Source organism: Aedes albopictus, chromosome 1 (assembly GCF_035046485.1).
Source record: "Aedes albopictus strain Foshan chromosome 1, AalbF5, whole genome shotgun sequence".
Lineage (NCBI taxonomy): Eukaryota > Metazoa > Arthropoda > Insecta > Diptera > Culicidae > Aedes > Aedes albopictus.
The window spans coordinates 303,354,709-303,643,066 of NC_085136.1; the positions used below are offsets into that span (position 1 = coordinate 303,354,709).

General features: G+C 41.6%; 8 protein-coding genes and 1 non-coding gene across 11 annotated transcripts; 4 read left to right on the forward strand and 5 right to left on the reverse strand.

The window, feature by feature from the left end:
• The first annotated feature begins 12,496 nt into the window (after positions 1-12,496).
• LOC109416363 (gamma-aminobutyric acid type B receptor subunit 2) lies at positions 12,497-42,693 on the forward strand. The gene is made up of 11 exons (XM_062847071.1): positions 12,497-12,954; positions 24,196-25,242; positions 25,343-25,561; positions 25,620-25,915; positions 25,981-26,344; positions 26,407-26,742; positions 26,805-27,108; positions 27,181-27,253; positions 27,330-27,696; positions 27,756-27,900; positions 27,960-42,693. Exons 2-11 carry the CDS (start codon positions 24,265-24,267, stop codon positions 28,733-28,735), a joined length of 3,858 nt encoding a protein of 1,285 aa, XP_062703055.1. The 5' UTR covers positions 12,497-12,954; positions 24,196-24,264; the 3' UTR covers positions 28,736-42,693.
• A 7,170-nt stretch (positions 42,694-49,863) lies between these two features.
• LOC109416364 (protein dispatched) lies at positions 49,864-70,036 on the reverse strand. The gene is made up of 10 exons (XM_062847068.1): positions 70,009-70,036; positions 69,864-69,931; positions 64,506-65,159; positions 64,020-64,432; positions 63,869-63,960; positions 55,784-56,061; positions 55,433-55,703; positions 55,143-55,375; positions 54,921-55,075; positions 49,864-51,602 (listed from the first exon to the last, which is right to left on the reverse strand). The coding sequence occupies exons 3-10, from the start codon at positions 65,119-65,121 to the stop codon at positions 50,127-50,129; spliced, it is 3,534 nt and encodes a 1,177-aa protein (XP_062703052.1). The 5' UTR covers positions 65,122-65,159; positions 69,864-69,931; positions 70,009-70,036; the 3' UTR covers positions 49,864-50,126.
• Positions 56,055-63,940, forward strand: LOC115267356 (uncharacterized). Its single transcript, XM_029874314.2, has 2 exons — positions 56,055-56,567; positions 63,785-63,940. The coding sequence occupies exons 1-2, from the start codon at positions 56,091-56,093 to the stop codon at positions 63,848-63,850; spliced, it is 543 nt and encodes a 180-aa protein (XP_029730174.2). The 5' UTR covers positions 56,055-56,090; the 3' UTR covers positions 63,851-63,940.
• A 3,456-nt stretch (positions 70,037-73,492) lies between the features above and the next one.
• Positions 73,493-97,640, forward strand: LOC109416365 (histone RNA hairpin-binding protein). Its single transcript, XM_029874300.2, has 6 exons — positions 73,493-73,871; positions 73,937-74,221; positions 74,299-74,449; positions 74,878-75,274; positions 75,345-75,467; positions 97,230-97,640. Exons 1-6 carry the CDS (start codon positions 73,866-73,868, stop codon positions 97,258-97,260), a joined length of 993 nt encoding a protein of 330 aa, XP_029730160.2. The 5' UTR covers positions 73,493-73,865; the 3' UTR covers positions 97,261-97,640.
• On the reverse strand, positions 97,623-98,784 carry LOC109430041 (uncharacterized). The gene is made up of 2 exons (XM_019706067.3): positions 98,531-98,784; positions 97,623-98,464 (listed from the first exon to the last, which is right to left on the reverse strand). Exons 1-2 carry the CDS (start codon positions 98,632-98,634, stop codon positions 97,666-97,668), a joined length of 903 nt encoding a protein of 300 aa, XP_019561612.3. The 5' UTR covers positions 98,635-98,784; the 3' UTR covers positions 97,623-97,665.
• A 185-nt stretch (positions 98,785-98,969) lies between these two features.
• LOC109416367 (probable ATP-dependent RNA helicase DDX43) lies at positions 98,970-119,534 on the forward strand. The gene is made up of 4 exons (XM_029874298.2): positions 98,970-99,183; positions 99,277-99,581; positions 99,921-100,978; positions 118,147-119,534. Exons 2-4 carry the CDS (start codon positions 99,290-99,292, stop codon positions 119,044-119,046), a joined length of 2,250 nt encoding a protein of 749 aa, XP_029730158.2. The 5' UTR covers positions 98,970-99,183; positions 99,277-99,289; the 3' UTR covers positions 119,047-119,534.
• On the reverse strand, positions 109,098-109,168 carry Trnat-agu (transfer RNA threonine (anticodon AGU)). The gene has a single exon. It is a non-coding gene; the product is annotated as a tRNA-Thr (tRNA).
• Positions 119,535-130,449: 10,915 nt separating the features above from the next.
• On the reverse strand, positions 130,450-132,123 carry LOC109430001 (probable RNA 2'-phosphotransferase). 2 transcript variants are annotated; one of them, XM_019690408.3, is made up of 2 exons: positions 131,929-132,123; positions 130,450-131,175 (listed from the first exon to the last, which is right to left on the reverse strand). In XM_019690408.3, exon 2 carries the CDS (start codon positions 131,159-131,161, stop codon positions 130,508-130,510), a length of 654 nt encoding a protein of 217 aa, XP_019545953.3. In that variant the 5' UTR covers positions 131,162-131,175; positions 131,929-132,123; the 3' UTR covers positions 130,450-130,507. The 2 variants fall into 2 exon arrangements, with proteins under 2 accessions (XP_019545953.3, XP_019561559.3); XM_019706014.3 differs by having other exon boundaries at positions 131,968-132,111.
• A 6,533-nt stretch (positions 132,124-138,656) lies between these two features.
• LOC109416369 (tyrosine-protein phosphatase vhp-1) lies at positions 138,657-170,703 on the reverse strand. 2 transcript variants are annotated; one of them, XM_029874295.2, is made up of 4 exons: positions 169,229-170,703; positions 163,308-163,418; positions 156,877-157,104; positions 138,657-140,719 (listed from the first exon to the last, which is right to left on the reverse strand). In XM_029874295.2, the coding sequence occupies exons 1-4, from the start codon at positions 169,287-169,289 to the stop codon at positions 140,016-140,018; spliced, it is 1,104 nt and encodes a 367-aa protein (XP_029730155.2). In that variant the 5' UTR covers positions 169,290-170,703; the 3' UTR covers positions 138,657-140,015. The 2 variants fall into 2 exon arrangements, with proteins under 2 accessions (XP_029730155.2, XP_062703053.1); XM_062847069.1 differs by lacking the exon at positions 169,229-170,703 and adding an exon at positions 168,271-169,072.
• Between the last annotated feature and the right edge of the window lie 117,655 nt (positions 170,704-288,358).

Consider the following 288,358-nt stretch of genomic DNA (forward strand, 5'->3'; position numbering starts at 1 on the left):
TATTTGTATAAAGACGTTTCAGTTCGTCATAGCACTCAGTTTTAAATATTTTCGTTTATCTCCATTGGATATTGGCAAAAGCCATACTAATGATCGAATTTCAACATTTCGGGAGAGATTTCCCAGTACCGGAAATACCGGTACCAAGGCTCAGTCAGTATCGGTATTTCTGTACCGAAAATAGGTCGGTAATACCGGGATTTTCGGTACCGGTACTACCGGTACTACATCCCTAGCGCGCGTTCACAGACTGCTGCGATCGTACATGTGTTGCGTCACTGTATCTATAGACTAATTATATTTAATCGATTATTTTGGGGATGTCGTATAGCTATTATTAAACAATTGTGAAAAGGCTAAAAAGCGCCTTCTCCAGATATTATTCAGTTAGTGGTTACATAGGATCCGAGAAAGCAGCTATGACTTGGTGGCATAGAAGCTGCTCGCACAGCATATACTTACATGTGGATTAACTTCGCCAGATTTATTGGTATAGGGCTTGCATAGAAGCTTCCGTCCATATGTTCAACACAGTTACTCAGCATCAAGCCGTATTGAGGACGCTTTGTTGACGTTTACAATAACAATAAATGTTAGTTTGGTAGCTCCTTACCAAAAGCGGGTCAAGAACAACAGAACATCCTGAAGGTTCAGGTTTTTGAAGTCAATATCATAATAAGTGTTTACAGAGTGCTCGGAAACGCAGTTGCGCAAAAACTGCTCAGTTACATATCAAATGTTTTGAAGTTCCATAATCGAATTCACAGCTATCACATACAAATGAATCAGCTTGCTGAATATTCGCCATGTGATAGCAAAGTTGGCAGTGGCCACTGGCCAGTCAAAACTTTGACCAGCATACTGCAATTCTGCTTTGATTTGTTAGATACTTCGCCACCCCAGGAGTTGGCTCAGTACAATACAATTTTGTTTTACGACATGACTCCAAACTATTCCAAGTGGCAGCCCAGATGTCAATCCGAAGCTTTATCCAGCACTTCGATATCGGGATAGCTGGCTCAGGGCCAATGAAGTCATGTGATGCTCCAGTGCGAGCTAACTCATCAGCCATTTCATTTCCAGCGATGGAAGAATGGCAAGGTACCCAATCCATACAAGGTGAACAGCATTTACTGAATTCAGCTCCTCGATTTGAGTACAACAAGCGGTAACTAGCTTTGACCTAGAGTTGGCCGAAGCAAATGCTTTAATAGCAGCCTGGCACTCCGCACATAAGAGCAAAGATTTCAGCCTGAAAAACGGTGCAGTGTCTACCAAGTGAATAAGACTGATGTAGCCTTAGCTCATGAGAGTGGACACCAGCACCTGCTCGACCTTCGAGAAGGGAGCCATCAGTGTAACATACGATGCCATCTGAAATACTTCTCTCCAGATAGCCAGATGTTCACTCTTCCCGGGAAGGAAATTTAGTGGAATATGTCCTATAGGAAAAATCACAAGCAATTGTAAGATCACTTGGAGCAAGGACAACTTTGTCCCAATCCATCAAAAGTGACAACAACGAGGTGTGTTTGTTGATGTGTTTCCTCTAGTAAACCGAGTACCCATAGGCGGTACGTGCAAGAAAGTGCTTGTTGTTTGAGATGGATGTGTAGTGCGAGCGCTGCCGCCGGAGTTGAAGAGATATCGCCATTAAGCACATGCTCTGAAGATGGCCTAATTTTGATTGGATTGTTCTCACACACCCCTTTTGCCACCATACAAGACATCCATAGGCCAATATGGGACGAACAACAGTTGTGTAAATCCATTTGATATACTGGGGTTTTAGACCCCAAGTTGTACCAAAGGTTCGCCGGCATTGCCCGAAGGCTATACAAGCTTTCTTGATCTGCACTCAATATGAGGTGTCCAGAAAAGATTGGAATCAAGAATTAACTTTACCTGTTCAGTCACATTGATTTCAGAATCAAAGAGACGCAAAGATCGAACACCATAACGGTTTCGCTTTTCCGTGAAAAGAACAATAGATGTTTTATCGGATTTATCGAAAGACCATATTGACGACACCAACCCTCAACTACCTGAAGAGCGTTTTGCATCAGGTCGAAAAGGGTGCTGATGCTCATACCGTCGTCGGCAAAACCATAAGTAGGAAAATCGCTATTATTGAGTTTCCTCAATAGCGTATCTGCTACGAGATTCCACAAAAGCGGTGGTAAGACTCCCCCTTGGGGGCATCCACAAACACTCTATTTCCTAAACGCTGCTTGACGCAATGTCGAGAAGAGACTGAATTACTGAATTACTAATGATACAAATGGAAGAAAAGTGAAATTATTGCAGATTCTCTGAAATGTTTTGACAAAAAATATGTTGTTTTTTCTTCCAAAGTTGAAAATTTTGCGTTACTTAACCTCACATTTGATCGCCAATAGAGGCCACACCAATCAAATGCGCTCGGTAGTTTTATCACCAAAACTACTTTGGACAAGCTGTCTGTGATCCTGAACGACATCCTGAATAAAATCTGGTAAAATTTAGTCAAGGAATCGCTCAAGAAATGAGCAAGTGTCGCTTTATTCCGTATCCTAGTACGGAGCTGAAACGAAACGTCAAATGAAATGGGGCTTGCTGTGTTAACCCTTAAATGTATACCTGGGGTCCAATAGACCCCAGAGCCACTTTGAAGTTGTCGCAAACAAGTTTGGATTGACATATCGGTTCCATTTTTACAGTACCTTCAAACTACACCGCGATGCGTTATTTGTGCAAAAATAGCGATAGTTTCATGGCGTGCTATGAATTATTTTCGATGTCAAAGTTGAACCGGGCGATTTTGCACTCCTGGGGTCCATTGGACTCCACGGCACAAATGATTTTATCTGTTGATCATGACTTCCTAGAATAATGCTGTCTTCGACAAGATTGCCCTGCTGCAGAACAAGGACAATCTTATGATGAATTAATTTAATCAAAATTAGCCCAGTGTGTATTCAAAATAAGGATTTAAAGCTTGAATATCTTGATATTCTAAATGCATAGAATGTTCGTGTCTTCGGTAAAAGTGTTTAATACATCAAATCTATTTGATAATAAATGTTTTTCTGCAACTGGCGCTAATAGTTACATATTCGCTCAGCATCCTTGACACCTTGAGTGACAAACGTCCTCAAAAACGTAAACTTCTTTTGAGGTGAATGTCTTGATGCAATATTATGACAAACAATACCAATACTTCTTATTTACTTCAGAATTGACTCACCAGGTGGCGAAAGTATAGCTAGCTTCAAAGATTACACATGGATAAGACTTTCGAACCACATTTCAAAAATGTAAAATACATTTGTTAGGTACTGTGGTGAATACCACCCTCGAAACGAATGCTACCAAGCATTCATTGAAATGTGCTAACTATTGTTAGGTTCGAAGAACGAATAAATATTGTCGGCAAGCTGGCACTTGCCTGCTTAATGTGTCAGCCATGGAACAAACAACATCTATTTATTTCCAATAGAAAATTACCCAGAATCATTTCCATCCGGTTAAATCATCTTGTATCGTATATCAGCAAGGAATAAATTAACGGATATAATAGTGGCGACAAGGAAAAATTGGTAAGCGTGTTAATATCAGCATTTTTTTTTTTTTTTTTTTTTTTTTTTTATTTGTGAATTTTAACTTATTGCTAATTCTTCACACAATATCAGCATTAGAAATAACACAAGTGAAGTGAAGTTGGTGTCAAAATTGCACAAATCAACCGTAGTGATTCAAACCTAAAACTACATTTCATTTCGACTATGAGTGCGTAAATTATGTACCGTTTACGTTGATTGGCGTTCCAGAATATATTACTTTGACGGGGTGGAATTCCACTGAAACAAATCCAATAAATCAAACGGCGCGACAACTCTTCATTGTTTCTGCTGCTGTAGGGTAATCCTAATCGGCGGCGAGTGAGTAGGTACCCAGCTATTGTGTTATTTTTGCTTATAGAAACCATGTACCGAGATTGAGATGGTGGCACAATTGTGCAGTGTGAAGGCAGAGGCTATGATATGGTATACCTTGTTAAACAGAATTCAAGTTAGCGAATGTGCCTTGTGAACTTAACTGTACTTGGAGAAACAGTATAATTTTTTGAACGACTAATTTTGAAGAAGATTGATTTTAATTGACTAATAAAAGATTCTTTTCGTTTTCGTGAAGGTCTACAGACGTGTTGTGCAACCCTTTGGTAGCTTACTGGCTGATAAACCTGTGAGACAGTGTGGGACGTGATGGATACCAGTAGGAGCAAATCACCAGTTTCAAGCTTTGCCGACCAGCCGAAGTTGCTATTATCATGGAGCCGTTTGAACAACCCTTGTGTAGGATGGTGGCAATGGTCAACAGAAAAAGCTCCTGCAGCAACGACCAACCAAATGATCAGGACGCCGATGTGGAATTATTTGAATATAAGCCAACTGGCTGTTGATCCTGGAAGTTATTATTTTATGAGCACTGTGTACAAACCGATTAGTGAATACGTTTTATACATAATTTTGTTTAGAATGGTTGATGTTTTGAGATTTAGATGTCTTTCGATTTTATTACTCTTGCTTGTTATCAGTGAATGTGTTTATATGTATATGTTCGACAAATGTCTGTTCAGAGATAATGACAAAAATGATATGAATGTATGTTCTTCTCAAGGGGGAAGAACTGTGGTGAATACCACCCTCGAAACGAATGCTACCAAGCATTCATTGAAATGTGCTAACTATTGTTAGGTTCGAAGAACGAATAAATATTGTCGGCAAGCTGGCACTTGCCTGCTTAATGTGTCAGCCATGGAACAAACAACATCTATTTATTCCCAATAGAAAATTACCCAGAATCATTTCCATCCGGTTAAATCATCTTGTATCGTATATCAGCAAGGAATAAATTAACGGATATAATAGGTACTTGATATCTCGATCGAGAGAAAATATTCTAAGTTGATGACTTCGGCAGATTATTTATATAAATGTAATTTTTCAATTTCAATAATCTCTGATTTGAAATCATCTCACTAAATGGCGCTCCTGCACAATCAATTCCCGACTAGAAAAATATATCAACTTTATAACTCATTGTGTTATGATGTTATGATTTGTTTCTATAACTTATCATGTTATAAACTAGATGCAGGATGATGTTAAAATAACTAAAATTGTAACAAGAAGGGCACCGGTCTAATCAAAATAATAACCTATTTTGTTATAATCAGATCAAAATTATAACACAATGTGATATAAATTTTAACTTCAAGAAAACTAGTTTCTATCATATTTTGATACAATTGTTCTCAATGTCAAAGAATCAAAGAAACTAAATTATTTCACAATAAGTTATTGAACAACATTTATAACATAATATGATACAATTGAGTTATAATATTTTTTAAACGCCAAAGAAGTAAAACATGATTATATCACAATGAGTTATACATATCATGGCTTGTTATAATTATGCTATATTATTGTTAGAATCTTCTAGTCGGGTTTATTTCGCCGATATCTCAATCCACCGAAAAGATACAATTTTGGTAAGTTCTGTAAAGATGTTCGTTTGACTAAGCGTTACTCGTTGAATAGTTATTAGTGATTAATACTCCTACCGGGTGGCAATGGGAAATATTTTACTGATAATGTTGCCCCAGTGAAAACATACAAAGTCGGCATCTTTAACAAAATCGCACAAATTATACTCACTAGCGTCGCCTTGTGGTGAAGTATCAAATCAAACGGTTCATCATCTGTAAGCCCTTGCCCAAGCAAATAACTTTGCCGAAGACACCAATTGCGGACTGTGGAGCGGACCTGGTGTGATGGTTAGAACACTTGACTATCACGCCGAGGACCTGGGATCGAATCCCACTCCCGATAAACTCACAAAATGTGAGTTCTTCCTTCGGAAGGGAAGTAAAGCGTGGGACCCGAGATGAACTAGCCTAGGGCTAAAAATCTCGTTAATACAGATATAAAAAAAAAAACACCAACTCTACTAGTAGTCAGGATCTTGCGATATATAAGATGATAATTTCTTCAGTGCTACATCTGTTTGTCTGTGCTGTCTCTTTGTGTTCATTCAAATAATACGTAACACTAAATTTGAAAATTCTAGAACGCTTCTGTATCCCACGTATCATCTGTATGCGAAATTTTGAAATTCTGTATATAGCGTAACACAGCACTTGACCCCTCCCCCTTCCTCGCTCCTCCTATCGTTACGTAATATTGGAACTACCCCTTTTGAGCCGCATAACATCTACAGAAGTGCAATAGGATAATGTTTTGAGCGTCTTGTCCGCTTTCTAGGTACGTTTCATTCTATTGATTTGGAGCATTTTGGAATGCTCTCTAGCGCCCCCAAGCGGTAATCTCCTGTACTAAATTGTTTATCACTAGATAGCCCTTGACATACCTAACATGTTTGCTGAAAACATAACCAATTTAAAAAGTAAGCATCACGAGATATACGAGAATGTATGTTGGGGTCCAATGGACCCCAGGGTTCCAAAACGGACCTTCATTTAAGGTATCCATTTGAGGGATACATTTCATGACCATTCCGGTCCGGTCACAGAAAAATCATGCACTGAACGAAAATTACTTGAGCGATTCCGTTTAAAGTGCATACCTCGCATAACCAATATAAATGCGTGAATACTAGGCCGTCCCTTATTTTGCAAAAATTGGAAATGTTAAAAGTTTGTTAGTGGAAAATGATCGTTTTAGCTAAAAATGATCGTGTCAAAATTTGAAGTCCGTATCTCAAGGCTAAGTGGTCCCTCAAGGGGCCTAAAGTTGTCAAAAATTGTATGGGACCAAAAAACATGAATTTTTTTTCGACGAAAAAATACGCTATTCTACTAAAACCGGTGATTTTAGGACCCTAAAGGGCCAAAAAAGTGCTTAGATTTGCGATATCTCTACTCGTTTTTGAGTTATTGAACAAAATAGGGTAAGTTTCCTTCGGAATCTAAAAAAATGGTCAAAAATGCTGATTTATCAGTGGTTTTTTGTCAACATCTTGGAAACGAGTAGAGATATCGCAAATCTAAGCACATTTTTGGCCCTTTAGGGTCCTAAAATCACCGGTTTTAGTGGAATAGCGTATTTGTTTTGTCGAAAAAAAATTAATGTTTTTTTGGTCCCATACAATTTTTGACAACTTTAGGCCCCTTGAGGGACCACTTAGCCTTGAGATACGGACTTCAAATTTTGACACGATCATTTTTTAGCTAAAACGATCATTTTCCACTAACGAACTTATAACATTTCTAAATTTTGCAAAATAAGGGACGGCCTAGTGAATACGGCACTTTTCAGTGCCGTCAGTGCCCGGGTTGGGGACATGGAACGAAACAATGCCACATGGATGCTGAATGCATGATTTCTGGAAGTTCTTCTCACACCAATGATGATTATTCGGTCAAGGAAGATACCAGAAAATTTACATGTTCGAATTGAGGTGGCAACCATATATCAATCTTTTGGGATTGCCCTATCCGTAAAAAAGTTGTAGAATTCTCGAGCCCGCTTTGATTTTCATTCAAACCCTGTAAGACGCTCGTTGAATCATGTGTCAACAGATAGTTAATTTTTAAAAACTACACTTTTCATATGCTAATTTTTGTACGTACATACAGGTGGTAAAATGCCTTTTTTCGTAACTTTCTCTATCTTTCCAGTTCACAACACTCTACCCAAAGAGACCGAGTTAGGACGATACGCTGTAATGAATGCAAATTTCACCAAATTACAACTGCGGCTTGGTCGCCGAGGACTAGAAAGGCGGCTCGAATTGGCCATCCGAGCGCTTTAGTACCTACCCGATCAGAAAGGCATAACAAAATTATAACCGATTGAGTTATTTATTTCAAAGATTTTTCATAACAGAATGAGTTATAAAATTCGCCGGTTAGGTGTTAAAATAACAAAAAATATAACTAAAATTGCTCTAGCCATAACATAATTATAACAGGTGTTGATACAATTTTAACAAATTTATAACAACGTGAGATATAATAAATATTGGAATGATCAAAAAGTTATAACACATGTTGTTATAAATTAGATATAAATATATTGGGTAAAAATTGAGTTGGGTAAATTTTAACTCATTTTTTGGGTAATTTTTATTAAGAGTGTTATTTATTTTTAGCGAAAAGTTTTTTGTATAAAAAACTTGCCCTACGTAGTATATAAAAAACCCTCACCCAGACGGGAATCGAACCAAGGACGCCAGCCTTTAACTGCAATCCGGCGCCTTTATCAATGAGACCATTGCAGCACTTGAAGTGAAAGGCGGTATACGATCAAGTGGTTCTTCGTTTTGGCGGCTGGTCTATAAATAGACTCATTTGTCCAACGTACAGGAGAGAGAAAATATGACGTCACATAAAAGTGTTCTTGATACAGTTGATCGCAATTACGTCATCTTAGAATATAACAAAAGTGGATATAATTTGGTTATAATTGTAACTCAATAATTTGCTCTGCATTTTGGCATGCTTTATCTCATGATTCAGACCCGAAATACATGTCGTATCTTCATCAAAGTTGTAGAGATAGTTAATGGCTAAACAGTGAAAAGACTGGTATTAAATTTCACCTTCTCTCGGTGCTAGGGGGTTGTCCATTTATTACGTAAGGGATTTTTTACGATTTTTTAACTCCCCCTCCCCCTCTTGTAAGATTTTTTGTAAGAGAAACCAAATATTTTTTATGTAGCGTAAGATTTCTCAAACCCCCCTCCCCCCAAAAACCCTTACGTAATTAATGGACAGCCCCTAGCGAGCAATTAGATCAGAACATTTCGACATGTGTTATTAAATAATTATCTAATGTTCCTCACCATCAAGAAAGTTCCTGCCTATGGCAAAGTTATGCAGTAGTCTGGTGGTTTAAAATTTCACCGCATCGTGGCGTTAGTGTGCATTTCTGAAGATTGTCAGTTTTAGATGGCTTATAAAATAAAAAAATGCAGTGTTTAAAGCACAATTTCAACATTACATGGTACAAGAATTGACAAACTGTGGCGTTTGCTTTGCCTCGTGATATCAATGTTTTAATTTTCAGCAAAAATAGTTTAAACAAGAAATTCCCCCACTAGTTGAAAGCACGTGTTCGGCATTTGCTTCGGCATGCATGACGATGTCCATCAACACATCGGTAAAAAAGAAATAACCTTCTGCTATTGATTGGTTTTTTAAAAGCTTTCAACAGTGTTTCTCATTTTGAACTACTGCACAGATTATCACATCTATTTGATTTCAGTTGAGATTCTGTTTCATTAAGTAGATCCTATTTGAATAACCGCTTTAAAATTATGGAAGTTAAAGGAAATCATTGAAGCCCGATCGGTACTCTATCGAGCGTGCCACAAAGATCGGTTTTAGGACCATTGATGTTAGCCTTATTTATCAACGGCCTTCCTTCATCTTTGAGTATGTAACATCCACACCACATGTTTGCAGATAATAAGAAGCTGTATTTCTACTGAATTGATATGGACGTTAATTGCATGGCAATGAAACGTGACTAACGACATGGCGCGACCAAATTAGATATAAATTTCAAAGCTCCACAAATTATTTAGATAATAATCAATTCTTCAAAAACTAAGGTGATTTTCATTTGCAGACGACTAATTGTTCCAGTTGTATCATGTTAATGGTAAAACTTCTAATTTCAGAATAATTTATTAGAATAATCTTGAATGGGACCACATACTGCAAAACCTATGGAGGTTTGTGAAACTTAAAACTTACTTCATGAGTGTTAACAGTTTCAATGAAAGTCATCCTTTTAATATCCATTTTGTTGCCTCACTTATCATAGCTTCATGTGATCGTTTGAGAGTTGCATCAACCCTAGTAGGAAGTTGGGGTCAATATGACCCAGACAAGCACGCTGAACGTACGCTACGCCTTCCTGGTGCAAAAGCCTAACTGTACGCGGGAATGCCAAACACGAAACTCGAACACCGTAGCAGGAAACGGAGGAAACCGAAATCCGAGTCGGAAAACGAAATAAAACGTGGAATAACACTCGATTTTGCCGACTGTAGTTTTATTGCATCGTTTCTCTACAATGGCTGCGCTTAAAACTAACAAAATTTTTCCTCTAGGTTTTCGCCGTCGACTATGCTCGAACGGAGGCGGATGTTGTTGACATTCGACTAGCTTAAAATCGATGGGGGGAAGGACAGGACCAGTTCCAATTGTTGAGGGGAAGGACATACGCGTAAACACTAACATAAGGTACCCCGGGGCAAGTGAGAATCCGGGGCAAGTGAGACCTACAGCTATAATTTATTTATTTTTTTATTTTTAAAGCAAACATTCTTCATAGAAAACATAGGTATAACGCCAACGGATACTTTGAATTCAAAAATTGTTATTCTTCTCACCATAAAGAGACCATATATGTTATTGTTGATCATATGTAATTTTCAATTCACTAAGTGAGATTAACGTACTCTATTACATTCGTCGTTCTAAAATAGAATAACAGATAAAGTAAAACTTTTACGATTTCAGGATGATATTTGGAGTGCTTGCAAATTATTTTAAGCGAATAAGCTGTAATTTATATTCATTTATTACCTTTAGTTAACTGCTCTCACTTGCCCCAGTGCATTTCAGCATCTGGGGCAAGTGAGACCTATGGGAGTAATCAAACACAATTGCATAGTATGATCTCGCTTTCTTCAGCTAAGTCGAAATTTACATAAAATTGAAGTAAAAATCGGCGCCCTAAATAATCAATCGTTAAAATATACTTAATTACTTCAATTCTGATGATGAAGCTATTTTTTTTTTTTTTTTTTTTTTGGTAAAGTCTTGGGTAGAACATATTTTTTTCGAACCAATCAATTTTTCATATTTTCGTCTAAGCAAATTCTTTAATTTTTTCGTTCGCTGCATAATGAGTTTTTTTGAGTGTTAAAGAACCGGCCATAATGTATGATAAAATTGGAAAACGACTTATTCAAAGTTCACAATTTACAAATATTTATTTTATGATCGTTATATTAAGTAAGGGAAATCATAACAATTGTTAACTGTAAATCTTGAAAAATGTTTGGCGAGCTTCATCAACAACGTAATATGAAAAACAAGTTTGGAAATCTTTCGACATTTAACTTTTTGGCGCTTTTTGTTTAAAAAAATCAATTTGTTTTGCACGAGCTGCTAGAGTTAAATCATTTTTTTCTCAGTGATTCGTTATTACCTGTGTTACGTAATTTATGCACGATACCACAAAACTCTTCCAACATAAATCGCTAAACATAGTAGTTCGTGTAAGATATTTGTAATTTATGCTATCTTACATTTATGCAGCAACTTTATTAAGCCATTTGTATAAACATTCCGAATAGGTCCCACTTGCCCCGTGGTACTGAGTAAATGAAGATCTGCTCCACTTTTTATTATATGCAAAATATACAGAATGTAAAAAAATTCAAACAGTTCTAATGCCCGTTAATAAGAAGAAATATACCTACAATGTCCTTTAGAATCATTGGAATTTTAAATTTATTTATGTTTAAGATTTTTTGGCTTGACAAAACCAAACTAGCATTTTTTTAGGTCCCACTTGCCCCGGGGTACCTTATTAGGAGGGTTCAATCATTGCATACGTTGGGCATTAAATTTTACTAGATACTCTAGTGTGGCTCACCTACAATGACAACTGCTGGGATACTCATTTCTTATTTTTTTTAACTACGTTGCTGTGTGATGCTATATAGAATCATTCGCTAAGAAACTAAATATTGTGGCCTCATCACTAAGATACTGATGATCTTAAGGCTTTTAGCATCCGTCATCATTTTTTAGGAAATAAAAAGCAGTTTTCTCGCTGTAAACCAAAACATCGACCATGAAAATATATTCACTGCATTCTATTAATCATGTGAAGTACAGTGAATATTAGCGCGAAAATATCCATCTGAGCTTTCTTAAAAATCATGATCATGATTCAAACATGTCAAAAATACTGCATTTATTTATTTCAGGTTTGAATTTCAATTTGTGTTAGTGAATTTGAAAGATAATCAAAAAATTGATTTTGAACTTCCAATGAGGGATAACCCTGAATCTAAATACAAGTATGTCAATAAATAAATTTAATGAATAACCTGAATTTTCTTAAAGGTCTGGATCATGATTCGAACTTGTTAAAAATCCGGCATTTCACAGGCGCAGTACCGCCACACAGCGGTGTAATTGCGTACCAAACACCACCTGTAAAATATTCATTTGACACAAACTGCATTTTCAAAACTATAACTGAGTTTGTTATAATGTACCTATAAAGATGATCAAAATTTTTTTTTGTATTATAACTGACCTTGTTATAATTCTGATATAATTAAATCAGGTTTTCAAATCATTTTTGTCAAATATATCTAAATATATCAAACGTTGATATATCTATCAACCGCTGATATAATTCTGTTACATTTTTGTTATGCCTTTCTGATCGGGTAACGGTACCACGCCAGAACCTGACACAAATCGCCTCCAAACCTGGACGAACACATGCAAGAGGGGCTACTACCGCCGCCATTATCATCGTCATCAACATACGACCCCCAACGCTTTTTACGGCCGATGAGCAACGACGATGAGTGCAAATGAGAAGCATGGCATTGGGAGGCAAAAAAAAGCTACGGAACTCCTAGGCACACGACGTTATATAGACCATTAAACCAGAACTAACTGAGCAAACCGTACGTAATACACGAGAGGAGAGGGCAAGAGGACCCTGGGAGAGGCGCCTGTCTGTCAAGTAACCAGGCCCCATCAGCAACCAGCAACCAGCGCCGCCCAGCGGCACGACGAGAGTTGCTATCGCATAATTAAATCAAAGAGCAAAAGTTAGGTCAAACACATATACTTGCGAAATCACGTACGCTGGCTGCTTCTTGTGAGCAGGGGCAACTACTCGGGTAAGTGAACAAGAGATTCGTTGAAAATTTAATTTTTAGAAATTAGATGTTGCTTTTCGTTTCCCGAGCAGAAGAGAATAACAACAGCATAACAAAATACGTTATTTTGGCAAAATAACTGCATAATGGAATTAGTAATTTTCATGTTATTAACATAACATATTGAGTTATAAACTTGTCTGTCATAAGCGGCAAAATAACAAGTCACATAACAAAAATTTGTTCCTGAAAAATCAATTTAATAACATGTTTTGTTAGTGGCAATAACAACTTAATAACAGTGGATTTGGGAAATATTTCAATAACAAATTTTGTTATTAAAGAGTTATTGATAACATTCCGAAAGCAAAATTAGGGTAAAAACTAACTTTTTTTACTCATTTTTGGGTAATTATTTTAAGTGTGTTTTTCTATTTTTAGAAAATAATAGATCACATAAAAAAAATTTCGAATTCATTATAAAACTTACAAACATGGACGGGATTTGAACCTCCAATCCTGCTATCGTAAATTTTCAGTCGCCTTTACCAATGAGGCTATCACAGCACTTGAAGTGAAGGACGATAGAAGCTTTACTGGTTCTACGTATTGCCAGTTTCCCTATTCCCCCATTTCATGTTTGCCAGTCGCAGGACAAAAATAGACAGAGATTTGAATGCAAGATCAATCAACCTCTCTCTCTTACCAACAGCGCTATCGCGGTGCGCAGACATGTGCACTGTAACACTAATAATAACAGTGGTGGCGTTCGCATGGCCCGTCGTCGGCGGTTTCGGAACAAAGAGAACGACGAAAAAGTTGCTAGTCGACTATTTATGATTGAGCTTCGTCATGGGGTGCATTTCGGCGGCGACAAAGATTCTTTCCAGACGGAGATGATTTTTTTTTATTTTTTGTTTTGTTCGCGTTGTGAGAACGGCGATTATACACGTACCTACGTGAGCGAAGGTAAAAGGTAATTATATCATATGCCGATATGATTACTTCTGTAGATGCTGTTTAGTTTTATTCTGTTTTAGATTATTTTTAGTAATGAAAAAAGATATTTATGACATAATGTCAAACAATATATCTCGCGCTCAGTATCATACGGGCGTATCTACAATGATCGATTTCTCTTCATCGATTTTCTCTTTGGCATTGGCGTAAATAGGGGGTGGCCAGGGGGGGCCTGGCCCCCTCCAGAATAATCCATTTCGGAAAAAAAAATTTGGCAATTCAGGCGAAAAGTATCTTTTCAGTATAAAAAATCTATATCGAAATGGCCTTGCCCCCCCCTAGAGCTATGACCTATTTACGCTTATGCTCTTTGGTTAATAACTTGGCCGGCAAATCATTTTTGGTTGTTTTTATTGTTTTAGATGCTAGTCCTAGTCGTCCTTCACCGAAATACACCGATAGATTATCCGACTATTGGCCGTATTTCCCGGAATAATCCGAAGAGAAAATCGATGAAGAGAAATCGATCATTGTAGATACGCCTGTATGATACTAAACGCGAGATATGATCGAATAGTAATAGATCGAAAGAAAAAAGTTATAATAGACAAATGCAATCATCAATTGAGCAGAATTGTCTGTATAGTTGACATTTTTATTGATTAGAATTCTCCACTCTCACTAACATTCATTACTTCATAATACATAGTCTGTTCGGTACTTTTTGACGTTATAATTAGAGGTTAGAATAGCAGTACTGTTAAAATGACATATAAATTCAACTAAGTTTACTCAATTTTGAGATAAAAAACAACTCATTTGCAGATGTATCGCTTTTTGAAGCTAAAATTTTACTTAACCTATAAGAATTGGGAATCGTAGAAAAGTGATAGGAATTTGGCACCGTAACGGGACTGGGATATTGAAAGAAGGAAATTAATACAAAGATAAACATATCAATAGCTATGATGCTATATTTACCCAAAACTCAAATTATAGCAATGAATAAAATAAAAAATACGGAAGAGTCTGATGAAATTTCTAGAAGTTGCAATGCCTTTATTTTTTACTTCATAATATGAAACAGCAGACAATAAAATAAAGAAGGTAAACTATGTAATGGTTATATCTGCGATAAATTTTCTCCGATTTTGACAATTTTGATCTCATTTGATCCAGATTTATTTTTTCCATCAAGAACAAATCCGACTGAACCGATCTGGTCATCGTGAGTTAAGAAAAAAACCCGGATTGCCATACACGTGGAATTTTCCATAGACCAGCTGCAATTGGTTTGTTTAGTGGTGTTGTGATAATTCCATATTCACAATCTACATGCCAAACTGAGCCGAAATCCAAATTTTCATGAACTTTGGTGCCCGGGAACCTATTTAAAAATCGATTTAAAGTTTGTATGGGAGCGATTTGTTGAATCACCCCATTTCGTACTGGGCGGAGCTGTCAAGCAGTTGCCCAGCTGTCAAAAGGTGATTTCAAAAAATCTTTTTGTAATTGAATTTAGGTTTCAAAATAAAGTTTAAAAAATCTGAAAAAAATCATATGTACTGGCTTAAAAAAAAGGTGCTCTTTCGAATAAAACCAAAAAAATCAATATATTATTCTTAATTTTAAAAACCCAAACAAATTAAGTACCTTACCAAGAAAAAAAATGATAAATTTAAATTTATACGTTCAATATGTAGTCCGTCCAAGGTCTTACACCGTACATCAAACCGTTTTTAATTAGATTTTGTTTTAGATTTTATAGAGGCATTTTAAAATCTTCTCCTGTGTGGTAGGGATAGGATTTTTCAAAACACCATCGCTCTTCTTCTTCTTCATGCACCATCAAAGTATTGACTTCAAAGTAATCATTACGAAGCATAAATGTCAATTTCTTGATTTTGCTTTGGCTGACCAAGCCAAGGTTGACCGTAGCATTTTCATAATTCAAATCTCAATTTGTTCATCGAGCACATGTTCTGTTGTGCTGCACGTGGATGTCAAAGCGTTTTCAACAGTGTAATTACGAAGCATGTTTCACGAGAGACCATATATTTTCAATACGCTAACTCCAACAACGCCGATATTAGAATAGAGGAGCTTAGAAGCAAAGGGGTGTAAGTTACAAAAACCCACTTTCGAGTAAATGAGCTTTGAAGTTTTTCACCAGTTTTTCATACCATTCAAAATGTATGGAGTTTCAATATCAACCCAATTTGTGCACTCTCAATAATACAATAATAACCAAACTTGTTCCACAACAGAATGTAATATTGAAATGTTATTTAAGGGCTGCATACCAATTGCTTGGTCATAACAAAATAAGATTGTCCAACAAAACATGTTATGGAAACGTAATGCCTTGATAATTCAATAATAACAAAACAAGATATAAATACAGGTTTTGTGATTTCGTAGTTATTAATTTGATATTCCCCTCTGCTCGGGTTGGATAGGATAGGAAGCGGTAAACGCTCGGGTACTCGGTATCACCATGTTGAGGGTGACGGGTTCGATTCCAGGTCGGTCCCGGGACTTTTTGTAATGAAAATTTCCTTTTCTTTCTTGGGCATAGAATATCTTCGTAGTTGCCACACGATATACACCGTGTACACTTGCAAAATGATCATTGGCAGAGGAAGCTCTTAGATAATAACTGTGGAAGCGCTCATAAGAGACTTCCCAAGCAACACACATGTTATAATAGAGTAACGACAGCGCAAGTTTTGGTTGTATAGAAGTTTATTTTACGTAATTCTAACATTGTGTTGAAATAACGTAAAATAAACTTCTATACAACAAAAACTTGCGCTGTCGTAACTTTTATATAACATGTGTGTTACTTGGGTTGAAGTTGATATACAGGTTCTGTTCCAGTTGGGACGTTGCGCCAAGAAGAATAAGAAGAAGGGTAAGAAGACCCCGGTAGATCGAACAACTGCTGAAGTTTTAAACGTGTCTACCAAATGGAATCGGAAATGTTTTTATGCCGAATTTTGGGAAAACTTTATTCCTCAAGTTATCAACGACTATTTGGTAGATCTTTGAAAATCCTTGATTTTGTAAACTAACTTGATTCCATCCAGATTCTGTGATGACTTGATGGAAATAATGTATCTTTAAACAAGTTGTTTTACATTTGGCAAAACACCCAGTGAATTTTGAGCTACGGGTTTTTGATTTTTTATGGCATATTTGGTGTTTTGTCGCGGTCGCCATATCATTTCGTTAAACGGAGTGATATAGCGACCGTGACAAAACACGACATATCTCGTAAAAAAGTTAAAAACCCGTAGCTCAAAATTCACTGGTTGTTTCGCCAAATGTGAAACAACTTGTTCTTATCCAGTAAACCTGTTCCATAGAGATGTTCAAAAAACAGTTTTGGATCCACACCACTCGTTCGATTTTTAAATTCTTGGGCAGACTTCATTCCTCAATCAATCGAGGATGTTTATGAAAGATTTTCAGCCAGGCACTTCGACAATCCTTAGGTAAATTCTTGAAGAATTTATAGTTGAATACTAGCTAGAATTAATTTGAGATCCTTAGTGACTTGCAGGAAACATCTTTGAAAAGTTTGGGCGAAATACGAAGCGAATTAGAATCGATTTTTTTTCAAAAACCCTTGGCTGATTCATGAGGAAATCTCCCATTTAGGAAGATTTTGGTAGATTTCTGACTTGATCCCCAGCCTTTTTTCATGTTTTGCAAAATATTTGGCGTCCATGTCACGGTCGCCATATCATACCGTTTCATTGACTCAATCTGGTTTCGGTGAGTTTCTTGAGAAATCTTAGGAAGACTTTATTTCTGTATAGACTAGATTCCAAGCTAGATTCCAGATTTTTAATGCCTTACTAGAAACATAGTTAAATAGTTATTACATAATATTAGGTCAATTTTTCAGCGTCAGGATTGCCATGTCATGCAGTTTGGCAGACTCTCATTTTAAGCTGATTCTCGTTTAGTAGACCTTTCCATTAAAGAGGATAAAAAACTAGTTTTTGCTCCACACCACTTTTTCGATCTTAAAATTCTTGGGGAGATCGGGGAATCGTATTCTTGAATCAATAGAGGATTATTTTGTACATCCTTTAAACAATTAGCGATGAATACTAACTAGGTTCTGTAATGATCGTTGACCACGGTGTGTTGTGTAGAACAACTTAAAAAAAAAGTAAATCTAAAATTTTGCCCAATGATACTATGGGCCATTCCCTTCAATTTTCTGGGTTGGTAGAAAACATTCATCGGGGGGTCTAGAACAAATTTTTTTTTGAAGTTTTTTCATGCAAAAACTGTTAAAAGCGTTGTAAATTATTGCATCTCCTACAAATAGTCACAACTTTTTTGTCTTGGAAGTTAGAACCATAAAATTTTCAGGCGTTTTGAAGTAGTATACGTAGATGACTGTGTGAAAATTTCATTGAAATATGTTGAATGGTTTTCAAATAGTAGCAAAACTATCAAATGCATTCTAAAATACTAACATGTATAATAATACATGAAAAATATTTAATTCTAAGCACCTTGAGTCATTATGTTGGCGGCACTGTGAAAACTTGTTTTTCAAATGATGAACAGATACAAAGTCTAGTGAGTTCTTCCTTCGGAAGGGAAGTAGATGAACTAGCCTAGGGCTAAAAATCTCGTTAATACAGATAAAACAAATTTGCAAACATAACACATGAGAATGCTATGAAGACAAAAGCACCACATTGTGGACGCAAATTATAATCTCGCCATGGAGAGTTTTGTTTACTGCTCTCTAGTGATCAAACTATCAAAGCAAGGTTAGTGCAATGTTCTGCAAAGTTTTAGAAAAAAAACTCCTTACATTGTTTTTTGATTTAATGCTTGTGAAGCAAATTAGCAGCAAGTGTATGTAACTTTGTTTAAGTTCTGAATCCCATCATTCGTAATATTTCACCCAAAAGTTTCAAAAATAAATTTTACTCTGACCCCCCGACAGATTTTTTCGACTTTTAAGGATAAGGGTAAGAAGAGTACCTGTACTTATTTATGGCAATAAATCAGACTTACTTATTTTCTTGTTGTAAAGTGCTCTATAAACACACCGTGTGACGGGTTGCTGGAAACAATAAAAAAGCATTACACAATACTCAGCGAATTTCTAGTTCATGTGTAACTTAGATGTTTTATTGTTTCTGAAATCCTTTTCTAATTCTAGGTACAATATGATAGGTGTCTGACATGATTCCCCAGCGATCATGGTTATTACAAGATATCTGTCGTCCTGTGACGGTCGCCATATCATACCGTTTCATTGGGCAGATTCATGGCATAGTCTCATTCAGGTCCAGTAAACTGCCGTGAATCGCAAGTCAGTCCCATCTGCATTTTGGGCAAAATTGAGTTAATGGCAGTTTTCGATCTTTCTTCGGATGATCTTTCAGCTGCGTGAATAAAAATATATAGTTTGTTCAGTTAAATCGAAAAACAACACCAAGTCAGATTGTCCCATAATGAAAAGTAATGGCAAGTCAGTCCCATTATCAGCTTGTGTACCCTGCAGTGCAAAACCGAACACTGTTTTATTTAGATTTATATTTTTCTCAGTAACGTTTTCACATTTGAAACAATTTGTGAAGGTTTGATGATGATCACAGAAGTTTTCAAATCATAACGATTTTTTAAAGTTTCACAAGGTTCCACATAGGAGTCGAATTTGAAAACTTCTGAGTCCATTTTCTCAATGCCTACTTTTCACACATGGGACTGACTTGCGATTCACGGCAGTAAAGTGCTTCAAAATAGTTTTTGCTTCACCCCACTCATTCGGTTAAAATTGTTTAACCAAGTTTTGCACTTTCTCTCTGTAACGAAATCAATCATCGACAAAACGTTTGGGGTCACCCCTCAAAATGATGTATCGGTCAAAAATTTGGGGTCACTATCGTAAAACATGGAAAAAAGATTTGTTGATATCTTTGTCATCTTTAATTCAATTTTAATTCTTCTTGGCTTATTTGAAACAAAATAAATGATACTTACTGCATAGACATTGAACCACACATATTTGTTGAAATTTACGATGACATGAAGAGTTAATTTACTTAATATCTTTTTTTTCTAGATTTTTTAGCTAAGTTCTGTAAAAAGCAGTTGAAAGCTAATAGAAAATGGGTTATATTACCGCTCTCATCTTAAAATTAAGTCAACCCAATTTCCAGCGACACTGCCGTAAGTTTATATTCATTTTTTTAGAAAATTTGGCAACTTTGGGTTAAGTTTACATACAATTTTTTTTTTTTGAAAAAGTTTCTTTTAAATCATGTTCAAAGTTTCTTTGACTTATTATCTTTTGAATGAAACCTAGGGTTTTGAAATCGGACGCAAATTGGCGGAGATATGGGCCTAAAAAAATGACATGTTTTTGAGGGGGTGACCCCAAACTTTTGATCGGGAGTGTATAACGGTCAAAATATTTGAAGCACTCTATGAAAAGTTACAGCATGTTGAACTTTTTTGTGAGAGAAAAAAAATGCTGCCTATCCCAAACATTTTGGCCACCCCCTGTAGTTGAGCATTTTTAACGAAAATGTTGCCTGTCCCGATCATTTTGTCTATCCCCTGTATCTCCGTAAATTTTCCACCGATTTTAGAAATGTTGGGTTCAACCATGGCTAACCAAAAACACTTCGAGAAATCCCCAATAAAACAGCGTAAGAACATGTTTCCGGAAATCCAGATTTTCCGGGTTCCTTAGTGATCAGACCGGCCCAATATTCTCTCGATAGAGTTGCTGAGTTAAAAAAGAGCCGTTTTTTTTTCAAATGAATGGAAAATTCACGGAGATATGACCATTTTAGCCGGCATTCTACGGATGTTTTTTCTTCTGTCCACACGACGGTTGAGGAATACCGATAAATTTATGTTATAACTAACGGAGAAGTTCAGTAAAATCTCCTTGAAAAGAAGAAAATGGCAGTCTGATGGAATTTCTCTAGAAAAATTCCGACAAGTTATCCGATTTTTCGAACAATTTACTTCTTAAATCTTAGTAAAAGTTTCTTGCGAATTCTATTGTGAAACTGGCATGAACTTAAAGAGGAATGTTTTGCATGCCTTACAATATTGTACAACGGTGAATGTCGTTTGAGGTAGATTCTGTATGCCTGTATACCTGCTCTGATTAAGGTAGAACTTGAAAGTCCTGAACTCCAGAAAATTTTGCATACCTTACCGTAGCATGGGGAAGTACCATGGATAACAATGACGATGACCGTAAACCGCAAGCGCAGATTGAACGGTGATTGTGGTAGATTATGAAAAACATGAAAGTCCTGAACTTCAGAACATTTAGCAACATTGCAATATCCAACAACCAGAAAAAGGTCTTCTCGTTGGATTGTGGAGCATCATGGATATCAGAGAACAATAACCAGGGATGGAAAACAGTGAGGAATGCAGCTGAGTAGACACAAACGCAAAGCTATCCTACTCGTGAACAACAGAAGCCAGAATATATTCACACTTCCTTCACTCGCGAGCTAACGAAGCTGGTCGCACTCGTGATTGATTCGCGAAGCAGTACTGAACTTTTTTCAATTTTGTGAAAAAACGAAATTTACGCGGCCGACAGATTAACTTTTCAGGAACAATAAAGCACAAAACACTACTAGCTGATTGATAATTACATGTTTTGCTATTAAAATCGCACTAAAATGCAATTCCCGCATCTCCACTTGTTCTTCGCGAATAAAAATTCATGAGTGTTTTTGTTTTTGTTTTGCTTCATACTCGTGAAGCAAGCGGGTGCGAATAAACTCACACACGGCTTACTCTCGGCATCGTGAGTAAACCGTTTGTTGCTTTTACACTCGCGAGTTGATTCACGATGAGAGTGTTTCCATCTCTGACAATAACTGCAAACGTAGATTGAATGGCGATTGAGGTATATTCTGTAGAACTTGCAAGTCCTGGATTCCAGAAAATTTGCATGCCTTACAAGTCGTGCTACCTCAAAAAATGTTCCCGTAGGATTGGGCAGTACCATGGATAACAATGACCGTTATCCACAAGCGTAGATTGAACGGTGATTGTGGTAGATTTTGTAGAACTTGAAAGTCCTGAACTTAAGGTCATTTTGTAAGCCTGGAAATGTCCGGAAACTTTAAAAAGAACTTCTCCTTCAAATACAAAGCGACTCGAATAATATCGGTCAAAAGTTATATTGAATTGCGGCTGCAGTAGATCCTAAGTCTTCACTCTAGGATAGCTCGCATATCCTAGAACATCCAAACAAAACTGTAACAGCTGCCTGCTTATTTCTTGTGGCGCTAAGAATATTCTGTCATATTGTCCCAAGAATTTATTGCATTGATTACATTCATTCGTTTACAGAGCATATGACTTGAATTCTATAACGGGTTGGAGGACTTCAGGTGATCTAGGTATATTGGACGAGTTCACCGAAGCAAATCGGACATCAACGATCTACGAAACCTATTTTTCAATACCGAAAGTCATGAATGTAAACAATTTCACGGAGCATTTCCGAAAAAATACAACAATAAACTATTATGACACGCCACCAAAAGGGGGGAGGGTGCGGGGGATAAACCCCAAGTAACAATGACAGCTCAATAACAGCTTATTCAGGTATTTTTTCAATCAAGCTTAAGAGCGGTTTATTCAACCATTGTACAGCAATAATGTTTGTTGGTATATAAGTAACTCTAATGGACATGGAGTGTTAATTATTAGGCAGCATCCATTTATTACGTAACGCTAAAATCGACATTTTTCTGGTCGCGCTCCTAGAGAAATAATCGGTGGAGCTGCTATAAAAATTGTCATTGATACTCCTAATTGAATTTCTGGTGAAACTTCGAGAAGAATTTTAAGAGAAATCTCCTCAGGAATTTTCGGCGGAACTTCGGCTGGATTTTCCTAGATAAATATTCAATGGAATTCATAGACAAATTCTCTTCGGAACACTTAGAAGAATTTCCGGTGGTACTGCTAGAGGAACTCCCGACGAAACTTCCACAGAATTGCTGGGTAGAACTCATAAAAAAATATCGATGCAAATACTACAGCGTTTTCCCGTTAGAAATTTCGTTAGAATTTCGAGAAGAATCTCATGTGAAACTTTCAATAGCATTCCTAGCGGAATTTCAAAAAGAATTAACTATTAATCTTTTAGAGCAATTCATTAATTTCCCTAAGGAACTCATAGAGAAACTTTTAGGAACAATCGATGGAAATCATAGAGAAGTTCTCATTCCAACTCCTAGAGGTATTCGTGCTGTAAATCCTACGGAAGTCCCCGGTGGAACTCTCTACAGGAATTGTAGATGGAAGTCTTAGAAGAAGTTCCAATGGATCTCCTTGTGGAATTCCCAGTGGATCTTCGGTAGGAACTCACGGTGGATCTCCCACAACAATACCTGAGTATGAGCGGATGAACTTCTACAGGTATTCACAGACGAACTTCCAGAACATTTTCCAGTGTAGCTGCCAGAAAAATTTCTATGCTTAACCCTCAAAGCACCAGGACAAACTTTTTATTTTTAATCGGCTGATTCAGGAACTGTACAATATAAAAACAAGCAGTTTTCACTATAATCGATGGGAAGAGTTGTACTTTATGAAAGGATACTTGTCATACCGGGAGTTCATGTCTGTTTTTGCACCGGAAACAAGTGTTCCCTGGTGCAATATTTTGGCGATTCATCTATGACTCTGGAATTTTATAATTATTCTGAACTCTTGAATAACTCTTGAAATAGTAAGCCGACGCAACAACACTATGCTGAATTCTCTTTGGAATAGAGCAACAATCTCCTGGTGGTATTCCTAGAGAAATTTTCGTTGAAATCCATACATAAATTCCCGGTGGAACTTCAAGAAGAATTCCCAGTGGAACTCCCACAGGAATTCCTGGTGTAACTCCTTTTGGAATTCCTTATGGAACTTCTAGAGGAATTATATTTGGAACTCCTAGAGTAATCTCTGGTGGAACCACTGGAGGAATTTGACAAAAAAATGATTGTAAGGAAAATTTCCAAATTCTTCCAAACAAAACTACAGAGAAAAAGACCAAAAAAACCTCAAGGCCATTCTAAGGCTATGAAGGCTAATTGATTACAGATAGTATCCTTAATAGTTGTGTTGTAGTAGACATAAAAGTAAAGTTTACCAAGATAATAATCTTGACTAGTCCAAACTAGTTCAAACATCTGTTTATATTTCTCTCGAACATTATAATATGTAATGTATACATATGTTTCACTCACATTCAACAAACCGTTTATCTTTCCTCCACAGACGAGCAGCACGCGTGTAAGGACATTTAGAATCGACACAGAGCCGAGGGGAGGACGCGCGGGCAAAGGAATGAAAGCAAAGAGCGTCAGCAAAACCGACAAAACCACTAGCACCAGCACTACTAGCCTGACCACGATGACCACTGTCGTGCAGACGGTGGTGATGGCGCTGTGCCTGTTCCAGGACTGGGTGGACGGGTCTAGACCCGGGGCTGGCCACCGGTTGGATGTTTACATAGCCGGCTTTTTCCCGTACGGCGAGGGAGTGGAGAACAGCGAGACGGGCCGGGGTGTCATGCCAAGTGTTAAGCTGGCACTGGATCACGTGAATGAGCATTCCACTATACTGCGGAACTATCGGTTGCACATGTGGTGGAATGATACCGAGTGCAATGCGGCCGTTGGGGTGAAGTCGTTCTTCGACATGATGCACTCCGGACCGCACAAGCTGATGCTGTTCGGGGCCGCCTGCACCCATGTGACGGACCCGATAGCCAAAGCCAGCAAACATTGGCATTTGACGCAGTTATCTTATGCGGACACACATCCCATGTTTACGAAGGATGCCTTCCCGAACTTTTTCCGCGTGGTCCCATCGGAGAATGCATTCAATGCACCGCGGCTGGCGCTGTTGAAGGAATTCAACTGGACCCGGATAGGGACGATTTATCAGAACGAACCGCGGTATTCGCTGCCGCATAATCACATGGTCGCAGACCTGGACGCCATGGGGCTGGACGTGGTGGAGACGCAGAGTTTCGTGTACGACGTGGAAGAATCACTGAGGAAGCTAAGGGAGAAAGATGTGAGAATTATTCTAGGGAATTTCAACGAATACTGGGCCCGGAGGGTGTTCTGCGAGGCGCACAAGCTGGATATGTACGGCAGGTCCTATCAGTGGCTTATCATGGGCACGTACGGGAACGACTGGTGGGATGTCAATGATACGGACTGTGACGTAGATGATGTAAGGATGGCGCTGGAGTCGACGATTTTAGTGGATTTGCTGCCACTTTCTACCAGCGGTGAAATTGCTATTTCTGGGATTGTAAGTTCATCAATAAATGTGGAGTGGTCACTGAAATTATATTTAACAATAAACCTAATGATAAATAATGCGCTACATTTTACTATGCCACCCTCGACAGACTGCCGACGAGTATCTTACGGAGTACAACAGCCGACGGGGGAGTGAGTACTCCCGCTTCCATGGTTACACCTACGATGGAATCTGGGCCGTGGCCAGTGCCATTCAGTATGTTTCCCAACGGAAGGAGCATGCATTGACGCACTTTGAGTATCGGCAAAAGGATTGGGAGGCTATATTCCTGGAGGCATTGAAGAACACCAGCTTCGAGGGAGTTACCGTAAGTTGTTTCGAAGTTTTCGATTATCTTCACCGTGTTTATCTTGGGACTTTCGCAGGGACCAGTTAGATTCTACAACAACGAGCGGAAGGCCAGCTTCCTGTTGAAACAGTTCCAGAACAGCGAAGAGGTTAAGATCGGGGAGTACAACTCGTTGACGAACCGGTTGGACCTGACGCTCGGTCATCCGATGAAGTGGGTCGGACGATCTCCTCCGAAGGATCGTACCTTGCGAATTATTGAGCACAGTCAAGTCAACATAACCATCTACGTTGTGTTGGCGAGTACGTCATGCGTGGGGATCGTTATGGCCACCGCGTTTCTGATCGTCAATATCAGATACCGAAATCAAAGGTAAGACTTCAACAGTTCAGAACCTGTAGAGATAGCTTGTAACTAAAATTACACTGTATCGACAGATACATCAAAATGTCCAGTCCGCATCTCAACAACCTGATCATCATCGGATGCATTCTGACCTATCTGAGCGTGATCTTCCTGGGACTGGACAGCGGTCTGAGCAGTGTACCGGCTTTTCCGTACATCTGCACAGCGCGTGCTTGGCTGCTGATGGCCGGATTCAGCCTTGCGTTTGGGGCTATGTTCTCCAAAACATGGCGTGTCCATTCGATCTTTACCGATCTCAAGCTCAACAAGAAGGTCATCAAGGACTACCAGCTGTTTATCGTGGTGGGAGTGCTGTTGGCCATCGATCTAGCGATCATGACCACGTGGCAGATCGCCGATCCGTTCTACCGGGAGACGAAGTACATTGAACCTTCGGTATGTTAGGTTTTGTGTGATCATGATTCAAAAACTGGATCTTCATTGAAGACTACTTGCAGGAACACCCCACCCTGGAAGATGTCATAATCGTTCAGGAGAACGAGTACTGCCAGTCCAGCAGGATGACCATCTTCATCGGTGTGATCTACGCCTACAAGGGACTGCTGTTGATCTTTGGTGCCTTCCTGGCCTGGGAAACCCGACACGTATCGATCCCGGCACTGAACGACTCCAAGCACGTCGGAATGTCCGTATACAACTGTGTGATCATGTGCGTCATGGGTGCCGCGATCGCGCTGGTTCTGTCCGATCGCAAAGACGCCGTTTTCATTCTGATATCCCTGTTCATCATCTTCTGCACGACGGCCACGCTGTGTCTGGTGTTCGTTCCCAAGGTTTGCGTCGAATGACTGTGAGTATTCGTGACGGAGATCACTAACATTCTGACTTATTCCAGTTCGTCGAACTGAAACGCAATCCAACCGGCGTGGTAGATAAAAAGGTCCGGGCGACCTTACGGCCCATGTCCAAGAATCGGCGCGATTCTTCGGTGTGTGAGCTGGAACAACGAATGCGCGATGTCAAGCAAACAAACTGTCGCTTCCGGAAGGTGCTGATGGAGAAGGAAGCCGAACTGCAGGCTCTGATCAAACGTCTGGGGCCGGATGCCAGAGCGTGGATAGGGCTGGAGACGAGTTCATCGGAACCGGACGTGAATAAGGAATCGGTGAAGATTCAGGTCAAGAAGGATTACGCCAGCGGTGAGTAGCTTGGGTCGGGATAATAAAACAAATAAACTATGAAGCACTTTACACGCGTAATTTCGTTTTCAGAGGGAACGGAGTTTACCTCCATTGGTAGCTTGGTATCCAGCAATGACACCTTGGATTCCGTTGGACCGGAAAGGTAAGGCCGAATAATTGTAAACTCACGTTGACTCAGTTTAAGTATGGATAACTGCATGGGAATTCTCACATTACAGAAAGAAGAAAACCACGGTTATCTTACCAGGTGAAGAACCACCCACAAAGCCAATTGCTACCATCACCAATTCAGTCCCGAAGAGCAATTTGGTGAATAACACTGCTGGACTCGCCGCGGTAGCACTTACAACAACGACTGCATCCACCATTGTGACTTCTGCAACGAATACAGTCACCACAGCTGCTCAAACGGTAACGCCAACTGCCTCACAAGCCGCCGCCGTCGCCACACCCAAGGTATCGGCCACATCGAATAGTATAAGCAGCAGCTGCACCAGTGTCCCACAGGATCCCAGCAAGCCCATGTTCAACGACGTTCGACGGGAGTCGTTGGCCAGTTCGAAGTACTCTCCGGGTCAGACGAAGGTATTGTTGCCATCAACTTAAGAAAAGTGCCTAGTTTTCAATACTTGACTCTCTCACAGGATCGATATGATGACGATCGCCCGTATCAGAACATCTCCAAGTCGAACACCCAGGTCAATTGCACATCTGCGACATCACTGAATCACTCTACTACCGAGCTTAACCAAGTCTGTCATCACACCAAATCCGTCGGGAAGAGTAGAGGTAAGTTCTAGCAAGCAACCCAAGTTGAACACTTCCTTATGTTCCCCATCATCTCCTAGATCAAATCAACGATCAGTCCCGGCGAGTAAGCGTCCAGATGACATCGTCCCTCAAAGGGAACTTTGTCGTATCGCAGAGCGATCTCTGGGACACCCATACCCTTTCGCATGCCAAACAGCGGCAGTCGCCACGTGGCCAATCCCGCTGTCCTGATCATGGTCACCCACCGTCTCAGCAACAACAGCAGCAGCAGCAACAACAGCAGCAAAGTACCCAGTACGATCACGAGCGGGAGAACAGCACCGCCACGTCGCCTGGGCCAATCCAGCGGAGCGTATCGGAGAAGAACCGCACCAAGCACCGGCACAAGCAGAAAAGTACCGCCTGCCAGAGCGAAACGGATAGCGAACGCGAACAGCGCGACTATCAGAACTTCCCCTCCTCGGTGTGTTCAACGGGCAGTAGCGTGGCGGTCACATCGGCGGCCGGTAGCTGCGTAACGCCCACCAAGATCACCTCACGTAAACTGTCGAAATCTCAGCACTCGCACCACCATTCCACGCCGAACGTAGCCCCGGAGAAGAAGCACTCCAGCTCCGGGAGCGGAACCGGCGGCGGAAGCACCCACATCCGGCATCGCAAGAAGGAATCCAGCTCGAAGCCAAACCTGTACGGAGCGTGCTCGGAGTCGGAACTGCTGGATGGGGATACGGCTATCCTGCCGATCTTTAGGAAGCTGCTGAACGAAAAGGACTCTAGATATAGGACTAGGAATACCGTTGGCGCCAGCTGCCCCAATATATCGATTAAATGTGATATTGTTGAGTATCTGTAAGGCGACACAGTTAGTTACGTTCAATCATTATGTTGCGTTTTGAATATTGTAGAAATTACGTAAAGGTTATCGAGTGACCGGTTTTAAACACATAAACCAGACGGTGGATTCGGTGTCATTGATTGTCTTGGAAAGTCCAAAAAAGCTCCTCGGCCTCATTTCGTCAATTCTTTCAACTTACCAGGGAGTCTGTGCTCCCGTTCACTGCAAATCGGGGTTTCCATTTCGAAGCTTGGATCACGGTCTGATTACGAAGGGAGCGCTCCGGTTTCGTTAACACCGTCGTCTTCAATTTAGTCTTTTTCATTCATCGTCAGTCAAGATGTCGTCATGTTGAGCCACCAGTAGCGGCTCATCGGGTTGAACGGTTTGTTCAGGGGGTTGCACGTCTTGCTTATCTTGATTCTCGAGCTCATACGGAGTAACAACCAAAAAAAAAATCGTCAAGGATCTCGGTGGTACTTCTGTTGAACTTGTGTTCGTTAAGATCACCGCCGCTAGAACAGTTTAGTTCCAAAAAGTCTCCATTCTGCTGTGGTATGTACGCTGCATTGGTCTCGACTTGAATCCCCTTGGAAGCGTACCAAGCTCGCTGGTTCATGGAGCAATACTCGCGCCCTTGATCGACTCTCGGAACTTTTTGAACACCTCGGACTTCTTCCTGATGGGATTTACCTGGTTCCCCGGGAATATCTGTTGCAGTGCAGATTCTTGTTCCCCAAATGAGTCACGCTACGGCATCGTCGCTCTACTTATGTGGCCGCTATCGTATTGACGAGGAGATCGAACTCGTAGAAGTCGCCTTGCATGGGACATCTCGCAATCAGATAACGACTGTGGTTAATAATCGTTTCTTTTTCGTGATTGTGATGTCTAGGTTTGCTTTTGTCATCTTCTTCACAGATAACAGGTTCGCTCGGAGATCTTGTATTTTTCAGGCTTGACAGAGTACCTTCTTTGTTGACGCCTATAACTCTCCGTGCTCAATTGGGCCATTTTTGACCTAAACTATATGTTCGTTCGTACACTTAATCACTGGTTGAAAGAACTGAACTCGCGGAGTAACTTTGACGGAGTATAGGTAGGTTTATTGGCACTTAAATTTGTTCACAATAGTTCACTATGCAAACACTCGAAAGGATAAATAGATGGACTGTATCACTTGGTTTTTTATTCTTGACTGACTTTGTACCGCTTTGTACAATTTTACAGAATGCTTGATGACCGCGTGCGATGTTTTCTGGACATCGGTTTTCTACCTTCGGTCAGCTCTACCGACGATCGTGAGGCGATAGATCAGGCATGGAAATGTGCAACGGAATGATAATTTGTGTTTGATAGAACGGTACAACTATAACTGCTATCAGTATTGCTCGGACACTAGCTACCTAATTGACCTTGTCGTGTTGGTTGATGGATTTGAACTTGTACAGTAGTGATCAAAATTTTAGTATTGATAGTTAGCGCAAACACTGTACACTACGTCAGCTAGCTGTTCCTAACGGATCGAATGAATCAAGAAAGATAGCAAACAGCTGGAACACCATATCGTTTTATTCAAGCTACGCTCCAGCCAGCTCCATTTGCCGGATCAGCTCTTCGAAGGTTTTGACGCACGTCTGCGACGAGACGAACTTCTTGGCATACACGATTTCCAGGCTGCTCTAAATTTCCTTGGACGTCTCCTAGTTCCGGACAAGATTTAGCAGACAGAATTCAACTAGATTTAGACAAGATGCAGCGTACAAGACAAGATTCATCAATGAAAATAATCAGTAGGTACACCGGCATACCACCATTTTCCTGGAATTTCGTGAGCTCGTCCGCTTCTGTCGCAGGATCGTTCTTGATGACTTCGAATACTTCTTCACTCGCTAGTCGTTGTAACCGGTGGCCGAGAAGCGGGAACAGCGGTATCTCGGGAACCGAACTCTTGCGTGAGTCGATTATGAGCTCCTGATGGTTAGAAGAACCTGAAACGCGAAGTTTAACAGCAGAAAATATTGTATTATTACTTAGTTTGATGGAGAACTCAAACAGGAATGAAATAATTGCATTGCTGATTTAATCCATCAAGATACAATTACTGAAAAGGAAGAAAAAAATTCTCAATGACACCGAAATCCAACTGGCAAAACTAATCAGGAATTGATGTTCTGTTAACCAATCAATCAGTATTTTCATCTTTCAATCCTTCTGAACCTCTGAAGTATTGCACAAAACCTGGCAATTCAACAAGCAATAAGCAATGATTGTATCGTTTAAGTTCACCACGTTCTTCATGTCTTTGCAACAATAGGTTACTAAACCAATCAATGAACTTTAGTGTATAGGAACTGAAAAAAAAGTAACTAAAGAATAGAAAACTCAAAAACCGTCTTCCTACCGACATGAAATATGCGAATTAATCAAAGACCCGTAAATCAGCAACCAGTAGCATCGAGAATGTCGTTACTTAACCTAGCACTACTACCTACGTTGAGATAATTGCACCCACAGAAAAACGCGACACCTGAGAACATATGCACCACAAAACACCTACATGAGCAGTGAGCACACTCTCTCACAAAACATACATACACAATGTCTATTTGTATTCATCCTCGTCGCACCACCTTACGACGCGGAAAACAATTTGTTATCTGTTGTTTTGTTCAATCACAGTCGAACAATTTTAAAACAATCAATTGATCAACAACGATCGTCGTCGTCGTCGTATTTCGTGTGTACATAGTTATATTTACCGTGGTGTAAGCATAGAAAAATTGCATTTTTTACAAACCTAACTACTAATGATACTAGTCTAGAGAGATACGAAATCCTTAATACGATGCTGTAAATATAGGGGGAAAGAAAATTTTTAGATGCAAAACCAAGCTAGAACAACAATTCGAAGAGAGGTTAGTCTAGACTCTAGATTTGATCATAGCGCGCAGTTAGAGGATACGTACGTACACCCAAGCAGTATTGGTAATGGATTGGAGCTCAAACACGTTGCAATCATTCTTCTAAACTAATCTATTGAATGAATCAAGGAGAACCAGGTTGATAGATGAAAACTAAGCTACATACAACCGATTGTTGCAAAAGGAAAATTTACGGAAAAAAATACGAATCAAAACGCAAATTATTGCGTCGCGTCTTAAGAAAACAAAAAAAACAGTTAATTAGTGCTAGCCAATAGGGAAGGACTAGACTAGTCGGTCACCTCAATCACACATTGTTCTATTGTAACGCAGTGAAAGTGGAAGAAAACCAGAAGCCTAGAGAGTGTTGTAAATGATCCTACCAGACAGTAAATGATCCTGTACTAATAAAGGAATGAATGACAGTTTTAAATTAACAAAAAAGAAGTTTGATTCAGATGACAGCCAAAATTACAACTGTGTGTCAGAGACATCTTGAATCTCCATGACTCAAAGGGTCGAGGGCTTCTTCAAAACATCACAGTTTACGCAACCGCCGCACCCGTCAATTTGTCAGTAATGTATTGGCATTCGATTCGATACCTTTGCTCTAATCGTCTGCTTTTGTTTTCAGTTCGCTTATAACTCTAGGTATAATACATCTTGCATTCGTCCTGCTTATGCTTGTATATATCACAAAACGTTCTATAATTGTTTCACAATATTTTTGAGCGTTACGGTTGTTGTTACTTATGTTTCGACTTTTCTTTGATTTCTTATGCTGCCTAACACTCTTTTCTATAGTCTTAGAGCCTAGGGAAACAAGTTCAAATATAATATGGTACTGTTGAAACTTCATTTTCTTGCTGTCTCCCTGTTCAAGGTTATAAATATAGTCAGTTTCAAAGATGAGATCTCGTTTATTTCCTCCATTTAGTTATTATTAACCATTTTGTTTAAGTACATCTCCTCCTACCAACATACACACACATCATCCTCTAACATAAACTCGCTTTGATTAAAAACCTAACACACTCAATGCACGGTCAAGATAAATGCTTCTAACTAACAACTACCTAATCTGGCGATTGTAAGTATTTGGAAGCTGCGCACTTCCCAGCTCCTAATGTCACAACAATACTGTTTCTTTTCAATACGGCGAAAACAAAGGGAATCTCTTTTTCGCAATTTCTATCTTTTTCTCTGTCTCTCTCCGTCTGACTGCTTGTTCTAAGTACTTAGAGTACATGTGGTACACCTGGTAATATTAATAGATATTGTCACAGATTTTTTGATTGACTGGACTCGTTGGAAATCATTAATATGTACGCGATACACTATTTCGCTCCTCTATTTGTCTCGTTAACAACTCTAAAGTGTATAAGTTTGGCTACGAGCGCTAGTTTTCAGCACAATAATGTGTATGAAAAAACCTTTCGGGTGTGGCATGTTTGTGTTTGGCACGGTTTGACTTCTCGCAAATCAGTCGATCATTACCCCTTTGGGATTAGTTTGTTCTGTTAGGGTTTGGATGTTTGTGACTTACCTTTCTTGGTGATTCCAATCAAAATTGTTGGTGAGTTATTGTACCTATGGCGTTTAGTCTCCAAATAGCTTGCTTAGGGAATTTTTTAGACAGAAAAAGATTAAAACTTTATGAGATACAAATGATGCAAAAAAAAATGAAATGTAATCCTGCTTCCGTCTTTACCGACAACCATGTACTTAGTTGTGGTAGAAAAAATGTATAAAGCTTATTTGGTGATTTGTTGTTGCATGAAGAAGAAGAAGAAGAATGATGGTGTTTTGAAAAAATCCTATCCCTACAACACAGGGGAAGTTTTTAAAATGCCTCTAAAAAATCTAAAACAAAATCTAATTAAAAACGGTTTGATGTACGGTGTTAGACTTTGAACGGACTACAAATTAAGTACCTTATCAAGAAAAAAAATTTAAATTCAAATTTATACGTTCAATATGTAGTCCGTCCAAAGTCTAACACCGTACAACAAACCGTTTTTAATTAGATTTTGTTTTAGATTTTATAGAGGCATTTTAAAATCTTCCCCTGTGTTGTAGGGATAGGATTTTTTCAAAACACCATCATTCTTCTTCTTCTTCTTCATGCAACATCAAATCACCATTCACGATGCCTCCCTTTTCAGCAAACAGTCGCTAATCGAAGAGTCGAAATGTAGCTCATATTTTATTACAATTTGACAACAAGTAAAACTCATTCTAGCACGAGGAAGCCATCACATTGCAGCAAGTCATGGCGCAGATGCTCGCTCAACAACAGAGACTGATCACCCTGCTGTCTCAGCAGATGTCAGCAGTGCAGTTTGGCCTCAAGGAGCTGACCCACATGACGTCACACTGAATGCGCTGGCAAGTATGCAGCGATACTCGATCTTCATACTTCCAAAGCAATCCAACCAGTTCGTTCAGCGAGAAGTTGAAGCCGCTTTTCGAATCACCTGTCTCCATAGTGGTTTCTGCTTTTAGTAGTGTTGCGTGTACGTACACGCTGCATTACACGAACACCACTTGAGTTACTGGTTGAAAATACCCAGGTAACCACTAAGCATTTAAATAAGCCGTACAGCAGCCCGTATTATGCATTTGAGATGCTTGCTGCCCTACATAAGCAGTTCGAATGCATAACTGCCTTGAAATAGCATAAGCTGTGCTGCTCAAAAGCTTTAGGCTGTAAATTAGCATTTCAACTGCTTGAGGTGTTTCCGTTCGGAAGCAATCAGAATGCTTCCCAACCAGTGAAGAGAATTGTCAGACAAAAGAGGCACAAAACAAGCAACAAAGAAGGTGCGACGATTACTCTTTATCCCTACTGGTAACAGATAATGACATGATCTCGAAATTTTTTGTTGCAGACAAAACGGAAGCTGAATTTGTTGCGTACTTTTCAACTCGTGAATAATCAATTATTGCTAACCCAAAGTCGAAACTGTTTGATGATAGATCTTCAGCAGAGTTGTAGTGCTTACCGACTCGAAGTTACCGTTCGAAAATGGCAATGAAAGGCTTAAAAATCTCTAAACTCGTGGTGTACGATGTTAATCCCATTATTTTCAAGTTGGGACAAACTTATGTCGCATGGGTTTGTTTGTCGCAACAAATACAGGTTGCGACATTGTCATTATTGTTGCGCGATGGTTGAATTTTGATTCACTGTTCCCAACCTGAGACCCCAACTGCTCTTTAAATGCTAAGAGCAAAGAGGATGGAAGACATGTTATGCATTTCACAGGACATGTTGTCCCTCTTTTACAGGACCTATGCTTCTGTTTACGAATTTGTGCATCTGATTTGCTTCTTCGTTTTTCCTCACCAATCCAAGAGCTCAGAAACAAACTTTGCTGCAGCTGGGTTTGATGGAACTTGGCCATCAAAAAATGACTAATTGAGATTTCGTCGGAATATGTGCGCTGATGCCGAATAGGTGGATGATTTGGCGGATCCTAGGGCGGATCATAAGATTATTCAAAAGAGGAAGAGAAAATCATATGCTGTACACACTACGGAATATCTTTTTGAAAACAAGTTTTGGGTGTTCGAACTGAAGCTGTTTTCCAAGCATTATTTATATTGGGTATAAATTCAACGCACGACATCGGCACAGCTGTAGCATCGTGGAACAGTGGCAGCAGATTCAGAAGTAAATATATTTCAGTATCTTCGTATCCTAAGTTCGAACCCAAATCACTACTAAAACAAGCAAAAAGTACCATCTATCACCAGCTGAAGTGTGGAAGGATGAGGAAGCGGAGAAGTGGGCTGATGAGAGACCGAGAAGCAGACGTAAATCTGTTTTTGTTTTGTTTTGTTCGACGAGGCGTTACTGGCGTTACGCTTCTTTGACATTTTGTCACGACGTTCCTGAAGGGGTAGCACTTAGACAGCCCGTTATTTTGCCAAAACCTGCTGTGGAGTAGCACTAAAGGCGTATATAAGGCTAATTAGCATTAAACGCCTTGTCGTAAAGGCAACTATAATGCTGAAGGAGTGCTATTTTAAATGCTTACTGATTAGTTGGGTAGTAAACAAAGATCAGCTGTTCCCAGCAAAATCAAATGGGCGTACACTAAGGTCTTTTTTTACACGGTTTTTTTTACACGGTTTTTTTACACGGCTTTTTTTACACGGTTTTTTTTTACACGGATTCGCGAATTAACACGGTTTTTTCAACTTCCTCGCGCTAAGTGTCTAGAAGGGAACTTTTACTAAAAGGAAGAAATGGGATTTGTGGGAAAGGGTTGCAAGGGAGTTGAAAAGTGGTATGAGGTGAAGGCGGATGATGATGTAAGAGGTCTGCAGGAAAGGGATGTGTGGGGGGTCTGTTTCTTGAAGGAGGGGGGGGGGGGGTTAATATATGGGGGGGCTAGGAGGGGTTAAATGGGGGGTTTCCTAAAGGTGATTTTTGGAGTATGGTTCAGCGTCCTACAGGTCCATGGAGCATAGTTCTGAAGAGAAGTAATTTTATTCAAGGATATTCTAGGACATCCAAGAACTTCCGCGAATAAAGGCCTTAAAATCTATAAGCGTAATGGATGGGTTGTAGTCACATTACTGATACGGTGCAACATCCTAAAGGTCCTCAGAGCATAGTTCTGTAGAGACGTAGTTTTCAAAGATATTCTAAGACCTCCTAGAACTTCCGAGAGTTCAGGCCTGAAAATCTACGAGCGTAATCAATTAATTGTTTATATATTATTGATGCGGTGTAACACCCTACAGGTCCATGCAGCATAGTTCTGAAGAGATGTTGTTTTCAAGGATATTCTAGGGCATCCAAGAACTTCCGCGAATAAAGACCTTAAGATCTACAAGCGTAATCGATGGATTGTAGTCACATTACTGATACGGTGCAACATCCTACATGTCCATGGAGCATAGTTCTGTAGAGACGTAGTTTTCAAGGATATTCTAGGGCATCCAAGAACTTCCGCGAATAAAGGCCTTCAGATCTACAAGCGTAATTAGTTACATTACTGATACGGTGCAACATCATACAGGTCTTTAGAGTCTAGTTATGTTGAGACGTATTTTTTAAAGATATTCTAGGACCTCCAAGAACTTCCGAGAGTTCAGGCCTGAAAATCTACGAGCGTTATCAATTAATTTTTGCTATATTATTGATGGGGTGTAACATCCTACAGGTCCATGGAGCATAGTTCTGAAGAGAAGTTATTTCCAAGGATATCTTAGGGCATCTAAGAACTTCCGCGAGTAGTGGCCTTAAGATCTACAAGCGTAATCGATGGATTGTAGTTACATTACTGATACGGTGTAACATCCTACATGTCCATGCAGCATAGTTCTGAAGAGATGTTGTTTTCAAGGATATTCTAGGGCATCCAAGAACTTCCGCGAATAAAGACCTTAAGATCTACAAGCGTAATCGTTGAACTGTAGTCACATTACTAATACGGTGCAACATCTTACAGGTCCTTAGAGCATAGTTCTGTAGAGACGTAGTTTTCAAAGATATTTTAGGACCTCTAAGAACTTCCGAAAGTTCAGGCCTGAAAATCTACGAGCGTAATCAATTATTTTTGCTATGTTATTGATGCGGTGTAATATTCTACAGATCCATGGAGCATAGTTCTGTGGAAAAGAAACTTCCCAAATATGCTCTAGGTCATCCAAGAATTTCCACGAATAAAGAATTCAAGATCTACAACCGCAAAAAATGGGTTTTTGTTAAATTACTGATACGGTGTAACATCCTACATGTCCATGGAGTATAGTTCTGAAGAGAAGTTATTTTCAAGGATATCTTAGGGCATCCAAGAACTTCCGCGAGTAGTGGCCTTAAGATCTACAGGCGTAATCTATGGATTGCAGTTACATTACTGATACGGTGTAACATCCTACATGTCTATGCAGCACAGTTCTGAAGAGATGTTGTTTTCAAGGATATTCTTGGGCATCCAAGAACTTCCACGAATAAAGACCTTATGATCTACAAGCGTAATCGTTGGAATGTAGTCACATTACTAATACGGTGCAACATCTTACAGGTCCTTAGAGCATAGTTCTGTAGAGACTTAGTTTTCAAAGATATTCTAGGACCTCCAAGAACTTCCGAAAGTTCAGGCCTGAAAATCTACGAGCGTAATCAATTATTTTTGCTATGTTATTGATGCGGTGTAATATCCTACAGATCCATGGAGCATAGTTCTGTGGAAAAAAAATTCCCCAAATATGCTCTAGGTCATCCAAGAATTTCCGCGAATAAAGAATTCAAGATCTACAACCGTAATAAATGGATTTTTGTTAAATTACTGATACGGTGTAACATCCTACAGGTCCATGGAGCATAGTTCTGAAGAGAAGTTATTTTCAAGGATATTCTAGGTAAACCAAGAACTTTCGCGAGTAGTGGCCTTAAGATCTACAAGCGTAATCGATGGATTGTAGTTACATTACTGATGCGGTGTAACATCCTACAGGTCCATGCAGCATAGTTCTGAAGATAGGTAATTTTCAAGGACATCTTAGGGCATCCAAGAACTTCCGCGAGTAGTGGCCTTAAGATCTACAAGCGTAATCGATGGATTGTAGTTACATTACTGATACGGTGCAACATCCTACAGGTCTTTAGAGCATAGTTCTGTAGAGACGTACTTTTCCAAGATATTCTAGGACCTCCAAGAACTTCCGCGAGTATAGGCCTGAAGATCTACTAGCGTATTCAATCAATTGTTGTTACATTTTCTAGCGTATTCAATCGATTGTTGTTACATAGGTAATTTCTTTGGAAATTTCCTTTACTGTTAAAGTTTTTCTTTAAAAATATGTTCATGAACTCCTCCTGGAATTCTTTCAGAACATCCTCCATGAATTTTGGTAAGACATTTCTCTTGGAATGTTTCTAAATATTTTTTAATAAATCCTTGTAGGAGTTCAATCATGGGTTTCCGAGGGAGAGTTTTCAGCATTTTCTTTAGCAACTCTTTCTAGAACCATTTCAGAAAAATCCCTAAGATAGTTTCACATAATCTTGAAGGGCTTCGTTCAAGAATATTTTCTGGGATTTCTTCAAGAATTAGAAAGACAATTTATTCAGAAATTTCTCCAAGGATTTTTTCAGAAATTCTTCCATGAACTCCATTTAAATCTTACTAAGGAATTCCTTTTGAAATATTACTTGAGACTCCTTCAGTAGTTTAAGCGTTTCCCATAATTTTCAGTAAAAGATTACCTTTTCCATGGATTTTTTGTTATTTTTATTTTCAGAATTTTCGAAGAATTCTCAGCGGTTTGAGATATTCCTCCACAGATTTTTACAGAATTATTTTATGAGATAACGTAAATTATGTTGGAGTTACTCTTCGAGGGTTACCTGAAGGAAATATTTAAATAAATTTCTGATGAGATTAAATTTTATTGAAACTATTTTAGAAACAATCGTTTATAGCTCCTGGAGAAGTCCTTGGGGAATACCTGGAGGAACTCCTGAGATTCGACACAAAAGTTCAGTTAATTAGACGAAGTGGCTTAATTTCCCCAATAGAGGGGTAGGAAAAAAAGTCCTGAGATGGATTTAGAGGATTTTTAAGTAGAATTTTATGAGAAATTTTTGGGAAAAATCAAGGAAAAAATACTGAAGAAGTTTCTAAAAATCCTTGAAGGCATTTCTAAAGGACACCTCTGATAAGTTTCTGAAAGAATCCTTGAAAAAAAATCTTCGGAAATCCATAAAGAAATTACAGACAAAAATACTAGAAGAATTCTTAAATAAATCTCCTAATGATTTTTTGAAGGGTGATTTGGAACAAACCCTGAAAGAACTCATGGACATACTTCTAAATAGAGGAGCTTGGGAAGTATTCGCAAAGGAATCACCAAAGAATTTTCTAAAATTGTTTTTTTTTTCAATGAGTCTCTGAAATTTGGAGAATGCTGTGCAATAATTCCGAAAAGAATTTCTGAAGATATTCTTGGAGAAACGTTAAGAAATAAATCCTGAAGTGAATTCTAAAGAATCCCTGAAGAAAGGTTTCTAAAAATCTCTAGAGAAGTTTACGATCCCACTTGTGGAGGAATATCTAAGGATTTCTAGGAAGTCCCTTAGAGGAACCCTATTCAGAATTTTTTGGAGAAACTCCTGATAGAATCCCTGGAGTAATTCCTGAAAAGCACCCTAACAGAACACCTGCAAACATTTCGAATTTTACCATGACTATACTGGTCTAGAATGAGTTTCATTAAAGAATATCCTTACCCGAGCAGGAGGAAATAGCTGAAGAATAACTAACTCAGGTATGGAAAACCGAATACCTACAACCTGAATGAGGTATTAAGTAGCCCTGCATAAGAGGTAAAATACCTAAAATAATAACTCGTGTGTATTCTGTGCATAACACGTGAATAATGACATCAGGTATGGCAATACCTAAATAATAATCGGAGATTTTTCCATACAAATAGCAATTTTTCCATAATTGAATAATACCTCAAGCAGTCCTCAACACCAAACCAATAACTCGTTGAGTTATTGCATCAATACCTGCAAAATACCAAAATAAATTATATTTCATACTTGGATAACCGATCAATACCTCGTCTTGGTATGATACCTGACTTTGGTATGCTGCAGTTATGTGTCAGTTATTCATTCCTGCTCGGGTAGACGAGACGTGCGACGTTGTGAATTTCTATCTAGAGGAATCCTTTATAAATTTCCTGGTAAACGTCCTCAAGGGTACTCTCTGAAATTTATAGCATAGTTCTTATGAGGATAGTTTTTATTGAAACCTCTGATTGACATACGTTTAAACCGTTTACACAAAATAGATGAAAATTGTAATTTAGATACAAGAAAGAAATTGTTCTGTATTGACGTTTTTTTAATGACTAGAATTTGCTCTTCACTAAAAAAAATAATTTAAAATTTTGGTCCCGCCGATTACGCCGCCGCCGCCGCCCCCGTATAGGACGAATTACTATACACGCCGCCGCCGGTGAAAATTGCTTCGGCGCACACGTCTACTACAGGTCCTTGGCGCAACGTGTTCTTGGTCATCCAGAACTTCCGCAAGTAAAGGCCTGAATCTACTAGCGTAATTAATCAATTGCTTTTACATTACTTATATGATGTTATACAGATTTATGGATCACGGTTCTATAGAGAAGTTATTTTCAAAGATTTTCTAGTTAATCCAAGATCTTTCGCGAGTTAAGGCCTTAAGATCAATAAGCATTATCAATGGACTTCTGTTGCATTACTGATGCGGTGCAACATCCTACAGGTCCATGGAAGACAGTTCTGTAGAGTCTTGATTTCCAAGAATGCTTTATGTCTCCCAAGTACTCTTGCGGCTCATGGAAGTTCTTGGAGTACCTAGAAGATGTTTGGCAATTATTTCTCAACAGAACTATGCTCCCTGGACCTTTAGGACGCTATACTGTATCAGTAATGTGACAACAAACCATTGATAACGCTTGTAGATCTTCAGGTCTAAACTCGCGGAAGTTCTTGGGAACTTGTATTGATTGCGCTTATAAATCTTAGGTCTTTACTCATGGAAGTTCTTGGAGGACCTAGAACATCTGTGGAAATTATTTCTATGCAGAAAAATGGTTCATGGACCTGTAGCATGTTACAACGTATAAGAAATGTAACAACAATCCATTGATTACGCTTTTAGATCTAAAGGCCTTTACTTGCGGAAGTTCTTGGAGCTCCTACATCATCTTTGGATTTTTTTTCTCTACAGAACTATGCTCCCTGGACCTGTAGGACGCTACACTGTAACAGTAATGTGGCAACACACCATTGATAACGTTTGTAGATCTTAAGGCCTTTACTCGCGGAAGTTCTTGGAGGTCCTAGATTATCATTGGAAATTATTTCTCTACAGAACTAGGCTCCCTGGACCTGTAGGACGCTACAATGTATTAGTATTGTGACAACAAACCATTAATAACGCTTGTAGATATTCAGGTCTTTACTCATGGAAGTTCTTGGAGGACCTAGAACATCTGTGAAAATTATTTCTATACAGAAAAATGGTTCATGGACTTGTAGAATGTTACAACGTATTAGAAATGTAACAACAATCCATTGATTACGCTTGTAGATCTTAAGGCCTTCACTCGCGGAAGTTCTTGGAGGTCCTAGATCATCTGTGGAAATTATTTCTCTACAGAACTATGCTCCCTGTACCTGTAGGACGCTACACTATATCAGTAATGTGGCAACAAACAATTGATAACGCTTGTAGATCTTAAGGCCTTTACTCGCGGAAGTTCTTGGAGGTCCTAGATCATCTGTGGAAATTATTTCTCAACACAACTATGCTCCCTGGACCTGTAGGACGCTACACTGTATCAGTAATGTGACAACAAACCATTGACAACATTTGTAGATCTTCAGGACTTTACTCGTGGAGGTTCTTGGAGGACCTAGAACATCTATGACAATTAGTTCCTTACAGAAAAATTGTTCTTGGACCTGTAGCATGTAACAACGTATTAGAAATGTAACAACAATTCATTGAGTACGCTTGTAGATCTTAAGGCCTTAACTCGCGGAAGTTCAAGGAAGACCTAGTATGTCTTTAGAAATGAATACTCTTCAGTACAACGCTCAATGGACCTCTGGGATGTTACAACGCATGTAGCAAGAAATTATTGGCTGTGTTTGTGGATCTTCTGGCCTTTACTCGCGGAAGTTCTTGGAGATCAAAATTGGAGGTCATGTTTGAAAATGATTTATTTACAGAACAATGCTCCGTATACCTGTAGGATGTAGAACAGTATCAGCGATGTAACAACAATCAATCGATTACGCTCGTAGATATCAAAGCCTTTACTCGCGAATGTTCCTGGGTGTCCTGGAACATCTTTCTCTACACCACCTAGCTCCGTGGACCTGTAGAGTGTTGACAGTCTCCTTGATCCTTCGTTTCGTCCGTCTAGACAGTCCTTATCACCCCAAAATATCCTCTACGATCTTTCTTGGAAACAGTATGCACTCTGCTCCCCATAGCCTATCCCTTGTCCCCTTCTCCACTAACCCCTAGATTCAACCCTTACTACTACCCCCCCCCCCCCCCCCCCCCCCCCTTTTTCTTATTACTCTCTAAAACAAACCTCGGATATCTGAAGGTGAGGACATTTCAAATATTTTCAGATTTCCCTCAGTTTTTTTTACACGGATTCCCGAATTAGCACGGTATTTTTTTACACGGTTTCGCGAATTAACACGGTTTTTTTTTACACGGATTCGCGAATTAACACGGTTTTTTTTACACGGTTTTTTTTTACACGGGACGTATCCCCCGTGTAAAAAAAGACCTTAGTGTATTTTCAACCAGTAGATTTGCATTAGTGTTCGTGACGCCGCGCTGCGAAACCACTATTTTCCAATGTTTGTAAACCGTCAATGATGACATAGTAGCGAAGCGTACTCGTGGAAGGTAAACTACCTACGTAGTGGAAGGACCTTCTCGTGGAAGGTAAACTACGCCTGTGTAGATTTGAAACTTGCCGACCTGTCCAAGGAGCAATTTAAATGTCTCAATTATTGTGAATGTGGCCTCAAGTCTTCGAAGAATGCCTATATGTATACAGATTCGGATTCGGAAGCTGGACGAATCGTTCGATATCACTATAATGAAGAATGTGAAGGACTAGTGAACCTCAAGAACGACAACGTACTGGTGCAAAACAATCCATGTCAAGTGTGCAACAATAAGAAGACTCCCAAGTCTAAGCACCAACATTCAGCTGCAGGAAGTAGAGGTAGCGCCGATCAGCCTCGTACTCCATGTGGTCGTGTGGAAGTATGCACTTTTCCAAGAACTGCCAGTTTCTCGACCACACGCGTCGCTTGTTTCGCCAGGAGATCGTCAGCCGGCACGATTAAGAAGTCTGTGCGAACCGAATAGTTAACGTAAGTCATCTCCATGCGTACCGTGCCTAGGAATTGATGGTTAGGGGGGGGGGGGGGGGGGTGTCTAATGAAAACGTAGCCGTTAACGGTGCCTGTGGAGTACCAGGTGGACCTTATTTTTCTCCAGTAAATAGTGAAAAAAATGAGTATCATGAAAATTATTCAAACAAATCTTCACGCGAAGGGTGCTTCAGCTGTGTTCAGCAGAAGATTTATTAAATAACAGTTAGACGTGGGATTAACTCAGGAGCCCTGGGTACATAGTGGAAGGGTAATGGGTTGCTCTTCGCAGAATTGTAGAATCTTGTACGACGAAAGTCAGTCTAATCCAAGAACAGCCATTTTAGTAAGTAGGAGAACAAAATTTGTCCCAATTACTGAGTTTATTACAAGAAGAGACATTATTGCGATTAAAATGAAGGTCCTAACAATCGAGGGAAAAACTGAGGTATACATTGCTTCTGCATATTTTCCAGGAGACGTGGATAATGTGCCTCCATCTGTGATCGTAAGTTTTGATAATTATTGCAAAAAATAAAATAAACGCCCAATTTGTAATAGGGTGCGATGCAAGTGCCCATCATATCATATGGAGCAGTACACTGCCGTGTGCAGCATAGTTGTCCCATGTTAATAGGGATTCCCATAGAACATGGGACAACTATGCTGCACACGGCAGTACAGATCAGTGAATCAAAATTCAACCATCGCGCAACAATAATGACAATGTCGCAACATGTATTTGTTGCGACAAACAAACCCATGCGACATAAGTTTGTCCCAACTTGAAAATAATGGGATTAACATCGTACACCACGAGTTTAGAGATTTTTAAGCCTTGCATTGCGATTTTCGAACGGTAACTTCGAGTCGGTAAACACTGCAACTCTGGTGAAGCTCTATCATCAAACAGTTTCGACTTTGGGTTAGCAATAATTGATTATTCACGAGTTGAAAAGTACGCAACAAATTCAGCTTCCGTTTTGTCTGCAACAAAAAATTTCGAGATCATGTCATTATCTGTTACCAGTAGGGATAAAGAGTAATCGTCGCTCCTTCTTTGTTGCTTGTTTTGTGCCTCTTTTGTCTGACAATTCTCTTCACTGGGATCTCCTGAATTACATTTCGTCTAATAACATAGACATATGCAATAAAGGGGATTCTCCAACTTTTATTAATGCTATTCGACAGGAAGTTTTAGATCTTACGCTTTGTAGCTATCTGCTATCAGATGAGATCGCGAACTGGCATGTTTCTGATGAGGAATTATTGTCAGATCACAAACATATCAGGTTCGATTATAAAGCCGGATCAAATTTAATTGAAAGCTATAGAAACCCAAAGATAACTAACTGGGACCTCTACCGCTTTTGTTTAATATTCATTGAAAATTCATATGAGGGTGAGCAGATTTTGTCTGTTTCACAGTTGGAAAATGCCTTTGATGAGATTATTGATAAAATGATCTCATCATATCATGCTAGCTGCCCAATCCGAATACAACAGAGAACAGAGAATTGAGGCTAGCCAAAAACGGAAGGACTGGAGACGGGTATGTGAAGACATCAATAACACTCCTATAGCTACAAGGCTTCATTAAGTCCTTTCGAAAGACCATTCAAATGGTCTTGGGATTCTTAAAAAAGAAGATGACAGTTTTACTGTTGATTCTTCTGAAACATTGGAAGTAATGATGAGAACTCACTTCCAAGGGTATATTTCTTATTCGGATGAAGAGCAGGACTCAGATAAGGCAACGCAAGCTGGTCGACCAATGCCTATCAAAAAGCTTGTGAAATCTTCACTCCGTCGAGGGTCGAATGGGCATTGAGTTCTTTTCAACCCATCAAATCTGCCGGGAAAGATGGAATTTTCCCAGCTTTACTTCAACATGGAAAAGAGGCGATTTGTCCGCTCTTAAGGTGATACGGGACGCCCTCTCTTTCTAAAAATTTGCTTCGCGATTTTGAAGATGGTAATCTCGAATTCTATTGCACAGAAGATGATGAAAAACAATCAGCATATGCACTGCGAGTGAGCATACACAATGATAAGTTTTTGTTGCGAAATATGAAGTAGAATCTGAGATTACCATCTAAGTAGCAACAGAGCAATGGCGGATTTTCCCTGACCCGAAATATACAGAGCCAGTATTATTTTAGCTTACATACCTAAGGCGTGGCGTAAGGTTCGAGTTGTTTATATCCCAAAAGCTGGCAAACGGGACAAAACAACTCCAAAGCCTTCAGACCCACAAGCCTTTCTTGTGTTCTGTTAAAGACCATGAAGAATAAAATAGTGGATGACTTTGTCAAGTCTACCAGCTTAGTAGAAATGCCGTTTCAAGCCGTGGTTGCTTTTCTCGACATCGAATGGGCATTCTATAACGCATCCTACAGCTCAATGCGTTCAGTAATGGAAGTAAGGGGCTTGGATAAATGCATTATCGAATGGATATTATGGATGCTTAAAGATCGAGAGATCTTTTCCGTTCTTGGAGGTGCGCAACCATCAGTAAGATCTGTGAAGGGCTATCTTCAAGGAGGTGTACTATCGCCCTTATTGTGGTCTTTGGTAGTGGACGAACTCCTTAAAAAGCTCATCAATCAAGGCTTTGAGGTTATTGGATACGCAGATGATGTAGCTATTCTGATACGTGGAAAATATGACGACACGATATCCAGCCGCCTACAATCTGCGTTGAATGTTACCCACAAATGGTGCCGAGAGGAGGGATTAAACGTAAACCCTTCAAAAACTCTAATTAGAAAACTCTCTTTAGATGGAGTTTAAATTCAGTTCTCGGAAGAAGTTCAACATCTTGGGGTAACTTTGGACAAAAGACTGAATTAGAATTCACATTTAAACAATGTTTAAACCAATGGTACAAATGCCCTTTAGGTCTGTAGCAAAGCCTTAAGAAAAACCTGGGGTCTTAGACCTAACATAATTCACTGGATCTAAGCTGTAATAGTCCAGCCTCGCGATGGCACAAATTTCCCAAATGGAGGAGAACGTGCCTCTGGAGCCGACCTACTGATACCAGCCTAAGATTACTTATGCTTCACTTGTTTGGTGGCCCAAAACAAATGAGGTAACCTCGCAAAAGAAGCTAAGTAAGCTACAAAGACTTGTTTGTATATCTATGACAGCGACAGGTGCAATGACAAGCACTCCATCAGTTGCTTTGGATGCCCATCTCAATATACTGCCATTGCATCAATAGGTTAAACTACAAGCGACAAAAAGTGCCCTGCAGTTTACACGTTACAATGAAGTCCTAGACGGGGATCTTGTTGGACATTTGAGGATCATCAAAGACTTCAAATTAAACATGGACATAAAAAAAACAGTAGAAGATTGGATGATATGAAGACCAACTATGATGTTCCATTCAAAGTGGTGAAACCATGTCGCTATGCCATTCTAGAGTGTGCCAACATTTGTCTGAAAAGATATAATAGGTTTGTCAAGATCTGTATTTTTTCGGACAGTCAGGCGGCTCTAAATGCGCTAAGAGCTTTCACTTGTCAATCAAAGCTAGTGTGGGAATGTATCATTTCTCTGAAGCAATTGGCCAGTAGGAACGAGGTAACTTTATACTGGGTGCCCGGTCATTGTGGAATTCTGGGAAATGAAAACGCCGACAATTTAGCTAGACAGGGTGCGGCATCAAGCTTTGTAGGCCCTGAACCTTTCTGTGGAGTTCCTGAGTGTGCTCTTCGGATGAAACTAATAACATGGGAAATTCCCACGGTAGAATCTGATTGGAATGCCACGGATACATCCAAGCAAGCGAAAAGGTTCATAAAACCCAGTGCAGAAAAAACCAGGTCCATATTGAATCTAAACAAAAGAGATCTCAGGGTAATTACTGGTCTGATGACTGGCCAGTGGCCACTGCCCGAGTAAATATCATCTAAGTAAGATTGGAAAAAATCCAATCCTCCGAGTGCCGTTTCTGTCAAACGGAAAACGAAACTGCCGAGCATTTACCCTGCAACTGCGGAGTGCTGTCCCATCACAGATTGGCGATATTTGGTAAAGGGTTTCTAGAGCCCTTGGAAATTTGGAGAAGCAATCCCAACAGGGTAATAAACTTTATAAAACGAGTTGTACCTAGTTGGGATCAGGTGTTACATCAACCATTGTCCATCACAGCTCAATTGTGACAGGATATTTGACTAGCACCAAATTAAATATGGGTCATACTACAATATTCCTAAATAATAGCGGTTAAAACACCGACGAACCGACGTGACAGCTAGAACAAACAAATTCAAATTTGTTGTCCTCGACGCCATGATGAAAAATAGCCGAACACTACCGCCACCTCTATAACGCTTCGCGTTGATTTGATAGCTTGATCCCAAACCTCCATGTATTCATATAGGAAAAGGTTCGTGTCTGCGCTGATTCGACAGAAGCGTTCGCTCGCTTCGCCGGTCAACCGTTAAATTAAGGAGGTACACTTTTGAAACACCATTGTCACGTCGGTTCGTCGGTGGTTAAAAGGCTCTACAGATGAGGAAAAAAGAAAAGAAAAAAAAGTTATCTCCAGGAATTCCGTTAGGAAGAAAGTATGCAGATAGCTGTAGGTATTGATCCGTCCGCCTCCAAATTGATTCAGCGTCGGACACAGCATTATCAACGACGCAATGTGAAAGTAGATCGGAAAACCAGAAACATCTTCAGCAAGCAAGAAATCCCACTCCAGTATAATGCTTCTGGTTGAAATCCGAAGTGACCGGCTGTGCGAAAATTGAGTTTTAGCTTGCTTAGAAATGTCGCAGCTCAATTTGGAATAGTTCATATTGTAACTCTAAATAAGCTTAACCACTCCCCGCCCACGATTTCTTTCAAATTTTTGAATGCTAAAAAATGCTATGAACAAAAAGTGCTCGAACAAAAGTTGTTAGGGATCACTTAAATTTATCGAAATCGTAAAAAAAGTTTTTAATTGTTTATCAATAGTTTCACTATTGAACCAATAATTAGAGTGTACTAGTACTCTAATAAGCTTATGACCTCTTGCCAAACGCCTTTATAACATATTGAAGTGAACTGGTTTAGGTCGGATTCGCCAAAAAGTGATGATCCTCTACAGACACCATGAGCGTTAAAGGGTTAATGATGCGCAACAGAAAAAAAATAGATTCAAATTTACTTCGCAGCTGCAACTTTGCATTTCGGCCAAAGCCTCCCGTCTCCTACGGTTTGAACTGTGCCGTCGAAGAAGAAATTCAGCATCACGACCTCGACTCCAACCGATAACCGCTGCCGTTACCTGACGGTATTTTCTCGAAGATGTCGGGATGTCGGTACTTTGTCCAAATCGACTTTTCCGATGCCTATCTTCAGGTAGAGGTGGATGAAAGCTGCCCGAATCTACTTACCATGGGCGTAAGGTCTAGGGTCATAGGTCTAGGGGACCAGGGCCATGTCAATATAGAATGTTTATACTCCAGAACTGCTCCAAAGATACTTATCGCCTGAATCTCATGATTCTGGAGGGGGCCAGGCTCCTATATTTACGCCAATGGGGCTTACCAATTAACCCGCTTGTCCCCTGGTACCAAGTCAGAAGAACGCTATCGGAACCACGAGCACATGTTGAACCGATTGCAGGAATTAGGGTTCACCGTGAGGATATAACAATGCAGCTTTAGCATGAAACAAGCCGATTATTTCGGGCAGATCATGTATGGCGATGGTGTTCGATCGGACCTTGAGAAGGTCGCTGCTATTGCCAGCATGCCGCCTTCCGTCCCTCCCGTTGTATTTGGGAGCCGTGGACTACTACGCAAAATACATTCCAGGGATGCGGAAGTTGTGCTATGCCTCTAGCGATTCTTTAACGAATCAGCCAAATCAATCCCCGTAAACACCCACGAACGACTTGAACAATCTTAGCTTGATGAACAGAATACCGTCTACCCCCGTTGGTTTGAACGACACCTCATGCAAACCAACGGTGTTCATTTTTTAATTTGAACTTCTAGTAACCCTGTGGGCATCGAAAAACACACTGATAGTAACCCTTTTTGCTGTTTTGTTTTGATTCTGCGTTCCGTTTCACCCCGTTCCATGAGCAGAATGACGTTTGAATAATTTTTAGTTTGAACGATGTGCAGATTAGAGGGGGTCAAATTAAAAAGTGTTCAGATTAGATGAGGTCAAACCAACGGGGGCAGACGGTAAGCAACATTAGTGTATGCACCGAAACAAAAAAAAAAGTAAAACCGCTTCAATTGACGCAATGCAATAGATTTTTTTTTAAATTATCAGTATATTTGTATATTTGCGTCAGTTTTCAGAAATTTCTTTGTGAATCACATGTTTGTTGATCATTTTCATCGTGACTATCATTTCGATATGATAGAACCAAAACGAGCTGGATATGTCAATAGCTATCTACTATACCAAGTCTACGATCCTTCCGTCATTGAATGGTGTCGTCAAATCGGAGTCCTATCCCATAGATCAACGACATTTACAATATGAATAGGTAATTCCTACACATCCCATGACTACCCTCGTTTGAAACTACCCCATCAGGTTATTATCCATTTTTAAAATCCACATCATCCGGTAGCACCACCGTAATGGCACTGGCCGTCGACGGACTGTGCTCCCGCGGTAGCGAGTACTTCTTCTTGAACGCCCGATCAAAGTTGATCGGCCTCGAAATGTCCAGGTTGACCGGCTTGATGATCGAGTTCGACGTCAGAGAGTCCAGTTCGTGCGATTCCGAACCCACCAGTTCGCCGGCGGCCGAACTCGAGTTGGACAGCAACTGCTCCGACACTGTGTTCTGATGATGAAGATTCAACCGATGGTTAGGACCGTCCATTTGGGCTTTGCCGCCGCCACTGTCCCGTAAGGGCCCACGCAGTTTCGGATACCGAAACTGACCGAAACCGTATTGCGGCCCAATTACCCTTAGCAGGCTCATCAGGAAGAACGTCGCGTAGATCCAACTGATGGACATTACGATGACCAGGAACACCCCGATCTGGATGTACGCCAGCACGCTGGACGGGAGCATCAGCGCTCCGGCGATTCCCGTCGTGATTGCGGCCATTGCCGTTGGACCAATCATCCGGATCAACGAATAGTGCGTCGACGACTTTCGATCAGAATCGGTCGCTAGCCGATAATGGACGCCATAGTGTAAGCTAAAATCTACCGCTAAACCTATCGCCGTACTAACGGCTACACTTTCCAACACATTCAGCTTCCAACCGAGCAGCACTAGAACGGCCACCGTGGTCAGTATCGTAAACGTAACAGTCACAATCGCATACAAACTAATCAACACATTCAACGTCACTAGAAGCAACACCAACAGTGCCACGGCCATGGCCATACAGATGGCCACCATCGTCCCCGTGGACAGCGTATCCTGCAGATCGAAAAACTCCAACTCACTGATAAACCACGCGTTACGCATCCCATCGGGCGCGTCCTTCAGTATCCCTGCAAGCCATTCCTCCACCGTCCGCACGAACCCATCAATCTCCGAATAAGACATCGTAAATACCTGATTGCTCTCGTACTCGATTACCACGGCCTTCACTTGCGGCCACCCTCCGCTCCCATTCCGGAACGACTGCCGGGCAAATTTGGGCCCCGCCACCCCCGGAATGAAAAATTCCCGCGGCGTTTCGTACAAACTGGATATCGACTCCGGCAGGCACTGGTCGAACACTTCCGGCGCAAACGGGAACGCCGACACCTCGCAGCACGGCGTCCGGTCGATCTCGCCCATCGAGTCGTTGCACCGCCGGGACATCCAGTTGATAAAGTTCTCGATGAAACAGTTCGGCAGCAGCAGCCCGTAGCTCATCTGGTAGAAGGTTTGATTCTTGAGGCTTTTGCAGAACCCTAGGAGCCACTGTTGCGACTCGGGGGCACTCATGTTGAAGCTCTCGTCGAAGTACAGTGCGCCACGTTTTTCCGGATCGAGGAAATTACCGCGATCGACCGGTTGCACTCCCCAAACGAAGCGCAACGGGAGCTTGAAGGTGTCCGTTGTCTGCGGGAAGAGGTAGAGGATAGTTGTTGTTGATGCAGTCATATAATATAGCCCATTTGGCATACAGTCTTTCACAATTCTTTAGTATGTCTTTTGGGATCTGTGTCACTTGGCATAAAGTCATTCTCAGCAACGATGAAGCAAACGAGGAAAAATTAATTACCTTTTTGAAAAAATATCAGTTGTTAGATAGAATTTCAGTTTAACTTTAAGTTTGTTCTTGCAGAGGCGAATGACCCAAGTTAAAACTGTAGTGAATTCCCCCGAGAGGGTAAACCGCAACATAAAAGCAAATTCCCCCGAGAGGGTAAGCTAATGGTGAATTCCCCCGAGAGGGTAAACCGCAACGAGAAAGCGAATTCCCCGGAGAGGGTAAGCTAACGGTGAATTCCCTCGAGAGGGTAAACCGCAACTAAAGAGCGAATTCCCCCGAGAGGGTAAGCTAACGGTGAATTCCCTCGAGAGGGTAAACCGCGACGAAAAAGCGAATTCCCCCGAGAGAGTAAGCTACACAGTTAGAAAAAATCACCGACTTCGGTAATGTTTTACCGAAATCTCAACCGTTATGTTTGTTTTACAGGAAAAATTCGGTAAAGGTAGCAACTTTTACCGAAGTTCGTTAGAGTTTGACAGATAAACGATAACATTTTACCGAAATTTGTATTTTTTTACAGAATTTCGTTGAAAATCAATTACCAAACCCTCAGCGGTTGAGATTTCGGTAAAAATTACCGAACGCGATTAGCTGTGTAAAGGTGAATTTCTCCGAGAGGGTAAACCGCAACGAAAAAGTACATTCCCCCGAGAGGGAAACCTGCAACGGGAAGGCAAATTCCCCCAAGAGGGTGAGCTAATGGCTAAGAGATGAGAGATGAAAGATGAGAAGTAGGAATTGAGAGATGATAGCTGTGTGAGAGTTCTGAGACACAAGAGAAAAGAGATGAGAGAGGATTAGATATGAGATATGGTGATGATGATGATGATGAGAGATGAAAGATGGGAGACGATGAATAAGAGATAAGAGATGAGATATAAGCAGGCTTGACAGAAACTCCCTCGCGAGAAAATGAGGAAGCGATTCTGGCGATTTTCTGAGGAGGGAAAATAAAACTCAGAAATCACAACGCAAATCCTCAACAGCACCGAGCGTGAGCTTGCCGCGCAGCGAGGAGTTTGTCCAACACTCATAATTGCTTGTGGTGTTTCTCACGTCCACTCATACTCAAAAAGCTCGCGCGAGTTCCACTCCCACACAAAGAAATACTCTCGAGGCGAAAATCGCACTCAAAACCCCGAAATAATCATCGGCTCTTTTTTAGTTCCCCTCTTCCTCGCTCAGTTTTTATTGCCTCTCTGTTTGGGGTTCGTTCGCTCCCTCGCGACGAGGCAAAAGCAAAACACCGCTCTAGAGTATGTTGCAAAACTCTTTTGATTTCGAGGAGGATTATTAAGCCTGGATATAAGGATGACAGATGAGATGTGAGAGCTGAGAGATAAGAGATCGGATATGAGATATGATGATGATAAGAATGATGATGATGATGATGAGAGATGAGATATGAGAAATAAGACAGGAATTGATGAGAAATGAGAGACGAAAGAAAAAAGATAAAAAATAAGAGTGGAGATGTTGGAGATTAGAGATGAGCCATGAGAGATGAGAGAAATAAAATGAAAGATAAGAAATGAGTGACAAGTGGTGAGATGATAGATGATGTGAACTGAGAGATGATGATAAGATGAGAGTAGAGAGTTGAGAGATGAGAGATGTGAGATGACAAATAAGAGATGAGGGATGGTGAGAGATAAGCGAAGGTGATGAAGATGATAAGAGATAAGATGAAAGTTGAAAGATGGGATATGAGACATGAGAAATGAAAGATGAGAGCTGAGAGGTGAGAGATGAGAGAAAAAGATGAGAGATGATGATTAGTGGTACGAGATGAGATTGGAGAGGAATGATGTTGTCAAATTAGAGATGGCAGACGAAATATAAGAGATGAGAGATAATAGATGAGAGATGAGATGTGAGAGATTAAAGATAGGAGATAAGAGATGAGGGACGAGACATAAGAGATGAGAGATATAAGGTGAAAAATAAGAAATCATAGATGCGATGAGAGATAAGAAATAAGAGATAATAGATGAGAGTTGCAAAATGAGAGATAAGAGATGTGAGATGAAAGATGAGAGATGAGAGATAATAGCACTAGTTTACAGCATTTTTGAACTCGGTAAGCTGATGATCATTTTTGGTGTAGAATCATGCCCTGAGTTCAAAAACGCGAAGGAAAAAAATTACAGTAGAGCGGAAATTTTTTCGACTTTCCATACAAGGTTGATGATTTGAAATCGATTTTTGTTCTATTTTTAAGCAAAGTCGCTCACTTCAAGCATCTCATTCTCCGTAATCAATGCTCCGATTGAGCTAAAATTTTTACTGTAACTCGCCTACATATGATATGTCAAATAAACGTGGAGAAAGAATTTTTAAGTTGATTTTTTCTTATTGAAAAAAATACATTTCTTCAAAAAAATTTGGGAATTTTGCTAAAATTTAAGAAGATCGTCCCTTAAACTCGCCAATATCTTGAATTTCATCAATCTGACGCAAAACCTGTATTCAGATGATCGAATGGTATTGTTTTTAGCTTTTAATTTATGGAAAAAGATTTGAAATTGGTTGAACGAAACTCAATATATTCGAATTTTGGTAAATTACATATTTTGAAAACTTACTAAACTCGATATTGAGCTAAAACTCAAAAACTGTTCTACTTTAAATTTTTTGAAGGTCGGTTTTGAAATCAGCACTAAATTGTGCTTCAAAAATTTTGGTCGTTGACAGAAGTTCACGACTTTCGTTTTATTTTGTAAACTTGTGTAGTTGATAGATGACAAATAAAAGACAGAAGTGAGAAATGAGAGATAAGATGATGAGACAGATGAGAGGTGAGAGATAAGAGATTGAAAAAATGATGATAAGAGATGTAATGAGAGATGAAAGATAAGAAATGAGAGGTGAGATATTAGAGATGATGATAATCCTTAAAGATGAGATGAGAAATAAAAGATGAGTAATAAGAGGTGCGAGATGAGATATGAAAGATCATAGTTGAGAGATGATGATTATGAGATGAGAAATGATGATAATGATGAATAATAATAATAATAATCATTTGGCATGACCTTATGCCAAACGAACTTATGCCAAATGACTTTATGCTAAATGTCCCGCTCCCTGTCATTTTTATGTATTTTGTAGGGACTTGTTTATAAGGTAGCTTTAAAGAATGAGTAAATAAAATTCATACTCACACTATAAATTTTCTCGAACCAGAAAAGATCCTTGTACTCGCTGTCGTACCGCTCGAAGGGATGACTGCTGATAAACAACTTGAAATCCGGGGAATCCGGCAATCGTAACTTTGGCCAATGTAGCACCATCACACCACTAAGCACACCAGTAATACCTAGGGGAAACACAACGAATCCAATGAGCAAATTATTTCAAAAAGATGTCGATCAAAAGCTACTCACCTAACAATACAATCCACAACAGTGGAACACTAATCACTAATGATATAATAAAGTCTTCCAGTTTCCGACCTAATTGACTAATTGCCTTGAAGGGATAGGTAAGCTTCTCCACGATGTTCTCCACCGGTTTGACGAGCGAGATGCACGATATTCGCTCCGCGATCGATACGGACGCCGGCAGCCACGTCACCATGAGCAAGTAGTTTGCCATCACTGCCGTGCCGGAGAATATGCTGAAAAAATTGGGACATGTACAACTACGCCATATGCGTTTCAAGATCAGTTCTTACCCAAAGCATCTAACCGCCGTGATGGAGCTAACATACGAAGCATAGAAAGCGGCCGCCGTGGTCAACGACGTGACCAGCATCGATAGGGCCGCATGCTTCAGCGTACTGGCCATGATACCGACCAGTGTGTCCGATCGTGCCGCGTTCGCTTCTGCCACGAAGGAAGATGTCGAAGGTCCCAGCGCTAACACGGCACCGGTTGCCTTCAAGCGATCCGTTATGACACATTGCCATATTTTGAGGAAAATGAACGCATCGTCGGCTCCGATTCCTGCGGAGAACGATTATTTTTTATAGAACTCTGTTCCAAACCCTTTTCGGGAGGCTGAAACCCGGATCAACATTACTTACCAACGACCACCACCACCGCCAACAGGTTCATGAACGGAAAGAACGACAACTCGAAGATCAGCGTGTAGATAAAGTAGGCGATCCCCAGCGAAAAGATCACAGCAACCACCGTCATCAGCGTCACGAAAAGCGATTTCGTGTAGAGCCACATCGAAATCACCACGAAGATTCCACCGAGTCCCACCAGCCAGCCGTCACGCAGAAGACATTCGTCGAACAGGGCATTCTTCAAGCCCATGTCCATTGCCACGACAGCTACCAAGACGTTTTCCAAGTTTCTGTAAAGACGGACGGAAAGAGAAGAATAATGAATCCATTAACGAAATTCGAACGTCCAATGTACTCCAAGCTGGTGGAACATCCTGGCGTTTGGCAGCCGGATTTGTACCGTGCACGGCCGATCAAGTCGGCAATGGAATCCAGCGATCCGCATCTACTAGACGGGTACGCATTTCGGAATCTCTACATCGAGTCCCCGACAGCGGAACTTCCCGACCATAATCATTCGAATGCGGAACGATACGAGGATTTCGTATCTCGCATGGCCAATATGAACCGAAGAGCGTATGGGTGCATCCATCGGGAGCACTTCGCCGGGCAAGATCTGGGAGCTGACTACTTGAAACGGGAATGGTTGAATCGAAGTAATACGACCTATCGAAGGCACCATTGCCGAGAGAGCCGGGAGCTCGATTCGCTGGACATCAAGAGAAGGAAAATTCGCGCGAGAAAGCAACCCGTTCCGATCCCGCCGAGATGGGCTTTCAAGGAAACGTCCACTGCGGTAAGATTAAGTAAATGCCCATTGTGCTCCACAAGGAGACGCTCAACAATGATCAATATATTGCAAAGCTATGAGAATAGTACACGCTAAACTAGGGAATTCTCATCCATCAAAATTATTTACTGAAAAGACATCAGAAAAGACAACTGATTAAACATCCAACATTCGAGATACTGGTTCATCGGCAAAACATTTCTATGCATACTACTCGATAGTTACTACTTTATAATCCCCTACACACTACTCAAACCGTTTGACCAACATTGCCACCGCCCCCAGGTTGGTCGAACCAGCGAATGTTTCTGCAACCGTACGCCGAACTGCCAAATCGTGTTGCACCAACATGTCACTTTGGTTGCACCAACATCTTCTCCCATTTGAAAACGCACTATGTTTGTGCAACAACGCTACACACGGTACGATCGGTTCGTCAAACATTGGCTCCGCCCACCGTTGGTTTGAGTAAAATCAAACTGGTTTGATTTTTGCCAACCAAACCATCAACCGTCAAATCGGTTTGACGAACTGCCAAATCGGTTCGTCAAACAGCATCACACACGGTCAAACACAGCACAAACTCAACCACCAACCTGGGGGCGGAGTCAATGTTGGTCAAACCGTTTAAGTAGTGTGTAGGGTGCCAAGAATGCTAAGGGCCTTTTGTCCATGTTGAAAGTTCTTGATCGTTTGCGGCTGAGCAAATGCGCTGCTTGATGTTCAAGGTCGACGAAATAATGACGAAATCAATATGTTTGCTTCTTGGTGAATAGTCGATGTCCTTTTCCGCCAGTTTCTACAGCTTCAAACAGTTCCTTAGCGGCTGCTGCTCTTGAACAATTTCACCATCTTGTCTCTCCGGGTCTTCGCAATCGGAGTCATCGCTGTCATCATCGTCGCCCTTCCCTGTTTTCGGTACGTGAAGCCTTGCCTTGGATCCAAAAACCATTAGCGGCCAGTCAAACAACCTATCTCTTCAAGAGTCAAACTACTTCTGTCATTTATTTCTTATCTATACTACAGCTGTGGGTACGGTAAAGGCTGTGTATGCTGCGCAATTCAGATCCCATTGTGATCCACTAGCCTCTGTCCAGCAACTCCTATCCCTACCTCTGCGTGGTACCGGCTGGAAACTACGAGAAACCTTAGGGAAGATCGGATAACAAACCCCGGTGAGAACTTTGGTCGTAGGCTGGCAGGGAAGGGGAGAGGGGCATGAGCATGAGGCATGAACGTCTGTTCTCCAGGAGGAGCGACTCTCAACAACGTGTGATCTCCATGTAAGGGGCGGCTGATCAACGTCCGAGTGCTCAACTGTGCACTATGGTCCTCCAGAAAGTAGGGGGTTGGTTTCAGGCCCTACGAGCCAGCCGTAAAAAAAAACCACTGTAACGGAAAATCAGCAACAGAATATTACGAACCGAGACCAACGACAACGACCCCAGCGAACAAAAAGGACTTGCGATTGGAAACTCGGTACGTGGAACTGCCGATCTCTCAACTTCATTGGGAGCACCCGCATACTCGCCTGAATGTACTGAAGGACCGCGGGTTCGGCATCGTAGCGCTGCAGGAGGTGTGTTGGACAGGGTCCTTGGTGCGAACGTTTAGAGGTAATCATACCATCTACCAGAGCTGCGGCAACACACGCGAGCTGGGAACAGCTTTCATCGTGATGGGTGATATGCAGAGACGCGTGATCGGTTGGTGGCCGATGATCGACGAAAGAATGTGCAGGTTGAGCATCAAGGGCCGATTCTTTAACTTCAGCATAATAAACGTGCACAGCCCACACCCCGGAAGTACTTATGATGACAAGGACGCATTTTACGCGCAGCTCGAACGCAAGTACGACCGTTGCCCAAGCCACGACTTCAAAATCATCATAGGAGATTTGAACGCTCAGGTAAGCCAGGAGGAGGAATTCAGACCGACGATTGGACAGTTCAGCGCCCACCAGCAGATGAACGAAAACGGCCTACGACTCATTGATTTCGCCGCCTCCAAAAATATGGTCATACGTAGCACCTTTCTGATTGACGGACAGATTTCTCCAATATTATCGACGTCAGGACCTATCGTGGCGCCAACATCGACTCCGACCCCTACCTAGAGATGGTCGAAGTGCGCCCAAAACTCTCCGTCATCAACAATGTACGGTACCGGCGACCGCCACGGTACAACCTAGAGCGACTGAAACAACCGGATGTCGCCTCAGAATACGCGCAGAATCTCGAGGCCGCGTTGCTAGACGAGGGCGAGCTCGATGAGGTCCCTCTAGCTAGAGAACTGCTGAAGTACAGTGAAAGCAGCCATCAACGACTCAGCCGAGAGCACTATCGGGTACGTGGAACGGAATCGACGGAACGAGTAGTTTGACGAAGAGTGCAGAACGGAGAAGAACGCAGCGAGGGCGGTATTGTGGATTTAGCACCAAATTGGTGTCGGAAATAACTTCATTGACTTCCGCTGCCTTTCTTATGCGTTAAACATAACGTCGGAAGTTGGGTCTCCAATTAGCCTAGTGGTTAAGGCTATGGATCGCCAATCCGGAGACGGCTGGTTCGATTCCCGTTCCGGTCGGGAAAATTTTCTCGACTCCCTCCCTGGGCATAGTGTATCATTGTACTTGCCTCACAATATACAAATTCATGCAATGGCAGGCAAAGAAAGCCCTTCAATTAATAACTGCGGAAGTGCTCAAAGAACACAAAGTTGAAGCGAGGCAGGCCAAGTCCCAGTGAGGACGTAGAGCCATAAAGAAGAAGATAACGTCGGAAGTAGTGCGCTGTATAGCAAATCTGATGCCCTATTCAGCGCACTACTTCCGACGTTATGTTTAACCGTTGTGTGTCCGACAAAAAAAACACCCTAAACAGGCCGACAAGGGTACCCGGGTACCCACAAATTGGAACGCGCATAATTTCGTTAACTTCCAACCGATTTTGAGTTTCTTGGCACCAATCGAATCAGTAACACATGTATTTACGGATTGTGAACGAAATTGACCATTTGGATCCGTATGGTTCCCGGAAAATCCGGATTTCTAGGGATATGTCCTGAAACAAGATAGTACCAGGGGATTTCAGCACACTTCCTACAATATGTACATGTGTTTATTCGGAAATCACTCAGAATATTATTTCTAGCCACCTTACGGTTATCCGTTGGGTTTCCTATAAAGTGGCCCATTTGAGACAGACTCCCTGTGGGATTCCATGGGTTCCCGTGGTTCACCATGGAACCGTAAATGGCCATTTCTTGATTTCGGCAGAACCCCCGCAATATGGGTGTCAAACTTCATGAAATTGCCTACGGATTACATTTTGGACTACTTGAGGACTATCCGGTGATTTTACCATGTAGTGGCCATTCCGGAACAGATTCCCCGGGGGAAGCGGATGTGGCCATTTAGTGATTTCGGTAGAACCCCAGCAATATGGGTATCAAACTTCATGAAATTGCCTACGGATTGCATTTTTGACTACTTGAGGATTATCCGGTAATTTTACCTTGGAGTGGCCATTCCGGAACAGATTCCCCTGGGGAAGCGGATGTGATCATTTAGTGATTTCGGTAGAACCCCAGCAATATGGGTATCAAACTTCATGAAATTTCCTACGGATTGCATTTTTGACTACTTGAGGATTAACCGGTAATTTTACCTTGGAGTGGCCATTCCGGAACAGATTCCCCTGGGGAAGCGGATGTGGTCATTTAGTGATTTCGGTAGAACCCCAGCAATATGGGTATAAAACTTCATGATATCACCTACGGATTGCATTTTTGACTACTTGAGGACTATCCGGTGATTTTACATTGGAGTGGCCATTCCGGAACAGGTTCCCCAGGGGAAGCGGATGTGATCATTTAGTGATTTCGGTAGAACCCCAGCAATATGGGTATCAAACTTCATGAAATTTCCTACGGATTGCATTTTTGAATACTTGAGGATTATCCGGTAATTTTACTTTGGAGTGGCCATTCCGGAACAGATTCCCCTGGGGAAGCGGATGTGGTCATTTAGTGATTTCGGTAGAACCCCAGCAATATGGGTATAAAACTTCATGATATCACCTACGGATTGCATTTTTGACTACTTGAGGACTATCCGGTGATTTTACATTGGAGTGGCCATTCCGGAACAGGTTCCCCAGGGGAAGCGGATGTGATCATTTAGTGATTTCGGTAGAACCCCAGCAATATGGGTATCAAATTTCATGAAATTTCCTACGGATTGCATTTTTGACTACTTGAGGATTATCCGGTAATTTTACCTTGGAGTGACCATTCCGGAACAGATTCCCCTGGGGAAGCGGATGTGGCCATTTAGTGATTTCGGTAGAACCCCAGCAATATGGGTATCAAACTTCATGAAATTTCCTACGGATTTCATTTTTGACTACTTGAGGATTATCCGGTAATTTTACTTTGGAGTGGCCATTCCGGAACAGATTCCCCTGGGGAAGCGGATGTGGTCATTTAGTGATTTCGGTAGAACCCCAGCAATATGGGTATCAAACTTCATGAAATTTCCTACGGATTGCATTTTTGAATACTTGAGGATTATCCGGTAATTTTACCTTGGAGTGACCATTCCGGAACAGATTCCCCTGGGGAAGCGGATGTGGCCATTTAGTGATTTCGGTAGAACCCCAGCAATATTGGTATCAAACTTCATGAAATTGCCTACGGATTGCATTTTTGACTACTTGAGGATTATCCGGTAATTTTACCTTGGAGTGGCCATTCCGGAACAGATTCCCCTGGGGAAGCGGATGTGGTCATTTAGTGATTTCGGTAGAACCCCAGCAATATGGGTATAAAACTTCATGATATCACCTACGGATTGCATTTTTGACTACTTGAGGACTATCCGGTGATTTTACATTGGAGTGGCCATTCCGGAACAGGTTCCCCAGGGGAAGCGGATGTGATCATTTAGTGATTTCGGTAGAACCCCAGCAATATGGATATCAAACTTCATGAAATTGTCTACGGATTGCATTTTTGACTACTTCCCATATCGTTCATCTGCTTAAAACTAACAAAGCAGCTGATAAGGATGGTATCGCAGCTGAACTCATCAAGATGGGCCCAGAAAAGTCTGCCACCTGTCTGCATCGGCTGATACTCAGGATCTGGGAAACCGAACAGCTACCGGAGGTGTGGAAGGAAGGGGTAATCTGTCCCATTCACAAGAAAGGCGACCATTTGAGATGTGAGAACTTCAGAACGATCACTATTTTAAATGCTGCCTACAAAGTGCTATCCCAGATTATCTTCCGTCGTCCGTTACCTAAAACGAATGAGTTCGTGGGAAGTTATCAAGCCGGCTTCATCGACGGCCGGTCGACACCGGAGCAGATCATCGCCGTACGGCAAATCCTCCAGAAATGCCGTGAACACCAGGTCCCAACGCATCACCTGTTCATCGACTTTAAAGCGGCATACGACAGTATCGACCGCGCAGAGCTATGGGGAAATAGACGAAAACGGCTTTCCTGGGAAGCTGACTAGACTGATAAAGAGCAACGATGAACGGTGTGCAGAACTGCGTAAGGGTTTCGGGTGAACTATCCAGTTCATTGGAATCTCGCCGGGGACTGCGACAAGGTGATGGACTCTCATGCCTACTCTTCAACGTCGCTCTGGAAGGTGTGATGCGACGAGCCGGGCTCAACAGCCGGAGAACGATTTTCACACAATTCGGTCAACCAGTGAAGAGAATTGTCAGACAAAAGAGGCACAAAACAAGCAACAAAGAAGATGCGACGATTACTCTTTATCCCTACTGGTGACAGATAATGACATGATCTCGATTTTTTTTGTTGCAGACAAAACGGAAGCTGAATTTGTTGCGTACTTTTCAACTCGTGAATAATCAATTATTACTAACCCAAAGTCGAAACTGTTTGATGATAGAGCTTCACCAGAGTTGCAGTGTTTACTGACTCGAAGTTATATTCGTAAATCGCAATGCAAGGCTTAAAAGTCTTTTAACTCGATGTTAATCCCATTATTTTCAAGTTGGGACAAACTTATGTCGCATGGGTTGTTTTGTCGCAACAAATATAGGTTGCGACATTGTCATTATTGTTGCGCGATGGTTGAATTTTGATTCACTGGCATTGCGGATGACATGGACATTATCGCCAGAACATTTGGAGCGGTGGCAGTACTGTACATCCGCCTGAAACGCGAATTAGCAAAGGTCGGAGTGGTGGTGAATGCCTCAAAAACAAAGGCAACACGACCGGATCCGTCTGGGTAGTAATGCTTCGATAGACGGGGATACCTTTGAGGTGGTGGAGGAATTCGTGTACCTCGGATCCTTACTGACGGCTGACAACAACGTGAGCCGTGAAATTCGGAGGCGCATCATCAGCGGAAGTCGGGCCTACTACGGCCTAGAAGCTGCGGTCGAAAAAGATTCACCCACGCACCAAATGCACCATGTACAAAACGCTAATAAGACCGGTGGTCCTCTACGGGCACGAGACATGGACCATGTTCGAGGAGGACCTGCAAGTCGGAGTTTTCTAGAGACGCGTGCTAAGGACGATCTTCGACGGTGTGCAGGAGAATGGTGTGTGGCGAAGAAGGATGAGCTATGAGCTCGCTGCCATTTACAGCGAACCCAGCATCCAGAAGGTAGCCAAAGCCGGAAGGATACGATGGGTAGGGCATGTTGCAAGAATGCCGGACACCACCCCTTGAAAATTGGTGTTCACGATAGATCCGGTCGGCACAAGAAGGCATGGAGCGCAAAGAGCACGATGGGCGAATCAGGTGGAGCGTGACTTGGCGAACATCGGGCGTGACCGAGGATGGAGAACGGCCGCCACGAACCGTGTATTATGGAGAAATATTGTTGATTCAGTGTTATCTTGAAAATAGGCGGGACGGGACAGCGGATCTACACAATTATTTCAGTGTTTCATTCGTCGCGGCGGTCTGTTTACAAAACATTAACAATATACATTCATTGAGTTGTCCAAAAAAAGTCTCACGAAACCTACTGCAAGCCTATCCATATACGTGAGAACAAAAGATGTTTACAAAGTTCTTACAGATAGATTAACACGGGAAATCTGAACACAAACCACTACCACACAGGAATTTGGATTGGTCAATGGAGCAGGGTCGGGCATGATGATAAACATCGCAACATATTAGGCTGGACTAAATATTACAACAAGTTCATCTTCTAATTTCAGGCAACTCACCGTACGTGGGAGGACCTATCGGCTTTGAAGGAAACATCTTTCACATACAAACACTAAAAACGGTAGGATACTTACTCTTGTCCTAGGCTATGGTAGAACTCCAGCGACTTCGTGCTCCTCGCTATTGGCAGGAATATCATGGTGGCATTGAGAAACTCGGAAGATTCCTGAAGAAAGAAACAAAATAACAATCTCGTTACACCTATCTTCGAATAGAATTACTTACATTTAACTTAATAAAATCCACGTCCGCCAAGTAGTGCAAAATGTTGTACACGGCATTGTGCTGTTTGCACTCGGTCGGGACCACACACGCCGATCGAACGCAATCGTTGCTCAGCTTCATGTTGTGATAGTACTGGAAGCAGTCAAACAGCAGCGTTTTCACCATGGCAATGTCTTCCTCGTCCATGTCGAAGCAGGACGTTTTATTGGACAGGAACGTCACATAGTTGACCACGGACCACGGCCGGCAACAATTGTCCGTGGTCAGTTCCTTTTGGCACAGGTCCGTGTAGTGGTCGGTGCTGACGATACGCTGCTCCAGATCACACATGGCCAGGAAGGCGTTCAGCTCGAACAGCGTGTCGCTTAGGTTGTGGTTGACCCGTTGTATAACAAAATGGGCGAATTCTTTGTCTGTTTGGAAAAGATGAATTTATAGTTTGATCAAATAAAATACATAGGATAATTTCAGAAGAACGACACTTACTTGGCGACTCGCAGAAGAAACCATCGGCCGGTATGTGCATCTCGATCAAATCCGGCGGCGGTTTCAGTTTCCTCAGCGTATCCCACTTGGCCCGTTTCTTCTCCATCGTTTTGTTGCCGGTCTCCTCTGCGTAAAACGACATGTTCCGCCCGTACTCCCAGTTATCGTGTCGGCTGCTAAAAGTCTCATTGTCGTATTCTTCAAAACTTATCACCTCCCCGTTGGAAGATTTGTTATTCAGCGTAAGCTCTTTCAGCACTTTGATTTTGTTCGATTTATTGCGCTTTTTCGAGTTACCACCGTTGCTGGCCTTCTTTCGATCCTTTTTGCGCTTACGAAAGCCAAATCCAAAATCTGGAACCCCACTTCGGTCGTACAGATCCTTAGGATTGGCAATCAACCGTCCGGAAGCGCTGGTTTCCTCCAGCAAGTTGCGCCACGCGGTCCACCGTTTACCGATGGAAGTGCCACGGGCTTCGAAGCCCAGCGTTGGGTCGTCGAAATCCGGCAGTTTCTTCGTTATCAGAGCTACGACTATGCAGGCGATTGAGAAAACACCAACTGAGACCACTACAAAGTGTGGCCGGCGAGCTAGGAGTTTGTAGTACCACTGCATGCTGGTGGTGAGTAGTGGCGACGTTGTTGGCACGGGTTCTACAAATGGGAGAAAAGGAGCATTTGTTATTCCGTGGAATTTTCAGCTTAGAGAGCTTAGAGCTTGCATCATTCTTTGACCAAGTACCTGCCGGGTGGCGCAAAACAGATGAGTGGCAGACAATGGAACCGTCAATGTCGTAGGGCATAGTATGTGATGATTGCTATTGTCGAAGACCTTGAAGGCCCATCCTTCTGAAGTTCTTTTAGAAATTCCAACAATAGTTCTTACAAATATTAGTCCAGAAGTTTTTCAGAGATTTCTCCAGGATTTCAGGAATTCTTGAAGATGTTTCTTCAGAGATCCCTCCTGATTTTTTTTTCTCAGGGATTCCTAGAGAAGTTCCTTCAAAAATCTCCAGAAGTTCCTTTAGAGAATCAAAGGATCCAAGGATACCTCCAGGATAATTCGGGGATTCCTCAGAAGGCCCTTAAGGAGCTGAAAAACAGCAAGGCTGCTGGGAAGGACGAAATCCCGGTCGAACTTCTTAAGCACGAAAGCGAGCAGCTACATCAATCAATCCACCAGATTATTATAAAGATTTCCGAGGATGAAGAATTGCCCACCAGTTGGTTGGATGGCCTCATATGCCCAATCTACAAGAAAGGGCACAGACTGGAGTGTGCCAATTACAGAGGGATTACCCTTTTAAATTCGGCGTATAAGATACTGTCGCGTGTCCTGTTCAACAGACTGCGACCTCTTGAGGAGTCCTTCGTCGGCGAATACCAGGCTGGTTTTCGTGAGGGCCGATCAACGACGGATCAAATGTTTACCCTGCGGATGATCCTAGATAAATTTCGGGAATATAACTTGCAGACTCACCATCTGTTCATTGATTTTAAAGCAGTGTACGATTTAGTGAAAAGAAATGAGCTTTGGCAGATAATGTCAGAACATGGTTTTCCGGCGAAACTATTTAATTAGGCTGATACGCGCAACGCTGGATGGATCAAAATCAAGTATTCGGATCACGGACGAAGTGTCTACGTCGTTTGTGACCTTGGATGGATTGAAGCAGGGGGATGCTCTTTCAAATTTATTGTTCAACATTGCACTCGAAGGAGCGATTAGGAGGTCAGGCGTGCAGATGAATGGCTCTATCATCACACGGTCGCACATGCTCCTCGGTTTTGCGGATCGTAGGGCAGTGGAGGAAGCTTATGCTCCTCTGAAGAGAGAGACAGCGAGGATAGGCTAGACCCACGGTTCCCAACCTTGGCTCTTGCGACCCCCCAGTCTGTCGTCACTGCGCTTTTCGTAAAACAATCGAAGCGTGCCTGCAAGCGGTTGGGGGGTCGCGAAATGAAGGTTGGGAAGCTATGGGCTAGACGATTAACTCTACCAAGACGAAGTACATGATAGCGGGTAGAGACAGAAGCAGGCCTAGTGGTGTTAGTGTTGAGGTAGTGATTGATGGGGAAGTGTTTGAAGTTGTTGAAGAATTTGTTTATCTTGGAACACTTGTGGCATGTGACAATGACGTTTCCCGTGAAGTGAAAAGGCGTATTGCAGCTGCGAATAGGGCCTTTTACGGATTGCGTAGCCAGCTTAGGTCCCGTAACTTGCAAACGCAAACAAAATTCGCTCTGTATAAGACGCTGATTCTTCCGGTTGCCCTCTACGGTCACGAAGCGTGGACGTTAAAGGAGGTAGACCGAAAAGCTTTTGGAGTTTTTGAGCGCAAAGTGCTGCGGATAATTCTCGGTGGGAAACAAGAAAATGGAGTGTGGCGCAGACGCATGAATCACGAGTTGTACCAAGTGTAGGAAGATGCTAATATTGTGAAACGTATAAAATACGGCAGACTTCAATGGGCTGGACACGTAGTGCGAATGTCGGAAGAAAGAATAGCGAAAACAATATTCAGCAGAGAACCCTTGTCATTTTCTACAAATTACAAGCAAGTTTGTTAAGGAAATTCAAGAATTTACATTCGTTGAACAGGTAGAATCGCCACTGTTCAATAATATCCTTAGGAATAAAATCAGGCATATCTCCAGGATACTTCTGAGGGATCTTTCATGCAGTTTCTATAAGGTTTTCCTTCTGGAGTTCCTCCAGGAATTCTTTAGGATATACCTCCTACAAATCTTTCTCCCTATCCGGGAAGAATCCCCTAGGGAGATACCGCTGAAAATCCTTCGAGGATTTCGCCTGGCAATGCTTCGAAAATTCTTACCGGAAATCCTTCAGAGATTCCTCCTGAAATTCGTTTGGGGATTTCTCCTGGAATTCCTTCGGGGATTCCTCATGGAATTCCTCCGGGGATTCCTCTTGGAATTCCTTTGAAGACTTCTCCTGCACTTTCTATGGGGATACCTCTTGGAATTCCTTCTGTTCTGGGTTTGCTCTTGAAAATCCTTCACATATTTCGCTTGGAAATCCTTTGGAGATTCCTCCCGGAATTCCTTCAGTGGTTCACCCTGGGATTCCTGCAGGAACTTCTCCTGTAATTACTTCGGGAATTTCTCCTGGAATTCCGTGAGGTATTCCTTCTGGACTTCCTTCGGGGTTTCCTCATGGAATTGCTTCGGGGATTCCTCCTGAAATTAATTCGAAGAATCCTTCTTGAAATCTTTCGAAGATTCCTTTTGAAATTCCTTCGAGGATTCCTCCTAGAGTTTGTTCGAGGATTTTTCCTAGAATGTTTTCGAGGATTCTTTCTGGACTTCTTTCGAGAATTCCTCCTGAAAATTCTTCGGTGATTCCTCCATATATTCCGTCGTGGATTCCTTTTGGAATCACTACGAGAATTCCTCCTAGAATTTTTTCGGAGATTCTTCCTCGATTTCCTTCCGAGTTTCATTTTGGAACTCCTATGGTGATTTCTGGTGAATTTCTTCGGAGATTCCTTCTGGAATTCCTCGTTGAATTCCTGGGGGGGTTCTTTCTGCAATTTCTTTCTTTTGGAACTCTTACGGGATCTCTGGAATCTGGAAATACTTTGGGGATTCTCCCTCGAAGTCCTTTGGAAATTCCCACTGAAAATCTTTCTGAGATTCCTGCTGCAATTTCATTGTGGATTACTGCTGGAATTTTGTTGGGATTCGTGATGGAATTCTTCCGTGATTTTCTCTTGGAAATCCAGCGGGGATACCTTCTTGAGGTTCCACATGGAACTCCTTCGGCGATTCCTCTTGAAATTCATCCAGGAGTTCCTCATGGAGTTCTTTCAAGTATGTCTCTTGGAATTCCTTCTAGGCTTTCTTCAAGATATTTTTCGATCCTTTGGAGAATTTCTTGGATATTTTTTTCTAGAATTCCTTTGGGGAAGCCTCCTGGACTTCCTTCACCGATTCTTCCTGAAATTCTTTCGGAGATTACTCTCAGTATTCTGTCGTGGATTCCTCCTAGTATTCCTTTGGGGGTTGCTCCTTGAATTCCTTTGGTGATTCCTCATCCTCCTAGAATTTCTCCCGAAGTTCCTTCAGAATACCTCCAGGATTCCTCCAGGAACTCCTCCGGGATTTTCTTCTTGAATTTCTTCGGTAGTTTGTCATACAAACTCCCCTTGAAATTCCGAGATTCTTCCTAGAGTTCCTTCGGGAATTCCTTCTTGAATTTCTTCGGGGATTTTTCCTGAGCTTCCTATGGGGATTCTTCTGGGAATTCCTTCGGGGATTCCTCTTGAAAAACCTTTGAGGAATTGGCTTGGAATTCATTCGGAGATTCCTCCTGGAATTCCTTCGGTGGCTCCCACTGGGATTCCGGCAGGGATTGCTCCTGTAATTTCTTCGGAGATTACCCCTAGGCTTCCTTCGGAGATTCCTCCTGGAATTCCTTCGGAGATTCTTCCTAGAATTCTATCAGGGATTCCTTTTGGAATTCCTTCGGGGTTTCTTGATGGAATTCCTTCGTTGATTTTTCCTGAAATTCCTTCGAGGAATCCTCCAAAAAAAATCTTCCTGGAATTTCTTTAGGGATTCTTGCTGTAATTTTCTTGGGATTCCTGCTTGAATTCATTTGAGCAATCCTCCTGGAATTCCTTCAGGGATTCTTCCTGGATTTCCCTTTGAAACTCCTCAATAATTCCAATCTGGGATTTCTTAAGAAGTTTCAACAGGGATCTCCTTAGGAGAGATTCTTGAACCACCATAGATTCCTTCATGGTTTCATACAGCAGTTCCTGCAGAGATTAGATCAGAATTGCTTCGTTGGATAAATATTCGACTCGTGCTGAAAAAATCAACTTTCTGCAACTCGTTACATAAAAAACTGCAATATAGTTTGTTCAATTGGGCTGAAATTTTGCATAGTTGAAATGTGACCAAAATGAAACGCAAAAAGTATATAGGAGAGAGAATACTTCCATTTTTTCCCCATAATATATATATTATATACCGCATTTAGTTCACCACTGGACTGCGAACTGCGACTTCATAAGTGCGAAAACGTGAATAAAAGTGCGCGATTGCATCAAATCAGGTTGATGTCTTCGGCGCACTATTTCTTCAATCTATGGTGAACAAGTGCTCTGAAGACACCGAGTTGATTTGTGCAATCGCGCACTTTTATTAGTGTTTTCGCACTCGTGAAAACTAGTGCGATAGTCCAGTGGTGAACTAAATGCGCTATAATATATATATTATATATATATATATATATATATATATATATATATATATATATATATATATATATATTATATTATATATTATAACCGTATCCCTGGCTCATAAACAATCGGAAAACACACTCACCTTCAATAAAAATTTACAATCTTCCAAATTGGATTTAATACACCGCACGTTTCACTGTTACTTGAAACCTTAAAGTTCAAAACTAACATGTTACCGTTCAGTAAAATAAATACAATACAATACAATACAATACAATACAATTTACCTTAATTTGTACAAAAACGCTTTACGCCTCTGGCTAAAGCTTTAGGCTTTAGGACTTTCCTTTGATGAACTTCCAAAATTACTATACTGGCCACCCTGCCCGCTGTTTGTTGTTACTGAATCCTTCTTTTGTTGCTCTTCTTCCCTCCTGCTGAGACTGACGATTTTCTTATTGTTTACATTTTCCATGCACTACTCGCACGCTTGCTGATGATGAAAATGGTGTGAATGTGCATGTGTGTGTGCGCGTGAGGAACCTGTAGGTTTGTTTGCGGGAGGAAAAATAGCTTTGCACAGCTTTTCACGTCCAGTTCCTCGGAAAACATGCACTTGAATTTGAGCAGATAGTCACATCCATGTTTTTCTACACCATCACAAATTTACATTCTCAGCTTCAAACAGCAGAAAATTCCGAATGATTTAGCACTCCCATTTCCCGGAAGGACACAAATTTGATAAAACACACATCATCTCCTGCTGGTGCACTTGACCTCCCCCAACGCTGATGCAAAGCAGAGGATTTTCACCTTTTATTTTTCACCAGCATATTTCAACCGGATTTTCCCGTTTATCTACACAACCCACCGGTGCAGTGGGTTGGTCCTGAAACCGGAAACACTGATGCACACTAGCGGACGCAAAGCTAGCACCGAACGGAACCGAAACCAGCTTTTTTCACCGGTTTTTCCGCGGACTCTGCACGCACCGTGCGGGGAAAAAGTGTTGCACCGACCGAGATGAAAATTCGCTTGACCAAGCGTCGTGTTCCGTGCACGGTGTGTGGGAGCGGAGGCTGCGCTGCGAGACTGACACTGATGAAGTTTCGGTGAACAAAGGTGTGTTGATTTTACGGTGAGATCAAATTGAAAAATCATCAGCATTGATGTAACAAATTATGTTCCGAATATTTTGGATCACGTTCTTCTCTTTCTGTTCTCGGTGCACCCCGGACTAGTGGTGTCGTAATTCATTCTTTTTCGATCAGTTTTTGACACAAAACAGGAAACATTTCAGGCCAAACATTTCAATAGGTCCTATCTGCATTTGAGAGGCTCTCTTTGTTCACTTTCTGCTTTGGGGCTGTCCATTAATTACGTAAGGGAAATTTTACGATTTTTCGACACCCCCACCCCCCTTGTAAGATTTTTTGTATGAGAACCCAAATATTTTTGTATGGAGCGTAAGATTTCTCAAACCCCCCCTCCCCCCATAAACCTTTACGTAGTTAATGGACAGCCCCTTTCAATTGGCTTCTTTAACGGTGTTGAGATAGTTCCATATTCTGAATCTGCATGCAAAACTGAGCCGAAATCCAAATTTTCATGAATTTTGGTGCTCGGGAACCTATTTAAAAATCAACTTGAAGTTTGTATGGGAGCGATTTGTCGAATCACGCCTCGTCGTATTTTGTACTGGGCGGAGCTGTCAAGCAGTTGCCCAGCTGTCAAAAGGTGATTTCAAAAAATCTCTTCGAAATCGATTTTAGGTACCAAAATAAAATTCTAAAAATCTGAAAAAAATCATAGTGGTTCAGAAAAAGGTGCTCTTTCGTATAAAATCAAAAAATCAAAACATTTTTCTTAATTTAAAAACCCAATTATTGACGATCTTGCGCCAAATACGACGAACAGGCATACAAAATTCTAGATTGAGTTTAAATAAGGGCGAAAGTAACATGAGAGAGTTCTCTTCATCGACTCTCTCTTCTTCAAATTAAAGTGACAAGATGCAAGTATTGTTGAACTTTTTGGTCATAAATCGCTACACGGAACCGCCAAACTACCCAAAATTGAGTTCTTTCGACGCAATTCCATAGTACGGCCCAATAAGCCATAATTTGAGTAAATCGATTTAACTCACGCTAGGTGGATTGCCTTTACCCCCAGCCTAGGGGCAAGACACTGTGCAAACAAGAGTAACTCAGAGAAATTCTGAGTAACTCTTTTTACCAATGATCGACGAAATTTCAGGCCAAACATTTCAATAGGTCCTATCTGCATTTGAGAGGCTCTCTTTGTTCACTTTCTCTTTCAATTATTGCAATGTAATGGTACACTTTTCAACTATTTTTGCAGTACAAATTAAAAGACGACTGTTTTAACTATCGTTCAATGCAAGGAGACAATCACAAATACAAGTAAACAGCTGAGATATTAACGAAAGAGGGGGAAACCAAAGAGAGCCTCTCTTCTGCAGATTGGACCTTTAGACATGTTTGGCCTGATTTGTCGAAAAACACCCCTAAAACTGCAATAAAAGCGGGATATCGGGCAATATTGTTTTGTTTTTGCGATAGTATCAGGCAATACTCAAGCAAAACGGGAGCAATCCGGAGAAATTCTGAGCAACTCTGTGAAGGAAAATGTACTCTCCAGCACAGTGTCTTGCCCCAAGTCTGGCACCAATGTCAAACCGCAAAGTGTTGCGTGTGCTGAATGAAAATTGCAGTTTTAGGGATGTCTTTCGACAAATTTCGTCGATCAACGATGAAAAGAGTAACTCAGAATCCCTCAGAGTTGCTCTCGTTTGCACAGTGTCTTGCCCCTAGTATTTTGGCGCATTTTTCAACGCATTTCATTTTCAAACAGTGGTTTCGCAGCGCGGTATCACGAACACTAATGCAAATCTACTGGTTGAAAATATGCCTATTTGATTTTGCTGGGAACAGCTGATCTTTGTTTACTATTTTCAACCAGTAACTCAAGTGGTGCTCGTGTAATGCAGCGTGTACGTACACGCAACACTACTAAAAGCAGAAACCACTATTGGAGTATTTTGTAACGCATTTACATCAAAACGCATTTTCGATTCAGTTATTTTGAAAGTGATCCGCCCCTCGGGCGCATCACTATTTAGCCTCGTGTGCAGTCCCAGCGACACATCGCTTCCGAATTTTTTCTGCAGGCACAATATTGTCGTCGCGGTTGAAACCCGAAGTTTCCCCTAGAGTTTCCCCACACCCGACAATCGAATTTTCTCAAAATCCGTACGTAAAAGCTAACGTCGGACGTAGTGCGCTGGACAGTGGACCTGGCCCTCCAAGGAGAATACATTTTACTTAGGTGGCGCAGATAAACATTGCAAACCACTGGTTGTCTCTTCCACTCTTCTGGTGTTCTTATGCAACTAAAATAGTGACGTCACTATTGCAGTTCCATAAGAACACCAGAAGAATGGAAGAGACAACAGTGGTTTGCAATGTTTATCTGCGCCACCTTAGTAAAATGTATTCTCCTTGCTGGCCCTCTATCCAGCGCACTGTGCCCGACGTACGTCCGACACATGGTTTAGAAGGAACATCGATTTTCGCGTGTCAAAAAATCCTATTTTCAACTGCACGAACAATAATATTATTCCAAAAACATTTTGACCTTTAAAATTACTCTGATGTTCACTGTGCCCGACTTCTCCGACGTCGCCGACGCCTTCACCAAAGAGCGGTCCGTTCACGCACTGTTCTGTTTACCAAACTTCATTTTCCGCGCGCATTTTTCATCGTGAAATCAAAACGCCCTCCCGCAACGCGCAACGACAGGACGAACAGCAAGCATTCGCCCAAATTTCGTCCCCGGTGCCGGATGTCGTTCGGTGGTTCCAGTGCAATTCGGTCGTTGAACTAGCGCGGCGGGTGAACCGATTTTACGGTGGGCGTCACGGAATTTGTTTGCTGCCGGATAACCGAGATAAAACGATAAACACTGACGATCGGGACAAAATTCGTTTGGTTCCTGTGAAACTGAAATACGGAGGAGTTTGGAGTGCTTATTGACTGACTAAATTTTTTAGTAATTGAACCACTTGAAAGGATTTTAGTTTAAATTTCGGCTATATTATTCAATATAGCAAACAGGACAAGAAATGGCTGTAAGTATATAGAAGAATACAAAATATTGTAAATTTAATAATTTCAAATTTTTGGCGCGCCAAAGTTGGCTTGCGAAGATTCGCGAATGTCGCTGGATGGCAGCGATCTGTCAAACTTGTCACCATGCAAGCCGATCGCCACGAACAACAACAAAACAACTTCGGCACCATCAACAGGAGACAAAAAATTGCAACAGCCTTCGTCGCCGGGGTCATCGCCGGAGCGTCGTCGGTTCCACGTCCCGGAGGAGCAGGCAAAGGAAGACAAACCGAAGGTTCACATCGAGGTCACCCGTCTCAGTTGGATCGATATCGTAGAAGAAGCGGAACAAGCCAGTTTGTCCAAATCGGTAAGAGCATCTTGATCACGCTAGTAGGTATTCTATTGTTTCATTCTTTGGTTGTTTTTTTTTTACACATTCGATAGCAACATACCAAACCCAACAAGGAAGAATCTAACGCCACCACAACATCGGAACTGGTTGGGTCCGAGAGCAAAATGTCCATGGATGACAGTAACAGCAATATGAGTATGCGTTCTACCGGTTCCGGAAGGCAGATTGAAATCGACATTCTCGGTAAGTTTTCCGGTGTCAAGTGTGGGGATTGTTTTTTTTTTTAGGTTAGGATATAAGGGATAAACAATAGAGAGGAAATCTGGATGCGCAGTGGGTACAAATTGACAAAAACTTGGTAATAATGCTTTCACTTGTCCGTTAAGCTGTTAGTACACAGGCTCAATTGATTGATTGATTTATCTTTATTTGAGAGACTTTCAGCCCATACACAGGCTCAAGTATTTGTCCAAAAAGAAACTACTGCTCAAACATCTTGTTTGACTCTATCGAATTTTCTTTAGAGTCAAAAAGAAGAAGGCCTATACTGCCCCTATTTGCATAACAGTCCCATGTTTGCTGGGTTTCCTATTCACATGGGACTGTTGTGCGAATGGGGGCAGTATAGAGTACACTGGGTATTTGTCTCATTCGCTCATTTTCTCTTTTAGACTCTGTCAACGTGGAAAAGTACGAAAAGCTGGTCCGCGACGAGAAGATCAAGTCCCCCTTCAAGCGACGTCTGTCCGGTGACGAAGCCGAAGACGGTGAACTGAACGACGGCGGTAACGACGGGCATGCCAAGTTTGTCGAAGCGGAGTGCGACGGACCTCAGCAGCCACAACAACATAACCTGCACAAGAAGACCAAGATGAATGAGGAGGACCATGGACGGGAACGCTTCCGGCGGGAGAGTTCGTCCAGCTCGTCGGGTGACGGCAGCAGTCAGAGCAGCCGGAAACCGATGGAGTACGAGAAGGATCTGTCCATCTTGGAGCGGCGTCAGAAACAGATCGATTACGGAAAGAATACGCTCGGTTATGAGAATTATATGAAGCAGGTACCAAGGTAGGTTGGGATCGGGTTTTCCGCTGAGTGTTGGCGGTTCTATAGCATAACGGAATCTCCTTTCTTGCAGAGATAAACGCACAAAAGATCACCCAAAGACGCCCCCGAAGCACTTCAAATACAGCCGACGAGCTTGGGATGGACTGGTCAAAGTTTGGCGCAAGCAGTTGCATTGCTTCGATCCGGATGCAAAGTAAGTAGAGTAAAAGTACTTAGTATCTACCCTACCCTCTGCATCTTGTACCGACTTTTTGAACCCTCTAAGCAGAATAGCCTCTTCGAATGAGTGTAATCTCAGATTTGTACCTTTTTATGCCGCCTCCTAACGCTTATACTTTGACAGATTGAGTGAGCTTGAGCTTGAGTAATTGACCGCCCGCGGATGCTACCCCAGTATCGCCAGATCAGCTACACAGGCTTATTCTGCGCGGCGTGTGAGGTGAGACGAGTCGAATGAGGTGACAAAAGTCGACTCGCCCCATTTGATTTACATTAGTCGTCTCACGTCACGTGAGATGAAACCATCTGTCTCACCTCACACGCCGCGCAGAATAAGCCTGACAGTCACATAAGGAATCAATGAGATATCTGCCGGGGACTAGCAGGAATCTTCTCTGTGAGAGTGTTGTTGATCTACTATTTCTAGGCGACAATGGCGCCTGCTACATCAGGTTCCAGATCAATGTGGGAAAGGGGAAGGAAGTTGTGATTGCAATAGTTTGAATCCACGGTGTACAATATTTACTGCCGTTCTACACCCGATTGTCCCATGTTATATGGGAATCCATATAACATGGGACAACTATGCGTAGAACGGCAGTTTAAAAGGTGTATATTCCGGATAACTGACATTTGGTGATGACATAGTTAATATCGCTGATCAAACGAGTGCATAGGGCACCGCACTGTTTTGATTTTGTATGGGATTTTGACGTTTCGTGGCCTTGTTGTTTACAAAATTTCTGTAAGAGTGAAAGAGAAGGAGATAATTTCATGCAGTGACCTATAGTCTGTGTCATTTGGCATAAGCTCGTTTGGCATAAGGTCACATGGCATAAACAGATTTGGTTTAACGGTTATTTGGCATAATGGACACTTGGCATAACAAAGCAGGGTGCATTTTGATTATGCCAAATGTCCATTATGCCAAACGACCTTAAGCCAAAATTTAATGTCCCATTCCCCTCGTGTTACACTTGTCAAAATGACCTGACAGTTGTCAGTCATTTTGAGGTTAGGTTCGTTGGTGTAATAAATAATACGGTATACATGTATGCGGTATACGGTATATGTACAATACGGTATACAATCTAGAGGTTTATTCAGAAATTTCTCCAGGGATTCCTCCCAGAATTCCACTAGGGAATCCTCCAGGAATTCATCCAGGGATTTCTTCAGGATTTATTCCAGGGTTTGCTCCAGGAATTCATTTAGGTACCTATTTCTGCAAACACTTCTACAATGTGTTTTGAAATGATTCAGTGGTTTTGTGCTTTTTTGAGAACGATTTCAACATGTTAATTTGTAAATAACTCAAAGGGGATTTTCCCTCTGACAAAGTTCACAAATAAATGAATAAATAATTCCTGCAGGGAATCCTTCAGGGATTTCTCTAGGAATTCATCAAGCGATAACTCCCGGAATTCTTCCAGAGGTCCCTCCTAGAATTCCTCTAGAGATTCTACTAGGAATTTCTCCAGGGATGCCTCCAGGTATACTTTCAGCAATTTCTTTAGGGATTCCGCCAGATATTTATCCAGTTTTTCTTGAGGATTTTCTCCAGATATTCCTCTAGAAATTGACTCGAGGATTACTCCAGAAATTCTTCGAGGGTTTTCTCCAAGAATTCTTCTAGGGATTCTTCCAGGAATGCGTTCAGAAATTCTTCAAAATTCTCCAGAAATTTGTCTAGGAATTCTTCCCGGGATTCCTCTATCGGTTTCTTCAGAAATTTCTCTATGGATTTCTTCCATAATAACTCTAATGATTCTTCCAGGAATTCATCCAGAGATTCCTGCAGGAATTGCTCAAGGGGTTTCTCCAGGAATTACTTCTTGGATTTTTCTAGAGATACCTAAAAGAATTCTCCTAGAGATTCCGCCAGGGACTCTTTTAGGAATCTCTCCACGAATTCTTTCAGGGATTCTTCTTGAAAGTTCTTCAGTGATTCTTCAAGAACACCTTCCAGGAACTCCTACAGGGGATACATCCAGGGATTCATCATGGAATTAATGCAGAGTAAGCACGGACAGCCAAGAAGCTGTCACGACTAAAAGCGTAGGCGAAAACTGTGCATTCAAGATGCAAACGGTGCCCAAATGCGCTTCAAAAGCGGTAACACATGTTTCCAAAGGCAACGTAGCAACCATAGCCAATATCACCGCCAACCTTGGATTCGAAAGCTCCCACTGACATCGGGTTACTTGTTAGAAAATCTTACCGCATTTGGTGCTCCCGCATTTGATATTTGCATTTTGAATGCACACAGCAATAACAAATAGTTTAGCTCCAAACGACAAACTTTTTATAGCAAAAGCCACCCGGGATACAGTATCTTGCGAAAATATCGCCACACATGCACCGAAGCGAGCGCTATTTCAAATTTAATGGACAATCCAATGAAGAGCACTACCGTTCCGTACAAGAGAACAAAACCTCTATTCCTTGAAAATGGTTAAATATATTACCGAAACCGTCGGAAATATTGCTCTTGCTGCTCTGAAAGACTGCCAAGGCCGGAAAACATAACGTTTCTTTATGCAGAGATTCACCCAGGGATTCTTACAGATATGTCTCCAGGTATTCCTTCAGAAATTCCTTTAGGTAATCCTCTAGGCACAGACAAACAGACGTAACACTTCGAACATTTTTCGATTCAAATTATAGCCACGGAAACAGATTCGCCCAATGCTTAAAACACTGAGTTTGGCCGACTATCAACTAGGTGGCGGTAGTGGGCAAACGTCAAACTCGAACAAAAACGATGCGAGCGCTACGGGTGGTCAGTTGGCCAACTATCAAATTTTCAAATAGACCGTTAAATCGGTGTACGATGGGAACTATCAGAGTGTTACGTCTGTTTGTCTGTGCTCTAGGGATTGCTCTAGGAATTCTTCTTCCTAGACTAGGTATTCTTTTAGGAATACCTTTATGTATTCCTCCTGGAGTTCCTCCAGAGATTCATTCAGGCTTTTCTCCAAATTTTCATTCACAGACTCCTCTAGGAATACCTTTAAAAATTCCACCAGGAATTACCTCTGGAATTCCTCTCAGGAATTATTTAAGGTATTCCCCCACGAATTCCACCGAAAATAACTCCTTGAATTACCTTAGGTATTTTTTCAGGAATTCCTCCAGGAATTTCTTCGGAAATTAATCAAGGAATTCCTCCAGAAATTACATTTGCAATTTTTACAGCAAAATCTCCATAGGGATTCCGCCAGAAATTTGTCCTGAAGTTTCTCCCGGATTTTCTTCTGTTATTCCTCTAGAAATTGCTTCAGAAATTCTTCCAGGGATTTCTCCAAGAATTCTTCTAGGGATCCTTCCAGTAATTCCTCCAGAAATTTGTCTAGGAATTCCTCAAGCGATTTTTTTCAGAATTTTTTCATGGGATACCTCCCACAAGTGCTCTAAGGATCACTCCAGAAAATCAGTAGTACTTTCTGAAATTTCTCCGAGATACTTTCTGAAATTCCTCCAAGGATTTCTACACAGGGTTGACTCCAGGCATACCTGCAGGAATTGCTCTAGAGATTTCTCCGGGCATTCCTCCAGGGGTTGCTCTGGAAGTTCTTTCAGGGATTGCTCCAGACATTCCTTAAGTGATACATCCAGAAATTTCTCTCGTTTCAAAAATATATTCAGGGGCTTGGTCAGAAATTTCAAAAATCCGTTCATCATCTTTTCCAGGGATTCACCCTGGAATTCAGATCTTTTTCAGAATTACCTGAGGATTTTTTGAACTACATACAGGATTTCTAGAGGAATTCCTCCAGCTATTTGTATTGGAATTCTTTGAGATAATTTTAAAAGGATACATGAGTCAAGAAATCCTCCAATAAGTCATCCCGGAATTCTTTCACAATTATCTCCGACAAATTTTTAAGCAGTTCATCCACCGATTTATTCAGGAATCCATCCATGCATTCCTTCAAGAATACCCCCTGCAGTTCATGCAAAGGAGTTTCTTCAGAAATTCTTCCTGCTATTCTTTCTGGAATATATCCTGTTATTCTTTTACGGACACTGTGACTTACTTCAAATTGATAAATGATGCCGGTAATTTCCAATCAAATGCTTAACATGCATAATAATCAATGTTTTCTTTCCTTATAGTACCTACATTCCCAATTGTAGTTCAGGAACTCAGCACTAAAGACGAACAAATTCGGAAGAATTAGGGTGGGGCGGGGCAAGATGGGTCGCGGGGCAAGATGGGTCAGTGCCGTTTTCGAGCGCATTACTCATGTTTTGATTATGTTAACAATTTTGTTAGATGACCAGCATGAATATACAAAACTTTGGGGCATTGATTGAAGAATTATTCACTCTCATTGGAAATAAAAAATAAAATGGTTTTTAGCCATTTTTCTTATGCGATACATTCCATATAATCTCCATATAAAAGGCCGCGGGGCAAGATGGGTCACCTTCAATTTTGAACGTATTTCTGGAGCATTCAAAAGTTATTTATTTTTTGTTACAAGACTATCTCATAATTGACTTCAATCAAGCGGAATGAACGCTCAAAATTATAACATAAAATTATGATAATTTTTTAGTAAAAACATCGATTTTCAAGTCGCCTTAGGACCACTCAAATCATAAAGTTTTTTTATATTCCAGATAAATTTATAAAATGTTTACTAGTAGCTCTTGTTTACTCAGTATAGATATGGAGCATATATGAATGCGGAACAAATCTTATATTTTGACGTTTTTCGTTGAGAAAATGTTAATTACTTAAAAGGTGACCCATCTTGCCCCGCACTTTTTTCACGGCGCAAAATCGATCACTTTTTAAAACTGCTTGTTTAACATCATATTTTGTATTTAATGAACTTTTTATCGACTTTTAGCATAGCTAACTAGTGTATTAAACAGAAGCGGACGAATAAAAACCAATATGATTTGTATTTATAAAGTTATGGTGATCCATCCTTAGGCGACCCATCTTGCCCCGCCCCACCCTACATTTGCACATAACGCATTTGCCATCAGCGTTTTCAAAAATGTATTTTATGCTAAATTCCCCATTATGATGTTGCAAATGTAAAATCATAATAAAAATCGTACGAAAAAATACTCTATTGTTTTCTGTTTACAATCATTAAAATAAAAAATAAACCGAAAATTCAACAAATACAAATTTTAATTTCAATACGATTGCTTCAGTTACATCAATACATTGCATTTGTTGATTTGATAAATTTTATTTTAGAATCAACAAAATTTATCATTTGTTGTTGACAGTTGTCAATTTTAGGCGATTTTAGAAACAACAAATACATTTTTTGAAATAAATTAGCGTAATTATTGATTCAAAAAAAGTTACCGGTAAGCTCTGAGGCGCCTGAGGCAACAATAAAATTTGTTGAATCTATGCATAATACTTTTGCCTTTACAATATATTTTTCTGCGTGTCCAGAAGTTCCTTCTAAGATTCCCGCAGGTGTGCCCTTATGGATTACCTCCATTATTTTTTTTCTGTAATTCCTCAAAGATTTTATTCTTTATTACACCAGGAATTCTTTCTGGGATCTCTCCAATCACTGTTGATTTATTCCGGGATTCCTGCAGAAGTTCTTTCCTGGACTTCAGAAATTCATTCCGGAATTCCTTCAGTCAGGAACTTCTTCCAAAATTCCTGCAGGATTCCTTCAGGACTTCCTACAGAGGATTCCTTCATGATTTTTTTTTTTCGAAATTCTGAGATTCATTTAGGAAATCGTTTCGGGAATCCTCCAAAAACATTTTTCAGTATCCCTTCAGCAACTTTTTCCGGAATTCAGTGATCCCTTTTAGAGCTCCGTCCTGGATTTCTCCAAGTATTTTTTTTTGCAGAAATCTTCCGGAAACTTCTTACGAGATTTTTTTTGGAAATCCTTCCTAGGATTTCTCCGGGAACATCTTCTCTCGTTTGTCGGGTGAAGATCACTGCGTCCAGATTTTAGAACTATTGTGATATACCCTTTTGCTGTAAGGTACGCAAGTTATCTCAGTAGGGTAGGACGGGGCAAGATGGCCACCCGGGGCAAGATGAGCACCCCTCCGTTTTACTACTTTCATGATGAATTTTGCCCAAACAACTTTATAATCCGTTAGAATAATGTTCATCCTGTTTGTAAACCTAATAAAAAGGTACTTCATAATGAACGAATCAAAAAATATCGTCAAATTAGTCAATAGCATCGATTTTTAGCATTTTTTTATAAGAAATCATCGGAATAAAATAAGGTTTTTATGTCAGAATCAAATTTTTACCATAATTCTGGTTATCAGCCAACATTACTAGCTTACTGCAAAGTATTTTAATTTACATTAGAAAATATTTTCTAAAAACAAACATTAAAATTTATTCAATTTTAGTTATTTACCTATAGTGGGGCAAGATGAGCACCCATTACTCACCATCAGGGGAATATAGAAAATATTTTGAAATTATTGTAATCCATTCAATAGTGCCGAACATAGGTTTCCGTAACCTCTGCAACTATTTGGTTGCGCAAATTCCTAAAAATAAGCAACTTAATAATCGTTTATTGTTTTTCGGGTCATTTTGTATAAAGTATTATGAAACCGCATTTTTTTTAACAATCGAAAAAAAAATTAGAACGTGATACCATAGCTATAAACAAGGTTCACTATATCAATCACTGTATGACCAATTTATTGTTAAAATATCGGGATTTTAATGAAGTGCTCTTCTTGCCCCGTAGGGTGCTCGTCTTGCCCCGTAGCATGTTCGAACTGACCATAAAACATCTTTTTTGTTTAGTCAAATAAATCATACTTATTGTGAATTTTGAACCCTCCCATGTTTATGGGTGATAGAAAACATGATATAGAAAAGAACTACTGAGAGGTACTTTGAAAAATTGTGTTAACTTTCAATAAATTCAATGTGATCCTTAGGGTGCTCATCTTGCCCCGCCCTACCCTAACATGTTTGTCACTGAGATACCTTGGTATCGTCTGAACTCAAGACCATCTATTATTGATGAATAGAGATCCTGAGTTATAGTATGTGACTCCTCCATTCTGGCGAGACTAGCTTTATGAAGCCAACCACGTCCTTGGGAGATAAGATCCGTATGTCAGCAGGCCCTAAAAAGGGCTTGCTGAGAATTTAAACCTACACTGGGAAAAAAATCTTCATTCCTTCTATGTGTCCGGGACATGGATTTTTGCAATGGGGGTAAACAAATGTTTTCCATTAGTGCGACTCATACTTTTGATGAGGCACCATACAGCAGCGACTCATACAATTTAGAGCACATACTATTCATGTGCTAATTTTCCTGCGTCATCGGGTATTGGTTGCATATACTTTGGATGTGGTTTGGCACATGGATATTTGCCATTAAGTATGAGGCAATTTTCCTGAGTGTACGTTGGGTGCACTGCAATAAGGTACACCGGGGCAAGATGAAACAGTGGGTTAACATGATGTTTTCTAATGATGATCAACAGTTTGATCGCAATAACGTATAGTTTTTTATTCAAACAATCTTTTAACGAAGGATAAATTAACAAATTGTATTGAAATCTGTTTCAAAACTTCTCCCGTCAACTTGCCCCGGTGTACCTTAGCAGAGGTTGCGATATTTCTTCAGAAACATGCCAGTTTTTTTTTTATTTTATCAGAGATAGACCGACTCCATAGAGTCAAGTCCAAAACTTCCTGACGAATGGAGTTTTCGAATGTGGGCTTGTCACCAACATTACATTACTGTAGGCTACGAGCGCAGCTATTTCTGGAGGAGGGATTTCGTCCACATCACCTGGGAAGTATGCCGAGACCATCAAGATCTCTCTACTCCCTCTAGCGGAAGGTACTTCCATCCTGACAGTTACGATGTCCCTTTTTATGAATTCTGAAATTGGAAAGTATTTACAGTTGTTATGTAATAAAATAGCCGCTCTAGGAGAAAGCTGGCTGTCATCATATACCAACTTACATGAGTGTTGTGGAATACCTTGTATTCTGGATTTATTGACCCATGGCTCTTGAATGAGGGCCACGGTTAGATTCTCTTTGGTGAACCTCCGACAGAGCACACCCGTGGCGCTCTCAGCATGGTGGAGGTTCACTTGCAGAACTTTAGTCGTCATTTCCGGGGTTCCCGTTTTTTTTCGGACGACGACTGTCCGGCTTTGGATGTTGCGGATCATCAGGATGTCGTTTGATGTTACAGTTTGGGTTGTTTCTCTTCCCTGTAGCGACCTGGTCCGCCAGTTTCGTCTCTGTGGTCAAACTGTCGCTTTTTGCACCCCGTTTGCCCTGTTTAGATACCTTTGGTTTGGTACCACTAGAGCAGGGGGTCGCATGTAAGCTTCGAGCTTTTCCTTTAGAGGCGGACTGACTAGCCTTATGGTGCTTTTGGGGTGAGATCTACTAGCCTCGCCCGAACCGGAGGCTTCCTCAGATTTCTCTTGGGTCGGCCTTCCAGTTAGCTGAACCTTGCCCGAGCAGAAGGCCTCCTCAGATTGCTCTTGGGTCGGCCTTCCAGTCGGATTGGCGGTATCGGCAGTCGGTTGATCTGTAATCTTCCTTAGTTGGATTTCACCAAATCGGTAGTTGAGGGTGTATTTGGACTTCTTCAACTTTTCCATCAACGCACCCTCTACTGTGAAGATCCATTCGACATGAATGTCTTTCAGAATGGATCGTTTCACAATATGTACGCCAATTAGTTGTTATGATGTCATTTTGGCTTTCTATGAGAGCCTTTATTCGGTCGTCGTCATAGCTGGAGCTTTGTGGCAAGAATGCTCGGATCATCCCTGGACGTGGAATCGCCACTTCGTCCATTGCCATCAGCTCTGCACCTTCCCAGAGTTTCATGGATGGGGATATTCTCTTTAATTACTCAGCAGTCTCTTGATCCTTACAGATTAGAACCATGTAACCGGACTTGTAGATGAGGTTGTTGAATTTGGGTTCAACTCAACTCTGAGTAGGAGTGCTTCTTGTAGAAGGTCTAACTGAGCTGTAGTGAGTTGGACGGTGGGAAAGTCTTTGGGTATTATCCCGACTTTCACGCTTTTGGCCATATCACTCTTGCTGATACCAGCTGTTTTCCTCATGGGTGAGTTTTGTTGTCCAGACACGTTTTTCTGAGGCGCGCTGTTTGTGGACTGTTGGGCGCGCTCTCTCGGATCCAGATGGTGCTTCACCCTTTTTTGTTTGGGGTCCTCTGTGGCGGATTTGTCTAGGTCGTGTCTCGAGCGTTTTGAGGAAGTGGGCTCGCTCTCCTTATTCAGGATTATGGACAAGGCCTCATTCAGGTCTTTTCCCTTCTTCCGGAGAGTTCTAAGCTGCTTCCTCTGCGAGCGTGTGAGTGTGGGGAATTTCTTGCTCGGAGCCCCCTTGGCTTCCGTAGAACCCTTGTTATCTTCGGATCGGATCCTTTGCTACTTGCTAAAGATTCTTGGGGGTTGATGACGATCCTCCGGGAACATATTCCGGGATTCTTTCAGAAACTGGAAATGTTTCAGGAACTCTATCCAGGATTCTTATAAGAACTCTATCCTGGATTCCTCCCGAAGTTCCTAGGATGGAAATCCTCCAGGAGATTTTTGTTGCATTTTTAATGGCATTGCTCAAGGACTTCCTTATGAAGCTTCTTTTGGAATTCTTCCAACAGTTCCTAAAGAATTTCTTAAAGAAAGGCTTTTGAGAGTATGCTAGAAAACTAATTAGGGTAATCTCGGAAGCAATTACTGGAATTGTCTTGGCAGGAATCTCGGAAACAACTCCTGAAGGATTCCATAAACTGATATATAAATCCCGGAAGCAATCCCTTGAAGGCCCAGAACGAATCTCAGGAGTACTGGAACATTCCATGTTTTATGTTTTAAGAACGACGCCGTGAAATAGGTGGACTGATAGAAAAAGCTAACCGATATTTTAAACTTAGTAAGAACGGATTGTGAAGGATGTAAGAATTAAGTATGGCCGGTACGTTTAGGGTTTCAGATAAGACTGAAGTCATATATATTTCACAATCGGCTTCGGAGCCCTTCGGCTCATATGATCGTTCATTCGAACGACTATGTACTCGAACGCGCTAGGGGTGCGCAATATACAATACCACCCAAGTAACCACGAAGCCGTATATAAGTGCATCAATTTTGCCCTATATTTATATTTAAAATTGTGAATATAATGCTGCATTGCTTTAAACCCCTCATTGAAGCAATATTAAAGTCGAAAAGGGCCCCACTAAAATCAAATAAGTGCCACATATTGCAGCACGCTGACAGCCATTGCTAAAGTAACATAAATGCATGTGCTGTATATTTGCATTTGCACATGCTTAATACGTGCAACACGAAAAACCAAAACAAAAATCTATTTTTAGCACCGTTTTGTTATCGACGGTACTGATGCCCCCCACACATGACTGTTTTAACCATTATTTTTTGTCGCCGGGTCGGGAGTCGAACCAGAAGTGTTGAAGACCGCTAGATGAGTTCCATCGCGCTTGTTGCCTTGGACCGTTTCTGCTGCAGTGATAACAACAGATTTTCCATTAACTAAAAGGAAACTGATCTTCTGTCTCAATCATTGCAGTAGAAGGCAAAACGACTATGTCATATGTAATAGAATACAGTAATTCATTATATTCTGATAAATAAATAATGCATTTTAGAAGATATTTAATCAATATAAGAAAACTAAAACGACGATTAAAACACCCTTTGCACACTGCTCATATGCTAATTGTGATTTCCATCATTTATGGCATATGATAGCAGCCTACAGAAAAGAGAAAAGGTCATCTCTAAAAAGGTTTTGCTGTCGTCGATCGATGGCTCAAATGGGGATTAAGTTGGTCGGGAGCGTCGGGAGTCGAACCAGAAATGTTGAATACTGATGGAGCTGACCGTAAAGTTGTTCAATCTTCTTGATTTCATTTGTTTACCATTAGAGTCAAGCTTTTATAATTGTATTGTTAGAGCAAACTTTGCTAGTTTGTACATTGCATTTATTCAGTTTTTGCAGTGTTGAATTATTGAATTATCTTATATCACCTTTTAATGAACCCTAATGTAAAGAAAAATGCAATGCATCATTACATTGATATTGCCAATCTAAAGGATTATTGCATGACAAATGTGGAATTACTGCATTTCGCATTGCAAATCAGGCCAAACATTTCAAAAGGTCCTATCTGCATTTGAGAGGCTCTCTTTGTTCATTTTCTCTTTCAATTATTGCAATGTAATGGTACACTTTTCGACTATTTTTGCAGTATAACTCAAAAGACGATTGTTTTGACCATCGTTCAATGCAAGGAGACAATCATAATACAAATAAACAGCTGAGATATTAACGAAAGAGAGGGAAACCAAAGAGAGCCTCTCTTCTGCAGATAGGACCTTTAGACATGTTTGGCCTGAAATGTTGATATTCAGTCTAATTCGTGCAATGATATAATGCTTGTGGTTACTTGGGCATGGAGGGGAATATAAGAAGGAACTTCTGAAGGAATTTTAAGAGGAATAAAACAATATGCGCACAAAAAACAATAACAATAAAATAACCACTGCTTTGCATTGTAGTGTTGATGTTCGACCATTGACCAATCCAAATGTCTGTGTAGTAGTGATTTGTGTTCAAATTTCCCGTGTTAAAGAATTTGTAAGAACTTTGTAAACATCTTTCGTTCTCCCGTATATGGATAGGCTTGCATTAGGTTCCGTGAGCCATTTTTTGGACAACCTCAATATTCACGCTAACTAACACCGACACAGCGGCTGTGTTGGTCGCTCTCAAATCGACCCTCTTTACATGCCGCACATTTTGTGTGTTGCATGGGTCGTACTCATTCATGTGTTCGGGTGCATGAAGCCTTCTCATGTGCGCAAAACACACATTTTTGGAACGGCTGGAATATGGAATCCGATTCCATGTTTGTTTTTATTTTGGGGCAATTTAAAAATTCATGTCATTTTCATGATTTTCAGAGGTTTTTTCGATCGAGCAGCTGAAGCAGTTGGAAATGCGTCAAAAACATTTCCATTTCCATCTGCTTTCCAGCTCTTCGATGGAAAAAATTCCGAAAATCCACCTCATGTTTACATGTGCCAAACTGTTTGGCCGCGGCTCGGGAGACGTTTGACTGTTCCGTTTCCACCGAGCCGCACAAAAATGAGTATGAGGCCGGGAACACATGGAATGTGTGTGGCGCGCACACATTTTAAACACATTCGGTCATTTGTGCATGTGTTGCAGCGCTCTGTGCGTTGCCAGCACAGCCGATGAGCGAGAAAAAAATAGCGTGTTCCATTTGTAGAAATTTTCTGCAAGCCTGTAGTTTTGACGTAGGACTACGTCTCTCTTTTCTATACCGGGTGTCATTCTAAATTTTCAGAAATCGGCCGCGTTACGTTTGAAGTGGAGATTTTGAGCGTTAATAACTCAGCCATTTCTCGTTGAATTTTCAAAATTTTGGCTCCAATCGATTGGAAATCTTTACACCAATTATGTCCAATATTAACATTTGCTGATTTTCAATAACAAACTATTGAAAAATTGGGAAGAGTGAACCCATGTTTATTCCAGCCAATCACGATCGAGCACATTTTGGATGCTCCCGTCGAATATAAAAGCTACTGCTTCTTCGCATCTTCCCTCATTTGTCTTTGTCGTCTCGAGGTGAACGCATCGAACGAGAGCTGCCCACTTTCTTCGTTTGCGTTTTCGCTCATTCTTCTTTGACGGCCGTGTCGGCTCGGTGGCGGTGGTTGTCGGCAAGGGTGCTGTTACGCATTCACCTTCTAACCGTCTAACGCGGCAGACCAAGGAAGTGTTTGAACATCGGATTGATCGACGGTGGTGGCAGAGGCAGCAGCAAAATCCGGAATCGCACCCACGGCAGCAAGCGGCGGGCCAATTTTCGACGGCTTCCAGCAAACAGCACGGAGAAACCCAACACGCATTGCGTGGCATGATGAATTGACTTCAATTTCTTCCTAAAACCGTCCATAATTCAAACGGTTCTTTGCAGGACCATCGAAAATGCTTCTTATGTCGAATTCGTTTTTGAACCTGGGTTGGAACTGGATCGGCGGAAAATGTGTAAACAAACAACGTCAAACAAACTTTAGTACAAGCGAAACCGAAGTCGGGTTGGGGTTGAAACTGTGATCTGATCCAGTTCCAACCCAGGTTGGAACTGAATCAAAAACGAAAACAACATTAGAGAGTTTATTGGATAAATTTCCTCCATAGACCGAGAAAGTGTAGTGAAAACAAATAGTTAAAGATTGAATTCTTGGTGGTGGTTCAGCAACAGTGAAGGCGATCACTAATCTCATCCACGGCAGCAAGCGGCGGGCCAATTTTCGACGGCGTTCAGCATTCAGCACGGGAAAATCTAACACGCATTGCGTGGCATGATTAATTCATGTCAATTTTCTGTCTGAAATCGTTCAATATTCAAACGGTTCTTTTCAGGACCCTACACACCAAAAAATCGATTTGATGTTTCAGCAAAATTTTGCTGAATTTTGCCGAGCTGAAGGTTTCAGCAAAAATTTTACTGAAATTCAGCAAAATTTGCTGATTTGTTCAGTAAACCCTGCTGATCACCAGCAACGTTTTGCTGAAATTCAGCAAACTTTGCTGAAAGTTCAGCACAAAATTTTGCTGGACTCTTCAGCTCGGCAAAATTCAGCAAAATATTGCTGAAAGCGTTTAGTGTGTAGCTAATTATTCCTCAAGAGTTGTGAATCAGATAATTATTTCATTCCATCGCTCGGTAGAAGTGTGGTGCAACCGAAAAGTGAAAAATTGTATTCTTTGTGGCCCCGCAACAATAATGATGCCGGCCACTAATGATTCCACCAGGAATTTATACGTTTTATCCTATCCAGACCATTTTTCGTGAAACATTGTTTAATTTAATCATTTTTCGAATTAAAATAATCTAAATCTTCCAATATTTTGGTAACTGTATTCGTTAAATGAAAATTTTCTCATTTCTCGGTTGATTGACCGTTTCAAGCGTCTGGTGCAAGCGGGGCGGGTCACGCAAACGAAATAATCTGGAAAGCCAGCCGAATGCAAATCTAGGGGCATAAAACCTGTTCCCTCTGATTTCTTTCGTCATTTTCGTTGGATCAGTCAGGCAGGGTGGATGTCGCCTCCACAGCTGAGCAGTGGCACATCAACCCAGCCGCAACTCTCGGCTATCGTGTGGATAGCACCAGGAATCTCATGAATGGCAGAAAGCGGCGTACCAGTTTTCGGTTGCATCCTGTATTTAGCAAGGAGAAAACCAACACGCATTGCGTGACATGATATTTTCATGCCATTTCGTTCCTAAAATCGTCAATTATCCAACGGTCCTTTTCAGGACCACCGAAAATAATTCCTCAAGAGTTGTAAATCAGATAATTTCATTCCATGGATCGAGAAAAGTGTGGTTCAATCGAAAAATGAAAAATTGAATTCCGGCCACTAATCGTTCCTCCCAGAATTTAGCAACGCATTGTCCTATCAGAACCATTTTTCGTGAAACATTGGGTAGCGTCCAGAAATTACGTCACGTTTAAAGGGGGGGGGGGGGGGGAGTCAGCAAAGCGTGACGACCCATACAAAAATTTCAGAGGTCAAATACAGAAAGTGTGTCATAGGGATGAGGAGGGGTTGAAAATGACTAATTTTTGTGTGCCGTAATTTAAGGACGATCCCTTGTTTAATTCTAGCATTTTTCGAATTAAAATGATCTAAATCTTTTTATATTTTGGTTACTTTATTTGTTAAATGAAAATTTCTCTCATTTCTTGATTGAAAATCGTTTGAAGCGTCCGAAGCATGAGGGGCGGGTCATGCAATCGAAATAAACTGGAAAGCCAGCCGAATAGGAGGAGCTTCATCTGCTAATCTAGGGGCATAAAAGCTGTTCCCTCTGATTTCTTTCGTCATTTTCATTGGATCAGTCAGGGAGGGTGGAGGTGGATATCACGTCGAAGGCTGCGCAGCAGCACGTCAACTTCGACGAGTGATAGCACCAGGAATCTCATCCACTGATCACGGCTGCGGTGGGCCCGGCAATGGAAGTTACCTCCGCAGCTGGGTAGCTGCGCACCAACCCAACGACGGCTCTCGGCTATCTATCTGATAGAACCAGGAATCTCATTCACGGCAGCAGGCGGCGGCAGTTTTCGATGGCTTCCCGCATTCAGTGCGGATAATTTTCAATTGTCTTTCTAAAATCAACCGTTATTTGAACGGACCTTTGCAGTGTAGAGTTCCACAAACAAGTCTGGTTTCAGTGGTGGTGATCCAAACAATAATGACATTTATTCTATCCTTCTAGTTACATATTTTACAGCCTACTACATCTCTCCTTATCTTTAATAAATATTAATTGAAAAATTAAACTTATACTTAAGTTTGAACATTTGTTTCTATCGTCATAGGTATCAGTAGGTCGGCTCCTGAGGCACGTCGTTAATCGTCATAGGACGTCTGAATTGTTTACTTTCAAATATTATTAGCATATTCAACTGTTGTTAATGCTCCTGTTCCTTTTGATGTCCTTCTGGTCAATTTCTTAAGATCTTCCTGTCATTATTATTTCTTTTTCATTCTTCTTCATTCATTCTTCAGAATCTGTTGGGGAAGAAGTTTATAGTAAATAGAATATAACTTTACATTTTAAATAATTGTTTGCTCTTGCAATATACTTAGCCGTTTTTTTCTTAATTATCATTGTAATTGAAAACAAATGATGTAAGAAGCAATATGATAAACCTTATATATTATCCTTTCCTTTTCAATGTTTCTTCGGACTTAACTTTTTGTATCTTGACCATGATTTCTTTGCTGAAAATAAACTAGGAATTTCATCTTTAAACATGTTGTTTTTTCGTGACATTTTTAACAATGACATGGAATGCTGCACGTATTTCATTACAAGCTTAAAGCGTAGTAATTCTGACTGTACGTATCCTATCATCATGATAATGATTTATCATTTAGTTTGTCTAGCTTGTCTTTTGAATTTTCAATATATATGTTTTATTTTATGGAACGTATTGCACGACACGTTTTATTCCTACGGTTCTTCTCTGAACCGGACCGAATTTCCACGATCTTCTTTCATTCTTGTTGTAGAAATGGACCAGGGTTATTCCTCTTCATTTCATATAAAGTAGTAGACCGGAATCAGTGTTCCCTTTACTCTTTATTTTTTTTATTTACCCAGGAGCGGACTGGACGATCTGCTTCATTCCTTCATACCATACTTGGTATGGACCGAATTTCCACAATCTCCCTTCGTTCCCTTTAACAGAAACGGACCGAGATTTTAGAATCCCCTTCGTTTCATATGGAGATGTAGACCGGAATCTGCGTTCCCTTTACTCTCTACTGATCAAACAGGAGCGGACTGGATGATTTATGTTATTCCTTCATTTCATTTAGAAATGGACTGAATTTCCACAAATCTCCCTACGTTCCTTTAACAGAAACGGACCAAGATAAAATCTATCCTCTACGTTTCTTATGGAGAAGTAGACCGGAATTACTTCAAGTATTCCCTTTACTCTCTACTGTTTAACTAGGAGCGGACTGGACGATTCACATTATTCCTTCATTTCGTTGCGGAAATGGGCCGAATGAATGTATAATCTCCCTACGTTCCTTTTACAGAAACGGACTAGGATTTTTCTATCCTCTACGTTTCATTTGGAGAAGTAGACCGGAATAAACCAACTATTCCCTTTACTCTCTGCTTATTATACATGTCTGCGGAATTGAACTATTTATTTGTATACACTGATTACTGACGTCTTTTCAAGAACGTTTAATCATTTTTTTTTTCATGACATCATGCAACGCGAAATTCAACCTTTTTTCAGGGCACTGTTTTACATTTGTTCTAAGGTGCACATCACAGAACGAAACAAATAATCCTTGTACATATTTTGATTTAATATGTTTAACCATTATCCATTTGAAATGAGTGTACAACACTATATTTTTATTCTTAATCATTCGATCATATATTCAAGCATAATTCTTTTTTTTTTCCTTTGATCGATATTTGTTCTTAAATAAATGTATGTATTTTGATTATTTATTCGAAATAAACTATCTCATTGCATAAGGAGACTTTTGCGACTGTTAAGCAAAATTGAAAACGAGCTGATTACTTTTCAATCATTTTTTTCCGGGCTCGCGATCAACTATTCACTATAGTTGGTATCTGGCTTAGTTTTCTGTATCAGGATGGTAATGATCATCACTTTGTAATTAATAATTCTAACATAGCCTATTATGCCGAAAGAAGTATTTAAGAAAACCTTGAAATCTTATCTAAATTGTACCTTATGTGAAAATCTATTAATGGTAAAATACGTTGATACCACACTGTATTTTCCAAATTGTATTTTGTATAAATTGTGAAGAAAACACTGATCAGAAATATAATGTTTCCAACGAATAACTTATTACTGTATATCATTATCTAAAAATCAAAATTATGAAATTGTCATAACTCCTTCCAGTATTTTTCCGAAAGTTAAGCATCACTAGCAAAATAGCTTCTTTTAACATAAGAGAGAATAAAAACAAAGAGAATGTTCAAGCTCTTTTTTTACAAAACTGGCGCATTTCATGCTAAATATACTAGCTTCTAATTTGTTGGTTGTAACTCAGTAAATTAACTGAAATATTTTAATTTCTTTTCTAAAAATTTTGATACAAATTCTCACTAACCAGATTATTTTGGAATTCGAAAATATTTATTACAGGGGTCACAAATTAATAAATTACAAAAAATAATGTACTTTCAAGTGCTCAAGTGTACTGGTGTCAATGCCAAACATAAATTAATATTGCTTATGACATGAAGGTGATCAATTGAAAATATTTACTTTCTGTAGGCTTACTTTCAACAATTTTAAGTAAATGAAAGGCCGATTCGCTTGCTTTCAACGCCCGTTAATCTTATTTTGTTCCACTCGTGAACAAACTATTTGTGTAGCATGTAGTGTAGTGTTTGTTAGATCTGATGGTCATGATTAATGATAACTTCTAAACGTACAGCAAACTATGATATTTATGTACTCGTCAAACTGAAATAGCAGGTATATTTTTCATTAGTAACGCCATTTCATTGTACTATTAATTCTACCATTGTACTGTTAAATAATAAAAAGGAATCAATATGTAATTATTAATCTATTATTTGACTTGTAATGGTGCAAATTTTAAACCAATCTCTTGATTTTTTTTTTAAATAACAAATGGAATGTTAATCAACAATCATTGCACACATTTCCGCACTGACATTCATACCTGTTCAAAATTTTTCTTTTCTTTTGTTCTCCCTAACAAACCGCAGAATTTATGGTGTTGACATTTCGTTAATAGTCCATTTTACGAGCCAATTTTATGAATGTAAATTTTGACAGGAGGTGACGTCCTAACTCGTGAAAATCAATATCATCATCAACATTGTTGTCACTCGGTAAAATGGCTCATTACATTGGAGCTAATGATCATAGCAAGCCTTGTAGCAAGCTTGACGGACGTCATGGAAAACGTCAAAATCAATCATTTCTAAGTAGGTATTTGCGTTACATTTAATCTTTGTTAAGCTTCATTCAACATACCAAGAATCTCTTGCATATCAAAACCAATGCGATGATGATGGTGATGCCAACAACGTTGCATCAGGACGGTTATGTGTAGGTTGTGGTTATCACCTACCAATGTGGATCAGTAATGTGCAAGGGGGGTTGCCAACTTTTCTACTAGACTGGAGAGTTCACTTTTAAATATCAATGAAATAATAGTTACCGAACACCTGCCTCAGAAGTGTTGATTTGTTGCTCCAATCCTGAGCACCGTTTTATCCAAACCTTCTAATCATCGTCCAGATCGTTATTTGTGGTCGTCAGGTTCTCTCCAGCTGTGCGATTGGGTAGCGATCTTATTGGTGTTCCTCAAGGCTTCGTTGATTTTTCTTTATACAGACAGCCGCCGGATCTTTCGAATATTCTTCTTTTCTTCCACAACTTTCGAATATTCTTCTTTTCTTCCTGAATGTTTCATCCTCAGTCGCCAATGTAGAGTTCCACAAACAAGTCTGGTTTCAGTGGTGGTGATCCAAACAATAATGACATTTATTCTATCCTTCTAGTTACATATTTTACAGCCTACTACATGCAGGACCAGAGAAAATTATTCCTTAAGAGTTATTAATCGGATAATTTTCGGATATATTTCAACGATCGGTAAAAGTGTAGTGCATTCGAAAAGTGAATGGTTGAATGCTTGGTGGCTCAGTAACAGCAAAATCGGTCACTAATCTTTCTACCCGAAATTTAGCAAGGCGTTATCTTATTCGGACAATTGTACCTGAAACAATGTTTCATTCTAATATTTATCGAACTAAAATGATCTTGACTATTCAATACTTCAATTAGGCCGGAACAAATCTCATTTTCTTCTTTTGTCACTTTGCTCGTTGACTCGTCAAGGGGTGGGGGATGATAAATAATAAACGTATTTCATGAAAAATTACCCAAACAATTAGACAAAATCGTCAAACTCATCGGATTTGTTAAGAAATTTTCTCGACGGCACTTATTTCACGTTAAAATTTTTAAAATTCCTAAATAATTTATTTGTGTCCCCCCTCAAAATGTCGAATTCCGACAAAAATTTTCCGAGGGGGGGGGGGGGTGACATTAGAGAAAATCGAAATTTGTGTCAGCCTTAGTTTATCCGTTCGATTAGAAATTGTCTCAAAGAACGGTTGCAGTCGTTTGAAGCGTCTGACACAATGTGGGCGGGTCATCCAAGCGGAATAAACTGGGAAGCCCGCCGAATGGGAGGAGCTTCATCTGCTAATCTAGGGGCATAAAAGCTGTTTCCTCAGTTATCTGTCGTCATTTTCCATGGATCAGTCAAGGAGAGTGGAGATGTCACCTCTCAGCTTAGGAGCTGCACACAAACTCAGCGATGACTCTCGGCTATCGTGGTGGCAGCACCAGGAGTCTCATCCACGACAGCAAACGGCCGCATTCAGTATGGGTAAAATCGCATTGCGTGATGAATTCATGCAATGGGGCACGTTCGGTGTAGTACTAGATTTGTAGTAATGAGCTAAATTTTAGTATGGTGAGAAGGTCCATTCTCCGTTTCTGCAATGAAATGGTGCAAAAAGCGTGGGTATTATGATTCCTTGCCTAATTTGATGCTGTTTGAGCAAAACTTTAGGCAACAGTGTTGTTGTTTTCTCCATTTCTTGAAACATAAACAACATTGTTATCCAAAGTTTTGCTCAAACAGCATCATATTAGGCAAGGAATCATAATACCAACGCTTTTTGCACCATTTCATTGCAGAAACGGAGAATTGACCTTCTCACCATACTAAAATTCAGCTCATTACTACAAATCTAGTACTTCGCCGATCTGTCCTATTGTCTTGCCAAAATCTTCCGTTTTATACACGGTCTTTTCCAGGATCAGCGAAAATGATTCCTCAAGAGTTATGATTCGGATAATTAAAAGCGACAGACTGAAAGCTTGGTAGTTTAGCAATAGTGGAGTGGCTACTAATATGTTCTTCCTAGATGAAAACAAAGTATTGTCGAAAGAGTTTCACGTTAAACTTTCGTTGAAAAGATCTATCTAACGCCGTTCAATTATCTAATAATTTTATCCGCTCGATGAAAATTCTCTCGTAGAACAGTAATTTAACCATTTCTCTTCGAAACGATATAACTCTTGAACTAGTTAACATCTTTCCAAGTAACCGAACCAGCTGAATAACAGCTTCTTGAGCTAAAGTTAGCTTAAGAGTGATTTGTTTTACTCTTATACAGCAAAAATGTGTGCTGGGTTGTGAATGCGTTCAGCGAAAGCGATCACACAACAACTATACTCAACACATCAGTCCACCATTTGTATTATCATAACAACAAACATTGTATTATGGAAATATAAAAGTCGGAATCTCGTTCCAGCCTTTGTCCTACGTCAACATTGCGGTTATGTCTCAGACAGGCTTGATAATCCTCCTCGAAATCAAAAAAGTTTTGCAACATGCTCTAGAGCGGTGTTTTGCTTTTGCCTCGTCGCGAGGGAGCGAACGAATTCCAAACAGAGAGGCAATAAAAACTGAGCGAGGAAGAGGGGAACGAAAAAAGAGCCGATGATTATTTCGGGTTTTTGAGTGCGATTTTCGCCTCGAGAGTCTTTCTTTGTATGGGAGTGGAACTCGCGAGAGCTTTTTGAGTGTGAGTGGACGTGAGAAACACAACAAGCAATTATAAGTGTTGGACGAACTCCTCGCTGCGCGGCAAGCTCGCGCTCGGTGCTGTTGAGGATTTGCGTTGTGATTTCTGAGTTTTATTTTCACTCCTCAGAAAATCGCCAAAATCGCTTCCTCATTTTCTCGCGAGGGAGTTTCTGTCAAGCCTGGTCTCAGACATTACCCACTCCTAGTTTTTTTTTTTTTCAATGCAAAGTATTTAGTGCATGAAAAATTCGATAAATCGAAATCCACCATGGCCGACAATGTATCGCGTAATTTTACTGCATAGATGGCAGCAGTTTACATTAAAAAGGCGGCGAACAATAAACGTGCATGCATTTTCAATAAGAGTTTCACCTGTTTATCTCTGCTACAAAAGTTCCCGTGAAGTGCAGAACATAGTTCCACTTAGTAATGCAATAACTTTCTATTCTATTACAGACCGGACGCGGATACCAAGTCGGACGCCTAAGGGATGCCGATTGGGTTTGCTCATATCGCATAAAATCCTGAGAACATATTTTATGGATTTTCTTTTCCTCGGAGTGGAGTGTGAAATCTGAACGGGTCTGCTGGATGTTGAATCCATCGCCAGGCAGCTAGTACCTTTGGGCTTGTGGCTCATCTTCAGTGGAGGTTTCTGCCGAAAGGAAAGGCCATTCAGTGTGTAAAATAGTACCAATAGAAATCTTTGGGAATCGTTATTCCTGATTCCTTTCAGATCTTTAGCAGATAATTATAACCTTTTGTATTGTTAGTAAGCTAAGTGATATGTTTACGTGCGTCGAATTCGCAAACAGTGTCTCTGCCCTAGTTAATCAATAAAGTGAACTATTTGTATTGAAAATCAAACCTAAAAAGGAACTTTTATTGACACCTATTTTGTACTAATGCCCTTCAGTAGGGCTACGATTTCATCTAGCTTCTGGTTCTGGCGAGATTCGAGCGCTTCCAGCTTGGCATCGATTTTGGCTTCCAGGGCTGCAAATTTTGCGTCCAGATATTGCTTTGCTATGAGTTCAGTGACGGTGGAGGAAGGCGGGGGCGTTGCTGAACTTCCGGAAGGAGCGCTGTCGTCGCTCGCCGGTATTCGCTTGCCGCTACTCGTCGCCTCCGCTCCAGTAGGAATCGAGCAAGCCGTATTGGCAATGTTGTAGTTCATCATGTTCTGGAACAGCTTATTCGTGTTGAGACTGTTCAGGGCCATCGAGTCCAGCACGAACTGCTTGCAGCGGGCGGCTTTTTCCGACAGTTTGGAGTCTTTCACCTTCAGATCAATCATGGCTCGGTTGAGAGTGCTGTCGCTGGCAAACATTCCCAGTGGGTTGGAGTTCTTCTCCAGTGCCATGTGCATCCCGTACAAGCACAGGGGTTCCTTCGTTGGGGTGATGTAGCGCAGGATGAGGTCGGAGGTTCCGCACACTTCGAACTGAATGTTGAATCGGAACAGTTCCGCTCCGACATCGGGGACCTGTTCACCGTTGTGGGTTTGGTAGTATTCGGAGGTTTTCCCCACAAAGGACTCGATTCGGCGGCACTCGCCCAAGAGGGCCAGCCTCGAAATTTGATACGATGGATTTACGCTGATGGTTTGCTCGCAGAAGTCGGATTTCTGCTGGCCCTGTGGTTCCAACACTATGCAGGCCTCGGGGTTGAGAAGTTTTTCCTGGGGGATGCTATTGTGAAAAGGAGAGGATTCATTACAAACCATTCTTACAATAGGAGTCTTTGGCAACTCTTACGGATCGGTTGTCTCGTTTGCCTGGATGTTGTACGATACAAAGCGGGCCACGTTGCCCTCAGTAGCCACCCAGTTGAAATTGTATCGAAACGGTGCATTACTCATTTTAACGCTTTTTATCACAGATGCACATAAATGTAATTACAATTTGATCCATATGAACTATGCGGTCAATGCCATGTAAATTTTAGCTAAACCATCGCGCGAACTGGCTGATGCGAAACAACGAACAGAATGCGAACCGAGCTAAAAAAAAAAGTTTAGGTAGGTATAAACAAAAAGTTTGACGTTTCTGTTCGTCATCATTGCCGCGTTTTCAGAACAAAATTTGTTACCCATTTCTTACGAAACTGATTTGTTCGATCAGATTTTATTTTGCGTGTTCCTCGGACAAATCGATCGCAAATGCCAATCTTTGGCACTTGCATGAACACCCCTTCCCTACCGCGCTCATTTCAGTCGCGAAACGAAGTTGCGTTCGGTCGGATTTTTCGCCAGCTCGCGCTCGCACAGAAAGCAGAAAGAAGAGAAAATTCCGGTCCGCTTGTTGAAGTTGAAAGCGTCAGCAGAAACGAGATTGTTCCTAAACTCCGACGGAACATCCGTGTGGGCTTAACGTGAAGCGCAGGTTCATTTGATAACGCGTGGAAAAAGGTAAGATCGATTCGAGACCGGTACCAGGTTGCCATCCGAGAGGGGCCTCATGTTTCTCTTTTCTTTTTTTTTTCTGCTGATGCATCACCACAGCGGTGTTTCAAAGATGGACGAATGTTGGGACGACGATGTAAATTGCAATAGCGGCGGCGGTGGTGGAGGTGGCGGCGGTTTTGGAGGAGGAGGTGGCGGCGGATTTACCGCTGCTCGACATACGGGTTCCAAGCGCGCCGGTGGTGGTTACGATTACGGAAGACCGTCGGGCGGTGGAGGACCTTCCGGCAACAAGGAGCGAACCTCGTTTCAGGTGTTCACCAGCAAAATCCCGAAAATCATCGGGAAAGGTGGAGCAACCATCAAACGGATTCGGTACGAGTCGCGGGCGTCGGTTGAGATAGGTAAGTGTTACGGGGAGACGTTTGTGCAATGATTGTGAGATGCAGTTGTGTCAATTATTCGTGCCCTGATGTAAGATTTTCAACGGATTGCACGATTTTAAGGGCACAAATAGTAAATTATATATTACATATTTGAGATTCTTTCGGCATTTTTCGTCCAAGTTGAAATTGAGTCACAAATTCTCTAAAATTGTAGGTTTCGAGTCATGTTCTCGTAATGTGAGAATATGATAAACAACTGCAAATTACATTTATCTCCTCATTTTTTTTTTCTCGGAAGATGAAGAGGATCGTTTCAGCATTTACAAAGCCAATTAAATCTCTTGTTTTCTCCAACAGACGACAACGTTCCCGGTAATGGTCGTTCGACGATTCACATCGAAGGCTACACGGCAGACGTGTCCAAGGCCCGTGACGCAATTTTCGGGGTGCTGAACGAGCTCAGTGACCGCGGCGATGACAGAGGCGGTCGCGGAGGAGGCGGAGGGGGCCGTCCCAACAATAACAGCAGCTGGGGTGGACGGGACCGCGATCAAGACCGTGGTGGCCAAAACTCTTACAATTCCGGTTTTGGCGGCGGCGGCGGCGGCGGAGGTGGCAGTGGAGGAGGAGGTCGAGCTCGTGGAGGTAACGAGTTCTATAACTCCGGATCCAGTTACGGCGGCGGAGGAAGCGGTGGCGATCGAAACCAACGGGATCGTGGCAGTAACGATTTCTACAATTCGGGCTCCAACTTTGGCGGCGGTGGAGCTGCTCCGGCCGCGAACAGTTTCGGACAGCAGCAAAATGGTCGCCCCAAGAGTCCCGAGTTGATCGACTGGGATGCGCTGAACAAACAGTGCGACGAAGCCACTGCCCGACAATGGGCCAAGTGCCCGAAGATGATCAAAAACTTCTATAACGAACTGCCCGAAGTGGCCAATATGACACCGGAAGAAGTAAGCGAATTCCGTGCCGAAAACAACAACATCGTCGTGGATCGAACCTTCAAGGATGCGGACAAACCTTCGGCGCCGATTCCTAATCCAGTGCAGACGTTCGAGCAAGCCTTCCGCGAGTACCCGGAGCTGTTGGAGGAAATCAAGAAGCAAGGCTTCGCAAAACCTTCTCCGATTCAGGCCCAGGCATGGCCGGTGCTACTCAAAGGCGAAGATCTGATCGGAATTGCTCAAACTGGAACCGGGAAAACGTTGGCTTTCCTATTGCCGGCGTTTATCCACATCGAGGGCCAACCGGTTCCGCGAGGGGAAGCCCGGGGTGGACCGAACGTCCTGGTGATGGCGCCGACGCGGGAACTGGCCCTGCAAATTGAGAAGGAGGTATTCAAGTACCAATTTCGGGACATCAAAGCAATTTGTCTGTACGGCGGTGGAGATCGGAGAGCGCAGATCAACAAGGTAAATATGATCGTTAGCTTATATTTCTAGTGGGATGTTTGGTGTGTTATATGTAGAACAACAGATGTTACAATGTGGACTCGGTAGGCGAGATGGACCGTGATCGGTCTTAGCCGTCCCTAGTGACAATCCAAAGAAAAAAAATGTGCACTCGGTGGGCAGGGTCTGTGTCATTTGGCATAAGGCCGTTTGGCAAAACGGTCATTTGGCATAAAAAGAAGGCCGCATTTCGATTATGCCAATGTCCATTATGCCAAATGATCTTGGGGAGGATTCATTTATTACGTCCATCATTTTTCGGGATTTCTAGACCTCCCCTCCCTCCTCTGTCACGCTATTCTCCTATACCTAATACACGTACTGTCACACTTTCCTAGATACACCCCCACCCCGTCCCCCAAATGATAGACGTAATTTATGAACGTTGCCTTATGTCAAATGACTTTATGCCAAATGTCCCGCTTCCCCTGGGCACCCCCACAGTATTTCGTCCCTTACCGCGTTAATGCACTGCCGGGGCAGACCTCTTTTCCCGTGCAACTCGAGGGATTAAGCATGTGAGGTTCGAACAAAAATCAAAATCAAGCAGGTGGTAGTGGTAGTGGCGAGGCTAACCCCCTCGCAAGAAGTGGGTTGGCGAGGTCTCCGTCAAGGAGAAGCGAGGAGGTAGGAACGGGAAGCTGCGCACGCAGCTCCAGCGTGGGAGCTCCAATCCATTTCCCGGCAAAAGAGAGAAGGACTGCCTGCGATCGAGGTAGCTGAGCAGCAGTTTGGCAAGATCATCGACTTTGCGTCCACGAAGTCCAACATGTGTAAGGACCTGAAAACGACCCTGTTGCGACTTCCGTCAGTTGATGGACGATGCCAAACAGGATCACGTGAGATTCGCAAAGACTGTAGCAGTGGCGGAACCGGTGAAAGTGAAGGTTACGAAGTCTACCCAGACGGAGGCCTTCACTTTCGCAGGAAGTCCAAAAGGTGTGGCGGATGCAACTGCTCGTGATAAGCACTCGCAGAAGCGGGTGAGGCAGCCGTCAGGTGAGGAGTTGTGTGGCGGTGCCCGCAGGAGGATACTAATCCCGAAGATCGGCAGTAATGCCGGTAAGTCGGACCCCAGCCAGGCGTCCCGGAAAGCTGGGAAGGGTGGGTCTGAAAAGGCTGGACCGTCCCGGATGGAAGGAAACAGGGGGTTGCACCAATTGTTAGGCTCTCAGCAACCACAAAGTAGGGCGGAACAGGGGGGACTTTCCTTTGAACTACAGTTGAGCGGAAGAGGAAGAAAAAACACTAGATGCGCAGGAGCGTAGGGACCAAGGTAGGGACGCTAGACCCAGAAGGTGTAGAAGGATAGGTGTCCAGCTCGTCATCAAAACCGAACAGTCTGAGTACTCGGACGTCTTGAAGGCGATGCGAAGCAAAGCTAATCTCGTGGGAGGCGACGTGCGCAGTATTAGACGTACTGACGGGTGAAATGATCCTCGATCTCAAGCGCGACACGGAGGGTAATGGCGCGGCCTACAAAAAACTGTCGGAAGGGGTCCTTGGCAAGGGGTCGAGGTGAGGGCTCTTACTGCGGAGGCGTTTCTAGCACCTGGACACCAAAAAAAAATATGGAAAACCGGGAATCCTCAAAGAATTTTATTTAACAGGGAAAAACCTGGAATACTCAGGGAATATCCTGAATACTCAAGGGAATTTCATAAACATTGGTTCGTATTCGTACGAATAAAAAGTAGCGAACTACTACTTGTAGATCTACTCAGCAGTAGAGTAGAGTTTACTACATTATTGATATGAAGAAAAACAGTTTTCGATTAAGTGGTGTTAGTGTATCCATCTAAAAATCGGTTACAAGGATTTTTCCAGAAATTCCGCCAGTGTTTCTTCCTGGAATTTCTTTGGAAATATGTTTTAAATGCCTCCCAGGATTTCTCACAAGACTCCTTCCGTCCATATATTATCAGGCCATTGGTCTTGGTATTCCTTTTTGAACTCTCCCCGGAGATTCTTCCGGATTGCTACCGGGATTTTTCCAAGATTCGAACATTTCTTCCGGGATTCTTACTTGAGAATCTTCCAAGATTCTTGAAATCCGATCGATTTCTCCTGGAATTTTTTGCGAGATCATGCAAAATTTCTTCCAGAGGTTTTCCCGGTATTGCTCCTCGTTTCCTTAGGATTTATCCCGAAATCTCCACAAGAGTTTCTCTCAAGATCAGGGAATGAAATTATCAGCAAATTGAGACGAAAAACGGCGTTTTTCGAGCAACCGATTTTTTTCGGTATTTACTTTTCCTGTGAGAAATGTTTATCGGTCGTTGCTGTTTGTCCCCGATCAAAGATAGCCGAAAACTGGAAATCGCTCTTTTCATTTTCGCTATCCAACTTTATCGCCTGCAAAGCTATCGCGATAATTATCAGAAGGCAAATAACAAAAAATTGCCGCTAACGGGATTCGAACCTAGACCCCCTAGACCCCCCCACAAAAATGTGTATGAGCGCGTACCATAATAACTCGACCACACAAGCTGCTCGAGAGAGGACAGAAATTTTATACATAAAAGCTACAGCCGGTGACGACGGGACTACGGAAAGGCGAACAAAGAGCAGAAAGCAAAGGGTTCATTCTAATATTACGTAACGCAAAATTCGTCAATTTTAGACCCCCTTCCTCCCCCACGTAACAATTCCCGAAAAAAAAAATTGTATGAGGAAATTTGAAATTTTGTATGAAGCGTAACAAATCGCTGGACCCCCTCCCTCCCCTCTTGGCGTTACGTAATATTTGAACGAACCCAAACCAGTCAACTTTTCATTGCGGATGATAATCGATTTTCGGCGCTGCGGAACGAGCGAAAACACATTCTCGGGAGAAACCTGGGTCTGAATTTATCGCACGTCTTTTTTCGCCGATAATGCGTGTGGAAGAGTTTTCTACTATCGCGATCGTGATCGATAATTTCATTCCCTGCTCAAGATATATCGTAGATGTTGTCGCGGAATTTTTGTTGGAGTTTCTCTCGGGATTCCTCTTGAAGCCGCGATTCCTCCCAGGGTTCCCTTTGAGACTTCTCCAGGAGATCTTCCCGGGATTTTTCCCAGCGTTGCTACAGGAGTTATTTTTGGAATTTCTCTTAGAACTTCTCCATGTGTTTTAAGGAGTTTTACACCAATTTTCTGCAGGAATTCCTTTCGAGGTATTTTCCAAAATTTCCTGTGATGTAATGTAGCTTCTGTAATGTAGAATAAATATCCGATTGATTTCTTCTAGAGTTTCTCCTTGAATTTCTACAAAAGTTTCAGCTGGGATATTTCCTAAAGGTTCTCGTAGGATTTTTTTTTGAAGTTTCACCTGATATTTCTCCTGGAGTTTCTTTTAGGATTTCTCTCAGAAGCAGTGCTGCAATTTTTCGACAGGCCTTTTATGATTGCGATATTTTGCTTTTTTTCATTTTCTCCGTTTTGTTTTTCCTGTCAATGTTGCTTTCCGTTCAGCAACACGGGAGCGAAATGAAATAGGTACTCACACTCGCACGCAGCGTGCTGAAAACGAGAGCTGACAGGGCTAAATTTCCATTCAATTTTCTGTATTTGAGTGTTTTCACCCGTTGTAGCGTATAGGGCACTCACTGTCACAAGCTTATTTATTTATTTATTTGCTACTACATCTCTGACAAAAATTGTCACACCGCTTGAGACGAATGGCCTGTCAGCATGAGTAGTGTGTGGACGATTGGGAATTGCAGGGTGGCCAGCGAACCGGGAAAACCGGGAGAACCGGGAAAAAGCCGGGAATTCGGAATCACCGGGAAAAAAACGGGAAATATTCGGGAATTCAGATTGCCACCGGGAAAATTTTTCATTTCCAGGAATAATTCCATACTGCTCTATCATTTCTAATTATTAATCACTTTTTTTATCATCCATGAAAATAATCTGTAATGCCAAGCATGTTGCTGGTTTAACAGAAGTTGCAATATTTCGATATATTTTATTGAAAATACGACTTGCGTTATATTTAGATGTTGAGAATTTTTTTTTTTGAAGAGTGACCAGGTGGAGCTGCAGGACAGCTGATAGCAAAGCCTGGACCCTTTCCCAACTTTCCCCCCTACTAGGACCAATACTCACGATGGACTAGACGATGTCGTCAACTTGAGCAAAGTGTGTAGTAATTAGCATTGGATCGTAGTAGTTTTTTAAAAATACTGTTTTTAACTTTTCCCATCGCACTAGTGTTTTGATCGAATGGAAGCTCCAAAGATGATTTGATAATTGAACAATATTTCAATAATCGAAAATCTCCGAGGTCACTGGACAACATTCAGAGATAAAAAAGGGTGTCTATGTCTATGTTAACGCCTTCAGAGTACTATTCTTAAGAAATATACAAAGAGCAAAAAGAAAAAAAATGTGTCGTAGCTAATTTTTAAAGATTTGATATTTCTGAAAATTTTTCGAAGACAGCTACCAGAGCTAGCGTTTTTAGCCGATATGGGCAACTAGTTTTTCTGACAGCTTCCCCAAACAATAATCAGATAATATCCTCAGTTATTTTATAATACATTCTGAAAATTATTTTAAGCTGATTACCAATAGTGCCAATAACCGATGTTAGTCATTGACAGCACCAGCATCATCCCCAAATAACTCTCATATTAGTGTTAGATAACACTTTTTGAGCTTCCATTCGATATTGTAAAGAAATTTGTCAAACCCTATTTGTCAAAATATAGTCAATAATGTATCAAATTGTGTTTCTAATTTCGCTAGTCGTCTTCTGCATATCTGTGATCATCTCAGTCCAAAGTAATATTATATCCATCGTAACCCTTTACATTGTCAACCGTCCTAAGTCCTAACTAAATTCCTGCTTTTTTGATCAGTGAAATAATACCGTCTAAGATATTGTGAGATATAAGATGTACTGAATAAAGCTGTGATAAAGAGAATGATCACAGCAGGCGATATAGCGCATTTGAATGTGATGCGAACTGTCAAGCAGACAATGCTAGCATCCCTGCTTCCATAGCAACAACTCCAGGCGTCACCCAATCGCGTTCACTCTTGCCACTTGCGAACCAACGTCAGCCTGGGTAAGTTGTGTGTGCTGCACGTGAGGGGTGATTCCTTCCCAAAGATATCCTAAACTCCACAGATATAAAAACAATAAAGTTCAGTCAACAATTTTTTGTTAAAAATTAAAAAGATAATGATTATTTGTCAACTTTTATAAATTCACAAAACCCATAAAAATAGGAAATACAAATATAAACTCCTATAATCAACAGTTTTATCTTTACCTAATCAGTCCATAATTTTCTAATTGTAATGAATCTAATCTGTAAGGCTGTAAGTCAACTTATCCTAGCGTCCCTTGTCCTGTGTACTAACGAATTCAAGTAACGAATGATGAGTGTAACGCAGAGACCTCCTCTACCCACTCTTGCGTTACGTTAAATTTAACAATTATTGTCAAATTTGAGAAAATTCAAAGAATGCAAAGATTAGGTCTATGCAAGCTGAATTATAATTTGTTTTTGACTTGTGATAAATGCACGACGGATACTCCTTTGGTTCCCATTAGCACTTACGGCGATTCCTTCACTTGCGCTCAACTCGTAAACCAGGGATGGGAACACTCACTTGCGAAGAGTTACACTCACTTGCAGTTTTCTCAGCTCAGAAGCGTGCTATCAAGAAACAAAGTATGGACGACTTTTGCCTTTTGGTTTTGTCTAAAAGTTTGCCGAACAAAGTATGGGTCGCACACGCATATCGAAAGCGTGAGGGAGCTGCGAAGGCAACTCTCCACGAGGTGAATGTAAATTACACTCACCTCGTGGAGAGTCGCTTTTGCAGCTCTGTCACGACTTAGGTATGGGTTTGCGACCCCTACTCTATTCGACAAACTTTTAGACAAAACCACTAGCCAAAAGTCGTCCATACATCGTTTCTTGGTAGCACGCCTCTGAGCTGAGAAAACAGCAAGTGAGTGTAACTCTTCGCAAGTGAGTGTTCCCATCCCTGTCGTAAACTAGATATATTTAGCTCAAAGTCCAAGCGGTGGTGAATGAACTGGCGCTAAAGTGCTAATGGGTTAAGCCCTCCCATCGCGTCAAGATCGAATATCCAGGGGAGGGATATTTAGATGTTGAGAATTTTAAAATCATAATATCGGTTGCTGAAGTCGATCTGTTAAGTCATTTTAAAAGTTATAACTGTTTTTATTCTAAGTTTTCAGCAAATCAAGAAGAAACAATAATTTATAATTCCTGCGTAATAATGTAAAGAGTTTCAGTAAACTTTAGTAAAGGGCAATCTTCCTCTGAATTAGTCTTGTATCGATGTCACCAAAATACAATAATGCTACAAAAACTAACAAGGGCACTCACATGTTTCTTTTCACTTGCCTACATCAAATTGAAATTGTGGGAAATGTATTTCAACAACAGCAACAAGGAATTGATGAAAGACAGACTAAATGGAGTAAATAGGACGTTGTCGTTGGCTAAATTTTAACAACAGTTATGTACAACTAAACTGAAACCTAAAATCAGTATTTTTACTTGGCCAAACGTAATTCTAAGCAGTTTATTTTGGCAAGTGTTACTAAAACAAATAATGTTATTATATGGAACATGAGAGACGAACACAAAACAATAAAGCTGAATCTGAACATGTTGTTTAAATTAAGTTGATATGAAACATCTTCAAAATTTTAACACAAGTATCAGGCATACTGTTTCAATTCTAGTGGAAATGATGTTTTGGCGTTCAAACTAAAAATGAGAAGAAATGTGAAAGTACTTTACAGTTGCAAAAATGTACATGTACAGTTTTTACAGAAACCTATGTTTCATTGGCATTGCAAAAAAAAATGTCATCAGGAATTAAAATTCTTAAGAGATTTTTTCTGAATTTTACCCAAAAGAATCTGTTGAAGTTCACCCAGGAGTTTAATTGAAAATTCAAACATATGTTAGTTCTGAAATTTATCCTGGAACAGCTCCTGAACCGATATGGATTATTTTATTCAACACAAGTAAACAAACAAGTAAAACCGGGAAAAAATTGAAAATTTCGGGAAAAAAACGGGAGAAAACCGGGAAATCAAAATCTGAAATTCACTGGCCACCCTGGAATTGACCTTGTTGGGTTGCTCACGAATGGAGCTCTCGGACTCTGTCAGTTCTCACATCGAGGAACTAAAAACGACCGCCACAGTCATTCATTTTCGGCTGAAAAACAGGCACTGACACTGATATTTTGCAGGACTGCTCAGAAGTTTCCTTCCGGTGTTGGTGCTGGGATGTCTCTCAGAGTTTACCCTGGACTTTCTCCTATGATTTCTGCAGGAGCTACTGCTGGTATTTTTCATGGAGCTCGTCCTCCCGTGATTACTTTCAGAGCTTTTTATACTTGTTTACCGGATTTCTTGCAGTGATACACGGATCCACCTGAGATTATCTCTTTACTGATTTTCCATGGGATTATTCCCAGAGTTGTTCCCGGAGGAGTCCCTACCAGAAATTGTCCTGAGATTCTGGATGCTCTTTTCTAGATTTCGTCAATAGTTGCTCCCGGAGTTCTTGCAGGATTTTTCAAACAGTTTGAAGTTTTGCGAAAAACTTCGCAAAGACTCATTGGAGAAATTTTGAAAAGAATTTCGAAAGAAACCTTGAGAGAAACTGGGACTTCTTGGAAAAAAGTTCTGGGAGTAATCCCAGGAGGAACTTTTATGGAAATTTAAGGAGGAACTCTGAAAACTCCAAGAGAAATCCCTCGAGGAACTACGGGCGGAAGCCCGCTAGGAAATCCAAGAGACTTATTGGAAAATTATCTGTAAGAAATCGCAGAAAGAACATCTGTATAAATCCCGAGAAAAACTGTTGGAAAACTATCCTAAAACCAGTAAGACAAATTTCTGGTATAACTATGGAAAATTTTTGGCAGGATCTCCGGGGGGAATCCAGCGAGAAACTATGCAGGAAATCACGGGGGTGCATACTCTTGCGAAGCCTATCGTGAAAAACTCCTGCTGAAAGCTAGACTTTACATATACTGGCGTGAGTGAGAAATGGACAAATTGAGGTGAAATTTGCGAAAAAGTTACTCGTCTTCTCGGTGAGACTCGAACTCACGACTCCTACTCACTAGACAGGCGCGTTGCCGCTACGCCACGAGAAGACTCGAAGACGTAGCTGCTAACCTGAATTCAAGTTCAACACAAAATTCCGAGGTTATCTTTTCCACAGATTGCACCCCTTTCGGATGGAATGAGATGTACATCCACACTACGCATATATTGTATATGTAAAGCCTAGGCGAGAGTGCATTGTTTTTTGTGTGTTGGAAGTCCACACACCTCTCATCGACGACTGTGTCGAAGAGATCGCGTAGAGAGCGGAAAGCTTCCAACGGGTCGCGACGTTCTCAAACGACCGGTTACGGAACATGAGTCCGTTGCTCGATGACATAATTAAATTAATTAATTATCGATTTTTGCGGCTTAACCAGCCGAATGGAAGTTTTACTTTATTCCAAAAGCTAGACTTTACATATACTGGCGTGAGTGAGAAATGGACAAATTGAGGTGAAATTTGCGAAAAAGTTACTCGTCCTCTCGGTGAGACTCGAACTCACGACTCCCGCTCACCACGCGATCTCTTCGACACAGTCGTCGATGAGAGGTGTGTGGACTTCCAACACACAAAAAACAATGCGCTCTCGCCTAGGCTTTACATATACAATATATGCGTAGTGTGGATGTACATCTCATTCCATCCGAAAGGGGTGCAATCTGTGGAAAAGATTACCTCGGAATTTTATGTTGAACTTGAATTCAGGTTAGCAGCTACGTCTTCGAGTCTTCTCGTGGCGTAGCGGCAACGCGCCTGTCTAGTGAGTAGGAGTCGTGAGTTCGAGTCTCACCGAGAGGACGAGTAACTTTTTCGCAAATTTCACCTCAATTTGTCCATTTCTCACTCACGCCAGTATATCGCCCCCTTAATGCTAAAACTAGGTAACTCGTTTTGGAAAATACGGGTAAAAATGGCTGGTAAAACTTATCCTGCTATAAAACAAACACTTTGTTTGTCTTAACTGAAGCATCATTATGTGTTTTTGTAGTTTCAATCGACAAACTTTTGTTTATTGTGGTGAACGTTCAGATATAAACAAATTGCTCGTGATTTCGCAAAACCAGTTACCTAGTTCTAGCATTAAGGGGACGATATGTAAAGTCTAGCTTTTGGAATAAAGTAAAACTTCCATTCGGCGTGTTAAGCCGCAAAAATCGATAATTAATTAATTTAATTATGTCCTGCTGAAATCCTAGGAGTAACTGTGGTAGAACTCCCAGGAAAATCTGTCACAAATCACGACAGCAAAAAATCTCGAAAGTATGGAAGTAAATCTTTAAGCAAATTCGTAAAAACCTCAAGACAGGCGAGATGGATCTATAAACAGCAAAAATAAACCTCAGGATGTGCTAGAAAAAGCTAGAAAAAAAAAACTTTTGAAATTTCATGCAGGGTGTCTACTACCTGGAAAACCGGGAATCCTCAGGGAATTCTATTTGACAGGGAAAAACCTGGAATACTCAGGGAATATCTTGAGTACTCGGGAAATTTTACTCCGATAAAAAAAAAAAACATTTTGTTGTATTAATAAATAAAAACCTGGTAGTAAAAATCCATATAGAAGTTTCGCTACAAGGATTTATCTCAGAAATTTCGTCAGGGTTTCTTTCTGAAACATCTTTAGAATTACCTCCTGGAATGTCTCTCAGGATTTCTTATAAAATTCCTTCCACATTATTGACACTATCTTGGTATTCCATTTTGTTTTTTTTTTCCGGAAAGGTATACTTCCGGATTCCTGAATTCCAACCGATTTCTCCTGGAGTTTTTTCACGGGGATGCTATTTCTTTCTGGATTTCCTCCAGTGTTTTGCTCAAAGAAATCGTCGTAGGATTTCTACCAGAATTTATCCCGAATACTCTATAAGAATTTATGTTGGGATAAATCGTAGAATTTCTTTCGGCATTCCTCATGGAAATTTTACACGATTTCTTCCGGAGTTCCTCTTGGGACTTCTCCAGAAGATCTTCCCAGAATTTCTTTCGGAGTTGCTAAAGGAGTTATTCCTGGGGTTTCTACTAAAGTTCCTCCAATGGTTTCTGAAGGAGTTTTCACGAATTAACTGCAAGAGTTCCTCAAGAGATTTCTTTCATTTTTTCCTGTGATATCTTCAAACAATTGCTTTGGGCTTTCTTCGAGATGTTCTTCCTAGTCTCCTACAGGATATTCTTAAAAGTTTTCGCGAGGTTTATTTTGAAGTTTCACCTCTCGGAGTATCTCCTGGAACTTCTCTCAGAAGATTCCTTCCGATGTAGGTCATGAGATGCTTCTCAGAGTTTTTCTGAATTTACCCTGGACTTTCTCCTAAGATTTTTGTTCCAGAGTGCCTTCTGGAATTTCCACAAAAGTTATTGCTGATATTTCCCATTGAATTCTTCTCTTGTCTCTTGTCTCAACCAATGACATTCTTGAAGAAACTTTGAATAGTTTTGGATGGAGCTTCAGGAGGAATCCAGCGAGAATCTCTGGAAGTATATCGGAAAACTTTTGCAAGCAATATCGGGACGTACTCAAACAGATATCTCGTGAAAGAATCTTGCGGAAAGCCAGGAAGAAACTTTGAAAGAAATTCCAGGAATTACGCTCAGAAATCTTGAAAGAGTTTTTGAAGAGCAGGGAAACTTACATATTTTCCGCAGTTTTGTTCTCTTTGTCATGTTTTTTTGAAACCTAGGTTTTAGCTATTGAACTCAGAGTTGGCATCAAATCTTTCCCAACCAAGCTGAATATGATCAAGTTTCAGGCAATTTGGCCGACATAAAACCCTCATGACGAAGAGAACAAACCTGCCAATGATACCCTAAGGGGTCGTACACAAATTACGTCACGGTCTTAGGGGGGAGGGGGGGTTTTGCAGAACGTGACGACCCGTACAAAAAATATTGAGGTCCCATACAAAAACTGTGACATAGGGGGGAGGGGGGGTTGAAAAAGGTCGATTTTAGCGTGACATAATTTGTGTATCACCCAGTCACCCTTTAGAATTTTTAGAAAATTTGGGTTATTTTTGAATTATAAACTTTTAAAATTTCATCTGGAAAACTCAGGGAATTTCATTTTGAGTTATGAGTAGACACCCTGTCATGGAAGAGCTCGCTGGGAAAGAATTAAAGGAATAAATTGTGGTAAAATTCTAAGGGGAAATTTCGGAAAGAATTCAAGGAAGAATCATGGGTAGAATTTCGAAATCTCAACATCACTACACTACTAGCACAGCCAACAGGCATCCAAGTTCAGTTTCAAAACTGTAAGGAATTTACGGCTCAAGCATATGTCATCATTTTTGGGACAATTAAAAGCAGTTTTTCCGTTCAAAACCTTGGGGCAAGACACTTGAGACTTGAAGAGAGTATTGTGTTCGTCATTGCTGTGCATGCATCGCTCCTGATGGGGTGAGTAAATATTGCAGCATAATCGATCGCGTTCGCCATTGTCTTGTCCGGAAAAGAAATCAAAAGATGCGCGGTGTTTAGTTTTTTGTTGTTTCTTGTTGTGCTTGCATATGTTTTGAGTGCACAGCCACACATCGCATACGTCGTACGCGCTTTTTTTATTCTTCTTTTGCTATCGATCACTGCTAGTGTAAAATGTACGGTGTGCGGAAGAATACCTTAGTGATCGATTTTAGTGTCTTACCGATTCGTCCTGAAATTGGAAAGGTGCAATCTTTTTTGGAGAAAGATATAAAACTCCAATATGCGGACGTCAGGAGCATACAGCTGCATCATTTACGCAACGACTGTGTGCTCATCGAAATGGTTTCCTGCGAGATCGCTTTTTGCTACCAGTCAGACCACAATCTGAAGCGAACAATGCTTTGTAATAACAAAGAGTTTCGTATCCCGGTGCACAGTGGGAAAAATCGACCCAAAAAACGGATCTTTTAACGCCGCTGGTTTCGGTACGTGAAGTTGACCATTTCTGACGTAAAAAATTACGAGAAATCGATTGGTGCTAAATTCATTCACCGCACGGCACGGGAAGTGGTCCATTTTGCCCCATTTTGCCCTTTTTTCATACAGAAAGATAATCAAAATGTACTTTCAAACAACTAACACGACTGTAAATCGTTGAAAATAGCTGCAGGTATAATTGAAGGTCAATGGAAATCATAAACATACATGAAAGATCCTTTTCAAAGCTCATTTTGCCCCATATGCCCCAACAACTTGTGGTTATTCATATTTTTTCCTAATTTTGAATGGATTTTAAATGTTACTGATTTGAAGTGATTTGTTTGGCGTAAACAAAAAGCGCCAGATCCATTATCACCAGAATCATCTTCGGGAGTTGTCCGATTTGCCCCATTTTGCCCTATTTTCATAAAAAAAATAGATTTCAAATGTAGTTATGAAAAACAAATACTGCTATAGAACGTTGAAGTTAGCTTTAGTTGAAATTTGAAACTAACAGTTATCAAGCGTATATATGAAAGATATTTTCCCTATTTTACCCTACATTCCCCTAAAACTGCTGGATAATAATATATTTTGTATGGTTTTGTTGGGTGCAAAACATGAAGTCCTGGATCATTTTTGATATATACAAATGCGGGTCAACGATTAATACTAGGATCATTCTCGGAATGGTATGAATAGCTGTCCATCTCACCCCAATTTGCCCTGATTTTTTATTATGTATTGAATAAATTAATTTGCCCTGATTTTTTGCCATGTCCTGAATAAATTAATTTCCGTTATTAGCATTGGTACTGTTATCAAAAAGACATATATATGACTTTTCTATAATTTCAGTTTTTGATGGGGAATTAAGGGCATAATAAGCATTTTATAAAATATGTCAAATATGCGCTAAATTGATTAAATAGGGCGTCTTAATGCACCAAATTTTATATATACTTAAGATGCCTAATTTAATTAGTTGTGTGCATATTTGCTACCAATTTAGATTAAGATTAATGCTTATTATACCCTGAATTCCCACCAAAGTCATATTCTTAACTGTCCTTTTGATTACATTGGTTTCAGTACCAAAAGTCCATCAATTCGGACATAAGCAAATGTGGGAAATCAATTAATTCATGAGGCGACAACATATCAGGGCAAATTGGGGTAAAATGGACAACTATTTGTACCCTCCCGTGAATGATTCTAAAGCTAATCGATAAACCGTATTTGTATATATAAAAAATGATCCAGGACTTCGTGTATTGCAACCAGTGACATTGCAAAACAATACAAAAATGTTATCATTCAGCAGTTTTAGGGGAATGTAGGGTAAAATAGGGAAAATATATTTAATATATGCGCATGATAACTGTTAGCTTCCAATTGCAATCAGAACTAATGTCAACTTTCCATAGCAGTATCTATTTCTTATAAATACATTTTAAATCTCATTTTTCTATGATAATAGGGCAAAATGGGGTAAATTGGACAACTGCTGAAGATGATTCTGGTGATAACAGATCTAGTGCTTTTTGTTTAAGCGAAAAAAAAACAAATTCAAATCAGTAACATTAAAAATCTATTCATGATTATGTAAAATTCACAATTTCCAGCAGTTGTTGGGGCATGTGGGGCAAAATAAGCATTTAAAAGGATTTTTCATGTATGTTTATGATTTCTATTGACATCTAATTACACATACAGCTATTTTCAACGATCTACAGTCGTGCTAGTTGTTTGAAAGTACATTTTGATTCTCTTTTTGTATGAAAAAAAGGGCATAATGGGGCAAAATGGACCACTTCCCGTTCCGTGCGGTGAATGAATTTAGCACCAATCGATTTCTCGTATTTTTTACGTCAGAAATGGTCAACTTCACGTACCGAAACCAGCGGCGATAAAAGATCCGTTTTTTGGGTCGATTTTTCCCACTGTGCGGTGTACGTCGATTGCGATGCGGTAACCGGTGCTCGATTTGTCTTCGTCGATCAGCGATGCAGCCATCTGCGAAAATATGCTGCAGTTTGGGGAGGTAATTTTCATAAGGGTCGAGAAATGGAAACATTTCCCCGGCATGTCGAACGGCGTGCGTGTGCTGCGAATAAACTTATTCCGAGATATCCCTTCGGTCATCACCATACAAAACGAGAAGACTATGGGTTGTCTACCCTAATCAGCCGAAATCATCTGGATCGTCGCAGCCCGACGGGATGTGCTCGGAGCTCCACTCCCCAAACGAAACCGTATCAGCAACATCACCAGCTTTGTCTTCTCCCGACGGTTTGGTCAAGCAAACAGACTTTCCACCGATAAACAATCAGCAGAAAAAATCTTCACCTCGCATACCAAATGCATCATCGGGCGTACCTATTGCTGAAGAAGCAAAACACAATGATGACGACTGGACTGATGTTGATGACAATGAATCGAGCTCATCGACGGACTACAACATGGTGACACACAAGCGACGACGGACGAAAAAACAGGAGGCAAACGAAAACAATAAAGCATGCAAAAACCAGTGTTCCCCAAACACGGGCCATGTAGTTGAGCGCATTATCGACACTTTTTTGAAAGAAAAAGTTTCGACGATGAAAAACAAGAAAGGATAAGTTTTTTTAGTTATATTTTGTATAATTCGACAATGATTTTTCATAAGGGCCTAACTGACTTGTTCGATTTCTCTTCGTCGACTCTCTCTTTCGCTAATAACTTGATCAAAACAAACAAAATCATTATTCTTTTTGTTTCTATAGCAACATGTAGTCGTCTTCTTCGCATTTCAACCAAAAAATCTTTGGAAAACTCAATACACATTCTGTGGTAACACAAAGAGAGGATCGATGAAGAGAACTCGAAAATGTCAGTTAGGCCCAAATGAAGAATCAGTGTCGAATTAGTCACGAGTTTCGGCTCTGTAAAGCTGTTCACGGCGATTGAGCCTTTAAATAAATAAACTGGAAAAAATGCATGTTTTGGATCATTGGTTTGTCCTTTGTCGCGTTCAGTTGTGCTCCCTAATGGGGTGGAGACGCGCGACAGGATTCCTTTTATTGTTTCTTTTCATGTTTTCGTATAGAAAAGTGGTCGGTTGTGCGCGAAAGTTAGTGTTTATTGATCCATTGTCAGATCACATCACCAACCACAGGTGACTCCTAGACCTGACAATGTACCTTACCCTACTAACAAAAATTCCTTCCCAAGACAATCGTGGAGACACTGGGATTCCCGGTCTCTATAACATCGGTTGTCTTACTAACCTTCCCTTCCCTCCTCGATGACTGTAAGGACGTGGCCAGCGCCGTTATTGACATTACTTGTGAGTTCTCGAACTGTGCACATTGGGAATAGTAAGCTAGTCCCAAGCCCTATTCATTGGTTCCTTGTGCAATTTCGATTGCTCTGGTCAATGACGGAGTAGCAACTACGAATTGTGCGGTCATCTATGCTCATGCTCATGCTCATGCTCGAAATCTTGGGGCAAGACAGTGTGGAGGAGTGTGCATTTTTCTTCTCAGAGTTGCTCGGAATTTCTCAAAAATTCCTGGAAGAATTCCTGGGAATCTTCGAGAAGAATCCCTAGGGGAAATTGCTGTCTAAAGATGAAGTTCTAGATAAATTCTCAAAAAAAAAAAAAATGGACAACGGATTCCAAGCGTTGAAGTAAAATTTGTGTGGAATTTACTCGGCTTCCTGTTTGTATCGTTGTGCGTGCTACACACTGTAAACGGAGACACTGAAAACCCCAAAATTAAAAACTTTTATACTCAATCTTGTGTCCTTTTACCCTTTGCATGTGCTCTATTGTTGTCGGTGAGTGACGAACGTTCAACTTTTGCAGTCCGAGTTCGTCAACTCAAAATTGAGTGGAGTTATTTTGGCTGTCGCATAACTCAGTGCATGGTCGATCACAGTGCAACTTGTGGGTCAGTATGGGAATTGAAGTAAAAAATCACTTTTCACTGCTCATTTATCACTCTTCACTACTTACTCCTCTCTTCTAACTTTTCACTTTATCTTTCTTCTCTGATTTTAGTACTTACTCCTAACTCCAACTTTTCATTTCTCACTGATTCACACTCTTCGTTTTACATTTTTCATTTATCATTCCTCATTGCTTGCTTCTCATTTACAACCCTTCGCTGCTTTGTTTACACTTCTCATAGATCACACTCCTCAATGTCCATTTCTTTCTGGTTATTTCTCACTCACTCCTCAACCTCTTAGTTGCTTACTTCTCATTGAGTAACTCGCAATTCCTAATTCCTCACTTCTCACTTTTCGATGCTCATTAATCACTAATCACTACTCACTGTTTCTCACTCCCAACTGCTAATTATTGAACCGCTTTTTACTCCTTACTATACACTGCTTATTTCTTTTTCCTCACTTTTCACTGTTCATTCCTCACTACTTACTTCTCACTTATCACTGTTCACTCCTCACTCCACATTTAGCACTTCCTTCTCACTCTTCATTTCTCTATACCTAGTAATCACTGCTTCTTCCTACGATCTCTCAACCTGTCACTACTTATTCCTCCAAACTTTACACTGCGCACTTCTCACTCTTCCTTGCTCACCCCTTCCTAATCATAACTCACTCCTCATAACTCATCAAACTCCTTGCTAATTATGCCGCACAGCTCACTACTCACTTCTCACTGTCCCAAACTCTTCATTGGTTACTCTCACAGCAATTTTTTTACTCTTCATTGCTCACTCCACATTCCATCCTGATCATTCCTCACTATCCACTTCTCACTGCTCACTTCTCATCATTTGTCGGACAGCTTCTAATGCGTATAAATATGAACATTGGGCAATTTATGCTGATGAATTGAACTATGGGACTGAAGCTGAAGGCAACAATCAGAGAGAGAGGATGATGAGAAGTAGTGCAAAAGATTAGAAAACATTGAAAAGATCTTCAGAGGATGATCACATGATGACTAGAAGATGTTCGGGAGACAATCAGAAAACTACAAAAAAAATAATAATAATAAAGAAGACGAAGAGGACCCTCATGTGTGATTTGGAAATACGATACCACCTCTCTGTCCTTTTCGAACAAATGCCTGTTCTAACTTTCCCCTTTCTTTCTCCCTACCTCCAGGTCAAGGGTGGCGTGGAGATCATCATTGCCACGCCCGGTCGGCTGAACGATCTGGTGGCTGCCAACGTCATCGATATTACCAGCATCACCTATCTGGTATTGGACGAGGCGGATCGTATGCTGGACATGGGCTTCGAACCGCAAATTCGAAAACTCCTGCTGGACATCCGGCCCGATCGGCAGACCATCATGACGAGTGCGACGTGGCCGCCGGGCGTCCGCCGGTTGGCCCAAAGCTACATGAACAATCCGGTCCAGGTGTACGTGGGAACGCTGGATCTGGCCGCCACGCACACCGTCACCCAGCAGATCGAGGTGATTGACGAGGAGGACAAATACATGCGGGTGATGAACTTCGTGACCAACATGGGACCGAACGACAAGGTCATCATCTTCTGCGGCCGGAAGACCAGGGCCGATGATCTCTCGAGTGAGTTTGTGCTGTCCGGCATAAATTGTACCAGCTTGCACGGCGATCGGGAGCAGGCTGACCGTGAGCAGGCCCTGGAGGACATCAAATCCGGCGATGTGCGGGTCCTTATCGCGACGGATGTGGCCTCACGAGGACTGGACATCGAGGACATTTCGCACGTAGTGAATTACGACTTCCCGCGGAATATCGAGGAGTACGTGCACCGGGTGGGACGGACGGGTCGCGCCGGCCGAAGTGGAGTTTCCCTGAGCTTCTTCACGCGGGGCGACTGGGCGGTGGCTGCAGACTTGATTAAAATTTTGGAAGAAGCCGATCAGGAAGTGCCGGACGAGATTCGCCAGATGGCCGACCGGTTCGCGGCCAAGAAGGAGCGAGAAGGTCGGGAGAAGAGTGCCTTCGGTCGACGGGATGGCGGCGGACGTGGGGGAGGCGGCGGTGGTGGCCGCCGGGGAGGTGGCCGATGGTAATTGTTTAAAACTTAGTGCTGCTTCAGAACCTTACCAAATTGTCGCGTTCTGTGACAATATTCGTGTAAATTTTTCGACGTTTGAGCCGAATTATGTTTATTACCCTGGAGGTTAGATCGAATGACCATCAGGACCTTACTTTATCGATTACTGACTTAAGTTTAGGCGGCTACTTTTATGTCCGGTCGGTCGATTGATTTGAATAATTTCAGAACATTGCACACTATTCATCGAAGAAAATTGCTAATATGTACAGGAAAGCGTGTCCTCTCGAGTTCCCTAGCTCGGAATGTATCGTCATAAGACTGGAGAAGATTTTCTCTTGGGATATTATAATTTGGTTGAGCCAAACATCGGAATTACAAAACAAAAAAATAGGAACCATGAATTAACTTTCCGTTCGGACTATCTCATTCTGAACTTTTCCTACGAATAACTATTGTTTTATATTATTACAAATACAGATTTATATAACGTTAAAATTGCAATTATTTTTGTTTTTCACTATGATGACAGTCCGCTGAGGAGGTGATAAAAATGGAAGCAGGAGGGAACAAAACAGATGTGGGAACAGTTCTTTTTAAGTTTTGATGAAAAAACACTAAAAGGAATCAGTATGACATTCTGTCCCATGAACTTTTTTTTTCTTTACATTGGAATTTCTATAAGCAGGGTTCTGCTAGACTAGACTAGACTTGCCTGGCAACGTTCTCTGAACCCGTAACGTGGGTAGATCACCCATTTTGTGGTGCGTTACGGAGTAAGATCTACCGAACTATACTCTAGCTTTATTCTCTTTTGATTCAAACTAGGGATATGAATACCTAGAAAGTTGCTTTGTGTTTAGTCTTTCTGAAGTAAAATTTTGTCTATCAAATTCACTATTACCAGATAAGTAGCAGGTTTACGACGACCCTGGGATAAATTCGATGCTAGGGAGATTATGCGAATCATGTACGGATAGGAATCTGTATTGCCAAACGACGAACCGACTAACAACTCTTAACAACACAACAGTAATACTGGTTCAAGATGTCATCATTAATACAACAGCAGTAGAGACGTTAAATTGATTTTCAAAATAGACTTCCTCGTTATCAACTGCGACGATATGTCTGCTAGCGGGTCGGTTCATACCCTCTGCATACGAGAATGCAATGGAGTTGTGTTGAAAAGCAACGAGCATTCATCGGGTAACAAAACTATTTGGGCACGGATTTCTGGAGAGTTCTGCGAAGATCTTCCAACGAATCAGAATAGCGTTGAACTGGTTTTTACAGTGAACCCAGGTTGTGCAGAAGTTAACAAGATGGGGAAGTCAAATCAACTACTTGTAGGTATCATACTGTATCGACACATTCCTACCTTTTGCTGGAGTTTGTAGCTAAGGTCTTCCAGTCTGCTTTTACAGGCAAGCATGTAAAATTTCATGCTCTCTTCCTGCCTAATTGCGATTGTATCGTTCCACGGGCACTCCCCCTCGTAACTTCTTGTAACAGCTCGTAACAGCTTGCTACGCAAAGTGACGCGTTTGGAGTCAGACGATTGTTCGTCGGTGGAAGAGTACGTGGGCGAAGAAATTGGATTCATGTTGGACGAGTTGCTTTCGTTGATCCTGTTGATGGGTTTACCGAGGCGGTATGAAGGCATGACCATGGGGGTCGAAGCGTCTGGAGTTCAAATTAGCGGCGGATGTAGTCAAGTAGAAGATCCTGCAAGATGTGACTTGCGAAAGGGATGAACGATCTGGACATTCTGTCGAAGCATTGCTGGCACGTAACAGGAAACGCAACAAGAAGGAGAAATATAACGTGCACTGCTTCAAGTGCGAGATGGTAAGTCATTTCGCATCCGATTTTCCATAGAAGTCGAAGTTCGTCAGAGGCTCTGGTCGTCACAACCAGGTGGCGTTACTGGCACTGCATAAGCCGGTGCAGCAGACGAAGAGCTGGATCCTAAATTCTGGAGCAGGACGCCATATGTGCCGATCGCAGTCGGCCCTCCCGTGAAGCGTGAAGCTTACCGCCAGTGTAGAAGGTACGTACACCGCTCTCGTTATCGCTAACGTTTTGTGTGTTCCAGGTCTCGCACTGAACCTTTTGTCTGTGATCCAGATTTACAAGAAAGGGTATCAAGTCACGTTTACCTGCAAAGCGTGTGAAGTTGAGCACGAGTCAACTGGCGACGTGGGATGCAAAATGCTGTGTTTTGGTTGGCTATGCAGAATGTACCAAGGGATACAGAGCATTCAATCCGGCGACAGAGCAAGTTTTCGTTAGCCGGTCATACTAAAAGTGGCACCATACTGCGAAGGTACAGCTGAGGTCGTTGATGTCACGGATACATAACTGGAACCGAATGCAGTTGAAGATTTGTAAGCAAGTTGTTTGGGGGCAAAAGTAGTTCAATCGGTGGCGCTCTCTCTGCATCCAAATCGAGACAGTGTGCATTTTACTCTGAGGTGCAGCGAGAGGATGCGCCATGGACCAGGCAAGTATTCTGATTATATAAGGTCACATACAGTGCCCTGTCTCAGAAACTTGTTTCTTCCCAGGATTGTGGCAGCAATGCGGGACGATGTCAGCAGCTTTCAAGAAGCATCGCGATTAACGCGATAGAGAGCAAGATCCGTGTGTGATTGACGACACATGGCGTCTGGTCAATCTACCTACAGGATGGAAGGCATTGATGAATAAGTGGGTCTTCAAAATTAAGACGAACGCTGATGGTTCCATCGAACGGTATAAGGCGCGACTGGTGATCAAGGGCGTGGAAAACCAGGACACGTACTCTACCGTCGTCCGTTATGCAACAGTGCGTTATCCTTGCATTGGTGGCAAAGCTGGACCTCGAAGGTAGACGTGTGCGCCGCCGCGCCGCGCCGCCGTCGCTGACGATTTTTCCACGCCGCCGCCGCCAGTTAAACTGACCCGGCGCGCCGCTGTTCATATTTTTCCACGCCGCCGAACAAAATTTCCCACGCTGATGAGAAAACGGCAAAGATTTTTCTCGTCAACACTTTACGAAGCACCTAGGGTATCGCGCGACTTGGGCGGTGGCTTCTATATTCGTCTGTTTCCCACTATAACTCAGTCAATTTTGAACCAGTTGACTTGAAATGCTGTACACGGGTAGATACAATACCTATCTCACCGCATTCCAAAAATTGTGTCAATTGGTTCAAATTTGACTGAGTTATAGCGGAAAACAGACGAAAATAGAAGCCACCGCCCAAGTGGTGCGATTCCCTATTTAAATCTGGTATCAATTTTTCAATCAGTTTCTATTGTTTTTTCTTCTTCATATTAGGTGTATTTTTCTGAAGTTCTTGTATATCTTTTATAATTTTTTTATGTGATTTACTTTAGTGATTTCTTACAGCAATACTTTGAAGATCCTTACTTATTCTATTTTAAGTACTAAGCGAGTCTCTTTTGTAAACCATAACGAATTATAAACAAAAATCTTGGCGGTGATCTAATTCACAAACACATCCTCCTACATATTCTTTGTTTATTTCTTGGAAAATTGTGACATTATTGAAGGCATATATTCCATGCAATCTTCAGAAATTCCTATAGAGGATCCCCCAAAAATTTCACCATGAATTCTAAAAAAACTCCCCCATGGATTATTTCAGAAATTGCTCCGGAGAATCTAAGATTCCTGACATTCTTACAGCGTTTTATTTTTAGAAAATAAAAAGTCCAGAATTCTTTTAGAAACTTCTCCAAGGATTCTTAAAAAACGAATGTTTCCTCGGAAATATTTTTAAGAGATATTTTAAGTTTCTCCATAAAGTTTCCACCTGTTGAAATGGCTCCATTGATTTATTAGAAATTCCATAAATAAGGTTCATTTTCAAAAACAACCCCCTCCTTCTATGGCACACACTTTGTATAGGACTCTACTGAAATTATTACATTCTTCGGAACTCCTTGCTCCTCAACACGTGGCGTAACTTATGGACGTTCGTCCTTCAGAAATAACTCCAGGAATTATATTTACACAGTTATCCCAGGGATCTTTCAGGAATTCCTCTATCGGATACTCTGAAAATTCTTTTAGGGCTTCTTTTATAAATTTCTTCATATAGTGTCTCCAGGACATTCTTCAGAAGTGCTTCCATGATTTTGTTTATTTTAATACCAGTAGATATTCTTTAAGTGATTTCTGAAAAAAAAAATCATAAAGTTCATGAGTTCCTCCGGGTATTCCTTCACGTTTTTCATCAAGAATTCCTCCTGAAATTCTTCCAAGGATACCATTAGGAATTTTTCTTTTGATCGTTTAGTAAATTTAGAAATATCTTCAGTAACAACTGCTAGAAAGTTTTACATATATTCCTTTGGTAATTTCTATGAACCTTTACAGAAGTTAAAGTATTTCTCCAGACATTCTTTCAGGGATTCTTTTAAAACTATGTTCTTGAATTTCTTCGGGAATTCTTTCCGAACATCCTCCATGAATTTTATCAAAAGATTTGTCTTGGAATTTTTCTAAATATTTATTAATAAATCCTTGTAGGAATTTCACCAAGGGTTTCTGAGGGAGAGTTTCCAGTATTTCTTTAGCAACTCTTTTTAAAATTGTTTCAGAAAATTCCTTGGGATTCTTTGACATAATCTTCAGGAATTAGATAAACAATTTATTCAAAAAATCTTTCAAGGATTCCTTCAGAAATTCCCCCATGGATTTAATCTAAAGCCTGTAGAAACCTCTCCCATCACTGTGCGCACAATCGTCTCGCGTTTGGGCGGACAACGACAGTTCACTAGGCCTTTGGAACATGTCGTCCAGTAAGACACTGTTGCGTACTGACTCAGAAGGTTACGGTAGAAGGTGTGAAATCTTTGGTTTTGTCGTATGGTCGATTTTGTATGTTTTTTTTCTTTTGTCATGTCAAGGTTTGAAGAATGTTATTGTTCAAATTTATGTTGTGCCCTATAATTCAGTAATCTTTTGTGTGCCTATGATCGGTAACGATGGTCGATGTGTTCGTTATGTCTATTTTTGTTCATCCTTTACATCATTTTACTACTGTTTTTATTATCCAGTGTATCTCGTAACCTCACTTTATACCTGTTCAACGACCCTCAAAGTTGCATTTGCGGAGAATTTAGGATCCGAATCAAATTGAAAATGGGCGGAAACGGCTATTCTCGTCATTTTCTACAAATTACACGCCAATTTATTGCGAAAAATCAAGAATTTGCATTCGTTTAACAGGTACAGTTGAGGTTAGGGAATCGCCACTGTTATTATCTACTATTTTATTATCACTATCAGCATCGGTCCAAATAAGTCCAAATTAAAGAAAACCTTTCATACACTCAGTCGAAAAATGTAAGAATCTCTAATTTGTCATAAATAGTCTACGTTAGTCAAAGCCTAAGTAGTCAGTTTTTGTCGATTTCGTCTTCATCACACGTTAGCTTCGCATCCATAAGCAAACACTATTAAATGCTGCACTTCCCACTACTAGTTTCTTAGTTATTTTAAATTGATATTGTAAGAAAAAGAAAACATTAAGCATTAGGCATTCGAAACATATTAAAGTTTATTCACAAAACTATCAGATATAAAAATAATTATAGAGAAAATTAAATCACGATAGTACACCAAATGTTGAGAACTATGTATTAGCAAATTGAATACACGAGATACTACTAATTATTACATATTTGAATTGAATTGTTAAAATTAACCGAATAGTGGGAATCCCAGACAACAGTTCAACGTCGGCTGACTCAAAAAAGATTCCGAGACTCGTCACAAAACACAAATATTTTCATTGTGATTCACATCGACTCTCGAAACCTTCCCAGACTCAATCGAAAGGAACTGTTTTCTGGGTATAGAAACTACTAGGTCCCAGCAGGTCCCTCCTGTATATCGAGCAAATCTGATGAATAATCCATACTCCATCTGTAGCAGCCGGTTCGCAATGAACCGTTGGAGGCGCGTTAAAGTGTTGAAGGTGATATTTTCATTACAAGAATTAAAATCAACATCCTTCACTTTAATACCGTCGAACCCTGTGATCTTGGCCAGGGATTTAATCTAAAGCCTAATTCCGTCTGAAATATCACTTAAAACTCCTTCAGTAGTTTTAGGATTTTTCGTGAATTTACTGATATTACCTCAAACATTTTTCCACGATTTTCTTCCAAGGAATCCCTTGGAAAATATCGTCAGGGGTTACCGTGGTAATGCCTAGAAGGTTTCTCTTTGGAATGCCTCCTGCGATTCTTTCATAAATGTTTTCTGGGATCTCTTTGGAGATTCTTCCGGGAATTCTTTGAGATATTACTCCACAGATATTCACTGAAGTTTTTTTTTATGAAATTACATGAAACATGTAGGAGTTATTCTTGGAGGGTTATCTGATAGAATTTCTATAGAAATGTTAAAAAATTTCCTGATGAAATTTAATTTCATTGAAACATTTTCAGAAACAATCGTTGGGGGAGCTCCTGAGATTCACCACTAAAGTTCAGTTAATGGGACGCCGTGGTTTGTTTCCCCAACAGGGTGAGAAATTAAATCTTCTGAGATTTCTTTGGAAGAATTTCTAAAAGAATTTTTTGAGTAATTTTTGGAAAAACTTAAGAAAAAAATCCTTGATTAGTTTCTCATAAAATCACTGAAGGCATTTTTAAAGAACATCCTTGATGAATTTCTGAATTAAATCATGAAGAGGTTTCTGAAGGAATCCTTGAAAACAATTCATCGGAATTTCGTGCAGAAATTGCAGACAAAGGTACTAAAAAATCCTCTAATGAATTGCTGAAGGATGATATGGAACAAGCCTTGGAAGAACTCCAGTACATACTTTTGGATTCTTGAAAGAATTTCTTGCATAATGTCTGCATGGTATTAGTGAATAAAGCTATCCGATAAATTTCCCTAGAAGAACTTGTGTAGTATTCATAAAGGAATCGCAAAAAGAAATATCCTGAAAAACTGAAGAATGCTGTGCAGTAATTCCAAAAAGAGATATTCTTGCGATATTCTTGCAGAAACGTCAAGAAATAAATCCTGAAGTGATTTATGAAGGAACTCCTGAAGGAATATTTGAAGAGATTTTTAAGGGTCGCGAAGAATCCTACGAGAAATTCATGAAAAAACAGAACTAAAAAAATAGATTTTACCATGACCGCACTGGTCTTAAATGAGTTTTAGAAAAGAATATTCTAAGAAGAGACGTGGGACGTTGTGTTCTATCGAGAAGAATCCTTTATAAATTTCCTAGTAAACGTCCTCAAGGATTCTCTTTGGAATTCATAGCATAATTCTTGCAAGGATAGTTTCAAATGAAATCTCTGATATACATACACGCTAAAACCACTCAGCACCTAGAATGTGTAAGCCCTACACGCTAAAGTCAGTTTACTATTTTTCTCAAATATGGGTAAATTTTACTCAAATTTGCGTAAACTTTACGCAAATATGGGTAAATAAAACTCATATTTTGGAAAAGTGCACATTCGCATTTATGGGTAATATTTACCCATATTTGGGTTGCAATTACTCATATTTAGGTACACATTACCCATATTTGAGTCTTGTTTACCTATATTTGAGTGTCATTTACGCATATTTGCGGTTGTGCACTTTTTGGAAAAAAGGTAAACTGACCTTAGCGTGTATTCATAAGTGCATAATTTCCAGACCACATAAAAATGTGTTACAATTACGCATTCTCAAAAACAGCTCGTACACTCGTCTAGATGCGAAATGTCGATATTTTTTTTGTTTTCCAAGGTCACTAGCAAACCTAGCTAGATTGCTGTACAAAAATTTTTGCGAATTTAACGATTTTGCGGACACAGGAGCTGATTTTGTGAAAGTGCAAGGGTTACACATTTTTGGTGTAGTCTGGAAATTATGCACTTTAGTGCTGAGCGGCGTTAGCGTGTACGTTTACACCTTTCACACAAAATAGATGAAAATTGTACTTAAGTAAAGGAAACAAATTATTCCGTATTAACGTTTTTAAGCATTTCACTAAAAAATAAGGTCACGCCGATTATGCCGCCGCCGCCGCCGAATAGGCATGGCCGTCGCCGCCGCCGCTGCCTTAAATTACTATAAACGCCGCCGCCGGGCAAAACTGCTTCGGCGCATACGTCTACTCGAAGGATCGAAGTGCACTTAATGGGCGCGGTGACTGCATTCCTACAGGACGACTTGGATGACGAGGAGATATTCAAGGAGCAGCCAGAAGGGTGCCGTGACGACAGGGTACCAACAAAAGTCTGCAAACTGCAGTAATGCGCTGTCCATAAACTACGTAGACTTTTTTCGGCCATCTCAGACCCCCCCCCCTCCCCCTCGTAGACTGGTCATACAAAATTTTCAAAATTTGTATGGAGCCCCCGTCTCCCTTAAGAGTCTACGTAGTTTATGGACAGGCCCTAAGCTCTGTTCGACCTGTAGTAGACCAGCAGAGTATTGAACCAGAAACGAAACTCAAGCAGATGGGGACTGTAACCGGTCGAAGTTCGATAGTTGCGTTGAAGGAAAGATCGTCATTATAGCAATATACGTGGACGATTTCCTCATTCTTTCCAACGATCGGCGGTTTGTGGCCAGTATCAAGCAGCAGCTGATTGCCGAGTTCAAGGTGAAGGACTTGGGACCAGATCGGACGGCGCCATGCCAATCGACCTGGAACACTATATCTATCAGCTGTTGAGGAAGTTCAACATGATCGGCTGTAATAATGCTCCTGCTTCCCTCAACGTGAACCAGCGGCTCACGAAGGAAATGTGTCCTGCAAACGAAGAAGAAAAGGAGAAGATTAAAGATGTTTAATTCCGAGGGCTAGTCGGGGGACTACAATTTGTTTCGCAATGTTCAAGGCCGGACATTAATCATGCGGTAAGTTTGGTTAGCAGTTATTGAAGTAATCCTGGTTCCGCGGGGTACGATTTGAGGAGTACGACGCACGAAAAGCTTACGTACACACGAGCCGGGGACACGAAACTCTATGGCTACAGGGACGCAGATTGGGGAAACATCCGGTACACGACGGTCGGTCAGATGATATGTTTCCCTGCAGAGCGGTGGAGCTGTCATCTGGAACTTGAAGCGACAATCCACCGTTGCACTATCAACAATCTAGGCAGAATACATGGCTCTATCAACTTGCAACGCAAGAGGCCATGTAGTTTTCCTGTTTGATCTCCATGGGATATCTTCTGCCTCTGCTATTGAATGTTGAAGTGAATCTGTATTTATCGTTGCTTTTACGACACCTTTGAAAGTATCTCCTATGATTTCAGTCGAGCCAATTTCGATGAAATGATAAACCGCCTTGATCAAATGCTGCCCACAAAAATGTCAACACGAGCAGCTCTTGGGCGCCACAGTAAATACTGTACGGATACCATGGTAGCAAGTTATCTGGAAGCGACAACTGCACACAAACACCTCAGCGATAATCTCAACAATGCCCATCTAAACCGAAAGTTGCCTGCTCAAGAGTTTTTGGCGTCACATCAACAATCAAAGGAAATAATTTGGCTAGCCGTCCACGATCCTCCACGAGACGTGGAGGACGACCTGCGGACCCTACGCAGAGTGCGGAACTGGAGACAAACAGCCATGGACCGAGTGGAATGGAGACGGCTACTATGTACAGCAGAGTCCACATGTTCCGTTCACAATTCAACAGTGTCTTCGGCAATGAGTAACTTGACCCGCAAGATATAGCCAACGTCTCACAGAATGTTCCCAGTTTTCCAGCATCTGGAGGGCAGTTCGCTATCACCAACGTCGTAATTGCTGCTGGTAAAGATTTGAAATCTTCCACCGGATGTATTCCGAGTGACATCCTTTCACTCGTTATTAAACGTTGTTGAAGCGCCCTTACTGTGCCGTTTTCAACCTTTCCCTGGTTCGTTTTTTTTGCTTTGAAAGGTGTCCAGTTGAAAGGCGAGTCAGTCCAGGATCTAGGAGTTCTGCTTGACTCTGAACTGAAATTCAAAGACCATGTTGCCTATGTCGTGGCTAATGCATCGTCGAAGCTTGGTTTCCATTTCGCTGATGTTCAAGGACTCGGATGTCGCTATATTGTTGAATTGTTCGTCACATCCTGGATTACTCGACAGTCATCTGGACCCCGTCACCTGGGTACTGCGAAACCGAATCTCAACGCACCGAAAGAGGTCAGCGAGAATCCATTAGTTTGACGCTACTTTATTTCAGATGATGGAAGAATCATCTAGTGTTGCCAACTTGGTTACCAAGCTATGAGAGCCACAGTCAGCTTATCAATTTGGGGCCTTTCAGTGCAAGACGCAAACAAAGGTTCAAGGAAAGAGGCACAACCAGTCACAGAAAGATGTACCGTACTCACAATGACCAGCAAGCAAACGTACAGCATGCAAGAGAGGCATCAAGCGTATAGTGCTCAACACGTGGTAGAAGGATCGATAGCTGCAGGCATTGAGTAGAAGAGACAGTCTGGATGAGCGGGAACAGAAGTCTGGCAAAGCGTGATAGAGTTGTGTGAATAAACAACAATGACGAGATTTGTGAAATACTGAAATCAATGGTGTTCTGGTGTTATATATGTCTAAAATGACTTAAAGTTCTTGAGCTTGAACTGGCGTTAGTACAGGAACCGTGAGTCAACAATCATAGCGTGCTCGGTCTTAAAACAGTATACCGTCAGTGTACCAGTAGCCGCTCGTGTTCCAATAGCCGCTCACCGTCTTCAAAATGATGTTAATTGGCATAAATATGTATGATTGTCTTCATCCGTGTATAATTCGGCACGCATATTTTGAATATCCGTGGAAAAAAGATTGTATTTTTGCAGGAAACTTTGTTTTCTACACTCGTGAGCGGCTATTGGAACACGAGCGGCTACTGGTACACTGAGGGTAATTAAGTTCGAGGATAATTGTCCTGGTAAATGGAAGAATTAATTACAGAAATCATCAAACAAGACACCATAGCCTTCAGTACGGAGAATCAAACGGCGTAAACATTACTTACGTTCGTGATGATCAAAAAGAAGCTCCAACATCCCTAATCTACGAATTTATTACCAGCAGGTGCAAGGAGAAACGTAATGCTACGTGCTTTGTCATCGTCGGGTGAAGAAGGAGAAATGCTTCATGTATGTAAATGAAACTTTCTAAATATCAGACAAGAATCAAATTAATTCAAATTTTATCTTTACATGTTGAAAAGGTGGAAGCAATACTGCGACGAACACTTAAATACGGCGTTGAGTACACTGACTGTCACAAATATCATCATGGGAAGTAATCTGTTAGCTTGCATCACACGAGCTCGATCGGAACAACAATAAGGTAAGTAATTGAAATTTGTCATCATTTTAATACCAGAACTGGTTATAATGAAGCCCAAGATAAACATATAGAATTGGTTTCGATCTAGCATTCATAAATATATTCAACAAATGTAACAATAACATAGAAGCTCAACTCAAAATTTCAATATACTCCGCCGGTATATCCTCCCGGCTCAAGATGTACCCGTTCTTCGTCCTGTACAGTGTATGCCCCGGAGGAGGTCTTATCCTCAGGATCCGGTATCGCACCGACGTCTTCGACGGTGGCCTATCGTACATGTGGATATAATGGCGCCCCATCCTCTTGAGCGCTCCACCCATTATCAACGGCAGCGCTTGGTTGTTGGTTGCATGGTACAAAAACTCCGGCCGTCCATCCCCCTCCACGACCTCGTAGTTATCGAAAAAGTGCACACTGTGACCGTTGACGGCGCGGACTTCCTCCCCGCGGATCTCGTACCGTCCCTTCTGGTCTTGGGCGATCAGCTCCAGCATACGGTCCTTGCTGGCGCCACTGATTTGCTGCAGCACGTCGAACCCGACGAAGGCATCCGGGTCCATGTGTTCGGCCACGGCTGCGGAGTGCCGGAGTAGCCAGGAAAATTTCTGCGGGGTTAGGGTGTGTTGGCGAGATTCGGATGAAGATGAGGCCCCGGTTTGGCCATGGGAACGGTGGTTGCGGGGGCGAGAAGTGTTGGAATCGTTTGGAGGCCTTCGACGTGTGGATTCTTCTTGGAAGAATATTTTCTCATTCGGTATGAGTGGGATTCTGTTGTGGCTCATTGTGTCGGTTTTAGCTAAAATAAAATTTAAAAAATAAAAATGTAAAATTCAGTAATCTTGTGCTTTGATAGATAAAAATGTAGCCACGTGTTATAGGTGAGATTCGAACATACGACTCCCAGCCTAGCACGGCAGTTGTTCATTCTCTTAAAATGCTATTTTAGTCTTAATCCTAAGTTCAAACAGATGTGCCTTCAGGTTCATGGAAGCATAGGTATAGTATGCTCATCCACAATTTATGACATTGATTTAAATATGCAGTTAATCGAAGTTTTAAATTGGTGCGAGCTGTTATTCAAGGGCCTTAATAGTCGAAGCGGTAATCGAGCGGGTATTCAGCAAGACCATAGTGAGGGTAGGGTAACGAGTTCGTTTTCCGATCGGTCCAAGAACTTTTCGATCCTTTGGCATTAGAGCATCTTCGTGCCTGCCACAAGATTTATTAATGCAAAGTTATTACGGGCAAAGAATCTTTCAGTTAATAATTGTTTGAACATCAAGCAGAGCAGTAGGCGTTGTCCCAGTTGAGATATTACGCCAAGAAGAAGAAAAAGTTATGCATGCTGTACCTGTTCAAAAATTTAAACGACATTTCGAAACATATATCATATGAATCATAGACAACACTGAAATTCTAATTTGTTTTTTTTTGTCTGGTTTTCAAATTGATCTTTCTCTTGGCCTTATGCACTTTGTTAACATTAACATAATTTATAGTATAATTCACATATTGTTTCTCATACAAATTTCAACACATTGCTAAATGCCTTGATCAATACTATCCTTTCCGGCTATGGTTTACTCACTGACTGTCTACGGATTTCAACTCAACTCAGCCGGTGATTGTGAAATACAAAAATAAACAACCATTCGTCTCCCTCGAGCTACATATTTCACACACAAAGCAATTCGTCTGAATCTTACGTTTGCATTGATGTGGCTGCCAGACACGAGGGAGTAGTATTTATTAAAATTTGTAGAACTGCTACAAGACTGCAAGGAAATAGCGACAGTCAATATGTTTTCATTTTCAAAATAAATACAATTTCTTCAAGTTTGTTTCAAGTTCTAGCTAAGAAGGTATCCAGAATACATTTTTTCATGATATTCCAATGAAAATTGTTTATAATGTGGATCATATGATCACATTAGTTTACATCATTCTTGAACTTTGTATTTAATCTAAAAATCATCGTTGAGTCATGCCCGAGTTCAAACACACGAAGGAAGTGGAGAAGACTTTTCTTCCCATAAAAGAAACAATTCAAACAGTTGGATTACGCTCAGAATGGGAATGGGAAATCATGGGAAAAGCTTCTAGAAGGCGTTGAAACTTTCTAGATTAGGCATGCCCAATTTAACTACTTTTTTCTTTGCAGATCCCTTTCCTAATGAGTAACAAATATCTGAAGCAACACCTGATGTTTCATTTTGGTAAATTATCCAAAATTGGCATGTGGAAATTCGTGAAAGACTGAATCCCAAGAACGAACTGCTGAAACAAACTCGAAAATGGATAACAAACGTGGTGAGAACGACAGTAACTCACTGGAAATGCAAAGGGATGTCCCAGAATCAACCACTGAAGGCACACAATCAAAACGATAAGCCGCCAGCTACCAAAAGCGATGTAGTCATCATCTACAAGTTGATAGCTGTAGGCAAACCTGCAGCATCAAAAGCGACATATCAGGCATACTTTGGTGCAGGTTTCCCAAAGAGGACCTCGACCTGGTGTTAGTACAGGAACCGTGAGTCAACAATCATAAGGTGCTGGGTTTTACAAGACCAAAACGTAAGTTACGCTAAGCAGATATCCATACTTTTCCAAAGCCAGCTATCCTAGTAAATGGGGGAATTAAAACATATAACTCAATTACAGAATTCATCAAACGAGAACCGTAACCATCATAATGGAGGCTCCAACAGCCAGGGGTAATTCTATAGTTAATATAGCATCAGCTTGTTTTCCTGGTGAAAAAAAAGAAGTTCCGGCGTTCTCAATTTACGAATTTCTCACCAGCTGCCGACAACAAGTCCAGCAACAACGCTCATCACACTGTATGGGGAAGTAGTGACATCAACTAACGAGGTAAGTCCCTTTTAGACTATATTTCTGCTAGTAACACTGACATTTGTCCTATGGGAGATAAACCAACACATGTTAACCCTCTCTTAGACAAGCTCTTAGATAATAAGCATGTCACCTTTTCAATAGAGAGGAAACAGATCGCAGTGGGAGTTCTGTTGAGGCCCCAGAAATACCAACTGGAATCTAAAAGTAAATTATTGCAACCAACCAACCCTGTTGGGCGGAAAAATAAGAACAGCAGAGTTATTATATGAAGCTTCTTAACTGCCCATGATCGCATAATTGTCCCATATGAATATGAAAGTCAGAAAATATGGAACTGATATGCAATCATAGGCAGTAAAGCAGTCACTTACAGAATGATACAATCATACTATGGACGTTATCGACAAAGGGAAAGAATTTCAAACATGAAAGTTCCTTGGTGGAACAACGTTCTACAAAAGATGAGGACGAACGTGAGGAAATTCTTCAACAGAACAAAATAAAATTCGGATTGAAGCCAGTTGTCTATTTTACGAGCTGTTTTTTATGAATGAATATTTGACAGGAGGTGGCGTCCTTGATCGTATCGAAAAATGGCTCATATAAAAGGCCTTAGCCGAATACCGTGCTTCCCGTGCTTCCCTGTAATTCCTATGATAGTAACTTGCTCACGACACGTTATTTTCCGCTTCTTCACTTTCTTTAGTTTGCCGACCAGTGAAAATGTTGTGGCCTTGCGCTTTGATCCAGGTCCATTCATGATCATTACCGATAGATAAACATAATTATTTCATGAATATCCTGCAATAACATTTCTTGCAATACGCGACTGTATAACAAATCGAAAACCTACATGATTAAGCAACTGGTAACGAGCATCAAGTCTGCCGTTGTAGTTGCAAAACGCGATCAGAAAGCCGAGAAGTGCGGCTAGCGCTAGCCACGGAACGAGCCACGGTTGAAAACATGGATACGCCGTAGAGTCACCGGAATTCTCGCTCAGAGAAAAGGGACAGGGACACGCCAGAAGAAGAGTAAATCCAGAAGAAACAGAGAAGAGAACATGATGATGAATGGCGAACAGAAGAAGAAAGAACACCGTCGGCTTTCAAAGGAGAGCAAAAAAAGGCGATGCGTTGATTTTCGAGGCGAACGACAAGACGACGTACGCTGCGCTTCTCAGGAGAGTGAGAAAGGACTCGGAATTGAAATAAAAAAGGGGCAGGGACACGCCAGAAGAAAAGTAAATCCAGAAGAAACAGAGAAGCGAACAGGAGCGTGTCAGCAATAGGAGTGATGATGCATGGAGAACAGAAGAAGAAAGAACACCGTTGGCGAGGCGAACGATAAGACGACGTACGCTGAGCTTCTCAGGAGAGTGAGGAAGGACCCGGAATTGAAATAGATGGATGAAAACGTGGTGAAGACCAGACGCACTCAAAATGAATAGATACTCTTGGAGCTTAGGAAGGATACGGCGATTAAGAGCTCGGCGTTCAGGAAGCTTGTTGTAAAATCCTTGGGTGGCGAGACCAACGTGAGAGCCTTATCACGCGAGGCGGTGGTTGTAGTCCAGGATCTGGACGAAATCACGACCGATGAAGAACTGAGGCGCGCATTGATCGAGCAGTGCAACGTCGAAGGATCGATGGCAATTTGGATAAGGAAGCCAGCGGCATTCCGATTGACTGTGGATACTGCCAACAAGCTGGTAGCAACTGTCAAGATCAAAGTGGGATGGTCGGTGTGCTAGCTACGATTGGATCCCCGAACCACCAAACAAATGGAGTGATGCTTTAAATGCATGGAGTTTGGTCAGCAGGCGAGAAATTTCAAGGGCCCCGACGGGTTCGTACGATGCTGGAGTTGCGGAGGAAATGACCGCGTTGCTCGGGAATGCGCGAGTCAACCCAATAGAAGTCGGAGGACGGAAACGACCAGGAAACGGGAAGCTTTATGTTCCCGACCTTCGAAAAGGCAAGTCAATAATGATTGAGATAACACAAATCTATCTGTTGTGACAGTCGACAACAGAGATTAAGTTCAATGTTGCAATCATCACAGAGCCGTATCGGGTGCCCCCCTAGAACGGCAATTGGGTGACGGATAGAGCCCAGATAACGGCGATACAGGTCGTTGGTCGATTCCCCATACAAGAAGTGATCGAGAACTCATATGACGATTTTGATCTAGCAAAAATCAACGGAATCTTCAAATGCAGTTGTTATGCACCTCCAAGGTTATGCAAAATACAACAGGATGTTGGCTGCACTCACCGATACGCTGGGGTCGGGCGAAGGCTGGTGTAGTGAACAGCTTGACGCACTAGAGGTGCGCAAGTAAAATACAATAGCTGGTAATCATCGGAGGCGAATTCAATGCTTGGGCCGTGGAGTGGGATAGCAGACTTACCAATGTAGGGTGATGCAGGTTACTTGAAGCTCTGGCGAAGCAACAACGGTCAGCACTTTCGAAGAGACGATCGTGAATCTATAATAGATTTCATGTTTTGCAGTCCATCTCTAACAGAAGACATGAACTGAAGAGGCAGCGAAGAGTAGTTGTACAGCAATCACCATGCAATACTGTATAGAGTGGCCAGCGAGCCACTCAGAAACAAGGCGAAGGAGAACCTTCGAACGTAAGTGGAAGACACAGGACTTCAACAAGGATATCGTTGTAGAGGCTCTTCGGACAAACAGTGGTGCAACCCTTGACGCAGAAGAGTTAACAAAAGCGAAAGCAATGGCATGTGACGAATCAATGCCAAAGAAGTTGGAGCTTAGGTGCCGACGGCGCCCAGCTTAATACTGGTGGAGTGTAACAATCAGTACCTCCGTAGTCCATACTATATGTGGAGGTACAACGGTAAGACCTTTTGTAATGTTACTCCACATTGCTCACCCCTACCCAAGGACAGAGAGCCGATGACAGCAATACATCTGGTACGTTTTTGCATTCTTTCTATTAGTAAAACCGTTCGCCAACCGCGTGCATTGTATTTCACATTTATCCCGAATTAAACCCGTTCCGTAGAGTAGTCCCGCGAGTTAAGTGTTCTTTCCGCTGATTCCGAATTCCCGGTGCTTCTTCCGTTCCACTGCTGCCTGATTCTGCCATCACTATATGCCTCCGAGCAGGAAGAATTGTTCAAAGAGCAAGAACGGATGCTGACAGGGAAGAACGGAAACTCGTGTTTCGCGAACATCGCGTGCGTCTCAAACGGGATATTAGGCCATGCAAGTCGAGATGCTTGAAAAATCTGTGCAGCGATTCCGGTGGGAGTGCTTCAAGGACCCATATCAGGTCCAACGATCTGGAATGCGATTTTCGATAGAGTTCTAACGCTAGAGGAGGTTGAGATGTTTACTGCCGAGGCGTTGGACACCATTGAAGTGTAGATGACTGCAGTTTAACTGCAGCTGGCCCATTTTAGGACAGAGGTAGTGCTAGTGGTTGCTCAAGCTATGCAGCTGGTCAACAGTCGTCAAAAGTCGGTGAACACGAGATGGTCGACAACTGTTCAATTTCATCGCAACGGTGGATTGAGAAGTAGCAAGATGCGCTTACTGGCTAGCGTTGCTACCTAGACACTGAGATATGGTGTTCCGGCCTAGGCCGCAGCGCAAAAGCGAAATTGGGCGAAACTGAAGAGAGTGTTCCAACTCATGGTCGTGCGGGTCGCGAGCGTATACAGATCCATTCTGGAAGAGGCAGTATGTGTGAGGCCTATGCACCATTCGCATCAACCTGACCAAGGACATGGAATGCTACCAGCAGAAATATTTCAGGAACGTGTCAGAACGGACTCGTTGACTAAGTGGCAACAAGAGTTAATGTGGAGAAGGGCAGGTGGATTAACTGGCTCAACCTAAACATGTATGGGTGGGTGAACAGGAAGCGTGGAGAAGTGAACTTACATTTGTCTTGTCCGGGCACGGCTGCCTCTCGAAATACAGTCGGAACCCGCTCGTTGAGCCACAACCTCCACCCAACCAGCGAATTCGATTCGCTAGTTGGGTGAAGTGACAGCAGCACAAGGGGCGTGCGCATTGTTCTTTTAAATCATGTTTAGGTTGGAATCAAAAAGGTAATGTTTTTAATTTGTTTTACATTTAGAGCAAAACTGATACGTTTTGCAAGATACATATATGGCCAATGCGAGAAATAATTATTTTCACCCATTTTTAGTCGGTGAAGTGAAAATATAGATGTTTATGAAACCACCCGGACCAAAAGCAAGCACAAAACGCTTTCAATGATCGACAAAATAAAGATTGCCGATGTTTTGCATTTGCTACGAAGTAATTGTATATATATATTTTTTTTACGAAATATGAAATAGAAATTCTTTTCGATTATCAGTAAAGTTTAAAAAACCAAAAACTCATAAGCTCGCCCCTCGGAATTACAGATTGGTTGTCATTTTCAGTTTGACATTGAATTATGACATCCAGGTACTTTTTAGTTGGCTGACAGCTCAACTAACGGGGCCCCAACTAAAAAGCCACCCAACTATTAAGCCCCCAACCAGCGGGTCATGACTGTATTGCCGGGAGTACTTAGATACTGGATACTGGAGTATGCACATGGTCTTCGAATGCCCTAGATTTGAAGAAGCATGTACTGTCTGGCATAACCGCCGACATGAGACGCTAACCACATGGCAACTAGCTAGAATGGTTTCGGGAAAAGTTGAGTAGAGATAGAAATAGATGGATAGAGATAAATCGACAGAGATAGAGATAAATATAGCGTTGAAGGATTTCGATAGAAGCAAAATATTGCTGAACATTCAGCAATTCGTTTTGGTGATTTTTACTGTAAGCTTTTGGTGTGTATTTACAGCAGTTAGCGACTGCAGTTCAGACACTCAATCATGCTTAAATTCACGTTTCGTGTGCATTACTGTCCAATACAGTGCATCCAAACAACACAACCGAACCATTTCACAGGTGAACAAACAATCGCCATTCAACCCTTATCAGAGCATCTTTGCACCTTGATTGGAACCTCAATCACCGTCAGTTGCTTATCGCTGGTGCTGCTCCGCGTGCCCTTCCATCAGGCACAAATTTGTTATTGCACCACCAACGCAACGCAAAGGATGACGATATTTGGGCTTTTCCCACAAAGAGCCCCATTTGACGGCCTAATCCAACAGCCGCCATACCGGACATTCTTGCTGTCATCGACTCTTCCATTATCAACGCCTACTGTGTTGTCGCTGATTGGAGACTCGATTGGTGTTACGCGTCATCAATGCTCTTCGACAGGGGATGCGTTGTCTTTTCCCTCGGTCGACCGCACTTTTTAGGTTATGATTAGATAAGATGGTAGGGCGAAAGCTTCGTTTTTTTTGTTCGGGATGCTTCGGATTTTTCTTTTTATACAGAAAGAACAGGAAACGGGTCAATATTTTGTTCATACTCAATGTTATTGTTTTACTGTCGACTCTCCTCAGTAGTTGTTTGTGGTTATATTTACACATGAATGACAGTTCATGACTGACGATGGCCTTTAAATCTACACTGCCTTATGGACTACGACGTTTTTAAATAATTTAACTGATAACTTTCGGAAGAGTACCTCCTCTCGCGATTCATAAATATTGTATAGCTCGTCAATTTTTCGCCGGGTGCAACCTATAACTTGTGCTCTTACATATGTAATCATTTTTTGCGAAAGCAACTTCTTGCTTCCAGTTCATTTTTTCCGATTGTTAAGAAGAGTATCGCGCTAGAAATCAGCAAGAAACAATCGCGCGGAGGCGTTAAGGCGCAGCAGAGCATTGAGGTTAGAGTTAATTCAAAGTACAAACAGGTACAGTCACACGCGGTTTCTGCTGCGGTCCTTTTGCTCTCTCGGAACACACTGACCGGAAAAGGATATGTTTGTTTTCGAATTCAATGAAGTAGAGACAGAGAAAAAGGGACTAGTTAAGCTAGACGAAATTTTAGCGGGAAAATTCGGCGTTATTGTTCGTATTACAGCTACAGTTGGTTGGTTTGATTAAAATTTAACACAGCCTTTCATTTAACTTTTACACATTTCTTCCTATATTGATTGAGCTGTTAACTCTTGTTTTGTTTCAGTGTTTTAAAGGTGTTTCGGCGAAAGCACAACAGTCGTTTCTCGAAGATTTTTTAATAGTCTGACGATGACCTTTAAATCTACAGTTTCTTAGCGTTTAAAACTTGGCTCGCGAACTTAGCACAACTAAACTTAAAATGTAAATGAGACTAGAATTCTTCCTATAGGAATAGGAGTGTTTACGGCTATTGTGTATCGAAAAAATACAGATGAATCTGTGGAAAACCTTACGAAAAAAAAATAAACGAATCCGGAAAAGAAACATGGCTAGAGGGAAATGTTTGGCTGTTCCCGATCGCAATAGGCGGTGCACGTGGCTATCAGAAAGTGTGTCAAAAGGAGCGGTTGGTGCTAACAGTCGCAACGGCCTGGCGACGACTGTGATGACGCTATAAATGCATCAAAAGTAGCTGTTTTCAACATTTTTTTTGCAAACCATGATATGATTTTTTCTTTTGCGAAGGCGATATAATTCTTTTTATCTATCAACGTAACACACTTTTCACAATGCAAAACTGACTATGCTAAACAGAGGAAAGCCGATTTGCTTACGGGCTACTATTTACAGTGCGAAGGGTCGCATGTATAAATTAGCTCTAATATTTGTAGTTAAAAATTTTATCACACTTTAAATAGATAGTATATAGGGGACGAAAATATTACATCTAACTAGCTTAAGCCGAATCATGAGCTGGAACTCGCTTGACCAGGCCTCACATTGGAACTGCTGCTGCTGCTGCTGCTGGTGCAACTGCTGGACATGGGGAACGGTCGGGGTGCCAGGATGCAAACGGGCGTTGCAGGGACTGGTGCTAGCGACTGCGTGGGCGAGGGTGTTGAGGACGAGGATGACAGCGAGGACGGTGACGAGAGTGAAGATGGCGACGATGGAGGTGAGGTCGGGAGTTTCAGCGTTAACCGCGGTGGGCACCGGCTATTGATACCGTGGCTGTATCTACTGCTGGTGCTGTGGATGCTGCTACCGGAGCTAGTGCTGCTGGTGCTAGCGGTGCTGCAGCCACTGTCTCGGTTGTTGTTCTTGTTGTCTTCGCTGTGGTCGTCTTCGTTGTCCATTTCCTCGTCGTGTGGATTGAACTTGCTGCAGTTGTTGATCAGGAAGAACGGAGGCTGACTAGGTGGCACCACTGGCGACGGAGGTGGAGGATCCAGCTTTCCGTCGGCGATCAGGTTTTGCTCCAACTCCAGCAGCTGGCCCATGAAGTTGAGGTTCGGCGAGATGATCGGGCGGGCCAGTTTCACCATTTGGTATGCTTCCAGCAGCGAGACGGCCTTGTATCGCATGACGTAGGCGATGGCAATCGTTGCGCTGCGGCTGATACCGGCTTGACAGTGCAGTAACACGGTGGAACCTTTTTTCCGGGCATCCTCTGTTGAAAAAAAAAGACAAAAGAGAAAGACCATTAGTCACTTCTGTACGATTTCGATAAAGCTGCAGTATCGGAGTTCAGTGGGTGCGCGATATAGTTTAACGCTAATGACTTAACGAACCTCGGTGCGGTGCTTGACAACCGCAGGAGATTGGGGTTATCTTATCTCCGGTGCACCGCGCATTACTCCCGGAAATCGGACACAAGCTCTTGGGCTACCACCCCAGACGACGTATGATTTATGGCGAGCAAGTGGCTTTGTTTGCTGTGGATAGTGGAGCGTTCATCGACTGGTAGCATGGACTATACGTAGTCTAGAATGCTTTCTGAACAAGTAGTTAAAAATTGAATTTTACGAATGCATGCTAAAAGGATGCGAGGGCATATTGTTGTGGCAACTGGTTCTCGTTATTCAACTGTCATGAGCTTCACAGGATGTTTACCAATAGAGCTTGCTGACGTTTATTCACCATTCTCTTTCAAACATGCAGGTGGAATAGGATTTGTTGTCATCAGGAAAGGTTTCCCGATGAAAACAAATCCTATCCCGCCTGCATGCTTGAAAGAGAGAGGTGAATAAACATCAGCAAGCTCTATGGGCCGTTTCATTTGACGTCTTAAATCAGCTGATTTTTCGGGCCTTTGACAGTTCTCCTATGAAAATGACAGTTTAGCGTCTGCGCCTTTGTTCGGCGGTTGTAAACAGTGGCATACACAAACCTGTCAGCTGAAAAGGCCTATTGCACGTACAGTTCGCGAAATCAGATTACTTATTCTGATTTGAGCCATATATTGTGTATTTTAAGTTAAAGAATCCATGCCTGAAGAAATCGTAAGACCATTTCTAGATGAACATTTGAAAAGGGCCTATCTGCTTTTTGTAAACAAACTTGTTTCTGTCTCTGTAGGGCCCATCTGCATCCACCCACGCACATCAACACCCTTAACAGATAGCTTGAAGAACACTCTTTATGATAAGGGTGTTGATGTGCGTGTGTGGATGCAGATGGGCCTTACAGAGACAGAAACATGTTTGTTTACGCAAAGCAGATAGGCCCTTTTCAAATGTTCATCTAGATTTATTCTAAACATTTAATCTTCTGGTAGCGCTCGTATTAATTGGGGAATTCGAAATTCGCCTCGTACACCAGATTTCAACAGGTTATGGGCCCAGGAATACCCTGGTGCAGTTCGGGAAGCGAAGAGACCAAAATGCGACTGGGTGTCAATAGTCGTTTTGGAGCTTCCTAGTTTTCAACAGATTCTTTGTCAAACGGTCAACGCTGATTAATCGAAAAAATGTCCAGCAGGAAGTGTCGTTCCAATGATGTCACACTAGCCAGCCAGCCGACGCAATTCTATTGGCCATCACAAAAGAATGGTCCCAAAAAGCTTCGCCATCAATCATCGAAGAGGAGGGGATCAGCATCGACTCATCGACGATTTCATTTGGATTTTTTATTTTATTTTCGTCGCTCTTCGCGACAGCGACAATCTGCGCGCACGGCGGGCACGTGATGTGACTGACTACTGCGATCCGTCTGCATGTGACAGCCAGATGAATCACTCGTCTCTGTCTGTTGTACAAGCGATGCAATCGCAGCAAGCGCGCGGCTGATCGGGATGAATCATCCTGCTTCAGGATCCGTAATGCGTGTCCCTTTTTTTCGCTTTATTGGAATCCTTTTCCCGGCGGATGTGTAATGGATATCTCGCATTGAGGGAAAATGGGATATTAAAAAAGCGTTCTGATCTCGGAATCGGAACCTTTCTCGTTCCCTTCCTTTTTTCGGTTGTTGTTCGTCGCAGATCAAATTTCCGGTCCTGTTTTTATCCCACGGAGAGCATCAGCCAGGCTGATTATGATTAGTTTTAAATGATTTGGGAACATGGGGGAAATCAAACACGACGGTGTAATCCAGGGATTCTGTTCTGGGCGAGTTTCCATCGAAAAGGGAGATTTGCATTGTTTTGCATCAGGAGGGCTGCTGTTCATCCTCTCCCTTCGCTTCCATTAGATTGGTATTCTAATCCTTCTGAAGCAGTGGGATTCGGCAACACTGCATGGTAATTAGGATTCGCAATCGACGGCTTCACGGGGCATTAGGCATCCGAAGCGTGGAACCGAAAGCCGGAAATTGATTAATGGCTAGGGCCGTCTCTCAAGGGGTGCTCTATCTCTCCAGTTGGAAACGTGTTTCCAATTAGAAGCGAGAGATTCTCATCTGCAGACGCCCGGAAATCTGTGTAAAGCCCCGTTGTTTTGTTGCTGTTTGTGATGTTTTTGATCATTACGTGGGCGAGGGGTGTATTTTAAATCTCCCGCTATTTCTCTCTCTTGATCGGTTGAACCGAGAGAGAGCGAGAGAGGCCACTTCGGAAACGATGAATGAGTCATAACCTAAAAAAAAGTAAAACGCAGCAACCCACCAGCAGTGCTGACTGCCGCGTTCAAAAACGGACGGACCAAATTGCGCTCGGCTTGCTATGATGATTGAGGAGCTCCGCGGCACGGCAGAGACAATTTTGTTATTAAAACCATTCGACTGTTAAAATAACAATATCGGAGGCAAACAACTGACGCAAAGAAGAACACTTCGCTTCTGACAGCCACACAGTAGGCCAGACGAAAACACACAGTAGGCGTTGACTTCACCGCGCGGGCACGGTGCTTGTTGGTACAATTTAAAGTGTGTGTGCTTGGTGTTCGATTGCGCGCCATAGAGCACCAAAGCCGGCAGCAGAGTTCACTAGCATTTCCTGTTGGGTCGCTGCGTATTCGACGATAAAAAAAAACGTCTGCAGAAGCAATTTTAAACAAAAGAAACATAATTCTCACACGCTGGCTGACTGCTGAAAAGGGCCGACGCAATAGGAATGTGTGTTCGTGCGTGAAATAGCGACTTTGAGTTTGTGCTGCTGCCTTTCACCTTCTCTATTTGCTATCGTCGGTTGGCTGTGATTCTGCGTTGCCTCGGGTATGAGTCATGCACATTCGTCGTACTTTCACCCTTGAAGCACACAGCCAGACTTGAAGGCAATCCCTTCGGGGTTTGTGGGGTTATGGGCTTTTTATTACTTCTCTATTTTCGGGCCAGTCAAATCCCGTTGGGTTTTTAGCATGTTAAATTTGATCCTTTTTTGATGCAGTGCACATCTGTCAGTTGCAGGGGTGGGTAAGAGCTCGATAGAATCATTGTGCCGAGATTTTCTTGGTGGAAGGGACTGAATAACTTCGCCAGGAGGATTATGGGGCTTAGGGATCGATTTGGTCGGAATTTACCGATGGAGAATGTTTGTTTACAAAGCACAAACAGTGAAAAACTTTTTGGTTGCCTTCCCGTTTTGCGCAGGGGTGTGCATTGGGGCCAGATGTAAACAATCTCAACAAGGCGGGCCAATTCTGCCAATCGAATGCCAAATGGTGCATTAAATCGATGTCCGTCCCCTTCCGGAAGTTTGTTCGTTTAAAGGCGCAGATGAAACGACCGAGTCCATTCGGAACAGTCGTAAAATTTAATTAAAATCAATGTTCATGATGCCTCGTCCAATGTCCGTCTACTCGTTGACGAGAACCAAATGGGCGCTTTTATGGATGCCAGCTTCCAAGCCAGCAACGGGTAAACAACGCATCAATGAATGTGCCTGAAAACGGTTTATTCTCCCCTTGCTTTTTCCGCTTTTCACCATTAAGCTGCTGTTTCCACATCGGGATGATTCATTCATTCCATGCTCAGAACGGCATTTCATTCATAGATCACAACAATGTGCCGTAGTGCTCGTTTAGTGCCAGTGCAGACGTTTGCACTTGGCGGCTAAAAGGGAAACTCAACGCCTACTTTACCTTTCGTCCATTGAATGCGAATGACAGCCCGGCAGCGCGCAGGGGTGGGTGAATTTTCACATATGTACGCGATGTAATAAAATGCATTCTTGAAATGATTACAAGCATTTCTGTATCCTGTTCTTCCGTTCGCCCATGGTCTTGCTCGACTCGTCGACACCACACGGACGTAAAAGAGCTAATAAAACAATATTTATTCCCCCTTGTTTTTCTCCCGGCGGATCCGTCGGCCGGTTGGGCTTGCTGTCAGCTACAGAAGCCTGCAGGAGGAGACTCCGAAAAAGGGAAACTCAGCCAGCAGCAGCAGCATTTATTGAATAACAAGTAAAACAATAATTTACGTATATTAGCAGCAGATGCAGAAGTGGTTTTCGCATACATTTTGACATATACCGTGACACCCCGAGCAATAGTTTGCTATCACGTTAGATTTGGATATCTAAGCTGTAACTCTGATGTAAAATTATGCTGCGAATAATAGAACATCAAGATGTTTTTGACAGATAAAATGTCATTTTTTTGAGTTATCTGATGTTTTACGCCCGAATTTCTACTCGGGTAAGTCTCACTCCAAAATGCAGGGGTGAGTTGTGAATCAACCGTCAAAAAAGATGAAAAATCATGGCCTTTTCCCCCTTCTGGCTTTTTTTCTCTCCGTTTGATGCGGCATGACGTTTGGAAAATTCGTAGCGATGACGTGTTGATAGTGTCAGCTATTCATTGCACCTGCTTCCTCGCAGTACAGGATGCTGCGTAGCGATAATTAAATCAACCGATGACGGCAAGCTTGTGTGGATCCTAAGCAGGGGTGTAACAAAAGATGAATGACAGAAGAAATTAATCTCAACACGCCCACCTGAGTGCCAAGCAAAGCTCGATGCGCGCTATCATTTATCAAACGGAGTTGAAGTCCATTTGAAGAGGATCTTCAAACGCTTCGCAGGCGAACAGAGCCGTGCCAGGCAGGAAATTCGATAACGTAAATGACATCATCTTGTCATCAGACGTTCGTTTGTTGTTGATGTAATCTATAGAGTCGGTATGGTATGGATGGCGGTGCAACCGAACCGCGTTTGGACAGAGCGGCCATTAATCTCCGGGTGTCTGTGTGTCGTCTGCTGGTGCCTGGTTGACGAAACGCGAAGAGGGTTGCTTCGATGAGGGTTGAGCAAATTCAATAAACGCTTGATTGTTTCCTTCGGTAGCATTGATGATCGCAATTTTACGCATCTGAGGCGTTGAAATTGCGTTAATTTTTATTGAACTGTTTCCCTTGTTTGGTTGCCAAAGACCACCGTGGAGAGTGCAGGGGTGGAACCAATAGGAGATCAGCATTCAAATCCAAAGTTGAACAGTGTTTCTCCGAATGTTGCCATGCAACGTGTTGAGATCACAGTAACGGATCGCTCAAAAGAACCCGCTTTCAGGGAAGGGAATCAGGACGAAGGCGGCAGCAAGGCACGACTTCTCCGAAAACCTGATTCTCCGCTTCTCGGCGCAACATATCAACAAACGGCGCTCTAGAGTGGAGGAAAACCTGATCGCAACGAGTCACTACAACACAACCACATCGAAGCAGGACACCGGAGAATGGAGGACTCGGAGAGACTCCACGGCATTAGATTGCTTCAGTAGGGTTGGGTTCGGTGGAATGATAAATTTATTGCTAAACAAGCGGTTTCCTACGGCCTTTACAGTGACGTCACGATCAAGCAAAGGTCATTCAAATGAGCATTCCGTGAACGGGCGTGCTGCGCGAGTATGTGTGTTAATCCAGTTGGCCTGGCCTACTTGATAGTCGCCGTTCTCACAAGCCGCCCAGGTAACTAGATTGAATTGAAGCTTTGTTTTTTTTTGATCGTTTTGACAATTGTCGTTCCACTGCCTACTTCGTTTTCGCGTTTCGGCGACGCGCCACCGACATGACTCATTCGTGTGCGCTCTGTGTGCCGTATTCGGTTCGTTGAATTTCACACAGAAGGAAAGTGCAATACCGTCTGTCTCTGTGAGGTCACCGAACCAAGACACAGCAACGCGCTTGATTGACCCCTGCCTGCCGGCTGCTCCGTTCGCTTTTGGCCGCGAATTCGGCGGCAAACGACGCAATAGTTTACGCTTATGATCTATGAGTCATCGTGTTGCGTTGCGGCAGCCGCATGCCAGCGGGCCATAAAATAGTTTCGATGCGACCTTCCCGCTGCGTCCGGCGTCGTCGTTGCACACACCCCTGAAGAGGAAAGCGACCCTCATCTCGTGGCCTGGCCGGAAGCACGCAGTTGCGTTGCGGCGGCATTAAATGTGTACGATTAGGAAGGAAGCGCATTAGTCATCGCCGAAGAGAACCAGCGAGCCAAACACACCATCTGTCAAAAAGGTTGAGCAATCATGCGAGACAGGGCTGTACACACCACCATTATGGCGTAAAGGGTCTCTGCATCAGTTTGTTTACGCAATCGCCACCACTTGAGAAAACGGCTCTTGTGAATTTATTTTCTATTCGTCTGTCATTCCAAGATTAAATTCCTTCAAGAGTCGTAGGTTTACTTTCCTCTTGAAGAGGAAGGTAGACCAGGGCAAACACAGAGTCGCCATTGTTTGTGTGTTTATCTTCTCTTGCGGTCGACCGCAAATTTTGTGCAGGGCTGGGATGGTGGATGCTGTGCCTGCCGCCAGCAATAGCAGCAGGTGATGACGTCTGTAATGGAACTCATTTATCATTGTGTAAATTTGGGGTCCCTTATCTAGTGGTGCCCGCATGTTCGTCACGATGACTTTCAAAGACAACAAACACTAATCGTCCGGAAACGAGATAACGCTTTTCCTGTATCCTATAGATTCTTTTAGATCAATCTTTGATCAGGGTGTTGCGAAGACTAAAAGCCCTGCATCCGGACGGCCATTAGAGGTAATAGCCTCGGCTGCCGCAAGATTTATCCGGAAACCACCGCAAATGGAGAATTGGCAGCAGAAGAAATCACTTATTTTCGGGCCAGAACAGGGGATGATTTTTATTGTTATTCTAATCTTTACCCTCGCATTTGCACAGGATGCCATGAACGCGTCGTTGCTACGGCGGTTACCTCTGAATGTCGTCTGCAGGGGTGTGCTGAATCGTATGGCAAGGCTATTAAGAGCGATATACCTTTCGGGGTTCCACCCTCTCATTAGTTGCAGCTTTTGGTACAATGGCAGCAGCATCAGCATGGTAAAAAAGATGGTGACAACCGCCCTCGGCTCCTAAATGGGAGTATAGGTACCGACTTCGGGCTTCCGGAGATGAGTCATCCACTGCCTGGCCCTACCGTGTACACAGGGGGAATGCCAGTGATGGTTTTTTCCATCGGAGGACTAATCCGAGCGTCGTAAATAGATGCAAACGATTCCGCCCCGAGGCACTCTGATCTTTGTTTTTCCAACAAAGGAAAACTTGAAGGGTTGTTTGTGTTGTTTTGTGGGTTTTTACATTGACTGCAGCTGAGGGTTGTTGTTTACAAGCAAGACCAGGGTTGCTTCGCAATGCTTTGACTGAAAGATCAAGAACGCAGCTGAAATATTGCATCGGTTGGTAAAGTGTGAAATATTTCAACGAGGTAGGCGCTGTCATACAAAGTAGGCCAAAGCGGCGGTGACGAATTCCTTTATTTCTGCACAGGATCACGAAAGTGGGTCTCCATCATCGTAAATTCCCACCCTTGAAGGACAAAGGAATCAAGTGGCGGCGCTTTCATTATTTCCCGAATGAGTCACGTGACATGTGAACAGCAGCGTTGCGTGCATGGAAAAAGAACAGTAAAAATTCGGTAACCCAGTTCTGACAGACGAAGAAACGAAGGTGCAGAAATTCTTTTGCAACAAAGTTGGCGCTCGGGCCCTCTAGCGGGCAACCGCACAACCACTGTGTCTAGCGTGCGACTGCCGCCGCCTCGGCAACGGATTGCTTTGATTGCTTCCTCCTCCAATCACCGCATCGTTTCGTCGGTTGCTGGTCTCGACTTCAAGTCTGCTGACTTGTGCTGTGGCAAAAATGCAGCAGTTACGAAAAAACGTGCAGCAATAAGACACAAAAATATGAAATCTCAGCGCAGGCAACACACAGCAACCGCGAAATGCCACCAACAGAAACAGGTGCGCGCGTTCGAAATCGTGATCATGCTGCGTAATTGCTTCTATTATTGGCCATCATTCCTCGGTCGTTTGTGGCAACCATTGCCGCCGCCGCCGACTATGATGAAGAAAACGCGCAAGAGGCCTTTGAAACGTCAAAATAGAGCGAGAGAATGCCAGCGCGGTGACGGGTGAAGGAATTTCAAACAACCAGCAGCAGCGCAGGAAAATCAATTTCACACGATGACTCACTCGCCGTGGCCGGCTCGCAGCACGACTTGCGGATTATTAGTTCGATATTTCTAGCGTGCTAGTGCCAAGGAAAGAAACCGAGGAGCAATTTTCTTAAGCTTTTCCATGCTTCCCTTTCGCCTCCGATGGGAGCCAGGAGGGGCAGGGCTCTGTTTTGAGTGTCTAAACATGCACTAAAAATAACAGCAGACCACAAGGAGAAAAAGTTAAGCATGGTTCGGTGTTTCGGTTCGTGATCGATCGCAGTTAGCGTTGGAAACAGATAGCGAGTGCGTGATGCAATCAAGTGGGAAAGGATTTGTGTACAGCCCTGCACGAGAAACGTCATTGATTATGGTTGGACCCTGCTGCTGCTGCTGCGGTGCCGCCAGGTTCCGCGCGAGTGAATGCCATTCGATGCACGTCGTAATCAGCTTATCGACGACGTCTGCAGCTGCAGGGGTGGGGCTGGATCGTAAATCCGTCCTGGAGTGACACGTGCTGCCATTTTTAGTGTCGCTTACGGCGGCACGGCAGTCACGTGTCAAGTGTCCTTTACAAGCAAATTTAATTCTCGTCGTTCATTGTCGTCTCGTTTTTTTTTCCTTCGCTCTTCTGAGATTATTATGTTACAAATTACAAATCCTCTTGCGAAAGGGAGCAACAAAGCAACCTTATCTTGCGGTTGGCAGGTTGCTGCGGTTTTTTCTTGTCGAGAAAAACGGAATACTAGATCGTCGTCAATCGGCGTTTGGTCGATGAGGCTTGCAGGGGATGAGTCACCGCTGCATGCAGCACCACGCGCGCGTTCTTGCAGGGGTGGATCAATTATCAGTACCCGAAGAGGTTGACAGGGGTGTGTTGGCCCCCCCAGTAGCAAGCAACTTGACAAGTGATATGCCCTTGGAGCATGACTCGAAGAAGCCGATCGATAGGATTGAAAGTGCGCTTTGCATTGGAGTCAGCACAGCGAGTGAGTTGTGCTGTGCTCTCTACACTGCAGGGTTGGATTGTGGGGTAATTAGCTAGCGCCTGTCAGTTCTGGCACGATGAATGGGTGCGAAAAAGTGGTCTCCGAATGCGTCATCGCCTTCGAACGTGATCGGTTTGACAGTGCAGTCAGCAGTGGTGGCTGAAACGCGTTTTCACATTGTGCCAGTCATCGATTATTGTCCAAACAAAAGTAAACAGAGCAATATTCGTGTTTGCACTAGCAGGTTGCTTTATTTACTCAACGGAGCAATGCACCCTCTGCTGGAGGCAAATTTAGGGATTACACTGAACGGATTTCCTTTTCGCATTAGCTATTCAACGATGAGAGAGGGGACCATTGAAAATACAGTTAATTCCAAAGGCGAAGTCCCTTCTGTTCGTTCAGACAGTTGCCAAAAGTTTTCCCAAATGTTTATCTAAAATTCATCTAAATTTGTGTGCTCCTCCCAGCGCTTCAAACCAACTGTTTTGTTGGTATACATCTAGAAGAACATTATGCATGCAAAGCAAGAATTAAAAGTGTCTCTCCCCTTTCTATTTTGGAAATAGAGAATGAGTGATTCAGCAGCGGTACTCATTTAGGCACTCCCGCGGGATTTTTGTCATTCTGGGATGGGTTGAAGTGGAACGAAATTGAGGAAGCCAATGAACTAGTATACAGTAGACGTTCGATAACTGCAACATGTTTACGTTTCACTTAGCGAATGAAATTCGATAACTGCAACAACTGACAGACGTCAAAGATCTGTCAGTTGCTGAAGAATGCAGCCAATGTGCATACGGAAAACATCGCACTGCAACAAAAGTGCATGCGAAAAACATCGCATCGCTGTTGACATTTCGTTTTGACGGATAGCGGTGCGATAACTGCAAAATTGTAGCACTTTAGCGGACTTGCAGTTAAAAAGCATTGCAGTTAAAGCGTTTGCACCGAGCGAACGTCTACTGTACTTGATTCACCGAGGAACCGATTTGAAGTTTCAAAATATACCTATCAACCTGTCTGTCCGTGTGTTATATCGACCGACCAAACCAGCCAGGGCAGCGCAGTGGTATGTGGTGGCGTTTGGACTAGTTTAGGTTTGGAACCGTCTAATTATCGTCACGGCAGTCTACCATCATCGGCGCGGCCGCGGCCAACATGCTAATTATTTGAAACCACCACGATGAATGGGAATGGTGAGTCAGAGTTTCAAAAAGATTTCTTTGCCTCGGCTCTCCGTCGGTTCTTTACGCTGTATTACACCGCGATGACCGCAGTATGTCTTGAACAAGCAGACTCGGAAAGTACACTCAAAACAAGAGAGTGCATTTTGTTTACATTTTTCAGAGCATCGATGAACATCGCTAGAAATGAACAATGCGAGCGTTCATGATTTTACGTTTGAGGTCAGACATTTGTTTACTCAAAACCATGATGAACTCTTTCCATCACACCGTTCAATGAATAAGTGCATCGTGCTTGTATGCTTGACATAATTTGACTCACTGTCATAATGTTCAAGTTGGCTATATTGTTGAGTAAGAGTAACTCAGTGTAACCCATTTTTCAAGCGAGTGAATTCAAAATTGATCGCTGCACTCGCCTGTCGCCGAACAAATGAATTCCAGTAATATTTCTGGGTGTCATCTGCTGAAAAAAAAGTTTAACAAAAATGTATCAGATTTGGAAGATTAATCGAGATATGTCAAAGATAGAAAAACATTATTGACAATACAGCTGCCGTTTGCTCGTTGCAAACCCGCTCTTTGTAAAGTTTTTTAGTTGCAAATCCGCCTTTTACAAAGTTTGATAATTTTTTACAATTAAAGTGTATCAAATGTGTTCTGTGTTCTGTCATATTTACTGACGTTGCAATTACCGAATGACATTCGCTCGTTGCAACGTAAACAAGTTGCAACGAGCGAACGAGTGCTGTACTGACCTGAAAAAGCCTTGGACCGCGCCTTGCCTACAATCACCTACAATTGTACTGATTGATCAAAAGCGAGATAATCGCTAGGAATTAGCGTGGTGCACCGGCTGTTTATCATTGCGGTTTTCACTTTTCCACCCAAAGCGACCATATTGTACGACTCTAATATGTCCCAATTAGAGTGCCCCGTCCCGCTGTTGTTGTGGCAATTGGCTAGAGTCTAGTGTAAACGTTCTTATCGCTTATCGCGACTTGGAAAGCAGCTGATAAAGGGGTGCCAACAGCAATGATTACAGCCCTCTGCGGATTCGATAAGAGTTCGAGGTGCTGCTGTTATCGCAGCCCGCAGCGAATCGGTGACTCATTGCTATCACCCAATACGTTGTTGCTGGTTTGGTATTGTCCAGAAGAGTCTAGCAGGGTTGATGAAAAACCTGGCAACAATGAAATGCTGGCGTTGTGCGGTATGTGTTGACGTTAAAACAGAACCGTCAAAATTGAATACTTCGTTCTATTTTTAGTGCGACAAATGTCAAGATATGCGGAACAATTTCGCAGATATCGATATTTGTGCTAAGCAGGCGAACAGCTGCATTGCAATTCACTGTGGAATGCGCTTTAGCAGCAGCTATCAGTCGAAAAATGGTTGACATCTGTCAGTCGTTGCAAGTTTCCAGAATTAGAGGTTACTGACAATTTGTATACGAACACTCGTGCATAAATGCAAGACTGTGGGAACAGAGGAAATTGAAGTTGATAACAGAAACCTAGTTATATTTTGACATCATAATCGAGGGGCGTGGCACTGGTGCTTTATACCGGTTTATTTTTCAGGAACATTCCAAACTTAGAAAAAGCTTGTGTCACTCCCCTAAGCATGAAACCAGTCAAATATAAACAAACTTTGAATTCCAAAGAGCCAAGTAGGCTGCTCAACGTTCTCCAAAAGCGCGCTCGATGACAAAAACGGTGCGTGCTCGTTGATTACTCACCGGCACCAAAAAGGGTATGACACTGTTTGCACGATGACAAAGTTGCGATGACACCTTGAAATTGAGCCTGTTGTCATCTCCGGGGCGCTTTTGTCATCGTCGTGGTGCGCGGCGGTGCTGGTTAATAATCAACAAACGCAACCGTGCCTTCATCATCAGGCAGGCAATCGAGAGAGTTGAATGAATTTTTAATAATTTTTAATTCACCTCTTCATCCTGTAAGTAACCACAGGAGAATGGGGTGCGGCAACGGACGCCGGTGTGATCGAGCCATTTTCAATAAGCTTATTTATTTATATTTACATTTGCGAATGCGAACTGCGCACTGACACCGCACCAGCAGCAGAGAGCTCAGCGCACACCACAGTGGGGCTACGTAAGATTTAATTTTAACCAGCGTAAGCAATCAACCGGCTTTCGGTCTCTGGCTAGCGGGGCATTATACGAGTTTTTTGGCCCATTTGTGAGCGCTTCGCGCGCGAGCGGTCGCTCAAATTTAGCAGTGACATCAACTTGCGCGCGCGGACCGTTGCGGTGCTGGTGCACGTACCCCTCCGTGTGTCCCCTTTCTTGACCATTTATCCAAGCAGACATCGACTTTTTTCGTCGCCTAGCAGCGCAGCACCAACGTCGCCGCCGGTTGGTATGGTGACCGTTGTCGTTGGACAAAGACTCAAAGGAGAAACGCGTTAACGAAATTGACAGCTATGGCGGAGAAGGCCGTTGTTGTCCGCGCTACGCTAATCAAAAAAGTAATCACAACACAATCATTAAATGGCGACGGGTATGTTGATCCGAGCGTGCGCGGCCTTGAAGTTGACTGCTTCCCTGTTCCCTGTTACAGCAATGATGGAGCCGCCATGTGTGCGGTGGTGCGGAATCCAGTCCAAGGAAGCTGTGCGCAGCAGCATTTCGATGCTCAAGAGATCATAACGCAGAGCGTTCGTTTCGCCGCTTCCGCAACAACAGTTGAATGTCCGCAACCACGCGACGACGACTTTACACATCACTATCGGCCCGACGACCACATATTGCGGCAATCGCGTGTGATAAAATAGTGGAAACCGCGAGCAAGCCGGAAGTCGACTGGTTGACACTCTCTCACACTGCATTGTATAATGTTCAGTATGATGGGAACGCGAAAAAGGCATTGCGCGACCTCGATCGGGGTGCCTGAGAATATTGATAACGCAAAACGCGAGGGCAGTTTTGTCTGGTTTCAATGCTGTATCATAGAGTATGGTCCAATTTGAATATCAGAGCGAGTCTTAACTTGCATCACTGACAGAGATTCAGTTTGAAACTAAGGGTGTTTGATATCTGAAATTTGGAACGAAACGATGTCAAAAAGGATCTCAAACGAACATCTAATAATCTTTACAGATACTATTGAATGTCAGTTGAGATTCTGTCGAATCTCAGTTGAGATTCTGTCGAATCTCAGTTGAGATTCTGTCGAATCTCAGTTGAGATTCTGTCGAATCTCAGTTGAGATTCTGTCGAATCTCAGTTGAGATTCTGTCGAATCTCGGTTGAGATTCTGTCGAATCTCGGTTGAGATTCTGTCGAATCTCGGTTGAGATTCTGTCGAATCTCGGTTGAGATTCTGTCGAATCTCGGTTGAGATTCTGTCGAATCTCGGTTGAGATTCTGTCGAATCTCGGTTGAGATTCTGTCGAATCTCGGTTGAGATTCTGTCGAATCTCGGTTGAGATTCTGTCGAATCTCGGTTGAGATTCTGTCGAATCTCGGTTGAGATTCTGTCGAATCTCGGTTGAGATTCTGTCGAATCTCGGTTGAGATTCTGTCGAATCTCGGTTGAGATTCTGTCGAATCTCGGTTGAGATTCTGTCGAATCTCGGTTGAGATTCTGTCGAATCTCAGTTGAGATTCTGTCGAATCTCAGTTGAGATTCTGTCGAATCTCAGTTGAGATTCTGTCGAATCTCAGTTGAGATTCTGTCGAATCTCAGTTGAGATTCTGTCGAATCTCAGTTGAGATTCTGTCGAATCTCAGTTGAGATTCTGTCGAATCTCAGTTGAGATTCTGTCGAATCTCAGTTGAGATTCTGTCGAATCTCAGTTGAGATTCTGTCGAATCTCAGTTGAGATTCTGTCGAATCTCAGTTGAGATTATGTCGAATCTCAGTTGAGATTCTGTCGAATCTCAGTTGAGATTCTTTCGAATCTCAGTTGAGATTCTGTCGAAACTCAGCTGAGATTCTGTGGAAGCTCAGCTGAGATTCTGTTGAATCTCAGTTGTGATTCTGTCGAATCTCAGTTGAGATTCTGTCGACTCTCAGTTGAGATTCTGTCGAATCTCAGTTGAGATTCTATCCAATCTCAGTTGAGATTCTGTCGAATCTCAGTTGAGGTTCTGTCGAATCTCAGTTGAGGTTCTGTCGAATCTCAGTTGAGGTTCTGTCGAATCTCAGTTGAGATTCTGTCGAATTTCAGTTGAGATTCTGTCGAATCTCAGTTGAGATTCTGTCGAATCTCAGTTGAGATTCTGTCGAATCTCAGTTGAGATTCTGTCGAATCTCAGTTGAGATTCTGTCGAATCTCAGTTGAGATTCTATCGAATCTCAGTTGAGATTCTGTCGAATCTCAGTTGAGATTCTGTCGAATCTCAGTTGAGATTCTGTCGAATTTCAGTTGAGATTCTGTCGAATCTCAGTTGAGATTCTGTCGAATCTCAGTTGACATTCTGTCGAATCTCAGTTGACATTCTGTCGAATCTCAGTTGACATTCTGTCGAATCTTAGTTGACATTCTGTCGAATCTCAGTTGGGATTCTGTCGAATCTCAGTTGAGATTCTGTCGAATCACAGTTGATATTCTGTTAAATTAAGTTTTTGTCGAATCTCAGATGAAGTTCTGTTGAATCTCTTTTCTCCCAAAAAAAAAAATCAGCGAAAATCAACCAAAAGACTTTCCGCCGTTTGCACCAGACCACGTGACGCCCTCCAGGTCTCATCGCTCGATGTGAATGTCTTATCAGGCCACGGACCGAAGAAGAAAACAAACGATAAACCCAACCGGGCGCAATAAGATGCTCGAATCGTTATCATCGGTGTGCCACTCCAACAGGTGCCAAGTCGCGAGCCGAGAATGATTGAGCGGGGACCTTCCCGAACCCGCGCGTTGACCACCTTTTTATTGATTGACGTCCAACCTGCCAATCCAAGAGGGTACCTAGATTGTTTCAAGAAACTATCGAGCACTGCTCGCCGCCGTGCCGTACCGCACTGAAACAACAAAATAGCACTTGAAGTGCGGTGGCTGCCTTCCACCCATCACCGATAAATGATGATGAGTCATATATACCGCATTTAGTTCACCACTGGACTGCGAACTGCGACTTCATAAGTGCGAAAATGTAAATAAAAGTGCGCGATTGCATCAAATCAGGTTGATGTCTTCGGCGCACTATTTCTTCAATCTATGGTGAACAAGTGCTCTGAAGACACCGAGTTGATTTGATGCAATCGCGCACTTTTATCAGCGTTTTCGCACTCGTGAAAACTAGTGCGATAGTCCAGTGGTGAACTAAATGCGCTATATTTAAAGTACCGAGTGGCAACGCAACCAGTATCGGTACCAACACAAACGGCGGCGAAAATAAACTGTGAAAAGCATTGCAGCAGCAGCGCAGTACACCTGAACACAACTGGGCTCTCGTTACTTGTGTCTGTACTGGTGTGCTGCAGGGGCGCAAGACGCGAGAAGCGAGCGAGCGCACTGTTGTAGGTAATGATTGATTTTCATTGCAGGGAACCTCCTCGGTTGGAGGAAAGATCCAGTTTTCGCGTGCCACAGAAAGAAAGACCCTAGGGTCGCTTGAAGGTTGTTAGTTTAGTGGCGGCGAACTACTGGTCTGACCGCTGGAATGCAGTTTGGCACCAAAACAAGTTTCTGTTAAACGGAGAGTATGGGCCCATACGGGTTGCACTGCTGCGAGGGCTACTGTTCGTTCTACTTCGTTGGGTCGATGAGGCACACGTTGCGTAAGAACGTCGCGAGCGCGGTTCGTTAAGTCATTAACCTCGATCGATAAGTGAATTCTGGGGATACTCACCAATGAATTCGAAGGCCTCCTGGAAGTACTGCTTGATGTTCTGATGCGGGGTGTCGCTGGCGGGGATCTGCTTGTACTCCAGGCCCGGTTTCAGCAAACTGGCCGCGGGCTGTTGGCAGGTGACGTTCAGTACGCAGTTGGCTCCGACGGTGGACGGATCGATGGCGTCCCGGCCGTTGCCGAGCAGAAGATGTGGGAACACGGGCGATGCGGGATGCGATTCGATGTCTGCTTCAATGCGTGTCAATGAAAGAGAAACAGGATAGAAGGGGGAAAGTGGCATTAATTGGATCAAATTTGTATGAGTCATTGATATCGATTGGCGGTGGCAGTAGTGGGACGCGTAGATTCCGCGCTGTGCGGGTAGACAGACGGTGGCAACAAGAGTACTTGTGGCAATAAATTCCCAGCAAATTAATATAAATACTAGCCCTCCCGCAGGGCTGTGCTCTGTAGGGGTGTGTGGGAGAGCAGGCGAATGAAGGCAATATCAGAAGGCGATAACGAAATACATCAATAAAGTGTTTTCGGCTGCGGAGCGTACACAAGTGGTCCCGAATAGAAATAGACATTAGATTTTGACGTTTCATTCGAAACAATATTGATTGGAACATTAAAAATGTCAAACATTTTCAATTTGACAATTCCTGTTAACCTTGACGTAATAAAATTCATTGTTGACTGATGTTGTTTCTGTTGACATTTGAGATGATACACGGAAAAAATCTCAGATCAAAAATATTCTCATGTATATCTTGTTTAATTGTCATTTGACACTTGGTTCAAAACAAACATAAAGATAAATGCTTTAGAATTATATTTTTACTCGGGCCATCCGTTCAGAAGTTAAGAAATCGAACGACGCAATCAGCCGAGAGCGAGGGGGAGGTGGATGATTAAAACTGACGTCCGATATCCGAACGGCGCGCCCCGCATGTATGTGCGACGAGGGGTGAGTGCGAGAAATGAGTCACTGTTTGACACTTTCCCGTTGTCTCTGGGGCCACACGTCGAAGCATCAGGCAGGCAGAGGCGATAAGAGAGCGCGCAGGGTTTCAATTATGAGAAGGCGATATTTGTTATTTGTAACACGATATATCGCCTCGGTTTGGACCGTTGCTGGTGTTGAAATGCCCGTTTCGGGATCGGTAATCGAATCGATTGACGCGCTGATTTCCGCTTGAAAATGACACGTGTTCAACCTTAACAGATACAGTTGACGATCGATATGTGTAACATTCTTGATTACACCAACGAACCTAACCTCAAAATGACTGACAAGTCTCAGGTCATTTTGACAGTTGTAACATGAGCATGAAAAGGACGGCGATAAGATCGATAAAGTAGAATATTTGATCCGTAATTTTCGTGCTTGTGTGTGGTCTGTCAAAATGAGTGTCAAACATTTTCATGGCTAGCTTTGTTGGTGTAATGAAGAATTTCTTGATATCAAGTATATGAATTTTATTCACTAATTGCAACGACTGACAGACGTCAAAGTGACAGATTAATATTGGAATAATTATATACATTCCGCAGGCATCACGATGCATGCTTGGATGCCTGTCATTTTGTTTGACATAATTTTGACAGATAACCGTTCAATAGCTCCTTTCCAGACAAAGAATTTGCGCTCATCGAACGTCTACTGTAAACATACCAAAGCCTCGTCGATCAATTGGCTTCTTTAGCGGTGTTGAGATAATTCCATATTCAGAATCTGCATGCAAAACTGAGCCGAAATCCAAATTTTCATGAATTTTGGTGCCCGGGAACCTATTTTAAAATCAGTTTGAAGTTTGTATGGGAGCGATTTGTCGAATCACCCCTCGTCGCATTTTGTACTGGGCGGAGCTGTCAAGCAGTTGGCCAGCTGTCAAAAGGTGGTTTCGAAAAATCTCTTCGAAAGCGATTTTAGGTACCAAAATAAAGTTCTAAAAATCTGAAAAAAATCATGGTGGTTCAGAAAAAGGTGCTCTTTCGTATAAAATCAAAAAATCAATACATTTTTCTTAATTTAAAAACCCAATTAATAAATAACGCTTACACGAGTACCGTTTCGGGTTACTTCGATCACGATCAGCAAAAAAAAACAATCCGATGATCAGTCAAAATCCACCGATCAAAGTGCCTCAACTCGGTGCAGCCAAGTGTCACTTAAAAATGCCATCGTCAGCTGGCAGCAGCACACTGACATCATCGAGCTCCAGCACGTGTTCGGTGCCGATGTAAACCATTCATTAGAGCGACAAATTAGGAATGAATGAGTTGAACAATGATGTGACTCCTAATTAATTGAATCGTCTCTGCTTGCTCTTCGCCACTGTGTGCCAGCTCAGCAGACAGACAGATTTCGCTGCGCAATAGCTCTCTGCTGCCTAATGAACTTTTCCCACACGCTGCCTTTTATCGAACCGCTAAATGTGACTCATTTTTGTCATATTCGTTAGCTACAGATAATCAAAATATTTCGAATCAGAATGATCAACATTGATGACACTGCCTTCTGTCTGGTTGTTGCTCCGATTCGTGTTGTCATTGCTGTTGTACGTCTTCGCTTCTTATGTGTCATGTGATCTCGTTGTTTACGTTGTCACTTACGCATCTTTCAATCGCGGTTCTCGCGTCGCGCCTGTAAATTGCTACCAATTGTGCAAATTATCATACATATGAATTGCTTCTTCAAGCCCTGCGATTGGCGACTGATTGACGACAAGCTAAAAATAGTCGTACAAGCACGTGCTGTTCACCATCTTGGACACGAGAGAATCATTGTTGTCAACTAGCGAACGACAACAACAACATCATCAGTTCCATAACACGATGCGCGATGTAGGTATTATGCCATCAAAGTATGCCACTTTACCTCGTTATGACAACGAGCCCAACAAATGAGACGCTTATTTTGTCTCTAAATGGAGCTGATTTGCTGTGATTGCTTGCTTAGATGCAGCGGTGGTGCTGTTCGCCACACCGTAGCACAAGGCACAGTGCAGTGGAAGTCATTTTCGTCGCTCCGAGTAGGCGACGCTGATGGCTGTCCAAAATTCCGCCCGCGACGCTCGCGCGATGACGTTCGATGACAGATAGCAGGGGTGTGTTTGCGGAATTGTCGGCGTGCATCGCGGACAATCGAAATTCCTCAACGGACCGATCATCGCGCCCGCGCGCGCTCTCCGCTAGTGGGAGTGGAGTGTGCTTAGTGTGATCGAACTAATGTGTGAAGGAAAAAAAACGCGATCGCGGCATACTCACACACACACACACACACACACTTGAACACGCGCGCGAGAGTGTGAGACCAAAAATAACAACAAAAGCTTTTATTTTAGCGAAACAGGTTTTGTTTATTATCCAAGAAGGCGAAGCGCAACTACGATTGGCTTAACGCCACCGTGATTGACTAGTTTTTTTTTTAGGGGGACAAAAGCGTGAGTAATATTTGGAGGAATTCGTTCACCCCTCGTCACAATAGTTTTATGAATTGGAATCCGAAAGCCCAAAATCTTGCCTAATAATTCTGAGCTTTGCATTATTGCAAAATTAATAACTTAACCACAATTTAATTACGCCAAAAGTGATCGAATATGCCTTTTTTTCAAATTTTACTCGTGTTGCAGCCCTACTTATTTTGCAGCCCTACAGTGTTTTTACAATTTGTTGTTTGACAACAGCTATCGCTCGTGTTTTATTCCCGTCCCAACAGAGCTTGATTTGGCGGAAAGTTGCTTGACCGTCCTTGAAGCCGCAGCGGGACACAGCTGGGATGAATCAACCTGCTCAATCTAGAAGAAAGAAAAGTCGAAAATCTCTTTCGTCTATTTATAGTGGCGCGGCGCGGCAAAAAGAAAGGCTAAATGACGCGACGACGTGAAATAATCTCTTAATTCCGTGAGGCTAGAGAGTGCTTCAATCGGATCGTTCCGACAAGTGACGTACGATCACTTGACAGCCGCAGCGTGCTTTTTTTTAGTGTCATGGTTGATCATCAACAGGTGAAATTTGTCAAACCGCTGTTGCGAGTCGTCGCTATTTCTCGATTCCAATCGTGCGTGAGACGACAAGCGCATTCGTCATCGGTGGATGCTTTGGCTATTTGTTGGCAGGAAATGCCGCCGCGAAAGTATATGATTTCATGGCTTGCTTCGCGGTGCTGCTTTGCATATCATTAATCAAACTGTCTGCCAACACTGTTCGATTTGACAGGTCCTCAAAAATTCGATTGTCACACGCATCGTTCGAATTCGAATTCTCTCACGGTACGCAGCGAAAAGTCAGTCGTGCGCGAGCCCGATCGGTACGAGTTTATTTATTTTCGAGAATGACATCATTTTTTGCTGCGCTTGACTGCTGTTGCTTGCTCAAGCGATGAGTTCATAATATTCTTTTAGTTTGCGCATCGCCGCTGCAAAAGGATCGGCGGCGATCGGTGACATACTGCGGTCCGTTCGGCATGTAAATATTGACCGCGAAGCCGTGGGCCTGTGGACAGCCAAAGAGCCAAAGAATCGAAAATAGAACTCGCACTGTGGGTGAAATTCGGCAATTTTCCGCATTATTGACAGGCCGACGACGGATAGGCTGCGATGGCGTTGCAGGGGTGTGACAAATTGTCAATCGCAGCGCAGCGGTGCCTGAGCGCCCGAAAAATGCACGGACATTCCTCTGGTGACCAACTGGCCAACTGCGGCGAGCGAACCATTTTTCACCGCGTCGATTTTATAAACCGATCCAATTTGTTTTGATTGTCCACTTGCCGTCTGCCGCGGACTCGACTGCAGGGGTGTGCTATACTCGGCACCGTTCGAGACCGCTCTGTGTGGTAGAAGTGCATATGATTTACTAAACAGAAAGCTGAAATCAGCGGGTGCAGCGCGGCATGTCGGTGTGATCGTGCCAGGCCACTTGTTTACAACAGTCTCTGTAAAAAGCGCAAATAGATGTGATTTTTCCATCAAACCCAAGCGCACACAAATGCACGCAGATAGTGTTTACAGACTCGCTGCCGTGGCGTTTCAGCTTTGTTTTGTCCATTAGCATGCTGATTGGTTTACGTAATTCACGCGTGACGTGTGCGATCGCGACGCACGGTACATTGCGCTGTCAAAACGTGCACTTCTTCTGCGCGATGATTGACAGCAGTGCTGCCATCATCGCAAAACGTAGAGCCAATTTATGCAGCCGGCTGTGATAACCTCTAGAGGGTTATCAAAGCTGGCGATTCACATGTTTGCCGTTTTTTATTATTCACACAAGTAGGCGAGTTTTGCATGCATTGCATATGCTGTATTTACGCTTATTCAGTGTGCTCTTGGATCGCTCCTCCATCCGTTCTTTGTGTGTGCGGTTTCATTTTTTTGAATGAAACTCAATCCGATCCGATGCCGCTCTTCTCCATCGAACGATCATTCCGCCGCTGTATACCGTGTATGCCCGTAAAGCGAGAGCGATATGCGCTATGAGGGAGCTGAGCACAACAAAAAAATCCCGTCAATGTGGGAAAAACAATAAAATTTCATAATGAATAACCATGAATGAAAGTACGGTGCCGGAGTCCGGGCTGTAGCCACGTTCTCGCCGTTACATTTGTCACATGAGCGAATCGTTGCGAGGGGCTAGCGTGCGCCGCTGTAAAGCTTCCGAAGATTATACTTTACTGCGCTGACATGCATTTTACATCTGTTAACCGCGCGTTGACAAGGTAAACAAAGCGGCGGGCGAAACGGATTCGAACACACGTTCCGCTGCTGTAGTACTAGAATATGCGCTTATTGGCTTCGAAAATCATAACATCCTGGCGACGGTCGAGCGCGAACTGGATGAAAAATGCGTCGATGGCCGAAGCGCGATATTAATGCACGACATATCGCAGTAGGCTGCGACTGCAAGTGGTCGTTTGTACGGAGCAGGCCTCGCGCCTACGCATATGTCTTCTTTTTGAAGCCAGTCGTTAGCGGGTATCATGTTCGCTTCCTGTTTGTTCGAAAGAAAACCGAGAATCGTAATCGTGAAATGGACACGGTGTTCTATTTCTGTAGAACAGTAGGGGTGTCACAGAAATTCAGGGGTGTTCTTAAGGCAGGTTGTTGTGAGATAGATCTAAGTCCATCTTATCGAAAGCATAACCTACTTTGATCATTTTAAACAAACCATTTGAACATCACTAATGCTCTGTTCAAAACGCAGGCAAGGCCAAGCAACAAAATGAATCCTCCAGCGACCACCGACCGTAGAATAATCGAAAAATTGCTGACTTCCTCATTCCTGGCTCGGAACGGACTTCTACTACCAACCGACCAAACGCCATCGCGCAACGAACGGTGGACCAAACGCCGAGTTCGTTAATTGAATTAACGAGTCCGGCGGACTCTCTCTGGCTGTGTCCGGCGCGGTGCGAAGAAAACAGAGCATAGAAATGATTCTCCACTTACCGTAGGAAACGGCCGGGCTGGAACAGCTGCGTGCCAGCGGGATCCGTGTGCCGGGCGTGATCGATGAATCATCGCAGGTATCTTTGTGTCGTTTGTGCGGATTGTGAATTGCTGCGGAAATAGAAGGAAAGGGATGATAATTAGAATGATGATAAGAAAGAGAATGCGAACAAGAGGTGCTAACGCACTGCAGTGCCATCTATGTGTAAGTCTAGGGGCAAGACACTGTGCAAACGAGAGCAACTCTGTAAATTTTTGAGTTACTCTTTTTATCAATGATCGACGAAATTGGTCGAAAGACATCCCCAAAACTCCAATTTTCATTCAGCACACGCAACACTTTGCAGTTTGACATTGGTGCCAGATCACACTTTGGAAGAAATGGGAGAAATTCTGAGGAACAGTGAGGAATTCTGAACAACATCTCCAGCACCGAATTCCTCCCGTTAGATCTGTCCTGCCTCTAGGTGTAAGTACAACAACAAACCTAAAATAAAAGTAATCTAGTTTTCAACGAGCACTTTCGTTCGCTCTCAGTCCAGTTATAGTGCAATACTTTCACTAATTGGGCTTCGAGAGTCTTCAGCTGTCAAATAATCTCGAACAATAGAAATTCAGGGCTGCCATCGCACACGGTGTCAGATACAAATGGGATTTTCCATTGGAGTGGAGCGATTTTGCTGCCGTTGGATTATTAACTCCTGGCCCAAGTTTTGTCGTTCTAAGCTAAAAGTTTCTTATTTTCATGCTTTCACAGCATACAACGTTAAACTCAATGTTTTCTTTATATTCTCAGGTTGAGTGACTTTTTCCACAAATGCGAATTCTGCGCACGATCCGGCAATCCAGGAAGCGAATTCCCAACGCAAAAGAAACGAACAACTCCAGAGAGTGGAGGTAGATACTTTAGCGTGGTGATCTCAGTGGCAGGCGCAGCGCAGCAATCTGTACAACCTCAGCTCCCAGCGCGTTTCCTTGGTGACAGCGCTTTGTTTACTTTTTGCCCGAAACCTGCTGGCTGCGCTGCTGCTGATTCATGTGTTGATAAAAACAGCCTCCTCGATCATCGTTGATCGCACGGGCGGCGCGGGGCACACCTGCGAAGACCGGGGCAGGCGCAGGGGTCGGGTGGCGGCACCGAGCCGAGAGTGGAATTCAGCTCGTTGGAGTTGTTCCGTGGGCTTCGCAGCGAGCGAGAAACTTGTTTTGTTACGTGCTCTGGTGGCTCCAGCTCCAGCGGCTGTGAAGAAATCCAAACTGGTGGCGGCGGCAACCAGCCAGCCAGCCAGCCACGAAACAAACTTGGAAAGGTCGTACTTCTTTTTTCTCTTGTCTGTGTTTTATGTTGGTGTTGCTGACGAGGAGGCAGGCTTTGCTGGCTCTTCGGCTTGCTTGGATTGTTGCGCTGCACTTCGCCGTGCCGTCGTAGCTCTATTGTGGCACGGAGTGAGGATGGCGGGGCAAAACGGATTGGTATTTTTGCCTGTTGCTTCGACGTTGCGCACCTTGCAATCGAACTGTGAGCACAGCGGGATGTTGGGAGTCTTTTTTGCTTGGCAGAAGAAAATGGCTGCCACTTGTAATCGTAGCAAGCCGAGACTTCCTGCTTTGCGCAGGTGGATGATTACTGGAAAGTGGATTGTTTGGCGAAACGCACCACCTAAACAAACTGCTGGATACTCGTTGCGAACAAAGTCATCAAACGAAGCGGCGCCTTAAATCTTAAAATAGTAGCCGCGCAGAACGCATTACAGAAACAGACATTGTTTACAGCAGCACGTCCGCGGTGCGAATTTACGACCTACGCGGCTCTGCGCCCGAATGAGTCACTTGCTCAAGTCAATCTACAATCTCCAAGGGGTGTTCTTCGTCGGCCAACAGAAATTAATGTTTTATGGCATCATTTCAGCTCTCATCATTAGAAAATCGAGCGTAAATCAGCGTGATTTATGTGTGAGCGTGCACGGTTGAAGAGTTCGGGAAATGGTTCGGCGGTCATTTTTAGCCGTTTTTCTCTCGCACTGCCAGGCCTGCTTAGCATCGTTTCGAGAAATCCAACGGATCAGCAAAAGCGCAATCGATATACCGCGATCCGAGGTGCTGGTATGTTTCCCTTCACTCGCGAGGTCGCTCCGCTCTGCTCAGCGGCAGCGGCACCGAGCAAGCAACATGCGAAGGAGTTTAAAACATAAAGAGCCGTACACGCAACGCAACGCAACTCGGCAAGGCCGTCTTCGTCGTGTCCAGCAGGTTCGTTCCACTGACTTCAACGGCGGCGCGGCAGTGGCGCGGTATGTAATACGAACCGGCAGCGCAATACATAGCTAGCGTCCTTCGCCGTCCGTCCATCCGTCCGTTCGTCCATAGCCTACTACAATTAAAAATAAACTTCTTATAAACATTTATACTCTCGTTTCGCCGTTTCGCCACCTTGGTCACAGTGGAAAAAGCGAAGAGGGCGATCGTCGCGGCGGTCTGGCACTGCTCTCCGATGGCTATGACTCAGATGTTTATAGGAGATTTAATTTAAAAATAATAAATCCATTTCGGATCAACCGTACGAGCGCGCGGGGCGGCTCGTCCATCGTCATCGTCTTGGTTGGTTGGTAACTCGACGTTCGGTTGATCTTCTTTTTGATCTTCCGTTTAGCGTGCGTGCAGCAAGCAGCACATCAGACGAGACGGCCGGACGGACGGATCGACCAGCAGCATTGGCAGACCCCCAGGCTTTGCAATCGTCTAGTAGGCCAAGCCGAGCGCGGAGGGAAACTGACGGACGGACGGCACAGAAGGCGGTGGATTATTTTCATTTTCTTTCCTGCTTTGAGGTTTGCTGTTTCTTCGTCATGTCTTTCTCTCTTTCGCAGCATCTCCGTTCGTTCGGTTTGTGGTTGTTGGTATTGCTGTTTTCTCAAACATATTTTGAAACACATTCAACAGGCCCTGTTTGCGTGCTCCGCTACAGCATTGCTGCAGAGTGTTCAGTTGGTTGAACCGTCGTCGTCATCAGAGCTATGGATGACTCATTCGGCGCAGATTTTCCTGGGCTGGCTGTGCGAAGGGAAGTGTGAATGAGGGAACTCCCGGGTGTCTGCGTTACGAAGGCATGCGGACGTGTACGCAAATGAAGAGACGTGTGGATGGTCGAAATTTTCCCTTTTGGTATGGGCCCAGAAGTGTCAGTAGGAATGCAGATGACGTTTCTGTTGGTGAGGCTAGTTGCCTTTGTTTACAAAAGCATGACAATCCGACATAAAAATGACGGAAACTACCATTGGAAACAATAGTTTTATATGAAAAGAACGTCAAATCGTCTTCGATTCGATCCAAACAATGTTGACGTTCGCAAAATGTTTTGCTCGGGTCGTCCACAGCCAGAACTGGCCCAGTTTCCATCGAAATCTTCTCGGAAGGGTCTAATGCAAACGACGGCGCTACTTTGTTTACAGTGGTTCTACCAGCGAAATGAAATCGGTTCCCCGAAAAAACCGTGGCTTGTGTTAAGCATAACAGTAGGGCTGTGATTTGAAAACTTAATACAGCCCTGCAACCTAAGAAAAGCAAGTTTTGCATGAAAATAAGATCAGAAAAGTTTGCGTTGCAGGAGTAGATACATTATGAACAGAACGATTTTCTTACCAAGCTTTTGTTTACATTATTATCTTCAAGTGAGCAAGTTGTACGAAATTGAGTTTCGTGCAACAAGGCCTAGAGAAGGCGCAAGTGTGAACTGTCAAATCGAAAGGAAAACGATGCGCCCCCCACATGAATTCAAGTGATCATTGAAGGCGTGATCGCTGGAAATTTCATCATTTTGTCTGTATGGAAAATATCAAACTAGTATCTGACTTTAAACTTTAATTTTTTGATAATTAATCAACAGTCAAACAACATAATCAAGAAGTGATATGTATAGTTTGGCATTCGATGGTTCTACTAGATTCTAAACAAAGGATACTTTAGTAAACAACCTACGGACAAGAAAAGCCGCAACACTCCGTACGGGAATCGCTCCCAAATCCAGCAGAGATTCGAGTAATCGGTCGTATTCATCACTGCCGAGCGATGCAGAAAATTCCCGGTTTTCTCGTTTATAGTTGCCACCAGCGCACGGATTCCCGGAATCCCTGCCACTGATCGCTGGCTGACTGGATTATGTTGAACCGCAGCAGCAGACGGGTGAATCACTCGGGTTCGGGTTGCTTTGATCGTGTACACAGCGCAGCGAACAGTTCAGTGACTGATGCTTGGCTTCACGGGAAACATCATTAGCTTAAGCAACTCACTGCAGCCTATCATCCAGCTGTTTACGAGTACCTACTACTCGGCGTCTAACAACTACAGCGCCTGCTTGGATGATCTTGGCGGCCCGAAGGCAGTTTATGGACAAACAGTTTTTTCCGAGCACTGTTTACCGACGATGACGCGGCGACCACGACGCGATGACCACAGCAAAGTTTCAGGTGATGATGTCACTTGCTGGTGCGGATATACTAGTGAGTAGTAAATACTGCAAAGGGACGTTTGAAGAACTGCGACGGCGCGTTGTTCCAGGAATCGGCCGTAATTATGCATATATTCAACTGGTAAAACAGGATGTATATCGTGTGCGGCGCGATAAGAATGTCAACAATGGCGACAGTGAGCAGGAAGGAAAGTGGACTAGCTGTTTAGTGGAGTAAGTCAAGATTCTACGAACGGTATTAGGTCACGGATGGGAAGATTGTTATCTGAAGTTGATACAGAATCTTGTCTTCTTGGAATTTGCCGTCAGTTTGACATTGGAGACACCGCTTATCTGATAGTTTGAATCAAAACAATCTGTTAAAGATCTTTCAAGAACTTGATGAAGTTGTTTTCCGTGTACCACACGGAATGCACAAGAATTCCAAAACACTCATTTTTCGTCCTTCGCGAGATTCAACCGAACTGCAGGGTTGCTTCGATTGTTTGATCGACCTACCGAAAGCCATGATGCTGATCGCCGAAGATCGCGAGGAAGTTGTCCTCGTCTGGAGAGAGCAGGTTGTTGGAATCCGTGTTGCGTAGGTGTAGGCAGCAGCAGCAGATCTTACACACGTATGATGAACACAGACAGTCAGACAGACAGTCGGACACGGCCGGAGGCGACGGCGACGACGACGGACACTTGTCGTTGGTGTTTTGGTTGGGGCGAGACTAATGGTCCCGCCGCGCGCGCGGAAGCTGTGAGAGACCGTTTGGCTCGGGCCGCCCAAAGGGATCTACGTCGCGTCGTCGTGCTCGAACGAGATTCTAATTATAAAGTGCAGTTGTTATAAATCGGTTCCGATGGAGGAGAAGGAGGAGGAAGCGTGGAGCGAAGTGGGATCGAGGGGGCGGAAGGTCCGATGACCAATAGCGCGAGGGAAGACAGCTCATTGCGGAGGTATGTGGTCTAGTTTCGGTGCCCACCACCTCGTTGTTGTTACGCTCGACGACTCGAAAGGATCAAAAATAGAACAGTCGCGGAGGTGTGATGTACTCCACTGCGCAACCTTACGTCTCCGAGGTGCGTTAGAGTGGTCCAAAAGGGGTGAAATCAAGCATTCCAAGCCTTGATGTTGTTTTGTTTGGTTACTCTTTGAATGAAGAATCTCTAGGCGACCTTTCAAACAAGGAAGGTAATTCGTTTGGAATCAAGGTCTCCAAAAACAAGACATTTTGATCAAATCGACGAAAGGTCACCACCAATACCTAGGTTATCTTGTAACGGCTTAGGAGTGATTCAGGAAAACTGGAACCTTACAAATGCGTAATGAAATGTCTTTGTTTCTTCTTCAAAACCTTAAAATCCTGTCAGTTTGTGAGGATGATGTCTTGGACAAAGTTCTGCAGTTTCAGAATAAGCATGGACCACCCTAGAGGTGCGTATCAAACGCGCAGAGGACTTTGGTACTTACCGAGCTTGGTGGCGGGCATGAGTCGCAATCCTAGGCAGGTCGATTCGCGCTTTATTCTCATCTTGGTTGTGGACGTTGTCACAGCTCCGGTTGTCACCACCGGCGGTGATTTGACGGTGCTGCTGCTGCTAGTGCTGCTGCCGGTGGAGCTCGAAGCGACTGCCCGTGACGATGACGGATGGGAGATAATTTTGACAGGTGACAATGGTTACACCCCTGACAGCTAACGTTTGTTGTGTTACCACCCCTCGAAGAAGTAGTAGGCTTTGACGGATGGTTTAAGTGGAAAACTATTTTGCGCGCGCGTTTTCGTCCCTGTTGATGTGTACACCCCTGCTTTATTTAGAAATGATCTCACCAGCGATCGGGACCTGATGAAATCTTCGTGTTTTACCCTTCTCTCGCTCTTGCTCGATATCTTGTTTTTCTCAATCACTGGTTTCTTCGCTCTTGGCAGTTGTAATTAAAATATTGTAATGCACACAAATCGGGTTAATACACATATGAATCACTTGTACTTGCTCGACATTATGCAAGAGATTTACTACACAACGGTCGGCCGATTAAGTATAATTTATTTTCTTTGAGTTTACCTTCTTGTGAGTACACTCCACAACTTGATACTCTCTCACTCGCGCACTGTGCAGTATCAAAGCTGAAGCCCAATTTATTCGCACTTGTTACACTCAATATTGACTCGGCTCGTATCTTTGCACAGCCTTTTACGTTGGATTCGTTTAAAAAAAACGGCACTTTATTTGTGTGTGTAAAAGTGTTGGTCACCGAAGTAAAAGCACTTGATTTCACTTTGTATCACTTGTTTCTGGTTTTGTTGTTTTCTGTTACAGCTAAATCCTTGTTGTGAAGCTAATCCGCATCATTTGGGTCCAGAATCGCACGTTTGTAGAGTTGATCGACCAGCCAAATGAAGAAACTCGTCGATCAAAGGAACCGGATGCGATAGCGATACGCGCGAACTGGTCGTGATAAGTCGTATAACTGACGAGATATGACGACGAATGCGGATTATTAAACAGGAATCGCCTGGAACGTGTGGCACGGGTAGATGTTCCTTCAGGAGCGCGCAAAAGGATGCAGTCCTTCGTTTGTTCGTACCAGTGAACGGAATTACACGCGCGTGCTGTTCAACCGACCACAGAAATACGAATGACGACTGATGACGGCCGACTGCAGGGTCGGGTTGTGCTCGCCAGTAACCACATTCCTCGCCAGGGCTGCACCAATACAGTGCTGCCGGTTCGATAACACCAATACAACCCTGCAGCGCGGTGACGTCACACGGAAATGAGTCGTCTTGCCAGCAGATTTGGTTGCAAAGGTGTTTGGCGACAGTTGCACGTGTCTCCAGATTCGACGAGTGTGTGAGATACATGAGTTATTCGCACAGGGTGAGCTGGCATTTTCGGCGATTTATCGAACCAAAACTGGAAGATTCTTGATTGTTTTAGATTGGTTTGCGAGCATGATTGTTTCATTACCTGACACATAAGTTTGATGTGATAATTGATTACACCACCCTGTACTGTTCAGACAAGTTCATCGAACGTTAACACAATGGGGTCGATGCGATATGCGCTCAAGCAACGATGGATGTTTTTATTTGACAATTGACAGATATTGGTAAGGTTAAAAAAATGACAGATAATACATACTTACCTGTTTTACATGATTCCTTTCCATTTTACTTTTAGGTATTTCATTTTTCAATCGAGTAAAACGTTAATGTTTTATTTGCAACGCATCCTCCTCGTGCAGAATTATGTTTCATCTCGGTCCTATGTTGACACACGCACACCATCATTCAGTCTTCATGATAGCCTAGAAACCAGCTGGATAACTGTGGCGCTCTAATCATATGGATCATGGGTTGATGTGCTGCAGAGTTGTCTCGATCAAAACGCTCCACTTATGGGAAAATTCCACACATTTCGCCGAGATTTGAGTGTTTTTCGCTATTCTTCCATCATTTTAATGACATTCTTATATCAAGATATCACAAGCATTTGTCATCCACTCATCTAACCAACCCCTAATCCGAAATCCAAAGCGCGCGTAACATCAGCAACCCGTTCGTTACTCACACGGCCACAAGAAGCCAATCCGTGTTTGTACCTACACACACCGCACCAGAGCGATATCACCAGCACCATTGATGTGTTTACACAAGGCACCAGTTGTTGATGTTGTGTTTACGTTTCTTCGTTTTTTTTTTACCCTCCGCTCTACCGTCCACACACATACACCCCGCCCGCTCTGGCGCTTCTTCTGCCATCAACGGCTGCTGCTGCTGCCTGTATGAAAAAGTATGACTCATCCGAATGATTATACTTGTGCTGCCTCCTCAACATCCCCTTGTCCACCGCCTGCTGCCTGTCACAGTCTCCTCTCCTCATTCTCCTCTTCTTTGGCGACCTTCTGCTGCTAAGTTTCTCGCTTGCTGTGATGTATCATGTACATATTGCCGTTGCTGCTGCTGGTGGCTGGTACGCTATTCATTCGTCGTCGTCGTAATTGTAGGGTTGATACTCATTTTGTCACTTGTCTTGTAATTCGTTCCATCGTTTGATAGGAAAAATCAACCGATAGGACGAACATTGGTCCCGCGCTCTAGCCCTCGTTGATTGGCACTGTTTGCACCGCGAGCTTCTTCACCGCCCCACATATGCACCTCGTATGCTTGTGTAGTGTATTGGTGGATGTTGCTGATACGGCTGAGCTGAGCTGAGGTTAGTTCGCTGCCACAGCTCAGCACAGCAAACTGGATGCATGAATTTCGTCTGCTATTTCGTAGCATGTTGCATGCATGCGCAGCGCATATGCAATGACTGGTGTGGTGGAGTATACGATTACAATTCCGCCGAACCGCTCGCATGGAGTTGGAGTTGTAGATTTCCTCGATTTATGCTTCGTGATGTTCCACTAAACACGCGGACCCGTCCGCGACCCGTCTAGTGCGGCCGTTTAAAGAAAAACCTTCTTCGTTTTCGCCTTTTACCATCACCTTATTTATTTGTTGTGACGACGATCTTCTCTTTGCTTTGCGGTCGGTGGTGGTGCACTGCATGCATGCACCTCGAAATGGAATATTACCTACCACCAGAGTGCCATCGCACCGGGAAGCGGCGTGCATGCGTCGGACATCGCGACACGTTCACGTTGGATTCGATAATTAGCAAAGCAGGCCTAGACTTGCGGGCGATGCACGTGAATTCGGTGGTGCGAAGAAATGCATTACCTATAGAAGAGTCACAGCTTAGCAAGCGTTGATTTTTTTATTGGCATTCAAAATGAAGGAGGCGTGTTCGGTGGGTGAGCGTAAGCCTTCCTAATTGTCCAAAAATATCCGCCTACTTCTCCAGGTGGAATAAGCCGCCGCAATTATGACTGGATGAATCATCATCGTTCTCGGCGTGTCCTTTCTCAAGGCCTTCTACCTCGATTTGCACGGTGTTGTTCTGTGTTGTTAGTCGCCAATCCACGGAGGTATGCATCCTCATTTTGGTGTACATAATACGGTTGATTCGACAGGATATATTGAGAGTCTTAGTGGATTTCTCCAGAACTTTTTATGAACTTTATCTTCCAGACTACTTCGGAAGGATTTTTTCTGAAATGCTTCAAGTTGATTTACCAAAAATCTTCGTCGAAATTTCTCTAGTACAATACAGAACGGTTTCTCTAGTCCGCCCATCGTGTTTACTGCGTCTCACACGCCTTCTTGTGTCAACCGGATCGGTAGCAAACACTAACTTTGCAGGGTTGTTGTCCGACATTCTTGGCAACATGCTCGCATGCTCTGCCCACCGTATCCTTCCGGATTTGACCACCTTATGGATGCTGGGCTCGCCGTAAAGTGCAGCGAGCTCGTGGTTTATACTTCTCCGCCACATACCGTTCTCCTGCACACCGCCGAAGATCACCCGAAAACTTCGAGTGCTTGCAGGTCCTCCTCGAGCATGGGCCATGTCTCGAATCCGTAGACGACCACTGGTCTTATAAGTTCGTTGCATCACACCTTCAAGAGCGATGTTGAAGAGTAGGCGATACCATCCTTACCAGCTGCTTTATTTGTTTTGAGCTGGTTCATTTCCATCCTCTGCTGCATTGACGTAGTCGTTCCCTTCATTGACGTGGTCTCCCGTGCCTACGTTCTCCACGCCGTTCAGGTGCTGATCGAAGTGATGCTTCCACCTTTCGATCACCTCACGTCCGTCCGTCAAAAGGCCTCCGTCTTTATCCCTGCATATTTCGGCTCGCGGCACGAAGCCGTTGCGGAATGCGTTAAGCTTCTGATAGAACTTCCGTGTTTCTTGGGAACGGCACAGCAGCTCCATTTCTTCGCACTCCGGTTCTACCAGGCGACGCTTTTTCTCCCGAAAGAGGCGCTTCTGTTTGTAACGTTCCACGTTCTGTCGGGTCCCTTGCTGCAGCATTACCGCCCTCGCTGCGTTCTTCTCCTCCAAAACCGTTCTGCACTCTTCGTCGAACCATCCGTTCCGTCGATTCCGTTCTACGTACCCGATGGTGCTCTCGGCTGCGTCGTTGATGGCTGCTTTGACTGTACTCCAGTAGTCCTCTAGAGGGGCTTCATCGAGCTCAGCTCGCCCTAGTTCGGCAGCACGACCTCGAGATTCTGCGCGTATGCTGAGGCGACATCCGGTTGTTTTAGTCGTTCTAGGTTGTACCGTGGCGGTCGTCGGTACCTTACACCGTTGATGACGGGAAGTTTCGGGCGCAGTTTGACCATCACTAGACAGTGGTAGGAGTCGATGTTGGCGCCACGATAGGTCCTGACGTCGATAATGTCGGAGAAGTGCCGTACATCTACCAGAACGTGATCGATTTGTGATTCCGTTTGCCGTGGTGATCTCCAGGCGTAAAAATTAAGATTTACTGAGTAAGGAGAAGGTACTACGAATGGTCATGTTCTTGGAGGCGGCGAAATCGATGAATCGTAGGCATTTGCTGAACTTTGCAATCTTCAGTCTAAATTCCTCCTCCTGGACTATCTGAGCGTTTCGGTCTCCTCCGTCGTCTTGACGTTGTAGCTTGGGCAGCAATCGAACTTGCGTTCGAACTGCACGTAGAATGCGCCCTTGTTATCATCAGTGCTTCCAGAGTGAGGGTTGTGCACGTTGATTATTGAAGATGAAGAATCGGTCCTCGATCGACATGCTTTGCACATTCTTATATCAATCGGGTACCAAGCGATCACGCGCCTCTGCTTGCATATATCCTTTCACGATGAAACCTGCTCTCAGCTCCCAGGTGTTGCTACAGCTTTGGTAGATGGTATGGTACCTCTAAACGTTCGAACCATGGATTGTGTCCTGCAGCGCTACGATGCCGAATCGTCGGGTATTTCGGTTTATCGGCGAGTACACGAGTGCTCCCAATGAAGTTGAGAGATCGTCAGATGCACGTATCGAGTTTCCAATCCAAGCATGTCTGTTTCGTCGCCTGAATCGTTACCGTTGTTGGTCTCTGTTCGTATTATTCTGTGTTTTTAGTTGCTACTTTTTACGGCTGGTTCACATCCCCTAACACCTGACACCAATCTCCCAACTTTCCGGAGGCTCATGGTACCTAGTTTAGGTTAGAGTAGGGTCCTTCTCTGGTACTCGGACGTTGATCAGCCGCTCCTAATATGAAGAATACATGTTGTTGTGAATAGCTCCTCCTGGGGAACAAATGCTCAGGCTTGCAAAAGCAAATTCTACTTCCCTGTTAACCTACAACCAAAGTTCCCAAGGGAGTTAGTTACCCTATCTTCCCTAAGGTTGTTTGCGGCCGGTGTCACGGGAAGGTAAGGATAGAAGTTCTTTACTGATAATAAATAAGGCTGATAACAATGATAAGGCTGATGATCTCAAAGTGCGTTAGTGTAGAGCGTATCAGGGCTAGTCACAAGGAGTTCCAGGGGTGTCTCAGGTATCGCTGAGCAATGCCGGTATTTACACAGTAGTGCCGCTGCACACGTCCTTCCAGGGCTACGGTCAACAGGAGAAAGAGGAGTGGATTATGCTGTGTGTGTAAACGTCAGTGATAGCAGTAAATACTAGCAACTGGCTGAATACGCGTCAACTGGCAGCAGACCCAAGGGGTATGACATATAAAGTAGTGCACCGCATAATAGGGTGTCCCACAAGGAGGGGGTTCTAGAGGCGATTCAAGAGAAGATCTCAAGGGTGATTCAGGGGCATTTCAGGGAGTCTTAATGTTTCTCAGGTAGTATCAGGGAGTTTCAGGAGATGTCAGGTGCGTTTTAAGTGGTCTCAGGAGGATTCAGGGGTTTCTCAGATGCATTCAGCGGGTTTTTTTTTGGGGTGTTACAGGCAAATTTTATGGGATTTCAGAGAGTTTCAGGGAGTCTCAGAGGGCTCAGGGAGTCCCAGATGCGTTTTAGGTGGCCTTAGAAGAATTCAGGGGATTCTCAGGAGGATTCAGAGGGGTTTCAGGCGGGTTTCTTGGGGTGTATGGGCATTTTATGGGATTTCAGGGAGTTCCTGGGAATCTCAGAGGGCTCATTGAGTTTTCAGAGGGATCAAGAAATCTCAGGGCATATCAGGGTATCCCAGAATATTCATGGGAGATTTCAGCGGGTTTTAGGGACATTTTATGGAGCTCCAGGATGTTCGGACTGATTTCTTTAGAAGCAGGACCACAGAGTTGTAGTATCGGGGCAACTTTAACTGCAATGTATTTTTATAATTGAGTCACAATTTTAGGGCATTAACAATAGTATTTACTTACAAAATCTCAGTTCGTCTATTCTCACAGATTCCTCTCGTAGCAAGTAGTTTTAGGTTAAGTTTTATATTGTAGGCTGGAAGAGCACATTGCATGATTAATTTTAACTTGTTTTGTCTGGTATTTTATAGTTTTACTTACTTGATTGTCAACGCTACATAAGGTTTTTAATTTAGATTTAATTTAACTATTTATTTCAATGAATTCAATAAATTCAATACGCGTGTAATACCTGTGAACATTTTAGAAAACTGTTACTTATCGGTTACTATCCCCTATCGATGCAAATCTTACTACTGAGCCGGGTTAAGAATTCTAACTTTCCCGTTAATGATTTACACGTAAATTCAGGGTGAAATATTAAATTCTACGATTTCACCAAACTTTTAACATTCGTTCAGTCACAAGTTTGTTTACGGATTTTAGTCCCATCATTATTCGTCATCGTATACCTGTCAGCTGTCAGCCCGGAGGAGCAAGTCCATTGTGGAAAAATACAATGGGGCAGTCTGGCTGAGAAGACTAGGGTTGCTCGCCGTCACATACCCCCTCCTGTGAACGACTATGGTTGCGCAGATCTAGTTCACAATCTTCCATGACGTCGAGCAGCGCCAACTTAACAGCTGGCCGTCGATGCAGTCCTGCAGCAGTTCGTACCCATGCCTGTCTAGTTCGGCCGTCTACTCCTGGAATTACTTTCTCTACACGCCCCCTTGTCCACTGATTTCTCACATTTCCATGCACAACGAGTACCAAGTCGCCTACCGAGATGTCCTTCACGTTGTCAAACCATTTTGATCGCCGCGAAATTACCGGCAAATACTCTTTCAACCATCGTTTCCAAAATCCATCAGCTAAATGTTGCGCCAACTTCCAGCTACTTCTCAGGGTCGAACGATACTCTGTTGGTAACACCGGCAATTGTTTGACACCACTGGAACTCCCTAGCAAAAAGTGGTTGGGGGTTAAGGACTCTTGTTCTGCAGACTCCACAGGGATGTACGTTAATGGTCTAGAATTTATTACTCCTTCTGCCTCAATAATAACTGTTTCCAATGTTTCATCATCCGGTTTTCTGTTAGTTTCGGCTATCGTTCCAATGGCCGCTTTTACCGAACGGACCATTCTTTCCCACGCTCCTCCCATATGAGGAGCGCCGGGTGGGTTGAAGGACCACTTCGTATTGGTATTGGTGAAAACCGCGGCTAAAGTCTGGTTGCGTTCAGCAATCTGTTTTTTCAGTCTATTATTGGCCCCGTGGAAATTTGTCCCGTTATCGCTAAAGATTTCAGCCGGAGCTCCTCGTCGCGTAACGAATCGGCGGATTGCTAAAACGCAAGATTCAGTTGTCATGGCGTGAACGACTTCTAAGTGTACTGCACGAATGCTGAGGCACGTGAACAGTGCGACCCATCTTTTAACGTTGCTTCGGCCTTGTTTGACCAACAATGGGCCGAAGTAATCGATGCCCACGAAAGTGAATGGCCGAACAAATGGGGTAAGCCGCACTTTTGGCAACGGAGCCATCACTGGTGGTTCGGGAGTTGCCTTCCATACTCGACATTGCATACAGTTCCTAGATGCTCTTGCCACCAACGCTCGCATTTTCGGAATATGATAACGTTGTCGCATCTCGTTAACGATCGTTTCCCTATTTGCGTGCTGATAACGTCGATGAAACCAATCGGCCAGCAGGTTAGTGATCATAGATTGCTGTGGAAGTATTACGGGATACTTTGCCTCGTATGGTACGTACGAAGATAGCTCTAGCCGACTTCGCATGCGAAGGATACCGAACTTATCCAAAAACGGGCAAAGTTTATGGATTTTACTCGTTTTTGAAATCCCCGTACAACTCTGCTCGCTTAGTTGTTCCACTTCACTCGCGTAGTATTCTTGCTGCGCTAGCTTCCACAGACTTTGTTCTGCCAGAACTAGTTCATGCTGGGTAAGATGGCCTAGTTTCAACGCAATACCTTGCATTTTTCGTTTGATGTTGTCAAAAAAACGGTGCACGTATCCAAGCGTTCGGTGGAGTCGTTCCCAACGACTAAAGCGTGACAGGTCCACCAATAACTCCGGTTCAGCAGCATGAAAATGACATGATCTAATTTCTTCGAAAGTAGAGGTCGTGCCTAATTGTTGTCGTGGCCACGTGTCCTCTGGTTGACGTAAAAATTCCGGACCACGGAACCACACGTTGTTTCCGCTGAAATCTGGTCCCTCTCCCCACTTTGTCGCAAGATCAGCTACGTTGGTTTTGCTCGGAACCCATCGCCATTCTGCTGCTTCCGTTGTAGACAGAATCTCCGCTACGCGGAATCCTACGAATTGATGGTATCTGCGATGATCGGAGTTAATCCACGCAAGAACAGTTCGAGAGTCTGTCCAAAGCACTCGTTTTTCCACTGGTAGTCCATGCATGAGGATGACACTATTCAGCAGCCGCGTGCCCAATACAGCAGCTTGAAGCTCCAAACGAGGTATGGACAACATTTTTAGCGGTGCAACCTTCGATTTGGCTGACACAAGCACCACATCTGCTCCGCTGTCTGCTCCAGACGTTGTTTCTACGCGAAAGTATACGACGCTGGAAAATGCGGACTCGCTGGCGTCCACAAAAACGTGTATTTGAAGCGATGAGTATGTCCCTTGATTACCTCCAACAAAATAACAGCGGGGAATGCGAAGCTGACTTAACTGAGGTAGATATCTAATCCACAGCTGCCATCGTTCGCACAGCTCCTTGTTGATGACATCGTCCCAGCTGATCTTGGAGGCCCATATATCCTGCATAAGGATTCTACCGTGGACTAAATAGAATGTTATCAGCCCCAGTGGGTCGAAGAGACTCATGACAACCCGTAATACTTCACGTTTTGTGGGCACATGTCTCTCTGCCAAAACGTTCTGTAGATTTTCTCGAAGCTGCAGTGAGTAGGTAAAGTTATCGCTGGAAGGGATCCATCTCATTCCAAGGACGGATTCGCAAAATTCTTCTTTCTCTGCTTGGAAAAGTTTTTCCATCGCCATGGATTGTGCTCCAATTCGTTCTGCTATTTCCGCTTTGTTCGATAAAAAATTCCGAATTTCGAATCCGCCTCTTGCGTGGATCTCTTTAAGGTTCAACTCACAATTTATAAGTATTGGTGAAAGCGCCTACTGACTTCACAGAGAGTAAACAAACACTCCTGCACGCGGATGTGCAGATGAGGCAGGTTCGTTAGTGCATTTCATTTGTCTCTTTCCCATCTTCAACTTGTTTATCACGCTGTGCATATGACGCAAGAAATATGCACGCATAGGCAATGGGAGAATAAAAGAAACAGCAAATCAAGAAAGCCACACCATGTATGTGCACTACATGGAAGTAAATACCGCGCCGGTTGGAAAGTGAAAAACGATTTTTTGCAGTTTTCGCGATTGTGTGGCTATCGCCGCGGACTTTTTCGTGATGTAGTGAATATTATTCCATTTGTGAAGCCGGTGAAACATTTTACACTTCGATTATGGAAGCAATTACGTTTCGAGAGGCAATTAAAAAGTGAGACTGTTCCCGGTAAGATAGTGCTAGTGAAATGGTGCGAGCTGGTGTGCGTTGGGGGGGAATTTGGAAAAGATAGCGCACAATTTAGAAATTAGCAGTTTTGCAGTGAAATATTGTGAAAATGTTGTGTTTCTTGGTTTCAATGAAAAGGTAAGTGTCCTGAGCAAGCGTTGAAGCAAATTTTTAAATAACTCGATATCAGATAGTGGTGAAAATTCGAGTATCTCTTCATCTTCAATTGAAAACTCACACATGTGAGAAAATTAAGCAAGCATGTGTTAGAAAAACCAAACTGATTTCCCCCTTAACTTCACGCCCGACAGTCACCGCTTCTTCCATTGTCCCAAAGCTGTCCAAATAGTCGTCGACGTAGTGGTGACGAACTACTGCATCGGCTGCTCTCGGAAACTCGGGTGCAAATTCTCGCGCGTTCTGATTTTTAACATATTGAGCCGAACTTGGAGAGCAAGTGGATCCAAATATTGCCACGTCCATTACAAAAGTTGTCGGCTCCGTTTCTGGATGATCCCGCCATAGAAATCGTTGAAATTGACGATCCTCTTGTCGAATCTTTATGCGGTGAAACATTTCCTTAATATCGGCTGCCAGCGCATATTGAAACAGACGGAAGTGACTTAGAACAGCTGGCAACGACGCAAGCATGTCAGGACCTTTTAGTAATACCGAATTGAATGACACACCATCCACAGCAGCTCTTGCATCCATTATCAACCGGACCTTGTTTTTCCTGGCGTTGACCACCACTCCAAGCGGCAGATACCAACATTTTTCTGGCCTCGTTGTGGTGAGTTCATCCTCTGTAGCTTCGTGTGCATACTGCTTCTCTACGTTATCTCGAATAGTGGCACGCACACTCTCGTAAAGTGGTTCATCCATCGAAAGCTTTCTCTCCAGACACCGAAGCCTTCTATACGCCATACCGTAGCTATTGGGCAGCTGTACATCGTCGACCTTCCAAAGAAGCCCGGTTTCGAATCCGGTAGTAATTCTTCGAGTTGTAGTTTCTAATATTTCCTGCGCACGGCGATCCTCGTCTGATTCGACACGAGCGATGGGCGATGTTATACCGGCATTATCCAAAGCTACGTAGTCTTTAACTAGCTGATTTAGTTCTAGATCTTGATTGGTCCATCCTCCAACATGAAACCCACAAGTGACCGGTCCAGCAGCGTTCGGTGCGCACCCGTAGATGCTCCACCCAAGTCGGCATTTGGCTGCCGTAGGGTGTCCCCAGTCTCCTTCACGAATTTTTAGTGGTATTGTGAGCTTCAAGTTGTCAAGACCAATAAGAAGCTTCGGTGCAACCTCATCGTAATCATTTATAGGCAATCCTCGAAGGTGAGGGTATCGCGCGGCTAATCTGCGGTAGCAGAGCGTCTGCGTTGGGAGCATCAATTTCCCGACTGTACGGGCATCGGCAAGCTTGAATTTCTGATTCGCTTGGACTCCAGAAATATCCACCAGAAGTCGTCGAGATTTTGATTCGCTACGTGTAACATTTCCAGTCCACAGCAACTGTAGCGGTTCGCTGGATCCAGACAGTCCTATTTTGGAAGCAACATCATCCTCTAAGAGCGTTAGTTGGGATCCTTCGTCGATAAAGGCGAAAACGTCGATCTTGCCGCGTGGTCCGTACAATGTTACTGGTAGGATCCGGAACAGGGGCCCACTGTGTTGCTGCTTTTGGTCCAAATGACTTGTAGATACGGCAACTGAAGTTACTTGTGGTGATTGATGTAGGAGCGTATGATGACGTAGGCGACAGCCTGAAATTCCGCATCCTTGCCAGGTTCGACAAGGCCATCTACCGTGTTGGTTCAAGCACGTCCTGCACAACGAACTTTGGTTCACAATTTTCAACCTATCATCGACACTCAGCGATCTGAACTGGTCGCACTCGTGAACTCGATGACCTTCGTTTCCGCACGCAACACAGATCTTCTTCTGGATTCTATCCGATCGAATATTTACTACGTTTTCATTCACATCTGTTGGTTCGGAGTGAGCATGTAGGTAAGCACGTTCCTTCGATTTTTGTTGTGATTTAGGAGGTGTACTGGACGGTTTATCATCTGCCACGTCAAAGGCTAACTCCACGATAGAGTTCATAAAGGTTCCGAACATTCTCAGATCGGCGTCGGCTCGAGCACCTTTGAATGCTGCCCATTTCAATCTATATTCGACTGGCAGCTTACCGACCAGATCGTGTAACAGTGAAGGGTTTGTTAGATGTGCAAATTGTTTCGCTGTCTTTAAATGCTCCACTAGGTTATCTACGGCCATACCGAAATCGATGATACACTCCAAGTTATCCATCTTTGGCGGCGGAAGTTGCCGAATCTTCTCGGTAAGAGCACGAATCAACGTTTCTGGGCGGCCATATCGCAGTTGTAGTGTCTTTATCACGTGTGGCACGCTAGCTGGTGTCAGCAGTCGTCCACGAACCATTTCGAGAGCTGGCCCCTTGAGGCAGCGCTGCAATCTAATCAAGTTTTCATCCAGAGAAAACCCACATGTTGTTGTTGACCTCTCGAAGTTGCTGACCCAAATGGGCCACTCTTCTGGATTTCCAGCAAAAATGGGGAGATCCTTACCCATAACTTGGCGTGCGGCGAGTTGACGGTTCGAAGGACCTGTTAGATGATCGAACACAAGCGAATCTTCATCATCAGCATTTTTTCGTTCATGCGGCCTGTTTGATTGTTCGAGGAATTGGGTTTTCCGCCCAGCCTGTTCCTGTTCGCGTCTGGTACAGCTGTTGCCGATCTTGTGCCAAGGAATATCAGCAATCGATCCATGGGTTGGACGCACCTCACTAACAATTTCATTCGTATCCTGTACAGCTGCGGGTGGTTCGCCGGAGTGATTTGCGTTGAACGTTTTCAGCCTACAGCTTTGGTGCTGCGTCAACCCAAGCATGTTGAACGAATTTGACAGAACCAAATTAGTTGGACCACTCGGCTCCAACGGATGTTCTTGATTCCCTTCCGCTTGCTGTTCCGTATTCTCCAACCACTGATTAACTTTCGCACTCAACTGTGAAACACTTTGACTGACACTCGATGACCGACTACTCCCACGCAGTGACTGTTCGCGAATAAGCTTAGCCTTTTCTTCTAACGACCTTTTCTTAATAGCCATCTGATCCCTACGAAACCTTAATTCTTCGTTCGTTTTCTTTTCTAAGAATGCTTTTTCCTCCGCTAGCTTTTTAGCTTCTATTTCTAGTTCACGGTCCTTAATCATTTTCTCTTGGGCGATCTGTCTAGCTCTAATTTGCTTCTCCTCTTCTAGCTCTAACTCTTCTAACTGCTGCTGCTCGTTGAGAACCTCTAGTTCCAAAGCAAGTCTAGCCCTCGCACTAGATGTAACACTTACAGTTTTGCTAGCGTTGGTCTTTTTCGATCTCCGGGAGCTTGTTACCTTGTTACCGGTCGTTTTCGCAGGCTTCTTCGTGGCTCCAGTAGGTACGCTCAAGCTTGCACCGGCTTCCGATCTCGGTGGTTCCCCGGCGAGGAGGAGTCTACAAGGCTGGCATTTCCATGATCGGTCCGTGATGGTCTCATCGACATTCGCACAACCGAAATGATACCATTTTCCGCAATCATCGCATGCGACCATATCTTCGATGTGGTCGGGGCGGTTGCAGGCCGTGCAGCTTTTCTGCATCTGTGGATCATTCGCTCCCAATGTCGACATGCTGGAGGAATCGATGAGATTTTTTAAAGATTGTTCGGACTGATTTCTTTAGAAGCAGGACCACAGAGTTGTAGTATCGGGGCAACTTTAACTGCAATGTATTTTTATAATTGAGTCACAATTTTAGGGCATTAACAATAGTATTTACTTACAAAATCTCAGTTCGTCTATTCTCACAGATTCCTCTCGTAGCAAGTAGTTTTAGGTTAAGTTTTATATTGTAGGCTGGAAGAGCACATTGCATGATTAATTTTAACTTGTTTTGTCTGGTATTTTATAGTTTTACTTACTTGATTGTCAACGCTACATAAGGTTTTTAATTTAGATTTAATTTAACTATTTATTTCAATGAATTCAATAAATTCAATACGCGTGTAATACCTGTGAACATTTTAGAAAACTGTTACTTATCGGTTACTATCCCCTATCGATGCAAATCTTACTACTGAGCCGGGTTAAGAATTCTAACTTTCCCGTTAATGATTTACACGTAAATTCAGGGTGAAATATTAAATTCTACGATTTCACCAAACTTTTAACATTCGTTCAGTCACAAGTTTGTTTACGGATTTTAGTCCCATCATTATTCGTCATCGTATACCTGTCAGCTGTCAGCCCGGAGGAGCAAGTCCATTGTGGAAAAATACAATGGGGCAGTCTGGCTGAGAAGACTAGGGTTGCTCGCCGTCACACCAGGAGATTACTGGAGGATTCAGGGCATTTCAGGGGCGATTCAGGTAGTCTCAGAGTGTTCCTTGGGGTCTTAGGGGCATTTCAGAGAGTCTTCCGTGGATTCAGGGACGTTTCAGAGGGTATCCGAGGATCACCGGTAGATTTAGCATGATTTAGAGAGTTTCAGGGGTGTTTTAGCGTTTTAGGAGATTTTAGGTACGGCTATAGAGATGCCTGAAACGAATCGCAAATATCTGAAAACGACTCTGAAAGCGCTTTAAACTTTATGAAACAAATCTCAGGGTATGTGAGAGGGCTCAGGGAATCTCAGATGCGTTTTAGGTGGTCTCAGGAGAATTCAGAGGATACTCAGGAGGATCCAGAGCGGTTTCAGGTGGGGTGTTACATAGGCATTTTATGGGATTTCAGGGAGTTCCTGGGAATCTCAGAGGGCTCATTGGTATTCCAGAAGACTCATGGGAGATTTCAGGGGGTTTTAGGGACATTTTATGGAGCTCCGGGAGATTTCAGGAGATTACTGGAGGGTTCAGGGCATTTCAAAAGGGGTTTCAGATAGTCTCAGAGGGTTCCATGGGGTCTCAGAGGGGTTCCATAGAGTGGGGTGGATTCAGGGGTGTTTCTGGGAGGTTCTGGGGATCCCCGGTGGATTTAGTAGAGGTAGAGGTTCTCAGGGGGTTTTCAGCGTTTTAGTTGATTTCAGGTACGGCCGTGGAGATTCCTGAAACGCTCTGAAATGACCCTCAATCATCTGAAAACGCCTCTGAATGGGTTTTAAACCTTATGATACAAATGTCAAACAAATGTCCCTTCAGCGTACCTAAAACTCACTGAAACTAATTTAAGCTTTATTCGCTGCAGCCCCCCAGAACATCTCTGAAACTCCCTTTTTCAGGCTCACTTGAAATCCCAAGATCTCATCTCGGCGCCATCATAAACTCCTAAGGGCAAAGTCTTTTTTCGAGAGCAAAATTCCTATATCTAAAGAACTGACCTTATTTGATGCACAAAGTTCCATCTTTTTCTGTCCTGTTTAAGTTTATGCATACCCATTCCATGGCATCAAAAGAGGTTCCAGTATATTCCGAGAAAAACTCGTGGACAATCCAGGCAAGAAAAAGAGACACAAAAAAAAAATCCGGTGCAGTTTTAAGTGAGGGTTCAGGGTAGAACACTGAGAGTAATCTACGAAAAAAATCTCTGCGGATAATCTCAGGAAGATCACAGCAAGAAGTTTTCATGACTACTACGAAGAAAAGCTTAAAAACACAGAAAGAAATCGCGGGAAGAATTTCGTGAGAAATATAACCAAAAACTCTTTTCAAAAAACCGGCATTCATCCCGGATAAATTCTGAAGAACTCTGGCCAACACTGGCAAGAATCTTCTAAGATGAATTTCGGGAGAAACTCCAAAGTAAATCTTAAGGGAAACTTCGAGAGAAATCTCACGAAATTCTTCAAGAAACAACTCATGAGAAACCCTAGACGAAATCTCACGATAATTTCTTGAAAACGGTCCTGAAGAAAAACCGGGAGAAGTGCCGTGAGGAATCTTAAGGATCATGTGAGGAACTTTAGAGGAAATGTCGCGAACGATTTCTGTAGAAATTCTGGGAGAAATCCCGGGAAGAACTCTTGAGAAAATTCCTGAAGGAACACCGGAAAGAATTGCGGAAAGTAATTCAAGAGGAATCCCGGAAGAAACACTGGGAGAAATCTCGCGAAAACACCTGAGAAACATCCTGGGAGAATCTACTGTAGAAATCCCAAAATAAACCCTCAGATTGCTCATCGTGATTTCTTGGAGAAAATGCTAAAGGAACTCTGGTAGAAATCTCACATAGCCTATGAAAGAATTTCTGGAAAGAAATCCTGCAAATGCCTGTGAGAAACTTCAGGCGAAACGTCTAGTACGGATATCCAAACTTTTCTAGATACAACTTGCTTTCCAAATAGTCCTCCGGAGAAATCGGTCATTTCGACGCGAAATCACAAGCTTCCAGCAAAATTCTACAGAATTACCCGATCCGTTTTGACAGTGCACTACAAGCTCATAGAAAACTTTTTTATTCATACCAACAGATACCAACTAGGGTTTACGTGCTTACTTTGGACTCCGCAGAACTCTACGATCGAATATAGTTCGCCAAAACACGAAGTTAGCTATCTACAAAACGCTGATTAGACCGGTAGTCATCAATGGGCACGAAACATGGGATCAACGCGCCCTTGGAGTTTTCGAACGGAATGTGTTGCGTACCATCTACGGCGGAGTGCAGATGGAAAACGGGACTTGGAGAAGGTGAATGAACCACGAGCTGCATCAGCTGCTGAGAGAACCAACCATTGTCCACACCGCGAAAATCGGGAGGTTACGGTGGACGGGTCACGTCATCAGGATGTCAGACAGCATCCCGACTAAAATGGTTCTCGAAAGTCATCCGACCGGTACAAGAAGACGTGGAGCGCAGCGAGCTAGGTGGGTCGACCAAGTGGAGGACGATCTACGGACCCTACGCAGAGTGCGGAACTAGAGACAAACAGCCATGGACCGAGTGGAATGGAGACGGCTACTATGTACATCAGAGGCCACCCCTGCCTTAGCCTGATCGGTAAGGCAAGGGTAGTAAACTTCTGAGTAGATACTACTAGGCATTAACGGAGTAGCAACTACGAGGTGTATACACATTGGATCTGGTGGGTCCAGCTACGCGCTCTTCTGCGTTTTCCCTGTCTGCACTGTCCTTACTGTCTCCTCTGTTATCTTGGTTTTCGCGTCTTTCCTGTCTCTACTGTCTTCTAATTCCTCTGTATATTCTCATACTGTTCTGTTTTCTCGAGACACCCCATTTAACGAGTCTGTGTTCCAGTTTCTGTATTCCCGTTTTCCTGTCTTTCAATTTTATAGCCTCTTTGTTTTCTAGTCTTCTATGTACTCCCTGTCTTCTATTTGTTTTCTGCTTTCTCTGTCTCTTCTGACTTCTCTATATTCTCTGTTTTCTTCATCTCTGTCTTTTGTGTCTCCACTACTGTCTTCTCTGTCTCCTTTATCTAATCTATATTCTCTATTTTGAGTCCTCTGTCTTCTCTAACTCTTCTGTTTTTTCTGCCTTCTCTATCTCCGCTGTCTTCTCTGTTTTCTCTTCTTTGTCTTTTCTGTTTTCTTTGTCTTATCAGTATTATCAATACTATATATCTTTTGTTATTGTCTTCTTTTTATTCTCTGTATTTCCTGTCATCTCTGACTTATCTATTTTATCGGTGTCCTGGGTTATCCCGTGCCTTCTCTATCTTCTCCCTCTGCCATGTGGCGGGAAATTATGATCGAATAGAATTAACTCTTACGAAACCCCATGAAATCGTGACGATCGATGACCGCAGCAGGCTTACAACATCGAACCATACCCGACCGACAATCATTTCCGTTGGTAATGAGTGATAATTGTTCTCGTGCGCTAAGCACGCGGGGATTGTAATTGTAATGATGAATCTCACATTCTACCTATTTATCTGCGAGGTAGGACTTTTCCCTTCCCCGTGCAGAGGTGAGTGTGTGTATTTAGATAGTAAAATAACGTCATCGTCGCTCGCCGCCGTAGGTAGCCCGTCAAGATAATGAAATAGCTAAATCCCAATTTTTAATAAGCATTCTAGTGATGCGCTCGTACCTATTAGGAAATTGTTGCTATTTCAACAAACGGACGACGAGTGGAATTGTACACAGAAAACTTGAACGGGTTGTATTGTCCAGTCAGATAAGATTCAAACACAGACAAACAGACGGTGCACGGGATTGAAATTTAAATTTTTAAAATTGTTTATGTACGGGAACTAACTTGTAATCCAAAAACAAAGATCAATTTTGGATATGAACATAAAACTTGGATAAAAATATAACGACTCAAAAAGGTACTGTTCTAAACGAGAAATAATTCAAAATTTAACTGCCCAATTCATGACTTATCTGTTTGTCTATGATTCGTCGTTCGATAAGGTACGATATCGTTTGATTAAATACGGCTGTGGATCCTACGTCATGGAAAAATTGACATTACCATCAGGAGAGATACGATGGGCCGCCGGCCGGGAATCAATTTCGCCAAGTCGAGGGGTATTTTTAACACTTGTGGTGTGGCACACGGCCCAACTGGTTAATTCTAATGGTGGTGCCGGTGCGATGAGTAAGGTAATAATGATTTGGCGTATTCAGTTGCGTTTGAGTACATTTATTATCAGTGGTTTTTTCGCGCCTGATAAACCTCGATAATGGGCAGAAGTTTTACAGCTGTTCACTTGCTTGATTCATTCTGATAAGTTAAAGATGGAAAGTACGGTTGGTTGACTTGACCTGAACTGATCAATACGGAGAGATCAATATTTTTCTTGTGAAATATTGGTTTTAATAGGAGGAGCGACTAAGCTAAGACTAACTAAGCTGAAATATAAAAAAAAGACAAAAAATTTGCAGGATTTTTTTTCGGCCTTTTTGGGATACTTCGGCTTGGGAAAACTAATGTCGCCCCCCTCAGGTTTTTAGGCATGTTTTCAGCTTTAAACTTGATAGGTATGTCTGACAACACTGCAAAAATAGCTTTTTCCTGAAATATCTGAATGATTGAAAAAAAAAACTATAAATGGGTATGAGCCTTTAAATTTTATGCCGCCGTCTAACACCGGTTGCAAAAGAGTTCGTGGGACAATATCAGGCTGAATTTATGGGTGAATGCGCTACAACGGACCAGATGTTTGCCATCCACCAGGTGTTGCAGAAATGCCGCGAATACAACGTGCCCACACATCACTTCTTCATAGATTTTAAATCGGCGAATGATACAATCGATCGAGAACAAATATGGCAGATTATACACGAATACGGATTCCCGGATAAACTGATACGATTGATTAAGGACAAACTTCTTGAAATCCCGCTTCAGTGCATCAGAACTTCAGACGCACAAATCTTAAGAAGCAAGCTCCAAACAACAGTGCATTTTTTGCAATAAGCTTAAAATAAGAAGCTCAGGTGCGCTGGTTTTGGTTACAATGAGATTTGTGCGCTCGTAATCGCGGGTAGGTGCCAAAGTCGGCCATTGTGGCGGCCATATTGGGATTCTAACAAGTCTGTCCTTAAGGCGACAATGGATCGAGTGATGTGCGTAGTTCGAGTATCAGGGACACTTTCGAGTTGCTTCGGATCTTGCAGAAGCTTACGGCAAGGTGATGGTCTTTCGTGCTTGCTGTTCAACATTGTTTTAGAGGGTGTAATAACGATGATGGAAACGTACATGAAAAAAAAAGAATGAAGCCAGGCGAATCGGATAGGTAAATCCAACGGAAGCTAACGATCCCTACGCATCTGGTGGCAGGAATGAGAAACCTATGAAAAGAGTGACTCCGCCAAAATTTGCCATGGCGCAGCATAGGCAAACTGCACTTTTTTCACTTTTTCATATCGAATTCCGCATCGTAGAGAAACAAACGAGCACTTTTTGAAAAGAAAATCTAATTCTCTTTCAGATGCGCTTAGATCCGGTAGGTGCTAACGAACAATTTATATGATTAACTTGAGGAGCTCTTGCTATGCCTCCGGCGGGCAATCTTCCGGATCTTTTGTTAGCTGACCAATTCGGTGTCTGTCGCCGTGGGCACCGAGATTGATGATAATAGAAGCCATTACCAATGGAAAATAGCAACCACCAAGGCAAAATATGAGTTAATTTTTAAAACAAAAAAAAATTTTTTTTTGATGTAAGCAAACGATTTTCACCTTATCTCACTTAGCGCCTCTACAATTGGGGGTCATCCGAATTCACCTATTAGTCATCGAAGGGCTTCAGGGAAGAATCACTGCGCCCGCTACCCCGGATTTTTTTTCGACGTTGATGAAACCGAAGTGGTTGAAGAACTCGTGTACTTCGATTCACTGGCGACCGCCGACAACGACGCCACCAGAGAAATTCAGAGAAGCATTGTGGCAGGAAACCGAGCTTACTTTGGGCTCCGCAGAACTCTACGATCGAACAAAGTTCGCTGTCACTCGTAGTTAACTATCTACAAAACGCTGCACAGTCCACGAACCAGATTTACGAGGAAAGATGCATTCAACGCCTTCAAATGAGCTTTTAGGAAAATATGGTCTTCTACAAAGTTGTCCCTAATAAGAAGGCCCTCTTTCCAATGTGCATGAACATTAGGGTGGTCCATATTTTCAAAGAAATTGATAAGCAAACTTTTTTATTTGCAAGAATAACTACATATATACATTCTTCGGGAAAGTTGTAGATCTATCAATTGTGAGCAAGTTTGCTGAAGACACTTTTTATGTAGCTTTAAAATTGACTGATCTAGTGAGTGGTATTTTTCTAAATAAGCTTAGGGTGGTTCAAGAAAAACCGCTTTTCTGGCGTTAACTTTTCTGTTTGAATTTTTCATCAAAGTCGCCCAAGAAACACTTGTTGAGCATTTGAAGACGCGTCGTTTCATGCGCTGAGATGGTCGTTATCTCTTTTGGTTCAAAAGTTACAGGCGTTTTTCTTAAAAAAACATAGTTTTTTAAAAAGGTGTTATGACGGGTTGGGGCAAACATAAAAATATCTTTTGCCCGCATTCAAAAGAAGAAATGTTGTTATAAAACATATAAAAAAATAAAGGGGTGTTATTTTTGTAACTCAAGTGAAAAATACTTGAAAAGTGCCTATTTTTTCTAGAAAATCATCAATATCTTTTGAACGGAATGACGTAGCAACATTCTCAGCGAACGAAAATGCATGTTTTTGGAAGCTCTAAAAGTTGTTCTTAGGTAACTTTGAAGAGAAATTTGAAACAAAAAAGATAAAGCAATAAAACGTCTTGTTCTAGCGTCACCCTATGAAAACTATGGGAAAATGCTCCAAATTTGGTCAAAACAGTTTATACGCTTTATCTTTTTTGTTTCAAATTTCTCATCAAAGTTGTCTAAGAACCATTTTTAGAGCTTTAAAAAACGCACATCGTGTGCTGAGAATGCGGCACTCTTAGTGGTGCACAATTGCTCTAAATGAAGATAACTTTAAACAAGGTATAAAACCTATTAGGTAACAGAGTGATTTTCTCTAATTACTGAAAAAAAAATACATTCCACCAGCTAGAAACAGTTGTGACTAGGATTCGGTTTGGTAGATCTTTTTCCGTAGCGCCATACGAAAAGGTAATGTTCCTGTTTAACGAATTTCGTAAAATATAATCAATCATCATTTAAACCACATTTCGCATGACACTTTGAATTAAGGACAGACTTGTTAGAATCCCAAAATGGCCGCCACAATGGCTGACTTTGGCACCTACTCACGATTTCGAGGGCACAAATCTCTTCGTAAACAAAACCAGTGCACTTGAGCTTTTCATTTTAAGCTAATTACAAGTGAGCAAGAACAGAATAATTAAATACATTGTTGTTTGAAGCTTGCTTCTTGAGATTTGTGCATCTGAAGTTTCGATGCAATGTTGAAGCGGGATTCTAATACGTTTGTCCTTAAGGTTTCATGTTGATCGATTTTCATTTCCGAAACAGATAACCCGTAATACTAATCTAAGACGACAGCTATACGGTGAATTATTTTATTAAAATGACAGGTTTTGAAGACACCCACATGTGTCATGTTATGTTTATAAGAATTTAGTATAAAGATTGAATAATCGGGTAGTGCAAAATCTCTTGGCACTATTCAATACATTCCCGGACAAACTGTAACTTTAAATGAAGCAAAATCATCCTTTGATATCAGAACTTAAGTTGAAATACGATAAAGTTTTTCAAACTATCTTATGATTTGGATAGATTACTTAAAAAATAAAACAAAATAGTGATGATTCAGCTTGACAGTAGTTAATATTGATTAACCAACCATTCTATTGCATCACGATAGGAACAGCTCACTGGCGTAGTCTACGTTTACCAAATTAGGTTACAAATTATTTTCAGAAACTTATTTGGAATTAAAATACTGTAGTACGTCAAGAGCCAACAGAAATAGATAAGAAGAAAAGATCAGAATTTATTAAACCTGAAACGCAGCGAACATAAAGAAAGTTCAAGTCCGTTTCGTTAACAGTATACAGAGATTTAGTTCGAGTATATACTAGTATGTTTGGAGTTCATAGAAAAGAGTTAAAGGGATTACGGATCGTTATGCATTTTTAAGGGTATTTTAAAATATTTTCGTCTTTTACAGACCAAAATGAAAGACAAAATGACGATTAATTCAGCCAGAACCAGTGTAAAGAATTGTCAGATAGGAAAGACAAACGACAAGGAAGAAGCTGCTTTAATTTCATTGTCCCAATTTGTACGGATAATGACATAATCTCGAAAATATTTGTCTAAGGTACACCGGGGCAAGTTGAAACGGGTGGGACAAGATGAAACAGCGGGTTAATATGATGTTATCAAATGATGGTGAAGAGTTTGAATGCCATAACACATAGTTTTTGATTCAAACCATCTTTTGGCGAAAGAAAAATTTCTAAAATGTATTGAAAACTATTTCAAAACTTCGCGTTTCATCTTGCCCCACCCGTTTCAACTTGCCCCGGTGTACCTTATGACAAAACAGGAGCTAATTTTAAATCATGAATTACCAATTATCACGAACCCAAGATCAAAACTGTTTTGTGTTGATGCAATGATGCAATGCTTTCCAACTCTAAGTTCCAATCGAAAGTCTCAATACAAAGCTTAGAAATGTCTAAATTTGAGGGGTACGACCTTTTTTATATTCCATTCAAATTAGGACAACCTATGCGTTAGATGGATTGTCACAACAAATGCGGATTGCAACGTTGTCCTTATTGTTGTGCGATAGATGGATATTGGTACAGCGGCAAGAACGTAGAACACCTTCCGAAACATTTCTATATTCGAATATAGAGGATTTCGTTATCCCAGCCTATCTGAAAATAAAAGAATAAAGAGGATTTCTAATCCTAGTGTATTCATGATTGCGAAGGGTGTTTTGGAGACCAAATGAAGAATAATATTCCTCGTACAATCCAGTCTGCCATCTGATGTAAGAAGCGCTGTAAGCTTCAGACCATCTTCTTAAGGACAGACTTGTTAGAATCCCAATATGGCCACCACAATGGCCGACTTTGGCACCTACTCACGATTTTGAGGGCACAAATCTCTTCGTAAACAAAACCAGCGCACCTGAGCTTCTTATTTTAAGCTTATTACAAGTGAGCAAGAACGGAATAATAAAATGAATTGTTGTTTGAAGCTTGCTTCTTGAGATTTGTGCGCCTGAAGTTTTGATGCACTGTTGAACCGGGATTTCAAGACGTTTGTCCTTACATGGTGAAGGGATATGCAAAGGAAACGTAGAGTTACAGTCTGCATTGAAAAGACCAGATGTAGGAGATCCGTCTCAGTCCGTTTGGCAGTCCAGTCTATCATGAGATGAAGGAAGTGGAACTTCAGTCCATCTATGATATAGGGATACGCAAAACAAATTATGCGTTTCAATGTGCAATTAAAAAAAGAAACATTGGGATGTCCATTCTGCCACAAGACACAGGAAGATAGTTGATCTTCAAACCACCTTTCCAGTGGTACAAGACATTTGCTCGTTTTTAAAATAACATATTTTCTTAAGTCTCGTTCAGGAATAATAACCATTTTCACATTAGACATAAATACTGGACCGGTATGGATTCAAGAATGTGTATCAATGGTAGGAGCTTGATAATCTACACAAAATTATAAATGGGCATTATTCAAAATATTGAGGTAAGAAAGCCGACTTACTGGTAAAACAAGAAAGAAAGCTAAGTATAACATTTTATTAATTGGAGATTGTTATTCTAATATTGTTTTACCATATTTAGATCCACTTGCTCGTTGTACTAATACACTGATGCTGCTGAAGGACCAGAGGACCCCAAATTATTAAATATTGGATCAAGAGTTGTAGCGCAGCCACTCATAGATGAAGGAAAACAATTCATTGTGATAATTAAAAGAGCATATATTGTACTTAATTTTTGTTTCCATTGAAGTTAAGGAGAGATGGAGTAGTTCACATTAATAGCAACAAAAGCAATAGAAATTTGGATTAGTAAAGAAAAAGAAGAAATACGTCATGGATTTATTTGTATTAGAAGAATAAGAAAATATTATGCGTAATGTATATTAGTATACCTATGGAGGTTTAGCTGTTAATACGAATTATCAATTGTTTCAACCAGCCCTGTTATTGGTCGTGACCATCCCATGACGATGAACAAGTAGGCCTTTTTATCGTCACAAAATGAAACGAGCACTCGCGCTCTTCGTCATGTCATTTCACAATAATCAAGCGTCATGACGAAAACTTCCATATTGTTTTGAATTTAAAATTTTCCCGAAGTCCAACCAAATATAGGCTAGTCGTTGTATTTAATAGATAGAGAAGGCATGTATTCATGATTTAAAGGATTCAAAATCCATCTATGTACTAGTAATTACCTTGTTTACAACCATGTCACGCTCCGTCATGACCGAGAAGTGACCGAATATTGTTAGACTCTTTTGGTCATCGTCTCCCGATTCAATGACATTGAGAGAGGCACTTCTGTAAAAATCACGTGACGACTCGTGTTGACATTGACGCTTTCCAAGCCTGGTTTCAACTTTATTGGAGAAAAGGAGAGATGTAGTATAGTGTAGTTTGGTATAAGAGCAGGCTGTGAGAACATCTTCCTTCATTACCGACGAGACTTCTGCCGCATCCAGAAACAGCTTGACCCGAAAACACCAGTTTCTATAATTGAGTCTAGTCAGCTGTGGAATCCCTTCCTTTCCAGTGGAGCCCATAACCTATTGGAAGTCTGGGGTATTTACGATAATAACACGGAGTTTAATTGGGAATGACTAAGTTTTCTACAACAATTGTGCACGTCAAGTTATCACCTCCTACTAGGTACTTCAACCGAGACTTCAACAGAGCTCAAGCGTGATAACGAGTGCAAGGACGTCGCTTACAGAAGTCTGGCGGAAGAGGTCCTTGGCGAGGATCTCGAGGTGAAGGCTGTTACAGCGGAGGCGATTCTGAAGCTGAAGAACCTACATAAGATCACTGACGCGGAAGAGCGGCAACAGTGTGAGGTGATAGCCGTGGTACAGCCAAAGACCGTTATGTTATGTTATGTTATGTTATGTTATGTTATGTCTTTGGTACAGCTACATGTGGCGGACGCAAATAGGTCCGTTATAGTTGGAAAGCTATGCCGATTGATCTCACACAAGCCACCGGAGGTTTGCTTCAGGTGTCTGGAACCAGGACTATAGTCTATAGACTATTGTATAGGACTAGTATAGTCACTATAGTATACAACAACAGAAGGAAGCGGGGAGAGGTAAAGGCGACTAGGCTACGACCAAGTCCTCGTATGTGGAAGATATTATATTTCAAAGACGAGGTATTTAGGGAGGCACTCCGCCATCAGCGAAACCTGCTCGGTTTGAGCGGTGAAGAGCTGGTAACGGTGCTCTCGTGTGCGTACGACGCGACCATGCCTAGTCAAGTCTACCCTAGAAATAGGAGACCACAGGGTTACTGGTGGACTCAAGCAATTGCAGACGTACGCCTCGCCTGCCTGCCTACGAGCTAGGCAGCGGATGCATCGAGCACGATCTGAGGAAGAGCGAAACGAACGGCGGGTGGTGTTCAGAGTGTTCACCGCTGCAAAAGCCACGCTGAAAACCAAGGTAAGGGCAAGCAAAAAGGCCTCCTTCGAGGGCCTCTGTCAGAGTGCCAATACGAATCCGTGGGGTGATGCCTACAGGATCGTGATGGCCAAGACGAGAGGTGTAATTGCTTTTACAGAGCAACCTCCAGAGATATTGGAGGGGAACATCGAGGGCCTTTTTATGCTCCATGATCCTTGACCTTGGCCTCCTTTCGTAGCAGGACAGCTGGGGACTGGGGCTGGCGATGAGGACAGGGTCACCGATGTGGAACTTGCGGGGATAGCAAAGTCTCTTAGCGTAGGTAAGGCCCCAGGTTCGGACGGAGTTCCAAACCTGGCCTTGAAAGTAGCTATTGCAGTGTCTCCCAAGATGTTCAGTCTGCTATGCACAAATGCCTGGACGTGGGAGTTTTCCCAGAAGTATGGAAGAGGTTCGATTGCCAAAGGCGGGGAAACCACCCGGAGACCTGTCAGCATATAGACCAATTTGCTTGATCAACACGGCGGGGAAGGTGCTCGAAAAGATCATCCTCGATACTGTTGAGGCACACCGAGGGTGTGAATGATCCCTCGAGCAGTTCGGCTTCTGGATTGGGAGGTCGACCGTAGACATGATCATGGCGGTTACCAAGACAGCCGAGACAGCGCTCCAGCGTAAGAGTAGGTGGACTCGCTGTTGTGCAGTAGACTGGATGCAAGGAAAGCGTTCAATAGCGCCAGTTGGGCGGCTATTGCCCATGCGCTCCTGCTTCTGGGCATACCCGGGTAGCTGTACAAGACTCTCGGAAGTTACTTCCAGAATCGAGTACCAGTTTATGATACAGAGGTGAATCGTCGAACCCCTTCATCTCTCCGGAACCACCAAGTTGGCATTACTTCAGAGAGGGGCTAGTGAACACCCACAATCAAAATCCATGTTAATGTCCCGAATTGAAATCTCAAAGGGTACCCGGGTATTCTGACGGCCACACTATGGGTTAATACGCATAAAAAAACGGTTGTAAAATGTGAAATTTATTAATTGTATCTCATTTATAACTGTTTTTATGTGTTCTTATTTAAGCCCTATATTGTAATGATAAGGAGTTTGATGCCTTAACATATACGTCTAATTGAACTCTGAAGGAATTTGTAGTGAGTTTTTCAGGTAAAACAAATTCAACCATAGATACACTGCTTTCCGTCAGCTTCATCAAAAAGCTGGGCCGTGCCGTGCCGAAACAGCTCCTCAAGTCAACCATTATCCCACAGAGATAGGTACCGTAAAACGACATTTTCAACAAAAATACAAACGCGACACACGTGATTTTCTCCGCCTACGTGTTAAAATTCGCTTACTTTGATGTGGAGTATCCATATCTCTATACCTACACGAGCTTGTCGACTCAGCGTCTAGTCGGCTGTGTGAAATTTACCTCCGCCCAGCCCAACTAACTAAAGTCATGGCGGGCAGCAATCAGAGCAGCCTGGGAGTTGTGGTGGCATGAAAATATAGTGTTGAGCATGACTCACAAAGAAGGCTGGATGCCTTTTCGCTACCTCCACCACAGTCCATTCTGCGACCTACGTTCGTTGGGGCGCACAGAAGAAATGCAGACGTCCTTGAGTGCCATGACCGCCCCGACAAGGGGCAAGGACTTCCGCAAAGGGTCAACCTTTGAACGAATGTATGTATGTGCAGTGCACATGCGAGACACGGGGTACGAAAATGACGATGGTGCTGCCATGACTCATTCTCGGTGGTACCTGGTAACAACTGCCGCTTCTCTCCATATCGCTTCCCGTCCCAGCAGTAGACCCACGAGCGGTTCGCATTAATTATTTTTATTGATCCGAGCGCCATAAGGAAGCGCCACAAGTTACTTATCACCGGCAACACCGACGACTATACACGGGAGCGTGTTGTTGTTTGCCTGCGTCTGCGGTTGCGTATTTCTGTACGTTTATGGTCACGACGAATGACAACAGTAAAAGAACAGACGAAAGAGATTCCGCCACAGATGTGTAAAAATAGTTGAGCTCCGGCATGTTGGTTGGATGACGTAGGTATATATAATCCTTGTCGGAATTGGCGAACATGTGTTTCCTTTCGACTTGGGTGGTCGTTGATTTGGTCGAAGCAATCCGCAAGACATTAGAATTTCGATGCAAATGTCAATCAAGTGCTATTTACTGTCGCTAGAGGCACTTCGATCGCCACCGTCGCGTCGCCTTCCCGGCTTATGGTGGTGACAGAGCAGCACTCCCCCCTGTCTAATGGATGTGACATATGGCGTTCGCTAACGAACAATCATATGTGAGTGAGTAAGCAATGAACAACGGCTTGGATATGAATAAACGGTGTAATTATATGAAAATCACGATCACGATCTACATTCCCCGGGCTTGAGTCTCGAGAAAAGTAAGACAACACACATAATACAACAAACGACGCATGTTATTCACTCTGAGCAGCTCAGTAAGTTAGATGACCAAGCGGGTTGTTGTCGGCATAGGCGTAGCTAAGGGGGTTCCAAGGCACCTCCCAGTTTTCTCCAGAAGTCTGGTCATACTTTTTCAAAGGGTTCCTTCAGATTACTGTTTATTCCACGATTTCTCTCAAAGTTACTTTCAGGTATTCCTCCTGAGATTCCTCAAAGAATTCCTCCAGAGTTTTTTCCGGCAATTTTTCAACAGATTCTATTAGACAATCTCCGGAAATTTCTCCCAGAATTCTTTCAAAGACTTTACTATAATTGTGTAATTGTCTTTTAAAAATTGCACCAGAAATTTATCCAGAAATTCCCTCAGAAATTGCTCCTGAAACTTGTCTTATATACCCTTTTCGGGTAAACGGTACATTCGGGGAAATTATTTTCGAGAAATCTGCATTCCGGAGACTGGTTTTCGGGGAAATATCGTACAATCCTTCAGAGAGGTTGGTTCTACGTTTGCGGATAGACCTCACCTGGTCACCGATGGCTCATTAGCGAAAAAGGAAGTAGGTTATGAAGTGTCTGGGAGAAGACTAAGCCGCTGTAGTCAGTTACCCGGTCTCTATAGTATCTTTTCTGCCAAGGCCAATGCATTGCTGCAAGCGTACAGACACGCAAGCCGGTCTCCTGTCGTTGTATTCTTGGAATCCACGAGTTGTCTATTCACCCTAGAATATAGGAGGGTAGAGGTGCAAGGTAGAGGTGGATTCTATCAGACCATCGCCAGTTCTAGAAGTTCGTTAAAGAGTACTCACCGGTCATCACTGGCTGGACGAAATGGTTTGCGGAAACGTACGTCCCAGAAGAGACGTACAAGCGCTCTAAGCACTAGTACGCAACGTACTATAAAAAAACCACGGGTCTTGGTGAAGTTTTTGACATCGTGGAGAGCGATGAACTCGAAGTCGATCATTATGGTGGCTCCAAAGAGGAACCCTTGGACGTCATTTAGGTTCAAGAATGAGGAGATGCTACGATGAACCTCCCCGCCGTACAGATAGTTTTGAGTAACACTTTCTAAATCTGGGGCAAGGGCACAATCTTCTACATAGTTGATCAGAAGGCCGATGAAGTCTCTTGCAGTTTATTAACCTTCCAGGACGCGCGCCATCAACAACCGAAACTGCACCGCGCTCGCGCTGTATACGAAAAGCGAGGTTTTTTGGTAGTGTTGTACTTTTTACAACAGCGCGCGCGCTGAAGGGTTAAACCTGAATCATTTAAATCTGAAGTTAATGTTCAAAACATGGGCTAAGAAGGCCAAAATTTAATCTGCGTGGTTTACCCGTAATGTCCAAACTGCTCAATTTAACGCGTTTTTTTTATCTGAAATTAATTGTAGAGCTCCATATAAAATACACCCAAGCTTTAGATTTCTGTGTGTTTCTGAATTTTCAAATCTCTAGATTTATATATTTCTGTATTTATGGAACTTCATATGTCACGATTTCTGGTACTCAAAATTTCTGAATTTTGGGTTGCAGGTTTTGTCGATACCCGTATTTTTTCAATTTTTTTTAAGGATTTTTAAATACCTGGCTGTATTTGGAATTATGTACTCTTTTCCTCTTGGCGTATTGCCTGTGCTGCTAGCTGTACTGCGACAACGCCTGCTTCTCAAATTAGTGTTCTATAGGCAGACAACCAGAAATTGCATAATTCTGCAGGTCAACAATCACTAGGTCAAGAATCACTAGATTTTGCATCACACCCGCAAAAACTGGAAGCAAACTCACATTAAAGATGATTTTTATCTCAAAGGACGCTATTTTTCGAGTTTGTATGTAATAGCACCTTTTTCTGAGTCACTATGATTTTTTTCAGATTTTTAGAACTTTATTTTGGTACCTAAAATCAACTGCAAAGAGATTTTTTGAAATCACCTTTTGACAGCTGGGCAACTGTTTGACAGCTGCGCCCGGTACAAAATGCGACGAGGGGTGATTTGACAAATCGCTCCCATACAAACTTCAAATTGATTTTCGAATAGGTTCCCGGGCACCAAAATCCATGAAAATTTGGATTTCGGCTCAGTTTGGCATGCAGATTCAGAATATGGGACTATCTCAACACCGCTTAAGAAGCCAATTCGTTTTGTTATCACGTATCACCTCGCAAAAGCAAACGAGCTTACTCGCTACTACATCGGTTGTCTCGCATATTTACAATGTTGTGCATCTTCGCATAAAATGTATACGCATATCGCCATCACTTTTGCATGCAAAAAGCCTTTTCGCGACTAATATACGTTAAATTCATCACGCTGGGGCATCGTATAGCGTGAAAAGTGATTTCGTAGCATGTACATTCTGGTTCAATATTTTAAATTTCACAGGTTAGGCCCATCGGACAAAGTGATGTTTGTGATATAATAATTTTGAAATAGTAGCCGTGTCATGTCAACTTTGGCAAGCCGAAATCGTACGAAGTTGCCGAAGGTGACGTCACGTTCCAGAAGCTGCGAACAAATTTTATGGCGAACGTGACGGCGCGATCAGCTGATCGGTTTGCTTACATATTTTTGGCGACAAATACAGGCAAACATATACGTTCAACCGGACCTGCGAATAATTGACATCGATTCTGGTTGTCTGGGTTGATTTGGTTTTCATGGTTCAAGCTGAATCTTACGAATCCTATAGATCTGATTATTGTTTGGAAATTGTTTACATTATCACTCTGTTTCTCAACTTCTTTAAAAAATCCACCACGAAGTCTTTCAAGAAAGAAGTTTTTGCGGGAGTTTTTTCAACAATAGGGTCCAGAAATTAATGACAAAATCCCGTTTTTATTCAACAACATGATTTAAGCATGGTATATTCTGATCGCAACGGTACTCTTCCCGAACTCTAAAATCAAGAGAATAATGAGAAAACTCGAAATATGTAAAATAAAAAACAATTCTATTTTGACATTTGAGGTCAAATTTGACATTTGAGATTGACGTGATTTTTTTCACATTGGGGATTTGAAAATGTTCGTGTATAGCATACAAGGTAACGAAAAATTACTCAAACACACTAAGATTAGCTCGGCAAACGCTGGCACCGCCGTACCTCAGCAAACTTGTATACTGATACTGAATCTCGGTAAAAAATTACATTTGTTAGCTGAATTTCGGCAAAACATTTCCTGAGTATCAGCAAACAAACAACACGATTGTTGAGATCTCGTTGAAAAACAAGTTTGCTAAGCGCTCGGCGGTGCCAATCTCGGTAAAAAGCAAAAAAAAATGCCGAGTTTCAGCAAAAAAAAAAAAATAAGTGTGAATCAATAATTTAAAGCTAGGTCCCTAGATAAAAAAAATCCAACCAAAATCAATAAAAACATCGAAAAATGAATAAATATTTATTATTGGATCATCGTTTGTGGTTTGTGGTAAGGCTTTAGGATTCTATTCCACAATTAGTTCCTCTAGAAATACCACAGAGAACAGACGTCTATCTTCGCTTTCAGCCTTGTGTAAAACTTTGTTACGGCCATATCAGTGGTTATGTTCCCGTTGCGTGGCGCCAGCATCCCATCACTTACATTGTTGTATTGTCATGTTTGTTTCCAGTGCTCGCCGTTTTTTACTGTGTGGCACTCGTGTCGCTTTGTGGGCTAGTGTGTTTTAACGATGAACACTGCCATCGTGTGGTCAAATCGACTTTATATGTGGGGCAATCTCCGTTGGTAGCGTTGAGGACACTTAAATCCTTTACACACGATTTCGAAGTATTTTTGTTCGAGCTTAAACGTCTGTTCTCTGTGGAAATACCTTCAGGAATTCCTCCAGATATCCTTCTAGAAATTCATCCATATATTTTTTTCGAAGAACTTCGTCACATTTTTTTTACTAATTCAGTTCTGAAAAATTCCTAAGAAATTCTTCAATTGCTCCCGAGAGTTCTTACACATTTCTTATGAAAATTCTATCGAAATTCATGCAAGAGTTCTTAGAGTACCTCCACATTTCACTACGAAGTTCTCCTAAAGTATCACCAGAAATTCCTCCAGAAATCCTTCCGGAAATTTCACCTGAAATTTCCCTAGAGTTTGCTCTACGTTGCGTCAGAGATTCTTGCAGGATTTATTCCATGCTGGAGTAATCCATAAAATCTTCCAGAGACTTCTCAAGCAATTTCTCCGTATATTCCTCAAGAAATTCTACCAGAAATTACACCAGAATCTAATCTCAAGTTTCTGCAGAAAATATTTCAAGATTTACTCCAGAGATTCCCCTAGAATTCCTGCAGAGATTGCTCCAGGGATTTCCTCGCAGGAATTCCTGTAATTGCTCCACCAAGAACTCCTCCAAGAACTCCTCCGATTCGGAGAATAGGAATTTCTCAAAGTTATACCTAGAAGAATTTTTTTTTTTTATCTGTATTAACGAGATTTTTAGCCGTCCTAGAAGAATTATTTTTGAAATTCTACCTGGAATTTCTCGCAGAATTTCTTCAGAAAACTCCTTAACCTTTCAGGACGCGCGCCATCAAGCAGCTGAATCTGCAACGTGCTCGTGTTGTTGGTAGTGTTGTACTTTTTACAACGGCGCACGTCCCGAAGGGTTAAAAACTTCCAGAGATTTATTCAAGAATTTTACCGGGGGTTCACCAAAAAATCTTTCAGTGATTTCTGAAGAATTTTTGCCTGCGATATTTCCAGAGAACTCCGGGAACTTTTGAACAGTTTCCACAAGTAATTCATCCAAAATTACCTGTCTCTAGAGAGCATTCCGGAACTTCAACCAAAGATCTCGATTCTTTTAGGAATTAATTCAATCAAGGTATTCTTCCAGAGATTCCTTTAGAGAATTTAGAGAATTTCTTTAGAGTTTCCAGAAGTTCAATTCTTCTAGGAATTATGCCAAAGATTTCGTCAAGAATTCTTCCAGAGATTCTTTCCGTAATTTCTTCAGATTTTTTCTCCACGGATTCCTCTAGGAATAATTCCAGAATTTCATCCTGTAAATGTTTACAGAGATTCTTCCAGACATTTAATTAGGGATTTCTTCAGGTTTTATCTCAGAGATACCTTTAGGAATTCATCCAGAGATTCCTCCAAAACATCGTTCAGCCTTGCGTTGACCGGTTTTTCTAAGAATTCGGAGATTTGTGGTAATTAATCCAGAAATCTCCGAATTCTTAGAAAAACCGATCAACCCAAGAATTTCTGAAAATAAATGGTTGAGTATGTAGGAATTTCTTAAGGATTTATTGGAGAAACATCTGGAATTCAACATTACTTTGGAAATAGGTTTGGCAATCATTTCGATCTATGTGAATTCTTATGGATGTTTTTCGAAAAATTCTTTTCATTCCTTGGGCAATGTATTTGCAATTATGTTTCGGAAATTTCTTTATGAATCGATTTGGTTATTTCCATGAAAATTCCCTTAAAGATTCCTTTATGAATTCCTTCGCAAATTTTTAAAGATGTTTTTGACAATTGCTTTGTAAAATTTTTCAGTGATGCATTTTAAATTGCTTTGTCAATTCCTGTGTTCATTTTTCGGAAGATATTTAGAAAAATTGACCGAAATTTCTTCGGAACTCCTTTATTATTTTTTTGATTTTTTTGAGTAATTCCTTGAGTCATTGTTTCGATGATTTCTTTGAAAATTCCTTTGTTGAGGAAATAGTATTATCAGAATTTGTTAATCAATTAATTAAGGAATTTACTTGAAAATTGTAACGGCATTTTCTATAGATTTTTTATGATTCCTTTGTAAATTCTTGCGGAAATTTCTTTTGGCATTATTTTTGTAAAATTTAGAATTTTGAGGATTTCTGCGGCAACTTTATTGAAATATCTTCTGTAATGGCTTTGTTTTTTTTTATAATATTTATATTGTCCGTTGCACGAAAAGCACAATTATGGCGCCTACTTTCCAAGGCCTTCAATGATAGGCCAAATTCAATCGCAGTGCAAATACCACGTGCAGTCGCAGCAGTCATCACATCGCCCGGCCACGTGACGACCTTTTTTCAAGAATTATCAAAGAGCGCTATAATATTTAATCCTCATAAAACTGCTTCGGCATTTTTTTTAGGGATTGCTTAGGAAATTTGTTTGGATTTTTTTCAGGAAAATTCTCTGGAACTTTATTTGGAAATTTCTTCAAAAATTCATTTGTGAATTTCTTCAATAATAAAAATTAATACGGCTAGTCCTTTGGACATTCCTTCGGCAATTTCTTTATACATTTTTGCTGCGTTTTTTGAAAATCTTTTGCCAAATTCTTTCCAATTAGGTTAGGTAACAAAACATGTTCAATTTTGGAAGCAAAAATAGCATGTTTCTGGTCAATAGAATGTGGGAAAGTCGCCTAATTCTGCAATAATTGCAAAAAGTCTTACATTTGTATCGTAAGTATTTAGTTCTGAGATGTGAAAATAGTTGTTTTAGAAAAGCGCCACCTACGCTTTTTTGCTTTGCGTTAAATTGCCTATCACAGGAATCTTCTAACGAGCGAGCATGAGGTGGTCGAGAGGTGGCGGCAGCGTTACGATGAGCACCTCAATAGCGACGTTGCAAGCAGCGAAGGCAGCGTGTTAACAGATCTAGGAGTACGTGCGCAGGACGAAAGGTTTCCAGCCCTTAACCTCCAAAAGACGCTGGTCGGTTGGAAAACAACAAAGCCGCTACTACTAAGCGAGCTTCTAAAATACGGTGGAGAAGCACTGGTGAGAGCACTACACTGAGTCATTACCAAGATTTGCGAGGCGGAAGTATTTCCGGAGGAATGGATGGAAGGTATCGTGTGTTTCATCCACAAAAAAGGCGACATGTTGGATTGCGAGAACTATCGCGCGATCACATTACTGAGCACTACCTACTAGATACTCTCTCAAATTTTATGCCGCCGTCTATCGCCGATTTCAAGCAAGTTCGTGGGACAATATCAGGCTGGATTTATGGGTGAACGCGCTACAACGGACCAGATGTTCGCCATCCGCCAGGTGTTGCAGAAATGCCGCGAATACAACGTGCACACACATCACTTGTTTATCGATTTTAAATCAGCGTATGATACAATCGATCGAGACCAGCTATGGCAGATTATGCACGACTGGATTCCCGGATAAACTGATACGATTGATCAAGGTGACGATGGATCCAGTGATGTGCGTAGTTCGAGTATGTGGGAAACTGTCGAGTCCCATCGGATCTTGAAGAGGTTTATGGCAAAGTGATCATCTTTCGTGCTTGCTGTTCAACGACACCAGATGAGAAATTCAGAGACGCATTGTGGCTGAAAATTGAGCTTACTCTGGACTCCGCAGAACTCTACGAACGAACAAAGTTCGCCGTCACACAAAGTAAACAATCTACAAAACGCTGATGAGACCGATAGTCCTCTATGGGCATGAAGCTACTATCGATAAACAATTTTTGTAACGCTATCCTCACTTTGGCTCCCACCAAGAATAAATCTCAGCTACACCACTGGCTGTGTTGCGGATTAGTCATCTTGGATCACGACGACTGCTCAAGTTATTACGGCTTCGCCGCACTGCTGCCGGCTTGAGACAGTCCGCAAAGTTTGAAGAACTTTCCATTTCAGGCGGACGGTCGTTGGGTTTGATTTCAATTGTCTTTTGTTTGTGCTCCGGTGAGGCAGAATATGACCGATCGACCAACCGACCGCGGCTCGCTATTGCGAGTGGCAGGAGGTGTGGCATCCATGACTGGTGATACATAGTGCATGCTTACATCATCACCCACCGGCACCTTCCATCATCGCATCGCGGGGACAGCAATTACCTGTCTGGCTGGCACTGCCAGAAGAGATGGCGTTCTTCATGAATGTCATCTTTGGCTAACCACACAATTAGCTCGGTCGGGATGATGTCAAAATATGAATAATACCTGGGTCATGTTGATGACAGTGTGTAATGTCGGCTGTTTCTTTGATTTTGCGGGTAGATGATCTAAGCCGGGGATAATTCACACAGATGTGGCAGAATTGAACCTTCATGGGAAGATAATCTCGAAAAGAAATTTGTGTAGAGAGTTGAAAGCAGAGGACGAAATATTATCATTTATTGCTTCTCATTCATGCTTTGAACATAACAGTACACTGAAATAAATTTTGTTGTGGAAACTACCGATTCCATAGTAAAATTACTAACCGTACCTATGATTCTCAACCGACAACAAAATCTGTTAAGGTAACTGAAATATGCTTGAAATTACTATGCATTGTAGTAAATTCAACTATAAGCATAGTCGTCTCAACAACAAAACATTGTTAGTTTTTCCAGGACACGCATTTTACAACACAGTATGGTTAAAATTACAATGCTCATTTGTTAAATTAAGATTATTTTTGGCCATGTTAACTGCACTGTTAGTTAAGTTGACAGTGTTTTAGTGGAATTAACTGGAAATTGTTGTCGGTTGAGAATCATAGGTACGGTTAGTAATTTTACTATGGAATCGGTAGTTTCCACAACAAAATTTATTTCAGTGTATGAGAGATACCAATGTCACAGACAAACAGACGTAACATTTAGAACAATTTTCTAAATACATAAAAAATAAATAAAAAGTAAAAATACATCGCCCAGTTCACACCACCACACCTGGTAGAAATGTTTCACGAAACACTGCGTTGTGCAATATCGTCAACAGAAGGCGCTAGTGAGAAACGTCAAACGCAAAAAAAAAATGATGCATGCGCCTCTGAGCCACAACTATGAAGAATTAAAACGATCGGTAAAAGCGTGGTACGTCTGTTTGTCTGTGCCCAAGCAACAATCACTCATTCGTCGCAACAAAATTATCGACATTATATTGAACAACAATATAACAATATGCAATCACAGCTTGTAATCAGGCGTTATTAAACAAAACTGGAGAATTTATTAAGCAATATCCTCAGCTAGCGACACTAGCTTAACTATCTGTAGAAACCTTAGTTATATCAGCACCTTATTAAACTTGTATTCAGCTATAATGACCTGTTGAAAACAAAAATAAATTTATATGCAAGTACAATTTTGCTGATCCAGTTACATTTTTTTCTCATCTAAACATTACACACCAACTTTTCTATAAGTTTCCTCAATTTTGGATTTGACCTCGTGATCTCCCAATCGTCCGTCGAATGCCTTACCGTCTACGCCATCCTGGAATTGGGAAAAGGGTCGCTCAGAGTGAAACATTTTCTCAAAGCAGTGAAAGATTATTACACATTAGCATTACAGGGTGCGGCAGGAAAAAATGCGAAAAGTTCAAGGCACTATTACAATCTAAATATGGGATATATATGACTATTTTTTCATGACAGTGTATCAGTCAATGTCTATATTCTAACACCAAAAAATAAAAATGAACATATTTGATGTTTAACATGTGATAATGTAAGCCTAATAAGCGGGTATCAATAAACTGCGCGCCCAATGGTCTTTAAACAAAATGACTATAACAGTAACACAACGAACTTAAATTCGATGAACAACCAGACCACACTGATCCAGAGCCATGTAGTTTCACATACTAGATGAAATATGCACATATATTTGATGATATTGTAGAGAAAATTAAAAATTTTATTTTATCAGGTACGAAATTTAGCGACCTGTGTACTTTTCTGCGGTTTGAAAATTCTGATTGTCTTCAGCTTCATGCGCCGCCCTGTAAAGGTTAGGGACCAAAATAGGAAAATTTTCAATTAACTTTTCAGAAAACTAGCCTATTAGAGATCATGGAACGTTGAAACAGAGATTGGTTACCGTCAAATGGACGAAAACGAGGTTTGAAGTTGAAAAACGCTTTCGCATTTTTTCCTGCCGCATACTGTAATGGAAGGTTGGAAAAGTTCTTGATAATACAAAAATAATGGTTAACGCTACGAACTTTGAAATTGCTACGAAAATGTTTATTTTTTTCGCATCAGTGTGCAACAAATGTCAACTTTAACTTAATACTGAAAAACTGCTTTATTACCAGCATTTGAGCTTGTTGTTCAAGTGAAGGGTGATAATCGAACAAATAAATCAGAAATTCGTTTATGTAGCTTCCTGTTAAACCATTATTGAACTTAGCCATAATAACTGAATTGATATAAATCAAAAGCATTTGTTCGACTTATATAAACAACAATAATCAGCATTTGGAAGCTGTGAAATATAAGTTGTTTAACATGTAGAAAACAATTCTTATTCAGCTAACATTAAAGCTCATATAGACAAATCGAACAAACAAAAATTGCTGACGTTTGTTAAGCTTATCACCCTCATTCTTGTTTTCGATCGAATTCACTTTCGAACGAAAATCGTTCGCATTCCCGTTTACGCCAGCAAAATCAAATGGCCTACTGATTCGATCGAACCAAAAACGTTCGAAAGTGGATACGTCCGTAAACAAGAATGAGGGTGTATATGTGCTTAAATCGCTGTTCGCGTAAGTGCCGAACATTCTATTATGGCTTATTTACAATGTGAATAACATCATTTCGGCATATTATTCCACACTAGCTGACTCGACGTGGCTAGCCACGTTAGCTAGAAGATTGTTTTTAAAATTCCAGTTACACTTCTTCAATGAAACTGTTTTCGAGAACATTCCAGAATCTCTCTCCAGAATGCTTCTCTCTTGAACGTTTAGTAATCTCCAGTTCTCAAAATTTAATGAATTCTGATTTTCCAGAACTTTTCAGAAGTTCCATTTGACATTCTTTTTCTTGGACATTGACAAACTCCCCGAACATAATCGGTATTAAAAAAAATGTTCCAGAAAATTCCAGAAGGTTAGCTTTCTTATTCTTTCTGAAATATTCAGTAACTTCTGGAAAGTACCTAGGAAGTTTAATGTTCCAGAATATTCTAGAGATTTTTTTCTGTTTTCATTTGGAATGTTCAGTAGCTTCCAGAAATTTCTCAAACATTTTATGAATTTGGTTGTTCTAGAACCTTCTTAATGGGTATTTTTCATTCTTTCTGGAACGTTCACAAACTCTCAGACACTTTTCGTAAATTTAAAAAAGTTTGCAGAAGGTCTTTGTTTTGTTTTTGTCCAGTAACTTCTCGAAAGTTCTAAGAATTTTGATTACCTAGAACATTTTCGTAGATTATTATTCTTCTTTCTGAAACATTCAGTAATCTCTCAGTGTTCTCTAGTCTCGAAATTCAATGAACTCTGGTGTTCCAGAACATTTTAGAAGGCCCTTTACTTCTTTATTGGACTTTCATTAACTTCTAGAAAGTTCTTGAAATTAAGAATGAAAAGTATACAGAACATTCCAGAAGGTTTTTCTCCTTTCTCTGATTGAAACGTTCAGTAACGCACAGAAAGTTTTCGATATTTGAGGAAGTGTGATATCCAGAATATCTCAGATGATTGTTTTACTTTTGTAACGTTCAGTATCTTTCAGGAGGTTTCTGGAAATTTTATGGATTTTTATATTCCAGATCATTCTAGAAGGTTCTTTTTTGGTTCCTTGCTCGTTCCCTAACGTCCATAACCTTTTTCCAATATAATAAAGTTTCATGCTCTAGAACATTCCAGAAGGTTCTTTTCTAAAACGTTTAACAACTTAGAAGTGGTTATTAGAAGCCGAAGTTCTCAGTTAATAACTGAGCTCATGGACACTAAGCTGAGGGCAGGGTTTGTCCCAGTTGGGACGTTACGCCAAAAAAAAAGATGTTCCATATGCTGCAGAAGGTTCTTCTTCTTTCTGAAGCGTCCAGAAACTTCAAGGGGATTCTCGAAAATTTAAGAAGTTCCATATTTTAGAGCATTCCAGAACGTTATTTATTTCCTGGAACTTCCAGAAAGTTTCTAGAATATTTAGAATATTGATGTTCCAGAACATTCCACAAGGTTCTTCTTATTATTTCTAGAAAGCCAAAAAACATCCAGAATGATCTCATACCTTTTAGAAATTTGATACAACTATGGTGAAACATTTCAACGAAACATTTCAAAGCGTTACGGACAGACAGACAGACAACGCTGGGATTTTATATATATGATACGTTTTTATTCAACTAAGATTGTTATAAACAAGCAATAATACAGCATGAATGCTTATTTATGACCTCGAATTGTTACTTGGGTGTATATGTTATGAATATGACAGCACATGTCATCTCCCTTTTACATGATCTTACCTTGATGGACAAATTTGTTTTTGTTACAAGTATCAGAAGGCCGGCTCCAGAGGCACGTTATCCTCCATTTGGGACATTTGTGCCATCGCCAAAATAATAGCCTATTTCATCATCTACCTGAGGGAAAAGGAAGGAAATAAGAATAGGGATGGGGATAAGGACAGGTAGGGAAATAGGAAAAGTACCCTGGAAGAGGATACTTTATTTATTTATTTATTTATTTATTTACACTAAGTCAACAGGTAATACAAGTCATCCCAATGACACTTATCTTACACTTACAGACTGACGCGGTACCTTACATAATTCACGTTTAAAACTACACTTATTTGTCTTACGAGAAGCATTAAAATCAAAAACAGAATAACATTTATTGAACACACGGGACATGCTACGAATCGGTTCGTGTTGACCGTAATTAGTCCTAGCTGAAGGAAGACGTAAAAATGAGTGTGTTCGCAGATTCCGGCGGCGTGCGTTGATGTTTAGCATGCTCAAGAGTGATGGGCAGTCAATATTGCCCTGCAGGAGGTCTCCGACAAAGCATGCTTGAGCAACATTGCGCCTTGCAGCGAGAGGTTCTAAATGTATGAGTTGGCAACGGCTCTCATAACTCGGTAGGTCATGCTGATTCCTCCACCTGAGGTGGCGTAAGGCAAAACGAATAAACTTTCGCTGGATTCGCTCAATTCGCTGTACGCTGTTTTCGTAGTAGGGGGCCCAAACGACAGCCGAATATTCCAGAATAGGACGTACAATTGAGCAGTATAACGATTTCAAGCAGTAAACGTCCTTGAACTTCTTGGCAAAGCGGAAAAGGAAGCCGAGCTGCGACGATGCTTTCCCCACGGCATAAGCAACGTGGTCCTTGAATGTCATTTTGGAGTCAAGGAGAATCCCCAGGTCCTTCACTGTCGATACACGATGCAAATGTACTCCTGCCAAAGCGTACTCGTAACGGAAGGTTGTTTTCTTGCGGCTAAACGAAATGACAGAGCACTTCGACACATTTAGGGACATTCGATTAACAGAACACCAACCAGCAAAAGCTTCCAGTTGTTGCTGCAAAAAAACGGCATCTCGGGGTTCCGCAATAGTGGAGTACAGCTTCAAATCGTCGGCATATGAGAGCTTCATGCAGTTGAGGATCGAATTGACATCATTCATATATAGCAGAAACAGAAATGGACCGAGGTGACTGCCTTGCGGTACGCCGGATGATACTGGAAACGGGGAAGAAACATGATCACCAACTTTCACGTGCATACTACGACCGATTAAATAGGAGCGAAGCCAGATAAGGAAGCTGTTGTTCATTCCCAATTTCTCGAATTTGGCGAGTGCGATTTGGTGGTTCATTTTGTCAAAAGCGGCGGAAAGATCCGTGTAGATTGCGTCCACTTGATGACCATTTTCTATCTGTCGTATCAAATGCGAAGTGAAACACGTCAGGTTTGTGGTCGTTGAGCGTTTGGGCATGAATCCGTGCTGGTCCAGCGAAACATGATGAGAAAAACGCTGTACCAACTGTTGTAGAACTATTTTCTCCATGAGCTTAGAGATGGCACTCAAGGAAGCTATTCCCCGGTACTAACGCATAAGCGTACCACAATGGGTTCAAACAGTGCCCAGAAAAGGTCACTGTAATAACGCATAAAGCGAAAGAGAGCCATAGCTCTTTACCACAGCGGGTTAAGAACAACAGAATATCCTGAATATTCAGGTCTCTGAAGCAGTGATGCCATATATACAGATTTATCTGTATTAAACAGATTTTTGAGCATCTGTACAGATTGCGTTTATATGAAATACAGATTTTTCATTTGTATAGGATACAGATTTTTCATCCAAATTTTGTATAGGATACAGATTTTTAAACGAGTGATACAGAAAATCATCTGGCATCGCTACTCTGAAGTCAGTTTCACTTAATAAGTGTTTACCGAATACTCGGAAACGCAGTTGCGCAAAAACTGCCCAGTTACATATCAAATGATATGAAGTACCATTGTAGTAACCCGAGTAGTCATGTCCCGAACAAGTTCCGAAGGAATCTTCCTCCGGTCAGTCCCCGCGGAAAGCAATCTGGAATCCGGATTCCTCAAACGTCTAACTCCCGTCGCTGTTCGATCACTCCTCCCGTTCGCGCACTTTTCTCCTTTTCCCGCTCTTGTCAATCGTTTCAAGTTCCTTCATTAAAGGTGAGCCTGTTATGTACATGCATTAGTATTAGTGGCGCAAGGTTAAGACCCTACATCCCACCTTTCCTTTAAAACTGCGAACTAACTATACCACGGAATTCTTCTTTAAAAAGTTATTGTTCCTAACTTACATAAACAGAGAATAAAATGTTTGGAAGTATGATGCTAAATAGTGACTTCTGATTACCATCTTTTATACAGTCAGATACGCAGCACATATCCATTACATGTCATTGCAGCATGTGGAATAACTACGCCTTTATGGTGGCTAACATGTTCAGTTCCACTGAGAGAAACATCACATATCCCCTTCTCATTCTTTTTTTTTTGTATTGTGTTTATTAGAGATAAAGTTGAATTGATTTCATGTAAATACAATAAATTTATACCAATTGAAATGGCTTGTTAAAACACTTTGGTGTGCTTAAATATGCCGTTAACAGCACGCCATGGTTGAATCCAACCGTACCACCACTGTTAGATGTGCTAGCGAAGTAGTGGCGCAATAGTTGAGCTTTTAATGATACAGTAGACGTTCGATAAGTGCAACATGTTTACGTTTCAGTTACCGAATGAAATTTGCTAACTGCATCGACTGAAAGACGTCAAACGGTTGTTAATTGTTGTTGGATGCAGCCCAAATGCACTCAAAAACATCGAAATGCAACTATAGTGAATCAGCAAATCATCGCAACTCTGTTGAAGTTTTGATTTTGACAGATAGCGGTGTGATAACTGCAAATTCGTTGCACTTAGTGAACTTGAAGATAAAAAGCGTTGCAGTTAAAGCGCTTGCACCGAGCGAACGTCTACTGTACTATGGGAATATGGCAGCTTTTCCAATACGAGTCAGGGCAACTCTTTTTTTTCTATTGATAGTTACCGCTAAATGAATGAGCCAAAATGATAATGATATGTGGGCTGCACAAGTCTTGACGAGATAAATAATTTTTTGTAACAGTTGCTTTAAAGTCAGTAGATAACAGATCGCACTTCAAGTTCTTGAACTTTTATGTGCTTTACGGAAAGAAAATAGAATAAGATAATATATGTTTTCGTATACCTACCAAATTCTTAACTAAGACAAGTTAAACTATCATGGAGTAGAACAATGCAACAATTTTACTTGATGTTTTGGTAACCTATTCAAATTCATTACTTATATGCGAAAGATCGAATAACTACTAAACATTCAACATTAGAGGGGCATACTCTGACTTGGTAAAATGTTTTCAAGAAAAAAAAAAAGTTTTAATATAATTAAAACAATACAAAATTAAGCATTTGCTTGTTACCACATAGACAATTCTAAACATATAACATCTACTTGATGTTTTGATACTAAGTTTCAAATCAGTTTACTTCCTAAGCCAAATAAACAGACCTTCAAGGGAATCAGTTACTGATTTCCCTACCATTGAAATATATGTACCATCTTTTGAAACCATAGCTTAACTTTTAATATGTTTGCATATCGAAACGAATCTATCGATACTCAAACTGATGTACCCATCGATTCTTTTTTCTCAAATCAATATCTCTTAATTCATCTTCACACCAACATGCACTCCATCGATTCTCAAATCGATACAAACTCCGTCGATCCTCAAATCAACATGACTGTAGTGACCGGCTGTCGGCTCCATCAAGCAGCTGAACGATTTCATCCCACACCACATTGCGGGGTCACTTTCACTTGCATTGGAACAACGACATTTTTATACATCTTAATTGAAACACGTTTATTCTGATCAAAACTATCCAACAAACTGACATTTCTTCTTCCTTTCCGAATTGACCTACTATGATCGCTCTTTATTACCAGCATCATTCTTTTTGAATTCCTATCTCGATTCCAATTAAGTACGTTGAGCTTCCTTTCTATTTCATATACCTTATGATCCCTACAATGACTCCATCGATTCTCGAATCGATACAAACTCAATCGATTCTCAAATCTATATCTCTTCAACGATTCTTCAATCGATATCACAATCGACCCTGAAATCGATATTCCTTCATCGATTCTCAAATCGATATCACTCCAACGATTCTCAAATCGATATCTCTTCATCGATTCTCAAATCAATTTAAACTTTACCGATTCTCAAATCGATACAAACTCCATCGATTCTCAAATCGATATCCTTTCATCGATCCTCAAATCGATATCCCCTCATCGATCCTCAAATCGATATCTCCTCATCGATCCTCAAATCAATATCACTCCATCGATTCTCAAATCGATATCCCTTCATCGATCCTCAAATCGATATCCCTTCATCGATCCTCAAATCGATATCAATTCATCGATCCTCAAATCGATATCCCCTCATCGATCCTCAAATCGATATCCCCTCATCGATCCTCAAATCGATATCCCCTCATCGATCCTCAAATCGATATCACTACATCGATTCTCAAATCGATATCCCTTCATCGATCCTCAAATCGATATCCCTTCATCGATCCTCAAATCGAAATCCCTTCATCGATCCTCAAATCGATATCACTCCATCGATTCTCAAATCGATATCCCTTCATCGGTTTTAATTTCATCAGTTAAAATACTTATTGTATAAGCCATCGTTCGAGAAGAAAATGTCAAGTGATTTACGGGGTCTAGCAAAAGCTTTTAATAATCGCTATGATAGAGCTTCAAACTCTGCAATACATGACCTAGGCATCATAGTTTTAATCTTAAATATCTGACCTTAGTTCTTCACAAGAGTTCAATTGGATTACACCTGGGATTACACGCAATACGAAATTTATTCATCCGCCTACAATAATATGGCATGAACATTATTTTGCCCATGGATAGCTCAATGGATCTTGAATCGATAAGGCTATGTTGGATAACGGAAACAGATACCTTTAAACTCTATTCTTGTGAACAGAGTACCCCAGTCCCCAGCATCTCAGTAATATCGCCAGTCTTAACTTCGCAAGAACTGTGCAAAAGAATAGAACAAGCAGAGAGTTCGTTATAACTGTTACTTCGGCTGTTCGTAGATGATCACGACAACGTGTGACGCTACCGTAAGGCCTCCAAGCAAATCAAATGAGATATCGCCCTTCACGCGAAAAAAAAAACACTCCATCTAACTATTTCGGAGTACATCTATAGCAAATCAGTAATCAAAATCACTTGAGGAGGAATGGGAAAGTTTGCTGAACCGTTCTACTTGGCATCTAAGGATCCAGCTTTATAGGTTAATGAATATACCACCGCACTCTATGAACACAAAAAAATATATCTATTTTATGAGTCGAATCGCCAAACAAAACAGGACTGACAGAATACGGCGCCACATTACATTAGACAGATCAATAAATACCAAATTAGCTGCTGCTTCAAATATGGGCCATAAGTGCCCCAATGCATTAAGTAAAAAACACAAAACATGAAAAAACTCTATCAGTCCACCCAATATGGTTCTGTCTTAACTCACCTCCTTAACAGCAATCAACACATTTTTCTTACCGGCTCCTCCTCAACCACTCTCCAACGCACTTTTTTCTTTGGGTTTGTCATTCAGACAGGATCCCTTGCACTTCCCCAAAACTTCACACTGCCACCTCCAAACACCCATCACAACAAAAATAATCAGCTCACAAATCAGCCACAACTCGAGGTTCACTTTTTCTTTCACCTCGTCGCCAGATGTAGTAACCCGAGTAGTCATGTCCCGAACAAGTTCCGAAGGAATCTTCCTCCGGTCAGTCCCCGCGGAAAGCAATCTGGAATCCGGATTCCTCAAACGTCTAACTCCCGTCGCTGTTCGATCACTCCTCCCGTTCGCGCACTTTTCTCCTTTTCCCGCTCTTGTCAATCGTTTCAAGTTCCTTCATTAAAGGTGAGCCTGTTATGTACATGCATTAGTATTAGTGGCGCAAGGTTAAGACCCTACAACCATAATCGGATTCACAGCTATCACATGCAAATGAATCAGCTTGCTGAATATTCGCCATGTGATAGCTGAGTCGGCAGTGGCCAGTCAATGCTTTGACCAGAATACTGCAATTCTGCTTTGACAGATTTGTAAGATACTTCGCCACCCTTGGAGATGGCTCAGTACAATACAATTTGGTTTGACGACATGACTCCAAACTATTCCAGTATTGTCTGTGTTGAGTAGCAGCCCAGGTGTGAATCTGAAGCTTTACCCAACACTTCGATATCGGAATAGCTGGCTCAGGGCCAATGAAGTCATGTGATGCTCCAGTGCGAGCTAACTCATCAGCCAATTCATTTCCAGCGATGGAAGAATGGCCAGGTACCCATGCAAGGTGAACAGCGTTTGCTGAATTTAGCTCTTCGATTTGAGTTCGACAAGTGATAACTATCTTCGACCTGGAGTTGACCGAAGCAAGTGGGTGTGGGATTCGTGGCCGTGCGGTTAGCGGCGTCAGTCGTCTAGGCATTTCGTAATCCTCGGAGTGCGGGTTTGATTCCCGCTCCAGTCGGGGAAAACTTTTCGTCAAACGGAAAATTCTTCATTGGGCCACTGGGTGTTATGTGTGTTGTCCGTTGTCTCGTGTATGTAATTGTTCAGTCTGTGCAGCCTCTGGCTGAAGACGGTGTAGTGTCTTTTAAAAAAAAAGTGCTTTAAGAGCAGCCTGGCTATCTGAACAGAAGTATATTACTTTGCCCATTACGTGCTGCTGAAGTGCTGATTGCATTCCGCACATAAGAGCAAAGATTTCGGCCTGAAAAACGGTGCAGTGTCTACCAAGTGAGTAAGACTCATACATCCTTAGCTCACGAGAATAAACACCAGTACCTGCTCGATCTTCGAGAAGGGAGCCATCAGTGTAACATACGAAACATACGATGCCGTCTGAAATACTTCTTTCCATAGATATCCAGATGTCCACTCTTCCCGGGAAGGAAATTTCGTGGAAAATGTCCTATATGGAAAATTGCAAGCAATTGTAAGATCACTTGGAGTAAGGACAACTTTGTCCCAATTCACCGAAAGTGGAAACAACGAGGTGTTTGTTGAACTGCGGTTCACAGGAGTTTCCTCTAGTAAACCGAGTACCCATAGACGGTAAGTGCAAAAAAGTGCTTCTTATTTGAGATGAATGTGTAGTGGAGCAACGCCAAAGAGAACTTCGAGCGCTGCCATGGGAGCTGAAGAGAACGCGCCAGACATAGCCATTAAGTACATCATTTGGAGATGGCCTAACTTTGATTGGACCGTTCTCATTTCGCCCTTTTGCCACCACACAAGACATCCATAAGCCAATATTGGCCGAACAACAGTTGTGTAGATCCATTTGATATACTTGGGTTTTAGACCCCAAGTTGTACCAAAGGTTCGCCGGCATTGCCCGAAGGCCATACCAGCTTTCTTGATTCTGAACTCAATGTGAGGTGTTCAGGAAAGCTTGGAATCAAGAATAACTTCAACGTACTTTACCTGTTCAGTCACATCGATTTCAGAATCAAAGAGACGCAAAGGTCGAACGCCATTACGGATTCGCCTTTCCGTAAAAAGAACAATAGATGTTTTACTCGGATTAACCGAAAGGCCATATTGGCGACACCAGCCCTCAACTACCTGAAGGGCGCTTTGCATCAGGTCGAAAAGGGTGGTGATACACATACCAACTAACAATGCTAGGTAGTCGTCGGCAAAACCATAAGTAGGAAAACCGCTATTATTGAGTTGCCTCAATAGCGTATCTGCTACGAGATTCTACAAAAGCGGTGACAAGACTCCCCCTTGGGGGCATCCACAAACACTCAATTTCCTAATCCCTGCTAGACGCAATGTCGAAAAGAGACATCGGTTTTTGAGTATTTGATGTATCCAATTGGAAATCATTGGAGATATACCATGACTCCGTGCGGCCTCCAATATGGCATCGAAAGGCACATTGCCAAAGGCACCCTCGATATCTAAGAAAACACCCAAACAAGATTGCTTTTGAGCGAATGCTTTCTCGATATCGTAAACAACCTTGTGTAAAAGAGTCACAGTGGACTTACCAGATTGGTAGGCATGTTGGTTCACATGAAGAGGCACGTTGGCTAGATGAACATCACGGATGTGATGATCCACAACGCGTTCTAAGCATTTCAGAAGAAAAGAGGTCAAACTGATAGGTCTGAAACTCTTTGCTTCTTCATACGACGCACGACCCACTTTCGGAATAAACTTCACAGTAAGGTACACCGGGGCAAGTTGAAACGGGTGGGGCAAGATGAAACAGCGGGTTAACATGATGTTTTCAAATGATAATAAACAATTTGATTGCCATAACACATAGTTTTTGATTCAAACAATCTTTTAACGAAGGGTAAATTTCCAAATTATATTGAAATCTATTTCAAAACTTCGCGTTTCATCTTGCCCCACCCGTTTCAACTTGCCCCGGTGTACCTTAATATCCCGTCAGGATTTGGGAATATACCCTGTAGCAAAACTGCAAACAAGTTTTTTTCCAAAACATGTTTGAAATCAAGGTTGCAACCATTCATTTGCAAAAATTTACATTCATTTGCTATTATCTCAGTTCAGAAGCATGCTATCGAAAAACAATGTATGGATGAATTGAACCTTGTAGTTTTATCTGGAAGTTCGCCGAATAGCATTAGGGTCGCACACGCATACCAAAGTCGTGAGAGAGCTGTGAAGGCAACCCTCCACGCGGTGAATATAAATTTCATTCACGCTGTGGAAAGTTGCCTTCACAGCTCACTCACAACTTTGGAATGCGTGTGCGACCCCAATGTTATTCGGCAAACTTTCAGATAAAACTACAAGGTTAAATTCATCCATACGTTGTTTTTCGATAGCATGCTTCTGAACTGAGATAATAGCAAATGAATGTAAATTTTTGAAAATGAATGGTTGCAACCTTGTTTGAAATGATCAAATCCCTTCTGAAGCAAAATAGGATATATCCCATCTGCCCCAGGAGATTTGAAAGGAGCAAAGCTATTAAGTGCCCACTCAATCGATTCTATAGTTACAATGCTCCGAACCGAAGCCAGGGAATCGTAACTACAAGAAAAGACATCAGGTTCATCCGAAGATGTAATATCCACACATCCAGGGAAGTGTGTGCTGAATAAGCATTCCAGAACTTCCTCATCAGAGGAAGTCAGATCGCCATTTGGCAAACGAAGTTCGTTCACTCGGAAATCCTTAGATTTCGCAAGGATTTTATTTAACCGACTGACTTCACTCAAACTGGAAACATTTGTACAAAGGTTTCTCCAGCCGGATCGTTCAGCAGACCGGAGAGCTTTCCTGTAGGCCTTGCGAGCCGACCAGCCAAACGTCGTCTGTTCCAACTCTCTACCTGAGTTTCGCCAGATCAGAGTTCCACCAAGGGGTTCCTCTTGTGATCTTCACAGACCGTAGAGGGCATGCTTCTTCAAAAGCTTCCATGATGAAGGTCATTGTAGTATCAACGGCATCATCTAAATCACTTGGAGTGTCAATGGATGGTGAGTATCCATGAAATTTGGTCGCAACCAAATCAGTAAACAGATCCCAGTTTGTTGACCGGGGACTCCTGAAACGCAATGTTTGCGAAGTAACATTTAAATGTTCAAAAAATATGTAGCGATGGTCAGATAAAGATTCTTCATCTGACACATGCCAATTGGTCAACTCGTGACTAATTCTACTAGAGCAAAGCGTTATGTCTAACACTTCCTCTTTAGCAGACACCATGTAGGTTGGGCGGTTGCCTATGTTAAGTAATGCAAGATCTGTACTTCTTAAGTACTACATCAAACTGGAACCTCTCAAGTTAATGTCTGAGCTGCCCCAGATGATATGATGAGCATTAGCATCACTGCCAACAATTAGCGGAAGGTATTTTGAAGTGCAGTATGCGTTGACTTGCTTGAAAGCATCCGTAGGGGATGTTTCATCATGCGGTAAATAAACCGAACAATAGACGTATTTCCTGTTGAGGTTTCCAACAGATACATCAACTGTGATAGCACAGACATCTCTGGTGGAGATGAGTATAGCAACTATTGCGTTGTTGACAAGCACACAGGCTCGAGGCATGACACGTGAGTATGCCATTTCATGTTTACTGAAAGTAGCAAACACCGGGTTCACAAGGTTTCCTAGATAAAAATTCCCCCTACGGAAGTAAGGTTCTTGGACCAAGGCCACTTGGGCTGAACTATTTTGCATAAGTCTGCAAAGATTGATTGTTGCTGTTATTTTATGCTGAAGATTGATCTGAGCTATCCTAACCGTAGCTTCTACCCAAACTAGGCAAGATTAAACTCTTCGCAACAACAGCACAACAAAGAACAGCAGCAACAAAACCAGATCGGTATCGATTGGAAAACGCCAAAGGCGAGGATACACAGAATACACTGTGTAAATCGCATAATGCGAAACCATATAGGTGAAAATTTTAACTAATTAACAACATCTTCATAATCCCGCCCTAATTTAGCCTCAAGTGAGACTAAAGAAGGGCAGCTGATTGTCTCGGAGAAAGACAAGGTCCACTGCACCATTGCTCCGGTTAGCGCAGTAAGGGCAACATACTGTGGAGGGTGCCTTGGTACTCCACAGGCTCCGTTTGCGGTTAGGTTTTTATTAGACCCCCCTAGCCATTCATTCCTAGGCACGGTAAGCATGAAGCCGCATCACACCATGAATATGGGGTCACCTTTTGGTGGACTCTTACCACCGGTACAGGCGGTCCGTAGTGTTATTCTTAGCCAATTGAGACAATCGCTACCGACACTACACAGCTATCTAGGCTGATCGAGAAAAGAAGTTAACTTCATACGGGCCCGAACAGCCCCCAAATATCATCATTTCGGCATATTATTTATTCCACATACGTTTTTATTAAACTAAGATTGTTATAAACAAGCAATAATACAGCAATAATAGCATGCATACTTATTGTTACTTGGGTGCCTATGTTATGAATATGACAGTACATGCCATCTCCCTTTTACATGATCGTATCTTGATGGACAAATTCCGTTTTGTTATATAGGCAATATACAAAATGCTGCAAAAATAGTCGCATGGACACAGTGACTGTGCAGAAGCTCAAGAAAAGGTAGGGTTGCCATCCGGCCTGATTTAGCAGGACATGATCCGACGAGTTTAAACTCATTTTAATATGAGGAAACCCTGATTCACTCTTGCAATTTCGCAAAATTTGTTTGCAGTTTCCTAAACTCAATTTCATCATATCATACGTCATACACCATCAAACATATGTCCTGCCCTTTCAAGGTATGAAGTGAAACGTTTTGAATCATCAATTGCATTGTCACGGCGCAGTCCCTAGCAGCAGCGGTTCTCAGTCCAGCTGTGAGTAAGCATTCGCCCCTGATGGCATTGCATTGATGGGGTGGTGCCGACGACCTAGAATCCCACCACCATCAGAACAGAACAACGGAAAATGCATGTGTTGTAATTCTTCCAAGTTTTCTTTCATCATCCAACGGAGCGTGGCTCCTCCTTGTATCACATAGTCACGCTGCTTCTTCGATTACCGATGGATGAATCAGAACCATAACCACCACCACCCCCAGCAACTAGTCTGGCATAGATCCGACGGATGACGCAGGAAGTTCCAGCCAGGGTATGACTTCATCTGTGAGCAATGCTGGTTGGCGAAGGAATTTCGCCCGGTATCATCCCGGAAAGTTAAGCGCCGAAAAACACTCAAATTTACGAGGTGGCTTTCCTACATTTAGAGAAAGAGAGATATGTGCATTAATCAAGTCCGGCGATTGTCGTCTTCCATTTGCCAATGGTGGGTGATGACGCATAAGGAAGCGTTTAAGAACCAACATCTCAAATGGCTAATTTATCTTAAGTAGAGAAACACTGGGAGGAGGACCCTTGCCTCTTCTTCTACCTGTGTCGGCAGCAGCGTCGTCGGTACGTACACGTTTTACCCTAAGAACATGATAGCCCTATCAATAGTTTCCTCATTGGAAACCCACTTGATGTGTGCGGTACCTACCAGCAGCAGCGAGCGCATTATCCACCCAATCAAGTGCGTGATGCAACGCAGCGAAAAAACTTATCGCGCATGGTGTGACTCATGGTCTGTAAGGGCTCACGTGGAATATGTATAGTCGGAGTCGGTGTCATTTGCCGCTGATAGTAGCTCGGCTCTCGGCGGTCGGTGGTCGTTATGGTGGTGGTTGGTACTCTCCGATGCTCCGATTTGGGGTGAAGTGGCTGGCGTTATCGGAAAACTTTTAACAATAGCGAGCCTCGTAACCATAAGTGCTCGATGTTAGGGTACTTTTCTATATGTTAGAGTAGTTCTTACGGCAGAGGTTGCCAACATATTTGCATATTTGATATAATGCATTGTCTAGCCTCTTCAAAGCCAGTTCAAACATTAATAGTTTATTGAGATTTTAATATAATTTTTCATCATTTAGATGGTGCTAATCAATTATTATCAACTGATTTTGTAAACTTTCATTTGACTGAAAAGAATGGAACGGACCATAACAGAGAACAGAACAGAGAACAGAACAGAGAACAGAACAGAGAACAGAACAGAGAACAGAACAGAGAACAGAACAGAGAACAGAACAGAGAACAGAACAGAGAACAGAACAGAGAACAGAACGAAGAACCTCTCGGGATTCCTCGGGATTCCTACAGGAATTCCTGCCGATATTTCTCCAGGAGTTTCGCTCAGGAGTCCTGCAGGAGACCTGCTGAGGATTCATCCAGGAGTTCCTCAAGGGATTCCTGCAGGAGTTCCACAAGGGATTCCTCCAGGAGTTCCTCAAGGGATTCCTCCAGGAAATCATCCTGGGTTTCTCAAGGAATTCCTCCCTGGATTCTTCCAGGAATTTCACCCGGGATTTCTCCAGGATTTGCTCCCGGGATTCCTCATGGTATTCCTCCCGGGATTCCTACAGGAATTCCTCCCGAATCTCGTCCTGAAATTCTTCCGGAGATTCCTACAGGAATTCTTCCCGGGATTCCTCCAGGAGTTCCTCTCGAGATTCCTCCAGGAACACTTCTCAGGGTTCCTCCCTGGGTTCCTCAAAGAGTTCCTCCAAGAATTCCTCGCGGGATTCCCCTAGAAATTCTTGTGAAAATTTCTCCGGGGATTTCTCCAAGAATTCCTCCCGGGATTCCTCCAGGAATGGCTCCCGGGATTCCTCCAGGAATTTTTCCCGGGATTCCTGCCAGGATTCCTCCAGGAATTCCTCCCGTGATTCCTCCCGGCATTCCTCTCGGGATTTATCCTGGAATTTCTTCCGGGATTCCTCCAGGAATTCGTCGTGAGATTCCTCCAGGAATTCGTCGTGAGATTCCTCCAGAAATTCCTGCCGGGATAGCTCCAGAAATTCCTCCCGGGATTCCTCCAGGAATTCCTCCCGGGATACCTCCAGAAATTCCTCCCGGGATTCCTCCAAGAATTCCTCTCGGGATTCCTCCAGGAATTCCTCTCGGGATTCCTCCAGGAACTCCTGCCGAGATTCCTCCAGGAATTCCTCCTGGGATTCCCCCAGGGATTCCTCCAGGAATTCCTCCTGGGATTCCCCCAGGGATTCCCCCAGGGATTCCTCCAGGAATTCCTCCTGGGATTCCCCCAGGAATTCCTCACGGGATTCCTCCAAGAACTCCTCCAGGAATTCTTCCCGGGATTCCTCCAGGAATTTTCCCGAGATTCCTCCCGGGAATCCCCCAGGAATTCCTCCCAGGATTACTTACAGGAGTGATGCTCAGGAGTCTTCCAGGAGACTTGCTGAGGAGTCCTCCAGGAGTTTCTCAAGGGATTCCTGCAAGAGTTCCGCAAGGGATTCCTCCAGGAGTTCCTCAAAGGATTCCTCCAGGAAATCATCCTGGAATTCCTCAAGGAATTCCTCCCTGGATTCTCCCAGGAATTTCTCCCGGGATTCTTCCAAGATTTGCTCCCGGGATTTCTCTAGGTATTCCTCCCGGGATTCCTACAGGAATTCCTCCCGGAGTTACTCCCGGAATTCTTCCCGAGATTCTTTCAGGAATTTTTCCCGGGATTCCTCCAGGAGTTGCTCTCGGGATTCCTCCTGCAATACTTCTTGGAATTCCGTCTTGGGCTCCTCAAAGACTTCCTCCAAGAATTCCTCGCGGGATTCCCCTAGAAATTCTTCCAGGAATTGCTGTTGGGATTCCTCCAGCAATTTCTTTCGGGATTCCTTCAAATGTTTCTCTCGGGGTTCCTTCTGGAATTCCTTCCGGAATCCCTCCAGCAATTTAACCCTCATTCCTCCAGGAATTCCTGCTGGGATTCCTTCCAGGATTCCTCCGGGAATTCCTCCAGGAATTCCTCCCGGGATTCCTCCGGGAATTCCTCTTGGGATTTCTCTGGGAATTTCTCCCGAGATTCCTCCAGGAATTCCTCCCGGGATTCTTCTAGGAATTCCTCCCGGGATTCCATTAGGAATTCCTCCAAGGATTCCACCCGGGATTCCTCCAAGGGTTCCACCCGAGATTCCTCCAGGAATTTCTGCTAGGATTCCTCCCGGGATTCCTCCAGGAATTCCTCACGGAATTCCTCCCGAAATTCCTCCGAGAATTTCTGTGGGAATTCCTCTGGGAATTTCACCGGGAATTCCTCTGGGGTTCTTTCGGGAATTCCTTCGGGATTTCTCCTGCAATTCCTCCGGGATTTCTCCGAGAATTCCTCCAGGATTCTTTCGGGAATTCCTTCGAGATTCCTCCGGGAATTCCTCTCGAGATTCCTCCACGAATTCCTCCCGAGATTCCTCCCAAGGGTCCTTCATGAATGCCTCCCAGGATTTCTTCAGGAATTCCTCCCGGGATTTTTCCGGGAATTCCTCCCGGGATTTTTCCAGGAATTCCGCTCGGGGTTCCTCCCCAAATTCCTCTGGGAATTCCTTGCGAGATTCCTCCAGGAATTCCTACCGAGATTCCTCCAGGAATTCCTACCGGGATGCCTCCAGGAATTCCTACCAGGATACCCCCAGGTTTCCCTATCTGGATCAATCCAGGAATTCCTCTCGGATTCCTCCAGGAATTCCTACCGGGATTGCTGCAGGAATTCCTACCGGGATTGCTCCAGGAATTCCTACGGGGATTGCTCCAAGAGCTTGTACCAGGATTCCTTCAGGAATTCCTCCCGGGATTCCTCCAGAAATTCCTTCCGGGATTCCTCCAGGAATTCCTCCAGGAATTCCTCCCGGAATTTCTCCAGGAATTCCTGCCAGGATTCCTCCGGTGTTGGAGTAGTAGGCAATCAGCCGTTGCTCCCCTGAGACGTGTAGTTGCTAAGTACCCCTAGCAACGTACATTACCTGTTTGTGAAAATTAACAAACATGATCATTCCGTATTCGCACTTCGTGCAGTTCTAACGCTCTTCAATAAACATTCTGTTCCGTTTTTTGTTCAACCGCGAGATTCCTTTTTGAAGTCCCCGTTTGTCCCTTCAAGAGGTTATGGGCACCAGCGCGAAGGACCTGACGTGCAACATCCCGTTGCTGCGTGGATGCGGAGAAGATTTTCAAAACTGGAGCTACCGTGTGCGCCTGTTTCTAGAAGCGAAGGGCGTAGCGGATGTGCTGACCAAGGCGCCACCAACAGCGGAAGCAGAGAAGGCGAAGTTTGTAGAGATGGACCGGATCTCCAAGGCGTTGCTGGTGAGTTGCCTGTCGGACGAGTGCCTCGAAATCGTTCGGGGAAAGGCCTCCACGAAGGAAATGTGGACCAGCTTGGAGACAGGTTATACGAAGAAGTCCGTAGCGGATGAAGGAAGGCGGAGATATGCGGACGCAGCTATTGGAGAACGTCTCAGAGGAAGATTTGAATCTGGATCTCGTCAAGCAGCGTCTGTTGGCTGAAGATAGCAAGCGTTCCGATCGAGAGGGGGATTCCGTTGAAGCGATCGAGAGGGGGTCAGCATTTTCTGGTGATTCGAAGTTCGACGCAAGGATGGATGCTGTTAGCTTAATGGCCGATGCTAACGTTACGGAGAAAATGCCAAGACGTGTCGTTTTCAAGCTGGATTCCGGATGCAGTGACCACGTCGTGTGCGACAAGACCGCGTTTGACATTTTGAAGAAAATGCCGAGTGAAGTGTAAATCCAAGTAGCCAAGAAAGGTTGCCAAGCAGATTGGGCAGATCAACGCAACCAGCAACAAGGCGGCACTCTTCAACATCAAGGACGTACTCTACGTTCCGGAGATGCGTGGAAACCTGATGTCGGTGGAGAAGTTGACCAAGGCCAGAATCGAAGTGCTGTTTTCTGGAAGCGTGGCCGTTTTGAAGAAGGATGGCAAGCACCTGGCCACTGGGCATTTACGGTGAGGTTTCCATGAGATCGACCTGTTATTAGAAGAAGCCGATGCAAACATATTCACGGTGAGGCTACCCGTTCGGAAAAGGAAAAGAAACCCTGGAATCGAGGAAGATGATCCGTTTTCAAGATGTCCAACGTGTTGATGATAGGGTCGGCGGCTATCGAGCAACTTCTGTAACCAGAGTAGTAAAGCTACCAGGACGTAGTAGGACTGGCCGATTGAGAGGGGGTGTTTGAGTAGTAGGCAATCAGCTGTTGCTCCCCTGAGACGTGTAGTTGTTAGGTACCCCTAGCAACGTACATTACCTGTTTGTGAAAATTAACAAACATGATCATTTCGTATTCGCACTTCGTACAGTTCAAACGCTCTTCAATAAACCTTCTGTTCCGTTATTTGTTCAACCGCGAATTTCCTTTTTGAAGTCCCCGTTTGTCCCTTCAAGATCCGGGAATTCCTGCCGGGATTCCTCCAGGACTTCCTGCCGGGATTCTTCCAGGAATTCTTGCTCGAAATCCTACTGGGATACCTCAAGGAATTCTGTTACCATTCGGGTACATTTACCCTATGAACCCAATCCAGAGCGAGCGATCAAACAGCAGAGAGAAGAGAACATTTTAGAATGAGTAGATATACTACAGTTCGCCATGAACTGTCACCCAATAGGGTGATTATTACAGATATAGATTTAACTGAATTGTAAATAGCTAGGTAAGCCACTCCCAGAAAATCAACCGCCAAATTGAATTAGAAACAAATATTGTTAATTTACTCCACACAATTGAACATGTGGGGTTTATATCTGACAATGGGCATCTCTCAGTGTGTTAAGAGTCTTATCCCTCAATATGTCAACAGACAATTGATAATGCACGCACATTGACCATCCGAGGTAACGCCTACGCTATCGAGTGACAACTGTCACTCTTGTCTTGTTTTTTCGCGTTGCTAAGATTATTGGTCCCCAAATTGGTCTCTTTTGGGCTGACTAGTTGTCGTATCCTATCCTAGCGCTGACGTTGTTCGGCAGCTGTCAAGAAGCTCCCGGGTTGGAAAAAAACGAGCCTCGAAGGCCGTCGACAAAAGAGTGATGCGTCTGTAAGATCATCGGGAAATGGAAAAAAGAAACGCGCCTGGAAGGCCGTCATGAAATGGAAAAAAAGGACGCGCCTCGAAGGCCGTCTAGAAATGAAACAGAGAGACGCGCCTCGAAGGCCGTCGTGAATTGAAAGCAAAGGCGAGCCTTGAAGGTGCCGAAAAAAAGAAAAAAAGGACGCGTCTCTAAGGCCGTCGAGAAAAAAAAAGTTTCTAGGAAAGGGAAAGGGGGACGCGAAGGCTGTCGAATTGATTTGGTAAGCCAAAATAGAGACTGAGGGACGCGTGTCGAAGAACGTCGAATTATAAAAAGATAATTCTTGAAGAATCGGAAGTTGGACAACGAAGATCGCTATAATCACACATGTTGCCTCGAAGGCCGTTGGTAGGTCGGTAGAATCGCTGGACGCGCCGTCAAAATGATAGGTGTTCATTTTGCAAAGCAGGACGACGCTCCGAAGAAATTCGTGAGAAAATTTTAGGTTGAAAAAGGACAGATATAATTGAATGTAAGATATATTCTTTAAAATGTAGACCATAGATCGTGCTCGATTCCCAAAACCGTTTGAGAGTGCACTTTGACCTACACACCAAAATTTTTGAAATGCTTCCAGCACGCCAAAAATCAGCAAAAGAAATTGCTGAATTTCAGCAACATTTTTGCTGAATTTCAGCACAACTTTGCTGATCAACTGTCAAAATTGCTGGATGGTTCAGCAAGTTGGAAAATAATTGCTGATACTCAGTAATTTGTATTGCTGAATGCAATCAGCACGCCAAAAATCAGCAAAGTTTGCTGATTACCAGCGAAAATATTTTGCAGTGTAGACTCTGACCATGTTCATACTGAAAGTTTATTTTTATTTTCCGGGAATAAAGTTCCTGAAGTACTTGGGCACGAGAGAAAATTAGCCAATAAGCCGTTTTTGAATCCGAATGTGGACTGAACGGAACGGCAGTGACACCATTTCCCATCGCTCTATTAGTAAGATGCGAAGAATCGAGTGCATACTATATTATTAACTTGTAACATAGGCATATGTTTGAATACTTTAAGTGCGCAATGGACTATTTTTCTCTATCAATAAACATATAGTTGGATGTATTATAGAATTGGCGATTTATTGCCATCTTTGGGTTTCCACGACGACGGCAGATCCTTTGAGAAGAAAATAACTTTGACAGCGGTCACTAGACCGTTGGCTACTCTGATATTTTATGGCGGCTGTCCGCTAGTTGTGTGAGTGGATTGCAAATAGAGTATTTGCTATGTGTTATAAGTTATTGTATTATGAGAAAGCTTGCTTAGGAATTTAGTAATGTGCTGTATCGCGTAAGCCTTCGGTTGAATTCGCAAGCCTTCGGTCATGAAATTCAGTGAAGTAATGCAAATTTTCAGTGAAAAAGGCAGTAATGCCCTACATTTGTTAAATCCCTTGGTAAGAGATTTTTTTTCTTTTTTTGTTGAGGGAAAAAGAGGAATGTGGGGTTTATATCTGACAATGAGCATCTCTCAGTGTGTTAAGAGCAGTGCTGAAAAATTCATTTCGTCATATCTAAATTCAATCACCTATAGCTCATTTTAGAAGCTGAACCTGAGAATATGGTATATGAAAAACTTGTGCGGCTAAACCAGTTCTGCAAGAAAGTCACGGAAAAACCGCTATTTTTCGAATATTGAGGGTAAATGTCACGGACTACCTTCGAAAAATGCAAATGATATTCACGGTGAATATCATTTAGCATTTTTCAAAGGTAGTCCGTGACATTTACCTTAAAAAATCGAAAAATAGGGGTTTTTCCGTGACTTTCTTGCAAAACTGGTTTAGGCGCACAAGTTTTTCATATACCATATTCTCAGGTTCAGCTTCAAAAATGAGCTGTAGGTGATTGAATTTAGACATGACGAAATGAATTTTTCAGCACTGGTTAAGAGTCTTATCCCTCAATATGTCAACAGACAATTGATAATGCACGCACATTGACCATCCGAGGTAACGCCTACGCTATCGAGTGACAACTGCTGACGAGATCATAGCAAGCCGCGACTCTTCCTCTTTCTTCGGTCAGCGTCCGACCCAAGGTAAGTAAAAGGAAGGTAATCCAATATGCTAAATCATACAATCCGCCATATTGGAATTTGAAACGACAGCTGGCATGTTTGTTTTGATTTGGAAGTTTATCAATAATAGCAAGCCATGACCTTGGTCATGACCCAAAAGTTGTCACTTCTGGTTGTATGTGCTAGTGAGCTAATATGTATGATGATTTCAAACAACGAGCTTGTGTCCTAATTGCTACCATCCAAATAATGCAATAACCCCAACGATATGATCTAGACTAGAACAATATTACCCGTACCGTAAGAAACACCTTTAAAATCCGGCGGAGTAATCTTGCCAACTGTCTGTAACGCATGAGATCTCCGGGTAAAATTCCCATTTCAAAACATTAAGCTGCCGAAGGTAAACCACTACTCCTTTTCTCGAAATACTTATCTAATAATTCAGTTTTCCTTCAATCTTTAGTCATCAAAGATTCGGCATGCGTATGAATAAAATTGTGTGCAGGGCGCATCTAAATAAGTTGATTTTTCCACAATTACCTTGAGTTCTATAACAAGCAGCCGCTCTGCCACTGCGGATTTTTTTCACTTGTGTGGAAGTAAACAACAACCCCTAGCAACCCTAGCAACCTCACTGAAACCGATAGAGTACAGCGTAAACAAACTCGCCAGCAGTCTACTCCACCACCCCCGCCATAAACCTCTCCCCGCATCTACTGACTGCTTATATGCCAGTACCTTCCATTAAAATTACCTTGGTCCGACCACGTCGGACGCACAGTGTATCGGTTCGCTGCGCTGGGCGATTCTCATCGAGAAACATCAGCTAATTTCCCACAGAACACATGACACTTATGACATCGGAATCCCGGGATGACAGAAGGATAAGGTGGGCTTTGCAAAAACGAATAGGATGTAGCGGCAGGAAAGGTGAACAAGGGGTGACTTTGGGAGGTGGATGAGGTTCTTGGGAAGGTATATACAGGGTTTGGAGCAAGATTTCCGGTCTTTTCGACTCGAACCTCCGGAGTGAACATATCAAATTTATTAAAATGAAGTCTTGAGAAGAATTTATCTACGAATAGATGGCTTGAATTTAAGAAGAGCACCGGCAGTATTCAAAGTCAGAGAGCAAAGTTAAAGGGTGCATATAGTAGACCAATGTGTCCTTGTGTCCTCCAAACCCTAAGACCCCAATTCCTCGTGTTCCAATAGGACCCATTAGGGCTCGGCTGAGAACCCCTAGTCAGCCAGGAAACATCAATCAAGTTCCACCGAGATATCGGCACGACCGCCGGTCGTGTCGCCATCTTGGGTCAGAGTTCCCGAGCCCACGCCGAGAAGCAGAGCATCCCACATCCCACATAGAGATTCCGTCATCGCTGGCCAGCCTACACATTACACCCGACACGACACACTCACACACCGAAAAAGGTAAAATAAATCTGTATTAAAAGTGAAGTGCGGTGTTTAGTTTCTTTGTGCCCTGATCAGTCCCATAGCGAAGAGCCGGCCCTGGGAAAAGAGGTGGTTGTTAACCGCCCCATTAAGACTTCCGTGGCCTAGACCAGAAGCCCCTTCAGGCCTCACCATTAATCTAGATTGTTTTATAACAATTCTTCTCGGGATTCTTCCAGGAATTCCTCCTGGGATTCCTCCAGGAATTCATCTCGGAATTTCTCCAGAAGTTCCTCCCGAGATTTCTCCATGAGTTCCTCCCGAGATTTCTCCAGGAATTCCTCTCAAGATTTGTTCAGAAGTTACTTCCGGGATTCCTCCAGTAATTCCACCCGAAATTCCTCCATGAATTCCTTCATGAATTCCTGCGGGAATTGCTTCCGGGATTCCTCCAGGAATGCGTTCCGGTAGTCCTCTGGGTTCCTCTAGGAATTCCTTCAGGAATTCCTCGCGGGATTCCCCTAGAAATTCCTCGTGAGATTCTTCCAGGAATTCCTAATGGGATTCCTCAAGCAATTCTTATCGCGAATCCTCCAGGAATTCCTCACAGGATTCCCCTAGGAATCCCTTCCGGGATTCCTTCAAGAATTCCTCCCGGGATTTCTCAAGAAATTACATTCGGGATTGCTCGAGGAATGCCACCTAGGAATCTTCCAGAAATTCCTCCCGGGATTCCTCTGGAAATTCATGCCGGAATTTTTAATTTTTGAAGTTTGTGTACTACCACTGGCCATCTAGTGCATGGAATTTTTGAATGAGATTCCTGGATTTTTCAAAGTAAAATCAGATTACTGAAATAAGTTTTTTACTGGTTATTTTGTTAGCCGATTGCGAACCACTGCACATTTCCTACACGTCAACTACCGGGTTCTATCACAAATGATGTGTCACCACACCGCTGCTGGCTGTGCGTAAAACGTTGCGCAGCAGCACAAGCAATTATTGGTTCCGTACCCTGTTAACACGCAAACGCACCGTACCGCCACCACCATGGGGTCTACCATGTGCATCTAGACGGGGAATTTACGAGTGTGCGGCGGTTTGCACTCTTCTGGAATCGGTTCGTCAACAGGTGATGACGGCGCGGCGGCCTTGCAATAATAACTAGTTGAAGCACAATGCGGTAACTATAACCACGACATCGGAATTCGTTCACCTAGGTCAGCGTTTCTCAAACTATGGGTCGCGACCCACTGATGGGTCGCGGGCTGATTTTTGGTGGGTCGCGAAGTCTTTATAAACTTATGTCGAATGTTATTCCTAACCATTTTCTAATTTTCAAATATGCCCTTGGAGAATCCATTTCTAGAAGAGTTATTTCCAGAATTTCGGTTTCTCCTCATTTCTATTCAAAATTTTGTGTTATAAGTCTTGTCTGGAGAGTGTTAAATATTGAAATTACTCTCTGTGCTCTGAAAACGAATGTGCTTTTGATTAGAATGAAGTTTTAGATTTTACTTGTGTTCTGGAAAAAATAAGTTCAAATTGTTGCTTGCTGTTAGCTTTTCTGTTAGACTTACACGCCAGTTTTAGCAGTTAAAATATGTAAAAATTTATAAATACCAAAAATCAGTAAAAACACACTTTGACAAGAAACCTTACCTTTACCGACCTTAAGTAAAGCTAAACTTCTGTGAAATTCAGATAAATGACGATAATCTGAACTTTAACGGAACAACAGAAAAGTGATTTCAATAGGAAATAAAACAAGTGTATGAAGGATAAAATTAAGAATTTTAAGAGGACTCATCTAAAAATTTGAAGAGGACAATATCCAGCAGTGCTATATTTCTAAAAAATACTTCATGTTCACCCACTCGCTGTGAATATCTATAGCAGTTTCAACCGATATTCAATTTTAAAGTAGATTTTAAAGTTCTGGAGAAATGTAAAATCACCACTATTGCTGGAGCCAGGCTGGTTAAATATATTAGAAACTTGAAATCTTGTCTCAAATTTTTAAAACTAAGAGTTAAATGATGCTGCAAATTTAGGCACCTTAACTGTTGCCTTAACCTTTCTTAGACTTTTCCAAAAAACTAAACGAGCACTAAAAATAAATATTAATAAATTTAAAAGGGCTATGTAATGTAAGGTTGTGATAACTTTGAAAGTATGTAAATATGATAGAATGTATTTATTTAAAGGCAGTCCAAATTTGCAAAAAATGACTTATTTTATAAATTTCGTGTTGGTGGGTCGCCAAATTCTTTGGAAATCAAAAGTGGGTCGCAAGTTGAAAAAGTTTGAGAACCCCTGACCTAGGTTGTAGTTATACACCCAGCCTAATCAGAGTGACTCAACGATCCGCACCGAATTCCAAAGTTGGCCAAACACCGTCGGTGATAATGGATCACAGCAGGCGTCTGCCGTTCTTAGGAAGCCGCAGCCGCAGGTGCATTAGTTAGCTGGAAGCAGCCGATAATGACGATACTCGCTCCGAAGGTGACTAATGCCAGGTGCTGCTGATTTGTCGGGATACAAATAGCACACGCAGCTGATCCCATCTGACTGATGATTCTTCCGAAAATAATTTTCGTCATTGATTCCGCTTTAAAGGAAGCAATAATTTGTGAGGAATATCGAAACTCAATCTGCCGAATCCTAACAAAGTTTCCGGAAGTGGCGAAAAACCATCAACACCATCAACATCTGTGATTTTAAGATAAAAATTGAAATGATCAAGCATAATAAAAAGTCTCAAATGGCTACTTTGTTAAGGGTGAGGGTCTCGCCAAAATCAATCCTCCAAATTTTTGTACAGACAAAGGTCTACGACGTAGGAAGAGGCTTCTGAAATTTGGCCAACGTATGTTGCTGAAGAATGGCCCCAAAATTCGTTGCCCGACCCAAAAACATTCTTCAAGTTCAATAATAAATCATGTGAGAGGAGGATTAGTGTACTCAAATGAATAAATCCCCGAAATCCCGCCCCCAAGAATGATCCCAACAGGCGGTGACAGATTTGTTCCCATGGCGACTGCAAACACGCATCCCCCGCGTCATCCGTGTCGAGGTTAAAATTGTACCTTTACCGTCTGCGGCCAGGCCTGCTGTGATGACTCAAGCTTCTTGTGATGTACCTGCGCATTGGCCTTTGCGCCTTAGTATACATGAATCAGCTGTCATCCTTATGGACAGATTGGCCATTGTGCTGTGCTTATAAGGACTGTTCAATTTATAAAACGGACAACTTGCTTGTGCGATATTTTTTTATTTTTCAATAAAATCATTATCAGTTTTTTGCATAACTTTCTATAGCTATTCTCAAATGTAGGAAAAATATAACATTAAGCAAAATGTTCTTTATTATGTAACTGAAGCGGTTTTCGTAAAACATCAATAAAAACCCATTTCTCAAAATTCGACATAACTTTCCACATACTTAATATGCACATTTGTATGAAGTTTTCAATGTATTGGAATCTTATACTATTCTACTAAAGGTAAAGCTTAATAGTTGGTCAGTAATAATGCACCAAGCAGTCTCCGGCTTAATATGGTGAGTTGCCTTATTTTCATAGAAATTATGAAAAAATGTTCATTTAAGTCCTGTGCTGCAATAACATCACGGATTCGGCTAAAAATTTGTCCAGAATAGTAGAATATTGCTCTCTGAATGATACAGAAGAAAAATTTACTTATAATTGCATTTTTCATCAAAAATTTAATCCATAAAGATGGCCATATTAAAAAATTTCATACTTTTTGCTCCATTGATGCAGATTTTCAACTCTAGCGAATCTTGTTATTATTTATTTTCAACAAAGTTGGTCTTATGTTATTGTACACCTTATTCAATAATAACCGGATGCAAAGTTTTCATTTTCAACATTATTGTTATGCAAAATTTGCATTAGGTTGCATTGTTATTTGTAAGAACCTTCAAAGAACGAAACCGTTTTGATTACTGTGTCTGCAATAGCGCACAGTAACCAAACCAGCAATGCTATTAAGAAGCAGTTTTCTGCATTTAAATCCACATTATTTCCAGTTTCGACTGGATGCATAAAAAAATTGATTATTTAATATTTTCATGCCCTTTTTGCTTAACAATTGAATTTTATTGAAAAAATCGAATCTTACTTGAGACTTTTATATCTCAACACTTAATTTTCCGATTGAGTTTAAATTTTGCCAGAATGTTTATTACTCATGCTGCTGCAGCATGGCACATACTTTTCTGGTATTAAAAACGATATACCATATGTGAACAGTAATTTTATATATATTTTCAATTTTCAGCAATCGAAAAATTCACCTTATTTAACACCTGGCCGATTTTCTACCAAATAAAACTATTTTTATTCGATTCAAAAATGATCACCATAATGACAGATGATGCACTGAACAACGAAGCTAGGGTGGTTAAATTTGAACTACGCGTCTTCTTTTTATAGCCTTATAAAGTTGTCCGTTTTATAAATTGAACAGTCCTTAAGCCTTATGGTTCACATCATGCATCAGCCAAATGCCTCTGTTGACATTTTATGCCCAAATGACAATGGTCATTTGCACCTGTAATTACCTACTCGCTCGCAGTCAAATTCTCTTCTGGGACTTTACCGCATTTGCGCGATGAATCACTGCGACTGTCACGACACGACGCGACGCTAGGGACAAGGTTTCGTAATGTTCCGTCGTCGTCGTCGCCGCCGTCGTCGACGCCCAGCCAGCGATCAGTAATCAATAACCGTAAAAATAAACATAAGTCACTTCACCGGTAACCAACAACACCGGGTGCACTTAGAACTAGAAACTGCTGGTATGATTTAGAATCCGAGTCCAATCACGCATGGGGCGACTGCTTCCTGACTTCGTCGTGACGCTAGTTTTGCATGAATCGGAGCGCATGGACTGAGCATCATCTAGCGAGCCCGTCGTAGTAGTAGCCTCGCCCTACTCGCTATACCTACATTGATAGTCAGCCGCGCGCGTGCCCATTGGAGAGGAGTGACCCACAACAGCGAGGTAGACGGACACAAAAGATTTTTGCCACCAGATTAACCCCGATCGGTCACCAGCCAGCAGCCGGGGTGGTGCTTGATTATGGCTTGCTCGCGGGGTAGAATCGGGATGACTCATCTCACGAAATCCGCGCGTTCTTTGAGCGAAGCGAAGCAATCATAAAAGAGGGCGTGGATATGAGAGGTTGATCGTAAGGATATTATAAGGAATTGGTTGTGGCCTATGTTGTGGCAAATAAACTAAGATTCTTTATCCCACGTAGAACGTTCAAGTAAAATATTCCATTCTCCAATAGTTCTCCAAGATTTCTTTCTTATTTTTTACCCCATCTTTATTTGTATTCCTTTTTAAATTTTTCCCGGAGGTTTTTCCGGATTTCTACCAACATGTTCCACCGAATTTTCCGGGGATCCTACAAAATTTCTTCCAAAGATTTTCCCGGAATTTCCCCCAAATTCCCTCGTGGGATTTTCCCGGAGTTTCTCCTGAGTTGTACCCAAAGACATTCTCTTGGGATTTCTATCAGGGTTCAGCCCGAGATCTCCAGAAGACAATATCTCAGGATATATCAAAGATGTTGTCCCGGTTTATCTCCTAGAGTTTCTCTTGGGATTACTTACTTTCAGTCCTGGGCACCCACGATGGTGCAGAGGACCGAATTGAAAGATTTCCATCCTGGGCGATTGCCAGCCATAGCCTTGACCTGTTGCCAGGTCAAATTTCTGTCGACTTGCTTGATTTCGTTATTGAGGCTGCGTCGCCATGAGCCTCTGGGTCTGCCTCTGCTACGATGTCCTGCTGGGTTCCAGTCTAACGCTTGTTTGCAGATTTCGTTTCCGCCCCTGCGTAGAGTGTGGCCGGCCCACCTCCACTATCGCACCCGAATTTATGTCGCTATCGGCTTTTGATGACATCGACGATGGAGCTCCACGATGGAGATCCAATTGTGAGGCCACCATGCACGAATTATATACCGCAGGCATCTATTTATGAAGACTCGCACTGCCGTGAATCGCAAGTCAGTCCCATATGTAAAAAGTAGGCATTGAGAAAATGGCCTCTGGGGTTTTCAAACTTCTTCGATGATCATTAAACTTTCACACTTTGTTTCAAACGTGAAAACGTAACAGTGAAAAATATAAAACTGGCTAAAATAGTGTTAGCTTTTATATTGGATGGTTCACAAGTTCGTAATGGGACTGACTTGCGATTACATTTCATTATGGGACAATTTGACTTGGTGTTGTTTTTCAATTTTACTGAACAAACTATATATTTTTTTACACGCTGCTGAAAGATCATCCGAAAAAGCTTGAAAATGGCCATTAACTCATTTTTGCCCAAAATGCAGATGGGACTGACTTGCGATTCACGGCAGTGTAGCCGTTGAGTGTTCTCCGCTGATTCACACCAGGTTTCACTGGCGTATAGCAGAACAGAATTCACGTTCGGAATAAAAATTCGGATTGTGGTGCGTCGACTAATCTGGTTGTTTTTCCATACATTTCTTAAACTCACGAAAGCAGCCCTCGCCTTCTTGATCCGTGCACCTATGCCGATCATGGTGCAGCCATCGGCTGCCATTTGGCTACCAAGATTTTGGAAGCTTTCGACATTCAACATTCACACTGATTGCCCAGCTACCGTGAAGCTGGAAGGGTTGACCGTGTTTAAATCCAACGATTTGGTCTTATTGACATTGATGGTAAGACCTGGCGCTGTGGAGTGATTGGCAAGATCATCGAGCTTGCTCTGCATATCAGAGCGCCGTTGAGCTAGGAGAGCAACGTCATCAGCCAGTTCTAAGTCATTTAGGTGCTCCATGGTAATGGGTTGCCACAGCAACCCACGATTTGGTTCACGGTCAATCGCACCAACCAGGATCTCTTCGATTACCATTGGCCCAGGGGGGGGGCCTGACTTATAATGACTTTTAAGCGGGATGGGCGCCAGATATATGAATATGCGAATCGGCATTGCAGTTTTGAGGAATCAAAATGACTGTTTTAGATTTGTTCATAGTTTTGTAAACTATATGAGTATAAATAATTCCTCCATGATTTTCTTCCATAGCTTGTTGCAGCGATTCCATCATGGATTCCTCAAGAGATTCCTTCGAGAATTCATATATCTTCGAGGATTTGTCCTGGGATATCTTCAGTGGTTCCTCCTTTTTGAGGTTTCCTTCAGGAATTTCTCTAGAGATCCTTCTGCAGGTATTCCTCCAGAGATATCTACAAGGATTTCTCCATATATTCCTTCCGGAATTCCGCTAGAGATTGCTCGAATAATTCCATCTGTAATGATGCGAAGTATTTTTGCAAGAATTTATTGAAATAAATCTTTCAGAAAATTATACTAGCAATTATTTAAAAATAATCCAGGAATTGCTTAAAACATTTGTACAAAAAATTCTATAGGGGTCCATACAAGTATTCCTTCAAAAATTCGCCCAGAAATTACTACAGACACGGATTTCTTCAGATTTTTTTTTCCAGGGATTCCTACAAAAATGCTACCAGGAATTCGCTAAGAAAGCTTTCCTGAGATTCCCTAAGGAATTCCTCATGGGGTTTCTTCAGAAATTTCTCCAAGAATTCCTGCAGGGAATCACCCGCGAATTCCCTCTACAATTCTTTCAGGAACAACTTCCGGGACTATTTTAAAAATGCCTGCAAGAACTTTTCTTGGGATTCCTTCAGAAACTCCTCCAGGAATTAATCCACGATTTCAGGATTTCCTTAGGAATTTCAGCAATTTCTTCAGTACTGAGATTTCCTCAGAAACTTTGTATTTCTTCTGGAATTCTTCCTGGGATTCCTCCGGGAACTGCTCGAGGGATTTCTCTAAAAATTCCTCAAGGAATTCTTCCAGGATTCCTCTGAGAATTCTTGCATGGATTCCTCTAAAAAATTCTACAGGGATTCGTCCAGGCATTCTTCCTAGAGATCCCTCCTAGAGATCCCTCTAGGGACTCCTCCAGGAATTCCACCAGGGATTCCTCCTGCAATTGTTCCAGTGAGTCATTAAGAGAATTCTGCAGAAATTCATTCAGGGATTGCTCATGGAATTTTTGCAGGGAGTCCTCCAGGAACCCCTCTAGAAATTTCTCAAGGAATTTCTCTAGAGATTCCTCCAGATATTCTTACAGGCGGCATGTTCCAGGCATTCCCCCAGGAGTTTTTCCAGGGATTTCTATAGGGATTTCTCCAGAAGTATCCCAGGAACTCCTACAGGAATTCCTTCAATAATAATTATCGCAGTTCCTCCAGCAATTTCTCCTGGAAATTCTCCAGGGATTCCTTGAGAAACTTCCCCAGGGATTTCTTCAGGAATCCAGAGATTCCTTCAAAAATTTCCCCAGAAAATCCTCCAGGAATTTATCCTGGAATTATTCAAGGTATTCATCCAGGCATTCCTTTAGGATTTCATCCAAGCATTTCTCTGTGAACTCCTCCAGGAATTCCACTAAGAATTCCTCCAGGATTTACCATTCAGGAATTCCTTCAGGAATTTTTCCAGGGATTCATCCGTAAATTTTATCAAGAATTTCTCCTCCAGGGATTCCTCTAGAGATTCCGTCAGGAATTTTTTCATGGATCCTCCAAAAATTGCCCCAGGAATTCCTTCAGGGATTCCTATGAGGATTCTTCCAGAGATTCCTCCAGGAATTCCTCCGATGATTCCTCTAGTATTTCCTCCAGAAATTCCTTCAAGAATTCCTCCTGGAATTCCTTCAGAAATTGCTCTAGCAATTCCTCCTGGAATTCCTCGGGAAATTCCTCCTGGAATTCCTCCAGATACTTATTTGGGAATTCTTCTAGGAATTTCTCCAGAAATTTCTCCAGGGATTCCTTCCAAAACTTATCTAGAGATTCCTACAGGAATTAATTCAAGGATTCCTCCAGGAATTCTCCCAGGGATAGTTCCTTTTGGGAATATGCAATACTGTTTCCTCTCAGTGTAGCATTCGGCGAGATCGAAGGCGAGGTCAACCCTGCGAAAACTTTCCACAGCACTGCCGAGCGAGCGCGCCAGGCGTGCATTAATGAGTAGCATTATTCATTCAGTCCCTTACATTAAACCCGTTCAGACGTGATTGAAGTATTTTTCTAGTTTCATTCACACGAAGTATTTCATTCCGAGTCCGATTCCCTTCTTTGGTTATTTCGTTTCCATTGTGTTTTGTCCACCTCTGCCCAACAGTTCCACGGAATTGCCTCAAGAATTCTTCTAGGGATTTCTCCAGAAATTCCTTCTAAGATTCCGCCATGATTTTGTCCAGAAGTTCCTCCAGGAATTCTTCCTGGGTATCAGACAGAAATCAGTCCAGAAGTTACTCCAGGCATTCCTCCTGAGGTTTCTCCAAAAATTGCTTCAGGGATTCCTCCAGGGTTTTTTTTTAAGAATTCCTACAGAGATTCTTCAAGAATTTCTCTAGAAATTTCTCTGAAGATTCCTCCAGGAATTCATCAAGAAGTTTCTTCAGAATTACCCCAGGAATTCCTTCAAAAACTCCTCCAGACATTGATCCTGGAGTTCCTCCTGAATTTTCTACAGAAATTACTAGCGCAATTTCCTTCAACAATTCCCCCAGGAATTTCTCCCGGATTCCAGGAATTACTCGAAGAAATCCTCCAGGGATTCCTGCATGAACTCCTCCTGAGATTCCTCTAGGAATTCCTTCAAGAATTTTTTCAGGAATCCTCCAGGAAGTGCTCCAGGGATTCCTTCAGAGATTACCCCAATTCCCCTGGAATTATTTCAGATATTCCTCCAGGCATTTCTCGATGGACTTCTCCAGGAATTCCACCAAGAATTCCTTCAGGAACTACCCCAGGTATTTCTTCAGGAATTCATCCAGGAATTTCTTCAGAAATTGGTCCAGGAATTCCTCCGCGATTTTTTCAGAAATTCCTACAGCATTTCATCCAGCAATTTCTGCTGGAAATCTTCCAAGGATTCCTTCAGAAATTGTTTCAGAAATGTATGCAGGAATTCCTCCAGCATTTTTTTCCAGGGATTCCTCCGGAAATTCTTCCATGGTTACCTCCAGGAATTAATCCAAGAATTTCTCCTCAAGGGATTCCCCCAGAAATTATCACACAGGTATTTCTCCAAGGATTCTTCTAGGGATTTCTCCAGGAATTCTTCCTAGGTTTCCGACAGGAATTTGTCAAGAAATTCCTCCAGGCATTCCTCCAGAGGATTTTCTAGAAATTGTTCCAGGGATTCCTCCAGGGATTTTGCCAAGAGTTTCTATAGAAATTTCTCTAAGGTTTCCTGTAGGAATTCCTCAAGAGGTTTTTTCAGCATTAGCCCAGCAATTCCTTTAAAATTACCTTCAGGAATTCCTTCAGGGATTTCTTCGGAAATTGCTATAGCAATTCCTCCTTTTCCCAAGAATTCCTTTAGGGATTTATCCAGGAATTCTTCCTGGGTTTCCGACAGAAATTTGTCCAGTAGTTCTGTCAGGTATTTCTTCTGAGGTTCCTTCAGAAAATTTCTTCAGGGATTTTTCCAAGAATTTCTAAAGGGATTCTTCCAAGAATTTCTGTACAAATATCTCTCAAGATTTCTTCTGGAATTCCCCAAAAGGATTCTTCTGAAATTTCTCCAGAGAGTCCTCCAGGAATTCTTCCAAGGATTCCTTCAGGATATCTTCCAGGGTTTGCTCCAGGAATTCATACAGGAATTTCTCCAGGGAGTCCTCAAGGAATTTCTCCAGGAATTCTTCCAGGGATTTCTCCAGATATTCATGCATGAATTCCTCTAGGAATTCCTCCACGGATTAATACAGGAATTCTTCCAGGGATTATTATAGGAATTCATTCGGGAATTCCTCCAGGGGATTACTCCGGGATTTTTTCTAGAGGTCTCTCCCAGAATTCCCAGAATAAAGGTTTCATCAGAAATTCATCTAGGAATGTTTCCAGGGATTGTCCACGGTATTCGTCCAGGAATTTCTCCAGGGATGCCTCCAAGAAATCCTTCAATTATTCCTTCAAAAATTCCTCCTGGGATTTGTCCAGAAGATTCTCCAGGATTTCCTCCAGAGATTCATCAAGGAATTCCTTCTGTGATTTCTCAAAGAATTTCTCTAGGGATTCTTTCAGGAATTCGTCCAGAAATTCCTCAAAGGATCCATCCAGATTTTTTTCTAGTAATTCTTACAGGGATTCCTGGTGCGGTTACTTAAGATTCCTCCAGGAATTCATCCAGGGATTCCTCGAGGCATACATTCAGAAATTCCTCCAGGGATTTCTACAGTTTTTACTCCAGGCATACCTACAGGAATTCCTCTAGGGGGTTTTCCAAGAATTCCGTCAAGGATTACTTCGGAAATTCCTGTAGTGATTCCTCCAGAAATTCCTCTCGGGATCTTTTCAAAAATTTATTCAGGGGTTCGTTCAAAAATTTCAGTAACCCGTCAATCATCTTCTCCAGGGAATCACCCAAGATTTTTTTCCAGGATTATCTGAAGATTTTTTGAATTTCTTGAAGGATTTCTAGAGGAATTGCTCCAGCGATTTGTATTGGAATTCTTCAATATTATTTTTCAGGGATACAGTAGAAAGGAAATTCTCCAAAAAGTCATCCAGGTATTCTTTCAAAATTATCTCCGAAAAATCTTTAAGGAGTTCATCCACAGATTTATTCAGGAATCCATTCATGAACTTCTTCAAGAATATTCCTTGCAGTTCCTGCACAGTAGTTTCTTCATAAAGTCGCCCTGCGATTCTTTCGGAAATATATCCTGTGATTCTTACACAGTCACTGTAACTAACTTTAAATATATAAGTACTTACATGCTAGAAGCGCTTTCGGACATTTCTCCAGGTAATCCTTCAGGAATTCATCCAGAGAAGATTCTTTCGGGGGGAATTCCAGAATTTTTCTCCGAAAATACTTCCAAGAAATTCTTCAAGAATTACTCCATGGATTCCCTGCAGATATTCTTACTAGGACACCTCAAGCCTATATGGGATAATTACATCTCAAAAAGTTCGACGGGCACCCTTTCGGTTCGTTCTAATTTTCAGCTAAAGTCATTCACAATTGGGCGTTGCTAAACTCGTCTGAAGTTTGTATGGAGGTTCATATGGAAAAACCAGAAATTGATCACCGCTACCATCACTACACTGATTTGTATAGGATAGGTGAGGTTTTTTTAACGTAATGTACAAAATACAACAGCATGAATGCTGAAGAGTGCAGTAATGCTTTTCAATAATATAATGTTATTATTACCAATTTCATCGTGTTACGTTTAGTTATAAAAGCTAGTTGGTGTCAATTTTCTGAGGCTGCTCAATCCAACCCTCTCTTCTTTTTGGCTTAACGTCTAAACTAGGATAACACCAGAATTGCTTAGAGTTTAATGAGAACGTTGAAAAATATTATAACTTCCTCAATGAACATTTGAATTTGTGCATTCTTTGATAGACACGCAAATACTCGATGCCCAGGAAAGTCAATGAAATTTATAGTTATCGACTAGAAATCACCTTCAGCATGGTTTCAATGAATGCACTCGCGTTTACGCTTCAGCTATATGGGCCTTTTATAATGTGACATCTATTTTCTCTGGGCTCCAAAACTTCTGCTGTATTCCATTTCAAATTCTAACAGAGATTTTTTTCCACATGATACTTGAATTCCACAAGGAAGCATTTAACCAAGCATTTAACAATATTATTCTGTGATGCTGCTAGAAATTTCAGATCTTCTTTGGGATACCCAAAAAAGAATTCCTTTGAAAACTTAAGATTTCATTATTCGGCGATTTAAAAAAGAAGTCGTACAAAGAGTTGCTATTTATATATGTAATTATAAGTTATACTTCTGGTATCATATTTCCAAACAAAACTAATAGTTAATCACATAGTCCATTTTGGACAATGATATTGCAAAATGTGACAAGTTAAGAATAGTCTCCAATAACTATCAATTCAAACGCATATTATGCCAAATCAATGTCTTTTATGGATCTATGTTTATCATTAAGACAGTGGCTCTCAGATTTTTTGCTAATTTCATGAAAAAATCCTGGGGGGGGCGTGGCGGATTCTGGGGGGGGGGGGGGGGCTGCCCCCCTGCCCCCCCCCCCCCCTCTAGTTACGCCAATGTCGATTACGATGAAGAATAGTAGCGGTGATAGTAGGTATATACTGCAGCAACGACCCGGATGGGATCGGACAAAACACCGTTGTACTATAGGATATCAGGCGGACAAAAATCAGAAAAGTGACTTCCACTAATGCTTGTTCTGAAATTTTCTATCGATAATAAACATATTAACTAAGAGAAATCTAGAATTTCAAGTTTCTAGCTGATGTAGTTACAAAGATATTGAGTATCAAAGTTGAGTAAAGCTAAAAAATGTAATTTTCGCAAAAAAACAACACATAATTTCAAATCGATATTTTCTAATTGTTTGTTTGTTTATTACCAGGGATTTTAACCTTTTATGGGTCATTCATCCCGTATATTTTCTAATTATTATCATCATTATCTATTGGTTTCAATACATCATTGGTAAGATAATGAAGCAAGCTTTCCAACAAACACGTGTTTTTGTGAAATAATTGAACTATTGTATGAAAAAAAGGTACAAGAAGAAGAAGTTGAAAAAGGCATGAGATTCAAATTTTGATAATCGGCATCTTTTTTTCCCAAACATTCCCAGGCTTAAAATCAGTTTATGGTCAAGCTTTAGGTCTACTCTAATGATTTTGTATGCGAAATGCTGCGGTAAATTGCGGTCTTGGGAGATTCAGCGTTTTTACGCACGAGACCACCCGGGTGCACCCCTTGAGATTAAACGACGATTCTCAAACATTCTAAGCAAATTCCCTTGGAATTCATTTTTGAAAGTAACTACACAATAGTGTTGATCATTCTAAGCACAAAAAAAAACAAAATAAAAATTAAAAAAAATAAAACAAATTCAAACTTTTTATATATTATCAGTTATTTGACCATATTGAAAATTCGCCCTTTTCAAAACTTGGTCGTGATGTTTAAAAATGTTCATAAACAATATATTTTAGTCGAACCAACTACAGCATACTAATAAATCCTCGAAAATATGACGAAAATATTTTTGTCCGCCTGCTTGTATGGGAATCCCCCATAGTGCGTTGTGCTCTCAACTGTACTCTGTACTCTAAACGAAAATGCCATGTACTGTGCTTCAATGAGGCCGATGATTTTCTCAGGGACACTTTGATGGAATGGAATTCATTGATTTGCTCCAGTATGATACGGAGTGTGACAATATGGTCCACACAGAATTTTCCGGCACGGAATCCTGCTTGCTGCCGTCGGAGAGTTGCGTCAATCTTCTCCTGTATCCGGTTAAAAATCACTTTGCAAAGGACTTTGAGAACGATACACAATAACATGATGCCTCGCCAATTATCGCATACAGTCAGGTCACCCTTTTTTGGGTACCTTTACTAAGACGCATTGCATCCAGTCGGCCGGAAATGTCGCGATTTTTCATATGTTGCAGAATAATTGATACAGTAGTTGTGCGGATACTACGGGGTCAGTTTTGAGCATCTCAGTTGATATGCGATCGACCCCTGGGGCTCTGTTCGATTTTATGCTACGGATGGGTGTTTCTATCTCCTGCACTGATGGAGCTTCGGTGTTGACACGGGTAATGCGTCGAACCCGGATCATGGTGAGGTGTTGATGGCGTGACCGTCACTTGGAATAGGTTTCCAAATTGCTCGAACCAGCGTTTCAACTGGCCATCCGAGTCGGTCAGAAACTATCCAGACGTGTCTTTCACGGGCATCGTAGCATTCATCTTGGTCCCACTAAGGCGACGTGAGACATCGTAGAGGAGACGGATGTCGCCTGTGTTTGCGGCTTTCTCGTTCTTCGTCGGCTAGGGAGTCCGCCGCCGAATAGTGTTGACGGGTTACGTTTTCGTGTTTTCGCTCGTACTATCGCGACTTTGGCGTTTCTTCGCTCCTCTATCTTCCTCTAGGTATCATCTGTGATTCACTGCTTTCTTCGGGTGCGTAGCTCACCCAAATTATTCTCGCCGGTGGCGATGAAGGCGTTCTTGATGTCACTCCATTGATCTTCTACGCTTCCACCCTCTGGAATATTCGCAGCACGGTTCTCTAGCTCCTCGACAAAAGGACTTTTTGACCGCAGTGTGTTCCAGTCGGCGTGTGTTGAACCGGCGCCTGATTTTCTCCTGTCGCTGGATCCTGGCAATGTGCAGTCGGATCTCGCCGATTAGGAGATGATGGTCGGACGCAATGTCGGCGCTACGTTTGTTCCGCACATCAAGCAGGCTCCGTCTCCATTTTCGGCTGATGCAGATGTGGTCGATGAGATTTTCCGTGACGCCATCAGGGGAAAACCATGTCACTTTGTGCACTGGTCGATGAGGAAAGAGCGATCCCCCAATCACCATGTCATTGTTGCCACAAAACTCTGCAAACAGCTCTCCGTTTTCGCTCATTTCTCCGAGACGGCGTCCCATGACGTGCTCATATTCCGAGTTGTCGGAACAAACCTTCGCGTTGAAGTCGCCCATGAGGATCTTGATATTACCTTTCGGAATCTTGTCTCTTGGGATTCCTCTTCAAGATTTTCCGCGGTTCCTTCCGGTGTTCCTTTTGGAACTTCCCCAGGAGATCTTCCCGGGATTCTCAAAAGGCTGCTGCAGGAGTTATTCCTGAGATTTATACAAGAGCTCTTCCAAGGATTTCATTAGAAGCTTTTCACGAATTTCCAGCAGGAGTTCCTCTCGGAACATCATCCGAAGATTCCCCTATAATCTCGTCAAAAAACTTCCGTGAGCTTCCTTTTAGAGTTTCTCGCTGGATTTCTACAGAAGTTTCACCTGGGATATTTCCTACAGGTTTTCGTGGGGTTTTTCTAAAGTTTCATCTGAGATTTCTCTACGGGTGTCTCCCGGGACTTCTTTCAGAAGATTCTTTGAGGTGTTGATACTGAGATGTATCTCACAGTTTTTTTTTCTGAAGATTTCTGATGGAGTTATTGCTTATTTTTCTTATGATTGTATGAAGTTTTTTCCGTAATTTCTTTCAGAGCTTTCCTAGGCTTTTCCTCGTTGTTATTTACCGGTTCTCTTGCAGCGATCCACCAGAAATTATTTGTTCAGATTTTCTCGGGATTATTCCCAGAGATTCTGGATGGTCCTTCTGGTATTGCACCCGGAGTTCTAGCAGGGATTTTCAAATAGTTTTGCTCAGAATGTCTCCTGAACATAAGAGATTGTGAGAAATTCCCGGAAAAAGAGCGGAAACAATCCAGGTGCAAATCTTGAGAACAACTTCGCAAAGAACATTAGTGAACCAAGAGAAATATCAGAATATTTTTTATTCTTAATCACTTAACCTAATTTACAGCTCAATTGTCCACTGGGGCACTACGTGAGCAATTTCAATTGACAGTTGCATTTACATTTTTGTACAGCGCCTAGATTCTATTCTACTTTATCGAACTGCTTGCCTTTCTGCTGCTTTCACTTTTTCTACTTTATACCTAGTAGAATGATGAGCACAAGGATGATGATGGATGGCCGTTGTTCCTTTCCAGTCCGATTGGGGGTCCATTATGAGTAGCAGTTCGCCGATGTCCAGGTATCCAGGTCCGTTTGAGCCATGGGGCTCAGAAGAGGGTCAGTGTCAGTTGCTCTCGGGGGAAAAGCAACTGACGAAAAATTGCAAGTGCCGGGGCTGGGAATCAAACCCATGATCATCCGCATATGAAGCGAACGTGTGGCCAACTACGCCACGGGCCCCGGCTGGTATCAGAATATTCTCTGTATTAAATCCCTAGAAGGACTTCCACAAAAAATCTCGTAAAAAAACGTGAGAAACTGTTAGGAAGCTATCCTGAAAATCCACTGATAAAAATTCCTGAATGAACTTTGGATAAATATAGGAAGGATCTCCGGGAGGAATCCAGTGAAAAACAAAAATCGGAGCCCTTAGCCTTGTGGGTTTCTACAATTTTCAAATCATTAGACTTCTTTTAAACACTTGAAGGAACCCAAGTAACCACAAGCATTATATCATTGTATGAATTAGACTGAATATCAACCTTTGCAATGCGAAATGCAGTAATTCCACACTTGTCATGCAATCATCCTTTAGATTGGCATTATCAATGTAATGATGCATTACATTTTTCTTTATATTAGGGTGTATTAAATGCTTATATACGTTAATTCAATAATTCAACACTGCAAAAACTGAATAAATGCAATGAACAAACTAGCAAACGTTGCTCTAACAATACAATTATAAAAGCTTGACTCTGATGGTAAACAAATATAATCTAGAAGAGTGAACAACTTTACTCTGGCGGTCTTCAACATGTCTGGTTCGACTCCCGACCAACTTAATCACCGTTTGAACCACCGATCGACGACTTTTTTTTTTCAGAAAAACCTTTTAAGAGATTACCTTTTCTCTTTTCTGTTGGCTGCTATCACATGCCAATAATGATGGAAACCAAAATTAGCATGTGAGCAGTATGTGAAGGGTGTTTAATTGTCTAATATTGATTAAATATATTATAAAATGCATTATGTATTTATCAGTGATTATCAGAATGTGATTACAGGGACTCTATTACATATGACATAGTCGTTTTGCCCTCTACTGCAATGATTGAGACAGAAGAACATTCTCCTTTTAGTTAATGAAATATCTGTTGTTATCACTGCAGCAAAAACGGTCCAAGGAGCCAGCGCGTATGAAACTCATCTAGCGGTCTTCAACAATTCTGGATCGACTCCCGACCCGGCGACAAAAAAAAATGGTTAAAACCACAGATAACAGATGTTTATGCTAGTACAAATTTTCGCAGAATCCTGTGTAAATGTTCAAAACGATATACGTTGGCTCACTACCGCCATCTACTCAACTGATTGCGGCATTACATCTAACTTGAATGCAAGAATAGTTCAAAGCAGAGTGTCTAAAAGCTCATGTATACATGGATGAGACAGTGTGCCATGCGCTGGTTGGAAATGCGTTTCAAGCAAATTTGTGAGATTTGAGATCATAGCATGCTCATGAAAAATGTAGTGTACGTGTCTCAATGAGACGTCTGTCAATTAAAACCGAATTGGATCGAAGTTGTTTTGGAAGCCTAGATTAGTTCGTGTGCGGCTGGTCCCACATCAGAATCAAGTCAGGAATACCGAGATCGATGATTATCCGGGGATTCATCCCACTTATCTACGAGCGGTAATAACGGTGGTTCGGATATTGACGTTTCTTGGAGGAAAATCAAAGCGGTTCGGTTAACCTTCCCTCGCTAACCGTTCGGTAGCGCCTATCGTTGCATCCCACATCAAAATCGCAACCGCTAGCTTGTGGCCACCACCGCCATTACCGGTCGCGGATTAGTGGGAAAACTGGGCGCTAACTGGGGATCAAATCAATATTGGTATTGGTTGTATTGATGAAGATGGCAATATCCCTGACCATAGCCCACATCATATTCCAAGCTATGAAGGTCACGTCAACGAGCCTGTGTGGGCCATATTCACCCCAACAATTTACAACTGCTTACCATAATAAATCTTATTTTTCAACATCGCGGTATGTAGTGACTACACACTAAGATTAAATCACAGAATTCTGTGAAATTTCACCGAAATCTCAACAGCAGAATTTTCGGTGAACTGTTCGGTGATTTTTTGATTCACCGAACAATCTGTAAAAAATAAAAATGCTCATCTGTCAAACTCACCGAACGTTTCGGTGATTTGCTTCGCAAATTTTCTGTGAATTATTTGTTTGTTTTGGTTAGTTTCACAGAACTTTCTGTGATTTTTCTACAGATGTACGGTGATTTTTTATTTGGTTAATTTGTAGTTTACCGAAATTTTCGGTAGATTTTTTCAGTTTTCTCAAATCGAAATCAAAATGAAATTCAATCTCTTTTGGATTTATTTGAAACTGGAAGATTTATTTCGATGTTCATTTGTAAATAGGTATGTAGTGTGTGGGCATGACACACGAATTAGCAGGACAAAAGGAATGTTTTTATACATGATCGTTCATGTGACGATGCAACGTGGTGATTTATTCTGGAACTTTATCGCGATCGAAACAAATGGCTACAAAAGATACATATTAATTATGTGAAATTAGAGTACTTACGAAAAATACTAATCAGCCGCTCATCCCGCTGCTGGGAATGGTCCAAAACTTCTTATAGTTTTTGGTTGTTTTGCTGATTTTAACATTATTTTATTGGTTGATTACTTTTGCCACCTTCACAAAATAACAATTAAAAGCAAACAATTTTGTTTTGACAACCCGCGCTTGGTAGTGGCTTTACAGAAATTCGGTAAAAATTATTGCGAGCGATAAATATTTTCATGTTCACCGAACTGTAACGTAAAAATTTCACAGAATTCGGCGATTCATTTGCCTTTACCGAATTTTCAGTGAAGATTTGACAGTTGGGTTGAAAAACATTGAATTTCACAGAAAGATCGGTGAAAGCATATTTTACAGTTTACATTCGGTGAAATCTTTCACAGAATTCTGCGATTTATTCTTAGTGTGTACTGTATTAGTCACAGAAGACACCTCAAAACTATGCTCGTTTCTAGTCGCTCCTCTTTTCAAATCGATGATGGTATTTGTAGGTTAAAAAATAAAGAACCATTGTTGAAACTTCCATTATCACCAAATATAATCGATCCAAAGATTAACTTTGGCACCATTTCCCTTCAACTCAAGCGACCCTTCATCCTTGTCCGTTAGTCAAACAGAACACGCTCAGAAAAATCACACACGAGCTGACCGAATGAGTTCCACCAGCACTCTTACGCAGTCTCCCAGAGCAATATGGACATACGTCAGTTGGGAAGAAGCTCCTGCCAGGATTATTCCCCTTATCAGCTTCCCCGTCGTAAAACAACCACCAACTGTATCATATCTGCCTCAGCATACTTATGATCCAAAGCTTCTCCACTCCCGGATAAAGTCAATCCAATCCCAGCTGAACATCATCTGGAAATTGTCATTATAGTGAAGGATTGGAGAGTAAATTAAAATGGTATTCACGTTATCGGGTAATAACAAGCTGTACGTGGAGCTTGTCTCATTCTGTCTCATTGAGATGTCTCATTGAGACTCGCAATGCCAATGTGATGCGCAGTAACATCGCGAGTCTCAAGCTCACGGAATTTCCATGTCCTCACAGCCAACTTTTCTCAATCTCGTATTGAGATTTGTGCGTACAGATACTCTGGTTCAAAGTTCCAGTTTTATTCAAGATCGAATACAATCTTGAATGTAAAATTGCGTAGTGCATGCAATCTTGAAAGCGATCACTGACTATCGATCACTGCGCCATCTCTAAATGATTGCCACATGAGTTTCAGCTGCTCGTTACATACGAAATGGCTGTTGAGCATTTTTACACACATTGCCAATATAAGCATAAACGTCTGTTATCTGTGGTTAAAACATTCATGTGTGGGGGCATTAGTACCGCCGATAATGAAGCGGTGCTAAAAATAGATTTATGTTTTGGTTTTCGTGTTGCACGTATTTAGCATGTGTAAATGCAAATGAACAGCACATGCATTTATGTTACTTCAGCAATGGCTGTCAACGTGCTGCAATATGTTGCATTAATTTGATTTTAGTGGGGCCCTTTTCGACTTTAATATTGCTTCAATGAGGTGTTTAAAGTAATGCAGCATGACATTCACAATTTTAAATATAAATATATAGCAAAATTGATGCACTTATATACGGCTTCGTGGTTACTTGGGAAGGATCTCCCTCCCCCCTTCGTACGGGACGGGGTTTTCCTATATACTTATTATTTGTATAACTGAATTCGATTGAATTGTTCTAATTTATATTTATGAACCACCCTAAACTTCCTAAAGTCTTTTGGATCTACTCTTTATACTTTAAACAATACCCTTAGCTAGTAAAATATCGCCTTTTGAACTAAGCGGTCGCAATATCGTGTATAAATCCGAAAGTCTTTCGATAGATCCTCTTACAATTGGATGTCACGCTTTCACAAACCACCCACCTCCTCCCTCCTCAAAGCGTGACGTACTTTATGGATGACCCCGATACCTCCTGGTAGCAGTTATTCATTCTTGCCTGGGTAAAAACGATTGTATGAACAACCCTCACCCCTATATTTTTAAATCTGGCCTTGCATGATTCAATGTGTTGTTAGGTGATCAGTTCCTAATTTTCCAAAAACCGAAACTCTCAGTAGTACATTGTCGACTATCTCATCCACATTTGCATCATGTAAACAACCTGTCAGCGGACTAACGGAAGAATTTTGTAACTTTCCTACTCATGGCCCAAGAAGATGCGCTCTGGTGGCGGTGACTTGGTATGTCCACAGAGAACAGACGTCTATCTTTGTTTTCTGCCTTGTGTAAAACTTTGTAACGGTCATATCAGAGTATGTGGTTATGCTCCCGTTGCGTGGCGCTAGCGTTCCATCACTTACATTGTTGTGTTGTCATTTTTGTTTCCAGTGCTCGCCGTTTTTGGCCGTTTGGCGCTCGTGTCGTTTTGTGGGCTACTGTATTTTAACGATGAACACTGCCATCGTGGGGTCAAATCGACTTTATATGTGGGGCTGTCTCCGTTGGTGGCGTTGAGGTACACTTAAATCCTTTACACACGATTTCGATGTATTTTTGTTCGAGCTTAAATGTCTGTTCTCTGTGGTATGTCTGTCATTCCTCACTGTGCTGAACGATTTTGTTTTCGTAGAGGCAAATTAACTTTCAATGAATCACACCAGTAGTGTGCGCATACGTGACAGCGTGAATCAGTTTCTACCTAACAATGCTGCATCAAGTCAAGATGTAAAATGTAGGTAGTTCGGTGAAGGTTGGTATGCAAAATGTGTCATCTTCAACTGCAGTACTGGCCTAATATGTACCACTACAGTAGACGTTCGCTCGGTGTAAACGGTTTAACTGCAAGTTCGGTAACTGCAAAAATTTTGCAGTTATCGCAACGCTTTCCGTCAAAATGAAATCTCAACAGCGATGCGATGTTTTTCGTATGTGCTTTTGTTGTAGTTCGATGTTTTCTGAATGCACTTTCGTTGCATTCTGCAACAACTGACAGCTCTTTGACGCCTGTCAGTTGTTGCAGTTATCGAATTTCATTCGGTAAGTGAAACGTAAACATGTTGCAGTTATCGAACGTCTACTGTATTATATTCTAATACGGAAGCACTATAGGTAAATTGGAAATGATGGCCTGGTTTTAGCGGGAATAGCTGGAAAGTTTCTTAGAGGAATTTCATTGGGAGTCCTTTTATCTCTCTCTTCTATGTTGTGTCAGCTGTTTTGCCAAAAGATCAAAATAATTAAAAACTATATTTTCAGTAGAGATACCTTTTATGGTGAGAAATTAAGAAGTAAGGTACACTGGGGTACAAAATTGATCGGGTTATTCATCACGATGCTACCACAGAGCTGTGTGTGGTGCTACTAAAAGCATTTAGTAGATATTCCCAACAAATCTTCTGAAATTTTGTTCAACAGTTTAACACACACTTTAGTGATGTTCATTCAGTTTCATATTTCGAGTATGATCAAATGACTTGACTATAAGGAAATTAATTAGCAAAACGTTCAATTACATGACTTTTTACGCAGAAATAAAACGTTCTACGCAAACAACCTTTTACGCAGGGTTGAAGAGACAAGATAACGCTTCCGCGATCCAATATTAAACAAAGTAAGAAAAAAAATCTGTCTAATCATTTCGCCTCCGATCTGCTCTCGGGGTAATTACTCAATATACCTACGACGTTCGATACGATACAGCTTAACAAACCGGATGACCTAGCAATATTACAAGTCGCACTTGTCGTTTTCCGCATATTGGCACTGGTGGTCAGGCGTCCGGGTCCGGTCCGGTCAGTGATTCGTTTCGCTACCGACTCCCCACAAGAATGCGTAAATTTAAATGTCAATATGAAACATTTAACGAGATTATCACCGGCTGAATGGTACACGCTTCTTTGTAGATACGGGGCTCTGTCTGGTAAGAATGTCGCATCGCGACTATCTCATCAGGATGATTCATCGTTCGACCGAAGCTCAACCAACAAGACATCATCGCAGCACACATTCTTGCTGAATGCTGTCGCACTTGATCTTTGCTGAGAGCAGTAGGATGGTGAAACCGGCCAATATATCATTAAGGTTTGGCAACGATAATTGCCCAGGCGCCAGAGATGGGCCTATTGTATCGGTGTTGTTGTCTACCTTTTTTCTAGGGTGACTCGTCACATAAGAAACCCGGAATCGGTTCTAATTAATTAGGTGCTATTCGTTACTGTGTAACTGCGTATTGGGCAAAACTATACACGCAACGAAAAAAAAACTTACAATATTCTTGAATATTTACCTTATGCATTTTTGCCATTATTGCTATTACATAAATAGTATGAAATCTTATTATCATAGTGTGTTCTGATGACATTCATTGGTAAAAATCATAAGGTATTTCGTAAGTTTCCCTATTACATTTCAACAGTTTTTTACGTCCATTCTTGGCTTATCGTAAATAATTTCTTCCGTGCAATTAATGACTGAACTAGATAATTTTATATTTTTTTTTTAATGAAACTCAACGTACATATGTACAGATGGAAATATTATTAGTAAAATTGCGAAAAAATCCACAGCTCAGGTGAGATTTGAACTCACGACCCTTATACGCTAGACAAGTGCTTTTCCAACTAAGCTACCGAGCCAATTAATGACACGGCATTTTGGTTGGTACAAGGTAATTCCAATCTCATCGATCATGCTTCATCTTTCCCTTAAATTTTTTTTTTTCACCGCAAATATATCCATCTCTTATGTACACATGCATGAAGAGCGATGCGATTTATTTACTGTTGAAACTGTTTGCCTAACTTTCAGGCGTCTCTTCATCACCGACTGTGGTGAGGAAGAACAATTGAAACCTGGTAGGCGACCAACGTGTCGTTCGCACTCTTTCATATACGACAGATTACTACAGAAGAGGTAGAAGCTCGAATATGACTTAAGGGCAAAGTCTTCGGTATACCAATCCGTGTGGTCAATTAATGATTTTTAATGAAACTCAACGTACATATGTACAGATGGAAATATTATTAGTAAAATTGCGAAAAAATCCACAGCTCAGGTGAGATTTGAACTCACGACCCTTATACGCTAGACAAGTGCTTTTCCAACTAAGCTACCGAGCCAATTAATGACACGGCATTTTGGTTGGTACAAGGTAATTCCAATCTCATCGATCATGCTTCATCTTTCCCTTAAATTTTCACCGCAAATATATCCATCTCTTATGTACACATGCATGAAGAGCGATGCGATTTATTTACTGTTGAAACTGTTTGCCTAACTTTCAGGCGTCTCTTCATCACCGACTGTGGTGAGGAAGAACAATTGAAACCTGGTAGGCGACCAACGTGTCGTTCGCACTCTTTCATATACGACAGATTACTACAGAAGAGGTAGAAGCTCGAATATGACTTAAGGGCAAAGTCTTCGGTATACCAATCCGTGTGGTCAATTAATGATTTTTAATGAAACTCAACGTACATATGTACAGATGGAAATATTATTAGTAAAATTGCGAAAAAATCCACAGCTCAGGTGAGATTTGAACTCACGACCCTTATACGCTAGACAAGTGCTTTTCCAACTAAGCTACCGAGCCAATTAATGACACGGCATTTTGGTTGGTACAAGGTAATTCCAATCTCATCGATCATGCTTCATCTTTCCCTTAAATTTTCACCGCAAATATATCCATCTCTTATGTACACATGCATGAAGAGCGATGCGATTTATTTACTGTTGAAACTGTTTGCCTAACTTTCAGGCGTCTCTTCATCACCGACTGTGGTGAGGAAGAACAATTGAAACCTGGTAGGCGACCAACGTGTCGTTCGCACTCTTTCATATACGACAGATTACTACAGAAGAGGTAGAAGCTCGAATATGACTTAAGGGCAAAGTCTTCGGTATACCAATCCGTGTGGTCAATTAATGATTTTTAATGAAACTCAACGTACATATGTACAGATGGAAATATTATTAGTAAAATTGCGAAAAAATCCACAGCTCAGGTGAGATTTGAACTCACGACCCTTATACGCTAGACAAGTGCTTTTCCAACTAAGCTACCGAGCCAATTAATGACACGGCATTTTGGTTGGTACAAGGTAATTCCAATCTCATCGATCATGCTTCATCTTTCCCTTAAATTTTCACCGCAAATATATCCATCTCTTATGTACACATGCATGAAGAGCGATGCGATTTATTTACTGTTGAAACTGTTTGCCTAACTTTCAGGCGTCTCTTCATCACCGACTGTGGTGAGGAAGAACAATTGAAACCTGGTAGGCGACCAACGTGTCGTTCGCACTCTTTCATATACGACAGATTACTACAGAAGAGGTAGAAGCTCGAATATGACTTAAGGGCAAAGTCTTCGGTATACCAATCCGTGTGGTCAATTAATGATTTTTAATGAAACTCAACGTACATATGTACAGATGGAAATATTATTAGTAAAATTGCGAAAAAATCCACAGCTCAGGTGAGATTTGAACTCACGACCCTTATACGCTAGACAAGTGCTTTTCCAACTAAGCTACCGAGCCAATTAATGACACGGCATTTTGGTTGGTACAAGGTAATTCCAATCTCATCGATCATGCTTCATCTTTCCCTTAAATTTTCACCGCAAATATATCCATCTCTTATGTACACATGCATGAAGAGCGATGCGATTTATTTACTGTTGAAACTGTTTGCCTAACTTTCAGGCGTCTCTTCATCACCGACTGTGGTGAGGAAGAACAATTGAAACCTGGTAGGCGACCAACGTGTCGTTCGCACTCTTTCATATACGACAGATTACTACAGAAGAGGTAGAAGCTCGAATATGACTTAAGGGCAAAGTCTTCGGTATACCAATCCGTGTGGTCAATTAATGATTTTTAATGAAACTCAACGTACATATGTACAGATGGAAATATTATTAGTAAAATTGCGAAAAAATCCACAGCTCAGGTGAGATTTGAACTCACGACCCTTATACGCTAGACAAGTGCTTTTCCAACTAAGCTACCGAGCCAATTAATGACACGGCATTTTGGTTGGTACAAGGTAATTCCAATCTCATCGATCATGCTTCATCTTTCCCTTAAATTTTCACCGCAAATATATCCATCTCTTATGTACACATGCATGAAGAGCGATGCGATTTATTTACTGTTGAAACTGTTTGCCTAACTTTCAGGCGTCTCTTCATCACCGACTGTGGTGAGGAAGAACAATTGAAACCTGGTAGGCGACCAACGTGTCGTTCGCACTCTTTCATATACGACAGATTACTACAGAAGAGGTAGAAGCTCGAATATGACTTAAGGGCAAAGTCTTCGGTATACCAATCCGTGTGGTCAATTAATGATTTTTAATGAAACTCAACGTACATATGTACAGATGGAAATATTATTAGTAAAATTGCGAAAAAATCCACAGCTCAGGTGAGATTTGAACTCACGACCCTTATACGCTAGACAAGTGCTTTTCCAACTAAGCTACCGAGCCAATTAATGACACGGCATTTTGGTTGGTACAAGGTAATTCCAATCTCATCGATCATGCTTCATCTTTCCCTTAAATTTTCACCGCAAATATATCCATCTCTTATGTACACATGCATGAAGAGCGATGCGATTTATTTACTGTTGAAACTGTTTGCCTAACTTTCAGGCGTCTCTTCATCACCGACTGTGGTGAGGAAGAACAATTGAAACCTGGTAGGCGACCAACGTGTCGTTCGCACTCTTTCATATACGACAGATTACTACAGAAGAGGTAGAAGCTCGAATATGACTTAAGGGCAAAGTCTTCGGTATACCAATCCGTGTGGTCAATTAATGATTTTTAATGAAACTCAACGTACATATGTACAGATGGAAATATTATTAGTAAAATTGCGAAAAAATCCACAGCTCAGGTGAGATTTGAACTCACGACCCTTATACGCTAGACAAGTGCTTTTCCAACTAAGCTACCGAGCCAATTAATGACACGGCATTTTGGTTGGTACAAGGTAATTCCAATCTCATCGATCATGCTTCATCTTTCCCTTAAATTTTCACCGCAAATATATCCATCTCTTATGTACACATGCATGAAGAGCGATGCGATTTATTTACTGTTGAAACTGTTTGCCTAACTTTCAGGCGTCTCTTCATCACCGACTGTGGTGAGGAAGAACAATTGAAACCTGGTAGGCGACCAACGTGTCGTTCGCACTCTTTCATATACGACAGATTACTACAGAAGAGGTAGAAGCTCGAATATTCGAGCTTCTACCTCTTCTGTAGTAATCTGTCGTATATGAAAGAGTGCGAACGACACGTTGGTCGCCTACCAGGTTTCAATTGTTCTTCCTCACCACAGTCGGTGATGAAGAGACGCCTGAAAGTTAGGCAAACAGTTTCAACAGTAAATAAATCGCATCGCTCTTCATGCATGTGTACATAAGAGATGGATATATTTGCGGTGAAAATTTAAGGGAAAGATGAAGCATGATCGATGAGATTGGAATTACCTTGTACCAACCAAAATGCCGTGTCATTAATTGGCTCGGTAGCTTAGTTGGAAAAGCACTTGTCTAGCGTATAAGGGTCGTGAGTTCAAATCTCACCTGAGCTGTGGATTTTTTCGCAATTTTACTAATAATATTTCCATCTGTACATATGTACGTTGAGTTTCATTAAAAATCATTAATTGACCACACGGATTGGTATACCGAAGACTTTGCCCTTAAGTCATATTCGAGCTTCTACCTCTTCTGTAGTAATCTGTCGTATATGAAAGAGTGCGAACGACACGTTGGTCGCCTACCAGGTTTCAATTGTTCTTCCTCACCACAGTCGGTGATGAAGAGACGCCTGAAAGTTAGGCAAACAGTTTCAACAGTAAATAAATCGCATCGCTCTTCATGCATGTGTACATAAGAGATGGATATATTTGCGGTGAAAATTTAAGGGAAAGATGAAGCATGATCGATGAGATTGGAATTACCTTGTACCAACCAAAATGCCGTGTCATTAATTGGCTCGGTAGCTTAGTTGGAAAAGCACTTGTCTAGCGTATAAGGGTCGTGAGTTCAAATCTCACCTGAGCTGTGGATTTTTTCGCAATTTTACTAATAATATTTCCATCTGTACATATGTACGTTGAGTTTCATTAAAAATCATTAATTGACCACACGGATTGGTATACCGAAGACTTTGCCCTTAAGTCATATTCGAGCTTCTACCTCTTCTGTAGTAATCTGTCGTATATGAAAGAGTGCGAACGACACGTTGGTCGCCTACCAGGTTTCAATTGTTCTTCCTCACCACAGTCGGTGATGAAGAGACGCCTGAAAGTTAGGCAAACAGTTTCAACAGTAAATAAATCGCATCGCTCTTCATGCATGTGTACATAAGAGATGGATATATTTGCGGTGAAAATTTAAGGGAAAGATGAAGCATGATCGATGAGATTGGAATTACCTTGTACCAACCAAAATGCCGTGTCATTAATTGGCTCGGTAGCTTAGTTGGAAAAGCACTTGTCTAGCGTATAAGGGTCGTGAGTTCAAATCTCACCTGAGCTGTGGATTTTTTCGCAATTTTACTAATAATATTTCCATCTGTACATATGTACGTTGAGTTTCATTAAAAATCATTAATTGACCACACGGATTGGTATACCGAAGACTTTGCCCTTAAGTCATATTCGAGCTTCTACCTCTTCTGTAGTAATCTGTCGTATATGAAAGAGTGCGAACGACACGTTGGTCGCCTACCAGGTTTCAATTGTTCTTCCTCACCACAGTCGGTGATGAAGAGACGCCTGAAAGTTAGGCAAACAGTTTCAACAGTAAATAAATCGCATCGCTCTTCATGCATGTGTACATAAGAGATGGATATATTTGCGGTGAAAATTTAAGGGAAAGATGAAGCATGATCGATGAGATTGGAATTACCTTGTACCAACCAAAATGCCGTGTCATTAATTGGCTCGGTAGCTTAGTTGGAAAAGCACTTGTCTAGCGTATAAGGGTCGTGAGTTCAAATCTCACCTGAGCTGTGGATTTTTTCGCAATTTTACTAATAATATTTCCATCTGTACATATGTACGTTGAGTTTCATTAAAAATCATTAATTGACCACACGGATTGGTATACCGAAGACTTTGCCCTTAAGTCATATTCGAGCTTCTACCTCTTCTGTAGTAATCTGTCGTATATGAAAGAGTGCGAACGACACGTTGGTCGCCTACCAGGTTTCAATTGTTCTTCCTCACCACAGTCGGTGATGAAGAGACGCCTGAAAGTTAGGCAAACAGTTTCAACAGTAAATAAATCGCATCGCTCTTCATGCATGTGTACATAAGAGATGGATATATTTGCGGTGAAAATTTAAGGGAAAGATGAAGCATGATCGATGAGATTGGAATTACCTTGTACCAACCAAAATGCCGTGTCATTAATTGGCTCGGTAGCTTAGTTGGAAAAGCACTTGTCTAGCGTATAAGGGTCGTGAGTTCAAATCTCACCTGAGCTGTGGATTTTTTCGCAATTTTACTAATAATATTTCCATCTGTACATATGTACGTTGAGTTTCATTAAAAATCATTAATTGACCACACGGATTGGTATACCGAAGACTTTGCCCTTAAGTTTATATTTTTTGGCAAATCTTCTCTATCAAGCGAATGTTCAAAAATATAAAAGTGTTGAGTATTGTCAGTGGTTTTACGGAAATTATTTTCGACCAAAAGATAGTGGACGTAAAATAAGGCTGCAGTGTATTTAAAATTGTAAATGTACACATTGATTCAAGTAGTTTAGCTTTGATTAGTTTGATGGTTATTCTTTGTACCCACAGGAACTCCAAATTTACAAGAAAAAAAAAAGTGTTGGAAATAAAAATTGAACTTAACGAGATTCAGTACCGATTTTAAGCCAAAATTTACTTGAAAAGGGGGGATACGCATTACGATTTATCTAGCAGTTACTTCAAAGACTTTTACAAAACAAATCCTCTAATATTTACTTTTTTCAGGGATTGCTTCAACGATTATTTTAAACATTGATTAAGGAATACCTCCAAGCATTTCTTAAGGAATTTCTTCAAATAGTTAACAAGAAATCTTTCAGGATATCCTACGAGGATTTTTTTTAGGAATCAGAATTCAGAAATACCTCTTCGAATTACTTCATTAAAGGATTTGTCATGTAGTCCTTGAACGAATTATTCAGATGAACCTAGAAGAATTTTTCCAAGGATTCTTTTAGGTATTTTTGCAAGAAAGGAATCTTGCAGGAGTGGAAAACATCTTTGTTGAATTTCTGAAAGCATGTTTGAAGCCATACCTGAATGGGTCTTTGGAGATTTTCTAAAGGATTTTAGGAGGAATGCCCGAAGGAATCCTTGTAGAAATACATGCAGGAATTTTTGATGATTTTTCTAAAAAGAATCCTTAAATAATCTTCTAGATGAATTCTAAGAACTGTTAGGAAAAAATCATTGGGTTAATTTTGGTGGTATTTTCGATGACATAAAGTAGTACTAGAATTACTAGAAGTACTATGAGGAATTACGTAAAGGAACTCGAAGACATTTTGAAAGCAAAGCCCAACTAACATTTATTGTGAATGTAAACGTCAACAAAGTGTCCTCAATATGGCGTGATGCTGAGTTACTGTGTTGTACATATGAACGGAAGCTTCTATGCAAGCCCTATACCAATGAATCTGGCGAACTTAATCCACATGTATATGCTGTGCGAGCAGCTTCTATGCCACCAAGTCATAGCTCTTTTCTCGGCTTCTATGTAACCACTATCTGAATAACGTCTTGAGGAGGCGCTTTTTCATCCTTATCACAATTGTTAAATAGCAATTATACGGCCGCCCCAAATTAATCGATTAAATATAATTAGGTTACGGATGCCGTGACGCAATGCATGTAGAACTGGAACTATCGTTTTAAAGTTGAAAAATAAAAGTACTTGCCGCTACTTGGAATCGAACTCTCGAAACCCACTGTTCCCGATGATATCCTCGCTGCCACAGCATAGAAAACAACCCGTTTTACTTCCAGGCAAAGCTTTATAACTGTGCCACAAGAAACCTTACCCAACTTCATTTTGCTACAAAGCTTGTGAAACGTCAAATGCAATAATGTTTACATTGAACAAGCTGTGTGGTTGCACCAACAGGTTCTTCGTCACAGTCACGTCTAGCTGAAAGAATGTTCTTTAAACAGCTACGAATAGTGATGTCGCAAATTAATCGATTATCCCAACTAATCGATTAATCGTTCCACTAATCGATTAAATTTTAATCGACAACCGCCTTGCTCGATTAATAGAATAATCGATTATTTGGTTCGATTATTTTATCGATTAGTAAAAAAACTCATGGCATTTTAGACTATCCATTCACCCCATTTATCAGAGATCGTTGGGATAGATCGTTTGGTAACTTTTTTCCTTGTAAATAATTCATAATTAATCAAACCAAGGTAATTTTCAAAGTTTACAAAAATATTGCAATTCATTAAAGACCATTAGATAAATAATTCTACGAGAATCGCTCTTCAGGCCCATAATCTTACCCAAAGATTTATTATTGAATTTTAAATACGCAACACCCCGATTATTTCAAATATTTCTGCGCGGAAATTCGCTAGAGACATCTTCCGGAATTCAGATATCTCCCAGAAATAATCTTATGATATCATGCAATCTTTTCCATAAATTTATCTTTATGTAAATGAAATAAAAAACAAATAAATAAATAAATCAGTAAATCAATTTTTAATAAAAAAAAAAGTAATCAATAAACAAATGAATGAATAAATGAAATAATAAATATAGGAATGATTAAATCAGTGAATCATCTAAAAATTAAATGAATAAATAGATAAATTTAAAAGTAAATACATACATATATGAATAAATCGATCAATCAGTAAGTGAACAGAAAAAATAAATAAGGGAATGAAAATACGTGAATAAATTGAATAAATAAATAAATAAATAAATAATGAAATGGATTATTAAAAAAGAAATGTATAAATTAATGAAAAAATAAAAAAAAATCTAACAGGGATTCCAACCATAATTCTTCCTGGAATTCTTTTCGGAATTATTTCAGTAGCATCTTTCAGAATATTTCTAATGATTTTTTTTCCTGAATTCTTTCAGGAATTTCCTTCGGAGTTATTTCAGTGATTCCTTTCAAAATTCTTCCAAAGACTTCTTCCAAATATCTTCCAGAAAAGTCTCCCGGAATTCTTTCAGAAATTTATCATGGAATTTTAAATAAGTTACATCTCGGTTTATTTTACAAATATTCATCCCTGGAAATTCCCTAGGGACATCTTCCGGAACTCAGACATCTCACTGAAATCTTCGTCTGATATCTAACATTTTTTTCCAGAAATTTCTCTTTTTACTTTATTGTTTTGCCTTTGTTCCTAAGCTCTCCTAGAGTCTCCACTTGAAAATTTCTCATTGATTTTTCTCGAAACTATTCCAGGGATTTCTACTGAAATTCTCCTCTCCATAATTGCTCCCGGGACTTTTCCAGGAAACTTTCTTCAAGCATTGCACCTGGTATTTTTTTTTTTTTAACAATTTTCTTCCATCTTCCATTATTTCTTCCCAGAATTACTCCAGATGAATATCTGAAAATCTCCCAAAATTCTTCAGGCAATTCCTTACTTCCGTTACATGGAATTTATGGAATTTTTCTCAGAATTCCTCGCACCACTCAATCGGGATTTTTTACCAGAATTCATACACGAAATCTTGCTGTAACTATTCTAGTTCCATCTTACTATAATCCTAATAAGATACCTTACAGAATTCATTCAGAAATTTATAACGAAATTCTTCTCAGGTTTTCTCCCGAAACCCTCAAAAGGGTCCTTCCGGATTTTTTCTCACATTTTCTCTTGAATTTTTAACATCGATTCCTTCCAAAACTTTTTCACAACTTTTTTCCTCAATTCTTTCAGAGATGTTTTTTTTTTTTTTTTTTTTTTTTTTTGAAGAGTGACCAGGTGGAGCTGCAGGACAGCTGATAGCAAAGCCTGGACTCTTTCCCAACTTTCCCCCTACTAGGACCAATACTCACGATGGACTAGACGATGTCGTCAACTTGAGCAAAGTGTGTAGTAATTAGTATTGGGTCGTAGTAGTTTTTAAAATTACTGTGTTTTAACTATTCCCATTGTACTAGTGTTTTGACCGAATGGAAGCTCCAAAGATGGCGATAATTGAACAATATTTCAATGATCGAAAATCTCCGAGGTCACTAGACCTATTCAGAGATAAAAAAGGCTGTCTATGTTAACGCCTTCAAAGTATTATTCCTGAGAAATATAACAAAGAGCAAAAAAAAAAAGTATGCCATAGCTAATTTTTAAAGATTTGATATTCCTGAAAATTATTCGGAGACAGCTACCAGAGCTAACGTTTTTAGCCGATATGGGCAACTAGTTTTTCTGACAGCTTCCCCTTACAATAATCAAATAATATCCTAAGTTATTTTATAATACATTCTGAGAATTATTTCAAGCTGATTACCAATAGTGTCAATAACCGATGTTGGTCATTGACAGCACCAGTATCATCCCCAAATAACTCTCATGTTAGTGTTAGATAACACTTTTTGAGCTTCCATTCGATGTTGTAGTGAAATCAGTCAAACCCTTTATGTCAAAATATAGTCCATAATGTGTCAAATTGTGTTCCTAATTTCGCTAGTCGTCTTCTGCATATCTGTGATCATCTCAGTCCGAAGTATCATTATATCCACCGTAACCCTTTACATTGTCAACAGTCCTAAGTCCTAAAGAAACATATAACTAAATTCTTGCTTTTTTTGGTCAGTGTTATAATACCGTCTAAGATATAAAAACAAAAAAGTTCAATCAGCTAATTTTTGTGTCAAAAACAAAAATGATAAACATTATTTGTGAATATATTCATCCCTACAAAACCTATATAAATATGAAATACAAATATAAACTCATTTCTAAAATCAACAGCTTTATCTTTATCTAATCTGTCCTTAGTTTTCTAATGGTAATGCATTTAATTGTTAACAAAACCTAACCTATAAGGCTTATCCTAGCGTCCCCTGTCCTGTGTACTTTCGAATTCAAGTGATGAATGATGAGTGTAACGCAGAGACCTCCCATACCCGCTCTTGCGTTACGTTAAATTGACCAATTATTGTTAAATTTGAAAAAAAAAACTAAGAATGCAAAGATTAGGTCTATGCAAGCTGAATTATAACTTGTCTTTGACTTGTGATAAATGCACAACGGATACTCCTTTGGTTCCCATTAGCACTTACGGCCGATTCCTTCACTTGCGCTCAACTCGTAAACCAGATATATCTAGCTCAAAGTCCAAGCGATGGTGAATAAACTGGCGATAAAGTACTAATGGGTTAAGCCCTCCCATCGCATCAAGATTGAATATCCAGGGGGAGGGAATTCTTTCAGAGATGTTTTTGCAGCTTTTCTAGGGTTTACTTCCGTACCGAATTCCAAGGATTCTTTCCGGAATTGCTTACAGATTTTTCTCCGAAATTTTAGGGGATTCTTCCGGAGATGGCTTCAAGGGTTCTTTCTGAAGTTATTTCAGAGAATGCTCCCAGTATGCTTCCAGTAATTCTTTTAAAAAATATTTGAAAGAACTTTCATAGCATCTCTTTCTGAAAAGCTTCCCGGAATTTATTTTGGATTTTTCTCAATGATTTATTATCGTCGCACCACCAAATCGAAGTCGTCGCTAGAAGCACATGCGAAGTTGCAGCTGCGAAGTAAATTTGAATCTATTTTTTCTGTTGCGCATCATTAAGCTAATTAAGAGCAACAATATGCACTAATCCAAATTGAGTTGCGACATTTCTAAGTAGGTAAAAAATCAATTTTCGCACGTTCGGTCACTTTGTATTTTGACCAAAATCATAATATCCCCTCGGGAATAAACCTGCCTCCGGCAGAAAATCCCCATATTAAAGAGTAATTAATTAAAGATTTACCCGGTATTCTTGTACAGATTTCAGCTCAAGTTCTTCCAAGAATTCCTCTCGGAGGTTTTGCAAGTTTACCAAGGTTTCTTCCAAGGATTTCTGCCCGAAGTTCTTGTAAAGATTCTAACTCAAAATTCTCCTGGAATATACCACTTTTTTTCTAGAGATTTATTTTGGAATTCTTTCCAATATTCAACACGGAAATAATCCAGAGATTTTAAATCCGAGAAACCTTCTTGAAAGACTATGTTGTACGACTTTTTACTTGACTATTTTTCAAAAAATCTTACTCAGAAAATGTTCTAAGATTCTTCTCGGATTTTTTTCTAAAAATTTCTTCCGGTATTATTAGGGAATTTCCTGTTGAGCTTCTTCTCTCAAATATTCCATTGTATTCTTCCAGAGTTTTCTCCAGGTGTTCTCCCATAGATGCTCCCAGAACTATGTTCACAAATTTTCCACAAAAAAAATGAATCCTTCCGGTATTTTTTTTTGTATAAACTGTTCCCTGATTTTGACACAGATTTTACATTTACATAGAATTCTTCCCGAAATATTTCCAAGTTTTTTTTTTCATGAATTATTCTTGAGTCCCCTTTTACTATTCTTTCAGGCATTTCTTCCAGAAATCTTCCAGGCATTGCTTCGAAAAAGGATTTTCCTTGTTTTTTTCTCTGATTGTTCCCGGAATTCTTTCATGGATTTCTCTCGCTTTTCGCATTTTTTCCATGATGATTTCTTGGAATTCTATCAGAAAATTCATTCAGTTTATTCCCCAAATTCTTCGGGTATTTCTTCCGGATTCTAGCTTAGGATTTTTTTACAATTCTTTCTAAATTTGTTTCCCGGTTTTTTTTAGGGATTTTCCCAGATTTTGTTCTATGTAAACCATCGGAAATTTGTTCTGTGATTTTTAAAAGAATTCCTCTGGTGATACTTTCCGAAATACCCACAGAGACTCTGGATAAAACTTTTTTCCTTTTCTTTCTTTCAATTTCCCAATATTTTTAAGGCAGTTATCTCTATTTAAATCTACAAGATTTTTTCCCAAAATTCTTCCAGAGATTCTCTCTGAATATTCTAACTGTCAAGGCATCTTCTCGGAATTCTTCAAAAATATCTCTAAAAATACATCCAGTGCCTCTCTTTGAAATTATCATAGAAATTGCTTCCGGATTTCTTCCATGGGTTATCTTTGGAACTCTCATGTTTTCTCCTAGAACTTTTTTCAAGCATTTACCCTAGAAATCTCGTAAAGATTCATCCCGGATTTATGTGTAAAAATTGCTCCGGAATTATAACATTTATGCTTTTGGAATTTCTCAAAAAGTTCTTTACAAAAACTTTCCGAAGATTTTTTTTCAAACTCTCCCAGATTCCTACCATTCGGAATTCTTCCAGGGTCATCTTTCGGAATTATTCAAAGAACTTCTCCCAGAGTTTTTCATAGTATTAATAATTGAATATTTTCAGAGGCATTTACCGCAAATCTTCTAAAGATTTCTGATAAACTTTTTCCATGATTTTCTCCTAGAGTTTTTCCAATGCTTTTTACGACATTGTACCAAGGGTTACACTCGAAGATTTTCCTTATGCTCTAACCGGAATTCTCCTAAATGTTCTGTTCCGGATAACCAAATTTTTAATTTTGATCTGAATATCATTTTTCGTCATCTTAATTCGATTTAAACATATTTTGGAAGATGATTCTTTTTAATTCTCGATTTCGTGAATTTCAGTTTTTGATTTTTCTAATTTATATTTTTGAACATCCCCACTCTTTTATATTTTTCCTCTAACCTATTTGGGGTACGGATTTTTTAGATGAAAACATTTTGAGAATTTATGATACATATTTGTTGAAATATATATTTTTTTTATAGAAACTTTTGTTTTCTGTGTAATTTTAAGGAAAATAATTTTAAAATGTATTCGATTCCCTTAAACTATTGAACTAGAGTAGAATGATTTGGGAAAATTTAAAATATGTTAATTGTAGCGATTCTAATCTAATCTAATCTAATCTAATCTAACACATACGCAGCCAGTACAAGAAAGCATCCTGGAAAATAATCGGGTTAGATTACGCCCGATTATTTTTCTTGTCAATATTGATGCTTGCAGCATATCAAAGATATGATACAAGCGTCAAAGCGGCCAGGCCTACTGCGTAGCGTTTACCGCAGAGATGATTCTTTGAAATGATTCGATTTCCATAAACTTTCGTTTAACATCGATTCACTTCTCGAATCTACAGGGGAGGAAGGATGCGTGGACATACCGTACCAAACGCTCCGAGATTTGTGAAAAATATAGTTGAATAATACATATTATAATATAATAAGAAGCATGAAACGTTCTCACCAAGTATTTCGATGCACATCCATGTCACGGTCTATTTTTGTTGCTCCAACGACGTCCAACGGCTTCATGTTCTTCATGTTGATTGTTTGATAACAGATAACTGCTCCATATGCAATCACAATTATTCCTGCCTATCCGGTGGCAGTTTCGCATCAACTACAGAAATCCTTTCGGACGAGGGATGCCATTTTCGGTACGACCCCGGTGGCAGAGCATGTACGACACACACAACGCGGGAGAAAAAATCACTTCTTTCAAATCGAACACCACTTAGGGTAATTCGCCAATTGTTGAACGGTTAGTACTAGCATTTTTGTTATCGTTTATTTTTCCATGCATAATTCCACTTCACTTAAAAAATATCCAGTAAACGTCTAGATCCACTCATTCCTTATACTTCCCATTGAATTTAAATTCCCTTAAATTCCATTTTCTAAGAGAAAATAGAACATTTGTATGGGAAGTCTGTTACCCAAATGTTGAACGCTTCCTTTAGCTAGCTCATCCTAATGTTGGACGGTTCTCGCTAATTGCTGAACGGTTCAAGCTTTGTTCGTAATTTATGACGTATAACCCGACATCAACCTATCATTGACCTGTTTTTATTTTGGCCACCAAACCCAACATAGACCTTACAGTTATCCGATGTGGGTCCAACAGTGGTCCAACATTTGATAAAATTTAGACCGACTTTGACCCGACATCCGATAATTTTTCACTCTGGCGGATTTTTTTCGGGTTTTTCGTGTTTTGTGGCCAGTAAGTCACTTGAGTGGCAATTTATTCAAACTATAGGGAATCGCTTCTCGTTTGAAAGGAGCTCTAGTGGACTGAAATCGTTTTAAACATGACTAGATATAAAAAATGACTGAAAAGATTTGACTAGAAGCGAAAACGATTGAAGAAAAGAATGCCTTTGAAAGCCCCTGAAACACTCCTGGATACCCATGGGACCCACTAAAACCCCTAGAACACCCCTGCAATGACTCTGAAATCCCTTGCAAACTCGTGGATCGCTCCTAAACCCCTCTGGAACGCTCTGAAATACTCCTGGGACCACCTTAACACTCTGAAACCCTCTGGAACACCTCTGAAACGCCCTTGAAACCCATTGAAAACCCCTGGAACCATCCTGAAGCCCTCTGCAACACCCCTGGAACATCCCTGGAACGCCCTTTAAACCCCATGACATGCACGATTAGTTAAAGTTAAAAAAAAAACTGGCAGTCATGCTAACATCGTAGGTTATGTCAGTGTTCAACAATTGGATCCTAGATGCATAATGATAGTGTGATGAGAAAAATATTTTTTTCAATGAAATTACGATGGAAATGTGATTTTAAACAATGTTAAGCTGTTAAGGACATCCTTCCAGTTCTTGTAACTATGGTGTGACTTTGATATTTGTGGTCGAGTTGCCGGCAAAGCTTATCCCGTAAGAGCAATTTCTTAAAATTAATCTTAAGAATTGTGCAGTTTTCGTGTCATCAGCGGTACAAAATTTGCAATCAATATTTTTGACGTAAAATGTGTATAATTTTGTAACTTAATTGAAGCAATATCGTGACACACATGTATACGCATCAACATCATACGTTTACGTTGAGCGAAAATTACTTAAGTTAGATTTATATAAAATTTTCAGAAACTGTTCAACATTTGGGTGGTGTTCAACAATTAGCGAATTACCCTACTGTGGGGTTTCGGAGGACGACGCGGCTAGTTTCGCATCTGCGGAACTAGTTTCCTTCAGTAATGAATCATTACTCTTTCGGAAAATTATTCATGAGACTCGAACACCTTATTGTATCGAACACCATTTCGCGTTAATGCATTCGCTCGTCATCATACGGCCCTCACGCATCGCACTTCATCAAACGAAAATCGAACCACACGTGAAATTTTATCAGGCGGATGCATAATTCTTCTTTCTTATCACACGTACGATTCGTTTTCCGGCGGCTTGCATTCGATGCAACAACAATTCACTCGCGACGGAAGTCCGGGTGGCGAAGCCCCAGTCAAACCATTAGCCAAATCACGAAAAACGGGAACTCGGAAAATTATGCGACGAGCAAAACAAAACACGACCGTCCTCGTCAACGCCTACTGCGATCCTCCTCTGTTAATTGTAGCGATTCAATACAAAATAAACAATGACTTCTTAAAGGTGACTAAAACATCAATTTTCCAATTATTTTTTTAAAAATGTAAATACGTCTTAACATACACCAAAAACAGTCCTAAATATCAATCAAAAATATAAAAATGTTGGTTTTCCACGAAACAAAAATTACAAAAATGCTCAAACTATACCCCGGCCAACCACGGGGTTGGGTACAGGAGGGTTAAAGAAGTATGGCTGCAACTTATCTCGTAGAATCACACCATTCTCACTTCTAAAACATCTTAAGTAACCACGAAGTCGTATATATGTAAGTGCATCAATTTTGCTACACATCGATATTTAAAATTGTGAATATAATGCTGCATTACTTTAAACACCCCATTGAAGCAATATTGAAGTCGAAAAGGGCCCCACTAAAATCAAATTAGTGCCATATATTGCAGCACGTTGACAGCCATTGCTAAAGTAACATAAATGCATGTGTTGTACAATTGCATTTGCACATGCTTAATACGTTTTATTTTTCATTTATTTAGTTAACATCAAATTATACTGAATCAACAATTTGCCGCCATAATACTCGATTTGCAGCTGCAGCTCTCCAACGTCGGTCACGCCCAACACTCGCCAGATCACGCTCCACCTGGTCCGCCCATCGTGCTCTCTGCGCTCCACGCCTTCTTGTACCAATCGGATGGTTAGCAAACACCAACTTTGCAGGGTTGTTGTCCGGCATTCTTGCAACATGCCCTGCCCATCGTATCCTTCCGGCTTTGGCCACTTTCTGGATGCTGGGTTCGCCGTAGAGTGCAGCGAGCTCGTGGTTCATCCTTCTCCGCCACACACCGTTCTCCTGCACGCCGCCGAAGATCGTCCTTAGCACCCGTCGCTCGAAAACTCCGAGTGCTTGCAGGTCCTCCTCGAGCATCGTCCATGTCTCGTGTCCGTAGAGAACCACCGGTCTTATCAACGTCTTGTACATGGTACATTTGGTGCGGGGGTGAATCTTTTTTGACCGCAGTTTCTTCTGGAGCCCATAGTAGGCACGACTTCCACTGATGATGCGCCTTCGTATTTCACGGCTCACGTTATTGTCAGCCGTTAGCAAGGAACCGAGGTAGACGAATTCTTCTACCACCTCGAAAGTATCCCCGTCTATCGTAACATTGCTGCCAAGGCTTGTCCTGTCTCGCTCAGTCCCACCTACCAGCATGTACTTTGTCTTAGCCGCATTCACCACCAGTCCGACCTTTGCTGCTTCACGTTTCAGGCGGGTGTACTGTTCTGCCACCGTTCCAAATGTTCTAGAAATAATATCCATGTCATCCGCAAAACAGACAAATTGGCTGGATTTTGTGAAGATCGTACCCCGGCTGTTGAGCCCGGCTCGTCGCATAACACCTTCCAGGGCGATGTTGAATAGTAGGCAGGAAAGTCCATCACCTTGTCGTAGTCCCCGTCGAGATTCAAATGAACTGGATAGTTCACCCGAAATCCTTACGCTGTTCTGCACACCGTCCATTGTTGCTCTTATCAGTCTAGTCAGCTTCCCGGGAAAGCTGTTCTCGTCCATAATTTTCCATAGCTCTGTGCGGTCGATACTGTCGTATGCCGCTTTGAAGTCGATGAACAGGTGATGCGTTGGGACCTGGTATTCACGGCATTTCTGGAGGATTTGCCGTACGGTGAAGATCTGGTCCGTTGTCGACCGGCCGTCGATGAAACCGGCTTGGTAACTTCCCACGAACTCATTTACTTTAGGTGAAAGACGACGGAAGATGATCTGGGATAGCACTTTGTAGGCGGCATTCAAAATGGTGATCGCTCGAAAGTTCTCACACATTAACTTGTCGCCTTTCTTGTGGATGGGACAGATTATCCCTTCCTTCCACTCCTCCGGTAGCTGTTCGGTTTCCCAGATCGTAACTACTAACTGATGCAGACAGGTGGTCAACTTTTCCGGGCCCATCTTGATGAGTTCTGCTGCGATACCGTCCTTACCAGCCGCTTTGTTGTTTTTGAGCTGGTGGATGGCATCCTTAACTTCCCTCAGCGTGGGAGTTGGTTCGTTCCCGTCCTCTGCTGCACCAACATAGTCATTTCCTCCGCTGCCTTGGTCCTCCGTGCCTACATTCTCTTCGCCATTCAGGTGCTCGTCGAAGTGCTGCTTCCACCTTTCGATCACCTCCCGTTTGTCCGTCAGGAGGCTCTCGTCCCTATCCCTGCAGATTTCGGCTTGCGGGATGCGTTGAGCTTCTGGTAGTACTTACGTGTTTCTTGTGAACGGCACAGCAGTTCCATTTCCTCGCACTCCGCTTCTTCCAGGCGGCGCTTTTTATCCCGGAAGAGACGAGTCTGCTGCTTCCGCTTCTGTCTGTATCGCTCCACATTCTGTCGGGTTCCATGCTGCAGCATTACCGCCCGCGCTGCATCCTTCTCCTCCAGAACCGCTCTGCACTCCTCGTCGAACCAATCGTTTCGTCGGCTCCGTTCTACGTACCCGATAGTGCTCTCGGCTGCGTTGTTGATGGCTGCTTTGACTGTACTCCAGCAGTCCTCTAGAGGGGCCACATCGAGCACACCCTCGTCCGGCAACGCTGCCTCGAGATTCTGCGCGTATGCGGTGGCGACATCCGGTTGCTTCAGTCGCTCTAGATCGTACCGGGGCGGCCGCCGGTAATGTACGTTGTTGATAACGGAGAGTTTTGGGCGCAGTTTAATCATCACCAGGTAGTGATCAGAGTCGATATTAGCGCCACGATAGATCCTGACGTCGATAATGTCGGAGAAGTGCCGTCCATCAATCAGAACGTGGTCGATTTGCGATTCCGTTTGTTGTGGTGATCTCCAGGTGTAACGATACGGGAGGCTGTGCTGGAAGAAGGTGCTACGAATGGCCATGTTCTTGGAGGCGGCGAAATCGATGAGGCGTAGGCCATTTTCGTTCGTCAGCTGGTGGGCGCTGAACTTTCCAATCGTCGGTCTGAATTCCTCCTCCTGGCCTACCTGAGCGTTTAGATCTCCTATGATGATCTTGACGTCTTGGTTTGGGCAGCGGTCGTACTCGCGTTCGAGCTGCGCGTAAAATGCGTCTTTGTCATCATCAGTGCTTCCGGAGTGAGGGCTGTGCACGTTTATTATGCTAATGTTGAAGAATCGGCCCTTGATCCTCAACCTGCACATTCTTTCGTCGATCGGCCACCAACCGATCACGCGCCTCTGCATGTCGCCCATCACTATAAAAGCTGTTCCCAGCTCACGTGTGTTGCCGCAACTCTGGTAGATGGTATGATTACCTCTAAACGTTCGCACCATAGATCCTGTCCAACACACCTCCTGCAGCGCTACGATTCCGAACCCGCGGTCCTTCAGTATATCGTTGAGTATGCGGGTGCTCCCGATGAAGTTGAGAGATCTGCAGTTCCACGTACCGAGCTTCCAATCGCAAGTCCCTTTTCGTCGCTGTGGTCATCGCCATTGGTATCGGTTCGCATTCTTCTCTTGTTGATTTTCCGGTGCTAGTCTTTTTTACGGCTGGCTCGCAGGGCCTGACACCAACCCACTAACCCAGGGAGCTGGGCTTACCTTCCCGGAAGCTACGGGTTCTGCATTGGCATTTCCTCCAACTACAGTGCTAAATAGCTAGGCTCGAGCGCCAGTCTTCGCTTAATACGTGCAACACGAAAAACCAAAATTATATTCATTATAGACGGTACTAATGTCCCCACACATAAATGGTTTTAACCATTATTTTTTGTTTCCGGGTTTGAAAGTCGAACCAGAAGTGTTGAAGACCGCTAGATGAGTTCCATACGCGCTGGCGCCTAGGACCATTTCTGCTGCAGTGATAACAACAGATATTTCATTAACTTAAAGGAAACTGTTCTTCTGTCTTAACTATTGCAGTAGAGGGCAAAACGACTACACGCTAACGCCATTCAGCACTAAAGTGATCACTGTTACAGGAGAGCCGAAATTAAACCAATCCTGCTACAAAATAGACCATCATGAACATTTTCAACCAATTTTAAAAACACTCCTTACGACGCTGTTGAAATGTTTCAAGCATCGGTTTCTTTAGAAATTTAGTAGCTGTTTATGGAAAAATCTTGTTAGAATTTGATCTAATCTCTTTTATAGCAATAATAATATTTGGTTTGTGAAGGTTGAACTTGTATACTAAAGAATACCAATACTTTTAACTAATAATTGTATTGTTAACTGTTTAGTACATAAAATACTCAGGAATATGAAATAGATCTCTTTTGAATATAGGGGAACTTACGTATTTTCGGCAGTATTGTTTTCTTCGTCATGGGGGGTTTTCTAAAACCTGTTGAGCTCAAAGTTTGACCCAAATCCTTCCCAATCAAGCTAAGTTATATGCCCAAATTTCAGGCAATTCGGCTTACAAAAACCTCGAATGACGAAGAAAACAAACCTGCCGATAATACCCTTCATCACCCTAACTATCGCAGTGTTAATATCTAAATTCTAAATCATCGTAGAATACCCAAGGGCGTCGAGGTTCGAAGTCCAGTCGCTAGATTTTCGTTTCAGCATTTCACTTAGTCGATCACAGTTCCGTAGCGAAAGTTTTGCTTTAACAGTAGCAATACTAGGGGTTTTTTCCTAAATTTTAGAATCTACGAAAAAAAAAAGTGTTTCAATCATTATTTTAATGTATTTTAATACTTAAATCTAGTTATCAGAAACCATCAATAAAGCGTCGGTGAATCGGTAAGGAACACATTTAATGCCTGAGGGAGGACAGTAGAACATGGAATGAAAAAAAAGAGGACATGTCCTCCTAAAGGATACCTGTCCTATCTATTCCTCGTGCTTCTGAATCAAGTAAATACAGCTAAATCGCGGCTATTCGTTGCATCTATATCATACTGTGTTAAAATTTGGAGAAAACACAATAAAAATATAATCGATTATTAGGACTAATCGATTAATCATAGCCGATTAATCGATACCGGTAATCGACAAGCATAAGAAAAATCGATTACAGATTAATCGATTATTTGAAATTTTGCGACATCACTAGCTACGAAGCGCTGCTGTTGTATGTTTTTGGGCAACATTACAAAACGTACTGTATAAAAGCAGCTGTTTTATTGGTTGGGACTCTCATTCGATTTGCACATCTTCCGGCAAATCTTCCGGAGTTGGATTAAAGTGCAATAAAAGCAACCCAAATAATTTCACAGCACAGAGATGGATAGCTGTAAAATATATGTGGAGTAGCTATATATCCCGCTTAAAGTTTGTTTTGAAAATAATGTTTACATCCATCAAGCCGTGTTGGTATATCAACAGTTTCGTTATTCCGGCTTCTAGCCGTAATGATATCGCATAACAGCCTTCACAGCGCTGCTGGTTTGTGGATTTGTCAGTTTTACGAAATGTACGATATAGTAGACGAATTTCGCCCCAAATCGTATTCGGAGTTGGCAGCACCCTCTCAGATTACAATGAAACATTCTGGGTATGTACACCAAGACTAGATAAGCCACTTTGCATACTTAGTTTCTTCAAAATTTATCTGGACTGACTTTTGAAAAGGGCTAAACTTTTTTTTATGGATTTTTTAAAAATGTTTTTAATCAAAAAATGACTACTCCTACAAAAAAGTGTTGTATGGGTAATTATCACAAAATAAGTCAAATTTTAAGAAAAAAATACTGAAAAAATCCAAAATGAGCCCTACACTGAAAAAATCATTTCTAAAAATTCAAAGTTGATTTAAAAAAAAAACACCATTTTTGATTTTGATGAAATTTTGTCTCAAGACAGGTAATTATGTTCCCTACCAACCGTCCATACATGATGGGCACTTTTAAGGAAAAAAAGTTTTTCTAACAAAAACTTTTTCATGTCCAAATTATTGTTTTTTCAGTGTCTTTTTTTAAAAACAAACTAAACCAGTGAAGGTTATCTAGTAATCTCGAAATGCAATGAAACTTATTGTGTCATATGCGACAATGCAATGCACCCATATTCACGCAGCAGCACTCTAGAAGTACGAAACAATATACAATTAGAACACGCATTTCATACGTGCTGCTGTAATTTCTACCCAAACGTTTCTACCCCATGTTCTTACCTAATATTAGGTAAGGCTATTTATTAGATTCGAACTACCTAATCGAAAAAAAAAAAACAAATCAAGAGTTGTACCTAAAGCAAATATGAACAAAACAAGAAAATGAATCGGTATCATTCAACGTGTTACTTCTCTTTGGTTATTAAAGGCAGTTCTGAAAAGTAATGGATCAATCGTATAAATCAAAATTCAACAAATTCAAGTGCAGTGCAAAAATAAACAATCCAAAGTGCAACCGTCATAATCTACGAGGCATGTCATTAAGATTGATAGATAAAATTCATTCCATGGGATATACACATGAAATCGACGAATCGATGAGTATTTGTGAGTCATGTCGTGGATTGATAAGTCACAACAGAAGCCCGAATACGAAAAAACGCCGATCGGATGGAAACGACGAAACTATGCAACCATCATTTAGTGGGCAGCAACATCATGATGTTTCAGAACCAGAACCGCCAACGAGTGGTCAACAAATCGAACATGAGCTGGGTAAGTAAGCCTTCAACGTGTTAGCTTCTTTTATACTCATTTTGCAGCTCGTTGCAATACTACATTTTTCAGTATTCTTCGTATTTATCCAACTCGGTAAGCCTCGTTGGATAAATGTACTACTTGTGCGAAAAAAATCATTTTTGCAACTCGTTGCATAAATAACTATCATTAACTTTCCACTGCATTCATTATTATATTGTTAACCTTAACTTTTATCTTACAGATATGGTACCATCTATTCCATCATTGGAGTCAATTCCGTCAACAGATCAACTACAGGGTCCCCATAATATTGAGAAGTTTAATACCATTGCTGAAACATTGAGTTTATCGCCAATCTCATCTAGAAACATGAGAAGTATGGAATATCGCATAAACAAATCATTGCAGATTACGAAAGCAGTTCGAAAAAATATCTTCGGAATAGATTCAACGGATGTTGGCAAAGTGGAGGCGTATGACGAGATAATTATGCAGTTAAAGGATAAGTTCAATCACCCTACAACTGACAGAAGCGAACAGATTAAAATACTATCTGTACTTCCTAAGTCTTGGTCGGTAAATAAAATCACAAGAGAGTTTAACGCACCAATGTATATGGCGAGGCAGGTGAAGGATCTTGTTTATGAACAGGGTATTCTTTGTACCACTGAAAAAAGAAGGGGGCATGGTATTGATGACGATACAAAACAAATAGTAAGAGAATTTTTTGATGATAATGATGCCAGGAACAAATGATTTTGTTTCTGAGGTTCGAAATGGAAAAAAAACAACAAGTTCAAAAACGACTTTTGATGATGTCGCTCAAAGAGGCTTATATGATTTTTGTAGATATGTACAAAACTGTGAATATTGGTTTCACAGTATTTACACAGTTGCGACCAAAGCATTGTATTTTACTTGATTCTACTGGTATACATAATGTATGCATATGTACTATTCATGAAAATGTAAATTTAATGTTCAACAGTATAAGAATTGTGTCACAAGATGAAATAATACAAAAAATGCTTTGCGATATTTCCACCAGAACAGATAACACAGCGCAACATTTTTTTGTCTCAGGAGCAAACTTATGTGTCTCCGAAGGATTTTGGGCAGCTGAATCCGAATCCGGGCTCAGATTTGCTCTAACACGTCACAATTTTGAGCTATACCTCAATTTATAGGGCAAAATATGCGATTTTGGGCTTTTTTGACAGCAAGCCATTAAGCAAAGAAATATTTTTTTTAAGCAATCAAAAGGTTAATTGGTCAATTTACATCTAAATTAACGACTCATGCAAAATATTTCGTTTTACCTAATCAAATTTGACAGTTTTTAGCATTTTATGTTAGTATGAAAACTTGCATGCAACTTTTGGAGGGTGACTTGTATGGGAAATATCGTACCTAACATAAATCACTCAAAACTATCAAATTTGATTAGGTAAAACGAAATATTTTGTATGAGTCGTTAATTTAGATGTAAATTGACCAATTAACCTTTTGATTGCTTAAAAAAAATATTTCTTTGCTTAATGGCTTGCTGTCAAAAAAGCCCAAAATCGCATATTTTGCCCTATAAATTGAGGTATAGCTCAAAATTGTGACGTGTTAGAGCAAATCTGAGCCCGGATTCGGATTCAGCGGCCCAAAATCCTTCGGAGACACATAAGTTTGCTCTTGAGACAGACAAAAAGTAAATTTTTGTTACGCTGTGTAATTGCTTTTTCCGTGCTTGTGAAAAGTGTGCTTGTAATGAACACATTGAAGAGGAACTTACATTGATATTAGAATCAAATGACAAAGAAGAGATTATATTTCAGCAGTAGTTGAATACTGATCGCTGTAATTTAGAAACGATTATTAAACCTGTTGATGAATTTGTTCCGTATCTTGTTGATAAAATTGACAAACTTATAACACACGACTTTATTCATAAACAACAATCATCATTTCTCAGAAATAAAAAAGATACATTAAAGGATGATGAAATTCTTGCGATTTGTGATTTCTCTGAAAACTATTCATTCATAATTCAAAACGCTGCTCAAGAAAGAACATATCATTGGAACAACTCGCAAGCAACAATACACCCATTTACAACAATACACCTATATGAAAGATAATAAACTTGTAAATGTTAGCTTCATTATCATATCGGAAGTAATGGCTCACGATACAGTTGCGGTCCAGTTGTTCATCTCAAAAATGATAGATTTTATGAAACAATTAACGAACTTTTCTAAAATTTATTTTATGTCTGATGGGGCAGCATCACAATACAAAAATAAGAAGAACTTTGCTAGTCTATGTAGATTCCAGTCAAAGCATGCATTAAGAGCAGAATGGCATTTTTTTGCAACGTCCCACGGTAAAGGTCCATGTGATGCTATTGGTGGCACTCTCAAGCGAATGGCAAAGAGAGCAAGTCTTGCTCGAGATTATGGAAATACCATAACAACTCCACGAGAGTTATATAACTGGGCAGTTGTTCAGACAAAGCAAAGCAAAAGCAAAAGCAAAGCAAAGATAACCGTACACATCGTAGTTGCTACTCCGTGATTGACCAGAACAATCGAAGTTGCACAGAGAGCCAATGAATGTGAAAGCTTGGGACCTGAGACGAGACTCGCGAAGACGGTCTTCTTTTTCTCCACTTTGTTATTTTTTTCTTCTTCCTATCTGTGTTGACATTATGTTTTGGGCTGGTGGTTCAAACACGTACGTGACCGCATCACCTCACATGCAGTGTTACTGAATCCCATTCACGCACAAAATCATGTTGAGGTGAAATTTTGCATCGCCAACAATCGCCAAGCAAAGTAATCATTGGAATATTTTGTTTTCAATTTATTTTTGACAGTACAGGAGAAGAAAATGCTGCTCGGAGTGAATTTTGGCTTCAGAATTTATCTCGGATAGCAATACTTTACTCGTATTAGGTAACGTAATCAAACGGGCTACAACTGACAGCTCAGTTGGGCTGCACTTGACGTTGCTTTTTTTCCTCTTCGCGAGTCTCGTCTCAGCTTGGGACTAGCTAACCATTCTCAATGTGCACAATTCGAGAGTTCAGCTATTTAAAGTCAATAACGGCGCTGGCCACGTCCTTGCGGTCATCAGGAAAGGGAAGGAATGTTAGTTCGACAACCGTTGCTACTAGAAACCGTGGAATCCACAGCATCCCCACAGTTGTCACGGGAAGGAATGGTGGTTAGTAGGGTAGGGTAAGGTGTGGATCTAGGAGCCACCTCTGTTAGGTGATATGATCCACTAGTTATATGGAAATACACGTCGCGGTCTTCATCACGATTATGATTTATTTGATCACGATGACCACTGATCCCGGATTTCGTGCTCGCGTTTCCATCGCCCTACCGTGGAAACCGACTGATCTACGATTATTGTAGCGCGATTCTGATCCCGGATTTTTCACTCGCACCCCCATCACTTTTACCTGAAAATTGTCTGCCATTCGAAAATTCTCAAGCTAATCTGATTCCGCATTCCACACTCGCGCTTGCATGGCTCTACCGAGAAAACCGACTGACCAACGAATATTGTAGCGCGATTCTGATCCCGGATTTTTCACTCGCACTTCCATCGCCCTATCGAGAAAACCGACTCATAACTGGGCAGTTGTTCAGACAGATAAAAATATAACTAAATTAAATTTCTGTTACGTATCCACTGAACAGTACATTAAAATGTCAGAAGATCTCGAAGAAATATATAATAACGCCAAAACAATACCAGGCACTCAGAAATTCCATAGTTTTTTGCCTATTCCTGGCGACAAAGTAAAGGCAAACAGGTATTCTAATTCAGAAGATGAACCAAAAATATTTAGTATGATCGGAAAAAATAGAAAAGAACATGTTTGAAATTGGCTCTAAGACACATATATATATATTTGAAAAATTCATAATTATAAATAATTGTATATTTAAAAGTGCACTTCAATACATATTGCGATCAAACATTACATTTCCTAAGAAAATACATTTGTAATATTTTGAAGTTTTTTATGTATAGGAAAACCCTTCCAAATGATTGAATAAATAACACAAAATCTCCTAGAAAATTGAGTTTCATTGGATTCTGGGATTGTTATGGCCTTCACTGGTTTTATTGTTGATAACAAAATACACTGAAAAAATAATCATTCGAACAAGAAAAAGTTTTTGTTAGAAAAACTTTTTTTCCTTAAAAGTGCCTATCTTGTGATGTATGGACGGTTGGTAGGGAACATAATTACCTGTCTTGAGGCAAAATTTCATCAAAATCAAAAATGGTGTTTTTTTTAAATCAACTTTGAATTTTTAGAAATGATTTTTTTCAGTGTAGGGCTCATTTTGGATTTTTCCAGTATTTTTTTCTTAAAATTTGACTTATTTTGTGATAATCACCCATACAACACTTTTTTGTAGGAGTAGTCATTTTCTGATTAAAAACATTTTTAAAAAAATCCATAAAAAAGTTTAGCCCTTTTCAAAAGTCAGTCGAGAAAAAAAATAGAAAAATGAGTATGCAAAGTGGCTTATCTGGGCAAGGTCTACACACCAAGAAAGTTTCGTTGTAATCTGAGAGGGTGCTGCCAACATTTGTTCGAGTTGGCGCGAAATCCGTCATGTAATATTTCCAATATTAATTTGAAGCTCAATAATGTCCTCAACGATTAAAAAATTGCTTTATAAGGGCATAGGGTCTGGGAACATTTGGGCAGGTCACCTATTTTGGGCACCTGTGTCTATAACTCAGTCAATTTAGAACCGATTGACTTGGTTTTTGAGACACGATCAGATACGCACAGTATCTAGCTATGTGCAACAGTTCAAGTCAATCGTTTTGTAGCAGCAAGTGCCCAAAATAGGTACTCGTGCCCAAATGGTCCCAGACCTTATTTGTTAATATAGTGTTAAATACTAATGAATTTATTTTCCGCATCGTATTTAAATTTTTAAGAACATGGAACTGCTTAATATCTACCAGGTCAAGCAATCTGGAACGGTTACTTAGGTACACACCAAATCATTGAAAAGCATTCTCATTCATATGCGATATATTGATATTTAAATTTGGGCACGACTCGAAATTCAATCAAAACAAAATACCTACTTCTTTGAATTAAGTGGACGTAGTGTATTTTGCCTGAATTGTGATCCTAATCCATCGCATTCAAAATCGCAGTTTATTGGTATTTGAACATGACTTTGAAAGTAACATTTGATGTCAAACGTTACAATGAACTTTGTTCATTTTCATATGCGACAAAAAGTTTTTGGAAACATTAAATTTATTTGGAAAAGTTTTTCCTTAAAACACTCATGCTGACCTCAATGAATTAACTTAACTTTCTTCCTGTGGATCCTTTGTAAACATATCCTAAAATTTCTCGTATAGCTTCCCAGAATCATACTTAGTTAAACCAAATGTTTGAAATACAATTTTCATCTTCTTCAGTCAGAGACTTCAAAGACTGTAAAATACATTAACACTAGAAAACGGACGACACAACTAGTTACCTAGTGGAGAACTTGTAAAGAAACGACTGGAGCGGAAATCCATCCAATATTCCGAGGCGTTTGAAGTATCCGAAAGACTGACGCTGTACGACATTAACGCATAGAAGTTTTTTAAATGGATATAAATATAGACGTGCTTTATGGGATTAGATTTAAAAAAAAACTAAAAAGATTTTCATTATATAAATCAGAGTTAAGCCTTCGCGGATATGTATCAATGAAACGGAATGTCGTAATAGGTAGAAATTTTTAATAGTTATTTATCAAAGTTGCTTCTCAGATCTGTGAAAATTTCAGCGGTGCACAAAACTGCATTACAAAGATATTGTATTTCAAAAATGTTTATGATGATTTCTAAAGCTCGTGTCGAACCTTCAAAAATGAATAAAATTCAAACTCATCTCAAAAAGCTTCAAGGGGTGCTCCAACAGATTTGAAAATGGCATTTTTCTACATTTTCCATTCGCTTTTATGCCCTACTAATGGGGTCTCTGATCACGGCAAAAGTTTTTTTTTTGTCGAACAGTGTAATATTTTCAGGCAGGAGTTCCTTCTGGATTACCTCTAGATATTCCTCCATGTATTTCCCCAGAAAATTTTCCGAAGTTTTCTCTAATGAGTTATGCATTTCTCCACAAGTTCTTTAATAAATATCTCTTGTCCTATGAATTTCGCCAGAAATTCTTTTAGAAACTTCTCTAGAGTGTTTTTGAGGGAGCTTTACAGAAGCTTATCCAGGCGTTCTCCAGTAATTACTGCAGGAACTCCTTCAGAAATACGTACACAGAGTGCTTCAGGAATACTTAAAAAAAATTACATTGATAAATAAAATTTTCCTAGAAATTCTTCAATAAACTTTCCTAGACAACCTACCAACGATATTCTCATGAAGTTTTATCAGGAAGTTGAACAAAAATCCTTCCTAGGATCCAAGAATTTCTTCAGATGTTTCTCTAGAGATTCTTCCAAGAGTTTCTTCTGAGATATACATATACAGGGCTTCTACTGTAGATTTGTTAAGAAATTTTATTAGAGATTTTTTTCTAAAAGTTCTGCTCGGATTCCTTCAAAAATATCTGCTGAGAATCTCTCTGAATTTTGGGAATTTTTTTAGAGTTTTTCAAAAGTTTACAAGAATTTGCGTTAAAAAATTGCGATTCCATCAGAAATAGCTCCTGAGATTACTTCGGGAATTCTTGCAAGACATGCTTACAAAAAATATCGTTTAATAATTAATTTTAAACACACTGCTTTCGCAATTTAATCATTAGAAGCATAAGAAAAAAAAAATAATCAATCATCAATCATGAATCATCATAAAAAATGTTTCACCATATAAATCCAATATAAGTTAGTTTCAATGTTGTTCTAAGGACTAAAATGTTTTTTAGCAGATTATTTTTATCCACTTTCAATATATGCACTTTTCATACCCCACAATATTGTGCATAAGAAAATTTAATAAGGACGAATAAAAAGAAATTTAAATAAATGTAATAATGACGGTAACTATGGCAACGCAACGGCAGCCAGGCGACGACCAAAGGGTGATTGCAGGTGGTCAAAAGAAGTTTCAGCGGGGTACCAGGAGATTGCAGGATCGTTTGAGGGAGTTTTCGGGTTTTTTTTTCAGGAGGGTTTCTTTCATAAATTGTAGGAAGTCTTAGGATTGCTTAAGGGGGACTCAGTGGCGTTTCAGGAGCATTCCAAGGGATTACAGGGTGTACCCTGGAGGGGTACCAGGTTCGTAGAGGCGTTTAAGGGTGTCTCAAGGGGTTCCAAGGGATGCAGGGGGATCAGAGGATCTCGGGGGCGATTCAGAGGGTCTTAGGGGCGTTTTGGGAGGTCTTAGAGGTGTTTCAGCAGATCCAAAGGGATTTCGGTGGGGGGGGGGGGGTTACCTGGAGATCAGGTCGAGGACATTGATTTTCGGAGCAGGTTTTGAGGGCGTTTTCGTGGGCATTTCAGGTGAAGACATGACGAAGCCACATCTCCAATTTTCAAGAGCACAAATCTGAAGAACCAAAAGTCGGGTTGCGCTGAAAAGTTAACTAATTGGTTACCCGCGAATGGTGACCAACTTTTTGGGGGAATTTCGGAGGCATTTGAGGGAACTTCGGAGGATTTTTGACGGGTTTTAGAGGCGTTAAATAGGCGTTTTCGATAGTCTCAGAGGGTCTCAGGTGAGTTACATGGGGTCTATGGCAGTTTTAGGAGGATTTAAGATGAGTTTCAGGAAATTTCAGAAAAATTTCAGAAATCTCTTTACGATTCATTTGAAATGACCCTGAAACTCTTAAATGTTCCTGAAACCCCCTTTATAATAACCTACCTGAAATGCCTCGAAACGCCCCTGGGATCATCAATAAAAAACCCCTTGGAATGCCTCATCTCTAATGCCCAGGAACAATTTCTGAAGAGATTAGCACACAAAAATCGTAAAAGAACTTCCTGGAAAAAAATTGTAGGAATTCCAACAGAAAGAAAAACGAAATCCTGGAAAAAATCGAAGAAGTAATTTTATAAAAAAGGACTTTTGAATGAATCTTTTAATAAATACGTGGATGAAGTGGAGAACCTCCTGGAAGTATTCATAGAAGAATTTCCCGAAAAAAACTTTTGCAAAAATCTTTGAGGGAGTTCCAGCAGAGTCTAATTGAGCATTTTGCTGAGGAATGACTAAATAAAGTGAGACGTGAAGGACCTTCCAGAAATTCCAATACTGAATTCTGAGTATCTTGAAAAAAAAAACTGCATTTCTAATGGAAAACGCTATAGGAATTTTGAAAAATCTTCGACTCCCTATATACATTTTCTCCTGGAATTGTATCTTTTGAAGAAATCCTTAGAAGAATTCTGTAGAATTTGCTAGGAGGTCTTTGGGAGAAGTACGAAAAAAAAACCGTGAAGGAAATGCTGATTATATTCCTGAGAAATACCCTCTGAAATGTTTTAAGATATACATGCACGAACTTCTGTAGCAATCTTTGAAGTAATTTCCTAAAGAATCATTGAAAGAACCCCAAAATGATCTTTTTTTGAGAAACCAAGTCAAATCTTTCGAGCAATTTCTTCAGAAACTCCTAATCTCAAGAAGTATTTCGGGAGAGGTTCCTTAGAAACATTCAGGAGAAATTCCTGGAGAAATTCTCAACGGGAAAAATCCATTCTGAAGGAATGGAGAAATTTCTGGAATAACTTTCCATGAATCTTCTTGCTATAAAAATTCCGGAAAATGTTTGATAAATCCGGAGAGAATTCCTAAAGGAATCTCTGGTGGTTTCCCTGGAGATCATCATGGAGAAAATATCAAGGAAGTACATGGAGAGGAATATAGGGTCTTCAGTTAGCCTAGAGGTTAAGGCTATGAATTGCCAATCCGGAGACGGTGGGTTCGATTCCCGTTCCGGTCGGGAAAATTTTTTCGATTCCCTGGGCATACACGGTCAGAAAATTCACTCATTTTGGAGCTAAAGTGGGACAACTCTAAAATGAGTAAATTTTATTTCCAGCGATAGCGCTGGCCCAAGTGCGAAAATCTCATCAGTTTAAGTTGTATAATATTCTTGCTGATGTGAAGAATATTATACGGCTTAAACTGTTTGAATTTTTGCACTTGGGCCAGCGCTATCGCTGGAAAAGCAATTTACTCATTTTTTGAGCTGTTCCAGTTTAGCTCAGTTTTGTGTGAATCCTACTCATTTCAGAGTAACTTTTTCTTAGCGTGTAGTGTATCATTGTGCTTGCCTCACAATACATATACAAATTCGGCATTAACATGTCTAAAGGGTCTAACTCGTTTTGTAAACAAACATTGTTTCTGTCGCTGTAGGGTCTATTATCTGAATTATTCATACAGTGGCAGGCAAAGAAAGCCCTTCAATTCATAAATGTGGAAGTGCTCAAAGTGCACTAAGTTGAAGCATGGCAGGCCAACCCCCAGTGGGGACGTAGAGCCATTAAGAAGAAGAAAAAGAAGAAGAAAAAGGGAAGGAATACGTTCTTGAAGAAATCTCGGAGAAATTATTTCTGATCTCATTAAGGACAAGGTATTTGGAGTACATAGCTCAAAATTTATAGAGCACCGTTTTTTAGAACCGTTGAACGGATTTGGATTAAAATGCATCACGCTAATTGTTCAGTGGTTGTCAACAGCGTGATGCATTTTAATCCAAATCCGTTCAACGGTTCTAAAAAACGGTGATCTAGAAATTTTGAGCAATGTACTCCAAATACCTTGTCCTTAATAAAGGAAGTCCTGCAAGGGGCATTCCTTGATAATCAGAAGAAAATAGTGTAAAAAAGTTCATGGTATTCATGGAGCGGTTGCCCATGAATAATTCTTAATTAGACACAATATCGAAGCCAATTCTAAGGGGTGGGGGGTGCATTCCAGTATAGTGATTCTAAAATTTCGAAACCCTGAGGAACCAGCTCTGATTTTACCATGACAGTACTGATTCTGATGACACACATATAATAATAATTATTTATGGAAAAAATCATAAGGTATTTATGAACTTCGTAAGTTTTTTTTGTTGATGGTACACTATGAGGCAGTCAGTGGATAACTGACACTGAGGAAGATTACAAGTGGTAGTCGAAATACGCGTATCTGTCGAAGGATAAGCAATTAGGGCGGAATTAAAAGGTATGAAACTGATAACACTCATTCGATGGAAACTCTACATACTTAATAACGTTATTTCGAAAATGCATTGATTAATTACATCAAGTCTTGTTTATTTGCATTGCGCCATTCCATCTCTTATCCCAATGACGACGACGAGCTCTAATCGCGCTGGCTAGCGCCATCCAGTATTTAAACATGGGTTATTGTTTTATAACCGTTCCGTCAAGTTTGTCATGCATGAACTCTATTGTTTACATTAATTGTGGCTTATCAAATCGTAAAAAGCCACACTCTGTGTACACGTATTGTACCTACATATCAAAAACCGAGACGCAAACGCATCATTGGGGCGAGGCCTCAGTAGTCGGTTTCAACAGGGGCACCGTCATAAGCCACCGACTGTCATCGGGTTATCAGGTCCCATACCGATTATTGTGTACAGTGCGCTATCATCTGAACCATGGCTATCAACAACGCCGTATGGGATGACAGGACGTTGCGTCGTTTGGGGCCATATGGATGCGAGCGAATCTATGCACCTTGAAAATTAGTCATTGGGTTTATTTATTTTTTTACTGGACAATTTATTTTCAGTGCATCGAAATGTTTTGATCATAATTTTTTCT

What these genes read in the sequence shown, in the direction of transcription:
- LOC109416363 (XM_062847071.1), top strand. Translation starts at nt 24,265, where the DNA reads ATGAAAGCAAAGAGCGTCAGCAAAACCGACAAAACCACTAGCACCAGC. An exon ending in CCAGCTTCGAGGGAGTTACC is followed by an intron (nt 25,562 to 25,619) that starts GTAAGTTGTTTC and finishes GGACTTTCGCAG; the next exon opens with GGACCAGTTAGATTCTACAA. An exon ending in CGAAGTACATTGAACCTTCG is followed by an intron (nt 26,345 to 26,406) that starts GTATGTTAGGTT and finishes GACTACTTGCAG; the next exon opens with GAACACCCCACCCTGGAAGA.
- LOC115267356 (XM_029874314.2), top strand. Translation starts at nt 56,091, where the DNA reads ATGAATCCATTAACGAAATTCGAACGTCCAATGTACTCCAAGCTGGTG. An exon ending in TCAAGGAAACGTCCACTGCG is followed by an intron (nt 56,568 to 63,784) that starts GTAAGATTAAGT and finishes TTCTAATTTCAG; the next exon opens with GCAACTCACCGTACGTGGGA.
- LOC109416364 (XM_062847068.1), bottom strand. Translation starts at nt 65,121, where the DNA reads ATGCAGTGGTACTACAAACTCCTAGCTCGCCGGCCACACTTTGTAGTG. An exon ending in TGGATTTTATTAAGTTAAAT is followed by an intron (nt 63,961 to 64,019) that starts GTAAGTAATTCT and finishes TTCTTTCTTCAG; the next exon opens with GAATCTTCCGAGTTTCTCAA. An exon ending in GGCGGTGGTGGTGGTCGTTG is followed by an intron (nt 55,704 to 55,783) that starts GTAAGTAATGTT and finishes CGTTCTCCGCAG; the next exon opens with GAATCGGAGCCGACGATGCG.
- LOC109416365 (XM_029874300.2), top strand. An exon ending in AAGCCAGTTTGTCCAAATCG is followed by an intron (nt 74,222 to 74,298) that starts GTAAGAGCATCT and finishes CACATTCGATAG; the next exon opens with CAACATACCAAACCCAACAA. An exon ending in TGCTTCGATCCGGATGCAAA is followed by an intron (nt 75,468 to 97,229) that starts GTAAGTAGAGTA and finishes ATTCTATTACAG; the next exon opens with ACCGGACGCGGATACCAAGT.
- LOC109430041 (XM_019706067.3), bottom strand. Translation starts at nt 98,634, where the DNA reads ATGAGTAATGCACCGTTTCGATACAATTTCAACTGGGTGGCTACTGAG. An exon ending in GCAAACGAGACAACCGATCC is followed by an intron (nt 98,465 to 98,530) that starts GTAAGAGTTGCC and finishes TTTTCACAATAG; the next exon opens with CATCCCCCAGGAAAAACTTC.
- LOC109416367 (XM_029874298.2), top strand. Translation starts at nt 99,290, where the DNA reads ATGGACGAATGTTGGGACGACGATGTAAATTGCAATAGCGGCGGCGGT. An exon ending in GCGGGCGTCGGTTGAGATAG is followed by an intron (nt 99,582 to 99,920) that starts GTAAGTGTTACG and finishes TTTCTCCAACAG; the next exon opens with ACGACAACGTTCCCGGTAAT. An exon ending in GGAGAGCGCAGATCAACAAG is followed by an intron (nt 100,979 to 118,146) that starts GTAAATATGATC and finishes CCCTACCTCCAG; the next exon opens with GTCAAGGGTGGCGTGGAGAT.
- LOC109430001 (XM_019690408.3), bottom strand. Translation starts at nt 131,161, where the DNA reads ATGAGCCACAACAGAATCCCACTCATACCGAATGAGAAAATATTCTTC.
- LOC109416369 (XM_029874295.2), bottom strand. Translation starts at nt 169,289, where the DNA reads ATGAGAATAAAGCGCGAATCGACCTGCCTAGGATTGCGACTCATGCCC. An exon ending in CATGCCCGCCACCAAGCTCG is followed by an intron (nt 163,419 to 169,228) that starts GTAAGTACCAAA and finishes CTATTTCCGCAG; the next exon opens with CAATTCACAATCCGCACAAA. An exon ending in CAGCCCGGCCGTTTCCTACG is followed by an intron (nt 157,105 to 163,307) that starts GTAAGTGGAGAA and finishes GCATTGAAGCAG; the next exon opens with ACATCGAATCGCATCCCGCA.